Source organism: Thermobia domestica, chromosome 18, assembly GCF_964235325.1.
Source record: "Thermobia domestica chromosome 18, izTheDome1.hap1.1, whole genome shotgun sequence".
NCBI classification, from domain to species: Eukaryota; Metazoa; Arthropoda; class Insecta; order Zygentoma; family Lepismatidae; genus Thermobia; species Thermobia domestica.
Window position 1 is genome coordinate 15,459,384 of NC_137471.1, and position 218,093 is coordinate 15,677,476.

A 218,093-nucleotide genomic window follows, 5' to 3' on the forward strand; every position below is an offset into this window, starting at 1 on the left:
GACCAGACAGAACTCTGCCAATAGGAACTGATATCAATTTCACAAAATCTTTTCAAGACAAGACCGAACTCTTCCAACACTGTGTTTCGCCGAAACTAGATAGTATCGAGACATATTATTATTATTATTATTATTATTATTATTATTATTATTATTATTATTATTATTATTATTATTATTATTATTATTATTATTATTATTATTAGGATCAAGAGACTGATTAAGGTTTATTTTCCAGGAGACAATGTGTATGTCAACCGTTACTAACGTGATTTCTGGCTGTTGCTACAAACGAGCTAAATACGCCTAAGTTTTGTTAAGAGTTTTGGGGTAAAGCTTGTTCTTGGGGTGAGACAATCTGGAAATGTTTGCTATGGGCTTGTTTTATGCTTAGAGAAATACAGTAGATATGGATACACTTTCTCAATTCTTCTCTCATAGGCGATTTTTAAACCCAGCATTTCAGATCTATTTTACTGTGAATCTTACAATCTATATATTAAAATGCAAGGTTTATATGTTTGTGGTCAAGAAAAGTGACCAATCCTTTCGACCTGAGTTCTTGGGACCCATAAGGTCTAGGAAGATGTTGTTCTCACTGATCGATTGCAAACTGTATGTAGATTGTTCAGTTCTAATTGGATATTTAAAAAAAAAAATAACGTCAGTTATTTGTTTATTACATTCTTAGGGGTACATTGGAAGTGTTGAAATTTTAAAAAGGGTAAAGCACCATATCCTATGAGTTATACATTCCAACACCACACAATTGTGCACATTTGTATTTTAGTATATCAGTCTGGGTTTTGTTTCGCAGCCAAATGATAATGAAAAACGAAGGATAACCATTTCTTCAGTCTAAGATGAATCTTTATCGTTTGGAGTGTTTTGCCCAATGAACACCATATATCAGTGACATAATTAATTGTCTGTGTAATGAATTTTCTTATTACATACTACATGCAAGAATAAAGAAAATACTGATCATACATGAATTAGAATCTCCAACCGGAAGTAGGTTCAAATCTTGCAAGCGGTGCAAGATATTGAAAAAAATAATCGAAAAAATCACCCCTTTATGGTACCCCTTGACAATTTTTATGAGGCCATTTTACACTTCTGTCTGAAAAAGAGATATGTACACATGTTGTGAGCAATGACAAGGAAATTCATGCTAATATGTGAGTGATGCACTGTGTAGAGAGCGCAGATTCAGTTAGTTTTATAATGAAAATTTCGTGTTTCATAGATTATCTTACCTCAAATTGTCGATCAATGTTTACTTTCGAAACTATTTGTTCACTGAATTAATTGAACTGCGGTACTAGCAAGTAAGTAATTCATTATCCACATTCAATACCTGAATATTTCGCGAGTCATTCTGTCTTATAGTAAACAGGTCAGATAAGAAAATAACCACAAGCTTTTCGTCTGTACTATTTATAACATAATGAACACAATAATAGGCACCTTTCTTGTTAAGTTTGCTTTCATGTCTACATCCTTATGTGATGATTTATTCATTTGAGCATTTAACACCTCAAGAAAATAGATACCGAAAAAAAAAAGATCCATAACTGTCTTCCATTTTGCTATGTCAAGAGGTAAAGCATAATTGGATGTCAAAGAGTGACATGTATAAGTCAAAGCAGATTTTGTTGATTAATTATTAAATACATGTTGTTACACATCACCACTGACGTTCATGTATTTGTCAAGTTATTCTTGAGTAATTTTAGTTACCTTTATTTCCTTTGATTATGTGCCAAACACGTGAAAAATTATTTGCGGAAACTACTACAGTGAACGCGTGCAGTGTTGCCAGATTGGGCTACAAGTAGCGGATTGGGCGATTTTTTTTAAAGCGCCCTCGCTAGCAAAATTTCAAATTGGGTGACAGGCTACTTTTGAGCTACTTTTAATTATCTTGAGGGCTATGACCCTTAAGAGTGCGATACTTTCTAATTTTCATATATGAAATCACAAATTATAAGTTTTATATAGTACCAGGTTATCATAAAATAAGTATCGCTGTTCAGAGAACTCTATAGACAGAATCCAACAACGAAACTTGGTAGGAGCATATTTGGGAACATGCAAAAGCGATTGGTGTAGAAAACAAAATTAGTTCCAAATTTCGCCACCAGAGGTAATTGTGGGGCTGCACAAGGTCATGTAAATGCAGCGTGGAAGAAAGATGACACTAGTGATGCTAAATGCTAAGAAAGGCTTTAATTACCTCTCCAGGCGCTTATTCACGCCTTCATGTGTTTCAGTGATACGGGTTTGAGGGCCACTATGTCCTAGAAGTGAATTGATGGTGATCCGAGGTTTGCTTCTGTTTTCTTCCCACACTCTTTGCCTTGTGATCAAGCGGTCCCGGGTTCGATTTCCGGTGAAGACAGACACATGTGTGTCGGATCCCACGTTACTCTGTAGGTCCTGTCCTTAAAACGCCATCATCATCTCATACGGTGCTGGTCACCATATATTTTCCTTTCTCAATGATCTTCACTTCATCATAATCGCTCATAACACATCGCTACACCACGGGGATATTAATAGGAATACAAATCAATATCATGCGTTTTACTGGGGCATAATTACGGCCTTTCTTCCATTGAACATCAATATAATTTGTCTCCCATACCATATTCACCGTACTTAACATTCAACAGAAACACAATAGCCTCTGGAGGCGAGATTTGACACTAATCTTTTCCTGGAATTTTGAAGAGAGTTTTAGGGACCACAGTAAAGATTAACATTAACTTCGTTTTTGTAAGATATCGAAGAATTTTAAAGAGACGCTTCAGTTCAAAAGGACCCTTCCTCGTAAAACCGCCACTGACTACGGGGTATTAATAACATTAGTAATCTATGCCACGAGATCCATTTACTAACTCTATGGCCTATGGAACCCGGAGGTTCAATGCCACGTTCACAAAAGCTCTCCACTGACTTCCTTAACTAATTGCATCCAGTTTCTACTTTGTATCCCTATCTTTGCGAGATCCATCTTAATATTGTCCTCCCATCTACGCCTAGGTTTTCCTAATGGTCATTTTCCGATGGGTCTTCCAGTCAAGATTTTGAAAGCGTTTCTACTTTTTTCCATTCTAGCTACATAACCTGCCCACCTAAGCCTCCTAGACTTGACGACCCTAACAATGTTGGGTAAACCGTATAAATTATGTAGTTCCTCGTTATGAAGTTTCCGCCATTCCCCATTCTCGTTCCTCTTGGGTCCGAATATTCTTCTCAGGATCCTGTTCTCAAATACTTTCAGTCTATGTTCTTCCCTCAGAGTAAGCGACTATGTTTCGCAACCACACAGAACAACAGGCATGATTATCGTTTTATATATTTTAAGCTTCAAATTCTTCGACAGGATTCGCGACAACAAGAGATTTTGAACCGAATAGTAACACGAATTCCCTGCTTTTAGTCGACATTTAATTTCTTCGTGAATATGATTTTCATCTGTTAATATTGATCCTAAATTATTTGAAAGTATCCACTTTATCAAACGTATTATTTAATATTTTAACGCCTCCACAATTTGCCGTGCGTGGTCCCGACGCACTTCCATGTAACCACATGAGATCCACAGGAGGGGTAATTATAGCCTTTGCCATCATTTAGCATAACTAGTGTCGTTTTTCTTCCACGCTGCAGTACTTGGTGTTGTACAGCGCCACAATTATCTCTAGTGGCGAAAATTGGAACTAATTTTGTTTTCTACAGCAATCGCTTCTGCATGTTCCCAAATATACTCCCACCAGGTTTGGTTGCATTTTGTCAAGTGGTTACGTCTCCAGAGTTCTCTGAACAGCGATACTTATTTGATGATAACCTGTCCTGGTACAATACAAATTTTGTTCGCTGAATATTCTATTTACAATGAACAATAGTTTTAGTAGAACTAACATGTTCGATACTAGTGTAATTCTTGTTTTAGTACGTTTTAATCTCCAGATCTGGCAACACTAGACTTTTGTTGAGTTTGTGCTGTTGCAGTATCACTGACCGTGTTAATGTCTCTGTTAATACCTAGGCCTAATAATTGTACAAAGCTGTGTAATCGTGAACTTCGCAAATTGTGTTACTGTATTGTCCATATTAACATAATGAGTAATGTAGCTACAATAAAACCTTCCAAAATGCATGGCTCCCAGATAAAGAATTTAGAGAATGATTTTTTTTTTTAAAAAAAAGGTGAAGAATATCAGTGAACAGTGGCGTATTTACGATTTTGTTTCGGGAAGGGGCTTTGCTAACTTTCAGGGGGGGGGGTTTGCCTGAAAATGTGAAAATTCTGCAAGATATTTCATATACTTTACTATAGTAGGTAAGATTTCGGGGGGGGCTTAAGCCCGGAAGCCCCCCTAAATACGCCACTGAACCGTTCTGAAATATATTTAAGAACCTACAAAACTGACTTAAGCAAACATATCTCCTTGAAATCAGAAAGGTTGCCCATTATGTACTATCCCAGACAGCATGTTTGCTTGCCGCAAGCTTGCCTGCCGCTTTTATTTGATTTTATTTCGCTTTGGCTTATACACAAAAGCTTATTTCTGCTTAGCGCAAGCCGTAGTGCGGGCAACCCACGCTTCGCTTGCGAGACTCTTTTCTTTAGATTGAAGTAAAAAGCCAGCGCGCGTTCGATTTTCAGTTGTTCTCAAAATCCACGTGACGCTGACCTCCTTACTTTCGGCGATAAGGTAGTGTTTGCGTTGTTAGTGTCTTGTTAGCATTCAGCTTGAATAAAGGACAAACTTAATTATTTTTTTTAATTGTTCCGTCTAGTACTCTAGTACTCTAGTCCCACGTACCTATAATATCGCTCTTTATTTCCTCATATTTCGGTAACTATGAGGCATAACGAATTGTAGTATTTACGTATAAAGCATAAATGTGATCATAGATGGCAGCAGATTTGAGCCTACTTATTTCGCGAAACAATACAGAACTGTTGCAGATATTTTAATATAAACTTCAAGTTTAACTTACAGTTTACTATAAACTTTATCTGAACGCTGTGTTTAAAGTATAAACATTTTTCTGCGTTTTTATATAAAAAGGTAGAAATTTCAAGTACTCGCCACTAATATAGCAACATGTTAGATATTTGTAAGAAGCAACGGCGCTTTGCGTGTCACAACTAAACCGTAACAATTATGCTTATTTTGATGTTTTGCAGAAGCGGATGGGAGACGGGTGTTTTCATGGTTGTGCATATGCTCCAATAATTGGGGAGGTGAGGGGACAATATATTGTAGCATGGATTTAGTCAGACGGTTAAATTATACTGATTTCATACTGTTTTATCTAAATTCGCTTAGTGCAAGATTCCATATAACTTCTTTGGATTGTGTTTCGCTTGCAATAAGCTTAATAAAGCTTGCCATTGATGAGAATAAGCTTAAATTGGCTTGCGTTTGAGATAATTTGACTTGTGTTTAACTTGTGAAGACAAGCTTGCCCCAAGCCTTGCCCAGATGTAACTAACTAGCTTGCCGCAAGCTTAAAGCAAGCTAATTGGCTTGCATAGTATAGCTTGCGGCAAGCTAATTTACCTTGCAGCAGCAAGTTTGTGGCAACTTGCAGCAAGTTTAAATTGCTGTCTGGGATCACGGTGTACTAGTTTCTTTCCACATTGCAGTTCCACTGCTCTTTATATAGTATGGAATGTGGCCTGACATATCACAGCTAACAGTTCACAATTTGAGTCGCCGCTTGACCGTTGCCAACCCAGACAGCTGGCATATTTTCAATTCCAGGTGTTTCGATTAAATTGATGTATGGTACTTGTACCGATTATGGCCCGGGTACCTAATATGGCCCACCCACCATATCTCTGCAAATTTACGTTGTTGTTACTAGATGACAATATAAACTATGTCCTCTGAGCAGCGCAAATATGTTTACGCTTGTCATGAGGACATAGTTTATATTGTCATCTAGTAGCACAAACGTAAATCTGCAGAGATATGGTGGGTGGGCCATATTAGGGACCCGGGCCATAATCGGTACAAGTACCATATATAATTAGTAAAAGTGTATAGCCGCAAAATAATTAATATTTATGTTTGGGCTACAAATAGTTCAAATCCGCTACTGTAGAGCACAACTTAGCTACTTTTTGATCTTCGGATCTGGCAACTCTGAACGCATGAAGTAATTAACTACACATATTTATGTAGTGTCTTCTTAATAAACGTAAATATGACATGTAAGAAAGAAATACTTCCTTGTCTAATAGAAAATATCATACCAATCATTATTGCAGTTTGTAAGAATCGTTCCCCTACTTTTTTTCTTACTTAAGATTATTATTGTCTGTACATATTCTCGTAAATTCTAATGAAACATTTTATAGACTGTTGTTCATGAAAATTGTCACACAAACAAATACATTTGTAGGCAGAATGAAACTTATAACACATGTTTGTCATATTATTACAAAGGATTAACTTTAGACTTTTCTTATTTATTTTAATTTGTATTCTTTTTTCGCACACAAAAACTGAAAATAAGACGAAATAAGGACCATTTTGGAGAGATCACTTTCACTAGACGTGATGAGACGACCCAAAGTCTCGTCTCGCGCTCTTCTGCCTTTTGTGAATCGCTACAGTCACGAACTTCGCAAACTGCATTCAACAAATCTCATTCGAAATGGCTATCTAAATAGGTATACCTGAAACAATTTCACGTGTGTTAACTAACATGTTGTATCTTTTGTTGTCATTTACTTAGTGACACATGCTCATTTACGCAAATATTAATTGTAATTAAAAATGAGATTCGAATCTGTGACTTTAGAGTTAAAAGGTAAAAATAACTACTTTTTAAGGCTGCTTAACCCCTTGTGTTTCAGGTGTCATTTGCCTATGTGTGTGCTGTAAAACCAGGTTTTCATTTACTGTTGAAAGACTGTATAGATCGTTATATAAGCCATAGTTATTGTGCACGCGCGAGGAAAGCATTCATATTACAGATTTTTAAAAAAATGCATTGTGGAAATTCGTACTGAAAAAGGGAAATTTTGATGTTCTGAAGGTATTTTATGCTACTTCAGGTTGGCAACACTGATCAAAGACCAAAGACACATTAGCTTTTTCTTTGTTCCTTTTCTCCGATCCCGAAGTTGCCAATTGTTTGTCGTCAAAACAAACACATGTATGCAAGGGCGCCCATCAGGAGCGAGCAAGGTGGGGCGCTCGCCCCTTCTAGAAGAAATTGTACTTCGGAAGATCGAAAACCCAATACATTTTTTTAGAATAATTACCGCAAAATTTGAGACTACATTTGAAATGTTGCTTATACTTGCCCCCCCTTGGAAACCACAACATGGGCGCCCTTGCATGTGTGTCATAATTGAATGCTCCTTTAGGCCAGCCGTCTACTGAGACAAAACATGTCTTTTTTGTTCTTTTCTGTCAGTAAGGTGCTGTCACCTATGAAGAAATAGTAGAACTAAGTCTTGCCTTGCACACCACTAACAAATTTCATCATCTCCAGGATTAATACGATCCTTAATAAAGGATACGTTTCGATGACATTACCGTGGATGTCACTGATATTTCGCAAAGGAAAATGAAATCTTTGAGTTTTACGTCCCACGCTTATGCTGGTTAGGCTAAAGGAGACGGTGATGATGAGTAATGAATGAAATGGTGGAATGAAGAAAGTGGGAGGAAACGGAAGAACCCCGAGAAAACCCACGCAAACGGTGTTTGTCCACCACAAAGTTCACTTGGCGGGGGCTGGGATCGAAGTCGGGACCCCAAGCACCAAAGGTGAATGCTGTACCACTGAGCCACCGTAGCCCCTATTTTGCAACGGAGTAGTCTATGACATACATTTGACTTGTGCGCAAAGTGTTAATATATTTACCCAAAAAAAGAAAAAAGTTTGCTTTTGATACGACACGGTTATCATGGGATAACATTAAAATCTCCCAAAGTTGTAAATAATGGCAAGATAACAAATGGTATTATTTATCTTGGTTGTTTTAATATCATCTTGGAAGTGTATGTACCTGGTTACAGTGTGTGAACGGTTACGTGTCTAGTTGATCCAATGAACTCTTAGATAAGAATGAGTGTCATCGTAGAATTACATATTTCGCCGAAGTAAGAAAGCTAAAAACACAAGTACCAGCACACACTACATGGAGCAACTTGATTTGCACGGCATTGTATTTTCTGAATGAATATTAAAACCGGTAGTAAATTTCTACCACTTCCGGTTTTAGTAGAAAGATTAGAGTGGGAGTGAAATAATTATATTCTGGGAACGCTTAATTGATTATAGAAAATCGTTCCTCGTCATTTATTATCGCTTTCACTCTTTAGAAATCAACATTAAAACCGGAAGTGATTGATTTCTCCCATTTCCGGTTCGAATAGTGGCTTAAAAGAGAAAATAGTATGTTAGGAAATTAAAAAAATATTTGACACATTCAGTCTACAATAATCACAGACCAAATGCAATATCGAGCTACCTTTCTTTTGAAAGGAAACTAGAGTGCAGTAAAGTAGTCAGGATTTTTGTTTGGGGGGCGGCCTTAATGTTGACACACACATACACACACACACACACACACACACACACACATATATATATATATATATATATATATATATATATATATATATATATATATATATATATATATATATATATATATATATATATATATTTGTATCTCTTTCAAACTCAATTTCTCCCTTCGGTTGATGGCTACACTGTTCAACGAATGCCTATAGACTTAGAGTCAATGCAAACAATTCTTGTCAATATCTGATTTAAAATGTACAAAACGTTAGCACCTCACTCCCTGTGTGCGTCAACACATATTACATGTTATTTCTCGAAAAGTTTGCAACATTGATCTCCCTTTACTATCTCTTTTATCTTTATTTTCATTGCTGCTTCCAATTATGATATTCAATTTAGGTCATTCTATTTACATAAACACAACTTTGTCTTGGGTTGGCAACACTGTTCATCCGGTGCTGCTTGTCAATACACGAGCAGATGTCGCCTTTTGTCTAATTGCTTGGTGCAAAGTTTCGTTTCTCTGTCTCTTTCAGCTTCTCCGTTATCACGATTTTAAACTCTAAATTATATTATAATGTGGAAGCGCCATTTCATGACTTTGTCGTCAAGTCGGCACGGATTAACGTTCTCGTAGAGAACAGTTATTTCACTAATGCATGTTTATGGTCACATAGAATACATTTGGGGGGTGTGCGTATCGCAATACGAAATTACCCAAAATAAGGGACATCCTAATATACGGCGATATATAGTGCCGGATCCAGGATATGATAAAGGTAAGGGCTAAACCATAGTTTACCGGTTTATCCAGTGTACCGTACGGGATTCCCCAAAGGAACAGATGGATTCCCGGACATGCTGTAAAGGAAAGAAGTAGCATACGTTGTTAATTCGGTGCGCACAGGTAGCTGCGTTTTCAAATATCCATTTTTGAATACAGAAATATGACTTTCTAAGTGACGTTTTTAACCGCACTCTCTATGATGTATTGTTTTTAAGCTGTTGGCCTCTGAAGTTCATGTTCCCACGCTTTCGACATTCTGTCACTCCTAAACGGGACGGAATTTCCCCCATATTCACTAGGACTTTTTTTGCTTCCATTTAGATATACTATCACCCATCTAAGTTTGTCCACGTAATTACCGTTCACCCTGTACATATATCTATATCTATATCTATATCTATATCTATATCTATATCTATATCTATATCTATATCTATATTTATATCTATATCTATATCTATATCTATATCTATATCTATATTCTCCTCCTTCGGGCTAAATTTGGATTTAAACGTTGTCGGAAGTGTCACTGTTCATTACAGAGACCTTGAAACCTATGAATTCGATAGGAATATTGGTCATTTTTATCATTTTTATGTTTCTCTCCCTCCCCCCTCCCCTAAGTTGCTGAGCTTAATTTAGATGTAAATGGGATCGGAATTGTCACTGTTCAACTCAGCGACGCCAAAAACTATGGACTCGCCATTAATATTTGTGCTTTTCGATAATTTTAAAATATCCCTCCCTCTTCCCCTCTCCTAAGTTACACCATCATAACGATATGATAGAAATCATCCCAGGTCTGAACCTCATCTATGGTGATCGAGATCGGTAGGGTGGTTCAAGAGTGGTGAAGTCACAAAGACTGTTATTTTCACTGTGGGGCCGCGGTGGCTCAGTGGTAGAGCGTTCACCTCTGGTGTATGGGGTCTCGGGTTCAAACCCTACTCCCGCCAAGTGAACTTTGTGGTGGACAAACACCGTGTGCGTGGGTTTTCTCGGGGTTCTCCCGTTTCCTCCCACTTTCTTCATTCCACCATTTCATTCATTTCTCATAATCACCGTCTCCTTTAGCGTAACCGGCATAAGCGTGGGACGTAAAACTCAAAGATCTCATTTCATTTCTTTTTGTTATTTTCACTTTTATTTTGTATATATGTATATCTCCTTTCATTCCTTACGTTGCACCGTCAAGGTAAAATGATAAAATCTTCCTAGGCCCGAACCTCATCTATGTTGAAAATTAGATTGAGATCGGTCAGGTGATTTGAGAGTTAATAAGTTGCAAACATGGTCACTTTCATTTTTATATATACATTTATTTTTGTATATCTCCCTCTCCTCTCTCACCCCTATGCTGCTCCTTCAAAGTGAAATGACAAAAACCCTTCCATTCTCGAACCTCATCTATGTTGTAAATTTGATCGAGATCGGTCGTGTGGTTCAAGAGTTATTAAGTTTCATTTGTTTTTATATATCTCCCCCATTCCCCCGTCCCTTAAGTTCTACTGTAGAAATAAATAGATAGAAAGCAATCCAGGCTCAAACCTTATCAATGTTGATAATTTCATGGAGATTGGTGGGGTGAGTTGAGTTGGTTTTGAATTTAACGTCCCGTTCAGCAGCGAGACTATATGAGACGTGGACCTATTGATTAACGTGGAATCCGAACCACATGAGCTCGCGCTGGGAATCGAACCCGCGTCTCCCACGCCAAAGGCGCGTATGCTTACCGCTTAGTCACAAAGGAGTTCCATGTCGGTCGGGTGGTTCAAGGTATTAAGAGTAACAAACATAGTTGCTTTCAATTTTATAATATATACTAGCCTTTGACTAGCTGGGGGCTATGCCCCCAGACCATTGTTTTTGCATCAAGAGTGAATTTTGCGCATTTATCTTAATATTTTCTAAATTTGGTTAGCTGGGGGATTTGCTCCCAAACCTCCATGTTTGCTCGGCCTTTAACCAAACATTTCTTAAAACCAGAATTCTACCGAATTTGAAGTTTACTTTCCTACTGTAACTACCCAAAAGATGAGATTTAGTATAGCAAGAAAACGCCCACTTAAATAATATGGGAATTTCTTCATCCCCCTTTAGACCCCTTACAACTAAAAATATTCACTTTTGTCAATTTTCCTGTCCGTTAGTCCTGGAAGGCTAGAATCATGCCAAATTTCATCATTCTAATCCTGCCGGAAGTCCCTAAACATTTTGGATTGTAGAATACGTTCCATATACTGTAAATAACGTGGGAAAGATTTTTCAGTTCCCCATAAAACCACTCTAAAGTTGGAAATTTTTATTTTTAGTGATTTAAGTTACTTGAGTAACGCTAACGAAAACGTACAAGCATACCGAATTTCAAGTTTTTATTGCAATTCCAAGTACCTAAAATATGAGATTGCAGGTCAAAAAAACGTCCATTTAAATAACATGGAGAATTTCTTTATCCTCCCCTTTAGACCCCATTAAAATTTAAAAAATTCACTTTTGACAATTTTTCTGAAGGTTAATTGGTTAATCAGGAAGGTTGAAGGAATCATAGCAAGTTTAATTATTGTAGTTCTATAGAAAGTGCCGTATAATTTGGGGGTGTAGAAGATGTCCGATTTAAATAACATGGGAAAGATTTTTCAATTGCCCATAAAACTCCACTAAAATTGGAAATTTTTATTTATCTTGATTTTGTTAAATAATTCTATGGAAAACGTACAAACACCGAATATCATTTTTTTATTTCACTTTCTAGTAGTTAAAACGAGATTATACTGTATGTAAAAAAAAAAAAAAGAAAAAAGATCCATTTAAATGACATAGAACATTTCTTTATCCCCCCCCCCCTTTGAACCACCTAAAAATTAAAAATATTCACTTTTGGCAATTTTCCTGCGAGTAAGTCCCGAAAAGCTGTAATCATGCCAAATTTCAGCTTTCCACGTCAACCGGAAATACCCGTTATTTTTTTTATGTCAGTTCATGTAGTTTTCTAAATATAGTTAGGATTAGGATATATATGCGTTTGTTGCTCCAGAATGTTTAGTTTTAATAATAATAATAATAATAATAATAATAATAATAATAATAATAATAATAATAATAATAATAATATACAGTAGGACGTCGATAATCCGAACGTCAGAAATCCGAACGCATTCCCTAGAAGCTTTTTACATTTTGTCTCTAGCGATAAACAAACAGTAGGTTTTTTGAAGTCAGTGTTTTTTTCACAAAAGCTCATTCATATGTAATTGTTTGTCATGCATATTTTTATTTTCCTTTAGGCCTATACAAGTTAAGTTTTAAAAGTGAGTTGTTGCAATTACTGTATCTACTGTATAACCACTGTATCGATAAAACAGCATACCGTACAGTATATTTAAGCCGAAATGGCATTTTCTTGGTCATTTTCGAAAATCCGAACAATTTGAAAATCCGAAATCCCTGTGGTCCCAATTAATTCGGATTTTTTACTTCCTACTGTACACCTTTTTATGAAGTACTGACTGTTGTAGATATTTCTTCGTTATCTCTCGATTGTTTCTAGATATCTCTCGTTGTTTGCAGAAGACGGATGATACTGAGTTTGAAGTAGGCATAGATGAGGACCCTATTCTATTCACTCAGTCAGATCTAAATGATTTAGTCCGTGATCTGGGACTGACAAAGAACAAAGCAGAGCTCCTAGGGTTAAGACTGCGTGAAAGACATTTGTTAGCTCCCGGTACATCCGTTACATTTTACAGACAAAGGGACTTGATATTCACACTATATTTTGCTCAAAAGGACTTGTTAGTGTACTGCAGTGATGTACAAGGTTTGATAGGTCAGTTGACCATTCCGTACGCGCCAGGTGACTGGAGACTGTTGACTCATCTAAAAGAAGCCTTAAGGCAGTCCTGCTGCACAGTATCAGGACATTTGCGGTACAATTTTTCTGGGACATTTGCGGTACAATTTTTCTGGGACATTTGCGGTACACACCACGGAATGTGTGTATATTCTGACGATAGATGATGAGATAAACTTCCTGCTTTCAGATGACACCAGAAAAAGGAAGAATGCTAATATTTTGCACTGCAAAGAGAAGACAGTGTACAACTGAAAAAATGAAATGAAATCTTTAAGTTTTACGTCCCACGGTTATGCCGGTTAGGCTAAAGGAGACGGTGATAATGAGAGATGAGTGAAATGGTGGAATGAAGAAAGTGGGAGGAAACGGGAGAACCCCGAGAAAACCCACGAGCACGGTGTTTGTCCACCACAAAGTTCACTTGGCGGGGGCTGGGATCGAACCCGGGACCCCAAGCACCAGAGGTGAACGCTCTACCACTGAGCCACCGCGCCCCCTAGTGTACAACTGAGTACGCTACGGTTATATATATATATATATATATATATATATATATATATATATATATATATATATATATATATATATATATATATATATATATATATATATATATATATATATATATATATATATATGGATGGATGGATGGATGGAACATTTAAATGTTGTAGTGAGCACTTTGCTCAACTATAGACAACACAAGCAAACATCGCAAGTAACTTGGAGGAAGCAAACATTGTCCCTTTGATCTTTGACATCTTACCAGATAGTAAGACGTATCAGAGATTTTTCAGTTTGGCGAAGGCTAATATTAATGACTGGAATCCGAAGTTAATCAAATTGGATTTCGACCAAGCTGCGATAACATCTCAAAGAACACTGTTCCCGGAAACGCACATTAGTGGGTGTAATTCCATTTTGATCAGTACTTGTGGGGTAAGGTTCAGGAACTAAAGCCTGTGACAAACATCTTGGCATTTCAGCTAAACGAATAAAACGCAAGCTCTGACGCGATGTTGACGAGTGCTAAAGGGTGTGGCTATGGCTAAGCAGACGAACTACAGCGCCATCAGGTGGCAAAGGATAGACGTGGATGTGTACAAAATAGACGTGGCAATACCTCTGGCCTCTCATTTCTAGCAGCATTTAAAGGGAACTTGGAGCGCCGCCTTCAAATACCAAGATGTTTGTCACGCCGTTTAGGACTCACAAATGACTATAAATCAGTTCCAGACATGAAGCTCTCCTCAGAATGTGTTTTGCTCTAGCATTTCTCCCTGTAGATGATGTCGATGTTTTGGTGGCTTTTCATTATGGAAGATGCACCACATCACCAACAACACTCCCAGTATTGATATCTCCATGTGCAACTGCTCGAATCAACACCACAGAACGAATAATGTTGTTAAACGGTGAAACCACAGTTTCAGATCATTAGGTAAGTCAATTCCTAATGTATAGTTTGGTGAAGTATCTAAAAACAAAAAAAAAAAAAAAAAAAAAAAAAAAGGTAAGGCTGTGAACAACGACTACCTATATGAAAGCAAAACTTTAAAACTTTGAAGGCAAAGTTAGACGAGTACAGCCCATAAGATGGACAGAAGCATAGAAAACGTATTAACTGAATATGTAGTCTAAAAAGATGTCAAGAAATCCTCGAGGAAAATGGCAAAAATTCAAAAGTTCGGGTAGTTTTTGTTTGTTCCATAAAAGAAGCTGAACTATATTATACAGGGTGGCCCAAAAGTAGATATACACCCTTGCATTGATCAAGTATAACATTCTAGCTTATAGGTTTATTTGCTTCGGTTGTTGTGAGTTTAAGTTATAAGTAAAAAGGCATTAAGAACAAACAATAAAGAAACTAAGTCTACCTGATGGATAACAATAAGAAATGACATAAAAAGCCATGAGTTGATCAATACGGGAGTGTATACCTACTTTTGGGCCACCCTGTACATCAGGAAAATAAATTACTAATTCATTGAAAGTTGATTTTGACTTTATTTCTTATATTTATTCCCAGTTAGATCTGACTAAAAGTCCCTAAATATGCTTATAACAATGGACAACTGTTGTGACAAATCACTCCGCTAGCAAGTTGTTCTTCGGATAATCTCGTAATACTGACGCGTAATTATAAATATCTCAATATGTTAAAAATGAATAAACAAGAATATTATATTTCTACTTTGAGTACCCATTGACAAATAGTTATTGGAAAGCTATATAACGATTGACAAATAGTTATATATATATATATATATATATATATATATATATATATATATATATATATATATTGTAGAAGTTTCCTTTAAATATCAAAGTCAGGCGTTCGACCAATCAGAGATATGCGTACTACGTATCTTAGTAATAATTGATCCTTTTATTTGCATTTATATCTTATGTACTGTGAGAAAGATTTGTTTGTATGTATGTACGGTAAGTTAATAATGGTGTATATTCTGAAAGAAGATTTTATGCAAAAAAGCTCAGCTTTCCTGAAAGTCATATTATACCCCGTAGAACAACTTATTGGCTACACCAATGTGATAAAACTTGGTCTTTGTGTAGCAGTTGATACTGTGTGCCTGTCCTCTAACTGAATTACCGAAAATATCCTCTCTGTTTGTAGAAAAAGTTATTTTGAATAGTACCGCAAATGTCTCAGTACTACAAATGTTGATACTCAAAAGTACCGCAAATGTCTCAATACTACAAATGTTGATACTCAAAAGTACCGCAAATGTCGATTTCGCAAATGTTCACTTCCCTGCTGCACAATGGTAATATCTATGTATGCCTCAATATCTGTCGGCCATTCTGTGCACCTGAAGGAAACATACGTATCTCAACATGAAGATGCTTCTTACTACCATACATCATAAAGATCACTGTTGGGTGGTGTATGGTGATTTGAAAGTGTTGGATATGCTTTTAGGACAACAATCAGGATATACCAAGTTCCCTTATTTCATCTGTGAATGGAACAGTCGGGCTCGTGACAAGCATTGGAAGCAAAAACAGTGGGCCTGAAGGTTCGAATTGGTTCCAGGAGACAAAAATATAACGTGTGACCCTCTAGTGGAAAGAGACAGAATACTTTTGCCCAGGGCCGTAACTTGTGGGGGGCAACTACCCTCCCAGGGAAGCTTCCCGCCGTTCGAGGAGGGTCCATTTTAAGACAAAATTTTCTTACACCACATACGATACGAACATGAAATTATAAATGAAGCATCAAACAGATTCAGTACATTACATAACAAAACAGCACACAAAAGGTAAATAAAACAAAAATGAGTCTAGGGTCCATTTCAGTAAAAAATGTTCACTGCTAGGGGCCCTATTATAGAAATAATATTTATTCGTATGGCTTTGAGATTTGTCAATATTGTCCCCTTAATTAATTTGTCATGTATAGAACAGGCCAAGGGGCGTAAGTACCGGCCCCGCAGATCTTGCCGTGTGGGAGGGCCCACAGCCTCCGGGAGCCCATAAAGAGTAAGAGAAAGATGGAAAGAGGCGACCCAAGAATTAGGAAATCAACTTTTTCTAGGGGGCCCGAATACACATATTAATGCTTGCCCTTCCCCCCAGAAAAAATTTAATTTACGGTGCTGTTTTTGCCACTTCTGCACATCAAATTAGGCATAATGTAGTAGTTTGCCAAGGCATTATCTAAATGTGGCAACTGTTTCAAATATCTATGTGACAAGTTCCCCAATCTGTCAGATGCTAAGTTGAAAGAAGGTGTGTTTACTTGTCCCGATATTTGCAAACTAATGCTGGATGAAGGTTTCCTTCATTCAATGAATGCCGTGGAGCGAGAAGCTTGGACTGCCTTTGAGTGTCTGGTTCGAAACTTACTAGGAAAGAATCGTAATCCAGATTATAACGACATAGTTGAGAACATGTTGACGAAATTCAAAATGCAGGGATGCTCAATGAATTTGAAATTACATTTCTTACATTTGAATCTTGACTTTTTCGCCTCCAAATTTTGGGTCCTGTAAGTGAGGAATAGGGTGAAAGATTCCATCAGGGTATCAAGGACATGCAACGACGATACCAGGGCACTTGGGATATTCGGTTGATGAGCGAGTACGTCTGGATGCTTCAACGTGGGCACCCGGAAAAGCCACTAAGAGGAAAAGCCACTAAGAGGAAAAGCCACTAAGAGGAAAAGCAGGGACCACGCCATAACCACTAAGGAAGCACGAAATGAATGAGATTAATGCATGTTTTGTACCATATTCTCCGTATGCATCTGTTCACTGTGTGCATACTTCAATATTTTGTTGTTTTAAACTTATATTCTACGTCAGCATGATTCGTGTTCCATATATGTATATACTGTATACGTAATACTTCAATAAGTGTTATCAATATTGGCAAAGCATACGATTTGTGCCAAAATAGTGGGTGACAGGATGTTATGAGTGTTATTTTCGAATTCAGGAGGTCGAAATACATAAAGAACACCTACTTTTGAGAAAAAAAAACGTTTTTCACTGTTGCACTGTGATAATCAAGGTAAACATTTATGGACACCCTACAGTTTTCGTTATTTGTTACCACTTTTACTCAATGATAATTCAATATTAATCCGGAAGTGGTTAAATCAACTACTTCCGGTTAGGATAAAGCAACAAATTCGAAGTTCGAGCCTATTGGTCGGAGTCCCTGGTTCGATTCCCGGCCAAGTATATTGGTGGTGGAGAACATCGTGCCCGCGGGTTTTCTCGGGGTTCTTCCGTTTCCTCCCACTTTCTCATTCCACCAATTCTTTCATCAGCATAGGGCCGCGGTGGCTCAGTGGTAGAGCGTTCAGCTTTGATACGTGGGGTCCCTAATTCGATCCTGAGCTCCTTCGTGGCTAAGCGATTAGCGTAAGCGCTTTTGGCGTGGGAGACCCGGGTTCGATTCCCAGCGGGAGCTCATGTGGTTCGGATTCCACGTTAATCAGTAGGTCCACGTCTCATATAGCCTCGCTGCTAAACGGGACGTTAAACTCAAAATCAACCATCAACCTAATTCGATCCCAGATCATACCAAGTGAGCTTTGTGGTAGACAAACTCCGTGTGTGTGGGTTTTCTTGGGGTTCTCCCGTTTTCTCCCACTTTCTTCGTTAGAGTGTCATTCATTTCTTATCATCACCGTCTCCTTTATCCTAGCCGGCATAACCGTGGGACGTAAAACTTAAAAGATTTCATTTCACTTCATTTTTTCTGCCATCATTCACGTGCGTCAATCATCATTTCCTTTAGGCTAAAGGGCATCCAATCATGTAACAGTAAACTGAAAAATTTCATTTAATTTCTTATTGGTTGGTTGGATTGGGGGTTAGCGTCCCTTTCGGCATAGAGGCTACATGAGACGTGTGACCTATAGGCTTAACATAGGATTCTAACCTACATGAGATCCCATCATAAAAAGTGAATTAGAACTTTTTTCCTGGGAAGTTTAATTCATTACCCCCCCCCCAAAAAAAAAACTTTCTATACCTTATTATGTTTGCTGCATGACGATCAAATATTAAAACCGGAAATTGTTAAATCTAGGAGGGTGGATTGGAAAGTTCGTGGCCTAACCTACAAAATTAGAAAATATTTGGATAAGTTATGTTTCAGTTTACCACGTAACCCCCATCGACCGAGATACATTTATGCTACTTCTCTGGTAACGCTTCTATAACACTTTTGAAAAAAGATTTCTCGAGTCCTGCAAAATATTCCAGTATAGTAGTTTTCACATCTGCATTTGAAGAAAAATCACTGATCCTTCAAAAACATTTTCAGGTTCTTAAACAAATGAAAGTCCGAGGGAGTCGGATCAGGCGAATAGGGCGGATGCGGGAACAGTTCCAACCCACAGGAATGAATTTCTGCCATGGAAGAGAGATGTTGCCCTGGTGAATTTTCTCCATATCACAAATTTCCGTCACGTCCGCCAACTTAGCGCCTTTATAAACTTTTCACCTGAAACAATATAGAAATGAATTTTTTACACAGTGATTACCAACAGATATAGCTACGCAGTTAATGCATACATACAAACATAAAATAATTGCTTTCTTCCTAGTCAGACCACAAATTTTTCAATCCACCCTCGTATCATTTCCACATTTGATAACTAGATAAGGGAGGGATTGAGTCTTTTCTTCACATGCTAATTTCATACGTTACTACTTTTGATAGTAAGGGTCACTTCCAGTTTTGTTAAAGCAATCATATTCAAATTGGAACCTATTCTTGGGACGCAGAATGAGTACCAGGAAACTATTTTCACTATATGTTATCGTTCCTACTCTGCTACCCGTCCACATACTGCCGAACAGAGGTGCATAGTCGTTTTAGGTATAACTCATAGTTAATACTTAACGATATTTCCAGTGGCGGATCTAATCCGGGGCCAGGGGCTTAAGCAAAGGCGCCGATTTATCTGTAAATTTTTGGGGCCACTCAGACGCAGAAGGTATATAGGCCTATATCAGGATGTTAAGACAAATTGCATTCAAATTATGGCAAATATTGTATATTCATAAATACACTAAGGGACCACATGAGCTTTGGGGCGCTGGGCCCCCGGCCCCCCAGGATCGGCGCCCTTGGGCTTAAGACAGGCCCATAGAAAGCCCAAAAATTTAGGGGGGGTGGCCGGCTGAAGCTAGAGGGGCCGATCCAACCATACTACCACATTATAGTTCATTTGCAAGCCTACCGTGAAAATTGTAGGGGGGCCAGCCAAAATTTAGGGGGGCCCGCCCTCCCCCCTAGACCTTCCTGGATACGGGCCTGGCTTAAGACCCCCAGTTTTTGAATGACAAAAATTATTGAAGCTATTATTCACATACTTTTTGAAAGTTTATAGTAAACTCATGATATACCTACCATAGTCTGTGTTCTGGCTGTCTCTCAGTTTCTACCTTCTAGATCCTCCACTGCTTAAGCTATTATTTATATATTTTTAAAAGTTTATAGTAAACTCATGATATACCTATCATAGTCTGGGTTCTGGCTGTCTCTCAGTTTCTACCTTCTAGATCCTCCACTGATTAAGCTATTATTTATATATTTTTAAAAGTTTATAGTAAACTCATGATATACCTATCATAGTCTGGGTTCTGTCTGTCTCTCAGTTTCTACCTTCTACATCCTCCACTGCTTAAGCTATTATTTATATATTTTTAAAAGTTTATAGTAAACTCATGATATACCTATCATAGTGTGGGTTCTGGCTGTCTCTCAGTTTCTACCTTCTAGATCCTCCACTGATTAAGCTATTATTTATATATTTTTAAAAGTTTATAGTAAACTCATGATATACCTATCATAGTCTGGGTTCTGTCTGTCTCTCAGTTTCTACCTTCTAGATCCTCCACTGCTTAAGCTATTATTTATATATTTTTAAAAGTTTATAGTAAACTCATGATATACCTATCATAGTCTGGGTTCTGGCTGTCTCTCAGTTTCTACCTTCTAGATCCTCCACTGATTAAGCTATTATTTATATATTTTTAAAAGTTTATAGTAAACTCATGATATACCTATCATAGTCTGGGTTCTGTCTGTCTCTCAGTTTCTACCTTCTAGATCCTCCACTGATTAAGCTATTATTTATATATTTTTGAAAGTTTATAGTAAACTCATGATATACCTATCATAGTCTGGGTTCTGGCTGTCTCTCAGTTTCTACCTTCTAGATCCTCCACTGATTAAGCTATTATTTATATATTTTTAAAAGTTTATAGTAAACTCATGATATACCTATCATAGTCTGGGTTCTGTCTGTCTCTCAGTTTCTACCTTCTACATCCTCCACTGCTTAAGCTATTATTTATATATTTTTAAAAGTTTATAGTAAACTCATGATATACCTATCATAGTGTGGGTTCTGGCTGTCTCTCAGTTTCTACCTTCTAGATCCTCCACTGCTTAAGCTATTATTTATATATTTTTAAAAGTTTATAGTAAACTCATGATATACCTATCATAGTCTGGGTTCTGTCTGTCTCTCAGTTTCTACCTTCTAGATCCTCCACTGCTTAAGCTATTATTTATATATTTTTAAAAGTTTATAGTAAACTCATGATATACCTATCATAGTCTGGGTTCTGTCTGTCTCTCAGTTTCTACCTTCTACATCCTCCACTGCTTAAGCTATTATTTATATATTTTTAAAAGTTTATAGTAAACTCATGATATACCTATCATAGTCTGGGTTCTGTCTGTCTCTCAGTTTCTACCTTCTAGATCCTCCACTGCTTAAGCTATTATTTATATATTTTTAAAAGTTTATAGTAAACTCATGATATACCTATCATAGTCTGGGTTCTGGCTGTCTCTCAGTTTCTACCTTCTAGATCCTCCACTGCTTAAGCTATTATTTATATATTTTTGAAAGTTTATAGTAAACTCATGATATACCTATCATAGTCTGGGTTCTGGCTGTCTCTCAGTTTCTACCTTCTAGATCCTCCACTGCTTAAGCTATTATTTATATATTTTTAAAAGTTTATAGTAAACTCATGATATACCTATCATAGTCTGGGTTCTGTCTGTCTCTCAGTTTCTACCTTCTAGATCCTCCACTGCTTAAGCTATTATTTATATATTTTTGAAAGTTTATAGTAAACTCATGATATACCTATCATAGTCTGGGTTCTGGCTGTCTCTCAGTTTCTACCTTATAGATCCTCCACTGATTAAGCTATTATTTATATATTTTTGAAAGTTTATAGTAAACTCATGATATACCTATCATAGTCTGGGTTCTGTCTGTCTCTCAGTTTCTACCTTCTAGATCCTCCACTGCTTAAGCTATTATTTATATATTTTTAGTTTATAGTAAACTCATGATATACCTATCATAGTCTGGGTTCTGGCTGTCTCTCAGTTTCTACCTTCTAGATCCTCCACTGATTAAGCTATTATTTATATATTTTTGAAAGTTTATAGTAAACTCATGATATACCTATCATAGTCTGGGTTCTGGCTGTCTCTCAGTTTCTACCTTATAGATCCTCCACTGATTAAGCTATTATTTATATATTTTTGAAAGTTTATAGTAAACTCATGATATACCTATCATAGTCTGGGTTCTGTCTGTCTCTCAGTTTCTACCTTCTAGATCCTCCACTGCTTAAGCTATTATTTATATATTTTTAGTTTATAGTAAACTCATGATATACCTATCATAGTCTGGGTTCTGGCTGTCTCTCAGTTTCTACCTTATAGATCCTCCACTGATTAAGCTATTATTTATATATTTTTGAAAGTTTATAGTAAACTCATGATATACCTATCATAGTCTGGGTTCTGGCTGTCTCTCAGTTTCTACCTTATAGATCCTCCACTGATTAAGCTATTATTTATATATTTTTGAAAGTTTATAGTAAACTCATGATATACCTATCATAGTCTGGGTTCTGGCTGTCTCTCAGTTTCTACCTTCTAGATCCTCCACTAATTAAGCTATTATTTATATATTTTTAAAAGTTTATAGTAAACTCATGATATACCTATCATAGTCTGGATTCTGGCTGTCTCTCAGTTTCTACCTTATAGATCCTCCACTGATTAAGCTATTATTTATATATTTTTGAAAGTTTATAGTAAACTCATGATATACCTATCATAGTCTGGGTTCTGGCTGTCTCTCAGTTTCTACCTTATAGATCCTCCACTGCTTAAGCTATTATTTATATATTTTTAAAAGTTTATAGTAAACTCATGATATACCTATCATAGTCTGGATTCTGGCTGTCTCTCAGTTTCTACCTTATAGATCCTCCACTGATTAAGCTATTATTTATATATTTTTGAAAGTTTATAGTAAACTCATGATATACCTATCATAGTCTGGGTTCTGTCTGTCTCTCAGTTTCTACCTTCTACATCCTCCACTGCTTAAGCTATTATTTATATATTTTTAAAAGTTTATAGTAAACTCATGATATACCTATCATAGTCTGGGTTCTGTCTGTCTCTCAGTTTCTACCTTCTAGATCCTCCACTGCTTAAGCTATTATTTATATATTTTTAGTTTATAGTAAACTCATGATATACCTATCATAGTCTGGGTTCTGGCTGTCTCTCAGTTTCTACCTTCTAGATCCTCCACTAATTAAGCTATTATTTATATATTTTTAAAAGTTTATAGTAAACTCATGATATACCTATCATAGTCTGGGTTCTGGCTGTCTCTCAGTTTCTACCTTCTAGATCCTCCACTAATTAAGCTATTATTTATATATTTTTAAAAGTTTATAGTAAACTCATGATATACCTATCATAGTCTGGATTCTGGCTGTCTCTCAGTTTCTACCTTCTAGATCCTCCACTAATTAAGCTATTATTTATATATTTTTAAAAGTTTATAGTAAACTCATGATATACCTATCATAGTCTGGGTTCTGGCTGTCTCTCAGTTTCTACCTTATAGATCCTCCACTGATTAAGCTATTATTTATATATTTTTGAAAGTTTATAGTAAACTCATGATATACCTATCATAGTCTGGGTTCTGGCTGTCTCTCAGTTTCTACCTTCTAGATCCTCCACTAATTAAGCTATTATTTATATATTTTTAAAAGTTTATAGTAAACTCATGATATACCTATCATAGTCTGGATTCTGGCTGTCTCTCAGTTTCTACCTTATAGATCCTCCACTGATTAAGCTATTATTTATATATTTTTGAAAGTTTATAGTAAACTCATGATATACCTATCATAGTCTGGGTTCTGTCTGTCTCTCAGTTTCTACCTTCTAGATCCTCCACTGCTTAAGCTATTATTTATATATTTTTAGTTTATAGTAAACTCATGATATACCTATCATAGTCTGGGTTCTGGCTGTCTCTCAGTTTCTACCTTCTAGATCCTCCACTAATTAAGCTATTATTTATATATTTTTAAAAGTTTATAGTAAACTCATGATATACCTATCATAGTCTGGATTCTGGCTGTCTCTCAGTTTCTACCTTATAGATCCTCCACTGATTAAGCTATTATTTATATATTTTTAAAAGTTTATAGTAAACTCATGATATACCTATCATAGTCTGGGTTCTGGCTGTCTCTCAGTTTCTACCTTCTACATCCTCCACTGCTTAAGCTATTATTTATATATTTTTAAAAGTTTATAGTAAACTCATGATATACCTATCATAGTCTGGGTTCTGGCTGTCTCTCAGTTTCTACCTTCTAGATCCTCCACTGCTTAAGCTATTATTTATATATTTTTAAAAGTTTATAGTAAACTCATGATATACCTATCATAGTCTGGGTTCTGGCTGTCTCTCAGTTTCTACCTTCTACATCCTCCACTGCTTAAGCTATTATTTATATATTTTTAAAAGTTTATAGTAAACTCATGATATACCTATCATAGTCTGGGTTCTGGCTGTCTCTCAGTTTCTACCTTCTAGATCCTCCACTAATTAAGCTATTATTTATATATTTTTAAAAGTTTATAGTAAACTCATGATATACCTATCATAGTCTGGATTCTGGCTGTCTCTCAGTTTCTACCTTATAGATCCTCCACTGATTAAGCTATTATTTATATATTTTTGAAAGTTTATAGTAAACTCATGATATACCTATCATAGTCTGGGTTCTGGCTGTCTCTCAGTTTCTACCTTCTAGATCCTCCACTAATTAAGCTATTATTTATATATTTTTAAAAGTTTATAGTAAACTCATGATATACCTATCATAGTCTGGATTCTGGCTGTCTCTCAGTTTCTACCTTATAGATCCTCCACTGATTAAGCTATTATTTATATATTTTTAAAAGTTTATAGTAAACTCATGATATACCTATCATAGTCTGGGTTCTGGCTGTCTCTCAGTTTCTACCTTCTAGATCCTCCACTAATTAAGCTATTATTTATATATTTTTAAAAGTTTATAGTAAACTCATGATATACCTATCATAGTCTGGATTCTGGCTGTCTCTCAGTTTCTACCTTATAGATCCTCCACTGATTAAGCTATTATTTATATATTTTTGAAAGTTTATAGTAAACTCATGATATACCTATCATAGTCTGGGTTCTGGCTGTCTCTCAGTTTCTACCTTCTAGATCCTCCACTAATTAAGCTATTATTTATATATTTTTAAAAGTTTATAGTAAACTCATGATATACCTATCATAGTCTGGATTCTGGCTGTCTCTCAGTTTCTACCTTCTACATCCTCCACTGCTTAAGCTATTATTTATATATTTTTAAAAGTTTATAGTAAACTCATGATATACCTATCATAGTGTGGGTTCTGGCTGTCTCTCAGTTTCTACCTTCTAGATCCTCCACTGCTTAAGCTATTATTTATATATTTTTAGTTTATAGTAAACTCATGATATACCTATCATAGTCTGGGTTCTGGCTGTCTCTCAGTTTCTACCTTATAGATCCTCCACTGATTAAGCTATTATTTATATATTTTTGAAAGTTTATAGTAAACTCATGATATACCTATCATAGTCTGGGTTCTGGCTGTCTCTCAGTTTCTACCTTCTAGATCCTCCACTAATTAAGCTATTATTTATATATTTTTAAAAGTTTATAGTAAACTCATGATATACCTATCATAGTCTGGATTCTGGCTGTCTCTCAGTTTCTACCTTATAGATCCTCCACTGATTAAGCTATTATTTATATATTTTTGAAAGTTTATAGTAAACTCATGATATACCTATCATAGTCTGGATTCTGGCTGTCTCTCAGTTTCTACCTTCTACATCCTCCACTGCTTAAGCTATTATTTATATATTTTTAGTTTATAGTAAACTCATGATATACCTATCATAGTCTGGGTTCTGGCTGTCTCTCAGTTTCTACCTTATAGATCCTCCACTGATTAAGCTATTATTTATATATTTTTGAAAGTTTATAGTAAACTCATGATATACCTATCATAGTCTGGGTTCTGGCTGTCTCTCAGTTTCTACCTTCTAGATCCTCCACTAATTAAGCTATTATTTATATATTTTTAAAAGTTTATAGTAAACTCATGATATACCTATCATAGTCTGGATTCTGGCTGTCTCTCAGTTTCTACCTTATAGATCCTCCACTGATTAAGCTATTATTTATATATTTTTGAAAGTTTATAGTAAACTCATGATATACCTATCATAGTCTGGATTCTGGCTGTCTCTCAGTTTCTACCTTCTACATCCTCCACTGCTTAAGCTATTATTTATATATTTTTAGTTTATAGTAAACTCATGATATACCTATCATAGTCTGGGTTCTGGCTGTCTCTCAGTTTCTACCTTATAGATCCTCCACTGATTAAGCTATTATTTATATATTTTTGAAAGTTTATAGTAAACTCATGATATACCTATCATAGTCTGGGTTCTGGCTGTCTCTCAGTTTCTACCTTCTAGATCCTCCACTAATTAAGCTATTATTTATATATTTTTAAAAGTTTATAGTAAACTCATGATATACCTATCATAGTCTGGATTCTGGCTGTCTCTCAGTTTCTACCTTATAGATCCTCCACTGATTAAGCTATTATTTATATATTTTTGAAAGTTTATAGTAAACTCATGATATACCTATCATAGTCTGGATTCTGGCTGTCTCTCAGTTTCTACCTTCTACATCCTCCACTGCTTAAGCTATTATTTATATATTTTTAGTTTATAGTAAACTCATGATATACCTATCATAGTCTGGGTTCTGGCTGTCTCTCAGTTTCTACCTTCTAGATCCTCCACTAATTAAGCTATTATTTATATATTTTTAAAAGTTTATAGTAAACTCATGATATACCTATCATAGTCTGGATTCTGGCTGTCTCTCAGTTTCTACCTTATAGATCCTCCACTGATTAAGCTATTATTTATATATTTTTGAAAGTTTATAGTAAACTCATGATATACCTATCATAGTCTGGATTCTGGCTGTCTCTCAGTTTCTACCTTCTAGATCCTCCACTGATTAAGCTATTATTTATATATTTTTAAAAGTTTATAGTAAACTCATGATATACCTATCATAGTCTGGATTCTGGCTGTCTCTCAGTTTCTACCTTCTAGATCCTCCACTAATTAAGCTATTATTTATATATTTTTAGTTTATAGTAAACTCATGATATACCTATCATAGTCTGGGTTCTGGCTGCTCCGCCCTCCAGTTTTTACCTTCTAAATCCGCCACTGGTCGGAAGTCTGTAAACAAGAGTACAATTAAGTATCAAGAAGTCAGAACATGAAAAAAGTATCTGTATAAATAGATAAATAAAAGTTCAACATTGGAAAAATTTAGCCTCCCATTATACAGAAAAAAACGTTATCTTGTATTCTAAAAAAAAAAAAAAAAAAAAACGAAAATTTTATTTATCATTCTCCAAGTGCCAACGCAAATAAGAAATCTTATTTACGATCCTGCCTTTATCAATACAAAGTAAAAAAAAAAAAAAAAAAAAGGAGAAAAAATTAAAATAATAATACATTTTGCGGTTTCAACTTCAATAATTTTCCCACATGACAAGCTGTGAACCCATTTACACAATGTTACACAATGTGACAGATAGGTTGACGAAGATTCACGTATGTCGTGAAAAGTTCGTACTCTTTAAACGTAAATTATTAGATCAGTTATACAATACTCCTTAGGAACATTATGTAAAATAAAGCAGATTTTTGATGTTTGTAAAGGACCGTGTACTTTGAAGCTTACTATCAGTATATAGAAAATATTGACACATGGAACAAACGTATCACTCAGTTTAGCATTGTCTGTTAACACAGTGAGCTGGTGTATTTTTCTTGGTGGTTGTTACATTAGACCGTGAAACTAAGACGGTTCGTGATTTAATGTGTGCTTCATTATTAGAAGTATCTATGTCACAGTTAGGAATATCTGTGTAACTATTAGGAGTGTCTATGTCATTATCAGGATATCTGTGTCACTGTTACCAGTATGTGTCACTGTTAGGAGTATCTCTGTCACTGTTACCAGTATCTGTGTCACTGTTATGATTGTCTGTGTCACAGTTACGAGTATATGTCACTGTTAGAAGTGCCTGTGTCACAGGAGTATGTGTGTCACTGTTAGAAGTGTCTATGTCATTATCAGGATGCCTGTGTCACTGTTACCAGTATCTGTGTCATATTAGGAGTGCCTGTGTCACAGGAGTATTTGTGTCACGGTTACTAGTATGTGTCACTGTTAGGATTGTCTGTGTCACAGTTAGGAGTATCTGTGTCACTGTTACCAGTATTTGTGTCACTGTTAGGGATGTCTGTGTCACAGTTAGGAGTATCTCTGTCACTGTTACCAGTATTTGTGTCACTGTTAGGGATGTCTGTGTCACAGTTAGGAGTATCTCTGTCACTATTAGAAGTGTCTGTGTCATAGGAGTATCTGTGTCACTGTTAGAGGTATCTGTCATTATCAGGATGTCTGTGTCACTGTTACCAGTATCTGTGTTACTGTTAAGAGTATCTGTGTCACTGTTAGGAGTATATGTGTCACAGGAGTATCTGTGTTACTGTTAGGATTGTCTGTGTCACAGTTAGGAGTATCTGTGTCACTGTTAGAAGTGTCAATGTCATTATCAGGATGTCTGTGTAACTGTTACCAGTATCTGCGTCACAGTCAAAAGTAGACGATGATTCTGTCTTGCATTCTTCAAACAGAACATATAAATTTTTGGGACTTCCGACTCGGGACGTCACGTTGCCACATAATATTGGTCGTGTAAGAAGCAGTGGGTTCTCAGATCTAGTCCTACTAAGTTTGATCTCTTGCGTAGTGGCATTACTTAAAAACCTGAAGAAATAAGAGTAAAATCATGTAAATAAATAAATAAATAACTCGATAGAAACGACGAAAATATAGTTTTAAAAAAAAGAAAATAATAAGTAATGAATATAAATAAAAAGAATAAATATTACTATTGTGGGCCGAATTTAGATTTAAGCGGCATCGGAAGTGGAACTGTTCATCTCAGCGACCCCGAAAAACTATGGATTCGACAATAATATTGAACATTTTCGATCATTTATGTATATATATATATATATATATATATATATATATATATATATATATATATATATATATATATATATATTTCCCCTCCCCTAAGTTACACCATCAAAGTAAAACCCATTGAGGGCCCGAACCTCATCTATGTGGCAAATTTGATTGAGATCGGTCTGGTGATTCAAGAGTTATGATGTCACAAACGTTATTATTATTATTATTATTATTATTATTATTATTATTATTATTATTATTATTATTATTATTATTATTATTATTATTATTATTATTTACTATTTATATAGATAGATTTTAGAAGATAACGAGAAAATATTTTTGATGTAACTCTCAGATTTATTGCTTTATTGTTGTTCTAGGTTTCAGATCTGTTATTTCTGGTTTGTAAGTTTGGAATTCTACGCTAGTCTTTCAATATGGAACGAAGCTTTTTTTTTTTTTTTATCGTACAAATGTCTAATACGTACAATTTCTTTAGAGTTTTACTAAGCTAATTAATACAAATATGTTAAATGATATGTAAGAATAATCCTCCAAATAATGAAAAACTAAAAAACCATAAAAAAAATTAAGAATAACCTTCTGATAATCGATTTTATTTATTTATTGGAAAGTTTTGAAGAATTTATTTTTGAATTTGACTGAATTACAGCAAATGTTTCCGCTTGTGGAAAAATATATTGGGGACTCGTCCTGTTACATATTAATGGTTGGTGCTTTTGTGTACACTTACCTCAATAGTATTGTTGATGCTCATTTTCAGCATGATTTGTTACTATATTTCACACGTACCACAGGTAGTACGCGAGCCGCTTCTGGGTAGTACGTACATCTTATTGTATTGTAGTGTATCAGTGCTATAGGTTGGAAACCCTTGTTTGACAGTATTTACAGAAAACTCTTATATATATTTCATAGAAAACAATGGAAGAAGAACCAGTATTTGTTTCTCCTGTGAAATCATACGAGAGAGCTCCAGATGTTCCTGTAATCGATTTCCTATTTGGAAAGATAAATCAACATTTGGATAGGACGAAAAATTCTGCTTGGGTTGTAAGTATTACATTAATTTTTGCTGACTACTCATTAAAAAGGTTGAGAACCAGAATAGTTTATCTCAATTTGGATCGAACGAAATATTATAAACAGAACTTCTGACATCTATTTCATCTGTAAAATTATCACACTTACACAAAGTGTCCTAGAGATATCTTACGTAATAACTAACTAACTAACTCTATGGCCTATGGAACCCGGAGGTTCAGTGCCGCGTTCACAAAAGCTCTCCACTGACTTCTATCCTTAGCTAATTGCATCCAGTTGCATCCAGTATCTTACGTAATAAGTTTTTAAAAAATGAAATGAAAGCTTTCAGTTTTACGTCCCACGCCTATGCTGAATACACTAAAGAAGAAAGTGAATAAAATGGAGGAAGGAGGAAAGAGGAGGTAACGAGAGAATCCCGAGAAAACTCAGTCACTCGGTATAATAAATTCAAGCTTGCAGATGATTTTGATTTTTCCGTTCTCACACAAGGGTCGTTCAAGGTTGACCGGGACTTTTATTTCTTCAGAGGAAACAGATAGCACAAGAAGCACCAAACTACGTCAGCTTTTCAAAGTATTCTCCGTGCGCGCGTCGAGACACCGTTACCATCGTTGTGGCAGCTCCCTGATTCCTTTGGCGTAGAAAGAACTTGGTTGTTGTCGTAGATACTGGAGGACATCGTTCCGCAGTGCTTCATCTGTCGTGAATTTCTTCCCTCCCAGATAGTCTTTAAGGGGTGTAAACAAATGATAATCACTGGGGGTTAAATATGGACCGTAGGGGGATGGGACAGAACTTCCCAGCGCATTTCGCCCAGAGTTGTTGTTGTCACATTGGCCGTGTGAGGGCGGGTATTGTCATGGTGAAGAATTACATTTCCAGACAACATCTCAGGTCTTTCCTTGTAAATTTAGTTTCGTACAGCACCGCTCAACAATGTGGAGTAATACTGGTCGTCAATTGTGCTCCCTTTGTCCAGAAAATCCACATGGATAACAAACACCCTTCATGTCCTAGAAGACACTTGTCATGATATTTCCAGCTCCCGTCCTTCGCGAAACTGTTCACACCATTCGTACACTCTTGTCCATGACATCGCTTGTTCACATTACTGTGCTTGCAATCTTCTGAAAATCTCAGCTGGTTTAACTTTCTCCTTCACAAGAAATATGATTACACACCGCTGCTCCACAGCCACAGACACACTGTTTGCCGCCATGTTCGCTGCAACTGCTGCACATACCCCAAATACGTCATGCCGGACGCTAGTTACTCGAGAAGGAATACATTACGTCACCCGCAAGTTTCATCATGATCCGGCTATTCATCAATTATTTACGTACAAAAATCACGGTCAACCTTGAATGACCCTTGTAAAATGGAGACGACCTAATATGGAATTCAACTTTTCAAACTATTGTATATTTTAACTTTATAAAAAGTACTCAAATACTGTTAATTGTTTTCTTCCATTTGTACTCCCGAAAGATAAATTCTGACCAAAGTGTATAATATTTCATAAATAATATCGTTACAGTTTCGGCAAGGTATCTTTATTTTCCTCAAACACATTATAAAACACAATTTCTAAGACTACAGTTTATATATCTCAGGGAATGAAAGGTCATATCTGTGAGATATATGTAAGCTGTAGTCTTAGAGATTGTATTTTATAATGTGTCTGAGGAAGGTAAAGATACTTTGACGAAATTGTAACGATATTATTTTATCAGTATATGCTTTGGTCAGAATTTATCTTTTAGTATTTAATGAAGTTCCAAAACTTGAATGAGTGGTGTATTTCCAATATTTTTGGTTTTATTATCTTCATCATCATCATCTTTTCTTCTTCTTCTTCTTCTTGCTCTTCTTCTTCTTCTTCTTGCTCTTCTTCTTCTTCTTGTTTCGTAATAAAATACTTATCTCCAACTGAATTAGTGAGTGGAAAGAGGAGAATATTCCAGAAAGTAAAGGAGAGCATTCCTTGATAGGAATTTTCTGTATAACTAAATATCTAATCTCATCACGTTCTTGGTGTTTTTAGAAATGAAGGGTGTTAACATCTTCTGGTTCACCTCAACCATGAGGTTGGTGGGTAACACGGAAATTTTAAAACTTTTCTCTCGCTTTGGAAAGCTGTTTTATACTTTGATAAGGCCTCTTCTTCATAACTGCATCTAGATATTCTATCCTTGGTCTTCCTCTTCCTGTTTTTCCTTCTGTCTCTCCTTCTATCAGAACGGTGATGCAATCGAAGTGCCGAATAAGATGGGCAAGGATTCTGTTTCTTCTTTCTCCTATTGTCTTCATAATCTATCGTCCTTCATTAACTTCCTTTAATACGTCTTCATTCCTTTTTCTTTCGGTCCATGATTGCGCAGCATTCAGCGCCAACACCACATTTCAAGTGCTTCCAGCTTGGATATTTCAGCTTTTCTCAATGTCCATGTCTCTGATCCATAAAGCAACACGCTCCATACCAATGTTTTAATAAATCGTTTTCGAAAGTCCAACGACACATATCTTGATGTTAGTAGTCCTCTTTTCCTATTGAATGCTTGTTTATCCTGCGCTATTCTGGAACTTACATCTTTTTCACTTCTTCCGTCCGAGGATATTAGACTTCCTAAATAGGGGAACGTCTTAACGTCTTTGATTTTCTCTCCAACTAGCCATACGTTTGCCTCTTCCTGTCCTGCTCTTGTGCACTTTATCTCTTTGGTTTTCTTCTTATTTATCTTCATTTTGCATGTTTTTTCCAATTGGTCGTTCAAGTTTGAAAGTGCTTCCTGCTTCCTGGAAGTCCTCATCGTTCTTCGCTATCAGTCTTATGTCATCAGCAAACCTTATTGTGCTGAAAACCTGGCTATTTACTATTATGCCTTTCTCGTTTTCTTAACATAAGCTTCTAATATCCCACATAAATATTTTCGTATAAGCAACGATATTTTCGGTAAGTGGTTTTGTTTTTCGTTTTACAAAAATAAAGTGGTATGGAACGTTTTCCTGTTTCGAGTCACCGACTCAATTTACAAACTGGGGGCGCGTTGGCTCAGTGGTAGAACGTTCACCTCCGTTGCCTGGGGTCCCTGGTTCGATCCCAGCTCGTGCTGTGTGGACTTTGTGGTGGACAAACACCGTTCTCGTGGATTTTCCCGGGACGCTCCCGTTTCCTCCCACTTTCTTCATTCCACCATTTCAATCATCACTCTTATCATCACAGTCTCCTTTAGCCTAACCCCGGAAGTAAAACTCAAATATTTCACTTTCATTTCAATTGACAAACTACCTAAGTACATTGAACCTATGACTTTTTTCCTTTTATGTCAGCTATTATTGAAACAAACAGGGCCTGATTTTCAAAACAATAGAGGATATTTTAAAATGATTTCATCTGTGTATATATATATATATATATATATATATATATATATATATATATATATATATACAGGGTGGTTCAGTAATGATGGACAGCCCTGAATAAATCGGAAACCAGAAGAGATATTAACAAGAATGTAGTGGATCCAGATACTTGTGGAAGGGGGACGTCTATTGATGTACAACACAATGTTATCAGGTCAACAGTGTTGCAAGCACAGTACAAAGTTGTATTTTTTTAAATGGAACATATAGGAGTTTATGCCATTAAAAGAATTAGTACAGAATGTGAATACCAACAAGCGAAACCGCACCTGTCAGTGTTGCCAAATAAGGAAGTTATAACGCTTCAAAGATCAAGAAATTAAAGCGTCCGTAGAGCAAAACTAGCAAAAAAGCAAGAAAAATAATACTACGGAATGAAAAGGAGTAACCGAAAGAGTAAACCAGAGAACGCACAGCATCCAGTGAGTAACAGGGTTGCCACAACAAAGGAAAAAAAAATTGAAAATTTTGCAGTTGCCATAGGAGGAAAATAACCATATGACGTAATGCTGGAAACACCATAGAAAGTCTATGTAAGATTCAAGAATCCTAATAGCGTTTGTTCGAAAGCGATATCTCTAACCGTTCCCGAGATACACCAAAGGTGTGCGGAGTCTGCAACACTGCATAATAATTCCCTCGCCCTCCAAACTACAGGAACGAGTAATGAAAATGACACGCCCAACAAAATGTAAGAACTACACGGGTCTAATCGTCAAATAGAAGGCAATGATACCTTTATGTTTACAAGAACATATGATGAAGTGTGAGATTTACCCCGTAACTCATATGGGACACGGAGACATCATTGTCACGCAACGTCCGTGACAATATGCACATTATGGTACACTAATACTATACTCTCTCCTTTAGATCCCCTAAAAATTAAAAATATTCACTTTTGGCAAAAATAAAAAACTCCAACTTTAGAGTGGTTTTATGGGGAACTGAAAAATTGGTCCCATGTTATTTATATGTAACACCTTTTACACCCCCAAATTATTGGGCATTTCCTGTAGGATTACAATGCTTAAATTTGACATGATTTTCAGCTTTTCGGGACTAACCGACAGAAAAATTGCCAAATTGAATATTTTTAATTTTTAGGGGATCTAAAGGAGAGGTGAAGGAATCCCCTATTTTATTTAAATGGGCTTTTTTTTTTTTTACCTATAATCTCAATTTTAGGTACTTGGAATTGAAATAAAAACTTAAAATTCGGTATGCTCATACGTTTTCGTTAGCGTTAACTAAGTAATTCGCTAAAAATAAAAATTTCCAAATGTAGAGTGGTTTTATGGGAAACTGGAAAATCTTCCCCATGTTATTTATATGGGACATCTTCTACACCCCAAAATGTTTAGAGACTTTCGGCAGGACTAGAATGATGAAATTTCGTAAGAGTGTAGCCTTCCGGGAATAACGTGCAGGAAAATTGCAAAAAGTGAATACTTTAGTTTTTAAGGGATCTAAATGGGAGATGAAGAAATTCCCATGTTATTTAAATGGGCGTTTCCTTAGGATAAAAAATCTTATCTTTTAGATAGTTGAAATAGGAAAAAAACTTGAAATTTGGTAGAATTGTGGATTTAAGAGGTGCGAGGCGTTGGCCGAGTAAACGTGAGGATCTAGGGGGCGAAGCCCCCACCTGTGCCAAATTCAGGAAATGTGATTAAAGAGCAAATGCACAAAATTCACTCTTCGTGCAAAGGCTGATACCTAAGAGATGGAGGCCGTAGGCCGAGCAAACGCAGGGGCCTGGGGGCGTATACTAATACAAAATCATTACATAAATTTCATCTTTTGGACAAAACAGACTCTAAGTACGCTCAAAAATGGTGTTTTATAAGCGTAGTTGCAATCCTTGGTGTAAAACTTATCTCTAATTTAGATATTCCATCGTTTTCTGGTTAAAGTGCAACTCTATTTGCATTTAGAGGAAAATTATATCATTTCTATGGTAATAGTTTCTCAGAAAACGGCTGTTAAACGTTATACATTTATTTATAACTAGATGTCTCTACAGTTCAGATTAAAGATACGTGTACAAATACAAAATCATTACCTAGATAGATAGGACAAAACACATTCTTAGTACGTTCAAAAATGTAATTTTGTAAGGGAAGTTGCAATTCTTGGAGCAGCTTTACTTTAGGGGTTTAAATATCATGGCTAACATTCCAGCGTTTTCTGGGCAAAATTCGACTCAAACTGCATTTAGGGGTAACTAAAACTACTTTTATGGTAAAATTTTCTCAGCAAATGACAGATATATTATACATTTATCTATAACTAGATGTCTCAAAGGTGCAAATTAAGAATAAGAATACAAATACAAAACCATTACACAAATCCGATCTTTTCAACCAAACGGACTTAGTTCCTTCAAGCGTGGTATTTTGTCAAGTTGTATTATCGTGCAGGTATTTTGTAAGTTGTGTTCCCCAGTGCATGTATTTTGTAAGTTGAATGTCTTAGTGCAACTTTAGATGGCGTAATCATTATGACTAAAATTGTGAACCAAACACGGCTACGTTAAATGAAAACTATCATCAACTTTTACTAGGTTGCTTACTTACACAGACAGATTTGTTCCACAATCCAGGTGGAATGAGGAATCTGAGATAGGGCTTTATACAGGGTCGTTTTGACGTATGATTAGCGTCATATAAAAGGCCTGACTACTGCAGGAAACATGTTAGTCGAACTCAGTAGTCACGCTTCAGACTGATTCTGCATAAGTTCCCGCAGCGAGTAAAACTACGCGATTAGCACGGGTGTTAGGGTGCCGAAGGCGCTGTTTGAATTTTTCTGGTTCAATATTCCACGGTTATAGTCCGAATCTAAAAGGAGAAGTGATGGTGATTATAAAATGGTGGACTGATGGAAGTGGGAAAACGCCGAGAAAATCCAAGCACACTATGGGTCCTACATAAAGTCTTCCTGGCGAAAAGTGGGATCGAAACAGCGATCTCGTGCGCCAGAAGTGATCTATCTACGAGCTATTTACAGCTAATTTTATTAAAATCTGCTAGTATATTTAACCTACTTCAATTCTCCAACTGTTTTGAAAGTACTTGCTTTTGCACCATGATTGCTGTACTTCATATATCACATGATCTTCAACAATAACAAGCTCAAGTATGAATTCTCTAATTCTTGTTTATAGTGGCATATATTCAAAACAATTTCACGCTATCTTTCAGTACTGATTCATACTTGATACTATGCTCACCTGAAGATAATAACAGTTCCGAATAAGAACACTTTTATCCAGAAACACCCGCAGGATTTTTCCAAGGGCGGGGAAGGGGCAAAAGCCCGACATACATTGATGCGCATAACGCACGATGCAAAACAGTTATTAGTGAGGCATATTGCCTAACTTTGTGGACTACATTAAATAGGTCTATATTAAATATTCTAGTAGGTGTAACCAAATATAATGTGCCTTCAAGTGTGTTTCTGGATAAAAGCGTTTTGAAACAACCAAACACCTTTCGAAAATGCAAGGTAAAGCGATTGTCCCCTTGCCTCCGCTGCGGACGCTCATGGCCTTATCGTTGAGAGAGCATATTGCTTTGTTTTAATAGTGTAATTCACCTGGTTCGCCCGAACCGGTTATTAAAATTTCTCAGGTTCTTGGAACCGGTTGTTAAAATTATATCTCCACTTCCATATCCGGTAGTTACGGAAACAACAATTTTCTAATGTTACGAGATGTCAAAAAACCTGTAAATTTTTTTTAAAAAATGAGTGAGTATGGAACCGGCCGGTAGCCAGCCCAAAAACACCGTCTTTCACAATAGATACCATCATGTCCATGGGTTTTCTCGGGGTACTCCTGTTTCCTCCCTTCTTCTCATTCCATCAATTCTTCCATCATCATTCACTTGCCTTAATCATCATCTTCCTTAGCCTAAAGGGTATAATCATCGGATGTTAAACTGAAATATTTCATTTTTTCGACAATGCACAGAGGCCTGCTGGGTTGGGAGTCCCGTTCAGGTTAGTTCCGCAGCTAAGTGTTTCAGAGACAAATGTCATTGTTTAATGTTTAGGTGGCCACACGGGAAAGTGACACTTGAATGGCAATACAGTTGTTTTCAAATAAATTTTATTAGCCTATTTACCCGGTGTGCCAAATAGGATGCAATTGCAAGTTGAAAGACGCCATTACTCTTCAACCCTTCCCCAATAAGTTTCCGTATCTTGCAAAATGCGTACGTTTTGACCTTACCATTCTGTCGAGCACCCAAGAAAACAGCCCAGTACTAAAAATGAATCGTGTATCTCAAAAAATGGTTTCTTCAAACTTTTTTCAAAATCTGTTCAATTTTGAACTTTTAACTCTCATAATTCGAACAAGCTTGCGATCGAGGATTTCTCCGGTTGCCTAATTGTTTCATAGGTAAAAAGAAGTCGACTGAGCATAGTATCAATATAAAGTCAGAGTAACACCCCACAACCTTCTCTAATAAGTGAAATTAATTAGTATTTTCCACTAACGGATTCAGGCAACTATTCGTGATTATATGAAATCTCAAAAACATAAATAGATTATTTTCAAGAAGATATATTTTACCTAAGCAAATTAAGTTTCAGCAAAAGTAAAGAAAGAAAGGAAAAAAAGAAGAAAAAAGAAATAACACATATTAGCCTACATATTTAACGTTTAAAATGATCGTCAAAATAAACTATCTTTGTATTTCACATGTGTATAATAATTACGTGAAAAAAATGTAAAACATAACACGTAAAACGGTAATATAATATTCATATTCTGTAATGAGACAACTACTTGTAAAATAATTTATGCTTGTAAGTAAAAAAAAATCATAAAACTGAGCACAGGAGTAGCAAAATCTAACAGCAAGCGTCATCTTGCGTACTCATCTTAAAACTGATTAAGTTTTCCTCTTATATGTTACAAGGTAGATTTTACGTCATTTCTCTTGCCTTTATCTAACACTGATTCACACATTTATTGTTACTATTAGTATGGCCAATACACTGTATTCATACAGTATGACAGCTTGGCAAGGTTGGCAGTCACTTGCTTTCAGGTTGTCAGACTTCATGTTGTGAGAACATCAATAAGCATGATACGAGCTTGTTGAAACAACATTATTGATTATTGTTATAACTGGCCTATTATTATTATTATTATTATTATTATTATTATTATTATTATTATTATTATTATTATTATTATTATTATTTAAAACCATGGTTCACTGCTACAACCATGTAATTATTATTCTTTCTAGATTTGGAATTCTTATGTGTGCAACCGACTACATCCTAACGCAAGCCAAGGAACGTTAGTAAAACGTTTCATAGTAAATTGCCTCTATCTAACGTAATTATAGTGCTTGTTGAAAGAACAACAACCGTAGCCCTGAATGGAATCGAACCAACGACCTAGGTCGTAGCCCGAATCGTTAACCACTACATCACAAGAACACCTGATCTGGTTTGTGTACATGTGTATATTGTCACGGACGTTGCGTGACAATGATGTATCCGTGTCCCATAAGAGTTACGTGGAAAATCCCACACTTCATCATATGTTCTTGTAAACATAAAGGTATCATTGCCTTCTATTTGACGATTAGACCCGTGTAGTTCTTACATTTTGTTGGGCGTGTCATTTTCATTACTCGTTCCTGTAGTTTGGAGGGTGAGGGAATTATTATGCAGTGTTGCAAATTCCGCACACCTTTGGTGTATCTCGGGAACGGTTAGAGATATTGATTTCGAACAAACGCTATTAGGATTCCTGAATTTTACATGAACTTTCTATGGTGTTTCCAGCATTACGTCATATGGTTATTTTCCTCCTATGGCAACTGCAAAATTTTCAATTTTTTCACCCTTTGCTGTGGGAACCCTGTTACTCACTGGATGCTGTGCGTTCTCTGGTTTACTCTTTCGGTTACTCCTTTTCATTCCGTAGTATTATTTTTCTTGCTTTTTTGCTAGTTTTGCTCTACGGACACTTTAATTTCTTGATCTTTGAAGCTTTATAACTTCCTTATTTGGCAACACTGACAGGTGCGGTTTCGCTTGTTGGTATTCACATTCTGTACTATAGTACTCGCGCCCAGTCGTGAAGCTTGGACTCTAAACCAATCATAGAAATATTTCGCTTGAGCTCCAACACATCGGAAAACTTCGGTACAATTCGTGGAGCCGCTTCCCGAGCGCACACTTGGGGAAACGTCAAACAGCTGAAATTCACCAACAATGTTGCCAAACTTTGAAGACATAGTAAATTAATATTTAAAAAAAAGCATTTAAAAATTACTAATAATAACACCCGACAACACTAACCAGTGTAACAATTATTCTAAAATGGTAACAATAACACGAATAGTAACAACGAAAATATAACGCAATAAAAAAGCAATTAACAAAACGGAACTTGGCGCCAATCCGACAACACTGTACTCTCGGAAGATGTTTTCCGTGTAGCGCGAGAGAAGACACTGAAAAAATCTGATGGGTGGGGGTTGGCGAATGGAACACACCCTCGCGTTCTATTGGGTGGTGAAATCGGTATATCTAGGTCAAGCTTCACGAGTCGGCGCGAATACTATAATTCTTTTAATGGCATAAACTCCTATATGTTCCATTTAAAAAATACAACTTTGTACTGTGCTGGCAACACTGTTGACCTGATAACATTGTGTTGTACCTCAATAGACGTCCCCCTTCCACAAGTATCTGGATCCACTACATTCTTGTTAATATCTCTTCTGGTTTCCGATTTATTCAGGGCTGTCCATCATTACTGAACCACCCTATATATATATATATATATATATATATATATATATATATATATATATATATATATATATATATATCGTCGACAGCGTCACAAACTGTCGTATCTCAGTTTTCTAAACTTTTCAGGAGAGCGATTTTTAGGTTTTCACACAACTTTGAACAGCCATAACTCAAAATCTATTTTACCGAAAGGAGAGAAAATTTACCAAGTTATAACTTAAATCATAAGAAATCAGTGTCGAAAGTTTTATGGAATTTGCTTGTAAAAGCTTGTGGAAAATTTGGCGGGAAAGAGATACGACAGTTTGTGACGATGGTAATCCTCTCTTGTATGAAAGATACGACGCATATTCTTTTATTCTGAGAACTACATTAATAGATGAAAAATCGGAATATATTGCACTTTTATTGAAGAACTTCGTGTTTATTACACAAAATAATTTAACAAATGCTTCCTGAGATTCTTGAAGGTAAAACGAAATTCCTGAGAACACACAAGAAACACAATATTAAGAACATACTAACCATAACATAAAATAATGCTATCAAGTTGTCATTGCCAGAATATAAAATTTTGCAAAGTAACCTAATTTGCAAATTGCATGCTTTGATATTGCACTTGAGAAGGATGGTTAATGTGGTAAATTTCTGTAAAATTGAACATGTTCAGGGTTTCGAATGATTGGGGTTGGGCCCGGACACAATAACGAGTCCTCGTAGGCGTGGGAGACCCGGGTTCGATTCCCGGCGGGAGCTCATGTGGTTCGGATTGCACGTTAATCAGTAGGTCAACGTCTCATATAGTGTCGCTGCTGAAAGGGAAGTTAAAAATCAATCAATCAATCAAAACGAGTCCTCGTACTTCTCTGGAGCGATAATTTTTGACAAGTCTGCAAAGTAGGAACTTCTATCTGGTGGATTCAATCTGCGTTCTTTTCAGGGAAATAGTTATGTAAGTGTCCTCAAAATGACTTGTCTTAAACTGAATGCAGTTTGGATAGTCTTTGTTCACTTTCACTTCGCGCGTTTCCGTCCAATTCATTGGATCTCCATTTTCGTCACGTCTAACTGACAGAATACGAATACATTGGGACAGAGATCTAGTCTCATACATCGCTTCTGTCAACAGAATGAACGGTATATGGGTTATTTTTCCTTAACAGTTTAACAATCGGTTCAAGTTGCAAGGGTACAAAATTACTGCCACAGTGCTTAATAGATGTGCTTAGAGCACTGTGAACTGAATCTCCCTCATTATGTCCATGCCTAGATTCAAAGAATCGGAGAGAAATTTCTCTGATGTTCTTACGTGTTTGCACCGCATACCCCATCATAGCAACCAACCTGAACTCCTACTAGGTCCATCCTGTATTTCTCTAACTCATTCGTTACGGATTTTAACGCGCCTCCCTATAAAGAATTCTAATATTCCATGTTCCAAATCTCATGTCCATTTTCTTTTGCTGATGTCGTGTCAAGTTATCGGTCTTGGTCCGAGGCTTCTGTAATTGTTTCTGAAAAAGTGTTCTTTTTTTCTATTACACGATGAGTTTTCTATTACACCCAAACCCCCAAGCTGGAGGGTCACTCCTTGTCTTCCCGCGACTGCTTATTCAGTATCTTCTCAGCTAACCTCTATATCTAAAGGCCTTCTCCTCAATTCGCAACCTGGGGCCGCGGTGGCTCAGTGGTAGAGCGTTCACCTCTGGTTCATGGGGTCGTGGGTTCCAACCCTGCTCCCGCCAAGTGAACTTTGTGGTGAACAAACAGAGTGTGCGTGGGTTTCCTCGGGGTTCTCCCGTTTCCTCCCACTTTCTTCATTCCATCATTTCATTCATTTCATTCACCGTCTCCTTTAGCCTAACCGGCATAAGCGTGGGACGTAAAACTCAAAAATGTCATGCCATGTCGATCCGCAAACTGAGGACGACCCATGCCGTGCAAATATATATGTATACAGCCCCGCATTGATCAAGTATAACATTCTAGCTTATAAGTTTGTTTGCTTCGGCTGTTCCGAGCTTAAGATATAAATAAAAATACATTAGGAACAAATTATAAAGAAACTAAGTCTACCTGATGGATAACAATAAGAAATGATATAAAAAGGAATGAATTTATCAGTACGGGACTGTATACCTACTTTTAGGCCACTTTGTACTATATAAACAAATTGCTTTGAATATAGGCGTATCTGTCCAGTTGCGAAAGATCTGTTGCTCACAAACTGTCGTAACTCAAGATACGACTGTTTGTGAAAATGGCTTATATGCTTCATCTCAAGATACGACACAGTGACGTCATCACCACCGTCAAAACAACGCACATTACAGATATGTCGTTTTGGGAAATTGTAGAAGTCAGTGTATGCAGCCACATAGTAAAATATCTCAATTTTCGATTTTTTTCAGATACGACACTGTGACGCTGTCGACGATATATATATATATATATATATATATATATATATATATTACTCAGGTAATGAAAAGGACGTATAATGTACAAATAATTCCTAGTAATAACAAAAGAGAAAATAATGAAAGTAGAATTTGCTGATGACAGAGTTATGGTGTTAAGATGTTAAGACCGTTAAGGCAAGGTGACCAGACGTCCCGTTTTAGCCGGGACAGTCCCTTTTTTCAATCATTGTCCCGTTTTTTTCTGATTCTCAAACGGGACGCCTAAATGTCCCGTTTTTAAGCAAAAATGACCCAGGTGTCCCGAAATTATTATTCAAAATATAAATGGTCATTACAAACTACACTCTTCCGTATTAACACTCATTGGAAAGGTTCATTTAAGTGGGACTCAAATAAAGTATCTCCTGACAACTGCTGAGTAGAAGTATTTTCCCATTTCTGTTCTTATAACGTACCATACTCAAATCTTCTAAAGCTTGTGAAATTCTTTCTCTGTTTACCCGGGACTAATGCTCCAACTGAACGTGTATTCTCGCACATGAATGCTTTGTGGGAAAGTGATAAAAACCCAACTGTTTACAGATACTTTTGAAGCTGTGCTGACCAGTAAGATTAATTTTGATCAGTCTTGTATCAATTTCTACAAATTGTTAAGTGCAAACAAACAAAGAACTTTTAAAGAAGATCCATTCATCCCAAAAATAACAGTGAAAATTACGCTATAGATGATGTAGTGAAAGTAATGATATAGTAGAGAATAACATATATTCAATAACAGGTAAGTAGTTTATTAGTAGTTAAAAGTATTGTTGGGTAGTACTTAAGTTAGAAACGCTGTGTTATCACTCTTACTTGTGTATTTTGTAAATTGAAAACACTGCTGAGTCCCAAAATGCAATCTGGAAATCAGATATTTACCCCCCCCCCCCCCCGTCGCTGATTCATATGCGTCCCGTTTTTGCAAGTAAGAATTCTGGTCACCGATGTGCCGTGAATGGGCCGCTGGTGTGCCGCGAGAAATCGAAACAAAATTATTAATTTTATAGGAATCAAATTGCAAAACGTAGGGAAATGTGTATATTTGTATTTCACATTACTATGGACCTCTACTATGAATCTACAATTTTAAGTTTCATACTGGGTTACTGTTCTGTACATTTCTAATGTTGAAAAAAAGTATTTCTTATCATTGTTATGACCATTTATTGCTTCTTTATTGTTGCAGACTATTTCGTAACCTGAAAATTTAAAATATCATTCAATCTTTTCGACAAATTACCTACTTTTGTGTTTTAAAAGTAAAAGAGATTTGTTCGTTCGTTATTTAGTGATCTTTTTAAAAAGAAAGCGTATTTCTAAAAACCTGAGTCCAATATTTCATTGCAATTGTTTTCTATTTTTAAATTAGAATGAAGAATAAGCATAATGATTTACTACTGGGGAAAACCCAGTGATAGAGATTTCTTCTCTGTGAGAAGGAGATCAATAATCACAGAAAAAAATACCACTGTGTTTTATATTTATAAATAATAATATCTATAAGTGTGCCGCAAGAGTCCAAGTAACACCCGTAGTGTGCCGTAAGTTGAAAAAGGTTGGGAAACGCTGGCCTAAAAGAAAAATAAAAGAATCTAGTGGTGATACACCACTATCACCGTCTCTCTCAGTTTCGGAATATAATCCTGGAACATTAAAATATTTTTTCTATAGTACCAGAGGTAAAATAAAGAGGTAACTTAAACCATATTAAACTAGATAAACCAAGAAGCTTAATTATATTAGAGGAACTGTACCAAACCCGGGCCCGGGTCCATAAAGCGGGCCCCCTCAATTGCTGCTCCGGGTATTGGCGTAGAATGCTAGAAATAAGCTGAATTGTAGTTTACCGTTACTGTTGCATGCAGCGCTAGTTCCTGTGTTCATCAGTTAATCCTTTGTTCTGCAATCAACATCTGACGAGTTTTCTTACAGTGGAAAGTTTTGAAGCTCCGACGAGCAAGCATTGTTTTCCATAGTTAGTAAAGAGGTAAGTGAGCCAACTATTTATTTAATTAATCTTAATGGTAAGAGGTATGTTCGATGTAATTAGCTAGTAATTTAGACGTAGGAGTGACAAATTATTTGCAGCGAAAGTAAAAACATGTATGGTCGTAAAGTGGGCCCCCTTGTCAATCCTAAAGCGAGCCCCTACTATGTTGTTCAAAAGTAAAAGATATGTTTCATACCAAATTCTCATAATTCGTGCAATTTATTTACAATTTTCAAGAGGACCAAAATGCCCAAAATAAAGCCGAAACTAATAACACAATATCGTGGTCGAGGGCATGGTAGCGTCAAGTCATTATCAAGATCCTATGATCCAGGAAAGTAAAAGACACAGCTAAAGGTGAAAGGAAGAGCCAAGGAAGACGATTCTGATTGTGGCTCAATCTCTGATATAAGGAAGCATTCTCAACTTTAAACGTTCCACCTGGAAAAACATCGTCCACGGATGACGATGCCACATGCATGTTCTGCACTGAAAATTTTTCGAGTGATACGAGAATTGAACTCTGGGTCCATTGTGTCATGTGCTCTTAGTGGGCCCATGGAGACTGTGAGGAGACTGACAAAATCAATTATATTTGTGACTTTTGCCAGCAGAAATCTTAACTTCATGAAACATTTCATTTATCACTTTTAATTTGGAAGTTTCGGTTCTGAAGTTTGAGGATTTTTTTTAGATGCCGAATAAGTAGGTTGGAGAAAGAAAGAGGTTTAGATTTCTTATTTCTACCAGTAGAATATTGAATATTTCAGTTTTGAAAGTTTCAGTCTTCAAGTTTAGTCTATACGAAAGATTGTTCTGGAGTTTAAAAAAGAAAAAAAAATACATTTTGATTTGCTATTTCCGCCAGTAAAATGTGGAATATTTAAGTTTAGATATTTTCAGTTTATAAGTTTAATCTATTTGAAAGGTTGTGCTGGAGTTAAGAAAAAGACTTTCATATTGCGTTTTGGCCACTAGAATGTGGAATATTTAAGTTTTAAGTTCAATTTTAATGTGTTCTTTACTTTTCGAAATTTGTTTCAATTTCTTCCAATAAAGTCTTTTAAACATTCATATTTCATTTTATTTCATTCCCCAGTGTTTAGGATGTTGTTTTTAGCTTAAATACGTAACTCATTTAAAGTAATACAGGTTTTCGCTTTGGGTAATTTATCTAAATTTAAAGGGGCCCGCTTTTGGAACAGTTTTTTCGAATGCCGAAAATGCAGTCCATATGAAAATCCATTTTTTCTTAACCCATTTTTTCCTTGATTGCGATGGGAAGAAAGAAGCAAAGCAATTACATATGATATTATTCTCAGCCTGGATAGCATTTTTTTCTGATCGATATTTTCTTAGATATATGGAAAAAACAAAATGGGGGCCCACTTTTGGTACAGTTCCTCTACCAACCGAAGAGCCTACTAATATTTTTACTATATTTAGCCAAAGAGAAACGTTTAGTCTTCATGGTCGAATGGCTAATGAATACGCTTTCTTACCATATAATACTGGGTTTAGTTCCTGGTTTGGGTATTTATCACAAATTGAGACCCCAAGAAGTAAATGTCCAGTAGTTTGAATCCCATTTTATGCCAAGTTTAGTTACTTGATTATAAATGTTTACTCACTTGAGTAGAATTGGTCTCAAGCAAGCTTTGTTGTGAAATACTGCTTAAATTACAAGGAAATAGTGATTATATTAATTACACCAACTAAAAAATTGTGTTTAAGCATATTTTAACTATATCATCAAGCAGATCAACTATATTACCATTAAGTGTACCTAAGAACTTAAGAGTCTTCATCCCGGCGAAATTAAAATACCGCTAATTTTATAGTAATTATGTGATATCTTCAAATAGATAAAATATAATTGAAATATGGAACAAAAGCGCCCTAGACAATATTATTTTTGCTTGAGGTGCCGTTATCACAAGTCACCGCTTTCCGTTTTCAGCCGTTTAGAAACGCGAAAATAAATGACGATTTTCAAAATGGCTCGAAATCTAAAGCAGATAAGTGAGTCGTGATAACGGTTTCTCATGTAAAATATTATTGTCTAGGGCGCTCTTGTTCCACATTTCGATTATCTTTTATCTATTTGAAGATATCACATAATTACTGTAAAATTACCGGTATTTTAATTTCGCCGGGATGAAGACTCTTAACCAAATAATAACTCAATCAATCCAAGAGGAGAATTTAACCATATTCTAGCCGCATCAACAATAGTAATTATATCAACCCATAATATAACCACATATTAACTATAAGCAACCTAGGAATTTAACTATATATTAACTATATATAACTGTATATCAACCTGCAACTTAAATTTTTCAAACACACACAATATACAGGATGTTTCAAAACAACACCGACGTTTGGGAGGTGATTCCTGACACCACGATAAGACGAAAAGTATAGACCAACCTGGGTGCACAAATGCTTCCTTTCGGAGTTATTGGCTGCCGAAAACATGAAAAAATAAACTTTAAAGGTCCATAGCTCCAAAACTATGAGATCTATCATAGTCGGGTCAAGACTTTATTTAGAAACTAGTATGTTCCTTAACCAAATATCCATATTTCAGAATCATGCGGCACTTCCGCAACAATTTTTATAGAGGTAGTTCGTACGTAAGTACTTCAGATTATATGCCTGTAGCCAAACTGCCTCTATAAAAATTGCTGGGTGAGTACCTTAGGATTCTGAAACATGTATTTTTGGATTGCGCACGTATTAGTTCCTAAGTGAAGTCTTGACCCGACTATGGAAGGTCGCAAAGTTTTGAAGCTATGAACCTTTAAAGTTCATTTTTTTCATGTTTTCGGCAGCCTATAGGCCGAAAGGAAGTATTTGTTCACTCAGGTTGGTCTATACTTTTTGTCTTATCCTGGTGTCAGGAATCATCTCCCAAACGTTGTAGGTATTGTTTTGAAACACCCTGTACATGTACTATGTCAATCCATATTGTTTATGATTTTCCTTTTCCTTTTTATTAATAGACGGACGTTGTCCATGGCTCAAGCATTCTGTACAGTGAAATACAACCGCTGACAAGGAAAGTTGCCAGTGCTCTTACCCGAAAAGGATTTGGGAAAGGAGACATTTTGTATTTTGTAGTTAACGAAATGGCGCTGTTGGATCTCATTATTCTTGGAGTGTGGCGATGTAATGGCGCTGTCAAAGGAGGATGCCCAGCCAATACTGAAGGTATTAATAAACTCCAACTTTATAGTATAAACAGCGAAAGTATCAAAATCATCCTTCAGTTTTATTTCGAATACGTTCACTGACATCGAACGCTATTCCATGAGCAGGTAATCCGATCGAAATTGATCTCACTTATTATCTTTAGAACCATATTCATATTAAAATGTTAACTATTTTCCTGTTTCTGACTTACGCAAAGTTCTCTTTGTCAAAGACTTCTAACCAGGGCCGTGCTGTGTGGGGGGGGCGAGCGGGTCGACGGTCCCGGGCGCCGAAGTAAGAGGGGCGAAAAATTCGGGAGAAAAAAGGAAAACAGATACGAAAAATTGTTTCGAATATATGTATGGGGGCGCCGTCGTAGACTCTTGCCCCGGGCGCTGATTTTCCACGGCACGGCCCTGCTTCTAACTAGAGTAACTATATCATACTTTCCTTAACCCTGCAACCCTCGCGCGGGGTAAATATGACCCCAGAGGGATATTTTTTGTTTGGCTTTCCTAGTCAGTTGGTAATTCTGACCCGGCCACCTTACTAGCTGTCTGTTGTACTGTCCACTTCAAGACCAACAATTAATTAGTTGTTTACTGCATCTCCTTCGGTCAGTGCAACAGGTTCTGTGCGTCCGAGAAATTGGGGTCACTGTGACCCCACACAAGGGTTGTTGATACCTAACACCACGCGAGTGGTGCAGGGTTAAATTCATATTTATATTATCCTATTATATTCCTCTTGGCTAACTTTCTATGACTCAATTGCCTAAGACCCATCTTCACTCTTATAGTCATTTTCAAGATCTATTTGCAAATGCTTCTGTGTAGTATTACCTACGTGCCATTTTCTATTGATTTATTCTTATATCGCACTATTACCTCCTAACTAGAACTCTCTCTTTACGCAATTTTCCTTACATTCATCTTCCTTACATTCTGCATAGTATACAGTATATTATCTTCTTCTTAACTTATTCACACGTCTCTTTACTAAAATCTATCAAGAACTCTGAGTAACTCATGTCACTTAGATACACTTCCAAATTAGAGCCTACTATTATCTTCGTCAAATGCTTTTAATTACACGTGTTTTTCTAAGCTCACCTTCAGATCTCTTCCTCAACGGATTATACTAGAACTCTCTATACGCAATTTTCCTTAGACTTATCTCCGTTTATACTATTACGTTCTTCTTTGGTTACCCAAAAATCTATTTGTCAAATGCTTCTAACTGGACTCTTCATACCCAGTTTTCGTTGAATTCATCTTTATACTGCACTATTATGTTCTAATTTTATTGAAATATCCCTTTCTTAAAAGATTCTAACTATAAAGGTAAACAAGGGTGCGCGGTGGCTCAGTGGTGGAGCGTTCACCTCCGGTGCTTGCGGTCCCTGGTTCGATTCCAGCACGCGCCGTGTGGACTTTGTGGTGGGCAAACACCGTGCTCGTGCGTTTTCTCGGGGTTCTCCCGTTTCCTCCCACTTCCTTAATTCCACAGTTTCATTCATTTCTCATCATCACCTAACCGGCATAAACTTGGGACGTAAAACTCAAAGATTTCATTTTTATAAAGGTAAGCAAGAAAGTTCGGTCACTTTTTGTGGACGTCTGTGTTCTATTAGCCCTCACACCGTGAGCAGATAAGGCGAAGGTCAGTTGTTGGAGTGGGTATATCCAACATACTACCTGGTTGTGGTAGTTCAGTTACACTGTGAACTTGCGTAAGGACAGAGTGAACATGGGACCTCCATAGAGCGTCGTCATAATGGCGTGTGTGCTGTACGAGTTCAAACTGGGGTTAAATGTCGCTGCACCCAGGGTCTTTGTGGAGGGTTCGTGACGACGCGGACAGTGCGACAGTGGTTTAACACCTTTAAGGATGGTGACGAAACACTCGAAGACTCACTATGTGCCGGAAGACCAATACATGTACAAAATGAAGATCTTGAGCAGCAATTGAGGAAAACAGTGGCCAGACATGTGAGGAACTGGGACTTAAATTCAGTGTGAGTAGAGAAACCATTCGACAGCACCTCCATCAACTTGGAAACACTGCAAGTTGGGTCGATGCGTCCTACATGACTTGACTCCGGGCCAGAAGGCAACGCGAGCAGACACCTGTGTTTCTTTGCTGTCTCGTCTGAGGAAGGAGCTATTTCTGGACAAGGTGTTGACATGTGATGAGAAGTAGGTCCTGTAAGAAGCTCCACAGCCCCGTCATCATTGGTTAGCATCCCATGAACCAGTTCCGAAATACCCGGAACCAGCACTGCACCAGAAGAAGGTCCTCCTGTGTGTTTTGGTGGACTGCTCGCGGCTTCGTGCATTGGAAACTTCTACCAGGCGGTCAGAGCATCAATGCAACTGTGTACTGTAAGCATTCAAAAAAATTCAAGAAAAATTCAAAATTTGCGCCACCTATTTATACGTAATTTTTCTTAGATTAATCTTGACGTCAAGTACTATATGCTTCTTCTTGTCTTATCAAAGTGTCTCCTTGTCAATAGCTTCAAACTAGAAAACTGTAGACCTTGTTTGGCTTAGATCTACATTCATTATTACGGTATTATCTTCCTTTGTTATCCAAAGTGCTTTGTTTCCAAAGGCTTCTAACTAGAGCTTTGTATACTTCACTTTCTTTTTATTCGTCTTATCAAAAGGTTTCTTTCTCAAACACTTTTAACTCTAAGACTTTTAACTCAAATACTTTAAGTTTTCATGCCCATTTTTTTTCTTTTTTTTTGGGGGGGAGGGGGAGCGGGTGATTCATCTTTATATTATAATATTATATTATTCTAGGCATATGAAAAGGTCTTCTCAAATGCTTCTAACTAGAAGTCTGTATATTCTCTTTTGATTCATTAATATACCACACTTCCCCTAGGGATAAAAAATGTTTCTTTTGCAAAAGCTTTTAACTCAAACATTTGATATACAATTTTCCTTAGATTCGTTTTTATATTATAATCTTGTCGTCTTCTTGGCTTATTCACGTATCTCTTTCTCCAAAGTTTCTACAAAGAACTCTGTTGATTACATGCTCTCATTATTATGCGAGGATAATTATCCTCACATTCAGGTATCTCTTTCTCAAAATTTTCTACAAAGAACTCTGTTGATTACATGCTCAAATTATTAACCTCACATTATTATGCGAGGATAATTATCCTCACATTCAGATATCTCTTTCTTAAACATCTGTATATAAAACTTTGTTTATTACAGGCTGAAATTATTATCCACCCATCTCTTTCTCAAGTTTGGTACATGCTCACATTATTATCTTCTTTTTGGTCACACAGAAAAGTCTTATTCTCAAAGGATTTTAACTGAAACTCTTTATTCCGCATTTTTCTTGAATTCATCTTTATACTATTCAGTGATCTTCTTCTAAGCTAATGCAGCGGTGCCCACAAAGGGGGGGCTATGACGCAAACTGCGTCATTGAAATATTTGGGAGGGGTTAAAAATCTATATAAATATGTTTGACGGGATGTAAAAATTTATCGAAAAGATTTTTTTTTCATGGAAGAACACCTACGGATAGACAATTGGGGGGTGCGTCATGGACATAAGGGGGGATGGGCACCACTGGCTAATGACTAGAACTTTTCATACCAAATTTCTCATAGATTCAACTATATATATTATCAGACCGGTAGCCAGCCCAAAAATGTAGTGGGAGCCCGGCTGAAATTAGGGGGGGGGATCCAACCATATAGTTCATCACCATATTATAGTTCATTTGCAAGTCTACTGTGAAAATTTTTAGGGGGGCAGCAAAACTTTAGGGAGGCGGCCCCCTAGACCCCCCTGGATACGGGCCTGCACATTATACATCTTTATCTTTGATTACACAAAATTACGATGTGTGAATGGACACATTACATATCACTTGTATGAAACCAATCAAATTGAAGACGGCATCTACTGTTCTATACCATGTGTATGTGTTATCAAAATGTAGAAGCCAACTTCAATTGACGTATCAAATGTTAACCTACAATAGGATTCGAAGTACACGAACTCTGAGCGGAAACTCAATTCAGGTCTTCTATGCTGAAGTAGATTTTCGACATTTTAATTTGAAACATTTTGTAAATTCCGAAACAAATTTCGATGGCTTTCATCTTTATTTAAGTTTTTTTTTTTAGAAAAAACTATAACAATCTGGAAAAATTAACAATAGTATCTAACATTAAATTTTCTTCTTCATATACAGATGGTGATCAGAAAAATGTAAACACCTGAACGAAATTACACTTACCAGACTAATATGGTGTCGGGCCACCTTTCGCCTTCAGAACAGCCTTGATGCGACGTGGGATGGAGGCATAGAGGTCGTGAATGGTAGCAAGTGGAATTTTACACCATTCCTCGTGCCGGGCATCGGCCAGTTCTGTGAGAGACGATGGAGGTGGAAATAGTCGCCGGAGTCGTGTTTCCAAGACGGACCACAGATGTTCAATTATGTTGAGATTTGGGGATTGGGCGGGCCAGGGGAGGTGTTGAACTTCATCCCGATGTTCCTCAAACCTCGTTGCAACAACGCCAGCTGTGTGAATGGGTGCATTATCATCCTGGAAGATGGCGTCATTGTCCGGGAACAACATCCGGACCATAGGATGCAAGTGGTCTCCTAAAAGTGCGACATAATCGTTGGCAGTGATTCGTCCGCTAAGTGTGACCACAGGACCCAATGAAAACCATGATATGGCGGCCCACAGCATCACCGACCCGCCTCCATGTTTCACAGTTGGGCGGAGACACTGCAGATCATAAGCTTCTTTGGGCGTTCTCCACACATAAACACGGCCCGTGGTAGGGAATAGGGTGAAGGATGATTCATCCGACCATATCGCACGTTTCCAGTCCGCAACGGTCCAAGTTGCATGGTCGCGGCACTATTTGCGTGTGCGAAAGCGTTATGGTCCCTGATGAGCGGTTGGCCCGTGCAACACGACCCCGTAAGTTCATGTCATGTAATTCGCGGCGAACTGTGATTGTCGAAACAGGGTGGGAGAGGTGCTGATTGAGTTCCTCCGTCACTTGCTCCGCAATAGCACGACGGTTCTGCGTGACAATGCGCTTTAATACCCGGGGTGACCTGTCACTCATGATTTTCTTCCGCCCACTGTTCCGCTTCCCCGATGTGGTTTTCCCGTGTGTTGTGTAGGCCGTCATCACCTTCGACACTGTCCTACGCGACATACCTAACATAGTAGCCACTGCCGTCACACTCACTCCACATAACCGCGCACCCATAATTTGCCCTCTTTAAAAATCTGAGAGTTCTCCCATTTTACACTACCTCCGTCTGCTGCAACCACTGGACACTGCTGTTCCACTGCGCCTGACGTAGTATAGAGACCGACCTAACACACCACCACCAGCGGTCCGGCGCTGCGGGCGCCACGACACCACTGCCAACCCATACATCTGACGTGTTGCCAACTACAGGTGTTTCCATTTTTCTGATCACCATCTGTACATTCAACACTACATTTTCCAGCTTCTGCAGCTAATAATTTATCAAGGATGTTTGTTATAAATAGAGGATCTGCCCATATGTATTTTCATCCTATTAAATCGATGAAGTCAAAAAACAACCGAGCGTCGACACGTCTGGTTAGCTACTCTCGTTTCTGCCATCGTCTGGTTGGCTACTTTCGTTTCCGTCATGATTGTTGGCTCAAAACATTGCGATCCTATTGGGCGGAGTGGGCAGAGTAAGGGTGGCGAAACTGTTACGTATGGCTTCAAGATTTTGTTGTAAGGGCAGATCCTCTCTGTTTTATAAGATCCTTGTAATTTATCGTTTCTTTTAGACGAGCAACATAAATTAATGGAGGAAACAGACACAAAATTTGTATTCTGTGACACAGAAACAGCTCCACATGTAAAATCCGTGGTGCATAGGCTTCCATGGAAGGTTCAACTATTTTCAATTGGACAAGTTGAGGGTGCTACGTCATTGCAGGAGTTACTCGAGGATAATGGTGAAGGTAAATATAAAACTAGTAAATTTTACTATCATCCTTCAATTTTATTTAATCTATTTTAGCGATACATTAAAGAAAATTTGTCTTTTTTTCTTTTTTTTTAAATGGTGCCCATAAACAACAGGAAACTAGTTTACGGGTCAAAAAAGTGAAAATGCTATATAGTCGAGACGTTCTATTGGTCCCCAAACCGGCTTCCTTTGTACTCAAGCAGAAAATTTACCCTAACCGCCTTTTCATAAATAACACTCCAAATAGCCATAAACGGCACGTGTTCGGTCTCGAAGTAATACGTTGTTGCCATCACCAAACTTTTATCAATGGACACATTATATAATAATAATAATAATAATAATAATAATAATAATAATAATAATAATAATAATAATAATAATAATAATAATAATAATAATAATAATAATAATAAAAACACAACAATCATTAAAGGAATTCAGTATGATAGTATGGACATGGGTGGTCAAGGACGGATTTCTGGGAGTGGGAAAGAAAGATTGTATTTTTTTTTCTCATCGGGCTTTTGCGGCACTGCCTTGCGGAAGGGACGGAAGTACAGGGGCGAACTACTTGCATGTTTAGTTCGTACAAGCGTTATCGTTATGTAAGTTACATAATATTAACAATATGCTATATTTAAGAGTAATATAAGCACATTTCATGAAACTAATGATTGATCTCTTTTTTTCTCTTCATTACAACATATCCAAATTGAATTCAAATTAAATGAAATATTTCAGTTTAACGTCCCACAATTATGCCCTTGAAGCTAAAGGAGACGGAAGGAGGAGGATGCAATGAAAACAAAAGTAAAGAAAAAACTAGATAATCTGTCTTTCTGCGAAGACTATTGAAGAATCAGTAAGCAAGAGGGTGAAAATTGCAACATCGCTTTCTTTTTCAGCAGGTCAACTGGCAGGCCACCCTCAACTGGAAGGACATGTTCAATTATCCCTCCCATGTAACAAAGAAACACGCGATTTCCTTCAATGGTGTTCCGCTTCCTTTGTAGCCGCCTGGGGACGATTTGAGCGATTTTACTATATGCTGGAACCAGGGCAGGATTAAGGGGATTTAGGGTTGTTATAGCCCCGGGCTTCCAGGTGGAGAGGGTATTCCACTGTTACCAGAATCTCAACTGGCTATCTAAAAAGAATCATGAAGATACAATTATCAATATAAGATAAAATATGACGAAAAGTATGAAACATATTTCGTTATCATTCCTACTGTATTTTCACAGAAATTATCAGGTAAAGTGAGCAGGCATTTTTTCTAGCCCAGAGAATCCAGATGGGTTAATCCAGCCTTGGCTGAAACCAGCTTCAGGCTTATAGGCAGTGGCGTATTTAGGGGGGAAGCTTCCGGGCTTAAGTCCCCCCGAAATCTTACTTACTATAGTAAAGTATATGAATTATCTTGCAGAATTTTCACATTTTCAGGCAAAGCCCCCACGAAAGTTAGCAAAGCCCCCCCCCCCCGAAACAAAATCGAAAATACGCCACTGCTTATAGCCCATCCAAAAGTTTGATTATATGGCAACTTTATAAATAAACTTGGGAGCAATACAATTCCTTTAAGCTACATGAGGCAGTTGCGTCAATTCTCGACAGATGGCAGTCAAAATTAGGTCATGTTGAAAATAACCCCAGCTATTTGTATCGCTTACAAATTATAACATGTTCCAAGAAAAACGAAATTTTCAGCGAAGTGTATTTATTTCTGTACATAAGCTAATCGGAGATGTACGCAGTTGATGGGTGCCTTGGGCTCCGGAACTCCCCCACCAAAATCCCGACTTTTCTGTAATTTTAGTCTAATTTTATAGTTGATTTTATACATTTCAATATAATTTACCCTCATATTCAGTTTACCTTCCTCAAAGCTTTCGAAACCTCCCGAAATATATTTCTGCGCATATGACTGAGGCCAACTAAATCCAGTGGCATACGCAGAAGTTTGTCAGGGAGTGCTGAAGCTTCGAAGTTCATATAATTTCAGATTATTCCGTACAAGTTTTAACATGATAAATTTTATTTTTTTTTTCGTACAACTCCTAAACCCACGCTTGTACACGTCACTGCCTAGAACTAATACTAACAGATGTGGTTAATTTAAACAATTGAAACTTGTCTCTGCTCAGTTGTGTTGCCCGTTTCCAAAACGTCTCGAAGATTTGTTTCATCATGCATATTGGAAGAATTTTTTGCCCGCACACGTACTAACTTACTGTCCAACTTACCAGAAGATCATCCATCGTTAACGACTTTGGCAACTTGGCATTACTTAGGAAAGAATCACGTGATTTCTTCCGCTGTCGTGATTGGTGGACCTAAATATAAAACACCCAACTTGCATGAACAAGTACATACACGGTAAACATGCATGAAGAACGAGAAAACCACCATGCATGTTTACAGAAAATTTTAGAAATTTTCAATATGCATGAACAAGGATATATATAATCAACTTGAATGTGGTTTTATCATTTTTCATGCATGTTGGAATGTTTCTTCACGCATATGTCTGCGTGTATGGGTCTCTTAAGATCTTAAAATATTTCGGTCAGCAACTGATTATTACTATATTTCATGCAAGTGTGGCATTTTAAACAATCATCGTATAGCCCCAATAAAAACTTCTTTTTAACAAAGTGACTCTGCCTAGCGTAGTCGATAACGTTTTCACCTTTGGTTCGATTCCCAGTGGGGACATTAGGTCGAGAAAATATACCAGCTTGGTCAGGCAGATATCCTGGGTGAAGTTTTTGTTGGATTTTTCTTATTCGCACCAAGCAAAAACCTTGAAGTTTGAAAGTTTTCGAGTGGTTTGGATTCCATGTTAACTGTGATTTATGTCTCATATAGACTTGATGGTGATAAAGGACACTTAACTTCAATTATTGAATTTAAACAATTCGATTTGCAACATTAAGTTTGTATATTAAAATGGTAGCTACACTTTAGATATTATAAGTATATTCAAAACCTTTTACCTAGAAATGTGTGTTAGTTTGTAACCTTTCGTTACAAGTAACAATGTAAATATTTCAGAGAATTGTGAGTGAATAATGTAAAATATCTTGGGTAGAGCAATTAAATGTACTGGGATTTGGACTTTCCCTTCACCTTTCTAATATAAAAGTCTTCTTATAGACACAATTATAATAACTAATTCCTCTAATATCTACTTGGGTAAGATTAAGATAGGAACCCGGTGACCAAGCCAGGCACGTAGCCAGGATTTCGTGAAGGGGGGGGTCCATGACATGAAATACTGTGGTCATCACAAAAGGGGCTCGATCACTCTAAACTATTTTACTGGAACATATATTGGTTCGTTTACCCAGGATTTCGTAAGGGGGGGGGGTAGTGACATGCAATTCTGAAGGCCCAGGATCTCGATCAATCTAAACTACTTTACTATCAACATATATTGGTTTGTTAGGATAATAAAGTGAGGATATGTTGGCAAGTATTTTAATAACAAACTATGAAGAAATTTCGAGCAAAATAATAATAAAAAAAGTATTGAAAAAGATTTTTGCAATATTTACGTCCTTCTCCTGTTTATTCAAATATAACAATTTTCCTTTCGTTATGACCTCAATTATTATAAAAAGTACATACTGAATACTGTCTTGTAAACTATCTTCTAATATAAATAAAATAAAGAGTTTGTTCGTGTGTTTGTCTGTCTGTGTGCGGCCTGGGGACCAGACGAGTGGACCGAGAGTTACCAAATTTTGGTCAGGGGTACCTTGGCCCAGGCCCCAGATTAAGACAAAGCGTTTTTTTTAAATTTCGAAACAGTGGGGTCTTAGAGGGGTGTTTACCGGAACCGGCTTGAGAACCAGACAAATTGACCGAGAGTTACCAAATTTTAGTCACGAATACCTTGTTCCAGGCTCCAGACCAGAGTTAAACGTTTTTGTCGAAATTCGAATCAGAAGGGTCTCAGGGAGGCGTTTACCGGGACATGTAAAAGTAGTAGAAAATGACCGATATTTATTTATGTATTTAACAATCACCAGATACAGCTCAGAGGCCATTTTACATTGGATATCCAACAACATTAACAATGGAAAGGATTTGGGAAGGTATCGGCCAGGGCCTGTTTAGTAGGTACCATCCCGACATTTGCCTGGTAGGACTGAGGGAAACCCTGGAAAACCTAAGTCAGGATGGTAGGCAGCGGGATTCGAAGCCACGACCTCCTGAATGCGAAGCCAACGTTCTACCACTTGAGCTATTAGTGTCGAATTCATATTTTCGCGGTCGCTGAAATCAATGGTGAAACTCCAGACGCATTAACTTCCAAATTCACGCTATTGGGCTCCGGGCCGGGGGTCACCGGAGGGGGAGTGAGATACCAAGACATATAAAAGTAATCCAAAATGACCGATATTAGTGTCAACTCCATAGTTTTCGCGGTCGCTGAAATCAATGGTGACACTTCCATTAGGGATGACTTGCAAGTATGCGGGCCGGGAGTCAGCGTAGGGTGGATACCGAGACATGTAAAAAATAGCCCAAAATGACCGATATTAGTATCAAATCCATAGTTTTCGCGGTCGCTGAGATGAATGGCGATACTCCCAAGGGCGTTGACTTCCAAATATAGCCCCTGTGCGAAGCATGTGTATATTCAACTAGTTTTACAATATATGTGTTCCTTTCTCTGTTGAATCAAATGCTAACAGAACTTTCTTTCAACATAATTTTTTGTTTTTATTATTCCGTCAACTACTGTCGGTTCCAAATGACAGGTTAAAGGAGCAACAGAAAATTGTCCTTGAAATAACATGTTTGATACTGCAAGGATGTGATGTAGAAAAGTTATGATTAAAAATGTCCACGCACTTATGCTTTCGAAAGCTTGAAATCTCCCTGACTAGTAGCAGAAATTCTGAGAATTTCATAACTTTTCTTGAAATTTAAAATTCCCTGACTCCTCCAGAATACCTCGCTTACCTCGCCACCATATTGCAAGTAATACAAATCTCCTCATAAGAAAGAGTAGCCAAAAGCTTCCTATAGCTTTTTTAATTTTTAACGCTGATACTTATTTTTGTCATTTCATTTTGTTTTATCCTTCCTTATTTTTTTCATTTCTGGTCTCGAAGGGGGGGTCCGGACCCCCCGGACCCCCCCCCCCTTGGCTACGTGCCTGACCAAGCGTCGGGAGTTTAAGTATAGGTACCTCTCGGTCACCAAGCGTCGTGAGAAGGGTTTTAGGAGGGTCGGTCAACCTGGGTAGATTGATGTTGGTCGAGACGTGCAGCTCCCTTTTATCCTGTATTGTCGGCTTCCTTCGGTAATCCTCGTCCTTCCGACTGTTGGCGATGGTGGGCGACTCCTCTTCGGGACCGTCGTCTGCTTGTTTGTGTTTAATATTAACACGTGTAGTACGCATGGCTATTGCATGGTACTGCGACGTGGGGGTCCTTACAATAATTATAAAGTTAGCGTCAAAGAAATATGAAAAATCCGTTGTTTCGTCGGGACAGTGGTTGGTATCTGGTCTAAGCCGTAACAATGAAAACAGCAGAGAAGCATGCACTTAACATTCGAAACCGCTGGGAGACAGGTTCGATTAAACATTGCAAAACCTCATTTTTGAAGAAATATGGTGATAGAAAGACAGCAGGATAGAAATACGAAAGACCCCTTGACGGCTTTTAGAATTAGTTCTAAAATTGAGTGCAGTTACTTATGTTTGGGGAAATGTGTATTTTTTTTTTTCGAAAGAGTTCTCACTAAACCTAAACTATTATACCCAATTTTGGAATTAATTTCAAATTTCATGTTCTGCCAAAATCTCTTAATTAATCCTTCGGTGAAGAAGCTAGAAACACGAAACGCCACATTCAACTCTGTCTGAATAGTGGTGGTGAGGATATCCAGGATTTCCTTTAGTAATGGCAATCGTCTTATGAAGCAAGCTATGTAGCCATATATGCATATTTAATATTTAATGAATAGCCTGTCCTACATTCCCAAATTTCTTGGATCTAGTACCCAAAAGAATCACACCTCAGTGTCATATTTTTCGATCTAAATTTATCTAATGAATTTTGTATTTAGTTTCTTGAATTATGTATACAAAATTTATCGACATTTCATACTTTATTTTGTGTGTTTTATTATATTAATTTCTTTAAATAGCTTGCCCAGAAAACTTGGAAATAAACACGAAAGAAGATGTAATTTTCATTCCAACCACTAGCGGAAGCACTGGGTTACCAAAAGGAGCTATGTACACTCACAGCACTGTTGTCAATGTTGTGTACTCATCTAAGTAAGTAGTTATTATTAACATTTATTTTCTTTTAACTGTAGGCTTACTTACGGGGCTAATTCCATATGATGTACTATATAAAACTACCTCCATTATTTTGTAAACGGATTGTAATTATTTTATTGATGCACTACATGGACTCAGCTATGTTATCTTGTAACGGTATTGTTATTTATCTTATTTCTGTACTATATGGAATTATTGTGTTGCCAAAATGTCTTGAGCCGTGGCAAAAATGTTAACTAAAGCTCACACATTGACACACCCACGCTTTGAGCCAATAAGGGAGCCGTTGCTGAATTTTAGCGAAAGGGAGTGGAATTCCTTCAGCCGATAGCAGCGCTTGGAACGGAAGAGTAGGTGTCAAGTCAATGTGGTATATCTTTAGCTCCGTCAACTTCTAAAGCGATTGTATTCTTTTATTTTTGTACCACATGAAATGAATTCCGTTATCATATAAAGGAGTTATATTTTTTCATTATTTCACTATATGGAATTAGGTTAGTTATTTTGTACAGATGTTGTATGGTCATTTGAAGCAATACCGACACCCTAAGGACATTAGCACAACTACAAGATTATAATTAATTATTAAGAGGGCTCTCGACGCCGAAATTAAATTGCCCGCAAATTTTAAACTTTTTCGTAAATATCTCAGAAACGCATAAAGCACAGAAAAAATGCAAGTTGTTGTTCTTTTAACAATATGATTTTACAAATGATAGCGTAGTTACAACTTCTCTGCATGTTTTCCGTTGTTTGAAAGTTAGGAAATCAACTTTTTAACGCGAAAAAACAATTCGTTCCTAGCTTTTTACATAACCAAAATATTCAGAGGAGTTGTAACTACGCTATTATTTAGAAAGTCACATTGTTAAAAGAACAACAACTTGCAATTTTTCTCCTCTTTATAAGTTTATGAAATATTTAGGGAAACGTTTAAAATTTGCTGCAATTTAATTTCGGCATCGAGAATCCTCTTAAAGAAACGAATTATAGCCCATGGTGTAGTATACTATTTCAACTAGTTGACAGATACAATACATTGTTACACAAAAGCAATGTGTGGCTGTGGAGCCACAATTGAAATGAACGATGAAGAAGTGTCGGACTTCCCCAACTGTTTGTAAAGTAGTTCGTGGGCTATATACAAGCACGGAAATCTATAAGTTTAGGAATGTAGAATACCTTTATTTACAGCTACAAATAATATTGTAAAATGTCACTGAGTTACAAATGAGGAAAAAAATAATCACAAAATTTGTTCAAATACAAGAAATATATGAAACAATAATTTCTTTTAAAAAATAATATGCTGAATGTGAGCTAGCACAGAGAGCACAAAACTTCTGTACTTCATGAAAAAATATTTGTTAATTTATGTTAATCATTTGTTATAAAAAGTATTTTTATAGAATAAAATATTAGTGTTAGCTTCATGTACAGGAAAGAGCAAACATTATACTTATATAAGTTTGAGATTTCACATTGTTGACACACAAAGAAAGGATCGTCTGGAGAAGAACACAGTCCTCGTTGAACCGCTGAAATTATTTTGTACATTCAACCCAATCAGCGGAATTGTTTTTGCTTTGAAACCAATCTCGGCAGCTAGCACAATAATTTTCTTTTTGAGTTTTCTCATTTTTGTTACTGTTTTGCAACATTTTTATATATATCTGTACATTCATTTATGTATTACTACCTTTCGATTTTTGTATTTTACTATTCTCCTGTGCAGATGTTAAATGTTTGGCACTATTGTCCTTCGCTTTACAGTACATCTCATTTTCTTGGGTGAACCCACGCCCGTTTAACATAATTAACTTTTCTTCTAGTGTGTGTTCGTCTTCTTCAGCAAATGTTGTATCTTCAACAAAATGTTTCTTGCAGTTAACTTTGAATAACTGTCACATAATGTATCCGAGGGACTTCAAAAGCTCTTGAGGCAGTAGGAAGTAGCATTGCATTATTTACGGTCTGAATGGCTAATGACTTTTTTTTTTTTTTCAAATTCCAGGAGCAACTCATGCAATAGAAACAGGATGCAGACATTCTATTATCTATATGTTAATACTAATGTAGTGTTTTAGATATGTAGTTATTAAAAATCACAACGAAAGGGGGGCAAAAATCATCTGTCGAACGTGTTCCAAATGTGAGTGTCGGGAGTACCCCAAATGTATATGTTGCACTTTACTATATTTTATGCAAGTTAGAAACACTGCATACTGATGAACCAACTACCTGTGACTGCACAACTTTCAGCTATATGTGGTCCATTTCATAGTGACGGTCATTAAACATTTCAGTGAATTTCCAGAAGAGAAATCTCTACTTAGCTATGATATTCTTTCCGGGATATGAGCTCCTCCGTGGCTAAGCGGTTAGCGAACGCGCCTTTGGGGCGCGGGAGACCCGGGTTCGATTCCCGGCGGGAGCTCATGTGGTTCGGATTCCACGTTAATCAGTAGGTCCACGTCTCATATAGCCTCGCTGCTGAAAGGGACGTAAAAATCAATCAATCAATCTTTCCGGGATATATATCTGATCTTGCTTAACATGGATTACGAGTATTTTTGTTATACTACTTTCATCTCCATGCACCGAAATTTCCCCTGGAAAAACTGTCTTTGAATAATGTTACAATTTTTAATTTACGATGAATCTGTAATGGTATCTTCCAAAGAACTCTCAATATTTAGGGAAACTTTGTAAGGAAATGCTATCGATCATGTCGAGACTCAGCCAGGATTTTATTTGATAGGCAAAACAGTTGCCAAATTGCATATATCATTAAGAACGTACTCAGAATTATTTCTTTTCATCATGTACAATTTGAATTCTAGTAGCATATAAATCTCGCATATTTTGGTTTTCCTATTGTAGTTTATTCAAATTGATGCATTGTTTTCGCAAGTAACTACCAGTAATACATACAACCTTTTTCAGGTATGTATTTCCTGCTGCTGATACAATGTTCACATTTACAAACTTCCATATCTCTGGATTGTTGATAAGTCTATGTAATTTAGCAAATGGAACTAGAGCATATACAATTCCTGTGTACTCAGAAGAAAAACTACTAGGATATATTCATAAGTACAAGGTAAACATAAACTATATTGATATTCTTTTTAGCTTCTTATAGTATTACTTTATTAAGTAATGTTACATTATGTTTTCTTAGACATGTAAACTATTTCAAGAAGGAAAAATAATCTATGTTCCACTACAAAGTAGCCGCAAAAATAATCACCTCATTTCATAGATGGTTTACCATTTCCGATTCAATTTGGAGAGAATATACTGTATTACGTGAGAAAAATGAAGTGGCAACATTGTGCCCCGTATCCATTGAGCAGAATTGCCATAGAAGAGTTGCACGTATCGTTGTTTTTGGCATGCTCATATATTCAATGAGTTCGATAAATGCCGGGAGCTTCTTGCTTGTTTTCACGTTGCAGTAACAATCTATGCCTGTTCAGTTGAAGAGTGCGTGTTTAGTGTTAAACAGTATTGACCTAATGGTTTTATTAAGATACAATAGAGTTATCACTGGAACAGTTTGATGGTTGGCAACATGCTTCATGATATACAAGCAACAACACCCGAAGTAATGGCAGCCACATTCACAAATTTCCAGAACATTTCCAGCATCCCTTGTAACATCAGCTTATTTCTCACATATACATGTATGCCATGTTCAAATTTTGTTTGATTTCTTCTTCCCGTACTATTTTTACACAATAATTTCTGGGGCTACCTTTGAGTGAAACACTTCGTATGGATTTCCATACCTCGTAAACCTCTCCTAACTACTTTGTCTTTTAAAGTTACTAAGGTGGTACGAGTAGCAGAGTAGTCAGGAACAAAATGGGAAATCTTGGGAAATTAATGGTAATTCCTTCTACTTAATATTTTGAAATAAAATTCCTTGTATTCAGAAGTATTAGACCAATGATCTGTTTCCACTTCCATTTCATACTTTGGTATTCTTAATTATCGTGGTTATCTTGGTATTCGAGATCCATGTTCTGTAATCAATTGTAGCTTCTTCTTCTACACCTTTTTTCCAAGTTAGCTGGAGTCGCCTTTTTGCAACTCTGTCTTTCTCCTGTTTCTATTTTGTGTCATCTCCACAGGGACGCCAAACTGTACAATCTCGTTCTTCACACAATCTCCTCACTTCTTCTTTGGTTGATCTCGCGCTAGTTTCTCTTTCATTTCAATGACAATTACTCAGTGATTATGTATTTCGAAGGTCTCCTTTCATGCTGAAACCTGTAACATGTCACTCTGTTAGTTACCAAAAAAGGGGTTGTAAGTTATTATATAAATTCATTCTACTGTATTTCGAGTCTTCAATAAGCTAGTTTCGTTTGTCAAATTTTGAATATAGCGCCTCTAGTGGCGATTGTTGTTACTTCACCCAGCACTTGAGTTATCCTCAGCAGATGTGTGCTGCAAATGTACTCGGTAAAACCTTGTAATAGTAAGCTCTATCTATCGAAAATTGGTAAATTATTCTATTAAAGAGTTGTGTGTATATTACAAGTGAATTCAATTTGACATTCTAAAGTGTGGACTGTTATTTACTTAATATTCTGGTGAGTTGTTTAATAATCTTCTTAAATTTAAATCGAATTCATATATGTTCTAATGGAGACTTAACTGTTTGATTAAATGGAATATAGGCATTTTGTGTTAACCATACTTATAACTTCCTATATTCGATATATGTATATATGTTTGAAAATTCGGTACAATTATCCAAATCATTTTAAGTTGTCGTGGTACACGATTATGTTGAGATTTATTGGGACTAATATTAATTTCACTTGCATTTAATTTAATGTGTCCAATTAGTAGCAGCGAGTTTAATGACTTGTAAGGAAATTTGTAATGTCGATTGATTTTGTTATAAAGAAGAGATTCCTAAATCATTGATGTATTACTTAACGAAACTAAAATTAAATCCTTGACCTATTTATGGTTTTGCGATTGGCCTAATTTTTAGGAAGGTTATATGGTATTTAGAATTAAGCTGAACATATGGTGGTCCTTAGGATTTCTGGCAACTATTCTTAATTTAATATATATATATATATATATATATATATATATATATATATATATATATATATATATATATATATATATATATATATATAGTTTCTCAATTGTGGCGGGTTTTCACAGGTGGGAAGCCTGTATCGAGTAACGAACTCCTATCTAAATAGAAACGTTACAAACCACCGAAGTTTACTTTTCTGCAGCTTATCTATTACTGGTATTTACTGTTCGTTTCATGCTTAAGTTTGTCTTTTGCCTCACTGCACACATTCACCGTAACATCTTCTGTTCCTCTCTTCCTTTTGTCGTTCAACATTCCACTCTGTGTAATGTGTCAGATCTTTCTACTATTTTGTAAACTTTTCCTTTAAGGGCTATCTTACTACTATCACACACTACGTCATGCACTTCTATTTATCTTGTCCAACCATTGCTAATTGTGCTTTTTGCATATTATTCTATCAATATATTTTCCTATAATATCGATCACAAGTACTTGGATTCCTTCATCATTACTACCCCTTCTTCACTCAGCCATAGTCTTGTATTTTCGATTACATTTCGATTACAAAACCTCGCGTTGCCAAAACCTCGTCTTCCAAAACCTCGCGCCCCAAAATATCGCCATACCCAAAATCTCACCTGACCAAAATGCGAATGTTCCAACAGACGATAAGAATGATGGTATAAAAGACGCTGTTTCAGAAGAAGTATCACAGGTATTTGACCAAGTCCCGCGATACCATATGAAAATTCTATTTCTGTATTAGAGGATTTCAATGTGAAGATAGGGCGACAGGATATTTGTAAACTGGTTATAGGGAAAGAAAGTCTGCATAAGGAAAGTAACGATAACTAACGAGGTTAGTTTCGTGAACTTTGGAACATCCAAAAACTTAAAATTTTAACAAAAATCTAATAATATTTATGAAAGTATGAAATAATAAATGAGTTTTTACGACGTCCCTTGATTATGTCCTGTAGGTTAAAGGAGACGTAGATGACCAGGATGAAGGAAATGATCGAATAAAGAAAGTGGGAGGAAACGGGAATAACCCGAGAAAGCCCACTCACACGATGTTTTGTATCATCTTCTTCTTCTTATTATTATTATTATTATTATCATTTGTAATGTGGAATTGCATATTAAGAAACTCATTGGGTAAATTTTAAAGAAAAGTTTCATTCGCGGGAGGTTTTGGCCACGCGATGTTTTGAATGGCGAGGTTTTGGCCCGGCGAGATTTTGGGCGGCGAGGTTTTGGCCCGGCGAGATTTTGCCCCACGAGGTATTGGGCGGCGAGATTTTGGCCACGCGAGGTTTTGGCCACGCGAGGTTTTGGCCCGGCGAGATTTTGTCCCACGAGGTTTTGGCCGGCGATGTTTCGGACGCGAGATTTTGTCCGTATCCCGTTAATTCCATTCGAATCTTTTCAGCACTTGTCCCATCTAGTTTCCATCACTTGGTTCGAACAGACGCATTTTGTCGTCTTCTTCCTACTTTTCCTTAATGTAGATACGTCTGTTACTACTAGAATTGTTGCTCCATTAGAATGTCATCTTTTATTACTTTACAGTCCTTTGAATGACATAGGGTTTTCTCCTCCATAAGATTCAGTCAATCGGATATCTTGAAATGCCACTCTTATGCGTAAATTGAGAAAATCCAGTAAAATACGGTTTAAAAAACAAGAGAACTGTACAGTTAGTACTTGTATATCTATGTTTTTAAGTACTAGAACGCCAGTTTTGATACAAACAACCTTTATTTGATTCAATCAGAGAACATGTGAAGTTCTGAACAATGTTGTGTCCGTGATTCCCAATATTCTCCAATTTACTCCCTTAATCTGCCAGTTCTTCCTTACTATTATAAGTTTAGTTTTATTGTCTGACATCTCCTTGACCATTCAGGATATAAATGTTAACTAAGGATATTATTCATTTATTTATTTTTAAGGCAGTGGTAATGGAAGATTTACGACATTGTTTATAGGTACGAGGAAAATTTTAGAGAATAAGGTGCCAGATCAATTAATTTTCAGCGTAGTTTCAGAGACGTTATTTAATTTTTATACACCAATTAATTCTTCAACTAGTCCGAACACTTCAACTGATTCGATCTCAGGCTATGGGTTTGTTTGCGACAGCAGCATGTGTCTGCGAATTCGTTCAGTGTTCTGTCGTTTCCTCCAAATTATGACTTTCATACTGTGCTATAAACGTAAGAATGAGAAGTATAGAACTGCTACATTTGTCTACATATGGAGAAGTGTCAGAATAAAACCGGTAAGAGATAGTGGTAAGTATTTATAGGATATAAATTCAGTTTATGAAGAATATGTTCCATTCTCTGTTATAATTCTTTATTCAAACCGAAAGTAGCAGAAATAAGCAAATCTCACTTTTGAACTTAATCATCATATACCAACGGACGGAAAAAAAGAACCTAGACTTCCCATACTTATGTTAATAGTTTGAAAGTCTCATAAAGCAATCTCATAATTGATGACATGATTGACTCATGATTGATGATCCCCTTAACAATAAAAGTATCATACCAAATCATTACTTTTAATGATTTAAATCTAACTAACAGAATCTCGTAATGTGTTTATTACGCTATAGTTAAAGAAGAAATGAGGGGCCGATTAAATATTGACTTGCATGATTGCAACACATCTTTGCGATCAATTTCCGACAAACAACGTTAAATGTAATTTTTCGGAATTTGTGTAATGACGTCAGTCGTAAGCTTTTGCGATTTTGAAGCTAAATTTATCACATTGAAAAGTCTTGAATCCGGATTTTAGAACAAAATTTCTGAATAAACATGCTATGTGTTTTGTTATATTTGTTTGCAGAGAGCAAGTAAACAACTAAAACTTATGCATTATGCAACATGCATTATGCAACAAAAAGCACATCATAAGTGAACACGATGTTCCAGAGATCGTGTAGATTATGAATATTGGGGCCACTTCATAAAAATATTTTGCGTTAATTTTCTTGATTTAAATAATACTTCAATAAATTCTAGACTTATTTTTTTGGTGAATGTCCAAATAACTGTCTTCAGTTTGATAACATGCAGGTAAATTGATATGCCAAAAATTGCAAACACCTCGTAAACTAAGAGAAAATTTTTGCGAGACACTGTAATAGCACATAAGTCGATATTTCACCGGCCCCTATGACAAAAGAATCTGTATAAAGAAAATATACTTTTCGATAACCTGATCATACAAGACAAAAATAGCAGTGTTGCCTCAAGATCCAGTTTTCCACTCAAAATTCAATTACAATTGACCATAGTTACAGAATAAATTATTACCTCTTTACTTAGTTTTACATCATATTAGCAAGAAAAAAAGATTATTTACTGTTATAAGTATGGAATGACAGTCAATATTAAGTAAATACGAGAAAATAATTGGGAAAAGCGAATTCGTGTGGAATTATCTTGACATTAAGTTTAATCCAATAAACACTGAAAGCAAATGACACACTTGGCCTAATATAGTTAGCCACTCCACGAATCGATCCATGTTGTTCAGGGTAAAAGGTTCAAAAACTGTGGTCTCTCCCTCTCTTGAAATTATCTTAATGTAAAACTTAACATCTCATTATATCCAGAAAACAGGTGTTATAAATTTCCACAATGTGTCTATAACATTTTTTTTTGTAAATATGTGATTATACATATGCATATTTTTTCTTCCAGCCTGAAGCTTTTGCATCTTTTCCTTACGTGTTGACATATTTAACTAAGACAAAATTGTCTTCCAACTATGATCTTAGTAGTATGAAGTTTGTATTCAGTGGAGGGGCAGCAGTAGATCCTGCTACAGTAAAAAGTCTCATGTCGAAATATCGCCATATACAGCGCTTTGATTTTGTAAGTATTTGCTTTGTCAGACTTATTGGGAGAGGTATTCAGAGAGAATTCGTTAATCGAATGTTAGTCAGAGTCTAGTTAGTAGCATACTAACTTTTTACTAAGGAAGGTGCACTTTTTAGTATTCAGTCTACTTTGAGTACAATTAAAAAGATGTTTTGGGTATGATTAACTTATATAACCCCAATGCATCGGGTAAGAAAAATAAATGTGGCAACTACGGAAAAGTAGATCAGCGCATGCGTAGTCTGTAAAAATAAAAACACATGAAATACGAAATGTTGTGTCACACGCTAAACCGTGGGTAAAAGATTAGCCTCTGCTTTAGATTAATTAGTCACATGTGATTAACTTCGTCATATACTACGTCCTCATCAGAGACTCTGAATACAATTTTGATAAACATCCGTTAGTCAACCCCGTAGTATGGCGTTAATCAGACGTCAAAACGACTCTGCATAAGGCCCATTATTATTATTATTATTATTATTATTATTATTATTATTATTATTATTATTATTAGTAGTAGTAGTAGTAGTAGTAGTAGTAGTAGTAAACTAGTTATAATTTGCTGGGAAATTTGTGCACACAATGCGCCAAGTGGATTTTGTGGTAGACAAACCCCGTATGCTAGGTTTTCTCGGAATTGTCTTGTTTCCTCCTACGTTCACTATTTCACTACTATCATCTACCTAATGATTACCGTCTCCCTTAGCCTCGGGAAACATACGCGTGAGTTAAACTATAAAGAAGACCTAATATTGAAACCATTGTTTAAACTTGTGAATAAAACAAAACTGCAGCACGGTCAAAAATCAAGCATTATTATAAACTTTTTAATAAATGTTAGTAAATCTATGATTCAAAAGGTAGAGGAAGAAACGATGATTTTTCCCCAGTCAACTAATGTTTTTGACAATTTTATCACCTACTGTTCTATAAAAATCAAACTTTACGTTACAACAGTGGCGTAGGGAAGGGGGGACCAGATGGGCCGCCCCCCGAATGTGGTCCGATAATGTACTTTTTTACTGTGATGTTTGTAATTTTTTATATACTTTTATGTTTATATATTTTTTGTTTGTAATTTTTCTATATGTACCTATAACAACACTTGCCCCCCCCCCCCAAAAAAACACACATCTTGGCTACGCTACTGCGTTACAAATATAAGCTTTATTCTAAGTGAAAGTCTCTTCCACATAGGTTCATTCAGGCCCGGACTGGCCATTCCAAGAGGGCAGGGATTCCTGCCAGGGCCCTTTCTAAATATTTGTTTATTTATTTATTGAACAAATTCCCAGATACAGCATAACTGCCATTTTACACAAGGAAATGTTAACATATAGGAAAAAACAAGACAAAAAAATGTCAACAAATAGTGAAAAAGTAACATTATTTCGTCAAAACTCATTTAATTGCTCTTTCAAGCACCGGTTAGCTAGAAAAAAATGTTCATATCGGTTGTTAAAATATTATAATAGTTCGATATTCTGTAAAACAACAGACCTATATTATACCATACTGTTTGTGGCCTAGTAACAGTATACTTCAACAATATGAAGAATGGGGACCCAGCATCATATTGTCTAAATGTGTCTTGGAGCAAGGGCGCCGATTTCTCTGTATTTGGGAGAGCCCATTCAGATGCAGAAGACATATATATGAAGATTTTAAGACAAATTGCACTCAAATTATGATAAATATTGTATATTCATAAATGCAATAGCGGGCCCACATGAGCTTTGCCCCCCCCCCCAGGATCGGCGCCCTTGTATTGGTGCTACATGAATGATGAAATCAGACAGACTTTTATAAAATCCTGCTGGGGCCCTCTGTTAGTTCTTTGACAAGTTATTGTAACACCATAAAGAAACAGAACAGGTCGCCACCCTGGAGCCCCATTACTACACGTAGATGAAGGTGACAGCTTTATGAAGAAAAGCCACTCCTCATCGCTAAGATTTTACGAGACTTCTACATGCTACATGGAAAAGGAAGGTGGGTTCCACCAGGTGAGGCTCCTGCCGGTGACCTATAACCCCCAGTCCGAGACTGGGTTCGTTAGGTACAGCTCACAGATGACGAGAAGAACCCTAGCAGAAGTAATATGACGTACGTATGTAGGTATGGGCTCGCCCATGGTGGAAAGACTACAAGGTGGTTGCATGCGCATGTCGCCTGGAGCGCTGTCGTAGCTGTGACGTCATCTGGTTTGCAAGAGACAACGGCAAAAGGCGCGGCTTTAAGTGAAAAGTGGAAATTCTTTCTTACTTTGTTCTTTTAAATGATATCGAGAATGCCTAACTGTGCAATGTACGGCTGTAGTAATTATTACAGAATAACTAAGGGAACTAATATAAAATACTTTAGATTTCCCCAAAAAGAGGGGGAATGTCTCCAGAAATAGATTTTAGCTTGCAGGCTATAGGACAAAATAATCTTAAAATATGGTAAGTTTTACATAAAAGTAATAAATAAATGCAACGTTAAATGAAATTATAAAAAAGCGATTTCATTATGTAGTTTCTTTTTAGTATTAATAGTATGCAATAATAGTATATAGGGCTACAGTAGCTTGTGTTAATTCTGCATACAAAAATCCAATAGTACGATTTAAAAAGACGAACTTTGAGGCAAGACCCAGATTCGAAATCATGAGGGAGGGGAACCGACAGAGGTGACCATTTCTATCATCATTTCCTCCTACATAAGATATTGAAACAAAATTTTCCCCACAGAGGCAGGCATGTAACTCGAGAAGGGAGGCACGATGATCTAGGAGGCTTACCTCCCTCGAGTTACGCAAATGGAGAGCATTGAACGCGTTAAAGTAGTTCAGGTCCCATTTCATTCTGGAGGTCTGCATTCCTGTAGCCTCGGTGCTAAAACGGGACGTTGCACTTCAAATTAACTAACGAATGGAAGGTTCGTAATAACGATTAACGATTACAAAGATATATAACAATGTATTAGATCAAGAGAATAAAGTATCCACCTACCATGTCAGGGCGACATTGTCGGGACATTTTTACACTCAGATTTTGAAATTTTTGTTCATTTTAATCATAACTTTGGATAATTACAATACATATTTAGGGCCCCCCTCCAGAATTACAAGATTAAGATTGACTGCAATAAATTTAAAAATATGGTAGATTCTCAACTAACCAAGGAAGCACGGTGGCTCAGTGGTAGAAAGCTCACCTCTAGTGCAAGGGATACTGGTCCGCTTCTCGGTCAAGTGAGTTTGTGGTGCATAACATCGTGTCCGTGAGTTTCTCGGGGTACTCCCGCATTCTCATTCCACCAAATTCCACATAATCATTCACTTGCATTTATCTTTTGTCTTCTTTAGTCCACAGGATAGAAAAGAGAAAACTTATCAAGAAAATTACGAAAATTATGTAATTTTATGGTTTATATGTTTTCTAGTCTAGCTGTAACACCCCTACATCGCCTTCACCTACGCCTAGTACTTTGTTTCTTGCTTGAAATAGTCAAGTTGCAATTTCTTTGTTTGAGGTGCTTTGTATATACATAATTATTTCTGTATATTTTTAGAACACAATAAAACGTTTCATTTCGTACAATAAAAAGTATATGTAACGTTTCATTTCGTACAAATGTTTAATAATACAGTTTGTTATGGAGTAAATTTTGACACTAATATTCAGAGAACTGTCAGTTTCACCAAACCTTTTGTTTAAATACAAATTCTATAAATAAGCGATCAGCGACTTCAAATAAGATTATTTTTTTATAAATTAAAAATAAAAACGATGTTTTGCGTTTTCCTGCTCAATAAAGTTTTTAACCTCCCCTGAGATTCTGATGAATCTTACGTGGGAGCAACCTCTTAAAAAAAACTGTCCAAACATAACAAAAATATACGTACGTGCATTTCTGTTTACGAAAACCATGAATTTCTCCTTGAGATATTCTCAAAATTTATATGGGGTTATCAGTAAAGAATTCTCTTTCAAGCAAAATAATAATAGCAAATCAAAACCGATCAATGTGTTACGAAAATATACTTGAGAATACATAAATACTGTATATAATAATGAAAATAATATTGGCTTGTTCAAGCTTCAAAGTTGTTTAATATGAACTGGTATTGCTGTTTCTTTTGCTATTGTAAATATCTTCCTTTGAATTTACTTAGCTTAAGCATTGATTACATTACGTTTATATAATTATTGTTTGTACTAAAATTTTTACTTCGTTGAAGATCACTATAAATAGAAGAGAAGTTTGCGTATAAGATACCAGCGAACAAGCGCTTGTTAAAAGTTCATCTGACTCTCGCTTGCCACGTCTGCGACCAGGATGACGTCATGCGCCAGAGCGACAAGAATGTAGCACTGCATTGCATCCACCTTGTAGTTTTTCCACCATGGGCTCGCCCACTTTTCGCACGGGGGTTTCAAATTACACCACGGAATAGCACATAGATAACTACCTGGAGTAGCAGACGACATCTAAGTAAAGACCATACCTCAAAAACCGAAAATAGACTTGACCGTGTCGTTGACCTTTCCCCGCTACTCCTGTTTTAGGGTTCTTCTCGTCATCTGTGAGCTGTACAAGACAGTACTACTTGAGACAACTTACAAGTTTCATGTCTCTGATATAGTTATCCAACTTGATATACAGTATAACGACGTTTACATTGGTAAAGTTTCTGTATTTAATCATTTACATTTGTCAGTTTATTCTCTTCTTTTACTCAACATACTCTATTTCTCAAATGACTTCAAAAAATCAAAGAAATTAACAGTATAAGTCGTTCGTATCTTTCCGCACATCCAATATTAACCAATTTGAAAACGTTGGTATTTAAGTGACTCTTAATACATATTAAAGACACTATGCAATGTAGAATCTCGTGAAAGCGTTTTATTACTATTAGTATTTTCAGCACCTTATATTTCTTGTTTTGTTTTTTCACCAATTCCACTGCGTTTCATAAAAATCATGGATATTTTTGCATAAAGTTCATTAGCTCTCTGTTTCATTGACAGACTTCAGCTCAAAACACTATATATTGGTGAAAACCTCAAAAAATACATACTCCAATTGTAGTAAAATCAATAACTTTCTCTTAAATTCTGGAAAATATTCTTGAAAATCGAGAACTTTGATTTATTCCCTCACATTTGACTGAATGTAAACCCCAGTTATAAGGATTATATACACTTCTTTAGAAATATATAACATACTTCAAAATAGAATAACTTTTACGAAAGTTATCGGTAAACTGTTTAAACAATGTCCGATGCGAGTAAAATCATCGCCCTGCCTTTGACTGTATCTCAATGCAGTAGGGATGGTTGAAATACCTAAAAGAAAATGTGTGCCAAATGTATCAAAATCAAATATACAGTAAATTCACGATTATTTCATGAAATCGTGTGGTGCGACAACTGCGGATAAGGGACACAAATCAACACGAATATAGTTTTGAACAATTTTTGATTTACAGTAAGGGCCTACATATTCATTCATGACTTTTAGTACTTTTCTGTACTTACAACATTGTTGATTTACTTTCCTTTTCCTTTATCAGCAATTCCATTTTTTTTTTCGTTTAATTGTAGTTCCAACTGTATAGCTGTAGTTGCAGATTCTGTCTATACCGTAAAGGAAAGGAAAAGATGGCCGCTGATAATCCACCTGCAGATAATCGAGTTTATTGTACGTCATTTATAAACATTATCGTGAAAAGAGTTTTAATCAGAGATGAAGTTTTAATTCGCCGTTTAATTTTAGGCAGTTTTCAACTTTATGCAGAAAGGTTGACTGGAAAATATGAATGAAAATATACGCCATACTGTGTCAAATTTTAATAATTGTAACAAAAGTAATGGAGGAAATTATTTTGTTTTATATAATTTAAATAAGGAAAATCAAAGGTCGGTAAAGTTTGCCGTAATTTAACCACTCGTATTTGACAAACTTCTATCAAAACCAACAAAGATGATTGGAATGCCCTAAATATAACATTACTACATATATAAAATAAATTTTATGCATGTTATTATGCTGGAAAATTATCTTACCATATTGTGTATTTGCTCAGACATGCAACCTGACATGCATTTAACATATTTAATTCTCTTAGTCTTGATGGATTTCAACTCTCTAAAATAAGTTTATGATTAAGGAGTATACACAGAGAGTTTCGTTAAAATTCAATAAATTTTACAAGACGTATCATGGAACAGACAAGCATATGGACAGACATACGAATGGAAAAAAATATATATATAATAAAATAAAAATGGATACACTAAATTGTCAGACACATTCTACAGTAAACCATATACGTCATGCATGAAATAACTAGGAATGCAATGGATATACCCGATTGCAATGAAATGAGCTGAGCGAGCTTAAACTACGTAATCATGACTTTTTCCCCATGTTAAGTCTATGCAAGCGTTTTTCGGTGATTATTCCTCGATGGTACATCGGATTTTTGATTTCGACCTATGTTCTCACTCAGCACGACATACTCTATCAGCGTGCTAAGTTTGGTTGAGATCGGCCAAACGGTCTAGGAGGAAGCGTTTTTCGGTGATTATTCCTTTATGGTACATCGGATTTTTAATTTCGACCTATGTTGTCACTCAGCACGACATACTCTATCAGCATGCTAAGTTTGGTTGAGATCGCCCAAACGGTCTAGGAGGAGTTCGCGGACAACCAAACGGCTAACCCGAGTATAAGAGCTTCGCTTCGCTGAGCTCAACAAAGGTTAAATAAGCGAGACAAAAAAAAAAAAAAGTTAGCCGATGTAACATTTTTTTTAATATACAGGGTTTTCATAAAGTCTGGACGGATTTAATTTGCTTATAATTTTCATAAAAATGCTCATAATGAAATCAAATAAAAGTGCAAACGGTAGCAGAAGGATTAAATTTTTACTTGGCAACACTGTTAGATAAGCGGCAACTCTGAACACGTTGAGAGAGGGAGAGGGAGGGCAAGGGTCAGTTTCTTACCAAATTCCATCATTGTTGTTTCAATGTTGACTGTTAAAAGTAAGTTGTAAGCTGTATTGGTGTGTGTGTCTTTTAAAGAAATAAATAAATGAAAAACTCCCCTGAGAAGACTATTTTTTTTTACCGTATCAAAGATGGCGTCGGTGAAAGAGAAAGCGCAATGTGTTCTGTGGTACGCAGAGCTAAAATCACCAATTCTGGTGTGTCGAAAGTTCACCAAAGAGTTAAAAAAGCCGGCAGCGACTGAGAGTGCAATCCGAAAGTGGCATGCTAAGTTCTTGGAGACAGGACAAAATCAGAGCGTCTGTGGCTGGCATTTCGGATCAAACACGACGGAACGCTGTGAGTGGATTCCAGCGCCGCCTACGCGAATGTGTGGACGTAAATGGCGCCCAGTTGGAGGTGTGGCAGTGAATGAACTGAGCTGGTGCAGATTACAGGTAAAAATTTAATCCTTCCGCTACCGTTTGCACTTTATTTGATTTCAATATGAGCATTTTTATGTAAATTATAAGCGAATTAAATCCGTCCAGACTTTATGAAAACTCTGTATATAATGACGTTGGAAATGCAGCAGAATTTGAAAACCAAAATAAAATATACACGTGAATATCTATTAGCATCTCGTAGAAGTAGCACTGGAAAGTTCAAGTTGGGTTAAAACCGCTACAAAAGTGAAATCATCATCGTTTGAACTTTTTAAGATTTATACAGTATTTTATTTTGTGGTAGCGGTAATTTGGACAAGACAAGAGACAGGTAGATCAAAGCGAAGTCTGCATTTTTAACACAATAATTTGACACTTTTCCAACAGTTTTTGTGAAGAAGGATTGACTTAACAAATATGCTTAATATAAAGATTTGTATTCCAAAACACAAATGGTATTTTTTTTAAAATAAACTATTAAAATGAACAAATTACTTTTACTGCTGCAACCATTTACTAAAGAAAATGGTTACCTCTGTCGTGAATCATAATAAAGTTGTTTTTGATTATGTAAAATAAAAATGTTGAGTAGAAACAATGATCAAGAGGTACAATTAGTGGCGTATTTACGATTTTGTTTCGGGAGGGGCTTTTCCTCTTTCGGGGGGGAGGCTTTGCCTGAAAATGTGAAAATTCTACAAGATATTTCATATACTTTGCTATAGTAAGTAAAATTCTAGTATTCTAGAATTCTAGTATATTCGATACTTGAAATCTTGCTGAAAGATTTAATTTCCTCGGTACGATGGAATCTTTCAGTCAGAAGAAGTACTGCTTTGAACTGTACACTTGTTAGACAACTATGGAACTCAGATTCTTCAATGTTACTTTTTCAAACAACAATTCCTGAAGTAACAAAAGTAAAACGAAAGATGGTTTTTGGTCGGTGAACAAAATGTTCATTTTTCTTCATACTTAGTTTTCAAAACAAATCATCATCATTGTATTTGTCTGTTGAAGAAAAAAAAAAAAAGAGCATCATCACAGCCGACACGTCTGATTGACTACTCTCGTTTCCGCCACGATTGTTGGCTCGTAACGTTGCAATCTTAGTGGCTCGGAGTGGGCAGAGTAGGTGTGGCGAAACTGTGACGTATGGCTTCACGATTTTGTAGTATGAGCAGATCCTCTACTTTATAACATCCTTGTTTCTAACTTACTTTATATAATAAAATGTATCAAGTTTGTACTTCCTACTACTCGTTACATGTAAATTCTGACACTTTTTTCTCTTTTTCAGATTTATGGACAAACTGAATGTGGCTACGTAACGAGCACTTATGTAGCCTCACTATTGGATATTCCGCAGCAAATCCAAGGTAGATTGCTTGTGTTCTGTGTTTATTTATACTAGACATTAAAAACTGCTAGTTAAATCAGTGGTGCCCACCCATCCTTATGTCTATGACGCACCCCCCCCCCCAATTGTCTATCCGTAGGTGTTCTTCCATGAAAAAATCTTCTTTTCGAATAATTTTACCCCCTCATCAAACATATTTATATAGATTTTACCCCCCCAAATATTTCAATGACGCAGTTTGCGTCATAGCCCCCCCTTGTGGGCACCCCTGGTTAAATACTTGAACACCTTTTTTCACCTTTATTTTAGGCACATAGCTGTATGCTTTACTCTGTGTATAGTTTTACACACAAGCAGCATAGGCATTAAAATTTCACTTCTAAGCGACGTGTATATACAGTAATTGTATTACACACCTATAAAAGAAACCTATATATAGCTAATAGGTAATTAATTATTAAAATTTTTGATATGACCTTACACGTTAGACAATGAGTTATCTCAGACTTTCAGTGTTAAGATTAGATATATTGGGTCAGTATCCTCAAATTTGAATTTTGACAATTTTATACCCATGAAAGGACAATCCAATCCAAATTAACCCGAGTTCTAGAGAACAAATATGATTTTTTTTTAATTTTTTGATAATTTCAAAATTCAAAGCTGGGATGAGTTGAACATATATGTAAACCATGTAACCACATCTTGCACGAAGACATAGGGATATGTCGTGTATCGGTAAAATTGATGTCGAGGATTCTTACATAGGGCCAGAGCACTCGTGTCACTATAAACAGGAACCGTAGAAAACAGAATTGAACTAGCCGACATTCATTGACTTTGTTATTTTACAGAGGTACGACGCTGAAACCAAGATAATGCCGTGATAACACTGAAAATTACTTAGATCCCGTTATCTGAGAAGGCTAGACTAGGCCAATCAAATGCTGTTGATTGAGTTTTTAATCATGTTTGGGATTGTGTATCACGACGTGGACAAACTGTCAATATGGAGGTCTACTTACCTACATTACAACTGTTGCGTCATTTCAATCGTTCTAAATGGCCGGACAAGTGGGTAGTGGACATCTTAATAGAGGAGTTGGAAATATGACACACTTCAAGAATGGCGTCTTACTCCTTGCCCAAAAGCTTCCCCCACACACCAGATCTAGCTCTGTATGACTTTTTTTTTTTTTTTTTTTTTTACTGTTTCTACACTGAAATCCACCTTAAGAGGCCTCATCCCGGCGAAATTAAAATACCGCTAATTTTACAGTAATTATGTGATATCTTCAAATAGATAAAAGATAATTGAAATGCGGAACAAGAGCGCCCTAGACAATATCATTTTGCGTGAGGTACCGTTATCACAAGTCACCTAGTGGCTTTCCGTTTCCAGCCGTTTAGAAACGCGAAAATAAATGCCGATTTTCAAAATGGCCAGAAATCAAAAGCAGATGAGTGGGTCGTGATAACAGTATCTCACGTAAAATGATATTATCTAGGGCACTCTTGTTCCACATTTCGATCATCTTTTATCTATTTGAAGATATCACATAATTATTGTAAAATTGGCGGCATTTTAATTTCGCCGGGATGAAGCCTCTTAAAGGAGAAAATATTTGGCAGTACCCAAAACATCTAGGATAATACGATGTGGGAATTCCGGTACATTCCACGATAGGCGTTTCAGGACTGCTTACAGCTACTTTGACAGCGTTGGAATCGGTGTGTAGATGACGTAAGAAAGTTCTTTGAAGGGGACAAGAATGAATAGTTGGTAAGTCGTTCCTGTGATTTTTATAGCATTAGTCAGGGCAGGGGTGCCCACAAGGGGGGGCTATGACGCAAACTGCGTCATTGAAATATTTGGGGGGGTTAAAAAATCTATATAAATATGTTTGAGGGGGTGTAAAAATTAATCGAAAAGTTTTTTTTTTTATGGAAGAACACCTACGGATAGACAATTGAGGGGGGAGTGCGTCATGGACATGAGGGGGGTGGGCACCACTGAGTCAGGGAATCGCATGAACGACCCTTGTATGCAGAATCGTATAATATATAATTGTGAAATAACGAAAGCTGCTTTTTTATTTTTATTTTATTTATTTATTATTATTATTATTTATTTTATTTATTTATTTATTTATTTATTTATTTATTATTTTTTTGCAGATCCCGAAGTAGTTACTTCAGGTCTTTTGTTTCCTGGTGCCCAAATGAAGGTAAGTTTCAACGTTCATATAATATCGATAGTAAATCAATTAAACTATTGGAGGTAAATTTCTTTTTGAAATTAAAAAAAAAACTAAGGCGATTCTGTTCATATTTCATACATGAACATTTTATTAATTTTTATATGTAAAAGAAAAAATTTCTGATTGATTAATCAACGCCCATAGGCTTAATCGCTGAAGCTGGAAACCTGAAATAGGGCCTACGGACAGAGCAGAATTAGAAGTGAAAGAGGGGTGGCAATTATTATGTTACAATGGCCATATCTTGGAATCTGTAAAGGTTATAGACATGAAATTTGGTATATAGATTTCTCGTTGAAAATAATTATAGACTGGTATCACTGTTTTTCGATTATTTCCCCTACAAAGGAAGAAAAAGCGGTAGAAAAGAGAGTGCTGTTGCAATTGAAGAGTAGAGGAGGAAAAGGAAGTACATCAAGAAATGGTTGATGTGTTAACAGTAGAATAATGTAGCGTAAAAGGTGTAGTTTGCATGGATTAAATCTCGTAGTAAGAAGAAGTTTAGTCACTAAGACATTTAATGCTAAAGCGTCTGCCTACAGGGGAAGAAGTAGGTAAGTCAGTGGAAAACAGGGCAATTGTGTAAAATCATTTTTTAAAAAAAAACTGACTTGCCTCCTTTTTCCCCTGTAGGCTTCAATTGTTGAAATAAGATAGTCATATTTCAAATTTCCTTAAGCTTAGAGACATGGAATTTGTTATATAGGCTTTTCATTTAAAATAATTAAAGATGTATTTCAGCGCTTTCAGATTTTTCCCCAATAAGGGAAGAAAAAGGCCGGAAGGAAAAGGTGGGGTTGAAATTCTTAAAATAAGATGGCCATATCTCGAAATCCCTTAACATTGGAGATACATTAGACAAATAAGATAGCTATATCTCGAAATCCCTTAACATTAGATATATATTAGACAAATAAGATGACCATATCTCGAAATACCTTAACATTAGAGATATAAGTAGACAAATAAGAAGTACGAAGCCGTAGGCCGAGCAAATACGGGGTTTGGGGCTGAAGTCCCCATCAAAGCCAAAGGCTAGTCTCTATATATAAAAGGAGTCAAGCATGACTGACTGATCAATACCCAGGCCAAACCGCTAAGCTACAAATTTGAAATTTGGACAGGAGGTGTGATTTATGACGTAAGATTGTGCTAAGAAAGGATTTTTTTCTTTTTCTTATCTTTTCTTTTTCTTTTTCTTTTTCTTTTTTTTTTTTTTTTTTTGAAAATTCCATGCGGAAGAGGAAAATAGGGTTGTCAGTTATTAGCTTAAAATTTTCGTATCTCAGAATCTCTTAAGGTTAAAGACATGACTTTTGGTATTTAGATTTTTCATGTAATGTAATTAAAGACGTGTTTTAGCGTTTTGTGATGTTTCCTCTAGAAGGGAAGAAAAAAGAGAGTAAAAAAATAGTTGGATTCCAATTGTTAAAATAAGATTGTCGTATCTTAAAATCTCTTAAAGTTTCAAACATGTATCTACTTGTTGAAGGTATTAATTTAAACTAATTGATAAATGTCTCAGATATTTTGAAGTGTTTCTTGGAAGGTAAGAAAGACACGGAAACAACTTAAAACAGTAGAAACGCATTAAATAAAGATCTCTTTCAGCGTTTTTTTTTTTTTTTTTGGTGTGTGTGTGTGTGTGTGTGTGTGTGTGTTTCCTGTAGAAGGAAAGAGAAAAATAGGTTTGCAATTGTTTTACACACCTTAGAGTTACAGATATGTTAGGGAAGAATATGAGAAGCGCGATTCCGCAGCCCGATCAAATTCGGGTCTATGTTCTCAACCAGCTGAAGGTTTGTAATTCTATATAATCTTACTAATCTTGCATTAGATCTGTTAAAGATCTGTCTTACTAAAAGCATTTGAATCCAGGTGACACCTTCTACAAAGGTAACCAAGAAAGTTCTGTCGCTTTTTTGTGGAGGTCTGTGTTCCATTGGCCCTCACACCGCGAGTTGAATGCGAATGGAGATAAGGCGAAGATCAGTTGTTGGTGTAGGTATATCAAACATACTGAAAGGTTACTGCAGTTCAGTTACACCGTGAACTTGCGTAAGGACAGAGTCATCACGCGACCTCCACAGAGCGTCAATATGGCATGTATGTTGTACGAATTCAAACTGGGGTCAAACACCGCTGCAGTAGGGCGGAAGATATGACAGGCCTTTGGTGAGGGTGTCGTAACTACGTGAACAGTGCAGCGGTAGTTTAACAAGTTTAAGAACGGTGACGAACACTCGAAGACGCACCACGTGCCGGAAGACCAACACATGTACAAAATGAAGATCTTCAGGCAGAAATTGAGGCGAACACTGGCCAGACATGCAAGGAACTGGAACCACAATTCAGTGTGAGTGGAGAAACCATTCGGCAGCACCTCCATCAATTTGGGAAGCAGTACAAGTTGGGTCATGGGTCCCAGATGATTTGACTCGAGTCGAGTCGAGCATACAGTTATGTTTCTTTGCTGTCTCGTAAGGAATTAAGCCATTCTGGACAACGTGTTGACTTGTGATAAAAAGTGGGTTCCGTACAAAGCTCCACGGCGTCGTCATCATTGGTTACCATCCCATGAAAGGGTTCCAAAACAGCCGAAACCAGCACTTCAGTGGTCCAGTGGACCAGTGGTCCTCCTGTGTGTTTGGTGGACTGCTCGCGGTATGGTGCATCGGGAACTGCTATCAGCTGGTCAGAACATCAATGCAACTGTGTACTGTCAGCAGTTGAGCCGTGTTCAAGAAAAACTCAAAGCTCTGGAGCCAGCACTTCTGAATCGCAAAAGGGGATCTCCTGTTACAGGACAACACTAAGACCCACGTGGCTAGGATGACCGGGACACTTATCTACGACTTAGATGTGAAACACTATTGCATCCGTCATACTCCCCGGACATTGCACTGTCCGATTATTACCTGTTCCATTCCTTGGACAATCACCTTAGAGGATGTCAGTTTAAATCTCTAGTAGAGGTGCAACATGCACTTGATGGCTTCTTCGCTTTACGGCCCACCAAGTTCTACCGCGATGGAATCCATGGCCTTCCAGAACGTTGGCAGAAGGTCGTCGATGCTGATGGAGACTATTTTTGATCTTCCAGGTACATCTTAGGTGACATGTCGATGTTCAAAAGTGGTGGGTGAAAAAGCGACAGAACTTTCTTGGTTACTTTATAGGTGAAAACCGATTTGGTGACACACACACAAACATACACATTCTTGTGTATATATATTAGTAAGAATATACAGTATATAGATATAGATTATACTGAAATACCGAAATAATTTCTTCCAAAGGAAATATATGGTAATACACGACATCAAACAGTAAATTCCTTTAACACTATTGAGACAGTAGCGACTCATTAATCCGAGTATGATGATAGCAGAGTAAATGCAAGGTCAATGAATAATACCAATTCATTCTCCAATCGAGAGTGAAATGGACCAATGAGGAACGCTGAAACAGACGATTAGCCAATTAGACGATTATTGAAAGTCATTAGGTCTAAAATGTCCGAAACAATTTTCAGATACCCCCCAAATTTACAGCTATGTCATTACTCGTGATATTTCCATTTATTCTGGCTGGTGTATGGGCGAAAGACTACTAACTTCTTTGCGTGTGGTTATCAAAACTGTTATTAAAGTATACAAAAAAGGAAGTTGTATATTTTGCTGTTATAGGTAATAGATTTGAGTTGAATTTTGTGTTGTGCGTCCCTTTCAACAGCAAAGCTATATGAGACATGGAGATTAACGTTGGATCCGAACCACTTGAGCTTCCACAGGGAATCAAATATGGGTTTCCCATGCCAAAAGTTCATCTCTAACTGCTTAGGCACAATAAGGCACATAGGTGGTAGAAATATGAAGTACCTATATCTTCTATTGTCTATGCAGTATGGCGCTAAATTCGTTGTACAAAAGCAAAGGAGTGATTCCTGAGAGTAAAACAAACAAAAAAAGTTCCAATAAACATAGGGCAAAAACGCCATCGTTTACATGTTATAGGCTGCCGAAAACATGAAAAAATGAATTCTAAAGGTCCATAGCTCCAAAACTATGGAACCTACTGTAGTCAGGTCAAGACTTCACTTAGGAACTAGTATGTGCCCTATCCAAAAATGTGTGTTTCAGAATCCTGAGGTGCTTCTACAACAATTTTTATAGAGGGAGTTTGATTACGGGTCTATGATATAAAATACTCTCCAACTACCTCCATAAAAATTGTTGCGTGAGTACCTTAGAATTCTAAAACATGTACTTTTGGATAGAGCACATACTAGTTCCTAAGTGAAGCCTTGACCCGACTACAGTAGGTCCCATTGTTTTGGAGCTATGGACCTTTAGAATTCATTTTTTCATGTTTTCGGCAGCCTATAACACGTAAACGATGGGGGTTTCGCCCTATGTTTATAGGAACTTTTTTGTTTGTTTTACTCTCAGGAATCACTTCTCTGCTTTTGTACAACGAATTTAGCACTATACTGTATATTTTATGATAGTTTTGTCTATTTTAGGTTGTGGATTTAAACACGGGGAAAGCTTTAGGTGCTGGGCAGAGAGGAGAGCTTCTTTTAAAGTGTTCAACACTGATGAAGGGATATTTGAAACGACTAAAGGTACATGTTTGCTTTGCTTGTAAAATTGTATCCAATCACTGGACTATGAGTGTAGTAAGTTTTGAATTGGTGTCGTGGGAATAAAGTACCACTGTAGTTGTATTTCATACTTAAACATATTCCGACTTATGCAGAGTCGTTTTGACTTATGATTAGCGTCATACTAAAGCCCTGACTACTGCAGGAAACATATGTTAGTCGAACTCTTTAGTATGACACTAATCAAACGTCAAGACGACTCTGCATAAGGCCCATTGTGTTATAATTATAAGCGACTCGGGCGAATATAATGATCAGCACCTCTTCCAGCGAAATAGTGTCATTAGATGATATGTATTGGGATTGAATCACAGATCATCATGTAGGTAGTTTAATTTTAGAAATATATCTGCAGATGGTAACAGAAGCACGTTTGGTATTCATCATTGCATTGAATTGCATGGAAATGTTAAATATTCTTTTCTAATTTACTCGAAATATCGAAAATGTGACATACCGTTATGTTTCCCTGAGCAGTTCATATTTGCGGTGAGGTACTGAACTATTGTCTGTGAGTACTGCAAAACTTCTTTTGTACATTCGTTCAATATTGCATATATTATATCTTAAATTACTAATGTTACCTATTATTTGAGCTTTTCTCAAAATGAAGATTTCATTGGAATATCTAAGACCAGTGATCGCCAACCCGTCAATCACGAACTACTAGTGACTCGTGGGGACATTTTCAGTAGATTGCGTTAACGCTCCGGTTGGCTAACCTTGATTCCTCCACTGAGCTGATGCTACCGACAATAACTGCTTCACAGTGGCGTAACTAAAGGCTTGGGGGTCACCCCGCAGACAGCGAGGAGTGGGGCTCCTTCTCCACGTCCCACTTCAAGAGTTGGGGCCCCATGATGGCTTGCCTCCCGTAATGCGGGGTCTGCGGGGCCCTTATTTACGCCCTTGCTGCTTCATCTCACAGTTGATTGTATGCGTGGGGTTAGTGATGGGTAAATTCCCGGGAAGATATTTTCGGGGATATTCCCTGGGAAGATTCCCAAAAATGGGAATTTTCTGGGAATTTATGTACAATCACAAATAAAATTGCATTCTATTACTATATTATGATTTCAAAGTTAAATTCGTTTTTATATCACAGTATATTATTACTGTTGTCCCCAGAGGAGGCTTTAAAATGTATATTCTGAACGATATTATGCTATTTTATTAATATTTTTTTACATTTAGATAGTACGCCTATAGGATATTTATTTACAATATGTTCTATGAAAGTAAATATGTTTCAAAAATGGTATAGTAAGTCCACATACTTTTAAACCGCTAAACAGTTTAAATTTACATGTAAGTGGATTTTCTAAACTTGACTCTACTACTGATATTATAAACATATTAAATTTTTAAATGTTATAAACAAATTAGGTTGGGTAACTGCCAGAAGACAGATGTCCCAGCATTTTGTCAACATTTGCGCTTTCAAGATACTTTCTTATCTTTATAATTTTGCATGTAATATTGCCACATACGACCTTTCTTCCTGCCCATTTTTCGAAATTTCATGCGTTAATTCACATGTAAGAGAAGTCCGAGTACCTCTTCAGAAATTAGAGCCAGAGACAGGAGACAGACCGACGTCTATTACTAACGGTGGTTCAGGGTTTATTAATAGTATTTCATCTCTATTTCTACGTAATTCTACATTACTTTACAAAATGGTTTCTTTTCATCGCTTGTAAATTAGTACTTTGCTACTTTTGGCTATTGTTTAGCTTTGGGGGGCCAGCTTTTGCACCTACTTTTTTTTTTTTTTTTTTTTTTTGCAATATTTTATTCCGATGCGGTTGTTTTATGGTTTCATACGTTAAATTAGGTTACCAGCATTAAATTCAGACAGCATTGCCTAGCGAGCGTTAGCGAGTGAGTCCCGATGATTAAAGCAAGTGAATGATGATGGCAAAATGAGAAAGTGGGAGGAAACGGGAGTACCTCGAGAAAATCAACGGACATAATGTTATTTACCACAAGCTTACTTGTTTGGGGATCGACCCAGGGACCCCATGCACCAGAGGTAAGCACTCCATCACTGAACCACCGTGACCCCCATCCGGTCAACAATGGTTGAAAATGCTACTTTCAGCACACACAAAGTATTGCTATTGTATTCGTTTATTTCTGAAGTAGAAATAAACTAATAAACGGATCAGAGTAGAACAAAGAGAACTTGAAGAGGTCGATAATTTCAAGTATCTGGGAAGTATTTTGACGAGAGACGCTTACTGCACCAAAGAGATCAGGTCAAGAATTGCCATAGCCAAAGAAACATTCAATAAGAAAAGATCACTCTTAACTAACAGGCTCAATATTGGACTTAAGAAGAAGTTGGTCAAGTACTATATATGGAGCATTGGACTGTATGGTTCAGAGATTTGGACATGACGGAAGTTAGAGAAGAGATATTTGGAGAGCTTCAAAATGTGGTGTTAGAGGTAAATGGAGAATAGGGATGCGCACGAGACAACATTTCTGCCTGTCTCGTCTCGAAAATGTGCTGTAAAAGTTATGTCTCGAATCGAAAAATGTATATTTTTCTATTGGAAGAGCCGTGTCTCGACTCGAATTTTCTCAGGAAAATCCTGTCTCGACTCGTCTCGTGTGCATCCCTAATGGAGAAGATAATATAGATAGAGAGAGCAACAAACGAAGATGTTTTAAAACGGATAGGAGAGAAGAGGACACTTCTAGCCACCATTCCTCGTAGATAAGCCAATTGGATTGGACACATCTTGAGAAGAAATTGTCTTTTTCGCACCGCCATAGAAGGAAAGATGGAAGGGAAGCAATGAAGACGAAGAAGAAGACCACAGCTGATCGATGATTTCAAAGATAGGAGAAAATATTGGGAGTTAAAAGAAGAAACTGAAGATTGACAAAAGTGGAAGAAACATTTCCATACCCAAATCTAAATTTGAAAAAGAAATCCTTATTAGTCCCAGGACCTGCCAAAAGGCAGAATACCTAATAATAATAATAATAATTTCTGAAGAACAAATAAAAATTTAAGCATTGATATTGGTCAATCAGTCAGGTAGAGAATTTCCCTGGATTTTTTCACGTTTTCTCGAAAAATTCCCTTTTTTTGCTAAATTTACCTATAAAATTTCCCTACATTAGGGAAATTTCCCTCAAACTACGAACACTACTCCTAGCGACTGACGCTATTTGCGAGTGGGGAAAAATACACGACTGCGCATGAGTGTCCCCTCTACATCTATACTGATAAAAGTCTCCCTCGTTTCATTGGTTTACCCCCCTGGGAAAATTAGGTTCAATCCTTTTTCAACACACCTCGTACTTTAAATTAGTTGGGCGTACGTACGTTTCAGAGTCCTCCGAGTAATGCATTTTAAGGGCGTTTTGTTAGACAATTTTCATGTATACAGTAAGATGCATACATGGTCACTTACTGCGAAACATGGTCACTTATTCTGAGGGAAGAACATAGACTGAAAGTATTTGAGAACAAGATCCTGAGACGAATATTCGGGCCCAAGAGGAACGGGAATGGGGAATGGCGGAAACTTCATAATGAGGAACTATATAACTTATACGGTTTACCCAACATTGTTAGGGTCATCAAGTCTAGGAGGCTTAGGTGGGCGGGTCATGTAACTAGAATGGAGGAAAGTAGATACGCTTTCAAAGTCTTGACTGGAAGACCAATCGGAAAACGACCATTAGGAAGACCTAGGCGCAGATGGGAGGACAATGTTAAGATGGATCTCGCAGAGATTGGGATACAAAGTAGAAACTGGATGCGGTTAGCTAAGGATAGAAGTCAGTAGAGAGCTCTTGTGAACGCGGCATTGAACCTCCGGGTTCCATAGGCCATAGAGTTAGTTAGTTATACAGTAAGATGCATAAAATACTCATTAAATAATTGTATATACAGTATATCTGTTGCTATGCATAGAAAATAAGATGCATAAGATTCTAATTGAATATGTTTGTGTACAGCTGTTACAACTGACATAATAAAGTTTTCGTGTACATTATAAACTTAGACGTATACAAATTCAATAAATCATTTTGTATATGACTATTGCTTTCGTTACTAACATTATTTTATTATCTACTTTCTTTTCTTATATATAATCAAGGAAACGAAAGAGGTATTCACTGAAGATGGCTGGTTTCGAACAGGAGACATTGGGTATTTTGATGACAATGGACATTTATACGTTGTTGACAGAGTGAAAGAAACTTTTAAATATCTTGCACACCATGTAAGTATTAGGCTTTATATGAATATGTTCCCAAAATATGACACGAATTAAAACGAGTTATAAGCTGTACCTTTTAAACAGAATGACTTCCATATTTCATTACTGTATTGTTTCGAAGAAAAGCCCTGAATCTAGGTTCTAAGCAAGAGTGACTTGTATTACGTACTCTGCAGTTAGCAAATATGTAAACTTAATCTTTTAAAACTGTTCCATGTATTAAAAAGCGATTAAAAATACGTATAGACACGTTCAAAAAATCCTGAACACATATTTAGTCTATATATATATATTAGAGCACATCGAGATCTCATTTGATCATGGACATGAGGGTTTAAATTTAATTCTCACGTAGGAGAAGATTGTAGGCATGGCCCGTATTATTTTCGGACCAGTCTTTCACAACGATAGGCGAATGGTTAATTTGTTTGCTTCAATATAAGTGCTTCCAGCAGGATTACTACGGATAGCAGCATAATTGTGGAGCTTATTATCAAAACGTCTCTTGTCCACTTTTTAGAAATCGAGATATAAATATACACGGAATCATCGAATAATTGTTTACATATTTGAACTTTCATTTCTGGTCAAAACGTCCCAGAACGCAGAGAAAAATGAATTTGAAATATGCACTTTTATTCAAAACGTCTCTTGTCTACTGCAAAATGGTGGACACCTTACAGCAATAAAGTTTCGAAGCAAAATGTCCTATGTCCATTCCCGTTTGAACACGATTCTTGCTGTTTTATTTCAAACTGTCTCTTGTCCAAGGATTTTCCTCAACAACTACTTGACACAAAAGTGCATTAATTATTGCTTTCTAGAACATTTAATAGATATTTAAGTCCACAAACTAGCTGCTTGGTACCACTGGCTCAACAGAGATAACTGGCAAAAGATTCGTGCGATAACCTTATATATTGTATGGTGATTACATTGTTGAGGTAATATCAGCCATATTGTTTCACTTATTTCTTAGTAAAATAGATGCTTGAAGTTTGAAGACACTTAGAAAAGTGATTTGTCAGATGTCTGTGGAGTATTGCAGTTCATTTTCATAGATATGAGTGGTAATCAAGAAGAAGAAAATAATTCCAGATTTTCATTATTTTGAATCAAATTGTCTCTTGTCCGATAGATTTGCTTTCAAAACGGTCCCTTGTCCATTTTTTGTTTCAAAATGCCCCTTATCCAAATTAAATACCTTTATTATTCATTACTTGTGTCTTAAATAATGGGATTTGTTTATAAAATAAGGCAATAAGGGTTTAAAGAATTTCTACACCAAATATTACAATATTTAATAACCTTATAAAATAATTATTAGTTTTTTTCGATTAGCCAAAATTTTTGTTGGGTGGACAAGGGACGTTTTGATAATAAGCTCCACAATTAATCTAATGTCTAGGTGATGAATATCCTCAAATTGTTTCTGTAGAGAGGAACAAACAATGGTGCAAACTTGAGCCCGAATCTCCAATATAATATTTTTTTTAAAATTTTAATTAATAACGTCGGAGAAAATTAAATTGAGTTTGTAAAAAATCATGCAGTGTTGTTTGCTTCGGGAAGGTTCCGTGGAAGGGCGTTATTATTTCAATATAGGTAAAAATCCGTTATTAGTACCGTGATAACTCAGAACATTGCCGATTGTTTACGGCAATATACGTCTTATTTCATGCCCGTCTAGAAACACTTTGTTTTGTAAGTGTAATTTCAGTATTTGTGATTCAATGGCTACAAAATCAATACCAAGCATTGTGCAGCAAAATACGCCAGGGCTTGTGCAGGACTGACTGCAGAAGACGAAGATCTTTTCATTTGTCCCACATGTTCCATGTAATATCGGTGTAGTTTTTTTTTGGTCACGGTACAATCTTCTTCTAAATTAAAATTTTCAGTTTGGAACTTCATTTCAACTTTGGAGATTATCGTTTTTACATTTTATCTTTTTATCTTCATCTTGCACTTTGGTTATTCTACAGTATTTTTTGCTTCAGCCACGTTGTGTAGTAATATTTCAGTTCGTATAATAAAGATGATATAAGCAGTGGCAAGATTTATTACAGATTTCTAGTAGAATCTTAGACTTGGCCTAATTACCTGCACGTGCTGGTAAATGCACCACTTTGTAAGTAAGTTGCTTCATTTGCCACATTTTTTTTTCTACACGCAGAAAAGGGTACTCTGCAAAGCACATGCCTTGTTCTTTATGTTTCTTGAAAATTAAGGCCACAAAAGATCCAACATCTTAACATGGCGTATTTACCTGCACCTACCTTAGAATTCAATTAATATTAGCGACAATAGAAGGATTATGTTGTAATTATAAAGGAAGTTAATTTATCGATCTCTCTCAGAAAACTGAATATCTCTACTCATCTCTCACGTTCACTTTAAAAAACGGTTCTGCTATTGTACAGTACTCGCTGCTTCATAGTTAATTTACCCAATGAATTGAAAGGCGTAGATCCGATGCCAAAACCGCGAATGTGCTAAATTTGACTTTGAGTTATAAGCATTTTAATATTCAACTTACCCCGAAAAATCAGTTTTATAGACTTAGGTACATGTTTTAGGAATTGACGATAACTTCTAATATAGTCATATTTCACAAATGGGACTTTGGTATTGGAATCTGTGTGCCCCAAATAACATGAAACTGCACTTAGGTGAAAATAGCAAAATTTGCACATTGGGGGTTTTGGCATTGGACCGACGAAGGTAATAAATTAATTGCTTTAGTGTTCTCATAATGTAATTTTACTGTGGCTAAGCCAGGATACCCTCTGCTCTAAATTAATTAACCACACGTGATTAACTTAGTCAACTACAACGTGCTAATCAGAGATTCTGAATACACTTCTCATAACCGTGCGTTAGTCAAAACTCTTAGTATGCCGTTAATCGTACGTCAGAACGACTCTGCATAAGGCCCGAGAAATTTAGCCGCCGAGGGTAAATGACAATTGGATAGAAGACGTAATCTGATTTTTACTTTTTTGAATGCTCAACCATTGAGAAGCTAATTTTGTGAATTTGTTGAGCGAATGCAATGTAAAACATTCAAAAATCTATTATGACTGTCATGCCGATTAGTACAGCAAGTTTTGCGTTGTGTTCCTAGGAATTCAAGTGAGGACTACTTTCATCAAGAGCTCTAACCACTAAACTAACGGGAACAGTTCAAGCTATAAAATAAATAAATATAAATAAAGATAGGCTGTCTAGATTCTCACATCGACTTTCTTATACAGAAGTTGTTCTGGGATTTAATTGTTCCTCTTCGATATGACGTTATGGAAAAAATAAATAATTATTATATTAAGATATGTATACAGAAATTGCGCAAGTTATGAAATGATATGAGATTGGGAGTTTGATTCCCCCTTGATGAAATTCTGTGCAACGCCACTACTCTTACATACATCTCTAAACTAACAGCTTATTTTCCATTAATATGGCATCTGTCATTCGATTCCCTTCGCTCCCTTAGCACCACACACAGTAGGCCCAATTGTCGGAAACAAGAAGCTAGTCTACTGGAAACGTTGGCACTATGATGTAATTGGTCGCATTGCCGACCATTTGCCAACCAACAAAACTGCTGACGTAAACTCTACGAAAGAAGTGACAATTATGATTAGGAGTGCAAAGTAGAAACCATTGTGTAAATGACGGCAAATGGTTGGCCAGCTAATATACATTTTATACTATTCTGGCCAATGTATTTTCAACTGTATGTTGCAATTACATCTACCATACCAACCATTAATTTACGTTGACCTTTCCAATTGTGCTGCTAAAATTAATATAATACAGATGTCGTTATTAACACTTGTATTTCTATTTATTAAGATTTCTCCAAGTGAACTGGAAGGCATTTTGCAAACGCATCCTGCAGTGATGGTTGCTGGAGTAGTGGGTGTTCCAGATCCAGAATACACAGCTCTCCCACGTGCTTATGTAGTAAAGAAACCAGGGCATGACGTATCGGAAGAGGAACTCAAAAAATATACTTCAGGTATTATTTTTGATTCTTGCAAAATTTTCAGAATTCATTATGGCTTGGCACAATTCATTTTAGTGTATTTAGTTATTTCTTCAGCTATTTTTCAAATTGAAGAGCAAATTGCTTTTAAAATTCAGAGAATTTAGGCATTAAATCCTAATTATTAACCCTCCATTAACGATTCTAATGAAGATATACTGTTAAATGAAAAATGTAGGCTATTGACTACATAACAAAATTAAATAATGTTAATTATATAGCTATACCAATAAACTACAGAGTGCGCCAGAAAAATGAATACACTGTTTGTCATCCTGTTTCAGTATAAGAGGCCTCATTCCGTCGAAATTAAAGTACCGCTAATTTTACAGTAATTATGTGATATCTTCAAATTGATAAAAGATAATTGAAATGTGGAACAAGAGCGCCCTAGACAATATTATTTTGCATGAGGCACCGTTATCACAAGTCACCTAGTGGCTTTCCGTTTTCAGCCGTTTAGAAACGCGAAAATAAATGCCGATTTTCAAAATGGCTCAAAATCGAAAGCAGATAAGTGACTGGTAATAACGATATCTCATGTAAAATGATATTGTCTAGGGCGCTCTTGTTCCACATTTCGATTATCTTTTATCTATTTGAAGATATCACATAATTCCGTAAAATTAGCGGTATTTTAATTTCGCCGGGATGAGGCCTCTTAACAATTGTTCTGAAATTTAAGTATGTTTTAGTATGGTTTTCCGCCCAACAGACGTCGGCATTGTTTTCAGTTAAAATTTTGTTATAGTACGGTTTTTCGCTCAACAGAGTGTAAGTACGTTTTGAAGTGTTTTTTTTTTTTTTAAATCACGTTTGGGAATGTCATCGAAGTGTAGCGTCAGTGAAGGCGGAATCTTGTTATTGAAGCCAAGGGCGCCGATTTCTCTGTAATTTTTTTTTTGGGGGGGGGGCATTCAGATGCAGAAGGCATATATGAGAATTTTAAGACAAATTACATTCAAATTATGCCAAATATTGAGGGGGCCCACATGAGCTTTTTGGGGGCCGGGCGCCCTCGGACCCCCAGGATCGGCGCCAATGCAACCCGCCTAGCAATCAAACGCACTGTTGACACCTTTCAGGTGCATGGAACGACGAGCGGTCAATGTATCAATGGAGACCGATGCACATGCTTCTGTACTCTTCTGACGAAAGCTCTCGAGCGTCCAAAGCAATGGCCAACATTTTCAACATCCGATGTAAACATGCGCTTACTTTGTAACACATGTTTGAACAATAATTAAATGTAATTAAGAAATATATAGTTTTCTTTTTCCTTAACCAGTACTTTATAAATTTTTCTCCCGGACTCTGTATTTGTGGAAATGTAAATATGCTAATTTATGGCATTATGGGCGTTATGTATAACGAATATGAATGCAGTGTAATTGCATTAACTTAAATTTATAAACATATAATTCTACAAATCTATTGTCTTAACCCTACAACCGCACCGTGCTTTTATTAGGACATGTATCACACCGTGGGGTCATATATGACCCCAGTCTGGAGAGTCGTTTTATTAGACTAGATACGGTTATATTATGTTAGATTAGATAATATTAGGTTAGGTTTACTTAGGGTAGATAATGTATGGTTTGTTAGATTATATATGTTTATGTAGGTTATGTATATATGTGTATATATGTATGTATATATTATATCTATATGTATTAGATTAGGTTAAGTAAGGTTAAATGAGGTGAGGTTAGGTTAGGTTTATTAGGTTATATAATCTCATACATTTCACGTATCACATTTTATATATGTTGACATAATTCGTTTCTTTACCGATTATCCAATTAGTCTAAAATACACGAATTCTACATTATAACAATATTAAATGTTTTCATTGGGATTCAATTGTTTGATATTTTCATTGTTTTACATGGACATAAATGATGCAGTTTTCATTGTTTACCATTGTTTACATTTTGCAATTCTCGCAAATGTTGTGTCAGTGTTCAGCACACACACTTCTCTTACACAAGTAACACACTGCTACTCCTTTTCTGTCTTTCTTCCGGCTACAGAAAGCACATCTACCTGGTCGTCCAACTGGTGTCACACTTTGTACCGGTTCCTCTTCGTTGCCGAGAAAATGACGAATATTGTTCCTTAGCTGTTTTGGCAACCTCTCGTTATTTGCTCTCCTTTTCATGTGTTCTTCACAGAGTGCCAATGCAAGAGCCTTCAAGAAATCAGAACGCTTCTTCAGTGTTGAACTAGATCCCGAATGGCACCTGAAGGTAACGAAGCTATTTAGTGCTGCTGCATCTAACATACCATAAAAACTCTGAGTGTCCACCTAGGTGTCTTCCTGGCAACTGTTTTCGGATGACAGTATTGATCAAATTGATCCACACCTCCTTTAGTTTGGTTGTAGAATAAGATTATTTCTGGTTTCTGCGTCTCATTGTCTATGTCAGCTTGATTATGTATAGGACGATATCAGAACTACGCACCTGTTTTTTCTTGGTACAAAGGAGACAGCGGTTTTGTTTTCCTGAAAAAGAAACAATGAGAAATAAACTGGTTTCCTTTTTGTTTCAGTTACACATGGTGGAAGTTCTGGTTTTGTTCTTCCTCATAGTGCCGACCATGGTGAGTTCTTTTTCCAAGAGCTTGTCAGCTACCTCACAGGAACTAAACCAGTTGTCCATAGTTACATTTCTGTTTGTGTGATGGATGGATTGTGTGAGATTCAACACATATTCAGTTGGAATTGCAAGCTGTAAATCTCTTCTCTCTTTTCCAACATATGGTTTTGCTGCACACATATACGATGATTTGGCGTCACACATCATAATAACATTTATCCCGTATTTTTCAGGCTTGTTAGGAATGTACATTTTGAAAGGGCACCTACCCCTGAACCTCAATAATTGTTCATCTATCGTGACATATTCTGAAGGAGTATAATATTCAGAGCAGTGACGCACAAAGATATCCCACACTTCACGGATGGCAGCGAATTTCTCTACAGATTTCCTTTGGTCCCTTGTAGCTTTATCGTTCCTTCTTGGGCCCTGGGAGATGAATAACAATGTTTTTTTCAACGTTCTAGTGGATATTTGGTGGAAGGGTTTAGTGTACCACTTACTGCCATTCTTCCCATAAATAACTTTACGTTGTAACAAGTCGGCAACATCATCGTTATCAACATCAGCTTCAAATTCATTCTCCGATTGATCATCCTGCTCCTCATTATCCTCATTTTCACTTAACAGTTCATCAGCATCGGACAGATAGATCATCATCTGATTCTTCTAAAATGCGTACAATATCTTTCTGGTTAGAAAACTTCCTTGATGCCGCCATTCGTAAAAAATCGCCCAATAGAAAATGATTTTTTATATGGCTATTCAAAACAAACTATGTTTCATTAATCACACCGTGGGGTCATATATGACCCGAGCACTCAAAATAACACAGAACTTTCCGCACCAACACAACAATGCAACTTGCAGTGTCAACAGCATGCTCCGAACTGAAGCTAGACGAAGTGTTGTGTTTCCCTCTCACAACGGCGCTGGCGCAGAACGCATTTTATATGCAATGGGGTCGCCGGTGACCCCACGGTGTGATTGTAGGGTTAACTAAGTTCTTTTCCCCCAAGCTTTCAGCTCACTGAGACAAATCTATAGATGGTCACGAACCCCTTGTAATATTTTAAAATATTAGGTTAATGCATAATTCTGTAGCGTTTTAAATATAGGTTTGTTAAGTTTTTGTTTAGTATTTTATTTCTGAACTTCAGTTAAAATTCAGTTAAAAGCTTGACCAAGTCAAGGAAGCAGCTATTCAACAATTCTCCGTCATTGTCAATAACTTCCTCCCAATGTTGGAGTAGTTTTTTGATTCCCCGACTGTAGAAATCTGTTGATTTTGAGTTTAGAAAGTCTTCAATACAAGTTTGGAGAGCAGTTTCATCTTCGAAGTTGTGTCCTTGAATGTAATTGGCAATGGAACGATGGTTACTAGGTTATTCCATCACACTCGCCAATTCCCTGGTTGTCTGGCGGATATCAAAGTGTTTAAATGTTCCTCATCAAAATCAGATGGTTTTCCTGTGCGTCTTTCATAATGCAAATCAAACTGATTCGCTTTAAAACGAGAAAACCATTTGCTTGCTGTACACAGTAAAAATGGTTGTGTTAATTCAACTCAATTTTAACACAGGGCAGTGGTTCCAGCGTGACTACCACTATGCGGTTTTAGTTCAACACATACCCCACGGTGTTGGCGTTTAACGCAGGGGGTGTGTTACGTCTTTAACACACAACCGGTGTTGAGTCGTGCCGTAAGCGTTAATGAACCACAAAATTACTCCCTCAAAATATGTTAAATCGCCTATATGCGTAATGTGTTTACATTATGCTGAGTCTAAAAAAACACTTAAATAAGTAAAAAAATGTACTCCAGTGGCAGGAGGGGCACGAAATACCAACCTTTCAATTACTAGCCGCGTGCTCTTCCGACGTGGCCACGGGGGCGATGAAGAAAACGTCGCTTGTAGAGGGATAAATTGTTGAGGTCTTTTGAATTTGGTTAATCAGAGTGCTCCTTTAAGCCGCGTATATTCGACGATAACCGTTCGGGATAAGATAAAATCTGCTCGCCATGTAGACCTAATTTTATAACAAAATGACGACTGTCTATTTACTTTATTTTATAGTTCTTCCATATTTACTTTCAAATGATTGGCGCCAGTTGCCATCTAATAAAGTTGATGCGTTTGTTGCTTCTAGTACATAATCGCTTAGGAAAAGAAGCAATAAATACATCAAATGTGGGAGATTAATTTAGAACACCTAAATGGCACATGCCTACCACATCTTGTGCTATTAGGGTTTCTTCAGAAACATTATGTAAAACAATTGAAAACACATCGTGCGGTTTGCATTTTGAAATTTTGCGTGTACCTGGATTTGTTTAAGTAAGCCTTTATAATTAGATGCCCAACATATTTGCCAATCACGCAGAAAACAACACCGAAGATTCTACACTTGTGTTAATTTAACACACAGGCTGTGTGTCATTTCAACTACCGGCATTTGACACACAACTCCAAATGCAGAGTGAGTTGTTCTAACCACTTGTTTGTGTTATATTTTAACACAATCGTGTTAACACTTAGACATGTCATTGAAATAACACAACGATTTTTTTTACAGTGTACTTTCGCCGACAGCATTAATTCCGTACTCTTCACAGATGTTACTAGCCGCATTTGCTGCACTCGAACCTCGGTTAAACTCGTACAGCAGAATATGTCGGAAATGTTATTTTTTTTCTCGACCCTGACACTCCATCTTCAACAGCGAAGAAATAACAATTGTTCGTAACTATCTCGCTGACAACTTGTATTCCACAAGACAGCACTCCAAAGTAAACAGTGACAATATAAAAACGGTAAACAAATGAACAGCAATGTAGTGCTGAAAGGTCAAATCAGAACGCTACGGAATTATGACTCAACACAATAATAAACTTGAGAGGTAAAGTTCTTATGTCCATTAAATCGTCACAGAACTTTTAAATTTGAAAATTGCCTCAATGTTAACGACATGTTTTCGCGTCAGACAGGCCGGCGTCAATTATTAAGTTGAGTACTAAGTATAGGAATTACCTGTGACGCACTAACAAGTTTTCTTTTGTAATAAGTATTTTTATTTGATTTTTCTTTCCAGAGAGAACACCATTTTACAAGCATCTTCGAGGAGGAGTTCATTTTGTCGATTCTCTGCCTCTTTCTCCGACAGGAAAACTCTCACGTCCAGCTCTCAAACAGTGGGTGCAAATGTAGCGTTGATATTTTTTTGTTCTAACTTGTAATAAAACTTCTTTAGAACACAGTCTTGTATTATTGCCAAAACCTTTAACAACATTCAATACAAACACAAAAGTTGAAACTTTGATCAACACATATTTCAATTACAAGGCCGTATTATAGCGAGTTCTGTATTCTTATTTTAAAACACATTGGAAGACTATATTTGGACTACTCCGACCAAAATACAGAGGGTGATTAGCGCCCATCAGAAGAAATTGAGGTTGTTATTTATCAACGATAATAATCGACGTGATGGTCAGCGATATGTATCATTACACGCCATTGCAGTTTCCATGCGGCAGACTTCGTTGGAGCTGTACCAAGGGTGTATTGTTGCACGCCTGCTTGCAGGAATTCCAGAAGCCATTTACCGTGAGAGCCCTACATGACGAAAGACTTCACTCGAAAAAGTCCAATGGCACAATAATCCATAGGATTAGCATCTGGACTTTTAACGAAATTATCCTAAAGGAAAATCTATTTCGAATTGCGTAGCAAATTCTTTAACACTGCCTCCTTCACCAAGAACAATTTTGATTTAGGATGACATGCTTGAATGCCATGAATCACAGATATATTTTCCTTGCAGAATCGCCTCTTAAACTCGTTCACAATGTTGTCAATTACTGAATGCAGGAATTATGTACGAAAACCCGCTTCAATGTAATCATGTGTTCTTTTCTCCGGAATAGTACCCGAAACCAGAAAATCTTTTCATACTATTATTCTCTCGCTCTTCTGTGCTCTTTGGTTGATTAAAACGTTCTAGGCGATTTTGTTTGGCAAACTCCAATGCTTCAGTGTAGAGATGCAATTAATTTTCCTCTGTTCTAAGTTCTTTTATAGCTTCAACAGCCGAACAAATAAGTAGCTACGCATATCTTCTCCTTGTTGAAAATCATTCAGGCCACTAGTAATTCCCAAAATCTTGCTACAAACAATCAAGTATGAAACAGTTGAGAATGATTTCAGCTTGTTCGCAATACCTTCAGCTTCAGTAGTCTTCTTAACATCCTTACCCTTTAATGCAGATATAATTCTTTTTCACAGCATTCATTGAACGAATATGTGAAGCCCAACGAATGTCTGAAAGGGAGGTATACTGGACTGCTCCAAACCTAACGCTGTCTGAACTTGCTGTACTCCTTCATGAGAAAGTCTGCAATAAATTAAAAAAAAATAAAAAAGAAACAAGGTATTTGCTTGTTCAAACCAACATACTTCTACAATTATTAAACTTGAGCGTAAGTGGTGCGCAAGCAATGGATATACAGTGCGAGGGGATGAGACTTCTAAAATAACTTTTGCACACCAACTATAAGACCTCTCGTAAGACCCCTCACCCCATCGCGAGCTTGCCCAATGCATCTTCAGTCCTTATTAACAGCTACAGAGATCAAAGTTTCAATAATTGCTTTCAATATGTATTCAGTATTTTACCTCACGAAGTATCACAAATTTTAAAAAGTGCTCTACCGGTTCAAAATTTCTCACACATCTCACGCAAACTCTAAAATCCATTCCAGGCGCTGCTATCGGCTGAAGGAATTCCACTTCCTTTCGCTAAGGCTCTCTCGCTTAGCAACTGCTGAACCCTTATTGGCTCAACGCGTGGGTGTGTCGGGATGTGCGCTTTAGTTCTCATTTTGGCCACGGCTCAAGACATTTTGGCAGCACAATAGCAACTTCCTTGCTTTCTTCCTTATCAACAGTGACCGAATGAATATTTTTCCTCAGCAACAACGTGCACCTTATCAGTTTCACTGCACGTACTCTCCAAGTGCTTATCATTTTTTCCATATGAAATAAAATACGGTATCCAGATTTTATAAATCTCTCCATTTTTAAGCTAAGCGGTTAGCGTATGCGCCTTTGGCGTGGGAGGCTCGGGTTCGATTCCCGGCGGGAGCTCATGTGGTTCGGATTTCACGTTAATCAGTAGGTCCACGTCTCATATAGCCTCGCTGCTGAACGGGACGTTAAACTCAAAATCAACTCAATCAAATCAACTCTCCATTTTTAACTTAATTTCAAGAACACATCCATAGCAAAAGTAACACTGGGCACTCCACGTTCAGGAAGAAAATGGACTCTTTCCCGCTCAGCCACAGTGTTGCCAGCGCCAGCACAGATAAAAATCTAAATAGTTTACATATTTTATCCTATCCTATCGTATTTGATACTGTTTTGCCAGAATCATTGTTAAAAATAATAAAAATAAGAAAGTAAATTTACTCAATACCTTCTCGTAAAACGATTAAAATATGGAGGGGGGGGATCCTCCTAGCCTCTGACTCAAATCTACGTTTCAATTTTGTCTTAGTCGGCTACAAAAGTACATTCGCATAGATTTCTAGCCCTTAGTACTTCTAGGCGATTATAAGACTGGAATCACTCTAAGGGTTGGAAGAACCTCTCAGTGTTAACGAAGATGACTCCCGGCCCCCAAAGTTATTGATCTTATACTTTTATTACCATTCACTTAACGTTTAAGAAATAACCTATAAGTGGATTTAAAGAATAACATTTTCTTATAAAAAAAAAAAAAAAAAACCCGTAGCCAGCCCAAAACTGTAGGAGCCCGATCGAACCACATTATAGTTCATTTGCAAGCCTACTATGAAAAATTTAGGGGGTAGTAAAAATTTAGGAGGGCTAGACCCCCCTATGCTCCCCTTGTGGATACGGGCCTGCTTAGAAGTATGAATAATTTCAGTTTCCTATAGATAGTTTTTTCATTTATTGTCGGATAAAAACAATTGGTAACATATAATTTTAAATAAATATTTGGAGGGCGGTTTCCAGGGGCGTCATTTAGGGGGGCAGGGAGGGGCAATTGCCCCCCTTAAGTTTGAGATTTATATAGGTTTTTATCAAAAGAATAGTAGTAAATCAGGGAAAAACGAGAAATTTTACTTAAATCAAGGGGTCTTGCCCCCCCAAGCAAAATCTGAAATGACGCTCCTGGCGGTTCCCCCCCTGGCTACGTCCCTGGTTTCTATGTATGATTCAAGTTTCAGCTATCTATGGCACTTGAAAGTGAAGCAACATGCGAAACGTACTTTTCGTCCTTAATTCTTGGACATCAGTGTATGATTTGATTCCTGCAAAGAAAAACAAACATCAAATTATTTTAAAAAGAAGTTGAGCATCTGTATGTTTGCTGAAAGCGATTTTATGTTAGGAGAACTATCAACATTATCACTTCAACATTATCATCTGAGTAAACAGAATGAAATACTTTGCTACGAACTTTGGAATTCCATTTAGAGTTTGCTGAGAAAATAGTTGCATTGAAGTTCAAAAAGCTCCGGCGATTCTGTCGTTACCGTAAACTGCAATCAACGTTTCACAGGTAACGTCACTTTGCTTATTACAGTATAATATTAATAGTATTTAGTCTATTTATTTTATTGTTGTGTTTCAATTATTTACAGATTATCCAAATATTACATTTAAATAAGGGAATATTGCATTTTCTATTTTAATTTGTTTAAAATTTTCAACATCTAAGGTGAACACAGAGAAGAATATGAACATAATCACTACGCAACAAAATAATACAACATTCAATGACAAATATCAGTCAACGGATGATTTTTGTACGCGCAAGAGCCCAGCATGTTCAGAAAGGGGCTAGCGGATAATATTTGATGAACGTTCAGGAAAAGATGTATCAGGTTTGCCAACCATACGATAATTTATCACGATAATTTAAGTCTTAATACTGATCTTACATATACAGAGGGTTGATTAATTCGTGTGTCAATTTCATTTGTTCACTGTGCAAAAGTGGTATGAGGTAAAGCCGTGCAATTTGGTGTAACTTTATACAAAGGACATAAGTTTTGTTTCGCCATAGAAGCATGTCACTTGTGCTAAAGATTGAAGAGATATAGGGTCAAAGGTCAAATTTCGACTTTTTTCTTATGGGACTGCAATGGTAAATTCTGAAAGAGCCTGAAAGAACGTAAATCGAAGTGATAACAAAGAAAAAGCTGTATGTTATGATTCTACGTCGCAAGTCGACCAAATATGCGTCAATCAAGTGTCAAGGTCAGAGGTCACGGTCAGATCAATGTCACTTGTCACAGGCCATCTTGAGAACCCATTTGAATACACTGAAAACAACGCAATGTCCGTACCTCATCATGCCAAATGGGTTCTCAAGGTGACCTGTGACCTTGATCTACCGTGACCTCTGACCATGGCACTTGATTGACGAATATTTGGTCGGCTTGCGACATAGAATCATACCATACAACTTTTATTTTGTTATCACTTCGAGTTACGTTTTCTCAGGCTCTTTCAGAATTTACCATTGCAATCCCATAAGGAAAAAATCGAAATTTGACCTTTGACCCTATATATCTTCAATCTTTAGTACAAGTGACATGCTTCTATGACAAAACAAAACTTCTGTCCTTTGTCTAAAGTTACACCAAATTGCACAGCTTTACCTCATACCACTTTTGCACAGTGAAAAAATGAAATTGGCAGACGAATTAATCAACCCTCTGTATACGTTAATTCCCTTGCAATAATAGGTGAATATAGCTATGGTAATTTTAAAACAGACTTTTTTTTTGTTTGTAATTTTTGAATGTACAAGTAAATTGTAGATATGCATTAAATAGTTATAAAACACACGCACTAAAGATTTTAACAATCATTCCCGGTAAAAATAAATGAATAACTATTTGAGAATTAGCAAATGGCAACCTTGCATCGTTCTTTAAATTTAATTGCATTTAGGAGTGGGTGGAAATATTGTTGTTCAGAGTAGTTGGCAACTCTGCAACGTATCAACATTTTAGATTTTGTTTGACTGTCGGTATGCTCGCACCTATTGCTGTGATTTAAAGGTGCACCACTGGCGCCGACTTATCAAAGGTACTGGGAGGACTCTGATCACTTAATTAAATGAGTAATCCACCCCCTTTCTGTCTTTATATATCTATATCTACTATCTATCTATCTATCTATATAGTGGCGGATCCAAGGGAGAGCTATAGGGGCTATATCCCCCCCCTTTGACGCTGAGGTATACACTGGATAAAATGGGCTTCAATCCTGCTTTACAGTGGATAAAACGGCAAAATATGGTTTAGCCCCTCCCTTGATCATATCCTGGATCCGACCCTGTATATATATATATATATATATATATATATATATATATATATATGAAGATCTGAAGTAAATTTCGATCTAAGTGCCATTTTCTGAAGCTTCTAGTTATAACCGGAATGATGGTGTATGGGCCAAGCCAGTTTAAGTGTATTCGGATCTAAGCCCCAAACCTGTGCGTAGTAGTCCAGATCATTGCCAATAGAATGCGTGACGTGTATGTGCACGGCATAGAGGAGAGTTACCAAAGAGTACGCACGCCCTAAGAGCGCGCAGCGCCAATTACGCTGAAATGGTAACACATAGAATTATTATTGCTACGCTGTTTGATGTGTCTTTGTGTGAGTGTTGATACGAAGAAAACAGAGGTTAACGTATAGCTCCAAACAGAAAATACAGATAAAAATAACTTTTTTGAATTCTTTATGTAATATTTTAGTACTCTTAGTTAAGAAATTTTTCTGATATAATAGCTAACTACAGTATCTTAGTTGCATGGTAGAAAACATGAATGTAGATAGAATTGTTTACCATGGTTTAGTTTCGGGGGTCTTGCATCTGCAGCCACCTGGATAAATTTCACTCGAATTGACTGCTGTTTCCCAAAGAGTGCGCGTTAGTGAGTTACCAAAGAGCGCGCGCGTACTCCTTGAGATAATTTCATTAAGAGTGTGTGTAGGTAACGGCATTCATCATACAGATTATATGGTTATTCTCTGTAGTTAGTTAGTTTAAGAAAGCGGTGTGTAACAGAATATTTGAATGGATTGTAGAATTATTTGCAATTGTTTGTCTTCGATTCAAGCAACAACTGTAAATCTTCTATAAGAAGTATTTTCAATTTACAGAATTTCTTAAATTACAATGATAATGATGATGATCTTCTGTTCTGCCCGAAGATCCCCAGGCATGGTGAATCCATGGTAGTTTGCTATTGCCTTTCATGGTATGGCAATACCATAGAAAAAGGGAATCGTCATACGCTTACAGAAGCCGTAACTTCAAACACGTCTGTTCATCCGACATACATCATTCCAATTCCGAAATAAAAGAAATACGACAAACTGCACGTACCAAACTTCGATCTGAAATTTTTACTAGTGCTCCATTTCACAAGGTCCTTCAGAGCAAACGAATTAAAGGAAATATTAAGTCAAAAAGAAAACTTTTTCATAATCTCAATGAACCATTCACTTCAACAGAGAAAACTGCAGCTTAGATCAACCAAATTTCAAGCCCAATGTGTCACGAATTGTATGAAGAACCAATTGACGAGGACTGGATTCAGTGCATTAATTGTGAACGATGGTGACGTGTTCAGTGTTCGTCTTACGAAGGGGATTTGGGTTTCAAGTATGATAGGTGTTGAGTGCGCCCTCTTAGGGACCACGAAACGCACTCTTTGGGACAGTGGTCCTTAAGAGTACGCATTTGGATTTTTTCACTTTTTAACGCATATCTCCATATCTACATTTAGTAGTAAAGTTTTCCATTTCTTACAATGTAGTTTAACCTTCAATTAAAATTATATTCAATTTATATAATTTTTACTTCATTATTTTTGGAGCTTTTTCAAGATGAATATTAAGAGCGTGCTCTTTGGTAACCTTCCTCTAAATTCTCGAGGAAAAACATCATTATTTCAAAACTGTTCAAATGGCACTTAGATCCTAATTTACTTCAGGTCTTCATATATATATATATATATATATATATATATATATATATATATATATATATATATATATATATATATATATATATATATAGATATATAGATATAGATATAGATATAGATATATATATAAGCTGCGGATTCAGGATATGATCAAGGGAGAGGCTAAATCGTAGTTTGCTGCTTTATCCAGTGTAAAGAAGGCAGGATTGAAGCCAATTTTATCCAGTGTCAAGGGCGTCAAGGGTGGCTATATAGGGGATATATATCTATAAACGTTACCCTATTTGTTAGTTGCAAATTTTACTTGAAATAAGTTTAATTTATAATTACATAATATGAGAACAACAACGAAATACACGTTGAACTGTAATGTAAGTCAAACATAATCAAACTATCATTTTTGGTATGGAAAACAACCGCCCCTCTCAAAAAAAGTCTGCCCCTCCTTTGCCCCACTACGAAATTAAAGCTGGCGTCATCACTGTTAATAATGAATACTGAATGCACAATTAATAATGAATTATTATTATTATTATTATTATTATTATTATTATTATTATTATTATTATTATTATTATTATTATTATTATTATTATTATTATTATAAACACGAATCGTGCATTCATTAGATCTATTAATTTATGAAAGTGAACTAAAATGTATAATTACATAATTTGAATGGATTTAAGCACCATATATGAAGTCATTCTACTGCTATTTCTGTTATTATTATTAAAGTACAATTCGAGCTATTAATTTGATACTTGAGCCTGTCTAACTGCATCCAGACGACTGGTTTGATCCGTGGAAGAATGGGTGACAATGCATGTCTCATTACTTCATTCAAATACTTGGATCTCTCTATTTCTCTACTTCTTGTACTTTCAGGGATTGAGAAACCCAGTTCATAGAAATATATAGTTGAATGAATTCGGTGACGGATTGTATCAGAAGGGAAGAATATTTGAAATTCTCTAGCAACTGAACCCGCGGCTGTACTTTCACAATCCCTTTACAAGAAGGCATTGATAACGTGTCAACTAGTGTTGATCTTGATAAGTTCGCCTACCTTGTAACCAGAGGCAGGTTATAAGAGGAGATCCAGTGGTAAAACTTAAAATTTAACCGCTCTAACTAAACTACGGCAAGAAAGGTTACCACTATTGTTATATACAACAATTAGTACCTTAATCAAGTATTCTTCTCTAGTTCGAAGCGAAAAAGTTTAAACTTTTACCGGTGGGACTTCCTTTACGAGCCGCCTCTTGTTGTAATTAGTTCTCTGTAGTTTTTCCAAAACACGTACTGTTCATTTGTAAACTTCCTTTGTTTATACGAGTAATAGTCCGAACGCTATGTTCCAACAACTTACCAAATACAAAAAAGTAGGGTAAGACCCCCGAATATGAGACCCTGAAAGTTTGAATGCTATATACTGGTTAACTAAAATATACACAAATACTGTTCTTACTTTAATATATTCTGTGGAATGTCTAATTTACGATACAAACTATTGGTGATATACATAAAAATATGATAAAAAATTATATTGAAAAATATGACCAAAGTTGCTACACTGCCATTTTTTACGAAGGGTACTTAATAAGAGACAACGGCTTTTTGTGTACTCTAAAAAGAGTTCTTTTATTAATTCGCCTTTCAACACTGTCTTTAAGCCAAATCCTGTGATGGCACAAAAATATAAAACGTTACATTTTCAATCTACCTCATTTTCTTCAATTTTAGAATATATACACTGTAAAAAAATTTACACTTTTTGTACGCATAAACTACAACGATTTTCGAACACTTCTTTTAATGTACAAACACACTATGCGATCAACAGTATCCGGACACCTGGCTAAAATGACTTACAAGTTCGTGGCGCCCTCCATCGGTACTGTTGGAATTCAATATGGTGTTGGCCCACCTTAGCCTTGATGACAGCTTCCACTCTCGCAGGCATACTTTCAATCAGGTGCTGGAAGCTTTCTTGGGGAATGGCAGCCCATTCTTCACGGAGTGCTGAACTGAGGAGAGGTATCGATGTAGGTCGGTGAGGCCTGGCACGAAGTCGGTGTTCCAAAACATTCCAAAGGTGTTCTATACGATTCAAGGCAAGACTCTGTGCAAGCCAGTTCATTACAGGAATGTTATGGTCGTGTAACCACTCCACCACAGAACGTGCAATATGAACAGGTGCTCGATCGTGTTGAAAGATGCAATCGCCATCCCCGAATTGCTCTTCAACAGTGGGAAGCAAGGTGCTTAAAACATCAATGTTAGTGCTCTCAAACGGGTCGGGTCGGGTCAGGTCAACTCGGGTCGGGACAGTCGGGTCAGCTCGGGTCGGGTTGTCGGGCCGGGTCAGTCGGGTCAGCTCGGGTCGGGTTGTTGTGTCGGGTTATTCAGGTCGGGTCAATCGGGTCAATCGGGTCAGCTCGGGTCGGGTTATCGGGTAAGGTCAGTCGGGTCGGGTTGTCGGGTCAGTTCACTTTGGTCAACTGAGTTTAGGTTGAGCTTAAACTCGGCTGGAGTCGAAAACTGCTGTTTTTCACTAGCTGCCTAATTAAAAATAGCAATTTTCAATTGATTTTATAGAAACCATAAATCTATTTTGAACACTTGCAGCTAGTGCTTTTATGGTAAATGCTTATTTTTGTAATTGTCTGTACTTTAACTTTTAAATGTGGAAGATTGATTTTACCAATCGACTGTAATATTAATATCTACGCCAATATAGAGTCTGGATTTAGAACAAAACTAGAAGTTGTTTAAGTAGGGCCAAAAGAAAGATTGGATATGGACGACCAAGCCCAAGCAGTGCTGCAGTGGCTCAGTGGTAGAGAATTCATCTCTGGTGCATGGTGTCCATGGTTCGATCACAGCTTGTGCTAAGTAGGCTTTGTGATGGAGAAACGCCGTGTAGTGGGTTTTCTCGGGGTTCTCCTGAAATCATTGCCTCTATGTACAGGACTAAGTCACTGGTTAAGATTTACTAGGACTATTTTGGCATAGCCTATCATTTGCATCAAAAAGAGGAAAAATAACGTCCACCATTGGTTTCTAATTAGGAATATGTATGTGCACTTAGTTAAGATTTATGAGTAACTAGAAACAGTTTTTGAAAATGTATGGGTCCTACAAAATATGAACATTCTTCCAACAATTAAAATTGTTTTGCCTTTCTTGATACACAAATAGTGTCCGACAGTGTAATTTTACATAAAACGGAAGGTAAAGATAAATAACATTTTAATATATCCGTAACGGTCACAATAGGGAACCAACAATGAACATCAACGTGAAATATTAGACTACTATGTGAATACAGAAATATCGATACAAATAAGCTCCTGAGACCCAATATTACTATATGACTCACATTATGAGACCGGTCTTATATACTGAACCCGTTAAGGGTCTCATAAGAAGCCATTCGACCGATATACAAATGACTAACGCCATCTCAAATATAAGTGGAAAAAAGCCGGTAACTTATTACATGTTGCAATACGCATACTAACTGCTATAAAAGAAAGTAAAGATAGAATGAATATCAATTTGTCTTATCCATTTTTAGCGCCTGATGTGTGCACGTTAAAAAAAAAAATAAACTGTAAGGACAGACATTCTTTCAGCCTCCACTATACTAACAACCCTCCATATAACGAGCTCACGTGACTTCCAGTGCTGTGGCAAGCTATTTCCTTCGCTTCCACTAGATTGCAGCTCTTGCTTCAAAAGATAGGTAGGGGTCTCTATTTAGGTGCCTATCCTCATATGAGGAGTTCTTATCCCCATGGAGTCGGCACCTATGAGGTATACATTTGTATACATGTATGTACGTTTGGTCATTAAGTCTATTTCAACTTCAGAAAACAACAAAGTGTAAACTAGGTATAGAAAAAAGAAAATATTTAATACATACAGCCAGGGCCGGATTTAGAGGGGGTGCAAAGGTGAACGTGCACCCCCTTCCCCCGTCGTTGTAAATATACACTACCTAAAATGAGAAGCTGGCAGTGAGTTTTGCAAAAATTAATAGTTTCAGCCAATTTTCAGAAGGTTGAAGGAAAAGGATTCATCGAGATCAGACACTTAGCATTTCCAGGGCAATTCCTCATTCACATCACACATGCCCAAAGACATTAAAAAAAAAACTCACTTTAATTCAAATGTACTGGCAGTTATTTGGTGCACCCCCCTCAGAAAATCCTGGATCCGATCCTGCATACAACTATAAAAAATGAATGGGATACAACATGCATTCAAAATGGTCGCCTCTTTGCCTGGACACCAGCTCAATAAATCACGCAGTCAATCATCAAATGACAGCATGCTCCACAATCAAGTGTATTTCAGAACTGCTTTCACGAACGCAGGCTTCAAATGTTCGAAGTTCATGTGAGGTTTGGCACACAATTTTTCTTGCAAATAGGTCAATATCTTGTAAATAATGTATTCAAGTCGAGTTTAGCGAGTGTCATTCCTCTCATTGAATGAACGCAAAGTTTTTGCTGTGGAACAGTTCTTGAACAGTCTTTACCTTTGTGAGGTAGTACTGACTCTTGAAGAAATATTCAAAGCTTACTTTTGAATTTTGTTGCACCAAAGGGTTTTACCAAAGATGTTATAAAATAGAGGATCTGCCCATGCAACAAAATCGTAAACCCATACGTCACAGCTTCGCCACACCTTCTCTGCCCACTCCGTGCCACTAAGGTCGCAATGTTTCGAGCCAACAGTCATGGCGGAAACGAGAGTAGCCAATCAGACGTGCCGGTTCAGACGATGCTCGTTTGTTTTTTGGCTTCATTGAGTTCATATGATGAAGATACGTATGGACAAATCCTCTATTTTATAACATCCTTGGGTTTTACTGCCTTTTTGAAAATATCCTCTTGCCATTTTGAACCCTATTTTTGATATTTTATTAGTATAAATGGACTTATGTGGGTCCCAAACGAAACCATAACAGACAGCGAGTGGTCTTCCTGGACTCCAGGAACCTTTTCATACTCACGCGCTACAGAACTGATCGTACGGTACACTCTTTTACCATTATGCTCTTTAAATATTTTTCAATTTTGAAAAATTTCTCGTCGTGGTCAAAATTTGGCTATGCTTGGTACTATTGCAGGAGTAATGTTGATCTTTTGTCACATTTAATCAGGAGTTGTTTAGTGACCTCTTTTTATTCGGTAAGTATGCAGTCCCAGGTTCCCACTGATCGCCATTGTTAACTATTTTCTGTCAAGTTCATTTGCATAGAAATGAGTTTGTGCTTTCGAACAGAATTAATAGCAATTCGAGTCGTAAGCACGGACGTCTCTGGTGGGGGGACAGGGGGGACGTGTTCTCCCAATATCTATTTTGTTGAGGAAATGAAATTAACCAAGCTAGTCTATATGGAAAAAAAAAGTACAGAGAGGAAGAACAAATTAATTTATATGTGTTGTTAAATATTAAGTTAATGTGATTAAAATGTCCATTTGACGTGTGCCACTTTCTAGATAAGAAATACGTAAATTTTAAATGGAAACGACGGGGAAAATGGTGAACAATCCTTAAGAAGATTGTGATGATTGTGGTCAAGAGCATACTGTGTGAGTCACTGAACGAAGAGTACTGCATTGTAAGAAGCAGAAACGTTGTATTACGAGAAGACAACACAGAATACACGAATTGTTGAAATTTGTACTTTGAGGTGAACGTAAAATTTGGAATAGTGAGCCAATCAGGTACATTGGGAATAATGAGTAAAAAAAATAAAAATGGAAGTAACTAAGAAGATATTAAGACATTGCTGGAGAATAAATTATATTCGGAATAACATGTAGGAGGTATGGTAGAAGGAAGGTAGAGAAAGAATAAATTAATGGATAATATTAAAGAGTATAATTCCTATGTCAAAATGAAGAAGTTACCTTTTAAAAAAACATATAGTATGTAAACTTAAATTTGTGGCAGTAATGGAAGAAAATTATGGTGAATGGGTGAGTTAAGTCACTTCATCATTACTGCACTAAACCTAAGTGCAAGGATCTAAAACTCACATTTTCGGTTCCAAACAATACCTCTGTTACTCAGGGGCGTAACTAAAGACTTGGGGGCCCTCCCACAGAAGGCGTGGAGTGGGGCCCCTTCCCTACTTCCCACTTCACGATTTGGGGGCCCCTGATGGCTTGAGGACTCCCCGCAATGCGGGTTTCCGCGGGGCCCTTATTTACGCCCCTGCTGTTACTTACAGAAAGCATGGGTTGGTGAATGTTTCACTTTGTTTTCACGCAAATAAGGCCCCTCCCTTACTTATCTTTGATCTATTTAGACTTCAAAGTTCACTGTTTCAGAAACTTAAAAAAAAAAATTCAATTCTCCCTTGCATTAGCCTATAATATTTATAAGTCAATGTAAAATATAATCATTGTAAGTTCCATATGCAGCACATGACTTGGGAACACATTGGAAACAAATGAACAACAAATACTGGCGGAAATACGTCATGTTTAATCTTTCGATTCTATTGGTAAAGGTAGTATGAGGATCCAGTTAGTTCATTAATTCAAGTAATTACCTCTTATTCATAATTTTGACTTAAATTCAGTTGGGGTCTAGTAACATTCTAGTCGTCCTCCTCGATTTTAACTTGTCAGAGACGCCCATGGCCGTAAGTGTGCTATTGTTCTAACGGAGCATCGTCTGCCACTACGAGGTTTATATCTTAAGGTGCGTGCGCACTTGCAACATTTTGCCCGAGCAGAACAACGAAGATGTTCGTTGTGATGTTCTGTGCAGTGTCACACTGTTACGGCAATCCATTAGCTCGCACTGTAACACACACGAACATACGATGTTTTCCATTAGTCGAGTGAGTAGGAGGCAATGTCTGCTTCTGTGCAGTTGGCTGCTGCTAGCTACATTTTATTCATCTCGCTCAAAAAAAAAAAAAAAAAAAAAAAAAAAAAAAAAAAAAAAAAAACGGAAAGCACTACCGCGATGGTGGACAAAGCAAGTGTTTGCGAATCGACCTATCTACAGTGGTTCTAATTTACTGTCGGATTTAAAGTTTCGGTCTGTAAGCGGACAATATAAGAACTTTACACGGATGTCACCCACTGAATTTGAGTATTTGATAAATATGATTGGGCCACAATATTTCCAAAAATAGATGCACGTTTGAGAAAAGCGATTCCTGTGCAAGAAAGACTGTCTGTGTGGGTTGATGTGCGCGCACAATGTACGGAGGGCGTCCACAGTAGCACATGTTACAACACGTAACATTCCTTTGATGTGTCGAGGAAAAACCGACTCCACTCGGAAAACATTCGGAGCGTAACATCGTAACAAAATTTGTTACGTTGTTCTGTGCGGAGAGCCATTAATTGACCGAACATGTTACGCGTACATCTGATGTCCGTTGTTGTGTGCGGGCAAAATGTTACAAGTGAGTACGCAACTTTAGAGACGACGTTTCGTTATGTATATATCAATCGTCTGATAAAGAAACTAAGGAGCATTCTATGCAATCTCTGACTCCAAGGATGGTGAAAAACATTAATCGTGTGGCTCATTATGACGGCATAAATCGTCATCAAACCAATGAGGACATTACTAATAGTACTAAGTTGTTGGAGACCACCTGGCAGCGTAGTTTGACTGAGAGCTGCGTGTGTAAGCCAAGGGCGCAACCACGGTGTCCACCGCATCCGGGCCCCCCAAACTTCCTAACTCAACATACTTTCGTGCACTTTCTCAATAAAACTCTACTTGTTTAACAGGGAAATTATTGATGTAGAATGGAAATTTGATTTTACACTTTACCTGTACTCCTCTTATGAAAACAACCTAGTTGTATCATTATTTTCCGAAAATATAGGTGGAAGAATTTTAAAATTACTTATTGTATCATCTTTTCGGGTACAGAATAATACCAGTTTAATACTACGAAAACATAGTGGCTTGTCGTATTGGAATTTTTTCCCAAAGCTTGGAACCTCCCCCAACCAAAATTTCTGAGAGTGTGCTTGGTGTGAGTACATACCAAGGATATTATAAAATAGAGGATCTGCCAATACAACAAAACCGTGAAGCCATACGTCACAACTTCGCCACACCTACCCTGCCCAGTCCGCGCCACTAAGATCACAATGTTTCGATCCAACAATCATAGCGGAAACAAGAGTACCCAATCATATGTGCCGGCTCAGACGGTTGTTTTTTCGGCTTCATTGAGTTCATATGATGAAGATACGTATGCGCAGATCCTCCATTTTATAACATCCTTGGTACCTATTTTCTCGCCATTTTAAGCTATGAACAAAATGAAGAACCACTGAGGACATCTTGTGAGTTGATTGAGAAAGTGATAATGATCAACAATTTTCAATAAACATAAAGCAGTTGATGAATGGAAGTTGTTGAATGCCAGTTTTACATTTTCAACTGTACTAGACATGCCACACTTTGATATACGGTAAACAACTACCAGACAAGAAGTCACATTTGTTTTAAGTTTTTATTCATAGTATTTAATTTTAATCTTACCAGTTCTGTAATCTGTAGAGATGCGCATGATTCGAGAAATGTCTCGAATCTCGACTAGACTCGACTCGAATTCGAGTCAAGATTCGAGTCGAGACACACTTTGTGAAACTCGAGACGAGTCGAGACAAACTTATTTCTCGGCTCGAGTTTTCGATTGAGACACGAGTTGAGTCGAGATTGCTCGTAAAAATCTCGACTTGACTCGAATGTCTCGAAAATCTTTCTATAATTTTTAATATTAATTTGAAGAAAATATTCACTCAGAAACACTCGGCGCGAGAATTTCGGAAACTGCATGACTTGTCGGGTGTTCGAGGAGTGCTGTCGTGATTGTTTTCAACAAGTGGCGAAACCAAGGGAAAACGATGTCCAAACGTCGAGGGTTTGGGCACACCCCACCTCATGACAGATGTCGGACCTCGTAAGCTGTGCAGACTATTAAAACAGGACAGGCAGTGAACTGTGGCGGAACTAACATCAGACTTAATGCTGGGCAAAGTACAAGTGTCTGAACACACAGTGCATCGAACAGTCATAACGATGGGCCACCGCAGCCGACAACCCATCCATGTGCGAATGTTAACACCACGACATCGGCAACTACGACTGAAATGAACACGTGACCATCGCCACTGGATCTTGGCCAAGGATGTTATAAAATACAGGATATGCCCATATAACAAAATCGTGAAGCCACACGTCACAGCTTCGCCACACCTACTCTGCCCACTCCGCGCCACTATGATCGCAATGTTTTGAGCAAACAATCATGGCGGAAACGAGAGTAGCCAATCAGACGTGCCGAATCAGACGATGCTCGGTTGTTTTTTGGCCTCATTGACTTGTTGAAGATACGTATGGGCAGATCCTCTATTTTATAACATCCTTGATCTTGGCGCAATGGCAGAGCTTTGCATTGTCTGATGAATTCCGCTACCTTCGTCATGACGATGGGAGGGTGCGAATCCGTCGTGTTCCAAGTCAACAGCTCCTTCACACGTGTACTGTGGGACGAAGACAAGCTGGCGGCGGCTTAATTGTGCTCTGGGGAACATTCACTTGAGCATCCATGTGTGTAGTGGAGCTTGAGCAAGGCACCATGACGGCCAAGGCGTATCGCATACTGCTTGCAGACTACGTAAACCTCTTCATGACGACCATGTTTCCCAACGGTAGTGGCATTTTTCTACAAGATAATGCACCATGTCACAAGGCCAGGAGTGTGATGGAGTGGTTCGAGGAACACAGGGGTAGTTCCAAGTGATTGCTGACCCCAAAACTCGCCGAATCTGAACCCAATCGAACACATCTGGGATGTGATTGAACGTGACGACAGAGAGCATCACCCCTCCCCGAAATTTTCAGGAATTAAGTGACCTGTAGATTTACATGGATACCAGCTCTCTCCAGCAAACTGCCAAGAATCATTGCGTTCACGTCAAGACGCGTTGCCGTTGTTATCCGTGCCAAAGGTGGACATACTAACAACTGGGTATGTAGTCACAATGTTCTGGCTGATGCGTGCGTATATTTATTTTAACTCGTACATTTTGTCTCGACTCAAATTTCGAGACGTCTCGTCTCGAATTCGAGTCGAGTCGAGACAGAAACATTTTCGACCCAAGACACGAGTCGACACATTTTCTCGAGACGAGTCGAGACAGGCTTAAATCTCGACTCATGCGCATCCCTAGTAATCAGGAGCGTCATTTCAGATTTTGTTTGGGGGGGGAAGTTCCCTTGATATAAATTTCGTGTTTTTCACTGATTTACAACTATTCTATTGATAAAATCTATATAAACCTCAAACTTAGGAGGGGTAATTGTCCCTTCCTGCCCCCCTAAATGACGCCCCTGTCTGTAATATTTAATAACATCCAAGACGTCTGGTAAAATTTCCTGTGAACTCACTTGTGGCTAATCGGTTAGCGTATGCGCTTTTAGGATGGGAGACTCATATTAAACTCCCGATGGGAGCTCATGTTTTTCGAATTACACGTTAAAACTGTAGGTCCACGTCTCATATAGCCTCGCTGTTGAAAGGGACTCAAACCTGAAAATCCAACCAAATCAATCAAAATGTGTTGTGTTTAGATAGTATCACATCAGAAATACTTCTAATCTTATTTTCTCAGCAGGTTTCACAATGGAAAAAGAACATGTGTTTGAATCTCCATGTCCACCGGATCCAACAGCCATTGCCCAAAATGTAGGAGTTTTTGATTTCATCTTTAACAACATGAAAACACATCTGGAGGAAATCAAAGATAAAGCGTGGGTGGTAAGTAGTCTAATTTCTCTTTTTAATAATAATGTTGTCCACGAGACGAGTCACCCCTTCTCAGTTCTCGTCTCGTTTCGAGAGAAGTAGTACGTTCTTAAATTCGAGACGAGACGAGACGAGAAATTTCTCTAGACTCATGGATAACACTAGTTTAACCAAATCTTAGACCTCAGAAACTATTTTGGTGTTACATTGTTTATAATGTTATGGTGTGTGGTCTAGTTTATTACAAAATGACTTAACACTTCCAGTCAATTCATATTCCAAGCTGTAAGATTTCCAATGAAGGGAGTGAAGAATTGAGCAGATACTGGTACCGATTTTCCGGTAAAGCTTTTTTGTGATACCCCGTGTAACGAAACACTCTTAATCTCCTTTCCTTCAGAATGACCACCCCGGGTCAAAATCCGTACTTGAAAGAATAAGAGAACGGCACATATCTAACGTTCAAAATACAGACCTGTCCACCGGGGAAATAATAAAAAAAAAAAGTGGGGAGAGTTTTCGCCGGTACTGTATTAAAAGGCCGCGTAGCGCACTCAGATAATGTATACGTATCACTCTCACTTTTAATATACAAAATTCAAGCAAAACTGGAAGTTACTTAGCAATGACAACCCTACTATTTCAAATTAACAAGGATAAACAATTTATTATAAATAAAGAAAAAATAATAAAAAAAATCAAAAAATAATAGTACACAAAATATTAACAATTGGATAATAATAAAAAAAACCTACAGTTCCTGATGGAAAAACAGCCTAGAATACATATTTTCTCAAAAGCGCCATTCCAAGATGGCCTACAGCAACCTCCAATTTTCTCATCTTTAAGTAGTCAAATTTTTAATTAGCAAAATCATACACTTGCTCGTGTCTACATATGTCAATCCTTAAATAATCGTTTTTCAAATACATTTAAGTATACTCACGGAAATTCCAGTGATAAATTTTTCACCATTTTCCACAAAAACAATAATTTAATTTAACAAAGTGTAAAGAACAAACACTACGTACCTTAAACAGTGACCAACTGACGATCTACGTCAGTTGATCCATGGCTTCCATTCCGGGTTCGAAACCAACCAATCACAATCCGGATTTTAGATCCCGAGAGCCTCGTCGTTTTACATTACCAGCTGGTACCAGATCTTCGAATATATTTTCTCAAATCATTACACACCTGTTTGAGACCAGAAAGGGTGAATGGAAGAGGTAAAGGGAGAATAAGATTGTATGTCTCCATAAAATAAAAGATGGCGCCATCTACTTCCTAATAAATCCATAATGATAAGTTACCTTATTATATATACATACATCACCCAAATCCTCATTACATATTTGTGACAATCCATGTCGTCACACCCGAGACTTCTTTTAATTTGGGGGACCAGTTATCCCAGGCCAATTTCAAACCAGCAAGCGAATGAAGGCGTTCTTGCTTGAACTTAACACAAGTTTTATTCAAACCTGTCAGCTGGAAGAAATAGGCGAAGAATATCGGGCCCATATAGGAAGGATTTCCTAACCCGTAGTAACGATTCCATACTGCGTCGTGAGATAACACGTAACAGTAATAGGGGTACCGTACACAACCCCCTATGCATCGTAATAATAATAGTATGAAAACTATATATCGTGATTCTACGAAAACAGTAAAGGGCCTGTATCAACGTTCAAATATATGCAAGCTATTATCTAATATAAATAAAATAAAGAATTTGTTTGTGTGTCTGTCTGTGTGAGGCCTGGGGACCAGACGAGTGGACCGAGAGTTACAAATTTTGGTCACGGGTCCCTTGGTCCAGGCTCCAGACCAAGATGAAGAAGTTTAAAAAAAATCGAACCCGGAGGACAGGCGTTTAATTCGTCTCAGAGCAGGCCTTTAACGGGGCATGTAAAAGTAGTAGAAAATGACCGATATTAGTGTCGAATTCATAGTTTTTGCTGAAACTTCGATTGCATTAACTTCCAAATCCACCTCATTCGGCTGCAGAGCTGAAGTCACCAGAGGGGATACCAAGACATGTAAAAATAATCCAAAATGGTCGATATTAGTATCAAATCGATAGTTTTCGCGGTCGCTGAGATCAATGGTGTGACACTTCCGTTACCGATGAATTTCAAATTCAGCTACCTTGTATGCTAACCGAGGGTCACCTGGTGGGAGGGGTTACCGAGATAGGTAAAAAAATAATCCAAAATGACCGATATTTTTTCTTTCGTTGTTCAGTTTGTTTACATAGATATTTCATCTGACCCATGCGAAGAATCGGTTAATAATAAATATGTTTAAAATGTTATCATATCGCACTACTCGTACACCTTTTGTGACGTGGTAACTTCTAGATAACATTAAGAACAAATGAAGTCATAAATTTAAAAAATGAATCTAGAAAATTTCGAGACGAGACGAAGCATTCTTTGAGAGTAAATACAAAACGACAAAAGGCAAGAACAAAATTTACGAGAGACAAGACAATTTTATTTCTTGAGCAATATTAATCCCATATTTATGCATCCATAAATTTCTTCTTATATTTATCATCAGTATATGTTGACCAATATGACAAAATATGTCATTTGTTTTAGCTTGGTAGGCAGGGGTGCCTATGACGCAAATTGCGTCATTGAAATATTTAGGGGGGGTTAAAAATCTATATAAATATGTTTGAAGGGAGTGTAAAAATTAATCGAAAAGTTTTTTTTTTCATGGAAGAACACCTACGGATAGACAGTTGAGGGAGGGTGCGGCATGGACATGAGGGGGCCACCACTGTGGTAGGTATATGAAAACCTTAAATAAAAGAAAATAAATTAAATGAAATTTGCTTCGAAAATGGTTCTTTGAAACATTGATTATGTTGACTTCAATCTTGATTTAAAAACCATTTTGAATTTAAGAAATTTGTATATCTTAACTTTATGACAAGGGTCCTATACAGGGCTGCCAACTGTATGGGTTTAAACACTCAGATACGTGTGTACCGGTTGCTATTGAAAATGTACGGTGAAGTAATAATTTTCACACTGGTTTTCTTTTATTGGTTAAATGCCACAATTTGATCATTATTGTTATCATTTAGCTTTTGTCATTAAGGCATTTTCGTACTTAAAGAAATGGTATAATATTGTGAACCATTGAATGTGTAAAAATCTCTTAATCGGCCTGATGTTACTGATATTTTGAATCATGTTAAAGTAAATATTGACAAGCTGTATTCAGAATTCACTACTTAAAAAAAAAAAGAAAAAAAAAGGTGCAAAATGAGATTGATCAGTCTTCTGTTAGTTGTAAATCGTTAAAAGTTTTTCAAGCTATACCTGACTCAACAGAGTTGTTTAATTTAGCTGCATTTGTACGAGCTCGTATTATCAATATCTGCAAGCAATGCATTTAGTGAAAGACTGCCTTATGCAGAGTCGTTCTGACGCTTGATTAGTGCCATACTAAAGAGCTCTACTAACATATGTTTCCTGCAGTAGTCAGGCTTTTAGTATGATGTTAATCATACGTCAAAACGACTCTGCATAAGGCGGAGAGTGTTTATTCTACTTAGTATGATGGGAAGTACTTGGACTAATACAAGAAACTGTACATCTGAAAATTTACTAAAATCTGAATTAACGGTAAAAATTAACTTCCACATGACCTGCAAAGAATTTTACTCTGATGTAAAAAAAAAAAAAAAAAAAAGTATTGAAAAGTGCTAAAAATGAAAATAACTATAAGTCTCGGTTCAGACGTGCAGAAAAGTCTGTTGCGGACCCGCGCGAGCCGGAAATACATTGGTTCATATCATTCATTCCACACGTGCAGACTTTCCCGCACGACTCTGCTGCGGGCCCGCAGCGGGCAAAAATTGAGTTGCGGGGACTGCTGGCTCGCAGCGAGTCCGCACAGGTGTTGCGGGTCGGAAAACCATTGCTGGCAATGAGGCAAGCCACACGTGCAGACTTTCCCGCGCCCGCAGAAATGGAAAGCGAAGAACTGAATGAAGAACTATTCATTAACGAAATACAAAAATATCACGAGATATGGAATTTAAAGTGCGAAATGTATAGAGATAGAAATAAAAAAACGGGATGCATGGAATAAGGTGTGTGAAATCTTATGTGAGAAATTTAATGAAAAAACAGAAGAAAAAAACAGCATTGGTATGTATTATTATTACTTTTCAATGTAAAAATCTATTATTCATGTAGTGTTTACATTTGATTTTCGTTTAGCGTACCTTTCCAGCAGAGAGGCTGTGAATACTTTTTTGTGATAACAATAGACAACAAATACGCTTGGAGAAAAAGCCTTTATTGTTAATGCAGTTTCTTTGATGAGATTTCTTGTCACTCACTCCGGAATGAACCGACTGTTTATAACGTACGTTGCATTATACTTTAGGTCGAGGCAAGGGCGCCCATCAGGGGGGAAAGGTGGGGCGTTCGCTCCCCTAAGAGGAAATTGTACTTGGGAATATCGAAAACCCAATAGAATTTTTACATTAGTTACAGCAAAAAATGAAACTATATTTGAAAAGTCGCTTACATTTGCCCCCCCCCCTTGAAAACCACAACATGGGCGTTCTTGGGTCGAGGTCACGTATTATATAGCTTCTGTGCTCAAAAGGGACGCTGAAGTCAAAAACAACCATCAACATAATAGCAGAACAGAAAAGAAAGAAAAAAACATCGTTTTTCGGCGGACAATTGTTGTCTTTATTTGTTAATGTACTAAATTTAAACCAAAAATAGAGTTAACACGAAAATTGTTGAACATCAGGGTACTCATGTGGTTAAAAAATAAAAAAGCATGCTCGAGATGTAACAAATATTTTTGTTTCTCGTGCAATTGATAATATTGTGCACGTCGTTGCTTTTCTACAGATAACAACTGAATGTTTTCTTACATAAAGAACAACTTAAACAAAGTTATGTTACCATGGAACTCTACCTATGTCGCTTACAAAATAATCAGCCATCTGTTTCTGCTTCCGTTTGCTGCGTTGCCTCCTTTTGGTGTTCTACACGTATTGGGGATTTCCTCAAAACCTTCTATCGTTAAATGTCACAATTATAAAAATGTTTCCTTTTTCTCACCTTAGAAATGGATTATTCGGAAACACTAAATCCATTATTTTTATTTAAGAGTTTACATTAAGAATTTCACATCTCCAATCTAAGCGAGTTCTATACTTTCTGAATATATAACGGGAAATGTCACTACTATAGGAATGAAATTAAATCCTTGAGTTTTACGTCGCACGATTATACCGGGTAGGCTAAAGGAAATAATGATGGTGATGCTAAATAAATGAAATGGTGGAATGAATAAAGTGGGAGGAAACGGGAGAACCCCGAGAAAACTCACGCACACGGTGCTTCTCGCACCACAATGCCCACTTGACGCAAGCTGGGATCGAACCAGAGGTGAACACACTATCACTGAGCCACCGGATCCCATAGAAATCCCCCATCTCCCCTTCAAGAGAAAATTTTCAAATTTATTGTGCTCCATTATTTTTAATATGAGTTTATATGCCGAATTTTACATCTCTAACTGAAGCGAATCCTCACATTCGGTAATTTGTGAATAAATAAAGGGGATACTATTATTGAAACGCCCCCTCTTGAGCGGGATATTCGGGAAGTCTCAAATAAATGTCTTATTTTTAATTTAAAGCCACCAACTATGTCAAAAAATCGAAATTAGTCACGCAATTGTTAAACTACGCCAGTGGCCGCTAATAACGTCTGAAAATGTCTATGAATAGGTCTCCGAATCTTTAACTTTCTGTGCTCTTACAAACGATAATTAGTTAACATAATTAACTTATCTTAATGTAACAGCCAGAGCTCCTACCTGGCTAAGCGGTTAGCGTACCCACCTTTGGCGAGGGAGGCGCGGGTTCGATTCTCGTCGGGAGCTCATGTGGTTCGGATTCCACGTTAATCAGTAGGTCCACGTCTCATATAGCCTCGCTGCTGAACGGGACGTTAAACTCAAAATCAACTCATTAATGTAACAGCCAACATTTCAATTGGTGGTATCGCAAGTCTCACGAAAGTATCATCTGCTTTAATTTTATCACTTATTTTCGATAAGAGTTTATCAAATGAAGTGATGCTCATGCGAAAATAATTAAAGGTCTTTTCTTCGTCGTTGCGTAAATCAATAAACATGGAAGAAAATTCACCTTTAAGCAGTCGTGAGCTTACATACGGATGAACCCAGTATCGTCTCTGTTTCTTCCTTAGGATTTTACTGGCTAAGCATACAAAAACAGCACGTTTTCTTTTTTCAATTTCCATCTTCAACTGCAGCTGAAAATAAAATGAGCTGTTTTCTATGTCTATGTGAAGTGGTTGGGCTGAGACGCCCGCACGAGTCTGCTGCGGGCCCGCAGCAGACTTTTCTGCACGTCTGAACTGGTTGATCTTTGACGCCCGCACGAGTCTGCTGTGAGTCTGTTGCGGGCCCGCAACAGACTTTTCTGCACGTCTGAACCGAGCCTAAGTTTAAGTCTGTTCAAAAATATATGTTTAATTAGAGTTTCAAACCAACTTTATTTTGTTTCTCTAACAAATATAGCTAAACAGATTTTTAAAAAATACATGGATATGTTTAACTGAAATAAGGTTCTAATTTAATAAAATTAAATATGGAGGACTCAAGCTGTGAATGTACGAGTGAGCAGGTTTGAAAACTTGGCAGCCGAGGTCCTATTATGCTAAGCTAACAATTGCATTATATTTTGACTAATAAAGCTACTACTAACAATAATAGTAACAGCGGAAGTAATAGTAGTAGTATCCGTAATAGAAGGGAAAAAAGTATATGATTTTAATATCCACTATTTTCAAAATCATTTGAAATGTGGATCTGACTTGTAATCTAAACCACTAGAGCACTCACTGGATATCGAACCAGGTCTCGGATCACTAGAAAAATGTGTATTGCATTATTATTTGTGTCTTTTTTTAAATCATTTCAAACCCAAACCTAGAAACACTGAATTCGGCCACGTGAGAAAACGGCTCTGATATCAAAAGAAAATCGACTCATGGGTAAATACCAAGGATGTTATAAAATAGAGGATCTGCCCATATAACAAAATCGTGAAGCCATACGTCACAGCTTTGCCACGCCCACTCTGCGCCACTAAGATCGCAATGTTTCGAGCCAACAATCATGCCTAAAACGAGAGTAGCCAATCAGACGTGTCAGCTCAGACGATGCTCGATTGTTTTTCGGCTTCACTGAGTTCATATAATGAAGATACGTATGAGCAGATCGTCTATTTTATAACATGCTTGGTAAATACGTCGATTTAGTTCCTGTAGAAACCCTGAAGATATTGAGAGAACCCCACTTGATTTAGAAAGTAAAAAACATCATCGGTGATTTAGATTCAAAATAGGCATAATTACAGCTTTTTATAGATTAATACAATCAATCTTATCCATAAGTAGCTATATAAATAATAAGAAAAATACCGCATTCTAAAATACTGTATTCTACTTTTTAACATAGTCATTACATATTTTTAGACAGACGCTATCCATGAAACAAGAGTGCTGTTTTCAGAAGTGGAACCATTTTCTAAAGCTGTTGCAAGTGCTCTGAGGAAAAGAGGATTCAAGAAGGGAGAAGTACTATATTTTGTCACTCATGAAATGGCACTTTTGGATTTGTTTTATCTTGGTGTTTGGAGGTGTAATGGCGCCATTAAGGGCGGAACTCCTGCCAATAGTGAAGGTAATTACAAATATAAGCGACCTATTAATTATGTTGAATCATAACAAATATGTGTACGCTAGTGAGGATTTTGTTTGATATTGCAATGAGACGAGGCTTTAGGCTGCCTCGTCTTGTTAAAGAATGTCTCGTCTCAAAAAGTTGTGCTCATCTCGTCTCATGTATTGTATCGAAGGGTTATTGCCTCGTCATGCCAAAAGTACGTACTGTTGTAACAAGACGAGATGAGACTTCAGAATATCTAATATAATTATAGCAATTCAATATCAGCTTATATTGAGAAGTACTCACCAACTGTCTCTATAAAAATTGTTGCGGAAGTTCCACAGGATTCTGAATCATGGATACTTGGATAGGGCACACACTAGTTCCTAAATAAAGTCTTCATCTGACTACGATAGGCAGCATGGTATTGGAGTTATGGACCTTTAAAATTCATTTTTTCATGTCTTCGGCAGCCTATAACTCCGAATGGAAGCATCTTTGCACCCAGGTTGGTCTGTACTGTTCGACTTATCTTGTCAGGAGTCACCTCCCAAACGTTGTCGGTGTTGTTTTGAAAGACTCTGTATACCGTTTTTTTAATGTTTGTTTTAGAGTGAAGTGGTGAATAACTGTCCCAGTTTGACTTAATATTACAACATTCGTAATACTTATCTTGACTTTTCGGACAAAATTGTCTGTGAATTAGTAGTAGTCAGTTACATAGAATAGCGCAAATGTAATTACTCGTATATGGTAAGTGTACAGTATGTGGTGATGGGATAATATTAGGAGGGAAAGTTTTCGGCCTAGAGTAGAAAGAAAAGAGGTACGATCTTCACTTTCTTTTTATTTCTCAACGTAGTCTTCCTGAACCTCAATATACTTGGCCAATCGATGTTTCAACGTTTGCATACCCTTCGAAAGGGAACTTTCGTCGAGACTGTCAAAATACTCCTCTATCGCACATATGGCATCGTTATCACTGTCAAATCTCTTTCCCTGTAGTTGCTTCTTCGAATTCGGAAATAGAAAAAAATCACTTGGAGTCAAGTCAGGTGAATAGGGTAGATGCTCGAACAATTCGAATCCAGCATCATGAATGGCTGCCATTGAAACCGTTGACTTGTGGCAGCAGCATTGTCCTGGTGGAAGAGCACTTTGCCTGACAACTTTCCTCTTCGTTTCTGCTTGATGGTTTTACTCAAGCTTCGGATTAAGTTCTCGTAATAGTCACCTGTGATGATCTGTCCACGTGGCAAATAGTCAATGAATAAAATTTCTTTAGCATCCCATAAGACTGATGCTATTATCTTCCCGGCGCTGGGTACGACGCGGAATTTACGAGTGCATAGGGAACCATGGTGTTTCCACTCCATAGATTGCCGTTTCGTCTTCGGATCGAAATGATGGACCCAAGTCTCATCCTTGATTACAAATTGCTTGTAAAACTTTTCTGGATTACGCTTTATCCTGGCGAAACGTTCCTAGGAACAAATCACTCGCTTCCTCTTCTGATCTATGGACAACATTCTTGGCACTCATCGAGAAGATATTTTTTTCATGTGTAGAACATCGACCAATATTGACTGCACGGTATCTAGTGTTGCCACGAGACGAGACAAAACAAGACTTCAGACTGTCTCGTCTCGTCTCGTGCAAAGCATGTGTCTTGTCTCGAAAAAATGTGCTCGTCCCGTCTCGTGTCTCGTCTCGAGAGGTTCTGTCCCGTCTCATCTCGTCTCGTCTCCTTTGTCTCGTCTTGTCTCGTAAAGAATATAGCGGCATACCATGGGAACGAAAGTAAAATGTAGCAGGCTGCACCATGCTAATCAAGATACAACTAAGTTGCAAGTATTACCCAGAACACACAAGACAAGAAATGTCACGGTAGCTACACCGTGAAGCCTTCACCTCTGGTGTATGTGGTAGTCGGTTCGATCTCGGTTAGTGCCATGTGAGCTTTGTGGTGGATAAACATTGAATGTGTGTGGGGACCGCGGTGGCTCAGTGGTAGTGGTAGAGCGTTCACATCTCTTGCTTGGGGTCTCAGGTTCGATCCCAGCCCCGCCAAGTGAACTATGTGGTGGACAAACACCGTGTGCGTGGGTTTTCCCGGGGTTCCACTTTCTTCATTCCACCATTTCATTCATTACTCATCATCATTGTCTCCTTTAGCCTAACCGGCATAACTGTTGGACGTAAAACTCAAAGATTTAATTCATTTTTCGAATGTGTGTGTTTTCTCGAAGTTGTCTAGTATCCTACCACTTTCTTCATTCCACTAATTTTCCCATCATCATCCATTCGGCCAAAGTTGCCTAAAGGTCTTAAAAATAAATTCAAATAAGCTCACAAGGCAAGGACAAATAGTTTACAAGATAATATATCTCTGCTGTTAGTTGTCTGAGGCTTCTCAACCCTGGCTTTTTTTTTTTTTTTTTTTTTTTTACATTCTGAAACTGAAATTTGTTTCGCCAGTTTCAATACACGAATATACAGTAAATTGCTCATAGGTACGTCGAAGATGAAGACACTAATGTCAAATAATGTTTATACGACAAGCAAAGTTCGATGTAAAGGTGTCACCATCCCGGACACTATCGTATACTATCAGCCAACTTGCTTTATAGTATATATATATATATATATATATATATATATATATATATATATATATATATATATATATATATAGATAGATAGATAGATAGATAGATAGATAAATAGATAGATAGATAGATAGATAGAGAGAGAGATAGAGAGATAAATAGAGAGATAGAGATGTTTGTACACTTTGATTTCATATATTCCAGACTTTAGGTTTCACAGTGTTAACCATACCAATCCAAAAACCACTTTCCATTTTAGCATGTTTAGATTTGTTGCAATTTATTTTATTTTTTTAATGCTCGGAACCAAATAATTTTATTGAGTAATGGAAAGTATTTGATTGAAATTTTATATGTTACTACAAAGTAATCTCTACTTAAAGTGCCATAGTCATGGGAGCTGAACGACACATCGGACGAAAGAATGCTTGGGGCCAGTCTTCACCTCCATGATTCAAATCTGTTCCCATAACCGCGGGGTGTGTGCTACTATGTGGTGGTTGCCCCTTTTGTGTAACAAACTCATGACAGTACACCAAGATTAGCTAGTGGTGTAAAAAAAAGTTGATTTTTGGGTGGCCATTTTGGATTAAAGTCTCGTGATCTATTCGCAATCATACAACGTACATCTTCATACCAAGCCGAGCGGTCTGCGGCAATAGACCATCGGCTTGAAGGCCGCGGGTTGAGTCCCGGAAGGGTCATGTGTATGGATTTTAACAGCATTTGTTTTTTCGTATTGTGTCAGGGGGGGGGGAATCGTACGGGATAAAAGGATTTCAGTCTAAAAAAAATTGGAGAGAATATCCTCCCCAGGATACTTTCATAGGAGTAAGGAATTACTAAAAAATATAGGATATACATTTTATAGCAGGTTTAAAAATATGGTTTGGGTATCCTATTTCTTTTCTGTTAATTATGTTCTTCAATGTTCGAATTTTGATCATTCTCATGATATTTTCTGCTTTCAACGGAGTTTCATGAATATTATACCAAATGTTCTTTACACTCTGCAAGAAACCATTTCTGAAGATAATTCAGGTCCTAATGAATATTATTCACTAGGAAAGGGAAATATTCCTCTCCTCTCAACATGGAAGCAGAGGGCAATTTCGCACTCTGGTCAGATCAAACATTTCCGCGTAACAAAACGAAGGTCCCCCTGTAAAACCTCTTCACCTAAAGTGTTATTATTAGTATCATAAATTTGCTGAAAGCAAACAATTTGAAGGGTTCGTCGATAATATCTTTGCTTTCTTTGTCCTTCGTCCGCCTTCCAAACGAAGAGGTGAATTTTAAATGTCTGCTGTATAATAAGCGAGCGATTGGTAAAATGGTAAAAGTGTGTTTTTATCTGTATGTGTGTATGTGTGTGTGTGTGTGTGCGTGTGTGTGTGTGAGAGAGAGAGAGAGAGAGAGAGAGAGAGAAGACAAAATTTTAGTTGTAAGATGACATACTTCAATTGCCGTTTTCGGTTCATATAGCGAAAAGAATACCGCCACTACAGAATAAAGACAAGTGTAGTCTGTTCTGTTCTCTTCCGCCATCTCAGCTTGAACTTTCAACTACAGCCTGTAATGAGTGTAGACCTTACCCAGTTTTCAAATTGAATAGATGGTGGTGGTAGTTCGGTTTCTTGACCTTGTAAAAATCTTCCCTGTCTTTGATTTTGTTTGTCATCATTCCAGCCAGAAATGAAAACAATGAGAATTCCTTAGTTTACAGCAAGGGGAATTGGAGACAAGACATTACGGATGATATTCCTGGTAGCTCATGTATCACGATTGTTTCATTCAATAGACAGAGGACGCTTTTCTATGAAGGCTTTTCAACATGTTTTCTCACAAAGGGGATTTTCCTTTTGCAATCTATATGACCACTGGCAATTTCGATCTTGGCCATTTACGAGACGAGACGAGACACGAGAAATGTCTCGTCTCGTGGCAACACTAACGGTATCATATGATATGTTAGTCTCCTCTACGATTTTGCGTATAGTCATTCTTCGATCGGCCATAACCATATCATGAATCTTGTTTATATTTTCTTCATTCTTCACCGCGCATGGGCGACTAGCACGTGTTGCGTCCATACATGACTCACTGCCAAGTTTGAACTCGTGACACCATCTCTTTATAGTTGAGAGATGGCTCAGTGGTAGGGTGGCTCAGTGGTAGAGCGTTCACCTACGGTGCTTGGGGTCCCTGGTTCGATCCTAGCTCTCGCCGTATGGACTTTGTGGTGGACAAACACCGTGCTCGTGGGTTTTCTCGGAATTCTCCAGTTTCCTCCCAGTTCTTCATTCCACCATTTCATTTATTTCTCATAATCACCGTCTCCTTTAGCCTAACCGGCATAAGCGTGGGACGCAAAACTCGAAGATTTCATTTCATTTTTCCTGTACGTCATGTAGACTTCCGGACTATGAGAAAGTCATGGCGAGTCTAATCTTATTTTTTCTCTATATAGATTTTCTAGGATAGCCTGATTTGGATAAATATACCACTAAACCTCTTGCACCGAACCTACCTCTGTTGCGTTAAATGGTCAGACACAGTGGCGTATTTACAATTTTGTTTCGGGGGGACTTTGCTATCTTCCGGGGGCGGGGGCTTTGCCTGAACATGTGAAAATTCTGCAAGATATTTCATTTCGTACTTTACTATAGTAAGTAAGATTTCGGGTGGGGGCGGCTTAAGCTCGGAAGCGTCCCCCCCTAAATACGCCACTGGTCAGACATGTCAGTGGAGGATGATTGAAAAGTTCTACTCGTGTTGGGTCTGCCTTCTCAACAATTTCAATTTATCAATACTACAAAAAAATCATTAAAATTAACAAAAAAAAAAGTAAATACCAAGGATGTAATAAAATAGAGGATCTGTCCATACAACAAAATCGTGAAGCCATACGTAACAGCTTTGCCATACCTACTCTGCCCACTCCGCACCAATAAGATCGCAATGTTTCAAGCCAACGATCATGGCGGAAAGGAGAGTATCTAATCAGAAGTGTCAGCTCACACGATGCTCGGTTGTTTTTTTGGCTTCATTGACTTCATATGATGAAGATAAGTATGGGCAGATCCTCCATTTTATAATATCCTTGGTAAATACTTAATATAATTTGCTACCTTGAAAACAAGCTTAGCACTCAATATTCTTCCGTTTATAATAATTAAATCTAATATTGTTACAGATGAACAGTATGTATTAATGAAAGAATGTGACACGAGATATGTGTTATGCGACAAAGACACAGCTCCACATGTGAAGGCTGTAGTGAAAAGACTTCCGTGGGCAGTCGAGCTCTTTTCTATTGGACAAGTTGAAGGAGCTACTTCACTTGACGAATTACTGCAAGACGATGGAAAAGGTAAGTAATTATTTATAAAGGTAATTACTTTAACCATGTCGCTCCCGGCGTCCCCCACCGGGGACATAAAACACGACGAGATTATTTTCTCTATACAATTTTAAAATCAAACTGGCAACGTTGGAAACTGTTTACAAGGCAAGGATCTTATAAAATAGAGGATCTGCCCTTTCAACAAAATCTTGAAGCCATACCTCACTGTTTCGCCACCCCTACTCTGCCCACTCCGCCCAATAGGATCGCAATGTTTTGAGCCAACAATCATGGCGGAAACGAAAGTAGCCAATCAGACGATAGCAGGAACGAGAGTAGCCAATCAAACGTGCCGATGCTCGGTTGTGTTTTGGCTTCATCAATTTAAGAAGATGAAGATACATATGGGCAGATCCTCCTTGTTACAAGGGATGATCATAGATGGATCATTCCCTGTAAACAGTTTTCAATGTTGCCAGTCTGATTTTAAAGTTGCAAAGAAATAATAATTTGGTTATATATTATGTCCCCTGTGGAGGGACGCTGGGACCGACAAATAGCCACCAAAGTGGCTGTATCTTTAGGGAATGTCAGGAAGTCTGTGTTCACTTACGTAAATTGTGTCTGTGTCAACTATTGAGCTGTTTCCACAATGTCTTACGTAAGAGCTTGCTCTGTGCAAGGCAAGCACAATTAATGCACAAGGTGTATGATTTAGATGCGTGTAGTCTACTTTCCCTTTTACCTTACGCCAAACAATGAGTTTGTCAAAACGTATAGCGAAGATTGGAGTTATTGATAAGTTTCCTTCAAAAGCAATGGAAAGCGTTTGCAAACGTTTGTTTCCTTACTACTCTCCAACACTTTGATTCTTTCCAGGCCCGCAACCAGAGGGGGCTAGAGGGGCCTAGCCCCACCCTAAACTTTTCGTGGCCTCTCCAGACCTCAGTACAAAAAAAAAAAAAAACAATCAAGTTATTTGCAAGAGAATTTTTAATAACTTGCCCCCTCCTAATATATTCATGCACCCTTCCCCCGAAACCTCTGTGTCTGGTTTCGGGCCTGATATCTTCGAAATTATCTTTGGATAAAATGTCATGTAAGTAATTTTTAAGCGTCTCTAATGAAAGTTATGGTTTTCAGGTAAATTTCTTTCCCCCAGAGGTGTCATTTCAGGAGAGCATGGGGTGCAATTGCCGTCCCTCTGAGTTCCATAAATGCATACATTTTAATCAATTATGTACTGAAAAGAAAACATGAAACTTATATTGCTGGAAAACCTTATCCCCCCTCCTTCCAAACAAAATCCAAAATTACGCTATTGTCTTCCTCACTTTTTTTCCCTGGCTAAGACCTTCTTAAGAAGCGGAATATGTGGTCCTCAACAGACTAGATGTTAAAAATTAGACGTTTCAAAACAGGGGCGGATCCAGGACGGACTTCTGGGGGGGGGGGGAGAAGTTGGTTGTAATACTGCTACTCAGAGCTGCTTTTAAGAGCTCCAAACTCTGGGATGGATTTTATTTTATATAAAACAAGAAAGTTTCCTCTTCTGGGGAAGGGGCGATTGCCCCTGTTTCAAGAGGTAACTACGTTCATATACTGCCCCTTGATTAGTAAATGGTCTTTACATCTGATTCCCCACGAGAAATTTGTCTTTTTTAAATAATAATAATAATAATAATAATAATAATAATAATAATAATAATAATAATAATAATAATAATAATAATAATAATAAGTACAAAGATGTCCCAACTAAATCAATATATTTCTCAACAGCTTCAAACAGCTCCCTCATGGCTAAAAGGCTAGCGTACGTGCCTTTAACGTGGGTGACCCGGATTCGATTCCCACATTAAGTTGTATGTCCAGAAGCGGATTAAGGGCGGAGCCAATGGAGCTTAGGCTCCGAGGCCCCCAGGCTAAGGGGGCCACCAGAGTCCCTCTCTTTAATACTAAAATATAGCAATCAACTTATTATATTATAGGCTTCAGACACATGCTATTTTTTTCCGCTCACTACGCTCGCGGTATCGCTAGAATTAAGTCTTCTTCCACCAGCGTCTTCACGATACTTATTTTGTGAGGGAGTGAGACATTTTGGGACTCTTATTACAAACCAAATTGTGGTGACAATTCCTTTTAAATATCTCTCATTTCAATGTCGTTTAATGACATGATAGAATCTTTTACAGAGCAAAATTGTAGAAAGAAAACTTTTCTAAAACTTTTGCTTTGTACAGCTTTACCTATTTGTATACGATTTTCCCCCTTTTACTCTATTAGTGTTTTTGCAGAGACTGTTAACCATTTGGCTTGTATTTTGCATTTGTGTGTTACACTGCAGTATATGAGCATTTAACTGTTAATAATGAAGGAAATTAAACTAATTGTTGTAAACTTAGCACATTAAAATATTACAGCATAGTTCTCGCTCTTTCGATAAGCGAGATTGTGGAAGGCAGCAAAGAAAATTTATGCGCTGGAATTATTCATAGCATAGGGCCCCCTTGAAATTTTCGGCTCCAAAAGCCATAATCCGCCCCTGTATATGTTCACATCTTACATAGCCTCGCTATTGAAACGGATTATAAATTCAAAATCAATCAACCAATAGCTAGAAAGATCAGTAGTTCATAAGAAGTGTGATTTTTATTTTATAATGTAATAATAATAACGGTAGAAATGTTAAGAAGAGCCGTAAATCCAAATCTTTAGTGTCACAAAACACTCGTCTACACACATAGTGACATACACAAGGGGAAGTTCGACGTTTAAACCTCCCGTGAGTAAGACATTATGGAAAAATAAACATTTACTACATCCCTTAAAAGGAAATATAAAGTTCAATGCTTGAATCCCCTTGACGAAATTCTGCGTACGCCTCTGAAAAACCAATACATTCTAACACTCTATGATTGAGTATATTTGCATATGGTGGATCTGGAGTGAAACCCTTTTTGTATCAACCAAGGATCTTATAAAATAGAGGCTCAACCCTAACAACAAAATCTTGAAGCCATACGTCACAGTTTCGCCACCCCTACTCTGCCCACTCCGCCCAATAGGCTCGCAATGTTTTGAGCCAACAATCATGGCGGAAACGAAAGTAGCCAATCAGACGATGGTGGAAACGAGAGTAGCCAATCAGACGTGCCGATGCTCGGTTGTTTTTTTGGCTTCATCGATTTAATAGGATGACGATATATATGGGCAGATCCTCTATTTATAACATCCATGGTATCAACACCAATTCTGTTTGCTTTCGTGCAATATAGCCAGATTTCTCACCTGTTATTGTACTCTTTCTTGCAGCGTTGCCAGACAAATTGGACATCAACCCTAAAGAAGATGTGATATTTATTCCCACAACAAGTGGCAGTACTGGTTTGCCTAAAGGAGCAATGCTAACACATTACAATGTAATTAATGCAATATATTTGTGTAAGTAAGTATCATTTTTATTTCAGTATGGATTTGTTTTTAAATATTGAGTGATGCATGATGAATGTGTATCTATTTCCTTGCTACGTACTACAGATGTCTACAAAAATTTGCAGCTACAGTATCATTACAAACACGTTGAAACAAGGTCGATAATGAGCCCATTTTATACACGCTGAATTAAATAAACTTGGTCGCCCGTTGTTCATGAAAATTTTCTTCTCGCGATTCTGTACGCTGTTAGTATTTGGTTATACTGAATAACTAATTACCTATAAATTATCGTAAAAAGCACATAATTTAATTTGTACTTCAAGATTTAACAGTTTTGCGGTATATTACATTATCACAATCAGACACCTCTAACAGCACAAGATGTGCTAGGCATGTGCCATTTAGGTGTCTCAGCTACTTTTTAGGTACCCGACACTTGGCACATATGATATTCATGTGATAAATGTGTACTTCAGCTACCTTCAATTTTAGGTATTTGTTGCACCTAATTGATATTTGCAACTATGTACCACAAATATAGCATTTATATACCTGGCTCAGTTTCGCACTCTAACAGTCCTTTGTTTTTATGTCGTCACTTGGGGCATATATCTGTCATGTTCTAGGTACGTCCTTTAGGTACATACTGTTTCAGATACCCCAACAGTACAAGATGTGCTAGGCATTCGCCATTTAGGTGTTCTCAATTCATCTCCCACATTTGAAGCATTTGCTGCTTCTTTTTCTAAGCAATTGCGTACTAGAAGCAGCAAACGCATCAACATTATTAGATGACAACTGTCGCCGGTCATTTGGAGGGCTGAATATGGAAGAACCATGAAATAAAGTAAATAGACGCTCGTCATTTTGTTATAAAATTACATGGCGATTAGATTTTATCTGATCCCAAACGGTTATCGTCGCTGTTAAAGAAGCACTCTGATTAGCCAAATTCAAAAGACATCAACAATTTATCTCTGCACAAGCGACGTTTTTTTCATTGCCTCCGTGGCCAAGTCGGAAGAGCACACGGCTAGTAATCCAAAGGTTGGTGCTCACCTTAATGTAAACACGTTACGCATATAGGTGATTTAACATATTTTGGGGGAGTAATTTTATGGTTCATTGACGCTTACGGCATGGGGAACATACCTAGAAGATACTAGGCACGTTTCCCAGTACATGTCAGGCATTGCCTAGGGGCGGACATAGACTGTGACTATTATGTGATTTCTCTCTCAGAGGTACATAAGGCACATACTGCACACATTCCCATGTACCTGAGGGAACATGATAGGCATATGCTTGCTATGTAATTGTGCTGTTGAGGTAATGTATCAGTTGATTAATCAATCGCAAGACTTGTGCAGCCAGTGGCAGCGATTGGAGTTAAAAGTAGGGGGTATCCATATCTTTCTTATTGCTCTCTTTTTAATCAATATTTCTTACTATTACAAAGAAGAAAATACATTTTAGGAACTGTCGATTTTTGTGCAATTAAAGAATAACTTGTGAAAGCCTCTTCTTGTTTTGCGAAATGTTCTCTCAATTAGTTTCAAAGCGGCTGACTAACATATCGAGCCCCTGTAAGAAGAAATGAAAGTACGCTGGAATTATTGCGCTCCAAAATGTTAATTTTTGGGTCATTTTCCGTGGCAATTAAAACGCAATTCCTGTAGCTTTCTTGACTCCACGAGAAGGCAAATAACGAGTACGTACTCACGCTACGGCAAATATTATATGACACCATTTTTTCTATGGACCAGTAACACATACAAAAACTTTAGATTTTCAAGTGAAACCATATACGTATTAAGGGGTCACTTCCAAAAAGTGGGAGTGACTGACTCCTAGTCGCTGCCCCTGTGTGCAGCTAGTTCATTTCTCGGACTCCTGGCTTTGATTGTCTCGGATCAGAATTGGCTTTTGTGTTGTGTGTGTGTTTTAAGTTTTCTAACTTTGGCATCGTCCAGTCAGTTGATTTTAGAACTCCTTCACAAATTTTCCAGTTATGACATTAAGAATTTTGTCGAGCAAATCTTATTGTGAAATCTAAAAATGCTCTCTCTTTTTTTGCACTGTGCCATATGAAAATCTTATCTTTTTCTTTTCTAAAGTCTTCTAAATTCTGAAGTTCTGTATTACCTACATTACAATACATGTCTGTGAGTCAGTCGAGGAGATGGGACGATGCTCTCGGTAGGCAGCTCCTTGCACCACTGTGACGTCTCTGCATATATGTTAAAAAAACATATATATCTTGAATAAGCTTCCATATATGAAGGATAGAATATGCACAAATATATTCATATACTTTTCTAATTTGGTAGAAGAATACTTATTTACTTACTGAATTATTTAGATGAGATTAGAGTTTAGTGTTTTATTCAGCACCGTGGCTTTATAAGGCTTGGATCTAGAAATTTAACGCGGACTCCCAACCAGATAAGCTACCAGTGGGAATCGAACTTGAGTCTCCCAGCCGAAGACTTATTCTCTAAGTCATTACGGAACTTACTTAGTGAATTTGAAATAATAAAGATGTGCACCTCATCTAATCTCTTCTAAATAATTCGGTAAGTAAATAAGTATTCTTCTACCAAATTAGAAAAGTATATGAATATATTTGTGCGTATTCTATCCTTCTTATATGGAAGCTTATTCAAGATATATGTATTTTTAACATATATGCAGAGACGTCACAGTGGCGCAAGGAGGTGCCTACCGAGAGCATCGTCCCCTCTCCTTGACTGACCCACAGACATGTAATGTAGGTCTAGTAATATAGAACTTAGTTTCGATTAAAAAAAAAAAAAAAGCTTTGTTCCTAAAGATGCCTCTCCACTCTGCTTGCCCCCTTTACAAAAATAAAGTTGGTGTCGTCTTTACATATATGGGATTGCATAAATGTATATATTTATAAGATCACAATATTCTGATATACCGAGATTTTTTTTTTTCAAAATGAATTGCTTATAGTTCAGTTCTTTATTTCCGGTTATAAATAGCATCAACTAAACGTGTCAAAAGTATGTAAGTAATTTGTAGTAAAGCGGGATATTTGGTAACACTGAATCAAAGGCGAGCGGGGCCGTCGCCCAGGGCGCTGATAGACCACAAAAGAGCGCCGAACGAGCAAGAAGGAAGAAAAGTGTTGGAAAAGACTAAGTGACGCGGCACTCCGTGAAAATAATGGCTTCCTATTAAATCAAAATTGTTGTTGGTTTGCAAAGAAATACATCACAACAAGTTTTCACTTGTTAGAGAACTTTATTATATATGATTTGTTAATGGTTATGTGATATACAAGGCACCGAGTAATGACTTATAGTTTACGCAAGAGTGTTTTCAAAATCAGAAACGGTCAAAGTCTGAAATTGTGGTTGCAGTATCTCGACTATGTGGAAACTATTTGTTCATTCTGAGCAAGTTGTGATTGGCACTTGCACTTATTTGCTGTCAGTCGTATGCTCAATCTCTTTGCCGCGACTGGATACATACAATACGCAAAACGCGCTCGCCTGTACTTGCTAACATGTACAAACTTCCGACATCTCATCCTTGGTTATATGAACAGTTCGTATCAAATGCCTGTACAATCCGTCGATCGAATCGCGAATGGGCTGGTTTATGGCCAGACCTTGTCATTGAACCAACACTAACGCGGAGCATCCAAACAAGAGACAGTCTGACTCAAGGATGGGGATTCTCTGACAATGTGAGATTTGCTTTAGGTCCACACTATGCATATGTGCTCCGCTGTCCACGAAGCTATGACTTCGCTAACTGGAAATCGTCACATTTTCGGCAAACAATATGTTGAAATGAGGACGACTAGAGGGAACTGTGATGCAACTGATCCATGGTTTGAAGTTCACAATCCATTTTACATTAGTGATAACTTACTTCGAAATTTGTCATCAGGTACTCGTGCTGTTATGGGAGATGTGGTTATGTAGGATGACGGTGAAGATCTTGTCGCAAGAACACAAAAGACGTTGGGAACAAGAAACTGTGCAAAGCATTAATTCGAAAAACAGACCAAGTTTAAATGCTAATAACATTGCAGAAAGGAACCAATATTGTCCACACACTGCTTCATATTGATCCGTCCATACTGTTCTTGATTGTTACCATTGCTGAACGAAATGGAAGTGTGGCTGGGCAACTCAAATATGCTACTGCTAAGTCTGTAGCATTGTTCAAAGAAGCTAAATGAGAAAACCCGACAAGGCTAACCTAATAAGAATATTAATGAAGGACATGCCTGATGCTCCACAACCTAAAGTGCGTGACAGATATATCTCAGATGGTGGAACTCCTCTTCATCACATTCAATGGCCTACAACTGGAACCTACTTAGACATCTGCAAACAATACAGACAGTACATTTTCAGCAAATATGGAAGGTAAAATCAAATTATAGTAGTATTTGATGGCTACGGTGACTAGCCATCCATTAAAGACCACATGAACATCAACGGCGCTCTCCTAAAGCCATGTCAGCCAATGTAAAATTACTAAAGACACACGAAAATCCAAACAAACTAAAATCCTTTCCTCGCAAATCCATAAAACAAAAGACGGTTTATTTCCATACAAAGCAAGCACTTTTTAAATGATGGTCACAAGATGATCCAAGCTTCTGGTGACGCGGACACCAAAATCGTTGTAGCCTCACTTCAGATAGCTTTAGAAGGTCATGAAGTGATCGTAGTTGTTGATAATACAGATATTCTCATTATGGTACTTTATTATCTAAAACCGGAAATGGCTAATGTCTACTTCATGTTTTGAACTAGACGGAAAGATGCAATTAAACATAATAGTATGTGCCATATGTTACAGAATATGGGAGAAAATCTTCAGTCGCATCTGTTGTTCATCCATGCAGTGACTGGGTGTGATACCACATCCACTTTCATTTTATGTGGAAACGAAAGTTGTGTAAAAATTCTCTCCTTGAACAGATTGGCGACGTTAACTCCACCCAAGAAACTGTTACATCCAGTGACCTCCAATTTCTTGTTAAGTTATGTGATGGAAGTGGAAGCTACTCATACTTACTCAATGTCCTGCTTTATAACCTATACATAAAGATGGTTCCAACAGTAGTACCCTACCTCAACTTGAGAGATTACCACCCACAGAAAGAACAGTATATTTTCACTGCCTACGAGTAAATCTTCAAGTTGTTTCATGGGAGCAACATTCACAACAGTCGCTGGATCCTATTGAATGGGATTGGAAGGTCGAGCATGGGAAGCTGGCACCCATTATGACTGACCTAGCACCTTTTCCTGATAACCTGCTAAAAGTCATACGTTGTAAATGCAAGATGTCCTCCAAACGGTCATGTGGAACGAGTGTTTGCTCATGTCGTAACTACGGCCCATAACGTGTTGTGGCCTGTGGTCACTGTAGCGGTGGAGGATGCTAGAATGCTGAATCTCCGCAAGTCGAAGAAAATGAAGTGCTGGAGGATTCAACCAAGCAGTAGCTCAGTGGTAGAGCGTTCACCTCCGGTGCTTGGGGTCTCTGGTTCGATCTCAGCTTGCGCCGTGTGGACTTTGTGGTGGACGAATACCGTGCTCGTGGGTTTTCTCGGGGTTCTCCCGTTTCCTCCCACTTTCTTCATTCCACAATTTGACTCATCTCTCGGGGGCACGGTGGCTCAGTGGTAGAGCGTTCACCTCCGGTTCTTGGGGTCCCTGGTTCGATCCCAGCTCGCGCCGTGTGGACTTTGTGGTGGACAAACACCGTGCTCGTGGGTTTTCTCGGGGTTCTCCCGTTTCCTCCCACTTAATGATTTCATTTCATTTTCACTCATCTCTCATCATCACCGTCTCCTTTAGCCTCACCGGCATAAATGTGAGACGTAAAACCTAAAGATTGCATTTTTCAAATGAAGTTTGGTGGAAGTTTGTCTCACTTTTACTTTTTGAGCTACATGTTATATATCAAGCTATCAGAGTTTTTCATTTTGATAATTGACATTTTCTTTTTCAGCAATCATAGAGAAAAAAGTAAGAAAAGATATTTAAAAAAAAAAGCAATGAGTGCTAACGATTGAACAACGTAAGTGCTTATTGTGAGAAAATTATCTATAAGGAAATTGTCAGTGACGATTAGCATACAGATGTAATTACTGATTTGCAAATAAAAGTTTTCTGCAATATATTTCTTGAATAAAAATAAATTTATGAGAAGCAATTTTGTTGTTGATAGTAAGTACTTTGATTTTAACTGTCAAAAGATTCTGTGCCATTTTGTCGGGTAGAGACGAAGAACTACTATAAATATTTCTGTTAATTTTCCTTATACACTTTAACAGAAAGCTGCAAGATTAGAAAAGGTATATTTCTTTACAAGGGCGCCCATGTTGTGGTTTCCAAGGGGGGGGCAAGTATATGCAACGTTTCAAAAATAGTTTCAAATTTTGCTATAACTAATGTAAAAATTCTATTGGATTTTCGATATTCTAAAGTACAATTTCCTCTAGGGGGGGCAAGCGCCCCCACCTTGCCCTCCTCCCTGATGGGAGCCCTTGTTTCTTTACAACAGCTGCCGTATTGAAAGGTTTTTCAGAATTATGCTAATTTTAAAGCACAATGAGATATTTGTATATACCCACCTTTATGCTAAGTTTGGTTTAATTAATAAATATGGAATAAGTTAATAATTGCGAAAATTGCGAATATTTAAATTCCAACTTCCGCCATTTTGAAATTTATCATATGATCTTGCTGACTAACAAACATATGTGCTAAGAGGTGACGAACAGAAAAATTACATAGAGTTTGTCATTAAATTTTTGATATGAAGGTTTCTGTAATAAGTAGCATTGTAAAGAAATATTCCTTATATAAAGCTTACTTAGAGAAGTCGATTTGCTTACTGTTACATGGACGTCGTTAGCGGGAGGGTAGGGGGGAACCGTCCCCCAGATTTTAGTCAAATATATTTAAATAAACTATACTACTTTGTGTATATATAACTTTTGTCGGAAAGAGGATTGTGATTTTGATTCATCCGACTCCCCCAGATTTAAGATGCTAACTACGCCAGTGATTGTTAGACGCCATATTTACGAAATGGCGGCAATGTATGCACGCATTTTCTACAGAAGTTCTTTTCTGATGTATTCTCTAAGAAATGGAACTGAAAATTTAACTTTTCTAATGAACGGCAGTGGTTTTATGCATTTTTCAATGCACTGAGGCGAAATTCACTGGCGGCCATTTTGATGACGTCATATCTTGATATTTCCGAGAGGGATTTTGGTGGATTTTGGCTATATTGAAGTACAAACATAAACCTTTCAAACAAGCCATAAATCATTTTTGTACCATTTTTTCCGGGTTCACTCCTTTTTTTTTTCTACTGTACAAAATTAACATTGTGGACTATGATACTGTTCTTTGGAAGTGCAGCTGGTATTCTTGGATGCTTGTCATGGCTCCAAGAATAGCGTACGGTTTGAAATTCTTGAAATGGGTAAATGCAATGGAAGATGTTTCGTGCATCTAGCAAGAAACATATAATTTTACACAGAAATGAGTAGAATTCGCAAAGTTGAATTTAATTTGGTAATTATAATTGCAAGAATTTCATTGGTTTTGAGTCAGTTTGAAAATTTCTCTTTAGCAGTGGCGGCCTCTGAGGCAGTGACGCCGTGACATGTCACTGCCTTGAGAGGTAGAAGATTCAGAATATTAAAAGAAAGCGAGTTAAATATCATAACTGCTTCTGAATTTCTTCCTTTTTTCTGCCCGCTGCCGTATCTATTTAGTCGCAAGACCTAGTGCGAAAGACCTGGCGGTGGCAACTCTGCTTCGGTGACTGTCACCAGGCCCTTGCTTCTGAATGCTGCTTGGCATAGTGGTATCACCATATACGCGCCCTATCAGCTGTGTACGGGAAAGGCTTTCCATTGCTTCTAGCTCGTGACAACGAAAGCTTGTCACGCAGAATCCGAAAGCAGCCGATATTTCACGATCTCATATACACTGCTTGGGGGTTGCCGCGGGTTTCTTACACCAGGTGGAATTTTCAGTCTCGTGGAGTAAATAAGTTTACGAGTATCGGAAAGATCTAATTGATGTTATGTTAGCAACAGAAAACTGTGAAGATATAACATTACAAACCACCTTAACTCAAGCTTCCGCGTACAAGCTATTATTAAATGAAGAAAATTTCGTATTTTGGTTGACTTGTTCCCACAAGATTATGCCACACGTAGAAACTATTTTCAGCCAACTACAGAAGAAATGTACTGATCCTGTCAAGGTTCGAGAACATCTGCATAATTTTCAACTTGGTACGCAGTCAGTCAGAGAACAATTTGACAACATTATTCAGGAAGTAGAAACCGAATTAGAAACTGTAAGAGACGGACAATGTGTAAAAATATGGCGAAGTGAGGCGTTCTATAACGACAAAAAAAGACAAGCATTAGAAGTTTGTGATGCAATCCTAGTGGAGATCAAATCTAGATTTCACTTCACTAAGCACCTTGTAGCTACGAGATTATTTGCTGTAGAAGAATTTGACAATTACAAAAAGGAGTTCCCCGATAATTATCTCAGTGAGATGGTTAAATAATATCCCTTCTTGGAGGAAAAGAAATTAAAAAGCGAACTGAGAACGGTGTCTGGCGCGGTGTCATTCTTAATGTTCATTATAGACGACGAATTGTACGATATGTTTCAAGAAACAGTTAAACTCTTAAAGTTATTGATAACTATGCCAATGTCAACAGTAGAAGCAGAGAGATGTTTCTCGATGTTGAACAGAATAAAAACTTTCCTAAGAAATACCATGAAAGAGGGAAGATTAACTGCGTTAGGCATGTTGTTATGTGCAAAGACATTCGTTAATGAGATAGATAATTTTAACAAAAAAATTATCGACGTCTTTTCCAGCAAGAAAAATCGTCGCATGGAGTTTCAGTATCGTGCATCTTAACTAGTCAACCAAACGTGTTCAGTTGAAAGTTCGAAGAGAATAAACAGTGCAAGTGAAGTGTTTCTTTTTAAACAGTGTAGGGCCTACTCGTGTTTTATTCAATATCAGTGTGTATGTGTCTTTTTTATCAACAAGATAAATAACAAACTTAGTTAAATAAGAGCATCTCAAGATTTATTCCCCAAATTTGATTTCTGAATTCACTTCAATATATAACTGACTGGCATGAAGAAGAATAGAACTTCAGTGAAAGGAGCAAGAAAACCAGTACCTACCTGATTACTGATAATGTAAGCACAATCGATTATAATTAAATTGAAATTCTATATATGTTCTAATAATAATAATAATAATAATAATAATAATAATAATAATAATAATAATAATAATAATAATAATAATAATAATAATAATAATAATAATAATAATAATATAGTTCTGTCACTACCTAATAAATTGTCACCAGCCGCCACTGCTCTTTAGCGTAATTTTTAGAGGGGGCAAAAATAATTTTGGGGCCAGTGCCCCCTCTAGCTCCTCCCTGGGTACGGGCCTGATGATCACTTTTGGCCGTTGCAATGGTCTGTCCAAACAGCTTGATAAAAATTCATTGTATCATAACAACAAAGGCTATTTCTCTTATATGATAAAAAAAAAAGAAAAAGAAAAGAAAGAAGAAGAAACGTTTGGTGAATGTAGGTGTGTGTGTGCCGAATTCTTCTTCGCTTCAGGCACGGAAATCTCTAGTTATGGCTCTGCACGGAATAGATTACGATGTTTAGATTTCTGCACCATTACTCAGCGCAACGCACAATTAGTGTGGGGTTGCAGAAATGTCTTTACCTTAACTTAATAACTATCAATTGTTGTGAGTCTTTCACTTCATTTCTTTCTTTGGTGCGTAAAAAGAAGGGAAAAAATTATATGATGCCTCATTTAACGACTTAACCTAATAATAATAAAAAGTAACAACGTAAAAAGTAAGCGGAAAGGATGTGAATTACTTACGGACTGTTCGCAACGTAGTGTATTTTCTGGAATATAGAGAGCACCACAAACGATGTTACAAACATTTCGTTGAAACAACGCTTAACAGGTCGTTTGGTTGTTCTGTTACGCAAATATTTAATAAAAAATATGTTATGGAAACTCAGAAAAGATATACATATCATTTTCGTAACGGAATACAAATGTTATTACACATTATTATGTCATTCTTGAGTACGTATTCGAATTAGTTCTCCTCATATATATTTTTCAGGGGGTTCTGAAACGATTCAAATAAAACTTACCTGTTGCTGAGGATTACCGTGATCAGGAAGGCGGTTCCTCCGGAGTGAGGCCTTATCATTGCACATCGATAAGGTTGACCTCCGCAATACCTCAAACAGAGGTATTTGGGCACATAATTTTTGGTAGTGGGGAAATGTTCTTGAAACATTATCCCTAAAATTATTACTGAAAAACCGTCAAATTAGTGAGTAGTTTCTTATTCCAGGGTGTCCAGACTCAGGAAAAGAAATCAGGGATATCCCTCCTTAAGAGCCTGCCTTTGTGCCTTACTAAAAATAATACAAAATTTACCATTTTTCTTTTCTTTTCGTTGTTTTTCATAAGTGGAACAAATAATGAAATGCAACTTACCACAATCATAGATAATATTATTCTACAACCAGTGGTGCTATTCAGCTGGATCGGTTCGGGCGAACAGGTTGTTCAAATATTTTGAGTTCGCAGAACTGTTTGTTATACTGAGATAAACCTACACACACATATATATATATATATATTACCAGGGACGTAGCTAAGGGGAGGGGGACAGCGGCCTCCCCAAGTCTCGACTTGGCCCCCTCAAATATTTATTTAAAATTACATGTTACAAATTGTTTTTATACGACAATAAATGAAAAAATTATCCACAGTAAAGTGAAATTATTCTTACTTATAAGAAAAGCTTTTTTCTTTTTTTAATTCATTTATATGCTATCTCTTAAACGTTAAGTGAACGGTAATAAGAATATATAAGATCAGTAACTTTGGGGGCCGGGTGTCATCTTCCTTAATATTGCGAGGTTTTTCCAGCCCTTGGAGTGATTTCAGCCTTACAGTCGCCTTGAGGTACTAAGGGCTAAAAATCGACGCGAATGCACTTTTTGTAATCGACTAAGGCAAAACTGAGGTCGATTCGACTCAGAGGCCAGGAGGATGCTCCCCCATTGCTGGGTTTTGAAACATGGTACTTTATATTTTAATTGTTTTACGAGAAGGTATTGAATATAGATTTTCTTTCTTATTTTTATTAGGTTCAACATCGATTCTGGCAAAACAGAGAATAGAATATGCCAAGTATTTAGACCCTTATCTGTGTTGGCAACACTGCGGCTGAGTGGCAAAAAGTCCGCAAATTATCAGTACACAATATATATATGGATAATTTGGAATAACCTATTATATATATATATATATATATATATATATATATATATATATATATATATATATATATATATATAATAGGTTATTCCATTTGCAAATATGCTTCCCCCCGCACTCGCAGAAGTCTGGCTACGCCAAGCGTGAAAGAAAGAAGCCAAAGTATGTGTTTAAACCTGGCAGAACCAATTTTCAGAATTTGAAAATTAAACATGCGTATCGTTTGTTCACGATTGTTCTCATAAAATTTTCGTTTGTTCAGAATTTTCGGCAATAGAAAATAAACCATGCAGATAAGATTTCTGTTATCTTTTGTATTTCTATTAGCATAGCAAGTGTGTGCATTGCAAATTTCAGCTGGAAAGGAGAGCTTGTAGAATACAAATTTTTCACAGCCGAAAACAGTTGGCCTATTTGAAGAACATTACTTTGCTCTGTACTGTACATACGAGAAGATTAATGGAGGGCAGGGGAACGAAATTTTATTTTAAGCGTCTTTGTTCTTAGAAATTCTTACAGCTACGAGATTAAACGTACGATCTCTCAGAAGGTATAGACGTTTATTCCTTAATCTCAAATATCATATCAAGAATGAGAACTGAGATCACATGAGTGAAATAGTGCGGGTTATTTATATTTGAAACTCACACATACTATTATTAACAATTGTCGATCCATTGCTGGATGAAGGTCTTTTAAATACTTTTTGACAACCATCTATTTTGGATAATTCATTTCCAAGATATTTGAAGTGCAACATAATTTCGTCACACCGTAGTATATCTTAAGCTTGGAAGACTGAAGCAAATAAACCCATAAACTAGAACTAGAACTACTTGATCAATTCAGGGGTGTATACGTACTTTTGGGCCACCCTGTATACCAATATAAAAAATCATCTGGTGTATTCCATTGATAGAAAGTGATAAGAGTTTAGTATCACACTATTCGAGAACTCCTCGGCGAAACTGTACCTGGCAAAATTACAATTACCTTATCCAGCTGTAACTGATTTCGATCCCCGCCCATATTATATTGAAAACGTTTTATCTTTCTGCTAGATATTGAGCATTCATTATTATATAATTATAAATCACATCTATCTCTGAATTTTTTACAATTTTGCTTGGGTTTCAGATATATCTTCCCGGAGTGTGACACAATGTTTACATTTTCAAATTTTCACATCGGCGGAGTTCTCTACAGTATGTATCAGCTAATGAATGGACGCCAAGCATACACTATACCTGTATATTCTGAAGAGGCAGTATTAAAAGCTATTCAAAAATATAAGGTAAGAGCCGTGATCAAGCTACAAAACTTCAGAAAAATCTCATTTTTTTTTTCATACTTTGTTATTAGTTGATGAAATCCCTATCATCTTTGTAGTCATTGTGTACGAGAAATCATCGTAAAATCAAGAAAATAATCCCGCTTCAAAAATGGTATTAGAGTTATCTACAAGACAAAATATGATACTGTCTCGTCTCGAAAAGACGTGAGAATGTTGTCTCTGAAAATTTACCTGTTTCTATTGGAAGAGCCTATCTTCTTTAGTATTTTGTCATGAAAATTCTGTCTCGTCTTGGATAGTTTCCTCCACGGAACTCTCCAAGTGGCGTACGCAGACTAGAGATGCAAGGGCTCGGAAAAAAACCGGCTTTTTTGAAAAAAAAAACTCGGTTTTTTCTGCTTCGCTTTTTTGCTTGGGAAATTTTGTTCTTTATTCAAAATTCTGCTTTAAATTGATAAAGCAGACTTTGTTTGGCTTCTCTAGAATACAAAAAGTCATTTAATTAGTGGTTGATGCTGATAATATAAAACCTCGAAAATAAACCATTAATTTCGAAAAGATATTTCAAACAATTTTACTTCAACATTTTTACATTATGAATTCCAAAGGATTAACCAATGTATATAATAAGATTTTTTTAACCTCCTACATACAAAAGTAAGCAGGGTTGGCAAGAACCATGGTTCTTTTTGAAAATGCTAAAAACTCGTTTTTTCGGGGATGTTTAAACCAGGTTTTTTGATTTAGATATTTTGCTTTATGTATTTATATTACATATTCACAGAAATAAGTCTGTTTCGCCTTGGTGTTATTATGCAACAACGGGGTTATGCCGGAAGAGGTCCCATAAGCTTAAAGAAGTCCGGTCAGTAAATTTCTTAAATTGAGAAACTCCCGCCCTAGCCATTGGGAAAATCCTGTCATTATTTTAAATGTAAAACAATAACGGGAAAATCCTGTTATTGCTTTCCATGTAAAATTTAAAAGTTAACGTATCATAATCAGTACGCAAAAACTGAGGTATTAAATTACAAATTTAGTATGTAGATATCATTGAAAGTCCAATCCAAGCTAATGTTGGAAGCTACGTAGGCAATCGATAAATTTTGCCAATTTCTATCAATATATTTAAGTAACCTTGGCTTCTTTATAAAACAACAGGCATGCAGAAATATATAATTTGGTTTCGTTTTGTATGTTTAGGCTTAACATCCTTACGTAATACCGAGGTTATCAAGAAGAAGACTTTCGGTTAAAGTGACATCCGAACCGCTACTTGGTTTACACATGAAAGAAGGGTTGTGGTTCGACCGACAATTGAACATGGACACCTTGATTAAAAGGTGAAAAGGAAATAAAACTAATGTAGATATTTTGACATGTGGAAACGTCACCATGAAGTTCACACGATTCGCATTTTTGTCCTTTTTATTTTTGGGGGAGGGGGGTTTAAACCAGTTATTAAAAAAAACAGCTGGTGTAAACAAGCCAACCCTAAAAGTAAAAACTTCTTTTAGAAAAATATACAAATAACTAGCAAAATTGTATGTATTACTTCAAAATATTCCATACCCTCTTTTTGAAACAAAATAAAATTAAAATAAAACATAAGAGAAATACTTAGATTTATATGATACACTTAAAGGCTGCACATCTAGAGCTTTTGGTTCTGTATATTTTTGAAATTCTACAGTTAAGTTTTATACAACCACCATCACGGTTTACCCAATCCTCAAGTTTTCTGAATTTTTAACAAGAGGGATTCAACATAGCATTACGGAACTCCCCTCTATCAAAAAAAAAAAAAAAAAAAAAAAAAAAAAAGGACTACGAAATATATTTAAACTAAATACAACTGCACAACAAACATGACTCAGTGGTTAGTTTTTGCGCTTCTATCGGGAAGTCCGGGATTCAACCCAGCATTCGACCATTCTGACAAAGCTTTACTTCATTCCATCTGTGAATGTAGAAATAGTGTGTGTACTGGCCGACTAGGAGTGTAGGAGTTGGCCGATTTCCTTTCTTAAAGTTTTTAAATCGTTATTATTACTAATTACCAGCAGTGACGGTTTTGCGAAGGTTAGGGGGTCGGTCTTTCGGACTGAAGCCTGTTCCCCAAAGTTGCGGAATGTCTAAAACGAACGAAATATCTATTAGTTATGTCTTTACTCATAAACTTTAAGCTCCCGTCAAATAAAAATTACGAATGTTTAGAAAAACTAAACATTAGTAAGAAAAAAAACCCTCCCAAAATACTTTTCTAAACTCGCCACTGATTCTCAGTGTAAAATGATCTTCAAGGTTGTATCCGGAAAATTATTGCTAAATCATTGCACAACTACAGTATAACAGAAATGTGGAAGTACGGTTTGACGGACATATTGAAAAACGTATGCTTTGACGGATATATGGAAAAACGTACCGGTAAGTTTAACTTTTGTGCTAGAAGCTAGAGTACTAAGCTCTTAGAAATGAAACATGGATGACAAACTAAAATGATCTAGAGAAGGAAAAAAATGTCGATAACTCAAAAGTTAAAATAAAGTTAAATAGCCTGTAAAATTGCCCTACATTCTTAATGTTAGCTTTAATTCGTAAAACATGTGCTCCATCCATCTTGATGGTGAATTACAGAGCTAAATATGGCATTTAGGTCGTGGAATTCTTATCTAACTATAGAATATACTATAAGAAAGTTATTTAGATAGAAAAATCATGAAAATGAAAAAAGCCAAAATTTCCAAAATTCTCGTTTTTTTTCCAAAAAGCCGGCTTTTTGTGTGAAAAAAAACATCGATGCAAAAAAGCCGGCTTTTTTGCATCTCTAACGCAGACACCCAAGTGACGTCACCATACAAACTGGCAACGCTGCTAATTAGTCGCGAGCCTACGAAATGACTATAATCTGTGAGCACCAGAAGAGACCAAAGGTGTCCAAACTCATGAGATCGGCGCTCACGAGTTCGAAACTGACGCTCACTCGACCTCATCCTCACGAAGTGAGGGTGAGGTCAGACTGGTTATGTGAGCGTGAGGTTGAGTGAGCATGAGGTTAGAATGATGTTGTGAGCGTGAGGTCGAAATGAGTTTGTGAGCGTGAGGTTGAAATGAGTTTGTGAGCGTGAGGTTGAGTGAGGTTAGATCAACGTGGTCACCTGTGCACGTCAGTACGACCAAAACTGTGGCCACAGTAACGTCTCCCGTGAAAAATGTCGAAAAATCTGCCGCTAAGTGCAAGATTCGCAGCGTTATCCGTTATCTCGTTATGAACGGAAAATCTTAATGTCTAAAGCTTTTAACAAGATCAAAACAATTGAGAAGGGCAATTCAGAAAAAGACGAGGGGACTGTTGACAAAAGAAATCTGCTTTCTGCACGACAGTGCCAGACCACATGTGACCAATGCAACAAAACAACTTTTGGAGTCATACGGATAGTATGGTTTGAACCCCACCCCCGCATATTTCTCTGACCTGGCACCTTCAGACTATCATCTGTTTACCTCCCTGAAGATGCACATGAGAAGCAAAAAGTTTTCAACTGACAAGGAAGTGAAGGTGGAGGTGAAGAATTGGGCAAAAGATGTGGTGGCAGACTTCTTTGACCAAGGCATAAAAAAAAAAAAAAAATGATCCCTCGTCTCACCAAATGCATCGAAAGGGATGGCGACTACGTGGAAAAATAGTTCACATACAGTATGTACTGATGCAACCATGTAAAAGTTTGTTTTAAATATTCTTTTTGAACCCCCCCCCCCAAAAAAAAAATCTATTACTCTTAGTTTCTGGATGTGCCTCGTGTATGTGAGTAAATAATTTTGTCTGTTTAGGTCAAGTGAGTTTGATATATTTATAGTATTTGGTAAGTACTTATTTCTTCTGACAGAGATGCTAATTAAATATCTCCGTGATTGCATTTAAATGTTATTTCGGTTAAATCGACTAATATTTTTAGCCAACAAAGTTTCACATACTCTCAATAAAAAAAATGACCTTATAAATATGGCACTTACGACACTTATAGAGGTAAAGCATTTGATTTTAGTTAACTAAATGAATATAAAGTTAATAGACATCCAGTTAAACAGGATGGCCCAAAAGTAGATATACAGTACCGTACTGATCAGCTCATTGCTTTTTATATCATTTCTTACTGTTATCCATCAGCAGTGGCTTATTTAGGGGGAGAGCTTCCGGGCTTAAGTCCCCCCCGAAATCTTACTTACTACAGTAAAGTATATGAAATATCTTGCAGAATTTTCCAAGGATGTTATAAATAGAGGATCTGCCCGTATGTATCTTCATCCTATTAAATCGATGAAGCCAAAAAACAACCGAGCATCGATACATCTGATTGGCTACTCACGTTTCTGCCATCGTCTGATTGGATACTTTCGTTTCTGCCATAATTGTTGGCTCAAAACATTGCAATCCTATTGGGCGGAGTGGGCAGAGTAGGGGTGGCGAAACTGTGACGTATGGCTTCAAGATTTTGTTGTAAGGGCAGATCCTCTATTTTATAAGATCCTTGGAATTTTCACATTTTCAGGCAAAACTCCCCCCCCCCGAAAGTTAGCAAAGCCCTCCCCGAAACAAAATCTTAAATACGCTACTCTCCATCAGGTAGACTTAGTTTCTTTATTAATGTGTTTTGACTTATATCTTAAGCTCGGAACAGCCAATGCAAATAAACCCATAAACTAGAATGTTATACTTGATTATTGCAGGGATGTATACCTACTCTTGGGCCACGTTGTATGTAGAGAGTGCAACCTCGCCATGAGTAACAGTAATTCTGCCCCTGGAATACCGTTCCAACAATTTCTAGCCAAATATAAGAATGAAATTGGAGTGAAATCTTTTAATATTATTGTTTTCGAAATACATTTTCCAAAGAATTTGACCATAAATATAAAAGATTTCGCTTTATTGCTTCCTATTGTAGCCGCAGTTGTTTGGAACATTTCCATATACAGTGTTCTGGCTTAATAAAACTCCACTGACAACAAAATACGACTTAAGCAGTTTGAGATACATTTTTACTGGTGGAGCAACCATAGATGCAGAAACGGTCCGGAGCTTTCATTCTAAGTTTCCACATGTGAAGCTTATCATTGTGGTAAGTGAAGTATGTTTTCTTTCTGCTAATATTAATTATAGATTTATCATTAAAACAAACATAAAATTGACTTGTAGTGGGGGAGGATATAAATATTTGAAGAGTTTGGTTTATCAAAAGCTTTATCTATATCTATCTATCTATGTATATACAGGGTGGTAGGTAACTCCACCGACAAACTTTGGGAGGTGATTCCTTATATGAAATGAAAGAAAAAAGTTCTGATAAACATAGGTCAAAAAACGTCTCCTTTCAGAGTTATGAACCGCCGAAAATTCGAAAAATTACGTTTCGAAACGCCCTGCCTTAGAAACTATAGGACCTATCCCAAGCGGTTTAAGGAATTACACAGGAACTAGTATGCGATCTATCTAAATAGCCATGTTTTAACATCCTCCGTTATCGGCGAAACGAACGCGCCATTAGTACTGAAAGGAGTATTCCTATACCTCAACATCCTTTTTACAGTTCGTTTCGCCGATAACGGACCACGGTAGAACATGGAGATTTAGACAGAGCGCATACTAGTTCCTTTGTACTTTCTTAAACCGCTTGGAATCGGTCCTGTAGTTTCTAAGGCAGAGCGTTTCGAAACGTGAATTTTCGAATTTTCGGCGGCTCATAACTCTGAAAGGAGATGTTTTTCGTCCCATGTTTATTAGAACTTTTTTTAATTTCATTTCATATAAGGAATAAGGAATCACCTCCCAAAGTTTGTCGGTGGAGTTACCTACCACCACCCTGTATATATATATATATATATATATATATGGTAAACCTACCTAACTTCGTGATACCGTACCTTATTCCGTAAGGGTGTGTACCTAATTTCGTGATACGGTAGTGTACTCACGTTACATTAATTGTTACCGTCTGTATCACTGTCATTTATCATCATACATATGTTACACATTAAAATGATTATGTCAGCTGAATTAAAATTCTGGCTCCTTTCATGAAACCACCGTAAACAGGAGCAACACTGTATCCAGGGACTACGATTCTTTCCCGAACCGTAGCGCTCGTTACAACTGGCGCTCAAGTCATCAATTTGCTTACGCTGACACATTGCTCTTTTTAGCTGAAGAATAACGTTGCACTGTAGTGACATTGCCGTCGACGTTGTGGCCTGGTCAGAAAAATGAACTGTTGCCTTCGTGTCTCGTCGAGCTTTTCTGCTAGAAACAGTATTGTTTTTGTCAGGCAGAATTAAATTCGGTACACGTAGAAGACTATCTATCCATCGGTAATGTAGAACTACGGATCTAAGTGAGTGATTCATTCTCAGCACATACAGGCCTAGTTGAGTCCAGCGAGGAATCGAGACGTCTTGGGACTGTTGTAAATGCTTCACTGGATACTGCGTAAGAATTCGGAGGAAATATTCCCGTTTTATTGAAACCAGATATGATATTATTTACGGAAAATGCTTTAATAGAGGAAACGTTGAAGAGAGAGGGAAACTCATAACGGCCATGAGCTATCCTAGCACAGAATTTATAAGAATATGATGCAATTTGATAAGCGTCTATTGCTTTACAGTTGCACTACTTTCTCAACGTTATACAAAAAATGATAACCAGAATATTTTTAGAGCAAACGTCTGTAACAACAGCTACACAATCAGACCGTGCAGAGACACAAAATATTTGGTCTTCGAAGGTCACTTGACTGAGAACCGCTTTCTACCCTGTGCACCAACTAACATCGTGAGTGACATCCGCACGGTAACAGTTGCCACTGGAAAACCTTTTCACTACTTGTCGGTATTCCTGCCCTCTCTTAAGCACCGCTGTAACTCTATCTACAATGCATGCCTTTCTCTGTGAAGAATAATTTGTCTCGTATCACGAAATAAGGTATATCACGAGGTTAGGTAGGTTTATCCTTATATATATATATATATATATATATATATATATATATATATATATATATATATATATATATATATATATATATATATATATATATATATATATATATATATATATATATATATACAGTAAAACCTGTCTTCAACGGACCCTTTATTAAACGGAAAACTGTCTTAAACGGAAATATTTCACGGTCCCATGAATTTTGGAGAACAAAACGTGTAAAACTCCCTTCATTAAGCGGAAACTGTGTTACGCGGACAACGGAAAGAAAAATAAACATTTAAAGGAAAATTCTGAGTTTCGGACTACAGCCTTTAGGAGATGTTTAGACATTCTGTGAGACATATACATTACACTGTCTGCGATAAAATGTTCGTTCTTTTGCTAAATATTTCTGGACAGTGTTGACCTTCCCCAACCACTACTCATATTCACCCTCACAAATTGTTCTTAATTCCCGCAACTTCATCAAGAATCATACGGAATGTCGGAAAGAAGAAAACGAGATAGAGGAAGAAGAGGAATACGATACCGAGTTCCAAGAAGAGTGTAGAATAAATACATAGCAAGATTCTCTCAGAAGTTTAAAGGAACTGCAAAAATTTGCCTTTGAAAAATGATTCTGATTCACTTAGTATAATTTCTCAGGCTAAAGTGTATGCGGAAAGTCAAGCAGCCAAGCAGCAATGTACACAAAAGACCCTGCTTGGCTATTAGAAAAACAAAGAAAACGTATGCATAGCATATTTTGTATTCATTTTAATTTTTTTGTGTATTTATTCGTAGAAGAAAGAAGTACTGTAATCAAACAATGTACGTACAGCAATATATTTTATCAGTATGCCCCTTTATAAGCATGTATTTTTTTAAAAAAAGAAAGGAAAGGTCTACCTCCACTAAGCGGAAACCTGACTTTAACGGAAATTTTTGCAAGTCCCGCTCGATTCCGCTAAAGACAGGTTTCACTGTATATATATATATATATATATATATATATATATATATATATATATCGGGTGTTCTAAAAATGACGCCCCGGACCACAGAGCACTCTTCTACAAAATAAAGCGATAATGTTATATGATGGAATGCCCTCCGGGTCAAGGGCACTGATTTCTCTGTAAATTTGGGGGACCCATTCAGATGCAGAAGGTATATATATATATATATATATATATATATATATATATATATATATATATATATATATATATATATATATATATATATGAGGATTTTAAGACAAATTGCATTCAAATTATGCCAAGGGACCCACATGAGTTTGCGGGGCCCAGGTCCCCCGGCCCCCCAGGATCGGCTCCCTTGCTTCGGGACCTCCTTCAGCCGCTGTGGGAAATCAAAATTTCACAATGTGGCAACGTCACAGATTAACTTGAAGCCATTAGCATTACTCTACGAATTCAACAAAGCAGTTGAATTCACTGCTACACTAATAAATAATGCTAGTAACAATCAATATTAACTTTAGTTGCCATCTGGAAAGAATTGATATAATTATTTGATAGATCGGTACATGTTGCCACATAGTGCAATTTGTCTCTCCAGACGATGACTCGAAAGGTATACAAATATATATATTTTTTGCTTTATTTTAACTTGTAGAATAATGCTCTGTGGTCCGAGGGCGCCATTTTTAGAACATCCGATATATATACAGTGAAACCTCTCTAAAGCGGACAGCCGTGGGGAATCAAAAATTGTCCGCTATAGAGAGGTGTCCGTCTTAGAGAGGTTTCGATATTTTCTTACGTAAATTAGTAAATAAGGTTATATGTAATTACAAACTATTGAAGGTAATTTATCAAACCTTTCTATGACTGTGGGCATGTCGACACCTGCGGATTCTCCACAAATCGCTTTGAAAGAAATTTTGTGTCTAATCCGAAACTTCTCTAACCACTCGTTTGAGACCTTGAAATCTGAAACATTCATTTCTATTGCTACCTCCAAATTCTTAGCTTTTAGCATCGACCCTAACACAGGATTTTTTTTTTCATTCCGCACTCTGTTAAAACATTCACTTGCACATTAACTTTGTTCAAAGCAATGAGACACTATTTTCATTGTCATTTTCACATCACAACTTTATTAACTTGTCTTGGTTTTATATTATCTCTTGTGGTTTACCGATACAAAAATTTTCAGCTATCCTTCGCACACCTCAGTATTCTTCCAAAACTCAATCATTTCGATTTTAACATTAGCGCTTCTCGTGGCATTTCGAAAGCTCACAACAACTTACACCTTATTGCTTATTCGATGCAGAATGACTTAAAAAAAGATTTCCGTCTACAAATAGAGGCACTAAGACAATATGCGAATACGCGGACAAGAAATACCAAACATGTCTTCTGCTTGATTCCAGCGGAACAGTAAAATGACGTGTCATCCCAAATGGCAGTCAACTGTCAATCGCTTTTGATTCTAAAACAGGTTGGGTGGGAGTGGAATGCAATCAAAGGATATGAGGGTGTTGTTAAACAAAGACGCTTCATCTGAGTTTCTGAACAGCCAGTTGACGAGGAAAAATGTTATTACAATGCTTTCTTGGTGATACATGTATGCATTTCTGAAAATGTATTTTTTCTGTACTTTTCAACTTGTTTCTAGAGAAAGTGTCCGTAATATGGAGGTAAATAATACCTATAAGAGACAGAAAAGACTGTCCGTGTTCGTACTAGAGAGTGTCCGCTTTAGAGAGGTGTGTCAACATGTTTTTTTCATATTACAGTGTTTGGGGGTTATGAGAGGTGTCCGCTTTACAGAGGTGTCCGTTAGTAGAGGTTTCACTGTATATATAATTGAAAGTTATTATGTTTGTGATTTCGTACCTCTTAAACCACCCAACCGATCTCCATCATATTTTCAACATAGATGAAGTTCGGAAGTGGGATGAATCATTTCACTTTGACGTTGCAACTTGGGAGAGGTGGATATTTTAAAAAAAAATAATCTAAAATGACCGATATTAGTGCCGATGAACAATGACACTTCCGATGCCGTTTAAATCCAAATTCAGGCGCGCAACTTGGGAAGTAGAAGGGGATATATATATATATATATATATATATATATATATATATATATATATATATATATATATATATATATATATATATATATAGGCGCGGATCCAAGGGGGGGACTATATCGCCTCCCTTAATGCTCAGGTATACACTAGATAAAATGGACTTCAATCTTGTTTTGTACTGGATAAAGCGGCAAACTATGGCTTAGCACCTCCCTTAATCATATCCTGGATCCGCCACTATATATATTCAAATTTAGCCCTTTATGTCCAAAATGAAATGTGTTCTCCTCCTGCGAAGAACGGGTATTCTGCTAGTCTCCGAGAGACACAGAATCTGAAAGAGTACTTGATAGTTTACTATGAATTTTGGCCAGGGTATAGAGGATAAAACTAGGAATACCATGGGGATGGACGTGATCCATTCAGTAAACACCAAGATGTGGACAGTCAGAAATCGGTTCCCCGTGTATTCCCATATCATGGAAGTAATTGTGAATATCAATCCTGCTTGGTAGACTACCCGCAATGATATTGAGATTAGCGGGTTAGTATAATGGTCAGTATGCAAAATACTAATCTGTTACTAGATATAAATTGGTAAAATTGATATTCTAAGGAAGTTTGGTTTACGAAAAGAAAAATCTAAATTCCTTCTCGTGGTGTACACTGCGAAATTGCTATTATATAGCCCTGTTGCAACAAAACTGGTGGAAAAATTTAGATGGTTTTGAGCTGATGGTCTGTAACTAGTAAATTTCCCGAAGGCTGAAAAAAGTCTTCCTTCGTTGGTTTTACACTTCTTTATTCATCTCATTATTCGAGTTACGTTGGTTTCTTGTGGTTCAAATTCTCATTTTAAGAGGTTTCCTTCTAGTATTTTTGAACTAAATATCAAGTTGGGAAATTTAACCCTTTCCCCTCGAATGCGGCGAGAGCCCCGACATTCGAAATTTTCCTTTCCGCTCGTATGTCGGGGCTACCCCGCACTAATTTTGACGATTTAATTGCTCGCATGTCGACAGAGCCCCGATTGTATGATTTAGTCGACAACTTCTGCCATCTTTTGGCCGTCTATTCAACTCCTTACTCGGCCGTTCCTTAGTCAACTACTGCTGCCAGTTTTATGCGTAAATCGGTGAAATGGTGGAGAAAGTTATTTTTCTGGCTATTAGAGATAACAGTTGTGAATAGTTTCTTATTATTCAACACGCAGAGACAAATGAATCAAAATCCAAGAGTTGCCCATATTGACTACAGAAAAAAGTTGATTACTCAGCTGGTAGACAATGTCCGAAATACACAACGAAAGCGAGGGAGGCTGTCGTCTACAGATACGGAAGAAAGACTGAATGGTGCACCACATTTTATATATTCCAATCCAAAGAGCAATTCCAAAGCCTGTGCAGTGTGCAGTGATAGAATAGTAAAAGCTGGGAGGAGAGAGACTGTGTATTTTTGTAATACGTGCTCCAGAAAACCTGGATTGCATCCAGGTGAATGTTTCGAAAAATATCACACACAGCGCAAATATAGGTAACAGATATGTATAAAAGGGCAGTTTATGCTTAATTTCTGATGTATTTTTAAATAAAACAAAGGTATTGTCTGTAATGTGGTTGGTTATTTGTATTGAAATGGTAGTAAGCAGAAATCACTGAAATTATCTCAAAATAAATCCGAGCAGTACAGCTTGCTGTGTCAAAACAAATTTGAGGGAAAGGGTTAACTAAGCCCAAATTTCAATTTTGATAAACCATAACTCGGGAACCAAAAATCTCGACAGGAGAATATTTGCAGGTTTACAACAAACAAGTCAAAGTGTGCCACTAAAACCTACGTTTGATGAAGATCATATGAGTATATTGCAATAATGAATGACATTGAAGTTTTAAAAGTAAAAATAAACTGAAGGTTCTAAACAAATAGAGATACATTATTTTGTGTATAATTGTGAAAATATAAGAACATTTTCAATGAAGAAAATTTTTTTAAAAAAAATAATAAGCGAGGGCCGTAATAGCGAGTGTGTCCTAATGACACTTACCCGGGAATCCCAAAACACAGGGGCTCCATATTAATGTATGTATTCTATGTCAAGTGACTTAACATAAATACGTTCTTCTATCCAGTAGATCAGACTATACCGAACTACGAGGGTAACTCAATAAGCATATGAACGTATGTTCTAATCGTCAGTACGTTGACGTACAGCTGTCTGCATTTTTAAGCCTATAGATGGAACTACTGTCTTTGCTTGTGGCAGCTTATCACTGCAATTCACTCTGCACTGTCGTGAAGTAAGCATGGCTGAGCCGCTCTCGGTTTGCACTACAGAAGAACAGCAGTGAAGATTCATTAAAAAAAAGGCTTCACTTTTGTGAGCATAATGGTAATAGGAGCTGACAGATTATCACCCAATTGCCGTTTGTGCTCTTCACTGAGTTATTCTGGGACCCATCTCGCACAGACTTGTTGCTCTTCCCTCGTCCTTCACGCTTATTCGACCACTTTCGAATTTTTCAATCCACTGGTAAACAAGCTTATTCGACCACTTTTGAATTTTTCAATCGACTGGTAAACACGCTTACTCGACCACTTTTGAATTGTTCAATCCACTGGTAAGCACGCTTATTCGACCACTTTTGAATTTTTCAATCCACTGGTAAACACTGAGACATAGTAAAACATTGCCTCTGTATTGTGCTGAAAGTCTTCATGTATTTTAGCTTCCGATACACCTTCGAACTACAAAAAAAAAAAAAAAAAAAAAAAAAAAAAAAAAAAAAAACAGATTACGGAAAGTTGTTCTTCTGTGGTGCAAACGCACAATGACGCGGAAGCGTTTTCTTCGCAAGAGTGGAAAATATTACCTAAAATGATAATACTAAAACCTGCCAAAAGCGATACAATGATACCATTTATCGGCTTGCGAACGTAGAAAACCTTTATAGCCAATCCAGAGACGATTAAGGAGGCACGGTGACTAGGTGGTAGAGCGCTTACCTCTGATGCGTGGGGTCCCTAGTTCGCTGCCCAAGTAAGTTTGTGGTACACAACATCGTGTTCATGGGTTTTCTCGGAGTACTCCCGTTTCCTCCCACATTCGTATTCCACCATATCTTCCATCATGATTCACTTGCCTTAATCAACCGTCTTTCTTAGACCAAAGGACATAATCGTGGGAAGTTACATTGAAAGATTTTATTTCATTTCATTTCTACAGACGATTAGAGCAAAAAATGCACGCATTTATTGAGTTACCCTCGTATAAAATAATATTTGCTGCAATGTTCTTGTGTTACAAATGGACCTTGTGATTTGTCTCTGATATAGTATTCCTGGATTATAGTGATGGGTCGAGGCAGTTCATTTGGTGGAGCTAGCTCATTCGCTCCGGCACCGATACGGGAGTCGTTCAAAGGTGCCAGTTCCTTTTTGAACGGTTGGGAGTTGTCGTTCAAAAAGGAGCCTGTTCTTTTTTGAATGGTTGGGAGTCGTCGTTCAAAGGTGCCAGTTCTTTGTTAACTGGTGTTGTGTCATTCAAAAGGTAACGACTACGTTCACTGAGTTCCCTGTATGCATTCTTACTGGCTTCTGGCTATATCGGTGTCGGTAGGCGTGTGCGGTAGTTTCGTGCATTCTTATTGGCTGTTTCGGAGCGGAGTCGTCGTTACTTTGAACTGCTGGAATTGTGTACGGTACTCTCATTACTCAACTGCTGGTGTCGTCTGTGGAGCTGTCGGTACTTTGAACGGAGAGTTCCAAATGTATGAACTAGTTCCATACTAGTGTAATATGCCATTACACTCTAATGATATTATGTTCTTAATAGGAGGGTGCCCGAAATTTTTGCACCGACTGTACCTGACGTTTAACAAAAAATTTCTGGCTGTTCATATAATTCGTAATATTGTTCATTATTCTATTTCAAATTAACATGGAAAACTGTAAAAAATTTATTAGGAATTATAGTTTTGGGAATCAATATCTTTATTTATATTTTAAATTAGTTATAAGTCTTGTATATGTATATGTAAATGGATTATTACAATTCTTACGGTGTCAGTGCTATCCGAAAATATAGATCCACTATTGGACGGAACTTTCCAGATCAAATAACCAATCTAAAATTCGACAGAATTTTCAGGACCACCCTTCACCTCTCTTTTAGATACCTAGGTCCTTCTAAAATCTAGTTTAATCCAGATTTTACCAAATTTTATTCGTTTCAAAGCCCCACCGCCAAAATGCTTAGTTTTGATTGGCTGATAAACCCACGCTATGATATTAGGGCGCAATTATTCCATTCCCTGCAAGAATTTCACGGAAGATGCCGGACTAAGATCTTCCCAGCAAAAAACGTTGAAAAGGAGTGAGAAAGCTGCAAACAAGGTAACATTTGGGATTTCATTAATACCTAAAATCTCTGGAAGTCTCGAGGAGCCATGAACTGTTAAATTTCATAGTCAAAACTGGACTAAAAAAGGCTGAAATAGTAAGGGCGATATAGTGACGCCATGTTTTCATCCACCGATCGTTATGGACAGGATTCAAAAGTAGTGTGATTTCTGTTTTCTTTCCTAAAACCGGTTCAGAAGATCAGTGTTTCCCCTTATATTTTCACCTCCAATTTTCCTGATAATTGAGGGTTACAAGACCTGTCCATATAGAGATTTGTTTATGTAGGTAGCGAGTGATTTTTTTTTTTTAACATACATGGCGGTATTTAATTTTGTTGTAGTTAGAATAGTAATCACAATGTACGTGTAAATTTACAGTAAGGGCTCCTATCTGACTCCCAAATTGGGAGAACGGCTTCCAGCGGGATGAGTTGAACATTTAGTTTGGTTCCGGGTTCCTGCCCCTTCAGGGCAGGGGTTCTATTGCTAGCTAATACTCCGATATGTCCCCTCAGGGCATTGATTAAACAGGTTGAGTCAAGAATGTGATTTAGTAAATACTAGGGCCAGTTGGCCCTGTTTCCTTTCTTCCCCTTTCCTTTCATAGAGCCGATTTAAAATGGTAAAATATGAATGTTTTCTGTGTATATTTATTAGTATAACATGTATTAATGTAGTGTGTAGTATGAATGTGGCATGTATGTGTTCGTAATGTAGAAACATGTTCTAGTAGTAGTAATTGTGGTAGTTAAGTGATGAAAGAGTGTGTGAGATAATTAAATATGGACAGTGTAGTATTTACTATGCGATAAATTCTTTATTATTCCGTCATTAAGTGAACTCATACACAATATTTAATAGTGAACTTAATATAGTATAATAATTCCGTGTACAAGGTCACATTCAGTTGTTCAAGGGTTGATTATATCGTCGCTAGCCCTAGTGTCAGAAGTCAGTACTAACCGCCATTCTTCTGTCGAGATGCTTAGTGATTTAGATTTCATGAAATTGACCTTTCTTTCCGAAATAAAACCTAGAAGGTATAATTCACAGCCCATATGAATGTACAGTTAGGTCAAGTGACCCAAAATTAATATATTCTGAAAATTTCAACACTCTGCCTAGTCTAGAAATCGAGATATTTAAGTAAATAAACAATACGTAATTTTTTAACAGAAGTCGGGCGATATGATGCTAGTTCTTCGCTTTGGAATTATATTAGATGTTCATTTTTCTTCATGGCTGCAGAAGCTCATTGTTGCTGCAGAATTTTATAAACATTAAACATTATCGCAGATAATTCTATTTTCAGTGAACATACGTAGGATTTTTTTTCGTTCTTAATAAAGCTACCAGGTATTACATAGTATTGTGTGTGTGTGAAAGAGTCTTGAGTTCGAGTGAGGTTGTCGTGCGGTGATCGGAATGGGAAATGTTTGTAGTGACTATAGATTTTAAATTATTATGATGAAATGTGTAAATAGGCTGGGCGTAGATAGAGGAAACAGGCTGTTTGTAGAATATAGCGTCGTGGCAAATGAATATTAATGTGAATATGAATATAAAGTGTATGAATATTGTAGTAAATGAATATAGAATATAGGACACCCATATAGTTAAATATATAGTAGCCCAGTGAATACTTCGCCGTGTGTTGATATATAGATATTGAATAGATACGTGTAGCTACAAACATCTCAAGTTCTGACCCCTGCACCATGATATCACGCGGACCGGAGGGCAATATATAGTCGGACTATGGTAATACTTTGTAGTTTAATGTGTTATAGTAATAATCAACCATAGTAATACCATCTGATAGAATAGGTAGCATCATATAATCGTTGACTAGACATATTGAATAATAAATTATGAAAAGACAATAGTAGCTATAGAACGGGGCTGTAGTGAATTATATTTTCTGGTCGGTTTTTTTAAAATAGAATATCCTGCTCCGTGAGATTTTTTTCCTTCACGTTACCTACTCGGGCTAGCTTACAATGTTCATGGAGGCGACAGCTCTGACAGGGTTACAGAATCAAAACAATTAATTATTGAAATTTATTAGCGTACCCGGATGTCGACCCCTATTCCCTTTAAGTATTTTCATTTCTTTTCTTAGTTTAATTAGACGAGGGAAATTAACGACATCCCAGACCGTGGCGTGTCTGCGCAGGGTAGCTATCGGTGAGGTTTGGCAATAGAAATCACCGATCCAAAATTCAGTTTATTTAATTTTTTTTTCGGCAAATCATTAGTTAGGGATATCTTAGATAATACTTCTATTCTAGTTTCATTACTGTCCTCGAACCTTCTTAGTTTTTCTAAGGGGTCGAATATTTTTTTTTACTTAGAGATTTCAAAATTGGGGACGCAGTTACCTGGTCCCTTTCCCCCTCTCCTTTTATCCTGCTGGTCTGGGCCGGATACGGGGATCGGATTTCAATCTTACAAGCAAACTCTTGTGGGATTGGGATCTGATGGACACAGAACTTGCATCCTTGGCAGCAGGGCGCCCCTTGAGTCTACGTATTTGAGTAGACCACCCTTTTTGGCATGTTAAGAATATTTTGGCTATGGATTTTGTTGAGAGCGAAATTCGACTTCTATCTTTGTAGCGTTAGTTATTTCTCACTTAAGTCTTTGGCGCCCCTATTCTTCGTCTTCCTTCTTCTCTATCTCTCTCTCTGTCTTCATTACTTCAAGATTTTTTTTTCAAATTTTCAACCTTCCCCCCCCTTGATTTTGAACTTATCACTTACGATTTATTTAACGTACAACTCTGATCTGAAATTACCAGCTGAGACGTTGCAAGACACGATTCATGAATGGAGTAGATAATGATTGGGTCCTCCATCACATTTTGACCTATCGCTGAAATGAACAAAGACTTAGTATTTGACGACACTTCGATTACGTTCTTTCACCGTCGTTCCTCTTAAGTTTTTTTTTGTAATCCGTTGGTCACTTTCCTTTCTGTTTTGGTTTTCAATTACTTTGTAGTTGATCTGGGCCCAGAAATTGTATTTTGGTTTATCTAGTTATATCTTTAGAAATGCTCTGTGTTACGTGCCTGCCTCACAAAGTTTTTTTTTTCATTATTTAAGCACGAATTGAATATATAAAGGTGAAAAAATTTATAGATGCGCGGTATCAGGTAGAAAAGCGATTTTCTTTTTCATATGTACTGTCGGAAGTCATTTGTTTTGGGACAATGTTTGCAACCTTGTAAAAAATTTTATTATTGGGGTGATTAATTCAAATGTGTGCGCATTTATTGAATATAAATATATATATATAGAGAGAGAGAGAGAGAGAAATGAATACGTCGAAATGTATATGTACTTAATATGTGAATATGATTTTAAAGTAAAAGTATGATATTAAATGTATTATGAATATATGTAAGAGCGCTCGTGTCTGTCCCCCCTAAACGTGTATTGGTTGCTATAGTTTGCCAGTGAGTTTCCCGACGAATTTGAGAATGTAGATTTTGTCATGAATACCGCCGTGCACTTAAGTAATTTTCCTTTTCTTTTGAATAAATGTAAATGATACCTCATGTAATTCTGTAATGGCATGTATTGGAAAGTAACGGCAGGTCTAAACGTAACCCACATCATAACGAATATTATCCCTGAACTACCAACCAAAAACCATTGTGGAAAGTGTACCTTGAATCCTTCTCACCTGCATATGTATCCTGTGACTTGACCAGTTTTTTTTATCCTCAATTTGAACCTTTATACTCCGTACACCTGCGGGAGATCGTTTTAAAAATCCGAATTATATACACATATATACGAAAGTGATCCTAAGGAAAGGCCTCATGACATGTCCCAGTGTTGCATAAATAACTTAAAACTATTCAATTAATAAGTTTGGAAATTGACCGTCTAAGAGGAGAAACATCCTCTAGCGATAGTGATTTTTCGAAATCCCTGGATGGGTATAAAGCGTCGCAGTGTGCGATTGCAGATATAAACTGTTAAAAGTTATAAACCAAGTATAGACGACGAATGGTTTTGTAAACCAATAGATATATATATATATACATATAGAGATATATATATAAACACGAACGAAGTTAAATGGAGCGAAATGTTTTGGACACTATGAGTAGTGCGTGATTTGTGATTTGAACGCTCAAAATCATTAATATCTTATTACCCAATGTGAGGTAGAGACTCATATAAGTTCTAATACACCAAAAAGTTTTTTTTTCTTTCCTCTTTGTCCAATTTTTTTTAAAGTGAAATAAGTGTCTTATTTGCGTATGTCGCAAATCATAATTTGTTTTAGCATGCCTAAGATATGATACACGTAAATAATTTTTTTCTCTTTCTATTTGTCAAGATGATTGGATATATAAAAAAATTACTAAAATATAACACTATGTACTCTATTAATATATAACCAAGAACTTGTGCTTTTAAGATTTTCTTTATAATTATTTGTTTTGTCTTTTCTTTTCACTATGGATGTAATAAATTATTTGTATCTTTGTAGTTAGTTGGTTTCCTTTAAACATATATACACTGTCCTGAGTGAGTGAGCGTGTGAATGCATGATAGATTTAATTTAAGTAATTTTAGTGATATCATTTGTCATATTAACATCTGTAATATATGTGTCATGTTTTAATATATGTGTTAAGGTAAATAACCTAGGTCATGAAGGACCGCTACTAATGGTTTAAATCGGCTCTAGGAGTGAAACAAAATTAGCAGGATAAGCCTAAATACGACATCTTTCTTCTAGGAAGTCGAACCTTTTATTGATACGATACATAAATTTATATTGAGTTAATAAGTTTTGTTTTTTTTTCCCTCTTGGCTAATTCATATGTGTGGTCGATCCTAGAGAACAGAGTTCAGATGCTGGATGGTTATCAATCACTGGTTAGAATAACAGTACAAAGAATGATTTCACTTTTCTCATTTCCAGGTCTAGGTCTGGGCAACCCCACGATCGTGGTGCCTGGAGCTAGGTCTGGGTGGTATGAGGGAACATGTGTCTATTCCGAAGCATTCCAAAATTGATTAGTTGTTAATAACATTTAGAATGATTCATCTTTCAACGACTTTCCCGACCTTTTACTATATTTCCGGAATTATCCAGTAATCTGTTTCTTATTAAAATACCCTATTTCTTTTCTTTCTTCTTTACCTACCTCCTTCTTTTACCCTTCTACTTTCTTCTCTTTCTTCTCTATTTCTAAATGAAAGAAAACGGAGTCATAATTGAGAGTAGTCGCTATTTGCACGGTCAATAAGTTGTTTAGATGAGTTTTCTTCGGGAGTTCAATATGGAATAATTAACAATAACAAAAGGTTTATTGGAAGTTACTTTATTGAAGAATAATCATGATTTCGATTAGTAGATGATGTTTCGTAAATCGTCCTCGTTAAAGAGAATTAATTTTAGCGACTTCTCACCTCTCCAGTACTTTGCGCCTTATCTTCGTTTACTTTGTTTTCTTTCAATTTTGGCTAACCGTGACAGGATCTGTTGCCCTGGAAACGGCGGTTTCTATGGCAACGGACAACGTTTTCTTTCAATTTTGGCGACCGTTGACATCGGACAGTTACCATGGAAACAATTGTTTTCCCTGGTAACGAATCTGAAATTATTTATTAAACACTGTTTAGGATCGAGCACATATTGACTTGGCCACAAAAGGTGCATAATTAAAAAGTTATAGTGAGATTAAATAGTCGTAGTCATTGGCTGTTCTGCTATCTTTGTCTCTCTCTGTAGAAAGGGGGAAATGAGGGAATTTGCTAAAGTGACTTCTAAAATTTGAAAATGCTGGAAGTTGACCCAAGGAGGGAATTAGATAGGAGTCCCTTAATTTATGAATAGTACCTGATTAATAAGTATTGTTAGTGTATAAGGATATAATTGCATGTGTTTATATTGTGTCTTTTTGTATGGAAACTATGGCAACTAATAGGGAAGTAGTATCACACGAGAACGCGGAAGTCTCATGTACACAATGTACTTTAGAAAGTAGTGAGAAAAGAGCTCGCGTCTCTCGTAGGCTAGTGAGGTGTCACGAATGTGGGCTGAAATGGATCCATTTCAGTTGTATTAATTTAGAGGATACTGCTGAAAATGCAGAAAAGGTCCGGGCTGGTGAGATATTTAAATATTGTAAAGAATGTGAGGGGAAGCTCCACCAGTCGCGTGAACCCATGAGTTTATCCTCTGAAAAAGAAAATGAACATCCCGATTCGGACGGTGAGCGAGGGTATAGTACCCCGAAGAACCGAGGCCAAATATCTCCAGTAGAGATATCTGACCTCGATGATAATGAAAAAGATGGGGATCCAATTGGTGATAAACCCAAAGAAAAGCAAAGGAAGACTGTGTCATCTAATAATGACGCTCTCCTCCTTTCATTGCAACAAATGCTACGGGAAATGAGACGCGAAATAAATGAGAAAATAGATAATAATAGCCTGGAAATGAATGAAAATAGCCGGGAGATAAGACGTGAAATAAATGAGAAATTTGACACCTCGAAACGAGAAACCGAATCTCGATTCGAGGCATTAACCCAGAAAATCGACAAAATATGTTTGGACTTTGCTTCCTCAATAACCACATTGAGGCAGCAAACGTCTACTGAAATTGATTTGGTCAGATGCGAGGCTCAACAGTCCCTAAAGCAATTTCAGCAGGAGACTGAGGGTAAATTAGAGCGTGTAAATTCTGAAATTGAACAAATGCATAAAATCAACAATAAATTAGAAACACAGCAGGCCGAAATTGATAGTTTAAAGTCAACCTTGTCAGACTTATCATTGGAAACCAAACTGGAAGTAACTGACCAGAAAATTTCGAAAATTCAAAACGAGATAGCAAATATTCAAAAAGAAATGACAAAATCTAGTCGCGAAAAATCAGAGGTAACCTATCCTTTCCCCGGTAGCGATTCCTCAGAAATATTACCCGCTATAACAACTACCCGTGGCGCAGGAAAAGAAAATTTAGTGTCAGTTGATGCACGAGATATTGCGACGCACTACCCCATGCATCGGTCAGAACCAAAGTCGTGGTTCAATTCCAATAGTGTGCCGAATCAGTCGAGTGTTGTGACGACTACGGTCACTAGTGTGAGTGCTCCCTCCTTACATGGAGGTATACAATCACATAGCGTGTTGCCGGGAAGAGGAGATGGGTGCCATTCTGAGTCGTTGTTCATGGGTGCGATTGGTCCGGGGATGGAGCCCAACATATTCAATACGACCAACAAAATCCCTTTCACTTACATGGGTAATTATAACACCGCTACGACGTCGTCGGTGGTAAATCCGGTGACGACTCCGATTGTGCAGGATAATATGTTAATTCCCAGTAACTATTCCCCTGCTTATGTTAGTATGGGTTCCAAGGTTTCGCTGAGGGACATCGAACGTTTTCCCACTTTTGACGGGAATATTACCAATGGACAGCCTCGTGTTTTTCTGCGTAGATTGCAGCAGTGTTTAGAAATGTATCGGCTGACCGATAGAGAACGTTTACAAATAGTTGAAAAACTTTTAATTGCAGCATCAGGCGCGTGGTTTGCTTCTATTAAATATAGAATTCATACGTTTGATGATTTTCTGATCCTTTTTAAGGAAGAATACTGCAACGAACATATAGAGAGGCTTCAGAAACGCAACCTCCAATCTTTAAGATATGATCGAGCCAAGTATGGGTCCCTTTTGGACTATGCTTGGAAGATCATCGAACTGTACTATCAGATTGCAGAGAATCCATCGCAAGCCGAGCTAGTAGATATCATAGTGAACGCTCTTCCACCAGATGAGTCGCGGGCTATTGCCTCCCACTTGTGCCAAACGGTGCGAGAAGTTACGTCACGCCTAGCTGCCCTGTGTGGGAAAGAAACTGGAGGCCCACCAAAGAGGTATTTCGCCCGACAAGCAAAAGTCGTGAAACCCGTGAAAAACAAGGCAACGGCTAGTTGCCAAACGGACTTTCTGAGTTACACCCAAGCTGGATCTCGCTATCCGAGTGGGAGTGGCTCAGAAAGCAATCAATATAATGGTCGACGTTTGTTCCGTAACCGACCGATGTTTAACAATCGCCGGGGTTATCGCCCCTATGACCGCACAATGGGGGAATCGAACCCGAATAGGGACGATAATAGGAGGAACTTTAACGGGGCGTACCGGAGAAGAGAAAACGGTAATGGTCAAAATGGCAATGTTAACAATAACTGTGCAAGTAGATCTCAGAATTCTGCCCCTTCGCAAATACCAACTAATGGCGGAAATGGAATTCTAGCCACTCGAGGGATTGATAGTCGCGAGACCGCTGTCAAATCGACAAACTAATTCCGCAACTACCTGGTGAAATGAGGAAGGATAGTTATATGAGTTGTCTCTTTCAATATCTCAGCTGGAACTCCTGTCAGTCCTGTTCCTTTGTGAACGTTTTTAGCAGTTAAATTATTGAAAAATTGCGCTGTATTACACAATCTAAAAGGTGAAAGTATCGGAACTCACAATTTCCAAAATCTTAAGCTTTTCAACTGTACTGAGGACAAAAAACGAGAACTTCTATCTCAATACCCAAAGTGAATGTTACACTGTCTCATTTGAGTGCATGAGAGTTTGAGTGAGTAGTTAGTTTATTGGTATTAATACATGTTAATTCTATTCAACAAAATTTTGTTATTCAAACAAATTTTTTTTAACGACGCCGGGGAACTGTAATATGCCATTACAGTCTAATGATATTATGTTCTTAATAGGAGGGTGCCCGAAATTTTTGCACCGACTGTACCTGACGTTTAACAAAAAATTTCTGGCTGTTCATATAATTCGTAATATTGTTCATTATTCTATTTCAAATTAACATGGAAAACTGTAAAAAATTTATTAGGAATTATAGTTTTGGGAATCAATATCTTTATTTATATTTTAAATTAGTTATAAGTCTTGTATATGTATATGTAAATGGATTATTACAATTCTTACGGTGTCAGTGCTATCCGAAAATATAGATCCACTATTGGACGGAACTTTCCAGATCAAATAACCAATCTAAAATTCGACAGAATTTTCAGGACCACCCTTCACCTCTCTTTTAGATACCTAGGTCCTTCTAAAATCTAGTTTAATCCAGATTTTACCAAATTTTATTCGTTTCAAAGCCCCACCGCCAAAATGCTTAGTTTTGATTGGCTGATAAACCCACGCTATGATATTAGGGCGCAATTATTCCATTCCCTGCAAGAATTTCACGGAAGATGCCGGACTAAGATCTTCCCAGCAAAAAACGTTGAAAAGGAGTGAGAAAGCTGCAAACAAGGTAACATTTGGGATTTCATTAATACCTAAAATCTCTGGAAGTCTCGAGGAGCCATGAACTGTTAAATTTCATAGTCAAAACTGGACTAAAAAAGGCTGAAATAGTAAGGGCGATATAGTGACGCCATGTTTTCATCCACCGATCGTTATGGACAGGATTCAAAAGTAGTGTGATTTCTGTTTTCTTTCCTAAAACCGGTTCAGAAGATCAGTGTTTCCCCTTATATTTTCACCTCCAATTTTCCTGATAATTGAGGGTTACAAGACCTGTCCATATAGAGATTTGTATATGTAGGTAGCGAGTGATTTTTTTTTAACATACATGGCGGTATTTAATTTTGTTGTAGTTAGAATAGTAATCACAATGTACGTGTAAATTTACAGTAAGGGCTCCTATCTGACTCCCAAATTGGGAGAACGGCTTCCAGCGGGATGAGTTGAACATTTAGTTTGGTTCCGGGTTCCTGCCCCTTCAGGGCAGGGGTTCTATTGCTAGCTAATACTCCGATATGTCCCCTCAGGGCATTGATTAAACAGGTTGAGTCAAGAATGTGATTTAGTAAATACTAGGGCCAGTTGGCCCTGTTTCCTTTCTTCCCCTTTCCTTTCATAGAGCCGATTTAAAATGGTAAAATATGAATGTTTTCTGTGTATATTTATTAGTATAACATGTATTAATGTAGTGTGTAGTATGAATGTGGCATGTATGTGTTCGTAATGTAGAAACATGTTCTAGTAGTAGTAATTGTGGTAGTTAAGTGATGAAAGAGTGTGTGAGATAATTAAATATGGACAGTGTAGTATTTACTATGCGATAAATTCTTTATTATTCCGTCATTAAGTGAACTCATACACAATATTTAATAGTGAACTTAATATAGTATAATAATTCCGTGTACAAGGTCACATTCAGTTGTTCAAGGGTTGATTATATCGTCGCTATCCCTAGTGTCAAAAGTCAGTACTAACCGCCATTCTTCTGTCGAGATGCTTAGTGATTTAGATTTCATGAAATTGACCTTTCTTTCCGAAATAAAACCTAGAAGGTATAATTCACAGCCCATATGAATGTACAGTTAGGTCAAGTGACCCAAAATTAATATATTCTGAAAATTTCAACACTCTGCCTAGTCTAGAAATCGAGATATTTAAGTAAATAAACAATACGTAATTTTTTAACAGAAGTCGGGCGATATGATGCTAGTTCTTCGCTTTGGAATTATATTAGATGTTCATTTTTCTTCATGGCTGCAGAAGCTCATTGTTGCTGCAGAATTTTATAAACATTAAACATTATCGCAGATAATTCTATTTTCAGTGAACATACGTAGGATTTTTTTTTCGTTCTTAATAAAGCTACCAGGTATTACATAGTATTGTGTGTGTGTGAAAGAGTCTTGAGTTCGAGTGAGGTTGTCGTGCGGTGATCGGAATGGGAAATGTTTGTAGTGACTATAGATTTTAAATTATTATGATGAAATGTGTAAATAGGCTGGGCGTAGATAGAGGAAACAGGCTGTTTGTAGAATATAGCGTCATGGCAAATGAATATTAATGTGAATATGAATATAAAGTGTATGAATATTGTAGTAAATGAATATAGAATATAGGACACCCATATAGTTAAATATATAGTAGCCCAGTGAATACTTCGCCGTGTGTTGATATATAGATATTGAATAGATACGTGTAGCTACAAACATCTCAAGTTCTGACCCCTGCACCATGATATCACGCGGACCGGAGGGCAATATATAGTCGGACTATGGTAATACTTTGTAGTTTAATGTGTTATAGTAATAATCAACCATAGTAATACCATCTGATAGAATAGGTAGCATCATATAATCGTTGACTAGACATATTGAATAATAAATTATGAAAAGACAATAGTAGCTATAGAACGGGGCTGTAGTGAATTATATTTTCTGGTCGGTTTTTTTAAAATAGAATATCCTGCTCCGTGAGATTTTTTTCCTTCACGTTACCTACTCGGGCTAGCTTACAATGTTCATGGAGGCGACAGCTCTGACAGGGTTACAGAATCAAAACAATTAATTATTGAAATTTATTAGCGTACCCGGATGTCGACCCCTAGTCCCTTTAAGTATTTTCATTTCTTTTCTTAGTTTAATTAGACGAGGGAAATTAACGACATCCCAGACCGTGGCGTGTCTGCGCAGGGTAGCTATCGGTGAGGTTTGGCAATAGAAATCACCGATCCAAAATTCAGTTTATTTAATTTTTTTTTCGGCAAATCATTAGTTAGGGATATCTTAGATAATACTTCTATTCTAGTTTCATTACTGTCCTCGAACCTTCTTAGTTTTTCTAAGGGGTCGAATATTTTTTTTTTACTTAGAGATTTCAAAATTGGGGACGCAGTTACCTGGTCCCTTTCCCCCTCTCCTTTTATCCTGCTGGTCTGGGCCGGATACGGGGATCGGATTTCAATCTTACAAGCAAACTCTTGTGGGATTGGGATCTGATGGACACAGAACTTGCATCCTTGGCAGCAGGGCGCCCCTTGAGTCTACGTATTTGAGTAGACCACCCTTTTTGGCATGTTAAGAATATTTTGGCTATGGATTTTGTTGAGAGCGAAATTCGACTTCTATCTTTGTAGCGTTAGTTATTTCTCACTTAAGTCTTTGGCGCCCCTATTCTTCGTCTTCCTTCTTCTCTATCTCTCTCTCTGTCTTCATTACTTCAAGATTTTTTTTTCAAATTTTCAACCTTCCCCCCCCCCCGATTTTGAACTTATCACTTACGATTTATTTAACGTACAACTCTGATCTGAAATTACCAGCTGAGACGTTGCAAGACACGATTCATGAATGGAGTAGATAATGATTGGGTCCTCCATCACATTTTGACCTATCGCTGAAATGAACAAAGACTTAGTATTTGACGACACTTCGATTACGTTCTTTCACCGTCGTTCCTCTTAAGTTTTTTTTTTTTGTAATCCGTTGGTCACTTTCCTTTCTGTTTTGGTTTTCAATTACTTTGTAGTTGATCTGGGCCCAGAAATTGTATTTTGGTTTATCTAGTTATATCTTTAGAAATGCTCTGTGTTACGTGCCTGCCTCACAAAGTTTTTTTTTCATTATTTAAGCACGAATTGAATATATAAAGGTGAAAAAATTTATAGATGCGCGGTATCAGGTAGAAAAGCGATTTTCTTTTTCATATGTACTGTCGGAAGTCATTTGTTTTGGGACAATGTTTGCAACCTTGTAAAAAATTTTATTATTGGGGTGATTAATTCAAATGTGTGCGCATTTATTGAATATAAATATATATATATATATATAGAGAGAGAAATGAATACGTCGAAATGTATATGTACTTAATATGTGAATATGATTTTAAAGTAAAAGTATGATATTAAATGTATTATGAATATATGTAAGAGCGCTCGTGTCTGTCCCCCCTAAACGTGTATTGGTTGCTATAGTTTGCCAGTGAGTTTCCCGACGAATTTGAGAATGTAGATTTTGTCATGAATACCGCCGTGCACTTAAGTAATTTTCCTTTTCTTTTGAATAAATGTAAATGATACCTCATGTAATTCTGTAATGGCATGTATTGGAAAGTAACGGCAGGTCTAAACGTAACCCACAGCATAACGAATATTATCCCTGAACTACCAACCAAAAACCATTGTGGAAAGTGTACCTTGAATCCTTCTCACCTGCATATGTATCCTGTGACTTGACCAGTTTTTTTTTATCCTCAATTTGAACCTTTATACTCCGTACACCTGCGGGAGATCGTTTTAAAAATCCGAATTATATACACATATATACGAAAGTGATCCTAAGGAAAGGCCTCATGACATGTCCCAGTGTTGCATAAATAACTTAAAACTATTCAATTAATAAGTTTGGAAATTGACCGTCTAAGAGGAGAAACATCCTCTAGCGATAGTGATTTTTCGAAATCCCTGGATGGGTATAAAGCGTCGCAGTGTGCGATTGCAGATATAAACTGTTAAAAGTTATAAACCAAGTATAGACGACGAATGGTTTTGTAAACCAATAGATATATATATACATATAGAGATATATATAAACACGAACGAAGTTAAATGGAGCGAAATGTTTTGGACACTATGAGTAGTGCGTGATTTGTGATTTGAACGCTCAGAATCATTAATATCTTATTACCCAATGTGAGGTAGAGACTCATATAAGTTCTAATACACCAAAAAGTTTTTTTTTCTTTCCTCTTTGTCCAATTTTTTTTAAGGTGAAATAAGTGTCTTATTTGCGTATGTCGCAAATCATAATTTGTTTTAGCATGCCTAAGATATGATACACGTAAATAATTTTTTTCTCTTTCTATTTGTCAAGATGATTGGATATATAAAAAAATTACTAAAATATAACACTATGTACTCTATTAATATATAACCAAGAACTTGTGCTTTTAAGATTTTCTTTATAATTATTTGTTTTGTCTTTTCTTTTCACTATGGATGTAATAAATTATTTGTATCTTTGTAGTTAGTTGGTTTCCTTTAAACATATATACACTGTCCTGAGTGAGTGAGCGTGTGAATGCATGATAGATTTAATTTAAGTAATTTTAGTGATATCATTTGTCATATTAACATCTGTAATATATGTGTCATGTTTTAATATATGTGTTAAGGTAAATAACCTAGGTCATGAAGGACCGCTACTAATGGTTTAAATCGGCTCTAGGAGTGAAACAAAATTAGCAGGATAAGCCTAAATACGACATCTTTCTTCTAGGAAGTCGAACCTTTTATTGATACGATACATAAATTTATATTGAGTTAATAAGTTTGTTTTTTTTTTTTCCTCTTGGCTAATTCATATGTGTGGTCGATCCTAGAGAACAGAGTTCAGATGCTGGATGGTTATCAATCACTGGTTAGAATAACAGTACAAAGAATGATTTCACTTTTCTCATTTCCAGGTCTAGGTCTGGGCAACCCCACGATCGTGGTGCCTGGAACTAGGTCTGGGTGGTATGAGGGAACATGTGTCTATTCCGAAGCATTCCAAAATTGATTAGTTGTTAATAACATTTAGAATGATTCATCTTTCAACGACTTTCCCGACCTTTTACTATATTTCCGGAATTATCCAGTAATCTGTTTCTTATTAAAATACCCTATTTCTTTTCTTTCTTCTTTACCTACCTCCTTCTTTTACCCTTCTACTTTCTTCTCTTTCTTCTCTATTTCTAAATGAAAGAAAACGGAGTCATGATTGAGAGTAGTCGCTATTTGCACGGTCAATAAGTTGTTTAGATGAGTTTTCTTCGGGAGTTCAATATGGAATAATTAACAATAACAAAAGGTTTATTGGAAGTTACTTTATTGAAGAATAATCATGATTTCGATTAGTAGATGATGTTTCGTAAATCGTCCTCGTTAAAGAGAATTAATTTTAGCGACTTCTCACCTCTCCAGTACTTTGCGCCTTATCTTCGTTTACTTTGTTTTCTTTCAATTTTGGCTAACCGTGACAGGATCTGTTGCCCTAGAAACGGCGGTTTCTATGGCAACGGACAACGTTTTCTTTCACTAGTTCACATGATGGTGTCGTTCAAAAGAGTCAGTTCGTTCATGAATGACCCATCACTACTGGATTAGTACCACAGTCACCTCTGTCGTAGTGCCACCTAACATACGTATAGCCCCATTTACATGTTATTCCCGTGACTTAGGTGTGCCAGTACAGTTTTTTTTAATTCCCATAATGTTGTTAATATGGTACTGAGTATAAACGGTTTCTTTTAAATACAAAATTAAAGAAATATATGTTGTTGTTTTTTTTTACTATTACTTAAAGGAAAACTAAATTAACTGCTTGTCTGTAAAGTGTTAGAAAAACAAAGAATGTATGAACTGCTTCTACGGAAAACTATACGTAAAAAAATTGAATGTATTTTCATGAACTGTATAAGCAGAAGCATAAAAATATAAGAACTAATTTTAGAGAAAACCATAAAATACACGTGATATAAGAATTAATTAGTTGCTTTTAAAGATAAATATGAAAATGTATACTAAGAAACAGTGTTTATGGCGTTTCAAGGCGGAGCTTCGAATACCGTATATAAACGATGTTAGCAAATGAGAAGACCGCGGTGTTCCCACATCTTGTATACTTTATTAAAGGAAAGAACGAGATGTATCTGTCATTCCGTTGCCTGCTTGTGCTGTAGTACATCTGGTTAGCTACTTCCCTTCACCACACTACAAAGTCACGTCACAGTCTTTGTTTCATTTGCCTAACCCACACGTCAACGACTGGTGTCCACGTTTTATAATAGAGTTATTCAAAAAGCGCGCCGGTTTTGGATCGTCTAGTAAATTTTTGTTTCTCGGTTGCCGACATTGTTTTGTATTGTTGCTGTACCTACAAACATTCCGATTGACACTTTAATCTGAATTTCTCGCATTTCTTCAGTCTGTGTCTAGCCATGGAACAGTTTACTATAGCGTAACTGCGCTAATTGTGAAAACTTTTTATCAGAACGGAGAAAGTTCTGCAGCAACTACTATAAATATACCACATTGACTTGATCCCTAGCCTTTCGTTGCAAGCGCTGCTATCGGCTGAAGGAATTCCAGTCGCTTTCTCTCGCTTAGCAACAGCTGAACCCTTATTGGCTCAACGCGTGGATGTGTGAGGGTGTGAGCTTTAGTTCGCATTTTTGCCACGGCTCAAGACATTTTGGCAGCACTATAGGCGACTTCGTGCCGTTCTAAGGCGAAATAACCCCCGAGGTCATGCGACTTAACTCCTTGTGATTTCTTTTCTTTAGGGTGCTCTTAAATCAATGGTGTATCTCAACCAACCCCGTTCCATCCATTAATTAAAGTAGGAAATTCGACGAGTGGTGGAAACTTGCCAGGCAGTCGTAGCGAATTTCACGAACAGCGTTATTGCATGCCAGCGCAGTAGAGGAAATCATATGCCCGACGTCATTCATCATACCTGAAATCAGAATGTGTGATGAAGATGTTTACGACTTTTGTTAGTGTGTTTTGAGAAAATAAAGTTCATAATTTGATGTATCAAAACCGGGACCCCTTTTGAATAACCCTTTAGTAATCTAAGAACTGTTGTAGAAAAGTATAAAAAGTGTTAAGAATGAATTCCCTACGTTAACAGAGAATCATAAAAATGTGGGAATGTAAAAGTTGTCTTTACAGATAAATGTGAACAACATATAAAAACTCTTTCATATTGTGGCTTTAAAGTGAACAGCTGTGTTAATATTTGAAGTTACTTTCTTCATTTTTAATTATATTAACTGGTCACTAAAATCAATAAATTATGATTGTCCCAAGAGAAGTTAAGATATAATGTTTCAATTTTATTTACTTTTTGTGTACTTATTAGAGTCCAGAAGGTATAATGTTCATGGCTTCCCGCGCTTTTACCTGCTCGTCACTGGGGGTGTGGCAAAAGGATAGCCAGTCAAAACCTTTCAGATTTGCCTAACTTACTCATCGCGAGGGTGGTGATTGGCTATCCTCGTATCACACCCTCAGTGACGAGCAGGTTGGAGCGCGGGAAGACAACGACGTCATACCTTCTAGATTTTAGTTCTTTAAAATTCATTTCAGGCTTATGGTGCCACTGAATGCTGTTTAATATCCAGTACATATGCATCGTCAGCATTTAATATTCCTCAAGAATCAGGTATTATCGTTTGCCAAAATAGTTAGTATGTAAGCTAATAGCCATGTTATTAGTAAGAATATACCTACCTATTAACGTCACTGCGTAGTATTAGGAATTAGCATTATGTACAGATTCATAGACTAAGACGTTTTTCTTTTATCTATTATTAAGTTCATCAAAAATAGAGGTGAATATCAAAACACCGACAATCAACATATTGACAACCAAATGTTTCTACATAAATCAAAAATCGATTTAAAAAATTCCATCAAGAAGATATGTTAACAACAAACTCATATTTTTCTATGTTGACATAGGATTATTTTCTTTTTGATATTCTTGTTTAACATATTTTGATATCCACATTTTTGAGTCTCGATCTACGCATGCTTGCTTCCCGATATTTTCACGGGCAATCTGTCGCCGGTCGACACATTTACTTTTGATGTCTCATGAAACGGCGAAAGACCTCGCGGAATTAGGCCTGCCATACACTATAGGATAGATCCTAGGAAATCTCTTACGATTTTTCCTATAAGTTTCTTAGTCAAAATCTCAACGTGTATGGCATCAGATCGCATGTCAATTTCTGTTCTGAACGATTTTACGAGATTTCTTTTGTTTAGAGCACGCTCTATTTCGGAAAGAAAATTCGTAAGGTTTCGATTTAAGCGACATCAGGTGAGAGAAAGTGGAAGCAAATTTGTTTTCTCCCCGCCAACCCCCATAATTAATGGTGTTGATAACACTATTCCAACACCACCAATTGCTTCTTCAACTGAATGCGAAATTTATTTTACCGCAATACAATATCGATCAACATCTTGCAACATAATTCGATCAGACAGGAAAAATCTTCACGTGTATGGCACAAAAGGGTAAGATTTCCTACGAGATATATCGTAACATTTTTCCCAAGATATTTCCTAGGATTTAACTCATAGTATATAGCAAGCATTACTTGCATTAAGCTCCAGAGAAGTTAATTAATCTTGCTTCTGTGTAAAAGCGAACGAAATTATCAACCAATGGCAGTAACGTAGACTACGTTCGAAAAGAAACAACAATTACAATAATTTAGAAAAAAATGAAGAACTTGTAAATTTTGCTCAATTATAAATGGAATTAATAATAGTAATGCCACTTTATAAATTACAAGAGATACGTATAACTCTGAAAATATCAATTAATAGATATTATAACGTTATCTCACATATATATACTCACATATATTCGTATATATACTCACATATATTCGTATATATACTCACATATATTTTAGCTATTACGCATATTAAAAATAACTTGAAGTAACATACACCAGTCTAGAATGCACACAACTCTATATTTGACAATAATAACTTATTTTACTGTACGATTCAAAATTACACGTGTAACAGTTATGGCGACTCACACAATTATATTTTATAGACATTTCGTTGACAACGACTAACATCACCTTAGCAATGTACTAACAAAAATATATTGATCAATCTAGAAAACGTTGTACTTATTATTATACAATACATTGGAATTTGTTTAACAATAGCATAAAATAGTAAAATTACAAGCAAAAGGCTTCAAACGAGAATTTAGATCCATGTACAAAACATTTTCTCAAACATGAAACAATGAAATTACCGATCAAATCACATTATTTCTTAACTACACTGAGTTTGCATTCTTATAAATTATAATTTAAATATATAATGATAACGTCAAAAGAAAAATTATTGTCCAGGGACTAATATATATAAAACTATTCTTATTAGAGTACAAACACCTCATCCAGTTCCTTTCCAGGTTGTAAAGTGCCAAGGACCGACGAGACGTTACCACGTTGAGTAGAAGAAACAGATATGCGCTGTATTAGATAAGATGCGGAGCGAACTTCACCGGAAACACAAAAAATGCGTCTTCCTACCTCCCTAATGAATTCAAGACTTGTTACATCCCAAAGCGCCAATGGTTTCAATAGCGATTGGAATAAAAACAAACTTTTCGAGAAAGTTGTATTTTCTTTGCTTTTCAGCTTCTCAGCAACAGCTCCAGCGTTCATTACTGACATGACAGAGGGAGACTTGAATGAGCGTATGTATCAACGCATGTGAGGTCCCACAATAAACATTTACCTCTCTACAAAATATTACTTATATTATTTATTTTTTTCTTTTTCTGTTTTGTGGCTAGTGCTTGAGCATTGCTACCCTACTACTATACGTTATTATTGTAATATTTACACTTGAAGTTTTAGGGTTTCGTGGTAGGTTTTGGCCATTATATTTCATTAACTACAAGGTATACTGTCATGTTTCTCATGTCATAATGTAAGATTTGGTAAAGGACATACTTTATTATCAGCTTTACCTTATTTAGTAACGCCTTTCTTTTTTAGCGTGTTCTTGTTGGCCATGAATGGCATACATTTCAGCGCCATAAAAATTATTTTTTGGTGATTTTCGCAAAAAGTACGGATATCATGTCGTTCATCCAGGTGATATATATTGATATAAAAGCATTTTGTTATGTTAGTTGGGAAATTTATTCAAAACTCTCAGAGATCTCAACGTGTACTACAGAGATTGATAAATTACCTTCCAGATATTTAAGAATCAAACAGGATTGATATAGAAGCAGAGATAAAGAAGAAAAGTATCCATGGAAGTGAGGCAAAGATATGGATTATCACCACTGCTGTTCAAATCTACTTAGGTATATCGAAGAAGCATTAGAAGAATATAGGAACAAAAACTTTGAATGATATTAAAGTGAGATAGACTTTACAGTACTGTACGCTTCGCAGATGATACTGTCCTAATGGCAAAAAATGAAGGCTATGTGAAATACTGTTTAGGACGTTTAAATAAATATTTAAATGCGAATTCCAAATTAAAATTCAAAGTACATAAAAATAAAACCGAAGCAATGAAATGCACAAGAAAAGGATACGAGAGTAATGTTGTTTAGTAGGTGGAGGGGCAGCGGTGGCTCAGTGGTAGAGCGTTCACCCCTCGTGCTTGGGGTCCTTGGTTCGATCCCAACTCGCCCAAGCGAACCTTGTGGTGGACAAACACTGTGTGCGTGGGTTTCCTCTCACTTTCTTCATTCCACCATTTCATTCATTTCTCATCATCATCGTTTTCTTTAGCCTAGCCGGCATAACGTAGGACGTAAAACTTAAAGATTTCATTCCATTTCATTTGCTTAGGTGGAGAGAAGTTGGCCCAAGTTAAGACATTCTGTTACCTGGTACCTTAAACTCATGTGATAGAAAAAGTGAGAAAGAAATTAGAGTGTGATTAACGTAAGCTTTCAATAAGAAAAAATGAGTGACATGTAAAAGATATGAATACAGGTATTAAGAAACATTTTATAAAAGTGTTTGTATGGAGTATTGGAACACTCAGGCTTCTAATTTTCCGTCTTTTTCATCTATTTTTCGATTGTAATATTTTGTTATTAGTAATTTTGTACATTTATTTTTCCTTCTTTGACTATGTCGAATGCCGAGTTAGAAACGGTTGTCTAGCTGATCCTCACAATTAAATAAACGAATAAATTCCATTAAGTCAATTTGAATTTATAGGCCTACCTTAATTATATATATATAAATATCTCTTTCCTTCCAGACTTCAAAATAGCCAGCTCAGGAGTAATTTTTCCCTTTGTGAAAATGAAGGTAAGGTTTTAAAAAAAATGATCTGTAAAATATCAACCGTATATTAGATACAAAATTTACAAGAAATGTACAAAAATAACGAACAATCACAGAACAAAAAATGATAGTGTTAATGCAAATAGACTTTATCACGGACTAGGGTTTCACTGTACTATTTCAACTCCAACCGTCTGGTGTTACGGTTAACACAGAATCAGTATTTACACCGTAGAAAAATATAGAGATATTGGCTCTTATCGTTAAAAGAAATATTGTGTTTCACTCTGTTCTATTCAGTTTTTCCAGTCTTTGTAGCAGTAAGTTTTCTCCATAATTTCCACTTGACTCAACTAACTGTAGATTGTTTCAATTGCAATAACTGTATTCTACCTCCATATTATCACTTATATGCACTCAGTTCCTGGGAAGTCTGCACTCTCTGAAGGACATAATAAGAAGAGATGGTGTCCTTGTTGGGCTTCTCTAAGAATATTGGTCTTTTTCTTTCTTTTCTCGCTGCCGCCTGGTGCAAGTGGCCTAATTAACAATCGCAGAGTAAAGTGTAAATTCATAGCTTACAGCATATAAGCCATTTCTTTCATTTAGGCAAAATCTTTCATCTTTTAATGACTTAGGAAACGTGTTACAGTCGCCTCAAAAGTCCTGTGTATCAGATAGATATAGTTATACTGAATTTTTTTTTTTTTTAGCATGTACATTGCCTTGCACAGATATAGCAAATGTCTAAGTAACTGACATTGAGAATTTTGTAATGTTACTTTTAGCTATGATTAAAACTTTACGAGGTATATTTGGCATTTGTACCAAATAACCAACAGTATGTTACATTGCACGTAATCTTAAACGTAGGTAGTTTTATGAGTGTACGAATTTTCTGCCAAAATTTAAAGCAGTAGTGGTGCCATCTGATTTCTAATTCCGTATAGTTGTTCTCATTGAACCTATAAAGATCATGCCAGATAGTTGATTAGAGTACTACTATTTTAATAATTTACTCCAAAATCCGATAGAGTTGAAGTACCACCACATGTATCTCAAAAAGTAATATAACTATGGTATAGTAGATCCAGTAGGCCTATGTTGATTTAGCACAACCATTTTTATTGTCTAAGAAGTACAGTAGAGTTACCAGCAATTATGCACGTATCATTAACTATTAAAGCTGAGATTGTGGGACTATTCATTGTTCGAGCAACTCATTAAGAATGCGAGAAACTCATTTGCGAAGCAATGCGGCTAGTCATTAGGTATCCACATATGCCGAAGATCGTCCAGGTCTTTCTTCCTAATTTAATATACGTAATGTTTTATTGTACCCCAGAAACTACTTAATTGGATAGCATGTTAATGTTAATTGAATAGCATGTTCTTCCTGCGACTGTGGATTCTCTAAGAACGACGATCTCATCACGAAAGCGAAGATAGAAATACACCACCGCCAGGGGCGTACGCAGGGGGTGGGTCCTGGGGGTCCGGACACCCCCCCCCCGAAATTTCGACTTTTTTGTAAATGTAGTCTACTTTTAGGAGCAATTTTAGAAATTTTCATATAATTTAACCTCAAATTGTATTTGGAGCCCCCCGAAACACTTTAAACCCCTCCCGAAATAAATTGCTGAGTACGTCCCTGACCACCGCTGTACTAAACCCTGAACCCGCGCCAACCAACTTTCATCTCTTCCCGTCATTGAAGAAAGCTCTCGATGGAAAACATTTCGGAGCCAATGAGAAGCGAAGAGAGTCGTGTAGGAATTATTATTATCATCATATGCAGGACGCTGTTTTTTTTTTTTTTTCCAAGGAAGGTTTTTACACATTGAGAAGCGATATGAGAAATGCATCAACGTACTTGGTTCTTATGTCGAAACAAAGTAGACCATTTTTTTTCCTTTATTTATTTTCTCAGTATATTGTTTATCTTGGATAAAGAAAGACCTCTGTCTATTGGTCAGGGGAAACTTATTTTAGGATTTCGTTTATGTCAACAGATATATTTTCACGAGTTCGACTGATAGTACTAACAAAATGTTCCCGAATTTAACAGGTCACTCGGTACATTTCCTTGTTGACACTCATATCTTTAGGTAGTAAAGATTCTTTAAAAAAAAAAAAAAAAAAAAAAGGAAAGAAAGAAAGAAAGAAACATCATCTTAACTCACAAAATCGGCGTGGTTGAACTAGCAGTTAAGAAGTGTATATACAGGGTGTTTCAAAACAACACCGACAACGTTTGGGAGGTGATTCCTGACACCAAGATAAGACGAAAAGCATAGACCAACTTGGGTGCACAAATGCTTCCTTTCGAAGTTATAGGCTGCCAAAAACATGAAAGAATAAACTTTAAAGATCCATAGGTCCAAAACTATGAAACCTACCGTAGACGGGTAAAGACTTTTCTCAGGAACTAGTAGGTGCCCTATCCAAAAATCCATGTTTCAAAATCCTGCGGTACTTCCGCAACAGTTTTTATAGAGGGAGTTTGGCTACGGGCATATAATTTGAAGTACTCACCAACTACCTCTATAAAAATTGTTGCGGAAGTACCGCAGGATTTTGAAACATGGATATTTGGATAGAACACATACTAGTTCGTAAGTGAAGTCTTGACCCGACTACGGTAGGTCCCATAGTTTTGGAGCTATGGACCTTGAAAGTTCAATTTTTCATGATTTCGGCAGCCAGTAACTCCGAAAGGAAGCATTTGTGCACCCAAGTTGGTCTACACTTTTTGTCTTATCTTGTTTTCAGGAATCACTTCCTAAACGTTGTCGGTATTGTTTTGAAACACCCTGTAAATATATTGATAAACGTGTTTCCTAATTTTTTTTCTTTTTCTTTAAGGTCACTGACTTGGAAACGGGGAAACCAGTAGGCACAGGAAAACAAGGGGAGTTACTTGTTAAGGCACCAACTGTAATGAAGGGATACATGAAAAGGCCAAAGGTACTAGTTTCCATTTGACATTTTGTTTTTTTCATTACTAAGATTACTTAAAAGAGAATCTGGTCATTTGCCCTTTAACCAGAGATTATGAGTGTATTGTTTCCTTACCTGTTCATTATTATGTCATCAAGTGAAGCAGAGAATGAAGTATGTCCCAAAGACAGTAGATATTTAGTCTCAGTATCCTTCACGTTATTTTGGAAATTATGTTTAAAAAAAATGAATTTACTGAGAAATTCTACTAATATGTCAATTGAAATCTTAAACAGATGTAGCCCTTCCCGTTCATCTACTGGCTAATGCGCATCCTCAAGTTCGATTCCAGGTGACAGAGCATTGAACGCATTACAGTGGTTTACGATAATGATATTGTTGGCTAAGAAATCGAAAGTAGAGAGATGTGAGAATTATAGAGCTATTAGTTTCATATCGCATGCAGCAAAAAATATGCTTTGAATACCAGTAGCGTAGCCAGGATGTGTGTTTGGGGGGCAAGTGCTGTTATAGGTACATATAGAAACATTACAAACAAAGAAATATATAAACATACAAATATATAAAAACATTATAAACGTCAAAGTATCGAAGTACATTATCAGACCTCTTTGGGGGGGACGGCCCCTCTGGGCCCCCCTTCCCTACGCCACTGTTGAATACTGAAAACAGGGTTTATGGTAGAACAAATTAAGAAGTTGCAGAGAAACAGTTTGGATTTAGGAGAGGTAAGAGCACAAGAGATGCAATTCATTTATTTAGGGTAATCGGTAAAAGGTTTATGGAAAAATGGAAAGAGCTGTATGTTTCATTTATTGATCTAGAAAAGACTTTTGACCCCGTGAACTGGAAATTGCTTTTGGGAATTCTAAAGAAGGTTGAGTTGGAATAGAAAAATCGAAGACTCATAAGAAACTTCTATATGAATCAACAAGTAAGTGTTAGAATAGGGGAGAAATGACAGAGGAGAGTGCAATTGGAAGGGGAGTTCCACAAGGATGTTGTCTCTCTCCAACACAATTTAATATCTGTCTGGAAGAAAGAGTGAAAAAGAATGCATATAATGAAGACGATTCGGTAGGAGGAAGAATGATTAGGTTTATACGGTTTGCAGATGACGTGGTGCTTGTTTGTTAAAACGAGAAGAAAATCAATATTATGATAGAAAACTTGAGGAACGACTGTGAAGAATATGGAATGAAAATAAATGTTAGAAAGACAAAAACCATGGTGATTGGAACGAAGAGATCGGAGTCAAATATAGAAGTAGGAAGAAAGAAAGTAGAGCAGGTGACTAGTTTTCGATATCTGGGTAGTATTAGTACTGACATATGGTGTACGAGTGTGAGTAAAAGCAAGAATAGGAATGGTGAGATAAGCATTTAGGAGGAAGAAAAGTCTGTTTTGGAGTTCTTGAATAAACAATTGAGAAAAATACTTACAAAATGCTTCGTGTGGAGTATTGTACTGTATGCAGCAGAAACGAACTTTACGCTAAGACGATGAAAAAAATTGGAAGCTTCTGATGTGTGAGTATGGAGAAAAATGGAGAGAATTAAGTAGGTCGAGTGGAAAACGAATGAAAGAGTATTATAAATGTTAGGGAAGGAAAGAGCAATTTTAGATATTATTGAGAAGAGAAAGATAAACTGGTTGGGACATTGGTTGAGAAGGAATTGTAATAATGATGGACGTGCTAGAGGGTATGGTGGCAGGAAAGAGAGGGGTGGGGCGAAGGAGGCTGCAATTAACAGACAGTTTCAAAACAGAAAAATAGTACTTGAAGACGAAGAGGTTAGTCTAAGACCGTGGAGTATGGAAGCTTCTGAGTTGCGGCAAGTAACCTGCCAATAATGGCAGAATACATGTCATGATAATGATTATTATAAAATGCTTTAAAACTGGAAGAACGATAATGTTGCCAAATGAAAACAAAAACGTTTCTGATAACCATTGATGCAATCTTAGCATTACATTACATTTGCTCACTGATTTTTAATTATTTGATATTTTGAAAGTTATACATCATTACGGGGGTCACTACGAAAGTTTTGAGATACGCATTGTTGTGGCATAGTATTTGAATTCCAACAATTGCGTTCGGTAGTGGTATCCAGAGTGAAGAAGAGAAGGAAGTTTCAACTCGCCTCGCTTATCGGCGTGGCCGTATCGCCTTCACTTGTTTGTTGATGTGAGCAGTATTCGGCTGTCTAGAATGGAGCTCGAAAGGGAACATTTTCGGGCAATGGTCCTTTACGATTTCAAAAGTGGTTTGAACGAGACACAAAGCCTTGACCGTTTGCAGGGGACATTTGGGGACCTTGCTCCTTCTCGTGCTACAATTTTTCGGTGGTTTGGTGAATTCAGAAGAGGCCGGACATCGCTTAAAGATGAAGAGAGAGTTGGACGTCCGGCAACAGCTGTGTCAGATGAAAACATTGCCGCTGTGGAACAAATGATTCTAGAAAATCCTCGAACAACTTTCAAGGGCATTGAATCTATAGTGAACATTGGATCGCCATCAGTATTAAAATTCTTCATGATCATCTTCGGCTCAGGAAGGTTTCACCTCGTTGGGTGCCTCACACTTTGACTGAACAGCAGAAGCGCATGCGTGTGGAATGGTGTGAAGAAATGCTTGCAAGATTTGATGGAGGCAATTCTCGACGCGTCTCTGACATTGTTACTGGTGATGAGACTTGGATCTATCAATTTAGCCATGAAAATAAACGCCAGTCTACGGTTTGGATCTTTCCAAACGAAAATCCACCCACGAAAGAGAAGCGACCGCGAAGTGTGGGGAAGAAGATGGTCGCAACTTTCTTCTCCAAATCTGGCCATGTTGCAACTGTTCTACTTGAAGAACAAAGGACTGTTACTGCTCAGTGGTACATCACTGGTTGCCTAACAAAAGTGTTCCAGAAGCTTCGGGAACGGTGTCCAAGAACTGGATTACGTGGGATCCTGCTTCATCATGACAACGCGTCCGCACACACGGTCAACATCACAACTCAGTTTTTAGAATTTACTGAGGTCAAACTTATGATTCATCCGCCGTATAGCCCTGACCTGGCTCCGTGTGATTTTTTTTTTTCTGTTCTCCAGGATCAAAGATCGCATGTGTGGGAAGAGATTTTGCAGCCCTGAAGAAGCTGTAGTGGCTTACGAGAATGAACTTTCAACACTTGAAGAAAAAGACTGGCAACACTGCTTCCAAAAGTGATTTTCGAGGATGAAAAGGTGTGTACAGTATAATAGTGAATACTTTGAGAAAATGTGTTAAATTGATTTTAAGTATGTAAGTTATTTCACATCTCAAAACTTTCGTAGTGACCCTCGTACAGTTCGCCCTCTACTGTTCAATTGTTCGGCGTGTAAGTTTAATCTCGCTTTTTCAATTACGAAGATTTAGTAAAGAAAATCTGACAAATTTGGCAATATAATATATGGGGTCTACATATAAGAATATTTAGCTTCCGAAGCTGTGTAACATTCCTGAACTTTCATTTATAGTAATGAACAGGCTTAAAAGTGGATTTCAAAAGGGAAGGAGAAGCATAACGTCACGTCGTCCCCCGTTCCAATCTTTGCTCATTGTAATTTTTTAGGAAGCGGATTGACACCATAGATATTTTTTTGGAAGTGGGAGGACTACGTCCCTCGCTTTCCCCCTCACTTTTACCCCTGGTAACGAATGACACTAAAATGAAAGGGTAACAATTTTCCTTCCAGTGGTCAATGGACAGTCACGTGACACCCATTGAGCCGATAGGCGAGTTCTTCTCACATTCTGTATTATTATTATTATTATTATTATTATTATTATTATTATTATTATTATTATTATTATTATTATTATTATTATTATTATTATTATTATTATTGGTAGGCCACTTGCCGCAACTGAGAAGTTTCCATGTTCCGCTGTCTTCAGGTAATCTCTACATCTTCCCGTACGATTTTTCTCTTTTGATACCGTCCATCAATTGTAGCATGCTTCACACTCTCCCTCTCTTTCCTGCCACCATATCCTCTAGCACATCGCTTATGATGTAAGCTACGAGATATTTTGCATTTGTGTCGTCCAGCGAAAAACAAGGAAACAATCTGGTCACATGTACACAACTAAAATCTGATACTCATCTTACTCTTTAATTACTTACGCTAATGGACACTGTACACCTCATCTAAATGATATTAACAACAAAGTGAAACCCCGATATTGTTTTATGTATACTCTATATTAAACATGTATCATTAAATTATATATAGGTTTCTTCGCTGGTCCAGTGGCTAGCGCGTGAGTCTTTAATAAAAATGAAATGAAATCTTTGAGTTTTACGTCCCACGGTTATGCCGGTTAGGCTAAAGGAGACGGTGATGATGGGTTATGAATGAAACGCTGGAATGAAAAAAGTGGGAGGAACGGGGCATTGAAATTTGAAAATGTTATGGTGATTCAGACTGCACCTTAAACCGTGAATCCACATCTTATACAGCTGGTGCTAAAATGAGAGGCTAAAATCAGTAAATAATAATAATAATAATAATAATAATGATAATAATAATAATAATAATAATAATAATAATAATAATAATAATAATAATAATAATAATAATAATAATAATAATAATAATAATAATAATAATAATATATTAAACAAAATACGGAAATATTTCTGAAATATGAAGAATATTTTTGAGTGTACATTCCATTACACATGAAGGTAACTTTAAAATATAATTTATTTAAACTTCATAATGCAAATAAATTTCCTTGTAATTATTACTCCAATTTAAATATATTAATCAAATGCCAAAATTTTGGCGATGTTTTCTATATTGTATTTGAGAGGTAAATCCCCAAGTGATACAACCTTTAATGCATTATTTGTGTTGTTTCTAATGTAGGAAACGGCAGACGCTATCGATGATTCTGGCTGGTTTCACACAGGTGACATTGGTTACTTCGATAAGAATGGCCATTTATACGTTATCGATAGACTTAAAGAGACTTTCAAATACCATGCACATCATGTAAGTACCAGAGTTTCTATTTATTTTAAGTTTACAATATACAGGGTGTTTCAAAACAACATCAACAACGTTTAAGAGGTGATTTCTGACACTAAGATAAGACCTGGGTGCACAAATGCTTCATTTCGGAGTTATAGTTTCCCGAAAACATGAAAAAATGAAGTTTAAAGGTCCATAGCTCCAAAACTAATGGACTTACCGTAGTCGGGTCAAGACTTCACTTAGGAACTAGTATGGGCCCTATATAACTGTCCAAGTTTCAGAATCCTGCGGTACTTCTGCAACAATTTTTATAGAGGTAGTTGGTGAGTACTTCAGATTATATGCCCGTAGCCAAACTGCTTCTTTAAAAATTGTTACGTGAGTACCTTAAGATTCTGAAACATGTATTTTTCGATCGTGCACATACTAGTTCCTAAGTAAAGTCTTGACCCGACTACGGTAGGTAACATAATTTAGGAGCTATGGATCTTTAACGTTCATTTTTCAATGTTTTCGGCATCCTATAACTCTGAAAGGAAGCATTTGTGCACCCAGGTTGGTCTATACTTTTTGTCTTATCTTGATGTCAGGAATCACCTCCCAAACGTTGTCAGTGTTGTTCTGAAACACCCTATACACTGTAGAAAAGACAAATCTTTGTTTAAGGGGGCCACGGTATCTCAGTGATAGAGCGTTCATCCTTTGGTGCATAGATCACGGGTTTAAACCCTACTCCCGCAAGTGAACTTTGTGGTGGACAAACACCGTGTGCGTGGGTTTCCTCGGGGTTCTCCCTTTCCTCTCACTTTTTCATTCCACTATTTAATTCATCCCTCATCATCACCGTCTCCTTTAGCCTAGCCGGCATAATCGTGGGACGTAAAACTCAAAAAAAAATGTTTGTTTACCAATACACTAACAAAGTTTCATCGTCAAATTAGTCAATCTTATGAAGCGCCCCTGCTCTTCCACTGATGATATTTTTTGAATTCATTTTTGGGAGTGCTACGAATTGTATTTGTGTCACTGTTCTTAAACGTAATCAAATCTGTGTTCATTTAAGGCCATTATTTATTTTGGCAATGAGCAAAAGTTACATGATGATAAATCAGGTCAATAAGGTGATTGGTCGAGCTTGAAATTGACTTTTAGGCTAGTAAATTGCGCATATTTAATTGTGAACTGGCGCTTCAGAATTCTACTTTTGTACCAGCAGTGTAACGCGAACACACATGCTGCCCTCTCTCCTACTCTGTGAAGATTAATCGCAACTGGTCAGAAACTATTTCGACAGCACCAGCAGTGTAACGCGAACACACATGCTGCCCTCTCTCCTACTCTGTAAAGATTAATCACAACTGGTCAGAAACCATTTCGACAGCATATTCAAATACGCTCAACTCCAATTAGTTATGTAATTTGCCGTCATAATATGTATTACAGGTATTAACTTGTCAGGATTATTACACGTCCCTAGCCAGAGTTTTTCAGCTGAGTGATCTGTAACGTCACAGTTAGCAGCTTTCCTTCTTTGCAAACCATATGGAAAGGAGAATGAGCATATATAAACCCTGGGATTAAGACAAAGCAGTGGTGAAAGAAAATAAAAGCATTAATAGTGTAATAAAGTGTTTCGTAGGCATACAACGCGTCGATCCATGATTACGCGTATCTACCAACACTTACGAGTACACTGTCAACACTTGCTTATTCAGTTCTTCTCCTTCTGCCCTCTTTTTCTCCAGTACTTCTCTATGTTATTTATCTTATGGTAAAACCAAGCTCCTCTCTCTCTGCCCTCCTTTCCTCTAGTACTTCTCTCTGTAGCAAATCTATCGATCAACTCACTAAAGGAATAATAAACACTTCTGACCAGATTATGTACAGTACACTTATTTAATAAAGCTAAATTACAGTGTAACGGTTTCGACAACTTAACGTTGTCTTTGCCAGACACTAATTGAAAGAGATATCTTAGAGCGTAGACATTTATACTAAAAGTAAAGTGTACTCAGATTCATTGAAAGTCTGTTACTTATCTTATGGTAAAACCAAGCTCGTCCCTCTAGCCTCGTTTCCTCTAGTACTTCTCTCTGTTATTTATCTTATGATAAAACCAAGCTCTTCCCACTGCCCTCGTTCCCTCTAGTACTTCTCTCTCTTATTTATTTTATGGTAAAACCAAGCTCGTCCCTCTGCCCTCCTTTCCTCTAGCACTTTCCTCTGTTATTTATCTTATGTTAAAACTAAGCTCCTCTCTCTGCCCTCCTTTCCTCTAGTACTTCTCTTTGTAATCCTACGGTAAAACCAAACTCCTCCCTCTGCCATCCTTTCCTCTAGAACTTCTCTCTGTTATCCTACGGTAAAATCAAGTTCCTCCCTCTGCCCTCCTTTCCTCTAGTATTTCTCTCTGTTATTTACCTTAGAGTAAAACAGCTCCTCCGTCTGCCCTCCTTTCTTCTAGTACTCTCTGTTATTTATCTTATGGTAAAACCAAGCCCCTACCTCTGCCCTCCTTTCCTCTAGTACTTCTCTCTGTTATCCTACGGTAAAACCAAACTCCTCCCTCTGCCCTCCTTTCCTCTAGTACTTCTCTCTGTTATCCTACGGTAAAACCAAACTCCTCCCTCTGCCCTCCTTTCCTCTAGTACTTTTCTCTGTTATTTATCTTATGGTAAAATCAAGCTCCTTCCTCCTTTCTCTGTTATTTATAGTACTTTTCTCTGTTATTTATCTTAGAGTAAAAGTAAGCTCCTCTGGCTGCCCTCCATTCCTCTAGTACTTCTTTCTATTATTTACCTTACGGTAAAACTAAGCTCCTCCCTTTGCCCTTCTTTTCTCTGGTACTTCCCTCTGTTATTTATCGCGTTGTAAAACCAAGCTTCTACATCATATAACCAAGCTTATGTAGATGATATATTGTAAATGATTTTATGCAACAGGAATAAATTCTGATAACTTTCAAATCTTGAAAGATGATTTGTACTGTGATTGCAAAGAGTTCTTTAAGTTAATAATCAACTACTTTTCAATGTTTGAAGGCACTTGGTATATATCTTATATATAGAACTTAAAGAACTCTGCAATCAGACTATAATCTTTCAAGATTTGGAAGTTAGAAAAATTTATTTCAGCTGCATACAATCTCTTAGAAGATATTACATACATGTAAAGAGCGACGACGTCATGTTATTCTCTTTAGATTCATATCTTTAGTTCTAATAAAATTAAAGACATTCTTACATTAACTTTTAACTTGATAACTTAATAACCAGGAACGAAAGAGGAAGAATAATTATCTTCACATGCCCTATGAATCATTGTGAAATTTTCTGGTACAACACATATCTACAGAACCATATCTCGGCCGCATACGTTAGCCCTATATTCAGGGCCCTGTTTATCATTTTTGAATATATTTATAGTCAAAAGAATCCTTTACTAGAAAGATTTTTGAGTTTACTTTGCCGTGCATCATTACATTTCCTTGTACACGTTCCTCTAGATCTCGCCAAGTGAGCTTGAAGGACTACTGCAGACCCATCCTGGTGTTGTAGCTGCAGGAGTACTTGGAGTTCCAGACGCCGAACATACAGCACTTCCACGAGCGTATGTCATGAAGAAAACAGGGCATGACATCACGGAAGAAGAACTTGAAAAGTATATAGCAGGTAACTGAGTATTTGTTTCCAGTAAAAGTTACAAACTACAAATTTTACACAACAATATGTATGTTACTGAATATGTCAGCAGGATAATTATTTTAGTGTATCAAAAGCCTGGGTCATAATCAAGTTCATAATGTGTTGAGGTATGAAAAAAATGAAGACAGAGGATTGTTTATGGAAATAGATAGCTTTCTGTCTAAAATGGTGCAATTTTTCCGATCACCCAATCCCTGGGCACCATACTGGTAAAGTGCTCTATAGTAAGTGAAAAAGCAACGTTGCCAGTCCAGCAAGCTACTCGAACGAAACGTAAGGGCACACAAAAATGATACGTTGAACGTGTACATTGTTGTGTGAAGGAATCTAGAACAGAATGCTGTATTGTTAGTGTGGTAAGGTCGCTGGGAAACTGCCTGCTGAACTGGCAATGTTGCTTTTTTACTTAACATAGGGAAATTTACCAGCGCGCAATCGAAATAGATTGCGCGATTGGAAATATTCCACTATTTTGGATTGAAAACCCAATATTTCCAAACAACCTTACTCTTTTACCATGTCATTCGTATCGTTACTCATAACGAAGTTGATGTGTGGTTCCGGGCCTTTGATACACACGGTATAAAGAAAAAGTGAAATATGTAGCTCGGAAAGGGTTGTTATTGGTGAATTTATTCTTAAAAGCTATGTAAGTATACATAAGATTTATACGTAAGTATAAATACAACCATTCTTCTGTCGCAGCTCCGGATTTCCGTGACTTTTATACCGTCCAATTAACTAACTAACTAACTCTATGGCCTATGGAACCCGGAGCTTCAATGACGCGTTTACGAAAGCTCTCCACTGACTTCTATCCTTAGCCAAACGGATCCAGTTTCTACTTTGTATTCTTAAATCTGCAATATCCATCTTAATATTGTCCTCTCATCTACGCCTAAGTCTTTCTAATGGTCGTTTTCCGATTGGACTTTCAGTTTAAACTTTTAAAGCGTCCCTACTTTCTTCCATTCTAGCTACATGACATGCCCACCTGAGCCTCCTAGGTTCGATGACCCTTACAATGTTTGGTAAACGGTATAAATTATATAGCTCGTGGCTATGAAGTTTCCGCCCTTCTCTATTCCCGTTCCTCTTGGGTCCAAATATTCGTCTCAGAAGCTTGTTATCAAATACTTTCAGTCTACGTTCTTCCCTCAGAGTAAGCGACCATGTTTTGCAACTATACTGCAGAAGAGGCATGATTATCGTTTTATATATTTTAAGCTTCAATTTTCTCGACAGAATTCACAACGACAAAAGATTTTGAACTGAAGAATAGCACGAATTCCGTGCTTGTAATAGACATTTAATTTCTTGGTCAATATAGTTTTGGTCTGTTAATATTGATCCTAAATATTTGAAAGTATTTACTTTATCGGAAGTATTATTTAATATTTTAACGAATCCATAATTTGTAGCATTACGAACTTCCATGTAAACTGTCCAATTAATCGTTAATTTGTGTATTGTTTTGATATCCATATTTCTCTTGGTATCATAATTTTATCTTCCGTATGACACTACGCTGTAAAAATCGTTGTGTTATTTCAGCGACATGCCTATGTGTTAAGACGATTGTGTTAAAATATAACACAAACAGGCGGTTACAACAACTCACTCTCCATTTGGAGTTGTGTGTCAAATGCCGGTAGTTGAAATGACACACAGCCTGTATGCTAAATTAACACAAGTGTAGAATCTTCGGTGTTGTTTTCTGCGTGATTTCCAAATATGCTGGCCATCTAATTATAAAGGCTTATATACTGAAGCTGCAGTGAAACACAGTAGAAAGAAATACTTAAACAAAACCAGGTATTCGCAAAATTTCAACGTGCAAACAGCGCGATGTGTTCTCGATTGTTTTACTTAATGTTTCTGAGGAAACATGTCAACAGCGAGAAACAATACCGTATTACTGTGTCACTTTTACACTGCACTAGAGCTCACCAGTCAATACCGGAGACTCTGTATCAAAAATGGCGCAAAACCAGTAGAAACAGGGTTAAGAGGCAAACATACTATAAGGATATAGGTAAGAGTTTCCTATCATTTTTGAACAAGTTGTTGGTGAAGGTTGTGTTTCGAACAATCAAGAAATACTTCATAATAAGTGTTGGGGAGGACGACAAAAAAGTTTATGAAGATTTTCTAAATGAAGTGTTCCGTAGTTTACTATTCTTAAATTTAAAAGTAGAATCATCGGTAATCGTAAGCATGCACACCACAAGCTTTTCCAACACAGAAAAATAGTTCCATCAACACCGCACACGGTGTTATTTCAACACCGAAATAGGTGTCGTAGTAACACAGAGCTGGAGTCGGACTAACACCAAAAACGGTGTTAATCTGGTGGTCAGGGAGTGTTGAATTAACACCAAAAGGGTGTTACTTATACGACTTTGACCTTGAATTATGATACAGATTGTGTGTTGAAATAATAAGAAAGTGATGTTGAAATAACACAGGGACTGTGTTATATTAATACTTGACATGGTGTAATATTAACACAAAATAATTAACACACTACACACTGTGTTACTTTCTTCGTGTTGGTGCAACACAGCCACGAGTAACACTCAACACTTTTCCCCACATTACCGACCCTGACATGGTGTCGAATCAACACCGAAAATCCACAGAATCCGGTTGTGTGTTAAAAACGTAGCAGACCGCCTGTGTTAAACGCTAATACCGCGGGGTTTGTGTTGAATTAACACATCATAGTTGTAGTCACGCTGGAATCACTGCCCTGTGTTAAATTTGAGTTGAATTAACACAACCATTTTTTATTGTGTACAGATATAAAAAAATATTTTTGGAACGTTCGCTTTCAATATTAAAGTTATTAGGTTTCGGGTGGTTTACATTTCTTACATTCTAGAGAAAATGTATATTTTGTAAATTTATCTGATAATATTTAATTATTATTAAATTCACTGTTCTTATTACTGTGATTTGTATAGTGATTTTCCAAGTACTAACACTACTTGTAACTGAAACATTGAGTCGTGCTTGGCATAAACTATAATTTCCCCCAGGGTTCTTCCTTATTTTAAATCACACTGTTACTGGAGTGTTAATTCATTATATTTCCTAGATAAAAGTAAATCATGTCAGTAGAAATACATCAAGTTATTATAATTGTAAGATGTGACATAGCTAGAATTAGCCAATGAATGAACACATGAACATAAACACTATCCGCCTTATGCAGAGTCGTTTCGACGTATGATTAGCATCATACTAAAACACTGACTACTGCAGGATACTTATGTTAGTCGAACTCTTTAGTATGGCACTAATCGCGCTTCAAAACGACTCTGCATAAGGCCCTACTGCACTGCATTCACAACAAGTCATGCATCATTCCAGCACTAACTTTATTATATTACGTCTTTCTGCCACATTGTAGGTTCAAAATGTTAAGACTTAATTTAGGTTAAGTTAGATTAAGTTTCATATTTCTGGACCTATTCTCCGACACTTAACAATTATACTGTTTTGCAAATGCCCTGCTTGACTTTAGTTGCACAATTATATAGATTTCACGGGAACATAATACTGTAAGGATCACTACACAAGCACATGCTCATAACGACACGTGCTGATATTTATAAACAAGTAGACGATATACTAAAGATGAAGACACGAAGGAAACCGAAAGGAGACGGACCAGACGAAGGAAACCGAAAGAAGACGAGCAACCCGAAGAGGACACATAAAAGAGAGACCACGGAGAAACCAGGTATCAGTCTGATCGCTGATCAAATAACCTATACCTCTTCCGAGGTCGCACTGGACTAGGGGTACACCTTTACCTAAACCTTATGTCACACTGAACTAGGGATCCTAACTACAACTAAAAGCCTCGCTAAGCTGCTGTGAGCTGAGGGGGTTTCCTACAAGTTTCACCTAAACCTCGCTATTGCTCTGGATGCTGCCATGAGCTAGAAGGGGCACCGTGCAAAACACCTAGGAGAAGGGACACTATTGAATTAGTTTTAGTAATTTCAATAGACATTGTATTTAGAAATTGACAATACAATTAGTGAAGGAAAAAAAAAAGAGACCCGGACCGTCATTTTAACTCTACCTATAAAAAAACATTTCAATACATTTTCACTTCCTCAAGTTTTCTTCCACACAGGAACCAGAATTCAAGTAAATCAAAAAGTTCATAAATACAATTCCATAAACGTAAGAACGCATCACTTAATTATCAGGAAACACTTTTCCGATTATTTATCGGAGACCGCGGTCGCTCAATAATAGAATGCTTACGTATCGTGTATGGAATCTCTGGTTCGATTCTAACTCGTGCCAAGTGAACTTGGTGGTGGATAAATATAATGTAAGCTTTCTCGAGGTTCTCCACTTTTCTCCCAGTTTCTCTTCATTCCATCATTTCACTCATTAACATAATCATCGTCTTCCTTAGTCTTTGTTGATAATTGTGGGATGTTAAACTAGAATTGTCATTTCATATTTGATTATCTCTTTTAATACTTAATAACGCCACCCTAACAATCATATTACATTCTACTAATCATTGTAGGTATTTTCCGTTCATCTAGAATGGCCGATGCTAGACACAATTTTCCAATTGTTTTGCATAAATGGCTGCATTAATCGTGTTTGAATATCACAGGATTAAAAATGTACAAAGAATTCCCATATTGTTAGGCGTTGCCTAGGAAAGTTCAGTTCATCAAGCAGTACCAGTTCTGCTGTGAATGTAACCTTGTAAAATTAATCTAAGTCAAACTTAGGCTTGGTCATGGAAACAACTCAATTTCACATCTAATATTTACTCCGGACTCTAAACATCTAAATAAAACGCCCTGTCAAGGGCCCAGGTTTTCTGGTGCTTCGGTAAGTTCAAGAACGGACGGAAGAACATTGAAGACATGGAGCGATCTGGTCGCCCTCCAACGAGTGGTTTGGACAAAAAATGTGGCCAAAGTGAAAAATCTCCTGAACTCCGACCGTCGTTAGAGTGTAAGGTTAATCGCCAAAGACCTCAACATTTGCTAAACGACGTTTCACAAAATTATTTCTGAAAATCTGCCATGACGTAAACTCAAAAACAGCTTTTGCGCTACGCGTGATCCTTACTGCATCAGAGCTCGGACTCGGACACGACTGATGTCCAGTGCGTTGCTTACGTTAGCTTACAAGACCCCTAACTACAAATTCCCTTGCCGGGGAGCGCGCTGTTGGCGACTGGAGCGCCGCGCAACGGCCAGCCTCATTACTTTCTGCACAGACCCTGTAAAGTCGAGTTATATAGCGTCGTTAAATATGTGAATCCTCGTATGTCCAATTGTTGCGAATTTTGAGTTTTTGGCATAAACCTGATGAGAAAGCAATAACCTATATTTTAAGCAAACCATCGTGCGTCACAAGACATCGATTGCTGAGAAAAATCAATTACAGCGTTTGCTTGCATATCGATTGTTGGCAACTTCAGGTGATACCTCGTATGCCAGCGAGTTCAATGTATTATAGGCTGTGATGAGAGCATCTGTATCAGCGTGCTTTCAAAAGGATAAAACACATTTTAGGTTTGAAATGTTAATATTGTGAATGGACAATAGTGACGTTTCCTTCGTCTCCTGAAAAACTAACAAATTGCACATACGAAGTATTACATCTTTAACGACGATTATAGTCCAGAAGGTATAACGTCGTTCGCTTCCCACGCTTGGACCTGCTCGTCACTGGGGTTGTGGTAAGAAGGTACCCAATCACCACCAACTGTCTGCTGCGCTCAGCGAGCCACGAGTAACCAAGCTGGCCACTCCTCATAAACGTCACTACAACTTTTCGCGGGAAGCCAACGACGTTAAACCTTCTGGACTATAGTGAGGTTACTATGAAAACAGGATTTTACTGTGTTTTCTTTCAGTCCAAAATTAAGCCGAATATTATTATTATTATTATTATTATTTTAAGATTAAGGGCAATGTATAATGTTTCCTTTCTTTGTTACTTTCAGATAGAACACCGTTCTACAAACATCTGCGAGGTGGAGTGATATTTGTGGATCAATTACCTTTATCACCCACTGGAAAAATCTCACGTCCTGCATTGAACAGACTACTCGATAAACAATAGCTGTGGTTTCCGTTTTTAATGCGTTTCAGAAAATAGCAAAACTTGCTATAATTTGAATAATATATTTGTATACTAATATTAAGATTTAATGATTTTTTAAAATATTATTTTTCTTATCATTCCATAGTTTTAAGGTTATACTTTCAAGTTATAGAAATGGTTCCGAAACATCAAATTGAAAATGAAATGAAATGAAATTTTTGAGTTTTACGTCCCACGGTTATGCCGGCTAGGTTAAAGGAGACGGTGATGATGAGAAATGAATGAAATGGTGGAATGAAGAAAGTGGGAGGAAACGGGGAAACCCCGAGGAAACCCACGCATACGGTGTTTGTCCACTACAAAGTTTACTTGGCGGGAGCAGGGTTTGAACCGGGATCCCATGCACCAAGGGTGAACGCTCTACCACTGAGCCAGTGCGGCCCCTCATCATCATATTGAATTAATGTTACTTGTCTACGTCCCAGGAAGATGGGGCAATACTTCGGAAAATGGTGGTATGGGTGATTCTAAGCAAAAAAAAAAAAAAAAAAGTTCATATGAACATGGGTCCTAATCTCAATGGTTTCAGAGCTACAGGTTGTGAACCATTCTTGACTTCATGTTTCTTATTACTCACCCTGTATTTATTCTACAGAGGTCATACATAGCGGATTCGAAAGGTGATGGAATTACCTTTCCAACGGTATGCAACACGTAACCGTGGTGCCTTTTGGATGGGAATTAATTGAGGGAAATTTGGAAATCAGTGTTGCCATCCAATTCCCTTACACAATCTTAATTTTCTCTCAAAAATCCCCTTTTCAAAGTCACCACTGCCACATGTTGCATACCGTTGCAAAGAGCATGCCATCACCTTTCAAATCCGCTATGTCCTACATCTGTAGAATAATTACAGCATGAGCAATAGGCAACATAATGTCAAAAATGCTTCATAACCTATAGCTCTCAAACCATCGAGATTAGGACCAATGTTCATACGAACCTTTTTGCTTAGAATTGCCCATACTATCATTTCCCAAAATATTGTCCCTTCTTCCTGGGACATCCTGTATATTAAAATACATGACAATTCGTGATATTGACTAAGTAAATATTGGTAACTTTTCTCCTTTCAACTTACTATCTTATACAACTATATCATGAGGGACGTGCTATAGGGTATGGTGGCAGGAAAGAGAGGGAGAAGAAGAAGAAGGCTACAATTGACTACATTAAAACAGAAAAGTCGTACGTAAAAATGAAGAGATTAATTGAAGACCGTGGAAAATACAAGCTTCTCAGTTGCAGCAAGTTACCTGCCAAGAATACTTATAACGATGATGGTGTCCTATTTCAACATAATAATAATAATAATAATAATAATAATAATAATAATAATAATAATAATAATAATAATAATAAAAATTGTGACTAACAGGTTCCGATTATTCCTTTAGTGTACACACGTTTTTATAGCTCATGCGTACGCTTGGAATACGCTGACCATGTATTTAAATGTGGATGGCGAATCACAATGTGCTGTAAACGCGAAAGCAATAAAACACGGAAGAAACGTCGGCTCGAGCGTATTTGGTGCGTAAAGGAAGGACAAAAAACGAAAGACGTGTTGCCAGACAAGGGAATTTTAGCAAGAAACAGCTGTTTGGAAGATGCTTTGTGCAGAGTATTGGAACTCTGCTATTATAGACCTGAAAAACATACCTGGAAACCCTGACTGGCTCTCAGTATGATTTATTACTCTGGGCGAAAGTAAAAAATTACCGAGTAGCCACCTAGATCGCGTTCGCTGCGGTGGTAACGCATCACAAACGCAACCTCGTAAAGCCATAGCCTTAGTCCCGTATCACATACCCCCTTCAGTGCTAACCGCAGAGATTAAACTCTTAAACAAACAAATAAACAAGGAAAGAGCAGGTTAAGGAAAAAAGTAAAACAATTATGAACGCTGTGACGTCTTAATTATTATCTTGGTCGATTGTATCAGCTGCTGGACTTTGGTTATTAAGCAAGCGCCAATGATGAGGCTATTCTATTGTGTTAAATGATAATATTAGTTACATTATGCCATTTTATTCATAAAAAATATACAAAAAGAAATAAAGGAAATAAACAGGAAAGTAGAGAACATGTTCATGAGGTCAATCCAGTCCCACTTTAAACAATAGATCCTGTCTCATATGCCCTCGCTTGCGAAAAGGGACGTTAAAATCAAACCATTTCCATCATATTTTTAATAGTAACTCCCACCTCAAGTGCCAGAAAACGACGTTAAACTCAAACGTATCTACTCCCACACGGCGAAAAATTATGGTTAACACAATTAAATTTTAATATAAATGTCAGTGCTCCCAGCAAGACCACCGGTTTTAAAGTGTGATTTCAAGATCAAGGGGCAGATGTTACGGTTAACACAAACTCTGCATTACCGGTTTGGCACGGAACCGGTGTTGAAATTATACAACGGTCTAAAAATGTTCCAGTGTGAAAATAATACCGTATCAACGTTTAAGAACTAGAAGGATGAACAAAGGAACATGGAAATACGAGCAGCACTACTGCGTACTTTCAATAAATACATGGAAGTGCGTCGGGACCGTAATGCGGCAAATTGTGGAGGCGTTAAAATATTAAATAATGCTTTTGATAAAGTGGATACTTTCAAATATCTAGGATCAATATTAACAGAGGAAAATCATATTCACGAAGAAATTAAATGTCGACTAAAAGCAGGGAATTCGTGTTACTATTCGGTTCAAAATCTCTTGTCGTCGCGAATTCTGTCGAGGAATTTGAAGCTTAAAATATATAAAACGATAATCATGCCTGTTGTTTTGTATGGTTGCGAAACGTGGTCGCTTACTCTGAGGGAAGAACATAGACTGAAAGTATTTCAGAACAGGATCCTGAGAAGAATATTCGGACCCAATAGGAACGAGAATGGGGAATGGCGGAAGCTTCATAACGAGCAACTACATAGTTTATACGGTTTACCCAACATTGTTAGCGTCGTCAAGTCTAGGAGGCTTAGGTGGGCGAGTCATGTAGCTAGAATGGAAGAAAGTAGAAACGCTTTCAAAGTCTTGACTGGTAGACCCATAGGAAAACGACCATTAGGAAGACCTAGGCGCAGATGGGAGGATAATATTAAGATGGATCTCGCAGAGATAGGAATACAAAGTAGGAACTGGATGCAATTAGCTAAGGATAGAAGTCAGTGGAGAGCTTTTGTGAACGCGGCACTGAACCTCCGGGTTCCATAGGCCATAGTTATATATATATATATATATATATATATATATATATATATATATATATATATATATATATATATATATATATATATATATATATATATATATATATATATATATATATTCTGTGTTGCTTGTAACAACGCAGTTGGCATGGACAATGTAAATCTTTGAGATACCAATAATGGTAACTGTATTATTCGTTAGTGACCAGTCAACCTTTTATTTGTTAAGAAGCGATCTTTGCCAATAATTAATTTTTGAATCAGGAGCCCCCAAAATTTTTTTGAAGGGTCCTTTATTTGAGTTTTCGTTTTTTTTAAAAAAAAAAAATACGGAATAAGAACATCGTACTGAGTTAAATGATAGTTTGGGCCTGGCTACACTATATGTAGTTCTCCAGATATAAGGCGTATAAGAAAATGTTTGATCTTATGGGCCAATCGGATCAAGGGTCTCAAAACTTTTGAACGGCCTCTCAGTGGCGTAACTAAAGGCTTGGGGGCCTCCCCGCAGACAGCGTGGAACGGGGCCTCTTCTCTACGTTCCACTTCATGATTTGGGGCCCCTAATGGCTCGGGGTCCTTATTTACGCCCCTGCGGCCTCTAAATCCAGATTTCGTAATTTTTTTTTACGGAATAAGGACATCATACTGAGTCAACTGAAAGTTTGGGTTTGGCTACACTATATGTAGTTCTCCAGATATAAGGCCTACAAGAAAATTTTTGATTGAAACATATTGGATCTTTTGATTCAAAAATCGTATAAAGAGGTAGTTATCGTATTTTCTATGGAATAAGAACATCATACTGAGTTAAGTGATAGTTGGGGGTTTGGCTACACTATATGTAGTTCTCCAGATATAAGGCCTACAAGAAAATTTTTGATTGAAACATATTGGATCTTTTGATTCAAAAATCGTATAAAGAGGTAATTATCGTATTTTCTATGGAATAAGAACATCATACTGAGTTAAGTGATAGTTGGGGGTTTGGCTACACTATATGTAGTTCTCCAGATATAAGGCCTACAAGAAAATTTTTGATTGAAACATATTGGATCTTTTGATTCAAAAATCGTATAAAGAGGTAGTTTTCGTATTTTCTATGGAATAAGAACATCATACTGAGTCCACTGATAGTTTGGGTTTGGTTTCACTGTATGTAGTTCTCCAGATATAAGACCTACAAGAAAAGGTTTGATTGAAAGATATTGAATCTTTTAATTCAAAAATAGAGACAACTTCATCTTCTTGATCCTTCGTAGCACGCCGACCATCATAACCATTCTCGAATGGTATAGAAAAAGAAGGAAAATTCATTCTATCTGTAAATACACAATGAGAACTCTTACTCTAATTAAAATATCATATCATATAAGTCAAATTATGCTTTATCATATCATCTGAACTTTTAAAGAGAAAGTAACGTCTATTAAGTGCTGGGATTACAGTACGTAATTTTGCTGATGTATGATTGACGCAAATGGAATTTCACATGTGTGCTTGACGTAGGAGCAGATACGAATACTAGAACATGAATATTACAAATAACAGACAATTCATTAACAATTATTATATCAAATGAAAAGAAAATATGGGAACAATTTAATAATCAACCAACAAGAATACAAGGTTGTCATCAGTAAAATGGGCGTGTACTGCAGAACGTCAAAATCTTTCACACTTAAAAGAAAATTGACCAGATTCCCCCCCCCCCCCCGAAGATTTTCAAAATGAGAGATAAATGAGTTCTATTAGCCACATTTTCTCAACCAATTTCATATCACGACCCTCCCCTTTTATCCCATCGTCTTGTCATTGCCTCCAATAAATAATTTCCAGATTGTATTAATAATAACCTTTTTAAATTTTTGTTGCTTATCGCTTATAAAGTTTAAAAGGAAATCACACCAGGGTCAGGTTCCACATCAAACTTTAACTTAAATTATATTTTAATATGCAGTTTTTGTTGTATTTCAATTTGCAGGTTTTCCTCAATTTCATTTTTCTTTTATGTCAAGGATGTTATAAATAGAGGATCTGCCCATATGTATCTTCATCCTATTAAATCAATGAAACAAAAAAAAAAAAAAAAAAAAAAACGAGCATTGGCACGTCTGATTGGTTACTCTTGTTTCCGCCTCCCCTGATTGTCCACTTTCGTTTCCGCCATGTTTGTTGGCTCAAAACATTGCGATCCTATTGGGTGGAGTGGGCAGAGTAGATGTGCCAAAACTGTGACGTATAGCTTCAAGATTTTGTTGTAAGGGCAGACCCTCTATTTTATAATATCCTTGTGTTATGGCAATTATTTTTTCAACAGTTTTCTGTTTAAAATTTTGTATTTGACAAAATTTGAGAATTAGTGTGGAAATAAAAATTTGAGAAATCCGAAATAACCTTTAAGAATATTTTCCCGATACTAGATCCTAATTACATTTATCTTTTGCATTTCCCTTAGTGATCCCCATGTGTATCCTATCGCGACCTCCTAGAGATTCCGATATCCAGGTTGAGAATCTCAGCTATGATGTATAGGGCCTACCCAAGGAAATCAGAGCAACGAAAAGTACGGCACTGGAGAGCTTCTCTGCCGTATGGCTAAAACTGTTTTCTATTTCTATATTACCAATAAAGTTCTTCATTTTCTGAAGAATCCTGTCCTCCAAATACAGGTGCACTTAATTCGAAGTTAAGTATAATAGAACTGTATTGAACAGTGATGATTTTAAGGGGTGCTCCAGGGGAAAATTTTCTTCCCCAAAACTATGAAATTCCCCCTAAGCCAAAATCTCACTTCTTGTTGAATAAAGTTTATCAGAATTTTCGCAGTACTCACTTAACCGCCTGCGTATTGAATCGCCTCCCCCCCACATCCGAGATAAATTATCTCAAAACATCATTGGTACTGAACGAGGTGTCTTTAAAATACCGTAGTACTATGTAATATTAAATATAGGAATGTATATGTTAAATATAAAATATAGCTAGTCCTGCACAAGAGAATGTTGACACCTCTTTCTCATTATCAATTAAAAGAATTAAAACTATTTTCATATGGTGATAAAAATTAATCAAAATTCGAGTAAAAAAAAAAAGGTACCTCAGAGTCTTATAAGATACACACTTGTGAACATTGTTATGTATGTGGATTCAAGTTTTAAGTCACTTACTCCGTTAGTGACTTCTCTTTTGGGTGTATAGGTTTACGACTCGAAATTATCTACTATTTCAGTATCCAAAAGTAATTTTGCACCGGACAAAATTTTACAGAGATTATTCAAAGCACTAGTCAGACATCACGATGTAGAACCTGGAAAGGAGATATAGGTATACACATCAGGTAATCTTCAAACTACCAGGAGAAGAATTCAATTAAAATAGATGAAATCTGATTGTTGTTGTTGGAACATCATAACACTATTTAAAATGTAAGCACACTTGACACATCTCACTAATTTACACATTTTGCACTTCTAATTTGAATTAGTGGTTCACTAAGAGGAGATTTATATTTATTTATTTATATCTTTATATTAAAAAATAGCATTTTTTGTAAATTTCTTGTTTTAAAAAAATGAAAATGAAATGAAATCTTTAAGTTTTATGTTCCACCGTTATGCTGGCTAGGCTAAAGGAGACGATGATGAGAAATGAATGAACTGGTGGAATGAAGAAAGTGATAGGAAACGGGAAAACCCCGAGAAAACCCACGCACACGGGGATTGTCCACCACAAAACTCACTTGGCGCGAGCTGGGATAGAACCAAGGGCCCCATACACCAGAGGTGAACGCTCTACAACTGATATCTTCAATGAAGTCGGGGTAAGGCAAAATTTCAGCACCATCCTTTTATTTTTGAAACGGTTTGAGGAAAGATGCCAAAACTTTGGGTGTGGATAATTGGAGTGGGCGCACCAGATGATGCCATTTAGCATCATGGCGATCATCCTGAAATCCGCCAATTTGAATTCAGGTCCAATATTTCAAATAGGAAAAGGACACGCGACACATGATTTTAAGCTAGAATTTCACCAGAAATACGAATCTGAGGTTAGTTTTCACCTAACTTTAATTAGTAATGAAATTTCATGAAGTAAACATTGCATGTGGGATCCTACAAGATCCCGTTGTGTGCTACATATAATGCAAGACGTTTTCCTCCAATCCTGATGGACATATAATAAGACTTTTGGCTTCAGAGAGTCACAAGAGTGCATAACTTGTTGTTTGATGTGCCAGAGATCAGTTATTTATTTTATTTATTTATTATTTATTTATTTATTTATTATTTATTTATTTATTTATTTTATAAACAATTGCTTTGAGATGACCTCACAGATAATAGTCTAAGAGTGTCAGGTCTGGCGAAAGGGGTGACCACTCCATTGGTCCTGGACTACCAATCCAGTGGCCCGGGAACTGTGTATCGACCACTCGCTGACACATAACGTATAGTGAGGAGGCGCACCATCTTGTTGGAAAAAGGCAGGGAACTCAGCTTCTGATGGAAACACCTGATCCTGTCAAAATATCTGTCTCCATTTAGATTCCCATGGATGAAGAACGGCCCGATGATAAAGAGTGTTCCACATAACATGCAAACAAGATTACAGGTGTTCTCAACATTTAGTATATTTACCGCATCTAAACCGTTGAGCATACAAACGTGGTATCCTGTAATCTTATTGGTCGAGCATATGTATGATGTCAAGAATCAGAAACTCTCAGCTGAAACATGAGTCACAAGCAAATGTCTTGTCTCTTAAGTGCTAAACCTTGGAAACCTGAATCAATTGCGGAAAAGTGCACCTTGACATATCTTACTGAGTTTACTCTACAGAAATCAGTATTAAAACCGGAAGTAGTAGTAAATTTCAACCACTTTTGGTTTTTGGTAGAGTATTGCGAGTTAAGATTGTATGTCCTATTGTCACCCTGAATAGATTGCAAGAAACAGCTTGTCGTTATCTATATATGACCATTTTCGTTCTATGCTGATAAATCTTGAAACCGGAAATGGTTAATTTTAACTACCTCTGAATTTAATACAGGGTTAAGGAAGGAGATACAACCTACTCGTCGGAAACTGGGTCGATTGCAGAAAACTGCATCTCGAAATCTCGTACCGTTTTTGCTCTGTGGAAATCAGTATTGAACCGGAAATAATAGTAAATTACTAGCCCTACCACTTCCATCTATACCTATATGTCGGATGTTGTTCGTGACAAGTAGAACAATTCCTCGTCATTACATCAAGATACCTACACTGATCAGCCATAACATTATGACCACCTACCTAATAGTCGGTGTCCGCATTTGGCACGGATAACAGCGGCGACGCATCTTGGTATTGAAGCAATGAGGTTTTGGTAGGTCGCTGGAGGTAGTTGGCAAAACACCTGCACACTCAGGTCAACTAATTCCCGTAAATTCCGGGGAGGGGGCCGATAAAGGCTCTAACGGCACGTTCAGTCATATCCCAGAGGTGTTCGATTAGATTCATAACCGGCGAATTGGGGGGAAAGCAGCACATCAATTGGAATCGCCAATGTGTTCCTCGAACCACTCAATCATACTCCTGGCCTTGTGACATGGTGCATTATCTTGTTGAAAAATGCCACTGCCGTTGGGAAACATGTCATGAAGGGGTGTACGTGGTCTGCAACCAGTGTACGATACATCTCGGTCGTCATGGTGCCTTTCACGAGCCCCACTGGACCCATGAATGCCCACGTGAATGTTCCCCAGAGAATAATTAAGCCTCCACCATCCTGTCTCCGTCCCGCAGTACAGGTGTCCCTTGGGAGACAACGAATTCGCATCCTCCCATCTACATGATAAAGAAGATATCGGGATTCATCAGACTATGCAACGCTCTGTCACTGCGCCAAGGTCCAGTGGTGATGGTCAGGTGCCATTTCAGTCGTAGTTGACAATGTCGTCGTGTTAACATTGGCACATGGATGGGTCTTCGACTGCGAAAAACTGTTTGCTGCAATTGATTAAGATTCCAAAGATCAGATATAATCGCCATCCTTAACTCTCTACTAAAACCTGAAGTGGTAGATATCATCTACCGCTTGCGCTTTCAATATTGATTTATAGAGCAAAAGCGAAAGTAGATTTGGGAATCAATTTTGCGTTCTAAGATAGACACCAGTTTCTCTTTTAAGCGTCTATTCAAATTGGAAATGGAAAGAATGAACTACATCCGGTTTTAACGTTCATCGCTGTAGGGAAGAAACGGTAACAGATAGCGAGAAGCAGTATCACTTCCGGTTTTAATGTTGATCGCTATACAGAAGAAATGGTAACAGGTAGCGAGGAGCAGTATCACTTCCGTTTTTAACGTTGATCGCTATAGAGAAGAAACGGTAACAGATAGCGAGAAGCAGTGTCACTTCCGATTTAACGTTGATCGCTATATAGAAGACACGGTAACAGGTGGCGAGGAGCAGTATCACTTCCGGTTTTAATGTTGATCGCTATACAGAAGAAATGGTAACTGATAGCGACAAGTTGTATCACTTCCGGTTTTAACGTTGATCGCTATACAGAAGAAATGGTAACAGGTAGCGAGGAGCAGTATCACTTCCGTTTTTAACGTTGATCGCTATAGAGAAGAAACGGTAACAGATAGCGAGAAGCAGTGTCACTTCCGGTTTTAACGTTGATCGCTATATAGAAGACACGGTAACAGGTGGCGAGGAGCAGTATCACTTCCGGTTTTAACATTGATCGCATTACAGAAAAAAATGTTACAGATAGCGAGAAGCAATATCACTTCCCGTCTTAACGTTGATCGCTATACAGAAGAAACGGTAACAGATAGCGAGAAACAGAATCACTTCCGGTTTTAATATTAATCGATATACTGAATAAACCGTAACAGATAGCGAGAAGCAGTGTCACTTCCGGTTTTAACGTTGATCGCTATATAGAAGACACGGTAACAGGTGGCGAGGAGCAGTATCACTTCCGGTTTTAACATTGATCGCATTACAGAAAAAAATGTTACAGATAGCGAGAAGCAATATCACTTCTGGTCTTAATGTTGATCGCTATACAGAAGAAACGGTAACAGGTAGCGAGAATTAGTGTCACTTCCGGTCTTAATGTTGATCGCTATACAGAAGAAACGGTAACAGATAGCGACATGTTGTATCACTTCCGTTTTTAACGTTGATCGCTATACAGAAGAAACTGTAGCAGATAGAGAGAAGCAATTTCCTGCAATCAATTAAGTGTCCCTAGGATATATTCCATCTCCTCTGTACTCCACTCCCTCTACTGAAACCAGAAGTGACACAAATCCTCTACAGCTTCCGGTTTTATTATTAATTAAGAAAATCTAACGCTATACAAACCAAACTCTTTCACGTGGTGTACACGTGACTGCTACTTATTTTATATTAAGAGAATATATATATATATATATATATATATATATATATATATATATATATATATATATATATATATATATATATTCTATAGTAACTATGAGAAATAGTTCTTAAAGCAATACTTTTATACAACGCTCTAAACAGCAGCTTTTTTTAATGGATTCAACTGCAGAAATTGGACTAAAACTTCGAGCCACTCCAAGCTGTACATTCGTAATTGGGAACATACAAGAGAAAGAAAACTGTACGCTTTATCTACGTGTTATTGAAAGTGCAAATCTGGTTTTGGTTGTATTGTTATCGCTTCCAATAAAATTTGAGATAATGAGATATGAAGTGATTTGACAGAGGACGCAACAATTACATCTGAAATTGTTTTGCTGTTTGATCAAATTGCAGGGGTCTACTGTACAAAGTTCACTGATATGTTACGGTACTATCAGTATGTATAAAATGCTTATCTCCATCAGTACCCCTATAATTATCTACATTATATACTGACCAAGTGACTGTCACGTGATAAAAGTGAAACATCATGATAAGCCATCTTGGTCAATGCATGAAAGATATTCTCACGTTTGTTTTTTTCCTTAATACAGAGCTAACTCAGTTTCAATTAACCAATATGGCCAAGTGCGTACTGATCTATACAAGGATGTTATAAAATATATTATTAAACCTATTTTATAACATCCTTTGATTTATATGTATCAAGCCTAATCATCTTGCTCCGGTAGCATTCCAGAGGAAGTCAAGGATCTCGATATAACCTCTATTAACGGTATTTAGAGAGAATTCGTTAATCAAGTGTTAGTCACGCGATTAGTTAGTGTCGCTCTAGCGCTGTACTATGGAAGGTATACCTTTTGATATTCAGAGTATACTTATAGAGTTGTCTGTATGCGTAGTCTGTAAAAATGAAAATATATGAAATTCGAAATGTTTTCTTTGTGGTTTGACGTCACAACATCTTACAAATAGTTACGAAATCGTATTATAATTAACGTATTCATTTCTGAGGGATTTATTTATGAGAGGAATGAGTAGAATCAATGAATGAGTAGAAGTAATAAGTAGAACCAACAAAAGGATTATGTTATAATTATAAGAGAGGATAATTTGTCGATCAGCTATATGTATCCCTCAGAAAACTGGAAGTTTTCTATTTATCTTTCACTGTTCACTGTAAGGAACAGTTTTTCTGTTGTAGAGGACTCGACTTAATAGCTGGTTCATAGTTAATTTACCCGATGTTACGAAAGAGAAAGAAATACAGGGAATTAATTACGTTTGTATTCTCATAATGTAAGTTTATTATGACTAAACTGTTGCTAAAGCAGGGTGCCCTCTCTCTAAATTAATTAGTCACATGTGATTAACGTAGTCAACTACTGAGAGATTCTGAATACACTTTTGATAACTATGCGCTAGTCAAGCCCTCTTAGTATGGCTCTAATCATACGTCAAAACGACTCTGCATAAATCCCTATGGATCTCGTGTATATTAACGTGCTCCGTCGTGTTCATATGGTTAGTGTACGCGTCTTCAACGCTAAAGAGCAGGGTTCAATTCCCAGCGAACACATGAGCTTGTTTCGGATTGCACCTAAGCTGTAGATCTACAACTCATATAGGATCGCTGCTCAAAGTATTACTAAACTTTAATCCATGCATCGTGTAGAGTAACACTTCTCTTTTTCGGAACTACTTGTTCCGCCAAAGCCTTCGGCCAGTTGTTCACTATAGGTTAAAATGGTGCTTAATTGAAAGTTTTAACTGTTTACAGTTAATATTTCTATTTTATTTATTTAGTTTGCTCACCAACCACCCCGAACTCCATACCATATTTATGCAATTATTCGCCCAGTAAGCAAACACGACTATATGAATTCTAAGTTTGCCCTTAATTTCCCTAGATAGACACAACCTTAGAAATCCTTTCTCTGTATGGCTTTGCCAAGTATAAATTTTAAGTCATGCTTGACAGATGTGTCAAGTTAAAGAATTTCTAAGGCTAGCCCCATATTATGTATTATTGTCAAGTCTGAACAAGCTTGCAATCCAGGAACTAGCAAGTTTGCTGTAGCCTTGGTTAGGTCTGCAGCCATTCAAATGCTAACTTGTGCAAGCCTACAGACTTAGCCTTCAAGGTTGGAGTAAGGCTATGCTTTTAGAGAGAACTTTGTTGTTTAGGCAAGTGCTGGTGCCAATTGTGATATGTATTAGCGTCAGGCAGGCAACCGATAGCGTAAACACTGACATCCAGGGGCGGATCCAGGACCGACTTCTGGGGGGGGCTGTGGGTTGTCAAATTGCTATTTTTAAGGGCTCCAGACTTTGGGATGGGTTTTATTTATATATATAAAATAAGAAAGTTTCCTGTTCTGGGGGGGCGATCGCCCCGATCGCCCCCTGGATCCGCCCCTGCTGACATCTACTGGCGTAACTACTTATTCTTAGGTGATAGCGTGACGCACAACTGATACTTTTGTATTATTATTATTATTATTATTATTATTATTATTATTATTATTATTATTATTATTATTATTATTATTATTATTATCATTAAGATTGTACGTCACCAGTAGCGTACATAAAATTTCAACAAGGGGGTTTAAGCATATGGTTTCAGGTATTCGTATACATATTTTAATATGTTAAATGCTTATTTTTTAATTAATACAGTATCTTGTTCAGTAGGAGGTTTAAAAAACGGGAACCCTTTTAGCGTACCCCACTATTCGGTACTACATTTTACTTCTGGTGTAGTCACATTTCCATATTGTATACGCTAAGTAAAACCATATTTTTTAAAACCAACTCTGTTGAGTACCTGTGCGGTTGCCACATGTGTCTTTTAGCCTATTTGTTTACATGGGAAAGTATTCTCTTGACTTGAAATGAACTAGAATTTATTTGAGTTCTTCTTCTTCAGTTTTATTTAGTCCTAAACGTTCTTTACTTCGTGAAAATTAAATTCTTAAAATAGAACTACAATTAAAACAATCTCTGAGCAAACCACAAGGTTTTACTAAAATAATTCATGTGTAACAGTACCGCCAATTTATCAAGCACAATACCCGATGTGGTTCAAAATACTGGTAGACATGAACTATTTTAGCAAAACAGTGTGTTTTGCTAAGAAATTGTTTTATTACTGGAAGCAAAGCAATGATGAACCAGATGGTAACTAGAGGATGTTTTAAGAAAAAAGGACTCTCCACAAGTAAAATTATTTATTCTCTTTTCTTTGGGCTCGTCTCCAAACTTCACGGGCGGCCGTAGTGTCAGTATTTCAGCTCTACATGCCAAAAGAATAATCCAGCATTCTGAAGGATAACCAACAGTGTTATCAAAGTATGAACCGTATAGCGTGTTGGCTCTAGGGATGGCCAGAACCGGTTCCTAGTGGAACCGGTTTTCTTGTCTGAACGGATCCGGTTCTAGAAGATCCGGTTTTTCGGATCCAGGTCTGGAACCGGTTTTTCGGATCCAGGTCTAGAACCGGTTCTTCGGATCCAGGTCTGGAACCGGTTTTTCGGATCCAGGTCTAGAACCGGTTCTTCGGATCCAGGTCTGGAACCGATTTTTCGGATCCAGGTCTGGAACCGGTTCTGAAACAGAACCGGTTCCTCGCAGAACCGGTTCCGCTGGAACCGAAACTTTGTGACCATCCCTACGCTAAACCCGAGTTGCTGGCAAGCTGTGAACAGTATGCTAGATGAAATGGTGGAAGCGACAGGCAGGCGCCCAGGCGGCGGCAGCTTGTCTCATTTGGCTAAATAAACTGGGTAACTGGCAAACTCATTGGTTAAACAGGCAAACTGGCCAACTCATTTGGCTAAACACCCACTGGTGGACCAAAATTTTTTTCTGGCGGCACAAGCGGGTCTGGGCGAGGAAGGCACAAGCGCATGGTCCTCTTTGCATTATTTTTGAAGGTGAACTTTATGCCTCCTTTACGGGTCTTTGGGGGCTTTCGGATCCAGGTCTGGAACCGGTTCCTAAGATCCGGTTCTGGAACCGGGTTTTCAGATCCAGATCTGGAACCGGTTCCTAAGATCCGGTTCTGGAACCGGGTTTTCAGATCCAGGTCTGGAACCGGTTCCTAAGAACCGGTTCTGGAACCGGGTTTTCGGATCCAGGTCCGGAACCGGTTCCAGAACCGGTTCTGAAAACCGGATCTCCAAGAACCGGTTCCTTGCGGAACCGGTTCCGCCGGAACCGGAACTTTGTGGCCATCCCTAGTTGGCTCCTGTTTCACTGTCCTATACTCAGTGACGACACCAGAGAGGGGAGGAGAGCTCCCCCTGAGGGATATACCTGCTCCCTCAGACTCCTACGATCTTAAGACATTTTAAATATATTTTATACGACACTACCACAGCCAATCTTCTTGTCAGATTGTATTATCCATGTATTTCCTATGTGGCGGATTACTGCTCAAACTTTCTGCTTTCGGTGTCTGAATAGGCACGTATATTTTTGTTTTCCAATATAGCGCTTGTTTCGGTAAATTTTAGTTATAGTTCTTTCTTATGAATTTAAGTTCCAACACTAAGAATAGGCAGCATTCTTTTCTGGAGAATTGGCTACATTGTAGATCCGATTCAACTGAAAAACTGTTTTCATTGTGCAAGCTGGTTAAGTTGTTTTCTAATCAACTTCGATTAAAAACAAAAGAAAGGCAAAACTTTTAATTATATTATATGCATTAAATAACTCGTGTGTATTTATCCAGATTTGAAGCTTTTAATTACATATTTTGTTTTGTTTAAAGGTTTTTTTTTCTGAAACATTATTCTCGATATTTAGTACTCATAGGAAGGGTTCATAATAAGTTTAATTTGTAAGTACCAAAAGTTTAATTTACGAAAAAGATGAAAAGTGTTATAATAATAATAATAATAATAATAATAATAATAATAATAATAATAATAAAATACATAGGATTAAATTGATTGTAAGAATACTAATATTTAGTTATAAATATACCACATTGGCTTGACACCTAGTCCTCCGTTCCAAGCGCTGCTATCGGCTGAAGGGATTCCACTCCCCTTCGCTAAGGCTTTCTCGCTTAGCAACAGCTGAGACCTTATTGGCTCAACGTGTGGGTGTGTCTAGGGTGTAAGTTTAGTTCGCATTTTTGCCACGGCTCAAGACATTTTGGCAGCACTATAGTAATTGGTATGTACTAGTGCTCCCTTTTGCCTCAAAGCACTAACGTGACACTCTTTTTGTCTGCCATATTGAGCAGAAATGTGCGAAGAGCTGCTAAGAACAGTTCGTAGCCCACTCCAGAAGTAGTGCACGTGGAATGAAGAAATTTTAGTTATTAATGGGTTATCATGAGCTTAGCGAATGAAAGTTCGTATACGATTATTTTGAGTTTTACTCAACGCATAAACTTTTAAAACCAAATAGTTGATGAAATTCCAATTTTGCTGTGACAGGGAATATTGATGACAAGGTTTGCAAGTAAACTATCCTGAATTAATCGAATCATAAGGAATATTGGCCAAAAACCTGTATTCCGCGGTGCGTACATACATCAACAAAATACATGAAGTGTATTGTTGGTTCCACCTAGGTTTAGGATTCTAGATACAGTGTTAAATAATAATTCAGCTCTTAGATTAAAAAAAAAAAAAAAAAGAATAGCGAGTATGCCGGAAACGAGGGGAAGATCTGCTGTCAAATCTACCAGTCTAGCGGTAATTCTGTTTTATTTTTCACTAATACTTCGCATTTTCAAAGAATATGAACGTAGCAATTATAATTATATGTACTCATCCTCGATTTTTCGGACCTCACTTATCGAATTTCGGAAGCGACGCACAAAATCTAGATGAGATGATTCAGTCTGAAAGTCCTGATTTTAAACTAAAAATGTTGAAATTATTGTCTTATGTGTATTTACAACGTATCCGGTATTTTACGCGGCCAGGTTGGATATTGTGCTTCATTAAAAGAACATAGTGTTGTATTATTTAACTCTTTCGCAATGTAATTGTAGATATTAGCCACTGCATACATTTACAGTGTATTTACCCACTGCAGGAACTTACAGACAATCGGAAACATTTGATCACTCATGTTCTCTTTTGAAAATACTTTAAAAAATGGAGGAGGTCCATTAAACTGAGGGATGAGAATGTGTACATATATAGGGTGAATTTTGTTACTTCATATTGCAAAATATCTTGAGAAACAAGCATCGGACGAGAAAAAATGTATGAAATAAAAAGTTAATATTTTGCAGGGGGGATTTGCCTATGCTAAGATTAGCTTCCCGCCTCCCCACTTAGGAGTGGACGGGAGAACTGAAAAATTATATAGAATCACCCTCTGATTCAACTTCGAGTTCTAGCGGAAAAATACGTGAAATTTAATTCTAAACAATTTTTCGAACTCTGATAGGTGCTGGTGTAATCAGTTAAGTTTAAGTTCACTAAGGTAGGCCTACCTTCAATAAGATTGGTTAGATAAGAGTTTAATGTATTTCTCAGCACCTTGGCTAAATAAAATGCAGACAAACCATTTACCGTGGAATTCAAACCACTGTAATTGGTTCAATTGTCAATATCTTCCACCGGGAAACAAATATTTCATATATAGACATTACCTTATTTGTTAGTTACAAGTTTTACTTCAAATAAGTTTAATTTATAATTATATAGTATGAAAAGAACAAAGTAATGCAAGTTGTACTGTAATATAAGTCAAACATCATAAAACTATCATTTTTGGCTTGCAAAAATAACCGCCTCCAAAAAAAAAATGTCTGCCCCTCCGTTGACCGCCCCCCCCCCCCCAAGAAACCAAAGCTGGCATCGTCACTGCCTATACTGTTTCTAGAAGGCTCAGAGAACTTTTTCTCGGCTGTTGTTGCATTTGTAGTAACGTTGAACAAGTCCGTTGCTTCAAAGTATATGGCGCCTGATGCCGCTTCGTTTCCGAGATACAGGATGTTCAAAATGTCAACAACTAATCAATATTTGATGTTATTGGGTTGTCAGTGTTGCCAACCTGGTACAAAGTGTTATGTTTTCAAATAGCACTAGACGTTCACACGTTAGCATATGATTGCTCCTATAAAAAACGTTCCTAAACATGGAGCAGATTCCGCTTCGTTTTCGAAAGACAAGGCTATTTGAAAACATAACACTTTGTACCAGGTTGGAAACACTGACAACCCAATAACCTCAAGTGTTGATTAGTTGTTGACATTTGAACACCACGTATCTCGGAAACGAAGAAGCACTGGACCAATGTTTATAGGAACATTTTTACTTATTTGGATGTCCGCAATCACCTCGTCACTTTTGGCCATGCATTTGTTAATCCTATATATATAATGTTAATACATATAACCCAAAATATACTATTAGAGTTATACATAGCGAAAATTAATTTTTAAAAACCAAGTGGCAATTTAACTAAACTTTGAAAAGAGAGAAGTAAACTAGCATTATTAAAAATTCAAGTTCGTCTCGAAAAGAGAGAAAAAAATAGCCTACTTCCTCATGTAAAACAATCTATATATATAAAAGAGAACGTACAAAATCCTTTGTCCGCTCATCACGCTAATACGGCTGAACCAATTTCTTTCATTTTTGGGGGGTTATTAGGATTTGGACCCTAGATGGTTTTTATCATATCACTTTAATTTTTAATTACCAGTGTCTTGAGATAATTGACCATTCAAGTGTC

General features: G+C 37.0%; 2 protein-coding genes and 1 non-coding gene across 8 annotated transcripts; all 3 read left to right on the forward strand.

Annotated features, from left to right (window-relative positions):
* Nucleotides 1-14,440: 14,440 nt before the first annotated feature.
* Nucleotides 14,441-99,344, forward strand: LOC145675964 (uncharacterized). Of its 4 annotated transcripts, none has more exons than XM_081746781.1 (13): nt 14,441-14,652; nt 30,167-30,301; nt 47,980-48,187; nt 54,009-54,185; nt 60,365-60,497; nt 63,450-63,606; nt 69,297-69,470; nt 78,209-78,287; nt 80,447-80,496; nt 85,055-85,156; nt 89,317-89,442; nt 93,298-93,463; nt 99,187-99,344. In XM_081746781.1, exons 2-13 carry the CDS (start codon nt 30,173-30,175, stop codon nt 99,300-99,302), a joined length of 1,617 nt encoding a protein of 538 aa, XP_081602907.1. In that variant the 5' UTR covers nt 14,441-14,652; nt 30,167-30,172; the 3' UTR covers nt 99,303-99,344. The 4 variants fall into 4 exon arrangements, with proteins under 4 accessions (XP_081602907.1, XP_081602906.1, XP_081602905.1 ...); XM_081746780.1 differs by lacking the exon at nt 14,441-14,652 and adding an exon at nt 27,952-28,044; XM_081746779.1 differs by lacking the exon at nt 14,441-14,652 and adding an exon at nt 27,983-28,077.
* Nucleotides 99,345-102,606: 3,262 nt separating this feature from the next.
* Nucleotides 102,607-199,809, forward strand: LOC145676078 (luciferin 4-monooxygenase-like). Of its 3 annotated transcripts, XM_081746949.1 has the most exons (13): nt 102,607-102,684; nt 116,823-116,965; nt 124,513-124,720; nt 130,511-130,687; nt 133,979-134,111; nt 146,639-146,795; nt 151,742-151,915; nt 178,192-178,267; nt 181,879-181,928; nt 184,770-184,871; nt 189,777-189,902; nt 193,390-193,555; nt 199,590-199,807. In XM_081746949.1, exons 2-13 carry the CDS (start codon nt 116,831-116,833, stop codon nt 199,706-199,708), a joined length of 1,623 nt encoding a protein of 540 aa, XP_081603075.1. In that variant the 5' UTR covers nt 102,607-102,684; nt 116,823-116,830; the 3' UTR covers nt 199,709-199,807. The 3 variants fall into 3 exon arrangements, with proteins under 3 accessions (XP_081603075.1, XP_081603077.1, XP_081603078.1); XM_081746951.1 differs by lacking the exon at nt 189,777-189,902 and having other exon boundaries at nt 199,590-199,809; XM_081746952.1 differs by lacking the exon at nt 102,607-102,684 and having other exon boundaries at nt 116,832-116,965; nt 124,550-124,720.
* On the forward strand, nt 144,353-144,517 carry LOC145676270 (U1 spliceosomal RNA). The gene has a single exon (XR_014129365.1). It is a non-coding gene; the product is annotated as a U1 spliceosomal RNA (small nuclear RNA).
* Nucleotides 199,810-218,093: the final 18,284 nt, after the last annotated feature.

Bases quoted from the DNA above. Each gene is read 5' to 3' on its own strand.
- LOC145676078 (XM_081746949.1), top strand. From the start codon at position 116,831: ATGGAAAAAGAACATGTGTTTGAATCTCCATGTCCACCGGATCCAACA. The intron at 124,721-130,510 runs GTAATTACAAAT...ATATTGTTACAG, and splicing joins AACTCCTGCCAATAGTGAAG to ATGAACAGTATGTATTAATG. The intron at 178,268-181,878 runs GTATTATCGTTT...CTTTCCTTCCAG, and splicing joins TAATATTCCTCAAGAATCAG to ACTTCAAAATAGCCAGCTCA.
- LOC145675964 (XM_081746779.1), top strand. From the start codon at position 28,057: ATGTGTGCTTCATTATTAGAA. The intron at 30,302-47,979 runs GTAAGTATTACA...TTTTATTAATAG, and splicing joins CGAAAAATTCTGCTTGGGTT to ACGGACGTTGTCCATGGCTC. The intron at 69,471-78,208 runs GTAAGTATTTGC...TCTCTTTTTCAG, and splicing joins ATATACAGCGCTTTGATTTT to ATTTATGGACAAACTGAATG.